The 273,439-nt window shown below is 50.7% G+C and overlaps 4 protein-coding genes and 2 long non-coding RNA genes across 9 annotated transcripts; 1 reads left to right on the top strand and 5 right to left on the bottom strand.

Annotated features, from left to right (window-relative positions):
* The first annotated feature begins 32,806 nt into the window (after positions 1–32,806).
* LOC123371059 lies at positions 32,807–168,951 on the top strand. The gene is made up of 3 exons (XR_006579693.1): positions 32,807–32,909; positions 33,791–33,909; positions 168,911–168,951. It is a non-coding gene; the product is annotated as an uncharacterized LOC123371059 (long non-coding RNA).
* LOC123371054 (C-type lectin domain family 4 member F-like) lies at positions 48,609–71,233 on the bottom strand. Its single transcript, XM_045018196.1, has 8 exons — positions 70,994–71,233; positions 64,789–64,942; positions 59,841–59,957; positions 52,455–52,562; positions 51,933–52,115; positions 51,007–51,158; positions 49,808–49,926; positions 48,609–49,181 (listed from the first exon to the last, which is right to left on the bottom strand). The coding sequence occupies exons 2-8, from the start codon at positions 64,889–64,891 to the stop codon at positions 49,019–49,021; spliced, it is 945 nt and encodes a 314-aa protein (XP_044874131.1). The 5' UTR covers positions 64,892–64,942; positions 70,994–71,233; the 3' UTR covers positions 48,609–49,018.
* Positions 98,666–107,772, bottom strand: LOC123371057 (C-type lectin domain family 4 member F-like). Of its 2 annotated transcripts, XM_045018203.1 has the most exons (7): positions 107,500–107,772; positions 105,722–105,838; positions 104,912–105,016; positions 103,576–103,632; positions 102,598–102,749; positions 100,218–100,336; positions 98,666–99,318 (listed from the first exon to the last, which is right to left on the bottom strand). In XM_045018203.1, exons 1-7 carry the CDS (start codon positions 107,558–107,560, stop codon positions 99,156–99,158), a joined length of 774 nt encoding a protein of 257 aa, XP_044874138.1. In that variant the 5' UTR covers positions 107,561–107,772; the 3' UTR covers positions 98,666–99,155. The 2 variants fall into 2 exon arrangements, with proteins under 2 accessions (XP_044874138.1, XP_044874137.1); XM_045018202.1 differs by lacking the exon at positions 107,500–107,772 and having other exon boundaries at positions 105,722–106,160.
* On the bottom strand, positions 138,694–190,969 carry LOC123371055 (C-type lectin domain family 4 member F-like). 2 transcript variants are annotated; one of them, XM_045018197.1, is made up of 7 exons: positions 190,772–190,969; positions 187,717–187,833; positions 142,839–142,946; positions 141,560–141,700; positions 141,067–141,218; positions 140,042–140,160; positions 138,694–139,145 (listed from the first exon to the last, which is right to left on the bottom strand). In XM_045018197.1, the coding sequence occupies exons 1-7, from the start codon at positions 190,830–190,832 to the stop codon at positions 138,983–138,985; spliced, it is 861 nt and encodes a 286-aa protein (XP_044874132.1). In that variant the 5' UTR covers positions 190,833–190,969; the 3' UTR covers positions 138,694–138,982. The 2 variants fall into 2 exon arrangements, with proteins under 2 accessions (XP_044874132.1, XP_044874134.1); XM_045018199.1 differs by lacking the exons at positions 142,839–142,946; positions 187,717–187,833; positions 190,772–190,969 and adding exons at positions 144,092–144,208; positions 148,027–148,174.
* On the bottom strand, positions 182,318–185,288 carry LOC123371058. The gene is made up of 4 exons (XR_006579692.1): positions 185,190–185,288; positions 184,248–184,399; positions 183,238–183,356; positions 182,318–182,336 (listed from the first exon to the last, which is right to left on the bottom strand). It is a non-coding gene; the product is annotated as an uncharacterized LOC123371058 (long non-coding RNA).
* A 31,479-nt stretch (positions 190,970–222,448) lies between the features above and the next one.
* On the bottom strand, positions 222,449–238,142 carry LOC123371056 (C-type lectin domain family 4 member F-like). 2 transcript variants are annotated; one of them, XM_045018200.1, is made up of 7 exons: positions 238,012–238,142; positions 234,955–235,071; positions 233,694–233,801; positions 232,415–232,555; positions 231,489–231,640; positions 224,871–224,989; positions 222,449–222,880 (listed from the first exon to the last, which is right to left on the bottom strand). In XM_045018200.1, exons 1-7 carry the CDS (start codon positions 238,070–238,072, stop codon positions 222,718–222,720), a joined length of 861 nt encoding a protein of 286 aa, XP_044874135.1. In that variant the 5' UTR covers positions 238,073–238,142; the 3' UTR covers positions 222,449–222,717. The 2 variants fall into 2 exon arrangements, with proteins under 2 accessions (XP_044874135.1, XP_044874136.1); XM_045018201.1 differs by lacking the exon at positions 234,955–235,071 and having other exon boundaries at positions 238,012–238,094.
* Between the last annotated feature and the right edge of the window lie 35,297 nt (positions 238,143–273,439).

Here is a 273,439-nt window from a genome sequence, read left to right as displayed (position 1 = left end):
ACCAATCAAGGATTCGTCACTAGAATTGGTCTGATAACTGCTGAGCTGGGTGTGGGCAGGTGTACGTTCATTAACATCTGGAGCAGGAGATTCCCATGATGCAGTGCTTCCCTGCTTTTTCTGGTCCCAGAGTTCAGTGCGGTTCTGTAACGGGTCGGACTCATCCCTGCGGCACCTCCTGCTGGTGACTCTGGGAATTAGCTCAGTCCAGCCCTGGAGCGCCCTCTGCAGGCCGGTGATCCGCCTGTCCTCAGGCCCCCATGTCCCTCCCTGGAACCAGTGCCCTTTTACATGGGGGTGCTGCCCCCTGGCAGTAACCCCTTTTCTCTCAGGGCTTCCCCTTCTCAGGGAACCCCCACCCACTATCCCCACCTTGCCTCAGTATTGGCTACTGCCAGTCATTGTCTAGCCCCACGCTCTGGGGCAGACTGCAGTATCAGCCTACTCATCACAGGCAAAGGGGTTTGGACCTGCTGCCTTGGCCTGCCCCTGGGCTGCCCTCTGCAACCCCCAATACCAGTTTGCCCTTCGCTAGGCCACAGCCTGGGGGTTTCTATGCTGGAGCTCCCAGCTCCTCAGCCTTTCCCCAGGCCTGCTTCACCCTAGTTACCTTGCCTATAGCCCCTGCAGCCAGGCCCTTCTTCCTCTTCAGGCAGAGGAAGACTGTCTTGGCTTCTAGCTTCCCTGGCCTTCTTATAAGGCCCTTGGCTCAGTTTGGGGCATGGCCCCAGCTGCAGCCACTTCCCCAATCAGCCCAGCCTAGAGCAGCAGCTCTCAAGCCCTGCTAGGCTGCTTCTAAACCCCTCAGGGCAGGAGCAGGGTCCACCCTGCTACAGGTTCTCTGTTCTCCATTCTGTATGCAAATTGAGATGTCTCCCTGTCCCATCTCTCATGCAGATGAGGCTAAGGGAGTTGTCTCTGTTCTCCATTCTGTATGCAAATGGAGATGTCTCAATCTTGTCACCCTTGTCAGGAGGGTTCTAGGTGTGTCTCCCATTCGCCCTTCATTGCTCTCTGCAAGTCTTTTCTCTGATGGGTTTTGGTTTAAGCAGAGGCTGGTGGAGGGGTATATTTCATGAGTCAGACAGGCTGGATACTGAGCCCTGGTTCCCCAAGACCACAGAACTGATTGGTATCAAGAACCCTGGCTTGTTGAGCCAGATACGCTAATCCGCTGCAACACAGACCCAGGGTGTGAACCACACCCCCAAAACTGCAGGCTTTAACTGAAAAACCACTCATCAGGTATTCCTGCCTCCAGCACCCAAACACCCAGCTCCCAATGGTATCCAAATCCCAAATAAATCCATTTTACTCTGTATAAAGCTTATACAGGGTAAACTCATAAACTGCCCGCCCTCTATAGCACTAGGTGACAGATCCAGACCAGTGGGGTACAGGAGTCTGGTCCTATTAGTATCCAGGAAGTGGGTGGGCGAAGCCCGCCCACTGCTAAAGGACCTCCCCGCAGCCTAAGGGGAGGATCCACAGGGCCGGGACACTAACTAATTTACGTGGGACAACCAATGAAAAAAAAACAGGAGCGGGAGTGAGGTCATAGGGCTAAATGAAGGGAACCAGATGGGGACACCGAGCGAGAACCCCGGACAACGCCCACTGCTCCTCGAAGGCGTCAAGGGAGCCAGTGGACGCCGCCCAGAGGAACTCTGCCCGGATGCGTGAACGGACGGAGGAGCGGAAATAGGCCCCACAGTCGCAGGAAATCCCATCAGCCAACCTCCTCTCTCTGGTTTTATAGATGGCCAGTTTGGCCAGGACTAAGAGGAGGTTGACAAGGAGATCCCGCGACTTCGTGGGGCCACGGATGGGGAGTGCATAGATAAACAGGTGAGGGGAAAAGTGCAACCAAAAACGCAATAGGAGATCCAAGAGGAGCCGGAACAGGGGCTGCAACCTGGCGCACTCTAAATAAACATGCACCAGGGTCTCCTTCACACCGCAAAAGGGGCAGGTGTTGGGGACAGGGGTAAACCGCGCCAAGTACACGCCCGTGCTCACGGCCCCGTGAAGGAGCCGCCAACTGACATCCCCGGCGGGCCTCGGGACTAGGGCAGAATACAGACTGGCCCCACCGGGGCTCCTCACCCTCGAGAGGTGGCAGGAGGTCCCGCCATTTCGTATCGGGGCGGGACGCGAGGGTGAGGTAGTGAAGCATGTGGAGCCCGAGCGTGTACAGATGTTTTCTTGGCGCGGTCTGAAACAAAACCGGCTGCAAATCGGGCAGCCGGCTTGCAGTGAAAGGGCGTGGGGGGTGATTGGGGCCACGGGGCAGGAGCCCGATAAAAAGATCCACAGGGCCCGGGGTGGAAGGTGGCGGGGCGTGCCCTCTCACAGGACCCGGTCGAGGTAAACCCGAGCAGCGGGCAGTAAAGCGGCCTTCACCTCCTGAAGTACGCGCCGGGGGGTACGAGGGCCGGAGAGCCCCATGCGCTGAGCGAGCGTCAGGAGATCCAGCCAGTCTCCCCGTCGTAGTCCAGGAGGTCTCCGACCCTAGTGACTTCTGCCAAGACCAGCCTCTGGCGCACCGCGGGGGACTCCGCCACCTGCACACGGAGCTGGGGGTTGTGTAGCAGGGGCTCCGCGAGGAGATCGACCCCCACGGTGGCCGCCACGGACCTGGTCGTTGAAAAGAGCTTCCAGGTCCGGAGGAGGTCTTGGTAGAAGACCGGCAGCCCAGAGAGGTCTCGCGGAAGACCTCTCGGATGGAGAGAAAAGAGCTGCCGGTCGTATCGGAGCCCTCGGAAGCGGCGGAGGAAGGTGTGTGCCAAGACGCTCCACGCCGGACTACCCACACCGTACAGGAGCCTCTGCAGGGCCTGGAGGCGGAAGACGTGGACCTGAGTGCGCAGACACTTCAGGCCCTGCCCCCCCCTCCTCCAGGGGCAGGTGGAGGACCCCTGCAGAGACCCAGTGCGTTCCTGGCCAGAAGAACTCCAGAACCGCCGTCCGGAGGTTGGCCAGGAAATCCGGGCCGGGACCAGGGTGTTGAGCCGGTACCAGAGCATGGACAGGACTAATTGATTCAGCACCAGCGCCCTCCCTCGAAGAGAGAGGCACCGGAGTAGTCCTGTCCATTTCCGGAGCCGCGCCCGCACCCCACCCTCTAAACCATGCCAGTTCTCCAGCGGAGATGGATGCGTGGCAGAAAGGTAAACGCCGAGATAGAGCAGCGGACCCGCGCTCCACCGGATGGCCTGAAGTGCGGGTGGGAGGGAGCTCGCCTGCCACCCGTCCCCTACCAACAGGCCAGAGCTCTTGACCCAGTTGACCCGGCGGAGGAGGCCGCCGAATAAATGGCCTGGCAAGCCTCCACCCGCGCCAAGTCGCCCGGGTCCTGGACCACGAGGAGCACATCGTCGGCGTACGCCGACAGGACCAGCCGCAGCTCCGGCTCCCGGAGCACCAACCCCGTCAACCTCCGACGGAGGAGACAGAGGAAGGGCTCGATCGCCAGAGCGTACAGCTGACCCGAGAGGGGGCACACCCTGCCGTACTCCTCGCCCGAAGCTGACCGGCTCAGTCAGGGTCCAGTTGAGCCTGACCAGACACTCCGCGGAAGTGTACAGCACCTGGAGAAAACCCACAAACTGGGGTCCGAAGCCCAACGCTTGCAGAGTGCCCAGGAGATACCCGTGATCCACCCTGTCGAACGCCTTCTCCTGATCCAGGGACAGGAGGGCGAACGACAGACCATCCCTACACCCTAATTCCAGAAGGTCCCGGACCAGATACAAGTTATCAAAGATCGTGCGGCCCGGGATGGTGTAGGTCTGGTCCGGGTGGACCACGTCCGCCAGCACGGACCCTAGCCGAATCGAAATGGCCTTCGCAACGATTTTATAGTCCGTGCTGAGGAGCGAGATGGGACGCCAATTCCGTAAATCGCGGAGGTCCCCCCTCTTCGGCAATAAGGCGAGCACGGCTCGCCTGCACGAAAGAGGGAGGACCCCGCTCCGCAAAGACTCGGCCCAGACGGTGACTAGGTCTGGGCCGAGGACGTCCCAGAACACGCGGTAGAACTCCACGGTCAGCCCGTCCATGCCCGGAGATTTATTGGTGGGCATGCGACGGAGGGCTTCCGAGAACTCGGCCAGAGTGAGAGGCAGCTCTAGCCGGTCCCGGTCGCCCGCGCTGACCGTCGGGAGTCCGTCCCAGAGCACTTTGCAAGCGTTAGGATCGGTCTGATCCGGGGAGAAAAGAGCCGCGTAGAAGGCCCTGGCCCTCCCGCAGATCTCCGCCGGATCCGTGAGGGGGGTGCCGTCCTCCGCCAGGAGGCAGGTGACGTGCTTTCGGGCCCCCCTCCTTTTCTCCAGGGCGTAGAAGAAGCGGGAGCCGCGATCCATCTCCCGAAGGAGGCGGATGCGGGATCGAACAAAGGCACCCCGGGCTCGATGATCCTCGAGGGCCCGGAGCTCCTCCCGCTTCTCCCGGCACGCTCCGCAGAGGGATGGATCCTCGGGGCTGGCGGCCAGACGCCTCTCCAGCTTCAAAACCTCCCGTTCCAACTGCTCTATCGCCGCATCCCTCCGTCGGCTGGCGCCCCGGGTGTAGTCGCGGCAGAAGAGCCGGGCGCGCACCTTCCCCAGGTCCCACCATCGCCGCGCCGAGGGAAAGGCGCGTCTCTGCCCTCGCCAGGCCAGCCAGAACTCCCGGAAGGACGCCACGAAGCCCGCATCCTCCAGCAAACTATTATTAAAATGCCAGTAGGCCGGCCCCGGCCTCTCCGCGCAGAGAGAGGCCGTCACGGTGGCAAGGTGGTGATCAGAAAAGGGGGCCGGCCGAACGCTGGAGGAGTGGGCTCGTGAAAGGTGGAAACGTGACAGATAAATGCGGTCCAGCCGGGAGTGGCGCGACCGATGGGCCTCCACCCGGACGAAGGTGAAAGTCGAGACGTCGTCCGGGTGGTGGTCGCGCCAGACGTCCACCAGGGAGTGGCGTTCGACGATCTCCCGGAGGACGTCTGCTGCGGCCGGGCACTGCTCGGTCCCCGAGCGGTCCCGTTCCTCGAGGGTGGTGTTAAAGTCCCCGCCCAGGACCAGGCACTCACGAGGATCCAGGGAGCCGAGGAAGGCGGACGCCTGCCGATAAAAACGCAACCTCTCCGGGCCCGATGTCGGGGCGTAGACGTTGACGAGATTAACCACAAGCCCCTCCATGCGGACCCGGAGGTGCAGCAGGCGGCCCGGCACAGCCTCGGCGACCCCCAGCACCTCGGGCCGTAGGTCGGGGGAGAACAGGGTCGCCACTCCCGCCGAGCGAACCGAGAGGTGGCTAAAGTAGACCCTGTCCCCCCACTCCAGCCGCCAGCTAGCTTCAGCGGCCGGATCCGTATGGGTCTCCTGCAGGAAAACCACAGAGTACCCTCCGTCCCGAAGGAAGGAGAGCACCTGGCTCCTGCGGAGACCCATCCTACAGCCCCGGGCGTTCAAAGTGGCAAAGATGATCGTCGCCATGAGGAGTGTTGGGGGGGGTCCTCGCCGGCAGACACGCCCACGGCCTCCGTCGGGCCGCGCAGCAATCCGTGACCAAACCCGTGGGTGAGTAGAGAGTCACGGAAGAAGCAGACCCGCCGGTAGGCCGCGGCGGCCTGCTTCCCGGTCCCCTTACCCTCCCCTATGAGGGCCTTTGCGGCCCGGAGGATTAGATGGAAATCCCCCCACCGCTGGAGCGCGAGTTGGACTTTGTTACGGGAGCCACGGACGTCCTCAAGGAACGCCCGCAGCTCCTCCCTCAGCGCATGGGGGGGCGGGGTAACGGATCGATGACCGTCCCCCAGCGGGGCCCCCATCACAGCCCCGTGGCCCACCAAGGCGGGCAGGCAGGGGGCAGACCCTCGACGTGGCGTCCGACGGGCCGACGCCACGCGGCCCGCCCCGCTCCCCAGTTCAACAGGGGGCGGCGGAAGGAGAGCAGCAGCCCCTGATGGGTCAGAGCAGGGAAAAACAACTAAGGCCGCACCCTGGGGAGTATCCCGAGGGGCGGCGATGGCATCACGGGAGGTGGAGGGGACAAGAGTAGGACAAGGGGTCGGTTGGCCCACACCCAAGAGGGACACCCCCTGGGAATCGGGTCCGGGCAGCGGGGCATCGGCCGTCGCCTCGATGGGCTCGGCGGCCGTCAGCGGGGTGCCACCCGCAGCCGGGATGATGGAGGATCCCAGGGGACCCTCAGAGGCAGGAGCAGAAGCGGCAGTCAGGGGAGGGGAAACCGGGGACAGGGGGACCGAGGTGAGGTCACTCAGATCGAGGCCCGCTAGTAAAGGGTCGTCCTCCCCCTGCGTAACCGGGGTCAGACCCAGGGCCTCGATCTCCTCGTAGATGGAGGGGAGATCGCCGTCCGCCACCCCGGGGCCCTCCCCCACCAACACCCGAAGCGACGCCCACCTCAGCGCTCGCAGGGGGTGTGGATGGCAAGCGGGCAAGAGGGGCTCCCTTGGGGGCGCTCTCGGGAAGGGACCCCGGAGGAGGGACAGCGTCACCGTCCGGTGCTGCCACGTCGTGCCCAGCCAGCACCACAAAACGGGCGTCGTCAGGGGGCAAAGCGGAAGGCTCGTCATCAGAGACCCCCTTCCTGCTCTTCCGGGGGGCCTCCGAATCCGAAAGATGTAATGGGACCGGAGCCTTCCGCTTGCCCCGCTTCCCCTGCATTAAGGACCAGCCCTCCATGGCATCATCCAGGGGCTGGCTAACAGGGGTCAGGTCTGGGGGCAAGGGCAGCGGCTTAGGGACTCGGGGAGGCAACGGAGGGGCGACAGGAACGAGGGAGGAGTCTCCCTGGGGCGGGCCCTCTCCCACGCTCGGCGTTATCTCCGCCGCACCCTCCTCCACAGCGGTGGACTGAGAAGGAGGAGGGGCAGCTTCAGGTGCTGGGCAGCTAGGGGCACTGGCGGTGACGGGGCCGGCGCCATACCGGGGCTCGGGGGTCCCGGACGCTCCTCCGTGCCGGGCCAAGGGGCAGTCCCTCCGGACGTGCCCCATCGCCCGGCAGAGGTAGCACCGGGCCTCCCCCGTTGAATAATGCACCCGGTAGCGGGCTCCCTGGTAGGGGACCACAAAGGACCCCTCGAGCGCCTCTCCGTCACGTGCCGCCGGCGGCAGTTGAAGCTGCACTTGCCGGCGGAACGAGAGGACGTGACGGAGGGCGGGGTCCTTGCAGCCCAACGGGAGAGGGCTGATGACAGAAATAGGGCGCCCCAGGGCAGAAAGGGCGGGCAGCAGGGCGGCATTGGGCAGGAAGGGAGGGACGGAGGTCAGGACCAAGCGGACCCCCAGGTCTTCCAAGGGCTCCAGGGGCACAAACACGCCCCCCCTGCCAGACCCGTCTCTACCGCTTCCTGGGCGGCGGCCTCCGACGCCAGGAAGAAGACCACCTTCCCGTACATTTTGGAGGCCGCCACAATGGCCGTGGGCCCCACTACCCTCGCCAACGCCCTCACATAGGTTTCGACGTGGGGCGAGGCGGGCACCAGGAGGCAACGGACACCGTGCTTCCTAGTCAAGGTGGGAAAGGGGCCCCGGCCGCTAGAGATGGTAGTGGAAGCGGCAGGCGGAGGAGTAGCGGCAGGCGGGGGGGCCGCTGCCACCTGGGCATATGCCCTGGGGGCCGGGGGAGGGACACCTGCGGAGCTGGTAGAGGGAACAGCGGGGAGGGATGCCGCGGCCGGTAGCGGGACCACGGCAGCGGGGGTAGTCCCCGCCATGGAGGGCCTGGTCTTTATAGCCGGGCCCTTACCCTTCTTCCCACCCCGACCTTTCCGACCGGCTGGGGGGGCTCCCTCTGAATCGGAAGGGGCGAAGGACGTGGCAGCAGCGGACGTCTCCCCGATACTCGCCGTTGCCGGTGCCCCAGCGGGGGCAGTGGCAGGTAAACCGGCAGCGGCGGTCGAGGTAGAGGCTTGGGGATTGGACACGGGGGTTTCGGGAGGAGGGGCGGTGGGAGCATCGCGAGGGGTCTCCCCCGCCGCGTCCCCCGCCATAACGAGAGCGGGAAGGGGGACAAACAGCGAGGGGAGGGGAGGGAAAGGAGGCGACCACCCCTCCCCACTAGGCTGCAGGCAGGGGAGGAGGGTGCCAGAAAGGGAAGGCTAAAGGGGCGTGGGGAGCAAGCAAGGACCCAGGGGCGGGAGGGTGGCAGGCCACCGACCCAGAGGGGAATTCCGGCTCCTCTAGTTGCACTAGGGAATCAGGGGGGCTAACAGCATAGGGGGGGTGCAGTGAACAAGGGCAAACTCAAACGGGGGAAGGGCACAAGCGCATGGAAGGGGGCATGGGCGCACGAGGGGAGGGGCCAATGAGGGCTGGGGGATCACGGGGGGGGGAAAGTTGAGCTAGGAGCGGGGCAGAGGGACCATGGGGCTAGCTGCAGGGCTGGGGCAGGACAATCAGGGCCACAGAGGGAAATGGGTGGGGCAGACAAATGTGGCAAAGGAGAGGGGGCCAGGCCAAGGGGGTGGAGGTGGGGGGTGCGCCCACGGGCACTTGTGCAAAAAGTCAATGCAGCTGGCTGCTGCTGCAGGCCCAAATGGTGGAGGTGGGCGTGGCAAGCCAGGTGAGCAGCTCAGTCCCAGAGGCAGGAGAATGAGGCAGATGGAAAACAGCCAGCGGGGGTGGTGGAGGGGGCAACGACGGTGGTGGGGGCGAAGGGGGACACAGATGGACCGGGGGCAGGCTCCACGCCACACCCCCAGCGTCCCAACAGACACAGTCCAAGCCCCCACCACAAGAGCACAGTCCGAAAAATACTCAGTCCTTAGGTGCCCCCTCCACGGTGGCCTTCAGAGTCTCTACGAGGTCCTCCAGCAGCAGCAGGCAGCACTCTCCTTCTCCTCGGGGCTCCAGCAGCTCCCCAGCAGCTAACACAGCAGCTCCAGCAGCTCCAGGTGGTGGTCTGGTGGCCAGGCAGGAGGGACCCCGCTCAGAAGATAGTGGTGGTGGCTTCCTCAGCAACAAGGCCTGGAGCTGGGGTCCCTCACTCCCCTCCTCTGGGGAGCGGGCCAGCAGCCCCCCCCCCAGGGGCTGTAGGTGGAGTAACAGCAGCAACTGGGTGGTGGTGGGGAAATCTACTAGCCAGCCAGCAAGCAGACAGCAGAGAAAGGGGGTGGGTGGTGGTGTCTAGCCCAGCCAGGGGAGCAGCCGGGGCTGGAGCAGCAGCAAGGGCCCAGCAGGAACAACAGCAGCAGCAGCAGCCCTCTCCCTCCTATTCTCTACAGCAGAGGAGTCGAAGGGAGGTCTTCTGGCCACTGGAGGAAGAGTTTTCTGTTCCCTGAGTGACTAGGGCAGGCTGCCCTAGAGCAGTCAGGAACCTGCTAGAAACAATTAAGACAGGCAAGCTAATTAAGACACTTGGAGCCAATTAAGACCTTACTAGAATCAATTATGGCAGGCAGGCTAACCAAGACACCTGGTTTAAAAGGGACATCCCATCAGTTAGTGTGTGTGTGTGTGCGTGTGCAAGTGCAAGGAAGAGTGAGTGAGAGAGAAGGCGTGTTGCTGGAGGACTGAGGAGTACAAGCATGATCAGGCTTCAGGAGGAAGGTCCGGTGGTGAGGATAAAGAAGGTGTTGGGGGGAGGCCATGGGGAAGTAGCCCAGGGAGTTGTAGCTGTCACACAGCTGATACAGGGAACACTGTAGACCAGCTCCTATCCACAGGGCCCTGGGCTGGAACCTGGAATAGAGGGCAGGCCCGCGTTCCCACATCCCCCCAACTCCTGATTGGACCCAGGAGGAGTTGACCTGGTCTGTGAGAAACACCAGAAGGGAAGGTCTAATTTGGAAAGGGATCTGGACTGTCCCCGACCCACTAGGTGGGACACAGAGACTGTGGGGATTGTTCTCCATTCCCCCCATGCTGGCCAGTGATGAGGTGAGCTGAGTGAATGGCGGGTTTGCGCCTCTAGCAGAAGCGGCCAAACTGAGGGCTGCCATGAATCTCTGAGGCGAGCAAATCCGCCTATAAGTGCAGGACCCCCCAAGGCAGAGGAGAAACTTTGTCACAACTGATAGAGAGAGATGCACATTTGTTTACTCCCCCAGGTATTAATCACTTACTCTGGTTAATTAATGACCAAAAGTGATTTTATTAAGTATAAAAAGTAGGATTTAAGTGGTTTCAAGTAATAACAGACAGAACAAAGTAAGTTAGCAAGCAATATAAAACAAAACATGCAAGTCTAAGCCTAATACATTAAGAAACTGGTAAATCCTGCCCTTAGAGATGTTTCAATGAGCTTCTTTCACAGACTAGACTCCTTCCTAGTCTGGGCCCGATCCTTTCCCCTGGTACAGCCCTTGTTAGATCCAGCTCATAAGAAATCCCCTAGTTACCACCTGAGCAGTGTGTCCGCCATGAAAGTGAAACTGAACAGTTAAAACGCCAATTAGCTGTGCGTTCTGTCCAGGTGGCAAGCCTCACGGGCGGGGGACTCAGGTAACCCTTGAGAGTGATACTGTTTAAGGAAAGGGACCAGGAGGGATGGGGGCTAGTTGAGGAGCCCATCCTCCTTGCTAAATTGGTAATGAAACAAAGCCTGTGCCCATGGAAAGGGACTATATAGTGAGAAAAGCAGGATCAGGCCCAGACATGCAGGCAGGCAACAGATTAAAAAAAAGTGGAAAGCGAGTTGGAAGCCCTGAGGGCAGAGTGGCAGGAGTAAGAGAAGCAGTAAGTCCAGGCCTGGGGAATTCAGATCCATGGAACAATACTTGGAATGGTAAAATCTGAGTCAAGTGATTTAAGGAAAAAAAGTGAGATGTTCTCTGTAGATGCTGGAGGAAACTAAGTAGTTAAAGGTTGTGAAAATGTTAAAGAGAAAAAGAATTCTTGGTGTCTTTGCACCCCTGCTGAAGGAAAAATAGGCCCTTTTTTAAAGTGGTTGGGTTTTGGAGTCGGGTTCTAGCGTATCCATTAATCGTTGAGTCAAAGGGCCCTTGTCGGAACTGTGGCTGATGTAGTGCTTTCGCCACACAATTCCAAAGGTGCTCGGGGCTAAAACAAAGTCCAAAGTTCTCATGGGGCTGCTGAAGGAGTCTTTGTTTCTTCTCAGCAATTCCACGATTTCTAAAACAGGCGTTCTTGGTAAGAGATGGCCTCTTCTGCCTGATGCTGGGACTTATGGGGTGGTGGTGCTACACTCTGATTGACAAAGGGCAGAAGGAGGAGTTCTTAGAGGAGTCACACAACCATCTCATGGGCAGTTGATCCTGCCCTATTTTGGTCAAATCTGCTCTCTGGGAGGTCCTCTGTGGCCGAAACCCATCCCAACTGGTAGAGGATGGTGGAAGGACTTCTTAGAGGAGTCACACAAACCACTTACAGACGGATCACCCCACCCCAGCACACCCCCCAGGGCGGTCCTACAGGGGCAAAACCCATTCTGATTAGTAGAGGGTGGCGGGAGGGGATCTTAAAGGGGTCACATGACACACCTTGCTTCTGGTCATGTGTCCAGCTTGACTGCAAACATAGTACCTCCATGGAGCAGGACTTCCTGTGACAGCTGGGCTTAACTGGTCAATGGGCGGAGTTAATGTTTGATTTGACCGTAGGATCGTTATACTACTCTCAGATTTCTTTAGCTGGCAGTATTGTCTCAGCCCAACAGCGAAATTAGTTTGGAGAACCCCAAGAATCAATTTTCTGAGTCCGATCACACTTTTTAAAAACACTATAAGGGAATGTCTCCACTACAGACTTAACTCAACCTGTGTTAGGTCAGTGTACACACCACAGCTTTGGTCCCTCCTTTGGTTAGGAGGAGATTTACCGTCTCCCCCCAACCCATTGCATCTCTGTGCACTGCTCCAGCATCGCCACTGGCCCAGCACGGCCTGACTCCTGGCAGCGGCTTCCCCCTCCCCTGCCAGGTGGGTGGTGTCAGAGGTGGGCTGGCCCTTTTAGGGGATTTGGGCTCAGCCCCATCAGTGTGCAGTTAGCCCCACCCCCCAAGGTGATGGGTTTGGGACGCTGGCTGGATCAGACATCATGTGATGGTAGCCTGGGGTAGGGGCAGGGCTGCTTGTAAAATGGAGCCTGCTGTCTCACAGAGGGGAGACAAGGGGCTTGGAAACACATAGGGGGCTGGTGGATGAGGCCTAGAGTCTTGCAAGGGGCTGGTAGAGCTCCCTCGCTCAGGGAGATCTGGTGCCCTGATAGTAGGGTAAAGGGCAGGAAGAGACCTGTGGAGGATCCAGAAGGGATCCATGGTCAGGGAGGCATCAGGGAACACCCTCCCCCACACCAGCCAGAAGGAAAGGCCTGGCTGGAGCTGAGTGAGGGCCAGGAGCCAACCATTAAGGCCTTGTTGTCACTGCAGAAGAGGGACGTTATCTCAAAGAATCATACAACCATCAAGCTAGAAGGGGCCGCAAGGGTCATCTAGTCTAACCCCTGCCAAGATGCCAGGTTTGCTGTGTCTAAACCATCCCAGACAGTCGGCGAGCCTTTGAAACCCTCCAGTGAAGGAGCTTCCAACCACCTCTCCGACCCCCAGGCATCTGTTCCATTAACCTACTCTTCTTACAGTGAGGAATTTTGTCCTGAGATTTAATCTCAATCTGCTGTGCTGTAGTTTGAACCCATCGCCCCTCGTCCTGCCGTCTGCAGCAAAAGAGAACAACTTTTCTCCATCTCTGTTATGGCAGCCTTTCACGTGTTACAAGACTGCTGTCATGTCCCCACTTAGTCTCCTCTTTTCCAAACCAAAATACCCAGTTCCTTCAGTCTTTGCTCAGACGCCTTGCATTGCATTCCATCCCTCTGACCATCTGTGTCCACCTCTGGATACTCTCCAGTTTCTCTACATCCTTTCTATACATTGGTGACCGGAATTGGACACAGTTCTCCACCTGAGGCCTACCCAGCACTGGGTTGAGCGGTACTGTCAGCTCCTGTGACTTGCATGCGAGGCCTCTGTTAATGAAACCTAAAATTGCATTTGCTTTTTCTGCAACAGCATCGCATTGCTGACTCATGTTGAGGTTGGGATCCACCAACCCAGATCCTTCTCAGCAGTGCTGCTGCCAAACCACTTTCCCCCCATTCTGTATTTGTGCATGTGGTTGTTCTTCCCTATGTGTAGCACCTTATGTTTGTCTTTGTTGAATTTCATGTTGTTGTCTATAGCCCAGTTCTCCAATTTAGCAAGATCCCTCTGAATTTTAGCTTTATCCTCCAAAGTGTTGCAACCCTTCCCTCCTAGCCTTGTGTCATCTGCAAACTCTATCCGTGTGTTCTCCATACCTACAAGCAGGTCAGTACTGAAGAACTTGAGTTAACTAACTTGAGGTAAAATCCTAGTGAAGACAAGGCCGTGTGTAGTTTTCACATGAGCTCTTAGCAGATCACGTTAAAACCTGTGGAGGAGCCTAACAACTAATTTGAAAAATATGACCTGCCTTGTCTCCATGAGGTTTTAGCTTGAGTTAAGGGCAAACGTTTCTCCCCATACAGACCAGGGCATCCGAAGCTTAGGAGTGCTGCAGGGGACTGCTAAGCATGGAGAAAAAGACTTTTAATGAAAATTAGAATCTTTTGGTTAAACCCAAATGACAAAACATGCAATCAAGAGAGTAGGAGACAACTGGGGGATGATAAATCTGAAAGTCCTCTGCCTGAAATGCAGCCTGCTGATAAGAAAATACAATTTTCTGGTCCAACTGTGCCCCTGAATAACTCAGAAACCTCCTGCGACACAGAGTACAAAGAGAGCCAGAATGCATGTTCTCTTGAGGTTAACACTAGGCTGGGGCGGAAGTTGGTTTTAACAGGAAACCCCTGTTTCCTCCACTGAAAATGTTGTTTCTCACGTTGGCTGAAGATGGAAGCTAGCTTACAACAACTGCCCAGTGCAGTAGGACTGGGTTCTGCCATGCTTATCGACATGGGGTTATACCTTCCCCCACAAGCAGCCTCATTCATTTCAAGGGGACCAGCTGCAAATTAAGGTATTTCTCATAGTGAGTAAAAGTGGCAGAATCTCACCCTCTGGCTTGGTCTACACTACAGAGTTCATAGAATCATAGAATATTAGGGTTGGAAGGGACCTCAGGAGGTATCTAGCCCAACCCCCTGCTCAAAGCAGGACCAATCCCCAACTAAATCATCCCAGCCAGGGCTTTGTCAAGCCTGACCTTAAAAACCTCTAAGGAAGGAGATTCCACCACCTCCCTAGGGAACCCATTCCAGTGCTTCACCACTCTTTGAGAGAAAAAGTTTTTCCTAATATCCAACCTAAACCTCCCCCACTGCAACTTGAGACCATTGCTCCTTGTTCTGTCTTCTGCTATCACTGAGAACAGCCGAGCTCCATCCTCTTTGGAACCCCATTTCAGGTAGTTGAAAGCAGCTATCAAATCCCCCCTCATTCTTCTCTTCTGCAGACTAAACAATCCCAGTTCCCTCAGCCTCTCCTCATAAGTCATCTGCTCCAGCCCCATAATCATTTTTGTTGCCCTCCGCTGGACTCTTTCCAATTTTTTCCACATCCTTCTTGTAGTGTGGGGCCCAAAACTGGACACAGTACTCCAGATGAGGCCTCACCAAGGTTGAATAGAGGGGAATGATCACATCCCTCGATCTGCTGGCAATGCCCCTACTTATACAGCCCAAAATGCCATTAGCCTTCTTGGCAACAAGGGCACACTGTTGACTCATATTCAGCTTCTCGTCCACTGTAACCCCCTAGGTCCTTTTTTTGCAGAACTGCTTCCTAGCCATTCGGTCCCTAGTCTGTAACAGTGAATGGGATTCTTCCGTCCTAAGTGCAGGACTCTGCACTTGTCCTTGTTGAACCTCATCAGGTTTCTTTTGGCCCAATCCTCTAATTTGTCTAGGTCCCTCTGTATCCTAGCCCTACCCTCCAGCGTATCTTCCACTCCTCCCAATTTAGTGTCATCTGCACACTTGCTGAGAGTGCAGTCCACGCCATCTTCCAGATCATTAATGAAGATATTGAACAAAACCGGCCCCAGGACTGACCCTTCGGGCACTCCACTTGAAACCGGCTGCCAACTAGACATGGAGCCATTGATCACTACCCGTTGAGCCCAACGATCTAGCCAGCTTTCTATCCACCTTATAGTCAGGTCATCCAGCCCATACTTCTTTAACTTGCTGGCAAGAATAGTGTGGGAGACCGTATATAAAGCTTTGCTAAAGTAAAGGAATAACACATCCACTGCTTTCCCCTCATCCACAGACCCAGTTATCTCCTCATAGAAGGGAGTTAGGTTAGTCAGGCATGACTTGCCCTTGGTGAATCCATGCTGACTGTTCCTGATCACTTTCCTCTCCTCTAAGTGCTTCAGAATTGATTCTTTGAGGACCTGCTCCATAATTTTTCCAGGGACTGAGGTGAGGCTGACTGGCCTGTAGTTCCCCAGATCCTCCTTCTTCCCTTTTTTAAAGTTGGGCACTAAAGTAGCCTTTTTCCAGTCATCCGGGACCACTCCCATTCGCCATGAGTTTTCAAAGATAATGGCCAATGGCTCTGCAATCACATCCGCCAACTCCTTTAGCACTCTCGGATGCAGCGCATACGGCCCCATGGACTTGTGCTCGTCCAGATTTTCTAAATAGTCCCGAACCACTTCTTTCTCCACAGAGAGCTGGTCATTTTCTCCCCATACTGTGCTGCCCAGTGCAACAGTCTGGGAGCTGACCTTGTTTGTGAAGAAAGAGGCAAAAAAAGCATTGAGTACACTAGCTTTTTCCACATCCTCTGTCACTAGGTTGCCTCCCTCGTTCACCAAGGGGCCCACACTTTCCTTGACTTTCTTCCTGTTGCTAACATACCTGAAGAAACCCTTCTTGTTACTCTTAACCTCTCTTGCTAGCTGCAACTCCAAGTGTGATTTGGCCTTCCTGATTTCACTCCTGCATGCCTGAGCAATATTTTTATACACCTCCCTGGTCATTTGTCCAATCTTCCACTTCTTGTAAGCTGCTTTTTTGCGTTTAAGATCAGCAAGGATTTCACGGTTAAGCCAAGCTGGTCGCCTGCCATATTTAGTATTCTTTCTACACATCGGGATGTTTTTTTCCTGCAACCTCAATAAGGATTCTTTAAAATACAGCCAGCTCTCCTGGACTCCTTTCCCCCTCATGTTATTTTCCCAGGGGATCCTGCCCATCAGCTCCCTGAGGGAGTCAAAGTCTGCTTTTCTGAAGTCCAGGATCTGTATTCTGCTGCTCTCCTTTCTTCCTTGTGTCAGGATCCTGAACTCGACCATCTCATGGTCACTGCCTCCCAGGTTCCCATCCACTTTTGCTTCCCCTACTAACTCTTCTCTGTTTGTGAGCAGCAGGTCAAGAAGAGCTCTGCCCTTAGTTGGTTCCTCCAGCACTTGGACAAGGAAATTGTCCCCAACACTTTCCAGAAACTTCCTGGATTGTCTGTGCACTGCTGTGTTGCTCTCCCAGCAGATATCAGGGTGATTAAAGTCTCCCATGAGAACCAGGGCCTGCGATCTAGTAACTTCTGCTAGTTGCCGGAAGAAAGCCTCGTCCACCTCATCCCCCTGGTCTGGTGGTCTATAGCAGACTCCCACCACGACATCACCCTTGTTGCTCACACTTCTAAACTTAATCCAGAGACTCTCAGGTTTTTCTGCAGTTTCATACCGGAGCTCTGAGCAATCATACTGCTCTCTTACATACAATGCAACTCCCACACCTTTTCTGCCCTGCCTGTCCTTCCTGAACAGTTTATATCCATCCATTACAGTACACCAGTCATGTGAGTTATCCCACCAAGTCTCTGTTATTCCAGTCACGTCGTAGTTCCTTGACTGTGCCAGGACTTCCAGTTCTCCCTGCTTGTTTCCCAGACTTCTTGCATTTGTGTATAGACACTTAAGATAACTCGCTGATCATCCCCCTTTCTCAGAATGAGACAGGAGTCCTCCCCTCTTGCGCTCTCCTGCTTGTGCTTCCTCCCGGTATCCCATTTCCCCGCTTACCTCAGGGCTTTGGTCTCCTTCCCCCGATGAACCTAGTTTAAAGCCCTCCTCCCTAGGTTAGCCAGCCTGCTTGCAAAGATGCTCTTCCCTCTCTTCGTTAGGTGGCACCTGTCTCTGCCTAGCTCTCCTCCTTCTTGGAACACCATCCCATGGTTGAAGAATCCAAAGCCTTCTCTCCGACACCACCTGCGTAGCCATTCGTTGACTTCCACAATTCGACGATCCCTACCCAGGCCTTTTCCCTGCACAGGGAGGATGGACGAGAACACCACTTGCACCTCAAACTCCTTTATCCTTCTTCCCAGAGCCACGTAGTCTGCAGTGATCCGCTCAAGGTCATTCTTGGCAGTATCATTGGTGCCAACGTGGAGAAGCAGGAAGGGGTAGCGATCCGAGGGCTTGATGAGTCTCGGCAGTCTCTCCGTCACATCGTGAATCCTAGCTCCTGGCAAGCAGCACACCTCTCGGTTTTCCTGATCGGGACGGCAGATAGATGACTCAGTCCCCCTGAGGAGAGAGTCCCCGACCACCACCACCCTCCTACTTCTCTTGGGAGCGGTGGTCGTGGAACCCCCATCCCTAGGACAGTGCATCTCGTGCCTTCCAATCGGTGGAGTCTCCTTCTGCTCCCTTCTCTCAGGTGTACCTAGATCTACTCCACTCTCCACATTAGTATCTGTGAAAAGAACAAGAAAATGGTTGCTCATCTGTATCTCCATTGCTGGTACATGGACGCTCCTCTTTCTTCTTCTGGAGGTCACATGCTGCCAAATTTCTTTACCGTCCCTCTCTCCCCTCTGCACAGCCTGCTCCGATTCTTCAGGATGTTGTGCCGGTAGAAGCATATCCTGACGTCTATCCAGGAAATCTTCATTTTCTCTTATGCAATGCAGGGTCGATACTTGTTGCTCCAGACCTCGAACCGTCTCTTCCAATATGGAGACCAGCTTGCACTCTGTACAGACAAAGTCGCTTCTGTCCTGTGGAAGAAAGACAAACATGGCACAACCTGTGCAGGTTACAACAGCTGAACGCTCACCTTCCATAATTTCTTGCTTCTAAGAGCTTCCTCAGCTGTTGCAGCAACTCACAGAAGCCCGTGAGATGAAAGCCTCAGTGGGCTCTCCCTAGGCGAACTCCTGGGCGAACTCCCTCTATTAACCTCTGCTGTTTGCCACTCAGCTGATTTGCTGTTGACTGCCTTTTTACAGCAGTCAGGCCCATTCAAGGCCCACCTGGAACAAAGCCCTCCCAATTCACACTTTTTTCGAACAATCAAGCACAAAGTCAAACTGACAAACTGACCCCTGCAACAGACACTCAAATACTCACCAACACAGCCCCCCGATGCAGCACTTAGCCTACCTCCCGACCTCACAGACAGATCCCAGGCAAACTCCCTCTGTTAGCCTCTGCTGTTCACTGCTGAGCTGGTTTGCTGAGTTAGGTCAACGTAAGCTGCCTTAAAACTCCTCCCCCTCCTTCCCCCTCCAACCACCTCTCCCCTCCACCCTTCCCCTTCCTTCCTCCATCCGACCACCTCTCCCCATCACTCCTCTCTCTCCCCTTCCTTCCTCCATCCGACCACCTCTCCCCATCACTCCTCTCTCTCCCCTTCCTTCCTCCATCCAACCACCTTTCACCCCCATCCTTCCTTCCCGCTCTTCCTCAACTCACCTCCCTGCCCCTGCCACAGGGTTCCCGAAAGGGCAGAGGGGCAGGGCTGTCAGAGAACAAGGGACACTGGCTCAGGGGAGCCGAGGAAAGCCAGACATTGAGGCAGGATGAGGAGGATCCTGCCACAGCCCCGACCTTCTGCAGCAATGGTGAGGGAGGCAGCAGGGACCGGGGCGATGCAGGGATAATTGACCAGTATCATTCCTAGTGTTCTTTTTGTTCCTAATATACTTAAAAAACTCTCCTTGTGTCCCTTTGGTCTCCTTGTCGATTTTCTTTAATTCCGAGCTTCGGATTTACATTCATTAATATCACTTTCCCCGTTCTTCCATTCTGCTATATATAGGGCTGTAGGTTAATCGCAGTTAATTCATGCAATCAACTCAAAAATTAATTGCAATTAAAAAAATTAATTGCGATTAATCGCAATTTTAATCACACTGTTAAATAATAGGATACCAATTGAAATGTAATAAATATTTTGGATATTTTTCTACATTTTCATATATATTGTATTCTGTGTTGTAATTGAAATCTAAGCGTATATTATTTTTGCTTACAAATATTTGCACTGTAAAAGTGATAAACAAAAGAAATAGTATTTTTCAATTCACCTGATACAAGTACTGTAGTGAAATCGCTTTGTCGTGAAAGTGCGATTTACAAATGTAGATTATTTTTGTTACATGATTGCACTCAGAAACAAAACAATGTAAAACATCAGAGCCTACAAGTCCACTGAGCCCTACTTCTTGTTCAGCCAATTGCTAAGACAAACAAGTTTGTTTACATTTAAGGAACAACGCTGTCCTATTCTTATTTACAATGTCACCAGGAAGTGAGAACAGGTATTTGCATGGCATTTTTTAGCTGTCATTGCAAAGTATTTATGTGCCAGATATGCTAAACGTTCATATGGCCCTTCATGCTTCAGCCACCCTTCCAGAGGACATGCTTCCATGCTGATGACGTTCATTAAAAAATAAGTGTTCATTAAATTTCTGACTGAATGCCTTGGTGAAGAATTGTATATCTTCTGCTCTGTTTTACCCACATTCTGCCATATATTTCATGTTATAGGAGTCTCAGATGATGACCCAGCACATCTTGTTCATTTTAAGAAGACTTTCACTGTAGATTTCACAAAACACAAAGAAAGTACCAATGTGAGATTTCTAAAGATAGCTTCAGCACTCAACCCAAGATTTAAGAATCTGAAGTGCCTTCCAAAATCTGAGAGGGACAAGATGTGGAGCATGCGTTCAGAAGTCTTAAAAGAGCAACGCTCCTATGTGGAAACTACAGAACCCAGACCACCAATAAAGAAAATCAACCGTCTGCTGGTGGCATCTCACTCAGATGATGAAAATGAACGTACTTCAACCTTCACTGCTTTGGATTCTTATCAAGCAGAACCCGTCATCAGCATGGATGCATGTCCTCTGGAATGGTGGTTGAAGCATGAACACAAATCTTTAGCACATCTGGCACATAAATATCTTGCAACGCCAGCTATAACAATGTCATGAGAATGCCTGTTCTCACTTTCTGGTGACATTGTAAACAAGAAGCAGGCAGCATTATTTCCTGTAAATATTAACAAGTTGTTTGTCTGAGCAACTGGGTGAACAAGAAGTAGGACTGAGTGGATTTGCAGGCTCTAAAATTTTACATTGTTTTATTTTTGAATGCGGGCTTTTTTGTACATAATTCTACATTTGTAAGTTCAACTTTCATGATAAAGAGATTGCACTACAGTACTTGTATCGGGTGAATTGAAAAATACTATTTTGTTTTTTACAGTGCAAATACTTGTAATCAAAAAATAAATATTTGTATTCTGTGTTGTAATTGAAATCAGTATACTTGAAAATATAGAAAACAACCAAAAATATTTAAACAAATGATATTCTATTATTGTTTAACAGTGTGATTAATCACGCGATTACTTGAGATTAATTTTTTTAATCTCTTGACAGCCCTAGTTATATATGATTTTTTTTATAGCTGCCTTCACTTCCCCTATAAACTAGGTCTTTTGTTTTAACCAACATGGACCTTTTCCTCAATTGTGGTACTATGGCTTTTTGGCCATCCACTAAACTGTTCTTAAACAATTCCTAATTATCATTCACACTTTTCTGATTAAATTCTTCCCCACAGAATTGAGATTTGGCTCAAAATTGTTTTCAGCTTTGTGAAATTGGCCCTTTTAAAGCAGCAAGTCTATACAGTAAAAATTATTTTATCCAGCACTTCACCAGCTGGAAAGCTCTTTAAACTGGCATTTCTCATGTTCATTGAAGTCCAGATTATAGTCTAGTTGTCACAGGGCCAGCACAGGAGGAGATGCAGGGTGCTGAATCCAGGGTCCGCTCACCTCGGGCAGCTCCCCACAAGCGGTGACCTTTCCTGGCTGTTCCTAGGTGGAGGCATGGACAGGAGGCTCTGCGTGCTGCCTAAACCGGCAGGTACTGCCTCCGCAGCTCCCATTGGCTGCTGTTTGCATTGTAATTTGTTTGAGTTGCTCGTTGCTTGTTTTGGGCTTCCAGAGAAGTGGCTGCTTTTTTTTTTTTTTTGAAGGGGAGGGGACAGAGCCGAGATGAGAAGAGCATGATTGGCTCCTAGTTGCACAATCCACCTAACTAAAAGAAATGATCTGGAGGAGACTGACAGCCCCCAGGGCCAATGGGGAGAGGTCAACGCTCCAGGTCAGCCTGATTGACAGGGCACTACAGGCCAATGAGGGAAGGTATTCAGGGAACCAAGAGCCCAGGAGTGGGAGAACTGACTCTTAACTCCCTGCGCTTTGGATGATTCCCACTCTCAGCACCTAGCTGCCACGTACCCACTCGCTCCTCCAGGCCCACCTTTGATATGCTTGTCTTCCTTCAAACCCTGTGTGACGTTACGAGTATAATATAATATCTCATTGAAAGGTGATAGGGCCAGAAAGAGTTAATTAACTCAGACTAACCTGACCCATGGGTGAACCTTAGGAACCTGTTAGGAAGATATGTAAATGAATAGAGCTTTGAAATGCAAGTCTGCATTGTTAGAGATCTCAAGGGTAGATGTTTATTCAGGTCTTGTGATATGAGCAAACAAGGCTTGTCTATTGCTATAGCTTTGATTCAAAGATCAAAAAAGGAATATTAACATTTAGGAAGACACTTGAGTGAAATAGTATTATTGTCTATGTGTCTCTTTGAAAGTTGTGGTAACCTGTATCTGAACTGGTTAATGGATAAATTACCCTGTGCTAATTCCCAGGATGTTTGGGAGAAGGAGAGTTAAGCCCAGGGGTGGATCCAGGCCCCAGCACGCCAAGCACGTGCTTGGGGCGGCATGTCGCAGGGGGCGCTCTGCCAGTCGCCGGGAGGGAAGGTCCACCAAAGCCGCGGGACCTGCAGATCGCGGGACCAGCGGACCCTCTGCAGGCATGCCTGCAGGAGGTCCACCAGAGCCGCCTGCCGCCCTCCCGGTGACCGGCAGTGCGCCCCCCGCGGCATGCCGCCGTGCTTGGGGCGGCGAAATGTCTAGAGCCGTCCCTGGTTAAGCCTATTGTTTTCTCAGGCCAAAAGGCTGCTGGAAATGTATAAGAACCCTGGGACACGATCCTGCTTCATCTCCGATCTGCTTTGGGTTTCAAGAGGGGGAAACCTTAAGCCACAAGGACTGAGATCCCCAGTTACTGACTGGAGTCACCCTGAATATGGACATTGGACTATAACCTATGGACTATTTCTAAAAGGACTTTTGGCAACTACAAGCTCATCTCTGCTACGTACCTGAACCTCAAGAATTGAATTCAAGTCGGTCTGTATATTGATCTTTTAACCAGCACTCTCTTTTCTTTTTTAATTTTATCTTAGTTACTAAGAATTGGCTATAGTGTGTATTTTGGGTAAGATCTAAGTTTTAATTGGACCTGGGTGTGTGGCTGATCCTTTGGGATTGGAAGAACCTTTTCTTTTATATGCTGAAGTAAGATTTTCAGGAATCGTCATCATATCTGACAGGTGTGTCTGGATGGAGGCCTGAGGCTGGGCACTTTAAGGGAACTGTGTTGTTTGGATTTCTAAGTGACCAGTGAGGTGCTACAGAAGCTGTTTTGTGCTGGTTGGTAAATCAAAGTATTGGAATAACCACCAGCGTTTGGGGTTTGTCCTCAGGGGGCTCCTACAGGCAGCACCGTCACACCCTGATCTTCCTGCCAGTCCTCTGACCTCCCTCCCAACACACGCTTCAAACAAATTAGGGCACTAACCAGACACTGCCCCTTGCTTTGCAGTTCAGGTGTGTTCATTCCATCTCAGTTCATTCCATCTCCCTGCACTGCGCTGGTGCCTACCTACTGTCAACTCTTTGGGGGCAGGGACCGGGTCTCATTGCCTTCTAAAGAGCCTGGCATGGGGTTGATGCCGTACTGACAACATTCCTGTGCCTTAGCAGCGGTGAGGGGCGGGGCGGAGGAAGGCTCAGTGTTCGGGCTTGGCTGGACCACGGGCGGTTCAGTCCTTTCAGAACCATTTTGCTTCAAAGGAACCGAATCTGTGGGACACTCTGATTAGTGCCTTTGGCATGTTTCTAAATACAAGTAGAAGGGGACAGCTTGCTTACTTCCCCCCACCCCCTGCCTTTAAATTAAAACCAAGAGCACGTTATCTGCAGGCCACATGGCGACTTAGTGCTCCTAGAGTGTGTATGGGGGGGCAGAGAGAGGAGTGAGCTCGCTGGTGGGACCTGGGGGAAGGGAGCAGAGACGAGAAGAGGCAGAGGGAAGAGGGAAGTGGAACCAGGAACCCGGGAACGGCTGGCCAGCCCTGGGGGAGCTCAAGTCACCTCTGACCGACCTGCTTGTTTTGGGGGGTTGGGCTTGTTCTTGAAGGGCAGAGTCGCATATTTATCTCGTGAGACGTGGCAGCTTTGGTTGGCTTTTACCCGTCTGCCTTGAGCTGAAAGGCTCTGTAGGCCCTTACCAAAGCCCCGATCCCCCCGATCCCCCCACCTATTTCCTTAGAATGGTAAATGGGGGGGGAAACTGAGGCACAGACAGGTCAGGTAACTTGCCCACGGTCTCCCAGTGAGTCAGGAGCAGAGCAAGGAATAGAAACCGGGAGTCCCTATTGCCAGGTCTTGTCAGGGACCGGACCGGCGGGGACAGCTGCTGCCCGACTCTCACCAGGCCTGCTTAGAAGCTTGGCACCCAGCCGAGATCAGTGGCTGCTCAGTGTGGATCTTGCCCGCTCTTTGGGCCTGGACTACACAAGCCCTAGACTTCCCTCTCAAGAAATGCTTAGGCAGGGGGGAAATCCTGCTCCCAGATCTCTCTCACAGGACTCCTGCCTGGCACTAGAGTCACTCCTGATTTAGGGAGGGTCGCTGTTCACATTCGAGTTCAGGTCGGTTCTGACCTTATTTGGCCTCATTCTGCTGTTGCTGTTAACCACAGTCGGGGAATAGGAGGCTGAGCAGGTATTGGATTTCGGGGGTGGAGTTTCCTCAGTCAGTGGCATTTGAGCTGTAACTTTCCATGGATACGTTTCTTCTTCTCCTTCAAGGAAACCCTCCTGAGACATCGGTCCCTTGGCGGCACAGGGCGCGGGGCATCGTCACTGCTGTCCTTCTCCTCCTGGGCCTGGCCCTGGCCACGTCCCTCCTTGCTGTGACACTCCTATGTAAGTTCAACTGCAGCTCCAAGCCCAACGTTTGCCAGCTTCCATACACGCCAGCTGGGTCGACTGCGGGGGAGGGAGGAGCACCTCCACATTCCAGCAGAATATCGACTGCGTTTCCAGTGTGTCCCTCCAAATAAATCTCCTGCTCCAGGGAGTTCGAATGGAGCTGTAAGATCTTGCCCTGCTGCTTTGATACTGGCACAAACTTTCTAAGTCTAACGATGGTCCAGCACTGGCACAGGTCACCTGGGGAGGCTGTGGAACCCCCATCACGGGAGGTTTTTAAGGACAGGTTAGACAACCACCTGTCAGGGATGGGCTGGGTGAACTTCATCCTACCTGAGCATCACCTCAGGGACTTCAGATCACATGTGGCAGCCCCACATGCTCAACCTGCGCTCTGAGGGTCACGCTGGGTCCGTTCCTGACCACATATCACCAGCACGAGCCTCAGCCCCAGGCATCCTCATGGCACCATTGAAATGCCCTACGGAGAGACCGGACAGCCCAGTGGTTCGGACACTTGTCTGGGGGCTCAGACTGCTGGGTTTAATTCCCTGCTCTGCCAAAGAGTCCCTGCCCTGGAGCCAGCGAACAGCTGAAAGCAGGGAGCTGGAGTGGAGAGCTCTTGGAGGAGAGGGGAGACAAGCCCCTGTTCCTTAGGGGCAGTGAGTGGCAAAGACGACTGGTGCCTCCCCGTGCTGGGGGGCCACAATCTAAAGGGGAGGACACGTGACTGCCCCATGTGTCTCCTCTGCCCAGCGACCCCCGCGCCCAGCCCAGGCCCACCATGCACTCCCCGCCCTGCCAGAGTTACCTGCGGGGGGCTCTGTCCTTCTCCCGCCGCGCCTCCCCCCAGCACATTCGGCCGCTCTCCCTGGCAGCCAGGCCCGGGCGAGGAGCAGGAGGGAGCCGCGTCTCATGCGGCTGAAGCCGGCCGCTCCAGGTCACTGCTCTGTGCAGGGCAGCAGCTGCCTGAGAGCCCGGCTGGGGGTGCGGTGCTGGGTCGCCCCCACCAGGGCCCTGCTGCTGGGGACAGGGGCTGAATGAGCCGGAAACGTGCCAGGGGGTCAGGGGACTCCAGCTTGCTCGACCCCTGTGCCTGGTAACCTGGCCTTGATGGGGTAGCTCCCGCCACCTCCCCACCAGGCTCTCTCAGGCAGCCGCTGCCCTGCACAGAGCAGAGACCCTGAGCGGCCGACATGAGAAGCATCTGGTCCTGCCCCCTCCACTCCCTGCCCGGGCCCGGCTGTCGGGGACGGGGCCGAGCGTCCCAGGGGTCAGTGTCAGTGGGAGAAGGACACAGCCCCTCTTCCTCCTTCCCCCCGGCATGCCAAGCAGAAATCTGGGGGCGTTTCACCCTGCATTCCCCACCTATGCGTCGCCTCTGGAGAGTGGGTTCTGGAGAGTTTGCTGGTTTGCGGTGTTCAGTTTGCAGAGGCTGGTATGGGCCGTGCGCTGAGCGATGCAGAGCCTCTGATCACATCAGATCAGGGCAGGGGCTTCCCTGGTTAGGGAGTGTAACATGCTGGCTTTGGGTGGGACCAATTCAGGACAAGTTGCTTGGAGCAGGGCAGTCACAGCCCAAGGCTGTGGTTTTTCCACCCCTAAAGCAAACCAAACCAGCCAGACAGAGAGGACTTTGGTTTACCCCACTGGCTAACCACAAGTCACACAAGCAATTCCCTTAGAGACTCCAGTTTCCCAATATCACAACTGTGTTTATTTCTTCCTTCATTAAGTCCATAGAGGAACACTCCTAAGGCCAGACTAATTCTCTGTAAGAGCTATTCTGAAAGGTAACGAGGTTCCCTGCTGCCCTGGAGAGAGAAGAACCCTGGCTACAGAGGGCCAGGAAGAAGAGAAGAGAAGAGCAGCTAGTCCTACAAGGATCATAGAATATCAGGGTTAGTAAGGACTTTAGGAGGTAATTTAGTCCAACCCCCTGCTCAAAGCAGGATCAATCCCCAGACAGATTTTTACCCCAGTTACTTAAATGGCCCGCTCAAGGATTGAGCTCACAACCCTGGGTTTAGCAGACCAATGCGCAAACCACTGAGCCATCCCTTCCCCACTTAACTGGGAAGAGTCACTGTACATACCCAGAGTTCGGAGCCCCGGGAGGACAGAGGGTGACTTGCAGTAGATCGCAAGGGAGAACAAAAGACAAGAGGACTTGCATTCAGAAGGAACAGGAGGAAGGCTGGAGAATGGCACCAACACCAGGAAGAGTCAGATCTACGTGATTGGTGACTCCTTACTAAGAAGAATGGACAGGCCTGGCACAGGAGCTGATCCAGGGAACAGAAGGGTGAGCTGTCTGCCGGGAGCTAAGTTATGTGATGTGAACCTGAGGCTGAAGATCCTAATGGGAGCAAGAAAGAATCCACTGATTGTCCTTCACATGGGAACAAATGATACTGCTAGATTCTTGCTGGAATGGATCAAGGGAGATGATGCCAGGCTGGGGAAGACACTTAAAGAAATGGAGGCTCAGGTGATCTTCAGTGGGATTCTACCTGTCCCTAGAGGAGGAGAAGGGAGGTGAGACAAGATGATGATGATCAATGCACGGCTCAGACAGTGGAGCTCTGAGGAGGTCTCTGGGGTGTTCGACCACTGGGAGACATTCACGGACAAAGGACTGTTCTCATGGGATGGACTCCCCCTCAGTAGGGCGGGAAATAGATTCTGGGATGGAGGGTGGCACAGCTGATTAAAAGAGCTTTAAGCTTGGAATTCAGGGGAGAGAGCTGAGAGATGCTCATGTAATCTCCACTTCTGATTCTAATATTGAGCAGCAGAAAATCAAGTAAGAGCAGACATAGGAGAAAGGAACAGCAGAGGGAAGGAGAATGGACATCAAGAGGAAAGACAGTTCCCAAACCAATGATGCTAACAACCAAGTAGTAGGTGATACTGGCAGGAGCATGACTGTGCCTAATCGCGTGAGGAGCCCTGGCGAAGCCGAGCGGAAACAGCTAACGTGTCTATGCACCAATGCAAGAAGCCTGGGGGACAAAATGGAGGAACTAGATCTACTGGTGCAGGAAATGAAACCAGATGTTACGGGAATAACAGAAACGTGGTGGAATAGTAGCCAGGACTGGAGTACAGACAATGGAGAGTATGTGCTGTTCAGGAAAGACAGAAATGAAGGTGAAGGTGGTGCAGTAGCATTGTATATTGGTGAGGAGATAGACTGACTGTAAAGAAATTAGAAGTGCTGGAACGGCTAAAACAGAGTGTGTTTGGGTCAAAATCACTTTGGGGAAGAAAGCTACCACAGGCTCCCCTGAGATAGTGCTTGGGGTCTGCTACTGACCCCCAGAATCTATGGTCTGCAACTAGGGGCCTTGATTTCAAAACTGGAAACTTTAAAATATGAAGGCAATTAACGAGGGGAATGGACTGGGCAGAAGGACTCAAGGATGTGAAAGTGGGGGAGGCTTCGAATTACTTTCAGTCCAAGTTGCAGAAGCTCTATGACGCCTGCATCCCATGCAAGGGGAAAAACCCAAGCAAGGGGAAGAGTTGCGGACAGTGGTGAGCTGGAGCCAGTTCCCACAGATTCCCAAGAACTGGTTGCTAAAGTTAGACCTCCATGCAGAACCGGTTGTTAAAGGGCCAGGGGGTGGGCAAAGAACTCCAGTCCACGGGCCGGACCATCCTGTTGCTCCCAGGATTCCCAGCTGGGGAGGCTGAGGCTCCCCCGGCCCTTCCCCCGCTTCCCCCCAGCTGCAGCGTGGCCAGCCGCCGGCACCAGCTGGGCAGCTCAGCTGAGCTCCTAAGTCGTCCTGCTGCTTTGAGCTGCCAGCAAGGTAAGGGGGGAGGGGGCTGCAAGCTCTAGGGCTGCTGGGGGGGCAAGTGGGGCAATTTGCCCCAGGCCCTGCAGGGGCCTCCGGCAGCACAAGTATGTCTCCGCCTGCCCCGGCCCCTCCTCCACTCCCCCCCCTTAAATCAGAACTTTTTATAGGGAACCGGTTGTTAAAATTTTGGCAGCTCATCACTGGTTGCGGACCAGGCTGGATGAACAAGTGCCTCACACAGGTGATTAGGAGAAAGCAGAAATCCTACAAGGAATGGAAGATGGGATGGATCAGGAAGAAAAGCCACGTCTTGGAGGTCAGAAAGGTCATGGAGGATGTGTTGGAGATTGAAGATAATCTAGGCATGGGCAAATGACTAAGCAAATACTTTGCCTCCATTTTTAATAAATGGAATGAGGAGTTTAGGGCTAGTGGCAGGCTGGCTAATGGGAATGAGGGTATGGAAGAAGAAATTCTCACACCTGAGGAGGAAGGCAAACTCAAACAGCTTAATAGGACTGTCGGAGAAAAACTCAGTTCTCACTTTTTGTTTGGGTGCAGCAAAATCAAAATCATGCATTAAAATCCCCTTCAAATCCTTATTAATTCTTTCCCTGCTTCCACAGGACCAAACTGGGGGGCCTGGATAATCTCCATCCAAGAATATTGAAGGAACTGGCATGTGAAATTGCAAGCCCACCAGCAAGGATTTTTAGTGAAACTTTTTCACTAGGAGGGTGGTGAAGCACTGGAATGGGTTCCCTAGGGAGGTGAGGGAATCTCCTTCCTTAGAGGTTTTTAAGGTCAGGCTTGACAAAGCCCTGGCTGGGATGATTTAGTTGGGTTTGGTCCTGATTTGAGCAGGGGGTTGGACTAGATGCCTCCTGAGGTCCCTTCCAACCATGAGATTCTATGATTCTATGATTCATAAACTCAGGAGTCAGGCCCTATGACTGCAGAATTGCTAATGGAGTTCCTATATTTTAGAAACAGGAAAAAAGTGATCCGGGAAACTACAGACCTTTTAGTTTGACCTCAGTTGTATGCTAGGTCCTTGAACAAATTCAGAAAGAGAAAGTAGTTAGGGCATAGAGGTTTACGGTAAATGGGATAAAATACAACATGGTTTTACAAAAGACAGTTCATGCCAGACCAACATTGTCTTTCTTTGAGAAGATAACTGATTTTTTAGAGAAAGGAAATGCAGTAGATCTCATCTATTTGGATTTCAGGGCATTTGATACAGTTCCACATGGGAAATTATGAATCAAATTGGAGAAGATGGGGATTAATATTGCTGTTAATCCCTACGTACATGACCTTGCACTTTGCACTACTGAATTTCATCCCATTTCTACTACTCCAGATTTCAAGGTCGTCCAGCTCTACTCGTATAATATTCCGGGCCTCCTCCATGCTGGATATTGACCTCCCAACTCTGTGTCATCTGCCAATTTCAGTAACACACTCCCACTTTTTATGTTAAGGTCTTTAATGAAAACATTAAATAAGATTTGTTCTAAGACTGGTTCCTGAGGAACTCCACAAGTAACCTCCCTCCAGCCTGACAGTTCACCTTTGAGCATGACCCGTTGTAGTCTCCCATTTAACTGAGTCCTTATCCACCTTTCAATGGGGCCGGGAAGGAATTTTCCCCCAAATCAGATTGGCAGAGACCCTGAGGTTTTTTGTCGTCTTCAGCAGCCTGGGGCACGGGTCACTTGCAGGTTTGAACTAGTGTAAATGGTGGATTCTCTGTAACTTGAAGTCTTTAGATAATGGTTTGAGGACTTCAGTAACTCAGACAGAGGTTATGGGCCTATTAAAGGAGTGGATGGGCGAGATTCTGTGGCCTGTGATATTTTTCCTGAGATTTAATCTCAATATGTTATGCTGGAGTTTGTAGCTCCCTGCTCCAAGGAGCTGACGCCCTACGTTAAGACGGTGTAACATACACCAGGAGAGAGCCCCGAACGGGGCCTTGGCTGTGCCGGTGTCCCTCCTCGGGAGGGAAGCTGTCCAAGATTAAAATAAAAGACGTCATAGAGAACAGCCTCGCACTCAGAGCATGTTCCTTCTCTGGGCGCGGCTGGTCTCCAGGCGCAGTTCGGTTCGGTCGCTGACCTGCAGATGTGATTTCTAGATCTCCGGGCACAGAGCAAGCTGCAAGCGGTTGAAGAAGTGGTGCAGAAGCTCCAAGTCTCTCTGCAGCCTGACAACGCCTCGAACGCGTCAGCAAAGGGATCGGACAGTAAGTCGCAGGACGAGGGTCTTAGGCATCAGGGTCAGTTCCCCTCACCTGGCCTGGAAGCTGAGCACTCTCCTGCCTACAGGGATGGTGGGTGCCTGGCATCCTCCTGCTCCTCTCCATAGACTTCCCTGCCAGGTGGTCCCGTCCCCCTGTCTAATAATCTGCTGCTCTGCACGTTCCTCTGCCAATGGAGGCTCTGTTCCCGGGGACGGGTGACTGCTCCAGGCTCCCTCCTAGCTCCCTTCCTGGCAGTGGCAGGCTGGCTGCATCTGCCCCATGCTCCTGCGCAGGATGCCTAGTGGTCACCATCTTCCGTCCTTTCACTGTTGCTCCCTTCACTCCATAGTTTTCACCTTCGCCCCTGTATTGTCAGGGTTGCATTGGCGGGAAAGACGGATGCAGCTCATGAGACACACAGGACCGAATTCAGACCCTGGTGTAAGCAGGACGTCAGTGGAGCTGCACTCAGGGGTCTCCATTTGCCCCCCAGTCCCTGAGCCCTCCCTGTGCAGCTCCAATAATTTGGGTACCTGCCACAGTTCCATTCCTGGAGGCAGAGCGCCCCCTTGTGGCCACGTCTCACAACTGTCTGTCTGTCTGGCACAGGGCTGCACATACAAACCCGTCCATGGATCAGGTTATTCAGCGTCCAGTCAGAAAATGGGCCTGAACTAAACCCCAGCACAGAACTCGCCTGAACGCTGGGCTGTTCAAAATCCCGGCCTGGAGCCCGGGGCCAGGGCTCGGGGCCATGGATGTTCTTGCAGCCCCAGCTCTGCCCCATGCTGCAGGGGACCCACTCACAGCTCACAAGGGGGGAGCGATTGGGAAGAGGTGGCTGGGGAGATTGGGGGGACAGGGCTAGAATTCAGGAGAGCTGGGGTCAATTCCCAGCTCTGCTGCAAACTTCCTGTGTGATCTTGGGCACCTCTCACTGCACCTCAGTTCCCCATCGGTAAAATCATCCTTTCTTTCTCCCACCTCGTGTCTATTTTGACTGTGAGCTGTTGAGAGCAGGGACTGTCCCCTCCTGTCCGTACAGCGCCTGGCACACAGGGGCCGGCAGGTGCTGCTCTACTGCACGTGCTGATAGTCAAGTGTTCTGCATCTCCACTGACGTTGCTGAGGGCAGGTCTACATTAAGAGCGGGGGTCGAACTAGGGTACGCAAGTTCAGCTACGTGAATAGCGTAGCTGAACTCGAAGTACCCTAGTTGGAACTACTTACCCGTCCAGACGCCGCGGGATCGAAGTCCGCGGCTCCAAGGTCGACTCCGCCACCGCCGTTTGCAGTGGTGGAGTACCGGAGTCGACCGGAGCGCGCGGGGAGTTCGAACTATTGCGTCCAGATTAGACACGACAGTTCGAACTCCGAGTAGTCGAACTCACCACGTCAACCCGGCAGGTAAGTGTAGACTAGCCCTGAGACTTTCTTCTAGGTCTGCAGCTATTGGATGAAGCGCAGGCAGGAGTCCAGAAGCTGAAAGCCCAGCTGGGTAACGTCAGTGCAGCGTATGGAGAAATCCAGATACGGCTGGACAACGTCAACGCAGCGCGAGCAGCAGTGCAAGATTGCTGCAGTAAGTACTAGCTGCAGTGCTGGCTGGTGCCGTTTCTGCTGCTGCTGAGGATGAACGGAGGATTTCAGGCTCCCAGGCTGACAACGCAGTGACTTCCTCCAGCACCGAGTTCTCTTCCATTAAAAATCACTGGTGACTGCACCTGGGCCCACACCGTGGTGATCGGTGTGGAGTTAAATTACACCCTAGGCCTCGTTAGCCTAATGGGAGCACCCATCTGTCAGCTCTCTTAGATGCTCCAAACCCGACAGGTCACAGACAGAAAGTGACCCTGGCATTTCAGCATATGGGGCGTTACATTCAGAGCCATCCCTGAGCCAGAGCCCCAGAAGGGTGTTGGGGGAGGTGCCAAATTGCAAAGACCTGAGACCTTCACCACTTATGATCATTGAAAATTGTTGATACAGAACCAGGGAATGTTCCACCTTCTGCAGCTACATTCCCCCTCCTGAATTCCCCCTGCCAGCTCAGCTGAACAGTGAGTCTCCCCTTTCCCATTACAGCCGTGCTCCTCTGCACTGGGACCAGCGCCCATGCTCCAGCCCAGATGCAGCTGCATTTCAGTGCTGGGGGAGTGACCCCGTGGTGTCTGCTTTCCGCAGCGCTCTTTGGGATCCATCATGTGGCCTCAAAAGTTACTTATTGTGATGCTGCAGAATCAGGATTCAGAAGTTCCCTGGCCTTGGGACAGCTGAAGGGCAGGGGAAATGCAGCACTAGAAACCCTGAGTTCCCTGTATGTGTCCCTGTGACTTTAGCCCGGGTGTCTCATCTCAGTCTCTGCTCCTAGGTGACGTGCTGATAAAGTTCTCCAGGGGTTTTACGGTGGGAACTTTTATTACTTTTCACAAGAAAGGAAGTCGTGGGACGAGGCCGAGCAGTTTTGTGTGTCTCAGGAGTCGCACCTGACCTCTGTCTCCTTCCAGGCAGAACAGGTGAGTGCAGGAAGCTCCTAGGGGCTTGGACGATGGGTCAGTGAATTGTTTCACACCAGAAGGAGGTGGGAGGTGGCAGCTGAGGTTAGAAATCATCGGAGAGGATGCCCAGCCTTGGTACCTGACTCAAGGGATTCACCAATCAGTTTAAAAGCAGAGATGGGGCAGAGGAACAGAGCCAGGATCTGGACTTCCCAGAGTCTGGGGTGACGGGGGAGGGGGATTTGGGGTCAGGCTCATTTCTGATTTTCCCTACTTCCAATGTAGCATTTCCTGCAAACCCAATGGCCTTTCCCAGTGAGGACCTGCTTTGATCCCTCTCTCCAGGCCTGAGCTCCTGCTGGACAATCTAGAAGCCTGTATCTGGAAGGCTTGTGTGCAAGGGGCCATGCACCTCTCAGAGAATCCTCTCTCCCCACGTGCCCACTGCAGCCCTCACCCCAGGCCTCTGCAGCAGTTTTGGAGGAGGAAAATCCCACCCTCGTCAGGGCCAGACCTTGCACCCAGTTCTCTGCTCCGAGCTTTGCCTCCTGCAAGGGCAGGGGGCTGGTGTGAACTCTGAGGTGCCCGTCAGTACCTGCCGCAGCCCAGCTCTGAGGGGGCCGTGGGGGGAGTGTTCTGAGACAGGTCCCTGCTGCTAGCCCCAGGCAGATACAGATGCAGACACAGACACAGAGCTGCTCCAGGGCTCCCTCGGGGTCTCCCAGCTAGTCACTGTCAGCGTTGGGGGCAGGACACCGCGTCTCCCGCTGCCCAGTGCCCTGCTCACACCACCAGACGCCCTTTCCTCTCCCCCAAAATCTGTTCAGCCCAGGCAGCTGCGGCTGCATCCTGCAGCCTCTCTTGGGTGACCTGGACATGCTGCAAACTGTGTTGTGGAGGAGTTTCTCTCCAGCGAGACCAAGGGAGAAGCTCACTGGATTGGACTCACCGACCGGGAGACAGAAGGCAGCTGGCGCTGGGCGGATGGCACAGAATACAGAGCAGACGCAAGCAGGGGGTGAGTAAAGCTCTTTTGGGCAGCGTCTGTGCGTCCCTTGGTGTCTATGCAGCATCCGGCACAGCGGGCTCGATCCTGAGGGAGGCCCCCAGGCGCTGCCACGACAGCAGTGAATCCTCTCAGGAATTTCTGCTAATGCCCCTTTGCTTAGAGCAGGAGCCTCAACACGGAGTGTGTGTTCAGTGCCCACTGAGACCCACGGCCAGAGCCTCCCGTGGGGTAACTCGGCATTGACTTGAATGAACCACAGGGATTTACACCAGCTGAGGATCTGGCCCCAAGTCGACTCAGTGCAGCCAGGGGAGTCTGGAGTGAGCGGCAGGTTCCCGCTCCCCTTGGGATTGCGCTGCGCTCTCCCCTCGGTCAGGCTGGGCACGGAGAGGCTGTGGGGCGGGGGGCATGGCCGGAGCCAGCTGCAGTCAGTGCAGTGACCTCAGGGGGCTGTGGGCGAGGCCCATAAGCAGGGCCAGGGAGAATTTAATGGCTGACCCCCGCTGCCCTCTCTTCCCGTTCCTGCCAGGGCCGGCTTTAGCAAGTGAGGGGCCCAATTCGAATACCCTGCGGCAGTCCGGATCTTCGGCGGCACTTTGACGGATTGTCCATCACTCGTTCCAGGTCTGAAGGATCCGCCGCCGAATTGCCACCGAAGACCCGAATCGCCCCCGGGTGAGTAAAAATTAAAAAGTTAGGTGCTCTTCTTTAGGGCGTGGGGCCCTCTTAAGCACGAGAGCAGGGCCCTCTTAGGCACGGGGCCCAATTCATGGGAATCGGAGGAATCAGCCTAAAGCTGGCCCGGGTTCCTGCGTTCCCATCTCGGGGGGTGCCTGGGACGTGCTGTGCCACCTGCTCTGGTTCTGAGCACTGAGATCCGAGTTGCTGCTGCTCAGCATTTGGAGCCACACACTGACTTTGGCTCTTTGCCCCCGGCTGTCAGAAGCCCTTCGTTACCATGGCCACAAGAGCTGTGGAGAACTCTGAGGGGTGGCTGGGGGGTGCATCGCTTCACCGCGTCATTGCTGGGGGTCTTGGTCTCCTGCCAACAACAGAGTCCACAGAGCAGAACTGAGCTCAGGAATTGGCTGTGGTTCTCCCCTGAGACATTAACACTCTGATCCGTAGGTTCTGGGAGGAGAATCAGTCAGACAACTGGCATCAGGGGACAGGAGGCAGAGAAGACTGTGTTGAGATACGCCCAAGGAAGCTGAATAGGTGGAATGATGCCAACTGCACTCTGCCTTCTAGGTGGATTTGTAAGCAGGCCCATGGTTAGGCTGGGCTGTGACATGCAGGTCCCAGCACCTCAGAAAGCCACCTTAATTTCCAAGCTATGCAGCATGTTTTCCAGACACCTGCTGATGAGGAGCCCTGTGCACTGCAGGGGCCTGCATGGGATGTGCATCGCAGGGACGCTTTGTCTTGGTGTGATATTGTAGGAACGTTACACTTCTCAAGCACTAAGGGGGTTGGAAAACCGCCCCCAGATTTAGAGCGGCTGAAGTGGTTCCCACCCCCCCACACTTCCGGTCAGGAGACACACTGATTAAGCGCCGACCAGGTGCATACCACTGGAGTACGCAGTGCATAAAGCACCAATCAGGAGAGGGGGCGAGGAGCTGGCTTGTGTTAGTACATGCGCATAATAGAATGATTTATGTAACCATGATAATAAAAGGACGTGGAAAACTCCCGCTGGGGGCGCTCCACGGGAACAGACTGACGGACTTGGCTTCATTCATTGCAACATCTGGTGACCCCGACGTGATTCCCCCTGCTCACCAGCTGGAATAGCCCTCGGTGCACCGAACCTCGAACCTCGCTGGAAAGCTTCGTTCCGTGAGTATGGGGGGGAAACTGTCAGCTCGGCAGAAAGTTCATGCGAAAGAGCTGCAGGATATCATACGACAGACTGGCAGGCCAGTCTCCCTGGGTCAGATAGAGCAGCTATTAATTGAAATTGATTGCCAATGTCCTTGGTACCCGGATCACGGGTCACTGTCGGTAGATGATTGGATAAAGATAGGGGCGACACTGCATGCGGAGCCTCGAGCCGCGGTGCAGTGGCTCCTGCTTTGGCAGCGATGTACGGAGGCTCTGGAGATAATCAGGGTTGGAGCGTTATCCAGGGCTATCCTTCTCGCCCCCGCGCCTTCGGCCCCTCCCCCTCCCCCTCGGATCTTGCCCCCCAAGCCGCCTGAGGCGGCACCCGAATGCCATGATGCATGTCCGGGTGCGGATGGCTCTTCACGGCCGATTTTTCGGCTGTCCCCTTTTCAGGCAATGATACAGAGGGAGAGGGAGGAGGGAGAATTGAAAGGCGAGCAGATAGGAGAGTTATTGGCTGCGTTCCCAGTGACACATCGCCCAGGCAACGCAGCGGGGGAGGTTGAAGTGGAGATCACAGCCCCCCCCATTCCGTTCTCCGAATGGAAGCGAGACGGGCGGTTACTGAGTCGGGATTGAAATCCACCTTCACCCGAGGCATGTTAGAAGGGATTGCAAATGGATATAGCATGCTCCCCCAAGATTGGAAGGATTTTTGTAGGATGCTTTTAAGCCCTGCGCAGTATGTTATTTGGGATAGTGAATTTCAACAGGAAGCATTACAACAGGGGCGGGCATCGGGGGGGGCCTATACTCCCGAGCAGCTGTATGGAGCAGGACAATTTGCCAGCATACGAGAGCAGGCTGCGAATATCCCTCTTGTAACGCTCCAAGTTGTGGGGCGTTGTGTTTTAAGAGCCCGGTTTAAAGTACCCGTGACGGGGAAACCCCCCTGGTCCTTTACCGCCACCCGCCAGAGCCCTCAAGAGTCGTATGTGGAATTTATTAACAGACTACAGGAGGCTATTCAGAGGCAGGTAAATGATCCTGATGCCCAGTGGGAATTAATGAGGAAACTCGCTTATCGGTATCCCCCTTGAGGGACTGGCAGATACTGGAGCTGACATTACAGTCATCTCCACTCGGCAGTAGCCGTCCACCTGGGACAAATCCGAAGTGCCAGCCATTTGGGGAGTGGGTGGATTGCAGGCTGCTCAACAAAGCACCCGATGGATTCCTATAACTCCGCGAGAAGGGGGAAAGGAGATTCTCCTTAAGCCCTATATTATGGATATTGCTGTATCCCTATGGGGAAGAGACTTGTTAAGCAAATTTGGATCACATCTTACCATTTATGACTGAGGCCAGTGCTGTTAGTGCCTGGCCAAGTTTTGCTGCTTTTGCTTGGGTGTAGTTAGGCCCCCCTTTCTCTTGGCTGTTCGCCAAGTTTTAGCAGCTAGTGGTGTTTTTGACTGAGGCCAGTGTTTTATTTTCAGCCTTTTCCAGTTAATTCATTTTGTTCACATTTTACCATTCATGATTGAGTTTACTGCCCTTCCCCTTGTATGGCTAACCAGTACCCCTGTGTGGGTGGAATAGTGGCCACTGCCCCAGGAGAAGCTTTTTGCATAGTATCACTTATGCGAGGAACAATACCAGGCGGGCCATGTGGAAAAATCCACTAGCCCCTGGAATTCGCCAGTTTTTGTCATCAAGTAAAAATTTGGTAAATGGCGAATGCTCCATGATTTTAGAGCGATTAATGCCTGCATTTAATCCATGGGACCCCTGCAGTGTGGAACCCCAAATCCCAATTTTATCCCATATGATTATTAGCTTAGGATAATAGATTTTGAAGATTGTTTTTTTTTTAATAATTTTTCCTTGTCTCAAAGATAGGGAGCTTATTTTCCCCGGGGAGATGGTGGTGGTTCTTACCCAATTTTTTGGACCCCTGCCCCCGGGCACTATGGGGCTGATCCTCCCTTGTTCCCATGCCGGATAATATGGCATTTAGATAGTCCCCAGGGTAATAGATAGTGATTATATGGGAAGTATTTATGTTCAGATCTGAGCTCATATGCCAAAACAGCTGCACCCAGGGGACTCATGGGCCCAGATGGTGATCCTTCCCTTCCCTTTTTGGCTAACACATTTTGTTAGTGCCTGGCCGAGTTCTGTTGCGCTCATTGCTGCTTTTTTTGATTGTTTGCCAGCCCCCCGCTTTCTTGGCTGTGCGCCAAGTTTTAGCTGTGCAAGTGGTGTCCTTGACTGTGGCCAGTTGTTTTTTTTTTTTAACTTTTTCAGTTAACTCATTCTGTTCTTTTTGGATCCCATTGATAGTCATGCATTTTTTCATCAAAATGCTAAATTTTTGGTGAAGCATTTTATGATCCCCCTAATTTAGGTCCAATGTATTGTTTAAATCTGTAATCATTGTGCAAGTCTTCATCATTACCCCGAATTGGGTGTTAATCCCCGCGGCCTTCAATCCAATCAAATTTAGCAAATGGATGTCACGCTTCACCCCCCCTTTTTTTTCTTGGAAGTATTTACATGTTATCATTGATACCTACTCTCATTATATTTGGGCCACCCCCCAACGGGGCGAATAGGCCAAACATGTAATTAATCACGTTCTTGTTGCGGTGGCCATAATGGGCCGCCCCCGACAGATAAAAACCGATAATGGCCCCGCCTACATTTTTCACAAGTTTGCGGATTTTTGCACGCAGTGGCAAATTAATCACATTTTTGGCTTTCCGTATAATTCCACAGGTCAAGCCATTGTGGAACGAACCAATTGTACACTTAAAGAGTACCTAAAAAAGCAAAATAAAACAGTGGGGGATGATGGGCCAATCCTGAGCGCCAAGCAAAATTAATTAGCGATAATACTGTTTACCCTACATATTTTAAATGCCTTTCAGAATTTTACAGCCACTGAACGACATTTTAAGATGGAAACCCCGCTCCCACGCCCATCTGTCAAATATAGGCAGAGCCCGGACCCTAATTGGTATGGCCCCGTTCCATTGAGAATTTGGGGACGGGGGCATGCCGCTGTGCTTACTCCCACAGGTTTGTTGTGGATCCCTGCCAAAAATGTGTGACCGTGGCACGATGATGTGGCATCAAAGCCTCAAGAACCCGATATCCAACTTCAATCTGAACCTAACCGAGACCTTTCCAGCGTGCCGAGCCACGACGACGGCACCGAGGGTTACCTGGGGGCAGGTGAAGCGACTGGCGCAGCAGGCTTAGCAAACGCTGGAGAATAACAAGGCCGAGCCTACCCCCGAAAATTCTACTGCTGCTAATTTTGCCTGTTTGATTGCTAATTCTTTTACCATATTGTTGTGTTGTTTTTGTGTGTTACCGGCTGGGGCCGAACCCGAATTGCATAGCCGCATGCGTTATAATATATGGGCTCGACTTGCGGCCCTTGCCAATCAATTTTCCTTTTGTTTACAGCAGGCCCCTGAGATGCATGGCCTGTTGGGCACCTGCCTGGTCCCAGTATGTAAGGCACCAGGCGATGCTGCAGATGCATTGGGGATGTTAAATTTTATGAATGCCACCGAGATTCGATATTCTTTTATGAGCCTGTGGGGCCAGGCCACTTATGTGAAACCCGCAAGTGCCTTGTCCCTCTTTACCCCACGGGTAGCCAATCACGCCAATTTGACCTGTGCACGGATGGTTAATTGCACACGTCACAAGCCCCCAAAAGAATGTTTGCGGGTGGGTACCCCAGGATGGAACTGTACATACTTTTAAAATGTGTCCGACAATTACGGGCACATCTTGTTACCGGAGGGTTGGTTTTTTATATGTGGTCAGAGGACCTTTAATTATATTTCGGCCAATATTTCAGAAGCTCAATGTTGCCTAAGTAGGCTCACATTGATACTCCCCATGAGGTCAATGTTGACTGGCTCCCAAATTAATGAGACCCGCACCCGATGCCGGCGAAGCTTAATCCCCATGAGATCAGATTGTAATGCCAATGTCAGCCGTTTTAGTCGGGCTGAGTACATCTTTTTGGCTGCCATCCATGGGATGGGACCGAACTGTTTTGCAATATGCTTTGATTGTTATCGCCTGCTTGATTGGTTTTTGTTGCTTTGCTCAGTGTATTCCTAATATAATTAGGATGTGCTTTACACCCTGTCAGCGCAAACCCCTGCCTACACCCCAAGCCGTCATGTATGCCCATAGAATTATGAAACATGTGGATCAGGCACGGGTCGACAAAACAGAAAAGGAGGGGATGTAGGAACGTTACACTTCTCAAGCACTAAGGGGGTTGGAAAACCGCCCCCGGATTTAGAGCGGCTGAAGTGGTTCCCACCCCCCCCACACTTCCAGTCAGGAGACACACTGATTAAGCGCCGACCAGGTGCATACCACTGGAGTACGCAGTGCATAAAGCACCAATCAGGAGAGGGGGCGAGGAGCTGGCTTGTGTTAGTACATGCGCATAATAGAATGATTTATGTAACCATGATAATAAAAGGACGTGGAAAACCCCCGCTGGGGGTGCTCCACGGGAACAGACTGACGGACTTGGCTTCATTAATTGCTACATGATATTTCTGGCTGTAGCAGAGAGAGCTGCCCTTATGCTGCACAGTGTGACTGGCTCTGTAATTTGTATGTTTCCAGGTCTGTCACTGGATCGTGGAGTTATTGTTTCATAATCACCCAATAAATGATTTGCTTGACTTGAATTTCTAATTTTTGCACCTTTTGATCAGATGTTATGATGTTGTCAGAACCATCTATATATACATTTAAAACGTCCAATTGTATGTGCTAAGCAAGGGATGTCTCAAAATATGTTTCAGCCATTGAGCAGATAAATTCAGGCTCAGCTGGGAGACCAGCTTCAACAGCTGTTCGAATTCTCCTATCCCTGCCTCGCTGTGCCACATATCAAAACGTATCTGTCCCTTCCAACCCAACAGGAGCAGTCCCTCCCAAAACTGTCACGTCCTTGGAAGGACCCAATCGGTTGTTTTTCTGCATCTCAGGCTGCTCTTCCTTCAAAGCCATGGAATATTTATTTCCAAGGGCATTTATTACTGGGAGAAAGATGACAGCCCTGAGGATTGATGTCTACAGCAAGTAACTCTGCCGATGGACCTTTACCAACACCCCCCCTCCTCACTGGAGATGGGGTAGCTCCATCTCTGAGACCCACTCAGTTCTTAACCAATAAGCTACCAATAATGGTGGTGGTTTGGGGGCACCTCTCTACTGGGACCACAAGGTTCTTTCCACAGAAGATGATGAACAGCAACCAGCTGTCAACAACCTTCAGCCATTACCAGCTCTAGTCAGATACCACTTGCTCAAGGCAGCCTGGCCCTGGGTGAGTCGTGCTGCTATTGGTAATGCGTGTTACGTAGATTCCAGGGCTAGAAGGAACCATTGTGATCATCTAGTCTGTCCTCCTGTATAAAACCGCTCGGAGACTGTCACCCAGTGACCCATCCATAGAGCCCATAGCTTGTGGTTGAGCTACTGCACGAATTCTAAAAAGCCATCCAATCTTGATTTAAAGATGTCAAGAGATGGAGAATCCACCACATTCCTCAGTAAGTTGTTCCAATGGTTAATTGCTTCTCCATATTAAGCATTAACTAAGCTCTGAGATGACAGACAGGGGGTTGGAGTTCTTTAAAATACTCACATATTTTTGCTATTCTGTCCATATGAAAGGAAAACAGAACAGCAAGTGAAGTAGACAGCACAGGTACCAAAAACTGCCTAATAAATAAAGAATTGCCCATTTCAGACACTTTGACAGGAAAAAAAAATTCTAAATTGGGCTGACACTCCTCACAGCTATGCGCAACCTGCCCAGAACCTGCCCCAATAGCCAGAAGGCCATTAAAAGCTTCCCCATGATTTTTGGAAGGGACAGTGTCATGACACACTTCTTAAGGCTGCAACACTCAGGCCAGGCTGCAATTAGATGGGGAAAAGAATCCTGAGCTGGGTTTATTCTCTTGGGGTCTGATTCTGGTCTCTCATTGTCATAGGTTTATTCCACACTTTGAACTTTAGCGTCCAAAAGATGGGGACCTGCATGGATCCTTCTAAACTTAAATCCTAGTTTAGATCTGGTAATGCTGCCACCAGCCAGAGATTAGTGTCTGGCACACTTTCTGTTCCCCCAAAACTTTCCCTGGGGAACACAGATCCAAACTCCTTGGATCTTAACACAAGGAGAAATTAACCATTCCCTCCCTCCTTTCCCCTCCCTGGGTTGCCTTGAGAGACTCCACACTGATTCAAACTCCTTGAATCTAAAACAAAGAGGGATTCACCTTCCCCACTCCTCTCTTCCCCCCACCTATCCCTGGTGAGTCAGACTAATCCCCTGGTCTCAAACAAGGGAAAAATCAAACAGGTTCTTAAAAAGAAAAGCTTTAAATTAAAAAAAGAAAAAGTAAAAAAAACTATCTCTGTAAAATCAGGATGAAAGTTTACAGGGTACAGCTTATAAAAACTAGAGGGACTCTAGCTTAAGTACAGGTACAGCAAAGAGGTAAAATATTGTTCCAGCAACACACATTTGCAAATACAGAAATTAATCAAAAGACTAATCCGCCTTTCTAATACTCACTATACTGAATAGAAGAGAATATTTCAGGAAGCTTGGAGAGCCTGGATATACGTCTGGCCCCTCTTAGATCCAAAGAGAGAACACCCCCCAAAACAAAGGACACAAACAAAGGCTTCCCTCCACCGAGGTTTGAAAGCATCTTGTCCCCTGATTGGTCCTCTGGTCAGGTGTTAGCCAGGTCCACTGAGCTTGTTAACCCTTTACAGGTAAAAGAGACCTTAACCCTTAACTATCTGTTTATGACACTCATACACAGGAGTAACTCAAGCCAATAGAATGAGACTGGTGTGAGAACAGAACCCGGCCTTTGCTTTTCAAAGTAATAGCCCAGTTGCAAAGCCAGCATGACTGTGTCTTGACAGCAGAGTGGGTCTTCTGCATCCCTTGGAAATTCTTCTTCCTTGAGGATATTGAGTCGGGTGACGATATTTCCCGGATAAAAGAATGTTATTGTCTCAGTGGAGAATCAAAGCCACTTTCTGGGCTCGGTTCTGCTGCACAGATTCTGTTGTGAGCAGAGGACCAAGATCCCCAGAAACATTGTGGCAAAATGTTCTGCCCCTTTATCTGCCCATTGCAGAGCTCGCTGGGATGAAATTCAATAGTGCAAATCCAAGGTCATGCACTTAGGGACTAACAACAACATTAATCCCCATCTTCTCCAATTTGACTAATAATTCCTCATGTGGAACTGTATCAAATGCCACTGAAATCCAGATAGATGAGATCTACTGCATTTCCTTTGTCTAAAAAATCAGTTATCTTCTCAAAGAAAGAGATCAGGTTGGTTTGGCACCATCTACTTTTTGTAAAACTGTGTTGTATTTTATCCCAATTACTGTTTACTTCTGTCTCTAACTACTTTCTCTTTCCAAATTTGTTCTAAAACCATGCGTCCAATTGAGATCAGACTAACAGGCCTGTAGTTTCCTGGGTCACTTTTTCCCCTTTCTTAAAATCTCCACCTCATCCTCCGTGTTTGGCAGTCCCACTCCTTCCTTCCTTGTTTCCTTTGTGTTTATATGGCTATAGAACCGTTTACTGTTGGTTTTAATTTCCTTTGCAAGGTCCAACTGTGCTTGGCTATTGACAGTTCACATTATCCCTGCACTTTCTGACCTCCAAGACGTGGCTTTTCTTCCTGATCCATTCCATCTTCCATTCCTTGTAGGATTTCTGCTTTCTCTTAATCACCTGTGTGAGATGCTTGTTCATCCAGCCTGGTCCACAACCCTTCCCTAGGAAGTTTTTCCCCTTGCGTGGGATGCAGGCTTCAGAGAGCTTCTGCAACTTGGACTCAAAGTAATTCCAAGCCTCCCCCACTTTCAGATCCTTGAGTTCTTCAGCCCAGTCCATTCCTCTAGTTAATTGCCTTAATATTTTCAAGTTTCCCCTTTTGAAATCCAGGCCCCTAATTGCAGACCTAGTTTTGTTTATCCTTCCATTTAGTTGAAACTGAATTAGCTCATGATCACGCAAACCAAAATTGTCCCCTATAACCAGCTCTTCTCCGGAGATCCTCCCAACTCATCAGCACTCAATCTAAAAATGGCATCATCTCTTCTTGGTTTGCTAACTATTTGGTAAAGAAATCTGTCAGCTCTCACAGCCAGGAAAGTGTGGGCCCTACCGACTGCATCACCTTTACTTTTATTTCTGTCTTTCCTGAACAGCACTTATCCTTCAATACCTGTACTCCAGTCCTGGCTACTACTCCACCATGTTTCTATCATCCCTGTAACATCTGGTTTCACTTCCTGCACCAGTAGATCTAGTTCCTCCATTTTGTTCCCCAGGCTCCTTGCCTTGTGTACAGGCATCTTAATTGTTTCTGCTCGACTTCACCCAGATTCCTCACCTGATTAGGTACAGTCACTCTACTGCCAGTATTGCCTAGCTGATTGCTATGGGCACTATCTTTCCTCTTGTGGTTCATTCTCCTACCGTCTGCTGTTCCTTTCTCCATTCCTGTATCTGCTCTTACTTGATTTTCCTCCCACTCAATGTTAAAATCAGGGCTGGAGATTACATGAGCATCTCCCATCTCCCCTGAATTCCTTCTTTAAAGCTCTTTTAATCAGTTGCGCCACCCTCCATCCTAGAGTCCAGCCGGAGTCCGTCCCATGAGAACAGACCTCTGTCTGTGAATGCCTCCCAGTGATCCAACAGCCCAGAGATCCTTAGAGCGCCACTGCCTGAGCCGTGCATTGATCATCATCATCTTGTCCCACCGTCGCTCTACCCCTCTAGGGACAGGTGTGTTGTCAGGACAGAGAAGGCAGAGGCACCAGCTCTTCACCTGCTGTAAATTGGTGCAGCAGCTTTGCTCCAGTGGGAGAGAGGATTTGGGCCACTTTAAAATGGTGTAAAGCATCATGTCTCATAAAAACGACAGATCCCTGGCTGACAGGCTCCTCCAGCCCATTGTACTCAATGGGTCAGCGTCTGTGGGGGTCATTTCTTCCTAGCCCTGAGTGAGTGGTGCACAGCGGGTCCTGGCCAGAGGAGACGAGGAGCACACAGCTCGCAGCCTACCACTTTGGGACTGGATTTCGAAGCCATGACTGAACCTCTCAAAGAACTGGTTTAAAGCTGACGGAAGGGCTCGTGCATCCAGAGATCTGGGCCTGTGCCTGGTTTAATCCTGCAGCTCTTACTCACTGGCACAGTCCTGTCGAGGTTAATGGAACTACTCAGGTGAGTATGTGCAGAGAATGTTTTACCAGACCCATGCAGGGTTCAATAACATCTCTGTCAAGTGATCAGCTCCTGCTCAGCATGGCTCACAGGTCTTGGCTTACATGGAGCACTGCGGGGGAGTCGGCCATTGTTGCTCAAGCACTGCTATAGCTCCATGGTGCCAGCCAGGGGAAGTGCTCTGAGCAGGGTGAGACGACGCAGGTGACAGTGGCAGGGGCGGGTTTGCCCTGGTGATCTCCCCATTGCCCTCTTCAATGGTGCTGCACCAGTGGGGGAAGATGTCCCTAAAAAGATCACTGTAAATGCAGCCCAAGAGCGACACGCTGAGATGGATCCTGTCAGTGGTCAGAGAGCACAAAGCTGACCTGCCAGGAATGTGGGAGCAAGGGGGTGCTGTGCCGAGTCTTCATTTATTCACTCTGATTGAAGGTTCCACGTGCCAGTAATACATTTTAACGTTTTTAGAAGGTCTCTTTCTATAAGTCTACAATATATAATTAAACTATTGTTGTATGTAAAAAGGTTTTTAAAGTGTTTAAGAAGCTTCATTTAAAATTAAATTAAAATGCAGAGGCCCCCAGACCGGTGGGCAGGACCTAGGCAGTGTGAGTGCCACTGAAAATCAGCTTGCATGCCGCCTTCGGCACCCATGCCATAGGTTGCCTACCCTTGAGCTAAAGCAAAGTTAGCATATCAATATCGGGCCCTTTTACCTGGAAAGCAATGCTGACCTACATCTCGTTACCTAAATAGCTAAGACCTTTTATCTAGACCAATAGACAATGGAAATTTGGGCATAGGAGGAAGGATTTCCGGCATTTGTGCCCTATAAAAGAGGTGACCCACCTTGCTAGAGTATTCTCACTTACATTCTTTTTTCTACTCTATCTCTATTCCTCTTCTATTCTATCTGCCTACTATGACTACTACTATTAGTAGACTATACTTGTTCTTCTTAAACTTTAAGTTTCAAAGGAACTAGGCTAAGCTTGGTTTTCCTACATTTTCATTCTTAGTTTGTTTATTAGGTTTTGATTTTAAGTTTAAGTTAGTCAAGTAAACCCTAAGTTAGTTTGGATAGCTCTTAGTATTTGTTTCTTCTAAGCACTGCATCTCACACTCAAGAATTGAGAAACCTGAACTGCGAGGCTGGTCCTGTGTCTCTTACCACCAGGTTATCGAGGAAGGGTGTGAATATATTAACCAAAGCTTTGTTGCATATAATAATATATTATCATATGTATCTTTTGAATAGCAGTAATGCAATTGTAACTTTATAACTCTGAGTATTTTACCATTTACTTACTAGTATTGATTTTAATAAAAAGTTTTTAAGGCTCTATCTTTCTCAGTGTGAGCTTCCTGTTATACCCCCGAGGATCCTTTGTAAATTCTGTGGAGCCTGATTCGGGACAAGAACTGTTATCTTCTGGTCAAATAGATTGGTGAGCCTAAGACACATACTAATTAATATGACTAATAATTAAATTAGATTAAATTAAATTTAAGTTAAATTGATAAATTAAATTAAGGTTATTAGTGCATCCTAAATCAGGCTATAGACTGGCGAGCCAGCCAGGAGTCTCGAAGGAGTGCGTGACAGGAATTTTCAGGGATTCCAGGCATCCTTAGACCCCTGAGAATCTCACCTGAGGCATAACTAAAGAGTTAAAGTTACAGAGAGTTAGAAAGCAAGATTGCATGTCTTGCTAACTCACTCTTAAGAATACAGGAACCTGATTTCCTGTGGCTGCGGTTTGGCAGCAGTCCCAGTATTTCCTGTTCTGTATTGTGGTTTGATTTAAAGTTTTAACTTAGAGGTTTTGAATTTAATCTTGCAAGATAAAGTAATGATATTATTTTAAAAAGTAATTTTATACAGTAATAGTGTTATTATTTAAAAAGTGATATTATTTAAAATGATACGTGCATTTAAGGGGCTTTGTTGGAGGTCGGAGTTGTAACGAATGGTACCAATAAGAACAAGCAGTAGCATCGGGCCCGATGACCCACACTAAGTGGTGGCGGGGGAGCTGATAAATCTATGCATTAATTGCTGCCAGGAAGCTGCAGTAACTCAGAACTTGCACATTTCTTCAGTCCCCATAGCTCTCTCAGGCTGCACCTCTGATCCGTCGGCCTCAGTGTTCCCCGGCTGTTCGGCAGGTCCTGGCAGAGGGAAAAGACCTCTCGATCAGCTACGAGCCATCGAGGGAAGAGAGGGGAACGTGCCCCCACCCCTCTATCATTTCCTTGGGACTTATTGAACTAGGTAGAAAACCCGTTTGGGGTATTAGTTCCTGTTGTTTCTGTGAAGGGACGCCTTCAGCTACAGAGTAAAGCAACAGAGGGTTCATTCTAGTTTATTACATAAGCCAGTGAAGTGTTAGAATTCAAATGAGTTCTGTGTTACATGTTAAGGTAAGTGAAGTCAGGGCAAGAGTAGAGTCTGTTGAAGTTGCCCACAGTATGGCTCTAGAAAACTTTGCTAGAAAATACATTCAGGAACATGGAGGAGGTTTAGAACAGCTGAGCTGATATCTGAGCATTGTAACCCATGGGGTTTTGTGAGTGAAGTATTTGATGTAGAAACGAAGCGGAAAAAAAAGAGAGGCTAAACTGGTGAAGGGAATAGCTGTTGAATGTCTGCTCATAGCTTATAGTTTGCTGGGAAAGAAATTAAATAAAAAAATGAGAGTTACTCAGAAAAGCGCAGCAAACTTTGGATGCCAGCTTAAAATCACTGGATGGTTATAAATCAGACTGTGGTCAGTTGTTAAAAAGAATCAGAGAGTTGAAAAAGTTAATAGATGTGTTAGAGGAGTATAAGAATTGGTTCCCATCTCTACTGACATGGTGGAACTGACAGAGACAGAAAAATCTGCAGAGCCAATTACCAGAAGTAGGGTGAGAGAATTAGCTCAGGCTGACACAGTACCTTTAAAAGCGGAGCAGGAGATTAAGTCTAAGAAGCCACAGAGAGAGTCAAAAGAGGAAGTTGGCAATGCAGAAGCTACTAGCAGTCAGAAGACAGAAAAAGGAAGTCCCAAGGTGGCACCACAGGAGGCGGAGTTGAGTGTCATCACAGAGGAGGCGACAAGTGATGTAAAGGATGAGCTGAGCAGAGCAAAGGGGGAGGAAATATCCTCTCCTCTGTTCGTGTCTGCCCCGCATGGTAAAGACGGAGCCTTTAGAGACTGTCATTGCTCAAGATTGGATGGCTTTTGGAATCCATGCTGTAGCTCAACCACAAGCTCCGGGATGGGATCTGAGTTACATGGGATGGGATCTGAGTTACTACAGAGAATTCTTTCCTGGGTGCTGGCTGGTGAGTCTTGCCCACATGCTCAGGGTTTAGCTGGTCGCCATATTTGGGGTCGGGAAGGAATTTTCCTCCAGGGCAGATTGGCAGAGGCCCTGGAGGTTTTTCGCCTTCCTCTGCAGCATGGGGCATGGGTCACTTGCTGGAGGATTCTCTGCAGCTTGAGGTCTTCAAACCACAATCTGAAGACTTCAAAAACTCAGACATAGGTTAGGGGTTTGTTATAGAAGTGGATGGGTAAGATTCTGTGGCCTGCTTTGTGCAGGAGGTCAGACTAGATGATCATAATGGTCCCTTCTGACCTTAAAGTCTATGAGGAGCTGGCCAGAATCTCATGGGGAAATGCCGTTCTTGCTCCTTGCTGGCAGCTCCCTGGGCGGTAGGTGGAAGTGAGCTGGGAGCTCACCACACCCTCCCGGAGGCTGGTGGAGAAAGTCCTTTGCCACGTGCGCCCTAGAAGACACTAGGAGGAATTCAGGCTGGTCAATCCAGGATTCCTCCTGGGGGCTCCCGCTGCAATGCACATCCCATGCGGCCCCTCCAGTGTAAAGGGCTCCTCACCAGCAGGTGGCTGGGAAATATTCTAGCTTGAAAATTAAAGTGCTTTTTGACGTGCTGAGACCTGCATATCACAGCCCAGCCGGTCCATGGGCCTGCTTACAAATCCACCTGAAAGGCTGAGTGCACTTGGCATCATTCCACAAATTCCGCTTTCTTGGCTCAGTGTGAACACAGTCTTCTCCACCATCTTTCTTCGGATCGTAATTGTCTGGCTCATTCTGCGCCCAGAACCTACAGATCAGAGTGTTAATGTCTCAGGGCAGAACCACAGCCAATCCCAGAGCTCAGTTCTGCTCTGTGGACTCTGCTGTTGACAGGGGTAGCGGGGGTCAGTCATTAACTTCTCCCTGGCCCTGCTTATGGGTCCCACCCACAGCCCCCTGAGGTCACTGCACCGACTGCAGCTGGCTCCGGCCATGCCCCCGGCCCCACAGCCTCCCCGTGCCCAGCCTGACCGAGGGGAGAGTGCAGCGCAATCCCAAGGAGAGCGGGAACCTGCCGCTCACTCCAGACTCCCCTGGCTGCACTGAGTCGACTTGGGGCCAGACCCTCAGCTGGTGTAAATCCCTGTGGTTCATTCAAGTCAATGCCGAGTTACCCCAGGGGAGGCTCTGGCCCTGGGTCTCAGTGGGCACTGAACACACACTCCGTGTTGAGGCTCCTGCTCTAAGCAAAGGGGCATTAGCAGAAATTCCTGAGAGGATTCACTGCTGTCGTGGCAGCGCCCGGGGGCCTCCCTCAGGATCGGTCCCACTGTGCAGGGTGCTGCATAGACACCAGGGGACGCACAGACCCTGCCCGAAAGAGCTTGTGACCAAACGTGTAAGAAATAATCACGTCTCTCAAGCTTTACTCACCCCCTGCTTGCGTCTGCTCTGTATTCTGTGCCATCCACCCAGCGCCAGCTGTCTTCTGTCTCCCGGTCGGTGAGTCCAATCCAGTGATCTTGTCCCTGGGTCTTGCTGGAGAGAAACTCCTGCACAACACAGTTTGCAGCATGTGCAGGTCACCCAAGAGAGGCTGCAGGATGCAGCCGCAGCTGCCTGGGCTGAACAGATTTTGGGGGAGAGGAAAGGGCGTCTGGTGGTGTGAGCAGGGCACTGGGCAGCGGGAGACGCGGTGTCCTGCCCCCAACGCTGACAGTGACTAGCTGGGAGACCCTGAGGGAGCCCTGGAGCAGCTCTGTGTGTGTGTCTGCATCTGTATCTGCCTGGGGCTAACAGCAGGGACCTGTCTCAGAACACTCCCCCCACGGCCCCTCAGAGCTGGGCTGCGGCAGGTACTGACGGGCACCTCAGAGTTCACACCAGCCCCCTGCCCTCGCAGGAGGCAAAGCTCGGAGCAGAGAACTGGGTGCAAAGTCTGGCCCTGCCGGAGGGTGGGATTTTCCTCCTCAGAAAATGCCGCAGAGGCCTGGGGTGAGGGCTGCAGTGGGGCCGCAGCGGGGAGTAAGAGCTCCCCAAGGCCTGAGGCCTCACAGGGAGCGTGCGCTTCTCCAGTCCCAGGGCCATAGTGTAGGAGCCAGGTCGGGAGGGTTCCCCTGCTGCCTGGTGCTTCTGCTGCGAAGTGGGGTCGGAGCACTGGGGCTTCTCCCACCCCACCCGCCTGCCCGGTACTTCTGCCGGGGCTACGGGCTTCCGCCGTCCCATGGTGGATTTCTGTTGGGGGTGGGGCCCAGGCCCTGTCAGCCCATTGGACAATCCACCACTGCCTGAGCCCTCGGACTGGGGAGAGGGATCAAAGTGGGTCGTCACTGGGAAAGGTCATTGGGTTTGCTGGAAATGTTACGTTGGAAGTAGGGAAAATCAGAAATGAGCCTGACCCCAAATCCTCCTCCTCCAGCACCCCAGATCCTGGCTCTCTTCCTCTGCCCATCTCTGCTTTTAAACTGATGGGTGAATCCCTTGGGTCAGGTTTCAAAGCTTGGCATCCTCTCCAATAGTTTGCCACAAGCATGTCACAGATTTGCAACCTCAGCTGCCACCTTCCACCTCCTTCTGGTGTGAAACAAGGCACTGACCCATTATCCAAGCCCCTAGGAGGTTCCTGCACTCACCTGTTCCGCCTGGGAGGAGACAGAGGTCAGGTGCGAGTCCTGAGACACACAGAACCGCTCGGCCTCGTCCCACGACTTCCTTTCTTGTGAAAAGTAATAGAGGTTCCCACCGTAAAACCTCCAGCCCCTGGAGAGCTTTGTCAGCACGTCACCTAGGAGCAGAGACTGAGGTGAGAAACCCGGGCTAAAGTCACAGGGACACACGCAGGGAGCTCAGGGTTTCTAGTGCTGCATTTTCCCTGCACTTCAGCTGCCCCCAGCCCAGGGAGCTTCTGAATCCTGATTCTCCAGCATCACAATAAGGAACTTGTGTGGCCACATGATGGATCCCAAAGAGCGCTGCGGAAAGCAGACACCACGGGGTCACTCCCCCAGCACTGAAATGCAGCTGCATCTGGGCTGGAGCATGGGCGCTGGTCCCAGTGCAGAGCAGCATGGCTGTAATGGGAAAGGGGAGACTCACTGTGCAGCTGAGTGGCAGGGGGAATTCAGGAGGGGGAATGTAGCTGCCCAAGGTGGAAGATCTCCTGGTTCTGCATCAAATATTTTCAGTGATCATGAGAAGTTGAAGTCTCGGGTCATTTGCAAATCAGTGTCCCCCCCCAACACTCCGGGATAGTTCTGAAAGTAACGCCCCATACGCTGAAATGCCAGGGTCACTTTTTGCCTGTGACCTGACGGGTTTGGAGCGTCTAAGAAGAGCTGACAGCTGGGTGCTCCCATTAGGCTAACGAGGCCTAGGGTGTAATTTAACTCCACACCGATCACCACGGTGTGGGCCCAGGTGCAGCCACCGGTGATTTTTAATGAAAGAGAACTTGGTGCTGGAGAAAGGCGCTGCGTTGTCAGCCTGGGAGCCTGAAATCCTCCGTTCATCCTCAGCAGCAGCAGAAATGGCACCAGCCAGCACTGCAGCTAGTACTTACTGTAGCGACCTTGCACTGCTCCTCGCGCTGCACTGACGTTATCCAGCCGGATCTGGATTTCTCCATACGCTGCACTGACGTTGTCCAGACGGATCTGGATTTCTCCAAACGCTGCACTGACATTACCCAGCTGGGCTTTCAGCATCCGGACTCCTGCCTGCGCTTCATCCAATAGCTGCAGACCTAGAAGAAAGTCACAGCGACGTCAGTGGAGATGCAGAACACTTGATTATCAGCACGTGCAGTAGAGCAGCACCTGCCGCCCCCTGTGTGCCAGGCGCTGTACGGACAGGAGGAGACAGTCCCTGCTCTCAACAGCTCACAGTCAAAATCGACTCTAGGTGGGAGAAATAAAGGATGATTTTCCTGCTGGGGAACAGAGTCTGGCAGGGAAGTATCTGGAGGGGAGCAGGAGGAAGCCAGGCACCCAACATCCCTGTAGGCAGGAGAGTGCTCAGCTTCCAGGTCGGGGAGGGGAACTGACCCCACCCTGATGCCTAAGACCCTCGTCCTGCGACTTACTGTCCGATCTCTTTGCTGACGCGTCCGAGGTGTTGTCAGGCTGCAGAGAGACTTGGAGCTTCTGCACCGCTTCTTCAACCGCTTGCAGCTTGCTCTGTGCCCGGAGATCTAGAAATCACACGTCTGCAGGTCAGCGACCGAACCGAATTGCGGCTGGAGACCAGCCGCGCCCAGAGAAGGAACATGCGCCGAGCGCGAGGCTGTTCTCTATGACGTCTTTTATTTTAATCTTGGACAGCTTCCCTCCCGAGGAGGGACACTGGCACAGCCAAGGCCCCGTTCGGGGCTCTCTCCTGGTGTATGTTACACCATCTTAACGTAGGGCGTCAGCTCCATGGAGCAGGGAGCTACAAACTCCAGCAGAGCCGATTGAGAGTAAATCTCAGGAACAGACGCCTTGGGAGATTGTGGAAGCTCTTTCACGGGAGGTTTTCAAAAGGCGGCTGGAGCCGTCTGTCTGGGATTGGTCAGACACAACAAATCCTGCATCTTGGCAGGGGTTAGACTAGATGCCCCTGGGGTCCCTTCTCACCCGATGGTTCTGGGATTCTATGGCCTCATTTTCCTGTGTGTTTGTGCAGCACCTAGCGCTATGGAAAGAAGGACCAGGGTGCAGCTTCTGGGCACTGTGGCCATCCAAGTGCTTATTAACAATCCTGACAGCTCCACTCCTGGTGTGTCTCAGGGGCCTGTCTGCTAACTGGAGGCCCGGACCCTTAGAAGTGTTCAGGCCCCAAACTCCCAGTGATTTCTATGGAAACCAGGAGCCCAAATGCTTCTGAGGATCCGGGCTTGCAGACTAATGGCCAGCTGCTCAGATGGTGTCAATCTGACTTCAGAGGAGCTACTTCGATTTACACCTGCAGAGCATCTGTCCCTAAAAATCAGCCTTCACTCCCCTTAGTGCTGCAGGGTCAACACAGCGATGCCCCAGGGAGCCAGTTTCTCTTCCAGCTTGTGCACCATCAACAGACCTGTGATCTAAGTGCTGCCTGCGGAATCTTTCCCACAATCCATCGTACGTCTCTGGCTCCTTTCACGGTAGGATCTGAGCAGCTCACAACCTTTCATATATTATTTAATGTCACACAACACCCCTGTGAAGTAGGGAAGTCTCCTCCCCCCACTTTAGAGGTGGAAAACTGAGGCAGAGACAGGTCTCATAGACTTTACAGCTAGAAGGGCCCATCATGATCATAATCTGACCTCCTGCAGGCCACAGAACCTCGCCCACCCATTCCTGTAATAGTCCCATAACCTTTGGCTGAGTTACTGAACTCCTCAAACCATGATCTAAAGACTTCAAGTTACAGAGAATCCACCATTTACACTAGTTCAAACCTGCAAGTGATCTGTGCCCCAGGCTGCAGAGGACGACAAAAAACCTCAGAGTCTCTGCCAATCTGATTTGGGGGAAAATTCCTTCCCGACCCCATTGAAAGGTGGATAAGGACCCAGTTAAATGGGAGACTACAACTGATCATGCTCAAAGGTGAACTGTCAGGCTGGAGGGAGGTTACTCGTGGAGTTCCTCGGGGATCACTCTTGGGACAAATCTTATTTAACGTTTTCATTAAAGACCTTGGCACAAAAAGAGGAGTGTGCTAATGAAATTAAGAGATGACACAGAGTTGAGAGGTATTGCCAGCATGGAGGAGGACTGGAATTTCATACGAGTAGAGCTGGACAACCTTGACACCTGGAGTAGTAGAAATGGGATGAAATTTAATTGTGCAAAGTGCAAGGTCATGCACATAGCGATTAACAGCAATATTAATCCCCCTCTTCTCCAAGATGACTCATAATTTCCCATGTGGCATGGTATCAAATGCCCTGAAATCCAGATAGATGAGAACGACTGTAATTCCTTTCTCTAAAATATCAGTTATCTTCTCAAAGAAAGAGAAGGTTTGTTTGGCATGATCTACTTTTTGTAAAACCATGTTGAATTTTATCTCATTTACCATTAACCTCTATGCCCCTAACTACTTTCTCCTCCCAAATTTGTTCGAAGACCTAGCATACAATTAAGGTCAAACTAAAAGGTCTGTAGTTTCCCAGATCACTTTTTTCCTGTTTCTAAAAAATCAGAACTCCATTAGCAATTCTCCAGTTATAGGGTCTGACCTCTGAGTTTATGGATTCACTAAAAAATTCTTGCTGGTGGGCTTGCAACTTCACGTGCCAGTTCCTTTAATATTCTTGAATGGAGATTATCCAGGCCCCCCAGTTTGGTCCTATTAAGCTGTTTGAGTTTGACTTCCACCTCAGGTGTGGTTATTTCTACTTCCTTATCCTCGTTCCCATTAGCCAGCCAGCCACTACTCATAAACTCCTCATTCCATTTATTAGAAATGGAGGCAAAGTATTTGTTTAGGCATTTGCCCATGCCTAGATTATCTCCAATCTCCAACACACCCTCCGTGTCGGGCAGTCCCTTTGTGTTTATATGGCTATAGAACCATTTACTGTTGGTTTTAGTTCCCTTTGCAAGGTCCAGCTCTGCTTGGCTCTTGGCAGTTCTCACTTTTCCCTGCACTTTCTGATCTCCAAGACGTGGCTTTCCTTGCTGATCCATCCCATCCTCCATTCCTTGTAGGATTTCTGCTTTCTCTTAATCACCTGTGTGAGATGCTTGTTCATCCAGCCTGGTCCACAACCCTTCCCTAGGAAGTTTTTCCCCTTGCTTGGGATGCAGGTGTCAGAGAACTTCTGTAACTTGGACTGAAAGTAATTCCAAGCCTCCCCCACTTTCAGATCCTTGAGTCCTTCCGCCCAGCCCATTATATTTTAAAGTTTCTCCTTTTGAAATGAAGGCCCCTAGTTGCAGACCTAGTTTTGTTTATCCTTCCATTTAGTTGAAACTGAATTAGCTTGTGATCACACGAACCAAGGTTGTCCCCTACAGCCAGTTCTTCTCTGGAGATCCTTCCTACTCACCAACACTCAGTCTAAAATGTCATCACCTTTTTCTTGGTTTGGTGACTATTTGGTAAAGAAATCTGTCAGCTCTCACAGCCAGGAAAGTGTGGACCACACCCAGGGCCAGTGCAACCACTAGGCGAACTAGGCAGCTGCCTAGGGCGCCTAGCAGTTGAGGGCGCCTAAAAGCCTCCTCAGGCGAGGAGGTGGAGCAGAGGTGAGCTGGGGCAGAGGGGCGTGGGGAGGGCTGCCCGCAGTAACGGGGAGGGGGGCGCACAGGGGAACCGCTCCCCGCCCCAGCTCATCTCCACTCTGCCTTCTCTGCTGAGCACACAGCCCAGCTCTACGTCTCCTCCCCTCCCAGGCTTGCGGCACCGATTGGAGGGGAATTAGAGTGGGGGAATCGGCGCCGCAAGCCTGGGAGGGGAGGACACTTAGAGCGGGGCCTGTGTGCTCAGTGGAGGAGGCGGAGCGGAGGTGAGCTGGAGCGGGCTCCCCAGGAGGAGTTTGCTACTGCGGAGAGGGGCTCCCCGGGCGGGGTTAGCTGCCACAGAATGGGGGGGGCCTCCCCGGGCGGGGTTAGCTGTCGTAGATGGGGGGCTCCCCGGGTGGGGTTAGCTGCGGGGGGGTAGCTGCAGCGGGAGGGGCTCCCCGGGCGGGCGGGGTGGCGGGCTGAGTTAGCTGCCGTGGTGGGCAGGTTTAGCTGCCGTGAGGGGGGGTCCTCTGGTGGAAGGGACAGGTGGGCGTGGTTAACTGCAGTGGGGGGGGCTCCTCTGGTGGGAGGGGTGGGTGGACGTGGGGGGGCGCGGCAGTGGGCGGGGTTAGCTGGGTGTGGGGATGGCGCAAAGTGGAAGTTTCACCTAGGGCATGAAACTTTCTTGCACCGGCCCTGGCCATACCATGATGATTAGCACTCGTCCTCCGGTCTGTATCCGGGAAATTAAAGTCGCCCATAATCACACAGCACCCAGGAGTATATATTTAATTGAAGGTATTTCAGAGGTCTCTATCCATATCCACATAGGATCCTGGGGTCTGTAGCAGGCCCCAAGCACTATCTCAGGGGAGCCTCTGGTAGCTTTCTTCCCCAAAGTGATTTTGACACAAACACACTCTGTATTAGCCGTTCCAGCACTTCTAATCTCTTTACAGTCAGTCTATCTCCTCATCAATATACAACACTACTGCACCACCTTCACCTTCATTTCTGTCTTTCCTGAACAGCCCATACTCTCCATTGTCTGTACTCCAGTCCTGGCTACTATTCCATCATGTTTCTTGTTATCCCTGTAACATCTGGTTTCACTTCCTGCACCAGTAGATCTAGTTCCTCCATTTTGTCCCCCAGGCTTCTTGCACTGGTGCATAGACACCTTAGTTGTTTCCGCTCGTCATTGACAAGGCTCCTCACACGATTAGGCACAGTCATGCTACTGCCAGTATCACCTACTACTTGGTTGTTAGCATCATTGGTTTGGGAACTGTCTTTCCTCTTGATGTCCATTCTCCTTCCCTCTGCTGTTCCTTTCTCCTTTGCTGTGTCTGCTCTTACTTGATTTTCTCCTGCTCAATATTAGAACCAAAAGTGGAGATTACATGAGCATCTCTCAACTGTCTCTCCTGAATTCCAAGCTTAAACCTCTTTTAGCTAGTTGTGCCACCCTCCATCCCAGAATCTATTTCCTGCCCTACTCAGGGGGAGTCCATCCCATGAGAACAGTCCTTTGTCCGTGAATGCCTCCCAGTGGTCGAACACCCCAGAGACCTCCTCAGAGCTCTACTGCCTGAGCCGTGCATTGATCATCATCATCTTGTCTCACTTCTGTTCTCCTCCTCTAGGGACAGGTAGAATCCCATTGAAGACCACCTGAGCCTCCATTTCTTTAAGTGTCATCCCCAGCCTGGCATCATCTCCCTTGATCCATTTCAGCAAGAATCTAGCAGTATCGTTTGTTCCCATGTGAAGGACAATCAGGGGATTCCTTCCTGCTCCCATTAGGATCCTCTTCAGCCTCAGATCCACATCCCATAACTTAGCTCCCGGCAGACAGCTCACCCTTCTGTTCCCTGGATCAGCTCTGGTGCCTGGCCTATCCATTATTCTTAGTAAGGAGTCACCATCACGTAGACCTGCTTCTTCCTGGTGTTGGTGCCATTCTCCAGCCTTCCTCCTGTTCCTTCTGAATGCAAGTCCTCTTGTCTTTTGTTCTCCCTTGCGATCTACTGCAAGTCACCCTCTGTCCTCCCGGGGCTCCGAACTCTGGGTATGTACATTGACTCTTCCCCTCTTCTTGTAGGACTAGCTGCTCTTCTCTTCTCCCTGCCCTCCCACCTCCTGCTACTCCCTGCTGCAGCCTTCTTCACTTTCCAACTCAGCAAACCTGTTCCTGAGCTCTACTTCTCCTTCTCTAGCTGGTCTTTTCCTCTGCCCGGTTCTCATCATCACGTTTCCACTGGCCACTTTACTCACCCAGCAGTCTCCCCGCCGCGTTCTCCAGTCCAGCTTGGATCTGCCAGTCCTGAGTTTTCCCTTCAGCCTCCTCTCACCTTTCCTCCATCATCTGCTCGAATCCCCTTCAAAACTCAACCAGAGTTTCCACCTGCATCTCCTAACCTCGGCTCTTCTCTTCCATCAGCTCTCTCAGGCGGAGCTTCATACGAACAAGCTCTTTTCAGGTACCTGCACCAGGAACATGTACATCCCGCAGCTTCCACATCCGGTCATCTTCACTGTGTCTTCCATTGCTTGGGTCACTACCACTGCTGTCTCTGTGTCTGTCACACCCTTCCTCCCTAAGCGCCTGCCAAGGAGAAAGAAAACCCCACACCACACAAAAACAGAACGTCACCGCCCCCCCCCAAACTCTCCTTACAATCCCGCACGCGAACTCCCCTGTTCCCAGTTGTTTGCTGGCTTCTTTCCCACGGCTTGGCTGCCTTTGTAGGCCCCCTAACCAGGGAAGCCCCTCGCCTGATCTGATGTGATCACAGGCTCTGCATCGCTCAGCGCACGGCCCGTACCAGCCTCTGCAAACTGAACACCGCAAACCAGCAAACGCTCCAGAACCCACTCGCCAGAGGCGACGCATATGGGGTGTGTGCAGGGTGAAGCGCCCCCCAGATTTCTGCTTGGCATGCCGGGGGGTGGAGGAGGAAGAGGGGCTGTGTCCTTCTCCCGCTGACGCTGACCCCCGGCACGCTCGGCCCCGTCCCCGACAGCCGGGCCCGGGCAGGGAGTGGAGGGGGCAGGACCAGCCACTTCTCAGGTCGGCCGCTCAGGGTCTCTGCTCCGTGCAGTGCAGCGGCTGCCTGAGAGCCTGGTGGGGAGGTGGCCGGGGCTGCCCCATCAAGGCCAGGCTACCAGGGACAGGGGTCGAGCAAGCTGGAGTCCCCTGACCCCCCGGCACGTTTCCGGCTCACTCAGCCCCTGTCCCCAGCAGCAGGGCTCTGGTGGGGGCGTCCCCGCCCTGCACCCCCAGCCAGGCTCTCAGGCAGCTGCTGCCCTGCACAGAGCAGTGACCTGGATCGGCCAGCTACGGCCGCATGAGATGCGGCTCCCTCCTGCTCCTCGCCCGGGCCCGGCTGCCAGGGAGACTGGCCGAATGTGCTGGGGGGAGGTGCAGCGGGAGAAGGACAGAGCCCCCCGCAGGTAACTCTGGCAGGGCAGGGAGTGCATGGTGGCCCTGGGCTGGGCAGGGGGTCGCTGGGCAGAGGAGACATGTGGGGCGGTCACGTGTCCTCCCCTTTAGATTGTGGCCCCCCAGCACGGGGAGGCACCAGTCGTCTTTGCCACTCACTGCCCCTAAGGAACAGGGGCTTGTCTCCCCTCTCCTCCAAGAGCTCTCCACTCCAGCTCCCTGTTTTCAGCTGTTTGCTGGCTCCAGGGCAGGGACTCTTTGGCAGAGCAGGGAATTAAACCCAGCAGTCTGAGCCCCCAGACAAGCGCCCGAACCACTGGGCCGTCTGGTCTCTCCGCAGGGCATTTCAGTGGTGCCATGAGGACGCCTGGGGCTGAGGCTCGTGCTGGTGATATGTGGTCAGGAAAGGACCCAGCGTGACCCTCAGAGTGCAGGTTGAGCATGTGGGGCTGCCACATGTGATCTGAAGTCCCTGAGGTGATGCTCAGGCAGGATGAAGTTCACCCAGACCATCCCTGACAGGTGGTTGTCTAACCTGTCCTTAAAAACCTCCCGTGATGGGGGTTCCACAGCCTCCCCAGGTGACCTGTGCCAGTGCTGGGCCATCGTTAGACTTAGAAAGTTTGTGCTAGTATCAAAGCAGCAGGGCAAGATCTTACAGCTCCATTCGAACTCCCTGGAGCAGGAGATTTATTTGGAGGGACAGACTGGAAACACAGTCGATATTCTGCTGGAATGTGGGGGTGCCCCCCAACCCCCCCAGTCGAGCCAACTGGCCTGTATGGAAGTTGGCAAACGTTGGGCTTGGAGCTGCAGATGAACTTACATAGAAGCGTCACAGCAAGGAGGGACGTGGCCAGGGCCAGACCCAGGAGGAGAAGGACAGCAGTGACGATGCCCACTGCCCTGTGCCGCCAAGGGACCGATGTCTTTGGTGGGTTTCCTTGAAGGAGAAGAAGAAACATATCCATGGAAAGTTACAGCTCAACTGCCACTGACTGAGGAAACTCCACCCCCAAATCCAATACCTGCTCAGCCTCCTAGTCCCTGACTGTGGTTAACAGCAACAGCGGAATGAGGCCAAATAAGGTCAGAACCGACCTGAACTCGAATGAGAAAAGCGACCCTCCCTAAACCATGAGAGACTCTAGTGCCAGGCAGGCGTCCTGTGAGAGAGATCTGGGAGCAGGGTGTTCCCCCTGCGTAAGCATTTCTTGAGAGGGAAGTTTAGGGGTTGTGCAGTCCAGGCCCAAAGGAGTATTTTTAAGTGAGAAAAGGAACCTGAAACAACTTATGAAATATTAATACAACGAGGCAGAGAAATGAGGGGAAATGATTCTGTGCAGGAGAAAAGTGGGGCTTACAGCAGCAGTGTGCCCAGAAGGGCCTTTCTACAGCATCCCTGTCTAATAACCCATCGCCAGGATGCTGGGCTCCCCCCTGCAAGGCAGCCAAGGGGCGAATCACAGGGCAAAGCCAGAAGACTGTGTGTCCCCTGCACATTAAAGGGAGAAGACTAGAGCTGCTTTCTGTCTGTGTAGACAGAAGTAAGTGTGCTCGGTGTGCTCTGGATTTGGTCTCCCCAAGGTGAACGTCAGCTGCTTGGAGACACAAGACGGTCGGATTCTCCTCTCCCTGAAAGTCTCAGCCTGCCGCACCTCCTCCCTGTCTGATCTGGGCCTCAGCCATTAGCTCGCGCCGCTCCCCCATGGGGTGTGGTTCCTGGAACCAGCAGACAACACTCAGATGCCCAGATAATCCCCTTACATTGCAGAAGTAGCTTCTCTCACGCTAACCAAAGGGTGAAGCTGCCTCTCACTAATGTACTGAGTTTGCAGTTCTCAGCCTTTCCTGAAACAGATTCTGGGAGGAGCTTCTCTGTCACTGAGCACACACTACATATTTCCTTATGTTTTCATAGAATCACAGAATATCAGGGTTGGAAGGGACCTCAGGAGGTATCCAGTCCAACCCCCTGCTCAAAGCAGGACCAATTCCCAGCTAAATCATCCCAGCCAGGGCTTTGTCAAGCCTGACCTTAAAAACCTCTAAGGAAGGCGATTCCACCACCTCCCTAGGGAACCCATTCCAGTGCTTCACCACCCTCCTAGTGAAATAGTGTTTCCTAATATCCAACCTAGACCTCCCCCACTGCAACTTGAGACCATTGCTCCTTGTTCTGTCATCTGCCACCACTGAGAACAGTCTAGGTCCATCTGTGATGAAGTGGAAGTGCAAAAAACGGCTGCCCCAAAAGCAGAACTATGCAGCCTCAAAAAAGAAATGCCCAGCCCTGGTGCAGGCCCTTGGAAAGCTGCAGCTGTATCATTTTGGGCAGCACTTTACTGTGTATACTGACCACTCTCCTCCGACGTGGCGGCGTCAAATGCAAGGGGTTGAGGCCAAGCTGCTGGGAACAGACACACCTGTTCAGAGGGTGGCCACAGTCAAGCTGGGGGCTCTTAACCAAGAGAGCCCAAATTGCAGCCCTCCAAACTGGAGCGCTGGAAAAAGACCCAATCCCAGTTTAAACCCCAGGGTTATTGGGGTGGCAAAAGGGCCCGGGCTGCATGAACCTTCCCACATGCAGCCTGCAAGCGCCATCAAGCACAACAAACCCACGGGAGAGCGTGAGACTGGACTGTCCTGGTGTAACTCACCCCAAGGAATGGGAGAGATGCTGGGGCACCCATGGAAACGTTGCTGGGTTCAAACTTCCCCAGGTCACTGGCTAAAGTGACCTTGCTCAGTTCGGTCTCGAAGAGGGGAGAGATGTGACAAAATGGGGCTGTTCGTAATGTTTCCTCTGAATACTGTGTGGGTGCCTCAGTTTCTAACCGGACACTCTGTCGCCTAGCAACTAAACCTCTGTTTTACTGGCTGGCTAAGAGTCACGTCTAACTGAAAAGTGGGGGTGTGTGCAGGACCCTCTGGCTTCCACAGAACCCTGTGGGAGACTAGGCCCGGCACCCCTCTTCCTGCGATTCACCATGACTCTCAGCCAGCCAGTAAAGCAGAAGGTTTATTTAGACGACAGCACAGTCCAAAACAGGTCTTGCCGGTACAGACAATAGGAACCCCTGTAATTAGGTCCATCTGTGGGCCCCAGGGAGGCCACAGCCCCGTTGGGAAGCCCAAGCCCCGTCGGGGCTCCCCTCCATTTCCTAGCCAGCTCCCAAACTGAATCTCCCCCCAGCCTCTCACTCAGCCTCCCCCCGGCTCCTCCCCCAGCCTCTGTCCTTTTTCCAGTGTCCCAGGCAGAGGTGTCACCTGGCCTCCAACCCCCCTCCTGGGTTCTCAGGTTACATGCTCAGGTATCTCCCTTCCCCAGTGCAGCCGTCCCAGCACAACTCCCCTGCAACCTTCCCAGGTCAATACTCCCCTCTCAGCATTCACATCACACAGCTGGAACATTCCCACTTCCTCACACCTGCCTGGGCAGACTCGCTGTGGGAAGCGCACAAAGGGGCATATGCTACATGCTCCCAGAAGAGACCCAGGAGGTGAAGCCGTGTGAGCTTCTTGCCCTGCAGACAGTCTGCTCCATGGGAGAGGAGGCTCCCCAAAGTCCTGACTGGCTTTGTGGGGAGCAGTTCCAGAGCATCGCCCGGGGACTCCGTAACACCATCCTCTTTGGAACCCCCTTTCAGGGAGTTGAAGGCTGCTATCAAATCCCGCCTCACTCTTCTCTTCTGCAGACTAAACAATCCCAGTTCCCTCAGCCTCTCCTCATAAGTCATGTGCTCCAGCCCCCTAGTCATTTTTGTTACCCTCCGCTGGACTCTTTGCAATTTTTCCACATCCTTCTTGTAGTGTGGGGTCTAAAACTGGACACAGTATTCCAGATGAGGCCTCACCAATGTCGAATAGAGGGGAATGATCACGTCCCTCGATCTGCTGGCAATGCCCCTACTTATACAGCCCAAAATGCCATTAGCCTTCTTGGAAACAAGGGCACACTGCTGACTCATATCCAGTTTTTCCTTTGTCGCTGCAAAGAGCCTAGCTGAGCTCGGTGCATAGCTGCAGCTGCCTACTGAACCTCACATCCTCACCCGCACCCTCCACTTCCGTCAGCCCCGTCTCCCTGCCTGTCTCCTGACCCTTCCCGGCGTCTTTCATGTGTTCGAATCCAGAACAGCTGCCACATGGCATCTGGATTGCACTGAAACCAAAGGGGATAAACAACCCCCGGAGCAGGCCCTTGTCCAGGTGACACCTGCCCAACAAACATAAGAATGTAAGAACGGCCAGTCTGGGTCAGACCAAAGGTCCATCTAGCCCAGCGTCCTGTCTGCAGACAGTGACCGGTGGCAGGTGCCCCAGAGGGAATGAACAGAACAGGGAATCCATCCCCAGTTGCCCATTCCCAGCTTCTGGCAAAGAGGCTAGGGACACCATCCCTGCCCATCCTGGCTAATAGCCAATGATGGACCTGTCCTCCATGAACTTATCTAGGAACTCTGTTATGGTCCTGGCCTTCACAATATCCCCTGACAAGGAGTTCCACAGGTTAACTGTGAAGAAATACTTCCTTTTGTTTGTTTTGTTTGTTTGTTTTAAACCTTCACTTGGTGACCCCTAGTTCTTGTGTTATGCGAAGGAGTAAATAACATTTCCTTATTTACTTTCTCCACACCAGTCATGATTTTATAGATCTCAGTCACATCTCCCCTTAGTCGTCTCTTTTCCAAGCTGAAAAGTCCCAGTTTTATTAATCTCTCCTCATATGGCAGCTGTTCCATTCCCCTAATCCCTTTTCTGAACCTTTTCCAATTCCAATATATCTTTTTTGAGATGGGGCAACCACATCTGCACGCAGTATTCAAGACGTGGGTGTACCATGGATTTAGATAGAGGCAATATGATATTTTCTGTCCGTTTCTAAATGATCCCGAACATTCTGTTCACTTTTTTGAAGCCGCTGCACATTGAGTGGCTGTTTTCAGAGAACTGTCCATAGTGACTCCAATATCCCTCTCTTGAGTGGAAACAGCTAATTCAGACCCCATCATGTTATAAGTATAGTTGGGATTATGTTTTCCAATGTGCGTTACTTTGCATTAATCAACACTGAATTTCATTTGCCATTTTGTTGCCCAGTCACCCAGCCAAAGCCCTGAGAGGGGCCCCTTGTGCTGGGAGCTTTAGAAAAACAGCCTGGTCCTTATCTCAGAACTTCGAGCTCCATTTGCTCCTTGTCCTTGGAGGAACAGGCTCCCTCCCCATCCCCGAGCCCTGGGGAAAACCCTTCTCTGCTAACACAGCTACATCTCCCTGCCCCTGCTCACGGTTAGACGCGTGTGCTCGGGCAGGGAAGGGGCAGAGGGTAAGGAAAGGAGGTGTCACTGTGAAATGGGGGGATGAGAGGGAGCTGGTCCCCAGAGATGGGGGCTGTGAGGATTCGACCCTGGTGATCTCCTCCTGGGAGAGGCTGATGGTGGCAGTGAGCTGGGGAGGGGGAGCCTGGCTGGCTTTTATGGCCAGCCCATGGCACTGCGCTGCCCGGCAGGAGGCTGGGATGCTGGGCAGGGACTCCCATCTCTCCCTCTGTGCCCTTCTCCCGCTGGGGACTGGCAGGGGAGAGAACGCACTGGGAAGCACTGACCCAGCACCCTCGCCCACTGCCCGTGGTGCTCTGGCCAGCACAAGGCTGAGCTCTGGGTTCGTGGTCAGTGGAGCAAGCGATCGCTGCCCAGGACGCTCTGCAGAGACCACAAAGCCAAGGAGAGGCCAGCGGGAGTCCACGGTCCGGTGCAGCCTCTTGTGCTTACCTTTGGGCTGGGGAGCAGCTTCCGTCATCGGCATGTTCTCATAGATATTGTCCCTCGCCATTGTCCTGCCTTCGCGCTGAGCCGAGCCCCTGATCACTGGCATGTGGGTCCTTTCAGCAGCCTGCTGGGTTAGAGCCTCCCTCTGACAGCAGCCCTGGCACAGAAATAGAAATGGGAAGTGATGCCTGGTGGTTGGATGAGGGAAGGAAGGGTAGTGGGAGGTCTGGAGAAAAGAGGTGGTTGGATGGGGGAGGGCATGGAGGGGAGAGACGGGTGGATGAGGGAAGGAGGCATGAGGGAAGCGGATGACAGCGCTCTGTCGGCAGTGCCTGGCCAGAGGTGCTGCATCTAGGGGGCTGCCGCACCCCCTGGCTGGAGGCAGTTTCCATCACATGCAGGGTTACAGTTCGGTTCAGTGGCTCTCAGCACCCCACTATTCACATTGTTCCAGCCCCCTGGGCCCAGCCTTTCATGGCCCCCTCTTGCGGGTGGGGCTCTGGCGAGAGCGTAAAGGCATCATCCCCATGTGCGGCGCGTGCGATTGGCTGTCGGAGGTCGTGCAGCGGAGGGGCTGGGCCTGGGGCAGCCTGGGCCCTCTCTCCTCCTGGGATACCCCCAGCTCCGCCCCAGCCATGGCATCCTGCTCTGTGTCCTGGGCCCACTTGTGTTGTGGGGCCTCCAGAATCATCCCGCTGAAGCACGGTGAGGGGCAGGCTGGGGGCAGTGTGGGGCCAGGCCTGTGTCCTGCTCCTTGCCTCCGGACCACGTCCCCTCCCCCCTGACCGTGGCGCCCTGGGCAGTCACCCACATCGCCCGTCCCGAAGGCCGGACCTATCCTATGGGCATCCATGACTGCCCAAATCTGTATCTTTTTCCTATGTGTGACCATCCACGGGTGGGAGTTCTGCTGTCCAAAGAGACAGACCCTGCTCACTGCTCCGGCGGTAACATGGGATGAGAGGGGGCACGTGTGGAATCAAAGGTTAGCGTGTTACACAAGCACTCCTGGTGAGTACGAGCAGCACTGGTACAAGCAGCCAAGTGGGCACACGCCCAGCGATACACAAACGTTGGTGGCTGAACGCCGACATGACTTTGTAGCGTAGACACGGCCTCGGTCGCCATCTCTGGGGCTGTACAGGAGGTTTCCAGGAAGGACAAGCAGCCTTGCTGGCTTTTTCCTCTCCACTGATCACTCCCAGTTTGTCGAGTTTTGCTGGGAAACTTCCCCAGCCAGGCTGAGTTCAGTCTCCAGCTCCCTAGGTGAGACCAGTCCCCACATGGTCAGCTCTGCTCTGGCTGCTAGTCCAGGGCTGCTGCCTGCTGGGGGGGTGTCTGGACGCTGGACTAGGAGACGACAGTTTGGATGTTAGTGTAGTTGTGTAACCTGCACCTTGAGCCCTGCACCCCTTTTTGGGGAGGGGAAATCCTGGGATCGACGCAGCCTGACTCCTGCCTGAGGAGGATCCCGGCCAGCAGAGACCAGCCCCTCTGCAGTGACCGAGGGGTCCAGAGTCAGCTCTGACCCTGAGGATCATTCATGGAGTTTGTGAGGGCACCAGGGAATTTGTTTTGGGGACACCCTACTCCCTGAACTGTGTCCTCAAGCCAGGGAGTGATGGTTTGGGGATTTTATAACCTGCTGTTTATTAAACCTGTGGAAGGACTTACCACCTCCTCCCACTTGTGAGTCCTTTGGGTTGTACTGAACCCAGCCAGCCACACGGCTAAACCACTGCAGAGACGATCTTGTGGTCATAGGTCATCAAAAGCCCCAACAAAGTACGGTACCGACGGGACAGTGATCTTACATTTCATACATCAGGTCCCGTGACTGGGGAAAGTCACGGGTATTAGCAGTGTTTTACCCTGTTATGGTATGTTTGTCTCCTGTTTAATACAATTACTGTGTTGAATGCATTGTATGTGTTTGTGTTATTTCTTGGGAGTCTCCCAACGATCTGGCAAGTAAGTGGGAGTTCCCCTGTGGTAAGAATTTTCCACCCAAGCTGCCCTGGTGACCCTGCCAGGAAGGAGCGAGGGGGGGTGGAGGCACCGCCAAATAAATTCCTAGGGGAAAATAAAGAAGATTCACCCTGCTGAGGGGGTGGCGGGATCCAGAAGAACCCAGACCTGTCCATCAACTCCTGTAAGCCAACTGGCATTAAAGAAGGTGACAAGGTGGAGCGGGGGCGCTACATGGGAATTGCTGCTGGCCGAACGGAGCTTTGGACTGGTGTTTGCTGAGGAGATTCTGAGGTGCTGGGTGGGGACGGAGAGGCCGCCATTCTCCTCAGGCCCCGGAGAGTCCAGATGGGGGACACATACATTTGGAGCCCCCCCCCCCCAGAGACTGGGACCTGATCAGTGTGAGGTCAGAGGGGAATGCTCGGAAGGTGTGGCCCAAACTCCACACGTGAGTGTTGTGTTGTTACCTTGCACTGAAATACATGCAACAGCAACAGCACCGGGAGTCTCTGTAAGGAACCCCACAGATGTACTGCCGAACCGCGCTGCTGACGGGACTGAAAAGTGTCCCGCATACTGTCTGCGAGGGGCTGTGTGTGTGTTAAACGTTCGCTCACTAAGAAATTGTCTGGGACTCTCTGAGCTGACTGGCAGCTGTCGTTAACCCCTACGGGCAGGGGCTGGTACCGTAGCTCTGAGCTTCAATTCTGTGCAAAACTTTTCTTTTTTGAAGTCCTGAAAAGACAGAGCTCAGGCCTGCGCTTCAGTAGGGAGTTGTGCTGAGGGGCAGGGAAAGGGGGTGTCACAGTTACACATAATTCTTCCTCCACCTCCCCCAGCCTATTGCCCTGCTGCAGCATCACCACTGGTCCAGCACGGCCTGACTCCTGACAGCGGCTTCCCCCTCACCTACCAGGTGAGTGGTGTCAGGGGCGGGCTGCCCCTTTTAGGGGATTTGGGCTCAGCCCCATCAGTGTGCAGTTAGCCCCCACCCCAGTGATGGTTTGGGACGCTGGCTGGATCAGACATCACGTGATGGTAGCCTGGGGTAGGGGGAGGGCTGCTTGTAAAATGGAGCCTGCTGTATCACAGAGGGGAGACAAGAGGCTGAGAAAGACTTAGGGGGCTGGTGGGTGAGGCCCAGAGTCTTGAAAGGGGCTGGTAGCGCTCCCTCACTCAGAGAGAGCTGGTGCCTGGTGCCCTGATAGACGGGGAAAGGGCAGAAAGAGTCCTGTGGAGGATCCAGAGGGGATCCTGGGAGCACCTTCCCCCACACCAGCCAGAGGGAAAGGCCTGGCTGGAGCTACCTGAGTGAGGGCCTGGAGCCAACCCTTAAGGCCTGGTCATCACTGCAGAAGAGGGACGTTAACTCAGAGAATCATATGTAAGCAGAGTCAGGATGAGCTCTACCCTGACATCTGGTGGTGAATTATGGGGAGTGTGGAAAGGAATTGCAGGTATTTGCACTGGCACGCCCACCCCACCTAATTTAGCCCACGGCAGCCTGGGATGGTTATTTTGACAGCTCTGGGACCCCCAATTTCTTTGATTATTGGGGCAGGAGGAATAAAGTGTTGTCACCCAGATTATGTGAATGAGGAACTATGAGACTGCGTTAGGACAGAGATGTCTCACTATCCATTAAGTAGCACTTGCTAGACAAGGGACATGGGTGCCAAAACCTAGTGAAGGGAGAGAGGTTGGGGACTGGTGTGTGTACCTGATAGTATGGGCCCCTTTTGAGCACCTGGGACACCAATTGCACTTCCCCCTCTCTCCACTGTTAAAGAGCAGAGCTAATTTTGAATCCTTTAGGAGTCCATCTAGAGGCTGCTGACCTGAATTCACATTGGGCTAATGGTGCACCAGCGCTAGGGCTCCCCTACTACAAGCTGAAATCACTAAGTGCTGAAATCACTAAAAGAGCTAAGCTTACTGAGCTGAGATCACTGAGTGCTGTGTTAACTAGTGGGGGAGCCTGAAGATCTATCGCTAAGTGGCTGGCAGAGCGAAGCAGTTTGCAGCATGTTGCAGCAGCCCACGGAGCAGCGAACGGAGCGGTTTGCGGGGGGCGGCTGGAGCGGCTCACGGGTCGGCTGGAGGAGCGGCACAGCTGGTGGAGTGGAGCTGGTCGTGGGGAAGGCTGCAGCAGAACTCCACGGAGAGGCGGAGCAGTTGGCCCTGGCCCACGTAAGGTGCCCCCTTAACACCCTGTGTGTGTGGGGCCCCCCCATTTCCACCCAGACGGGGGGGGTAAAACTCTGCAGATAAACTTTTGAACTCTGGGGTGGCACTGACCAGAGACAGAGACTTTCGGGTTGTTGGACTTTGGGGTGATTGGACTTAAGACCCTAAGGGGGAAAGGATATTGCCAAACGTACTTGGAGGTGGGTTTTTGTTGCTTATGGCTTGTGTTATAATCCTGTTTGTGGTGTTTCTCCAACGTGATGCCACATTGTTTCCCTCCTTTATTAAAAGGATTTTGTGACACTCAGACTCTGTGCTTGCGAGTGGGGAAGTATTGCCTCCTAGAGGCACCCGGGGTGGTGGTATGTAATTGTCCCAGGTCACTGGGTAGGGGCTTGAGCCGGTTTTGCATTGTGTTATTGAAACGGAACCCCTGCATACTGAACCAAGCCCTTGTTGCTGCCAACTCAGAGGGGCAGAAGGGTTACCTGTATTTAATTCATTATCACAATGTATAATTGACTAGTAGAGACCCCAAATCAGGGATGCGTTGTGCCTGACACACCAAGTGAGCATGACAGATGGCAGAACAGATGGGGAATGGAAGGGCCACGGCAGTGAAGACAGGATTAATGGCTACAGAGGTAGCTTTTGCACCACTCGATCCTTTCTGATGGTGCCATGTCACCTGAAAGATTAGCAGTAAAATAGAGAGAGAGAATAAACCCCACTCTTGTGACTGCAGCACAGAGCACTTGAGAAAGCCATGAGCTGTTTGCAAACACCCCGTGCATAGAACGGGAAGTGAGATTTGTCAGATAAATTGTCTTGTGTGAAATATACTTTTGCCAAGAGTCACAACATTTTTGTCCTGTTACTGACACAAATGTGGTGTTTGTTGCTGGGCCCAATGAAGCTGGGGGAGAGTTTACCGGATTCTCTACTGACTACAGGTGGTCAACATCTTTTGATCAACACTTTTTTTTCCCAATGAAAACAGGCTTTTCTGTCAACACAGAGTTCCGCAGGGATAGTTTGATTTTTTGACCAAATCAATTTGGGTTTTCGTCGAAAAAAATCTGAAAACAAAACCAAACCACAAATATTCAGTTGCCATCAACTAACAATAAACCATGATTTGAGGACTTTAATGGCTCAGACACAGGTTTGATACAGGAGTGGGTGGGTGAGATTCTGTGGCCTGTGTTGTGCAGGAGGTCAGACTAGATGATCATAATGGTCCCTTCTGACCTTAAAGTCTATGATTCTATGATTTCAGTTTTTAGGGGTTTTGTCACAAAAAAATGAGGAAAAATGTAGAGAAAGACCTTTGTCTTCAGGAACATTTTTAATAGGAACGAAAAAAACGTTTCGCTTCACTACTGAGTAATGCAGTGTTAGCAGATTTGCCAGCTAAATTCTGATTGCAGAACTGGTATTGCTGGTCATGGAGACACATTGACAAAGAATTCAGCTGATTCTCAGATTCCCAAGCGCAGTTTGTAGCACTGCCAGTTAGAAAAGGAATCAGCTTTTAACTTGCAAAAGGGAACAGCTCGTATTGTGAGTGTGTTGCACGAGTTTCTAGAGGTCACCAGTCAAGACTCAGAGCCCCATTGTGCGGGGTGCTGTACGAACAGAACAATGGTCCTTTCCCAAACTAGCTGACAATGTAAGTCTAGGACAGGAAGCAACAAACACATGGATAAAACTAATACCACAAAGTCACAGGGAGACAGTTATGAGCAATGGCATAAGCACCAGCAGCAGGACACCAACTGCCCAACCACTCTAAAGAGAGAACGAAGATGAAACCACAGTGAGTACCTTCCCATTTGTAGTTAGCTGCTTTTACTGCACAGCCCGACTACAAACTCTCTCAGTAGCTGAGATACCGTCAAGATTTTAAGGAGCACACGGAGGAATACCCTGTGTCCGGGAAGGGTTATGGAGGTGCCCAGTGGAAATGGAAAATGTAGCTAGATAGATGCAGATGAGAAATACAGCACCAAGGTTTAAACAAGGGCAACTGCCCATTAGAACATCTTACCTAGAGAGGTGGTGGATTCTCCAGCACTTGGAGCCTTAAATCCAGAGTGGATGGCTCCTTCTAACAGATCTGCTGTAGCTGAACCAGACGTCCTGGGCTGGCTGGAGGAATCGCGTGGGGAAGATCTCTGGCCTGCGCTGTGCAGGAAGTCAGACTGGACGATCAGAACAGTCCTTTCTGGCCTTAAAAATCTCTGAAACCTGGGTAGAAAACAACAGGCCGAGGTTCTTTTGTGGAAAATGAAATTAGTCCATTTGGGGAATAATAATCCAAGCCACAGTCCATGGGCTGCAGGAACCCGCTAGGCAGTGAATCCAAAGAGCCCAGGAAGGTAGCAAGTTAGACATGAGTTAGCAATGTGCCAGGGTGCCAAGAAAAAAAAAAGGCCAGTGGAAATTTGGGCTGCAAACACAAAGGGGTCCCGTTGTAGAGCAGAGAGACACAGACAACAACCCTACTCCCTGCTAATGTTCCCAGACAACCTACAGAGCAAAGAGACTGTAACAGCCAGTGGAGAGCGTTGACTTTCCATGGGAACTGCCAACAAGGTGACAAATAATATTAATTGCGGTGATGGTTCCATTGTGATGTGGACACCTGTCCCCTAGAAATGGGACTGAGAGCCACCAACTCAATACATGTAGGACACCACTGAGCTCTCAGATGGGAACAACGTTTGGTCATTGTTGACATGGGACAGATCAGTGCCCTAGCAGGGAAATGTCCCTTTTTTATAAGATTATTAATATTAAAGTGAATATGGGCCCATGGTATTTGCCTAGCACGCAGCATGGCTTCTCTCTCTTGTATTTAATTCAAAGGCTACATGCAAGCCCAGCCTTAAACTCTGTGGCCTGAGGCTTTTCACCTTCCCAATTACAGAGCTTGCTGTCCATTTCCATATCTGGGCATATTCAAATGTGTTAACCAGCCTTTGTGAAACAGCTGCTTAAAGGAAACCATTTATCAAGCGTTCAGCTCACAGGGAAGGACAGAGAATGGCGGACAAAAATATTTATATGAATGTGAATATTGGAAAAGCACCTCTCCAGCCTCCGGGTAAGGACAACACATGCTGACTCCATTATACCAACTTGCCTTGTTTTCTTGGACTCCCAATTCTTGGCACTGGCTGGCCTGGGAAAACAGACCTACAGCTCAGCCGGGCTCTTGGAAAATTAAGCCCAGGAGGGAGCAGCAGCACGTGCAGTGGACAGGAGGGGTTTGGTCTGGTCTTCATCTTTCGTTCCTCACGGGAGGAGTGTGCAAGCTGCGCTCCCATCTCTCACTGAGACCCGAACCCCACCAGCTTATCCAAACAAACCAAACGCGTGCGGGAACTTTTCAAGAGCTGAGTCAGTTTATGGGGAGACGTGGGGTCAGTTCTCAGTTCATCGGAAGTGATTCTGTTCAATATCTTCATCAGTGATTTAGATAATGGCATAGAGAGGACACTTATAAAGTTTGCAGACAATACCAAGCTGGGAGGGGTTGCAAGTGCTTTGGAGGATAGGATTAAAATTCAAAATGATCTGGACAAACTGGAGAAATGGTCTGAAGTAAATAGAATGAAATTCAATAAATATGAATGCAAAGTCCTCCAAATGGGAAATGACTGCCTAGGAAGGAGTCCTGCGGAAAGGGATCTGGGGTCATAGTGGATCACAAGCTAAATATGAGTTAATAGTGTAACACTGTTGCAAAAAAAGCAAACATAATTCTGGGATGTATTAGCAGGAGTATTGTAAACGAGACACGAGAAGTAATTCTCCTGCTCTACTCCACTCTGATATGGTCCCAACAGGAGTATTATGTCCAGGGTTGGGTGCCACGTTTCAGGAAGGATGTGGACAAATTGGAGAAAGTCCAGAGAAGAGAAACAAAATGATTAGAGGTCTAGAAAACATGACTTATGAGGGAATATTGAAAAAATTGGGTTTGTTTAGTCTGGAGAAGAGAAGACTGAGAGGGGACATGATAATAGTTTTCAAGTGCATAAAAGGTTGTTACAAGAAGGAAGGAGAAAAATTGTTCTTCTTAACCTCTGACGATAGGACAAGAAGCAATGGGCTTAAATTGCAGCAAGAGAGGTTTAGGTTGGACATTAGGAAAAACTTCCTAACTGTCAGGGTGGTTAAGCACTGGAATAAATTGCCTGGGGAGGTTGTGGAAACCCATCATTGGGGATTTTTAAGAGACGGTGAGACAAACTTCTGTCAGGGAGGGTCTAGATAATCCTTAGTCCTGCCATGAGTGCAGGGCACTGGACTAGGTAACCTCTCAAGGTCCCTTCCAGTTCTGCGGTTCTATGATTCTGCCTCCCAGATTCACAGGAATTGCCTTACCAGGCAGGTCCATGGTCCTTCCAGCCCAGTGAGCTGCCCCTGATGGTGGCCAGTTCCAGATGCTTCAGGGAAAAGTGAAAGAAACCCCATAATGGGGCCGTTATGGGAAAAAGCTGCCCTGAGGGGACATTTCTGCCTAAGCCCACACAGGTAATGGTTGGGTGATGCCCCCGGAGGGTTTTTAATCCCTTATATTTAACTGTAGATATCCATCCAACTGCAAACCTTCTTCCAATTGTACGGAGCTCCTGGCCTCAACAATAGCTACATAAGCGCAATGTGGTTTTGGCTTTCTATCGACTGGGATGTCTCCTCACTAGTGAGGGTGAGCCTGGCAGTGCAGAGCTTAGATGGGCTTCAGCTCCCATGGAAATATTCCTCTTTTTCCCCACAAGCGAAACCTCCTGAGACGCCAGCTGCGCCATCTCGCAAGACCTCAGACATCCTCTGTGCCCGGCCCGTTGTTCTGAGTGTGGCTCTGGGCACCTCCCTCATTGCAGTGACCGTCATGTGTAAGTTCCACCCAAGCGCAATGTTCAATTCCAGGTGCTTGTTTCTAAACACAAGCAAAATGGATGTAATGTTTCTATTAATGGAAGGGGCAGGAGGGTGGCGATCCAGTCTCTCCGCAGCATCCATTCAGGTGGTGGTTCCCCACCAGGACAGACAACAACATCCACCTTGCTGAGCCGGGGAGATTTGGAGGTTCTTGGAGTGTTTCTATAGATACTTAGGGCCAGATTATGTCTGGCCCTATCATGGGTTTGCAGCTGGGGAGGGGAAATCATGCAAGGGCCAGTGTTTGGGGAGCACACGGCTGCTCTCTTGAGGTGTGTCTGTGGCTGCAGTTACCCCACAGGGGATGGAGAGGGCTAGCGAAATGGTGAGCCGCTGGCTCTGCCACACCTCTCTGCACGGCCCATGGACCTGGCTGGGCGTGCCAAGGACACGGGCTGTACCCCCCAAAGGAACAGTGTCATGTGCACTCGCAGAGTGGGGGTTCCAGGGAATATTCTGGGGTTCCCCCTGCCCAATGCGGACGTGAGGCTAAATGTCAGTGAGGCTCCTGGGGGGGGGATTTTCCTGATTCTGGTGTTCGTGTTGCACAGTTGGTAAAAATCTCTCATAGATTAGACAGCAAATCATTCCCCACCCGCCGAGAGTCTGTTCTCTTTCTCTGCTAATGAAGTGCTCTGACCCCTGACCATGTGATTCCTAGATTTCCAGGGACAGAAAAGGCTACAAGATGTGGACAAAGCAGTTCATACAATCAGAGCCTCTCTGCAGCCCAACACCACCTTGGACACCTCAAAGGAGCTGGACAGTAAGTGGGGGAGCAAGGTGTGCGCTTTCTGCCTTCTCTAGCACGGGGACTTCTCCGGTCCCCATCACCGCAGTCTCTGAGCGCCTGGCACCCTCTGATGTATTTATCCTCACAACACCCCTGGGAGACGGAGCCCATTGTACAGATGGGAACTGAGGCACCGAGAGGCTAAGGGTGTATCTACACTGCAGCTGGGGCCGAGCCTAACAGCCCAGGTAGTCAGATGTGTGAGCAGCATGGACATTGCAGGATCGGTGCCAAGCAGGCCGCAGGACTTCCTGGATAGAAATGAGCAAAGCCAGCTTAGTGCGAGTCCATCAGCTCTCAGCACGACTTGGTGTGTGGCCAGTTAGTATTTGAATCACACTCTTCATACAGGAAATTTAAATTCACTCAGGTTACTGGCCCTGCTTTTGTTTCATCATATAGACTCATAGAATATCAGGGTTGGAAGGGACCTCAGGAGATATCTAGTCCAACCCCTTGTTCAAAGCAGGACTAATCCCCCTCTGCAACTTGAGACCATTGCTCCTTGTTCTGTCTCCTTCCACCACTGAGAACAGTCTAGATCCATCCTCTTTGGAACACCCCTTCAGGTAGTTGAAGGTTTCTATTAAATCCCCCCTCATTCTTCTCTTCTGCAGACTAAATAAGCCCAGTTCCGTCATCCTCTCCTCGTAAGTCATGTGCCCCAGCTCCTTGATCATTTCCATTGCCCTCTGCTGAGCTCTCTCCAATTTGTCCACATCCTTTTTGTAGTGGGGGCCCCAAACTGGACGCAATACTCCAGGTGTGGCCTCACCAGTGCTGAATACAGGGGAATAATCACTTCCCCCGATCTGCTTGCAATGCCCCTACTTATACAGCCCAAAATGCCGTTAGCCTTCTTGGCAGCAAGGGCACACTGCTGACTCATATCCAGCTTCTCCTCCACTGTAACCCCAGGTCCTTTTCTGCAGAACTGCTGCTTAGCCAGACAGTCCCCAGCCTGTAGCAGTGCATGTGATTCTTCCGTCCTAAGTGCAAGACTCTGCACTTGTCCTTGTTGAACCTCATCAGGTTTCTTTTGGCCCAATCCTCCAATTTGTCTAGGTCACTCTGGACCCTATCCCTCCCCTCCCCAGACAGACATCATGGGTGATCCTGGAAATGTGCTAAAGGCAAACCCAGTTCTGTTGGTGTGAATAGGGATGATCTGTGTTTAATACAGCAGCAGCCACAGTGGGCTGAGTGCTGCACAGACCCGTAGGCAGCCCCAGTCCCTGCGGGAAGAGATCACAATCTGGGTCTTGAACTTTCACTTTCTGGGGCTCTGGGCATATCTCACACAACCAGAATCGCACTGACGGGATCAGAGCGCCCTCCAGCTGTCCAGCTGGCACTGGGCCGAGGAAACATTATTAACCTTCTGGCAAGTGACTGAGTGTAAAACCCGATATGTGGCTGAGATTTTTATGCCGCACATGAACAGGAGATGGGCCTGAACCAACACCCTGGTACTGACCAGACCTGAACGCTGGCGGGTTCCAAATCCAGGCCTGGATCCTGGTGCCATGGCTCAGGCCCAGGGACATTCCTGGAGCCCCAGTTTGTCTGCAGGCTGCAGGTGACCCACTCGGCGTTCCAGAGGCAGGAGGAAACGGGGGAGAGGCAGCACTGCTCATCTCCTTGTGCCCTGGGTTGACTGTGGGCTGTGGTTTAAGGCTAAGCATGGCTGTGTGGCTAGGGAGCTGGGCTGGGATTCAGGTACCTTGGTTTCAAATTCTCGGCACGTCTCCCTGCACCTCAGTTCCCCATCGGTAAAATCATCCTTTATTTCTCCCACCTCGCGTCTATTTTGGCTGTGAGCTGTTGAGAGCAGGGACTGTCCCCTCCTGTCCGTACAGCGCCTGGCACACAGGGGCCTGCAGGTGCTGCTCTACTGCATGTGCTGATAATCAAGTGTTCTGCATCTCCACTGACGTCGCTGTGACTTTCTTCTAGCTCTGCAGCTATTGGATGAAGTGCAGAAGAAGGGTAATGGCATTTTGGGTTGTAGAAGTAGGGGCATTTCCAGCAGATCGAGGGACGTGATCATTCCACTCTATTCAGCACTGGTGAGGCCTCATTTGGAGTATTGTGTCCAGTTTTGGGCCCCACACTACAAGAAGGATGTGGATAAATTGGAGACAGTCCAGCGGAGGGCAACAAAAATGATTAGGGGGCTGGAGCACATGACTTATGAGGAGAGGCTGAGGGAACTGAGATTGTTTAGCCTGCAGAAGAGAAGAATGAGGGGGGATTTGATAGCTGCTTTCAACTACCTGAAAGGGGGTTCCAAAGAGGATGGATCTAGACTGTTCTCAGTGGTAGAAGATGACAGAACAAGGAGTAATGGTCTCAAGTTGCAGTTTGGGAGGTTTAGGTTGGATATTAGGAAAAACTTTTTCACTAGTAGGGTGGTGAAGAACTGGAATGGGTTCCCTAGGGAGGTTTTTAAGGTCAGGCTTGACAAAGCCCTGGCTGGGATGATTTAGTTGGGTTTGGTCCTGCTTTGAGCAGGGGGTTGGACTAGATACCTCCTGAGGTCCCTTCCAACCCTGAGATTCTATGATTCTATGATTCTATGAAAGCCCAGCTGGGTAACGTCAGTGCAGCGTATGGAGAAATCCAGATCCGGCTGGATAATGTCAGTGCAGTGCGAGCAGCAGTTCAAGATCGCTGCAGTAAGTACTAGCTGCAGTGCTGGCTGGTGCCATTTCTGCTGGTGCTGAGGATGAACGGAGGATTTCAGGCTCCCAGGCTGACAACACAGCGACTTTCTCCAGCACTGAGTTCTCTTCCATTAAAAATCACCGGTGGCTACGCCTGTGCGCACACCATGGTGATCAGTGTGGAATTAAATTACACCCTAGGCCTCATTAGCCTAATGGGAGCACCCAGCTATCAGCTCTTTTTAGATTTCAGTGTATGGGGAGTAGCTTTCAGAACCATCCCTGAACCAGCGCCCCCTGCAGGGGTGTTGGAGGAGATGCCAAAGTGCAAAAGACCCCGGGCCGCCCGGGCTGCGGAGGTGGGGGGGGGTGGGCTGTGTGAAAGTAGAATGAATTATATTGTAAAAATAAGAATGGATTAAAGAAATGTTGTATGTACCTTTAAGCAGAAATAAGAAATATTGAAATACAGGTGCCAGGAAAAGAAACATTAGGCATAAACAATGGTGCTAATGGCGAAACATTAACAGAAGATGGGTAATAGTTAGTAAGGAAATAAGATATGCATGCCTAGCCCAGGTAAACTTATCTGATTCTGCTTCCTTTGTTACCTTGTTAAGTTCTCACCCTTTTATCTGTATAAATAAGATAGTTTGTGTCTTGCATGGTGCTCACATTATCTGGGTGTTATTAGCAGAGCGCTGTGCTAATAAAACAGAGTGGTCTGACAAACTGTGAGTCCTGAGTCTAACTTTGACAATTTGGAGGTTCCACCGAGATGGCAACCGTCTTCACTAGGGCTGTGTGATTCCTGACTGTTTTTGTAGGACGACCGTGGCAGCCGGCACCTGGGCATTTGGCCCGAGCGGTCCTCCACCAGAACAGAAAGGTGCACGACCACAGTGAAGTCTACGCCATTGAACCTGTTGGTTCCCACTCTGTTCTGGTAGGGATCCCGGGATCTGACATCAGGAATCTGGTCAGGTAATTATTTCTGTGTTTTGTCTGGACTGAGGACTGTTCTGTCTCTGTGTCTATCCGTCTTCCTGTGGAGTGTTTGAGTCTGGGTGCCATCTCCGTCCGGGGATCGGCCAACCAAGGGGTTCCTGTCCCTGCGGTCTGAGTGAGTGGAATCTGCACAATTGCAGCCGCACCACACTTTGGGTAAATCCCTGGGTGTGAAAGCAAGGGCAATTGAGGCAGTAGCCTGTGGGCTCCTTTTGTGTGTTGCACTGGGCATTGCTCTCACAAACCCGAATTTCCTTCTTGTGTGATTGGTGTGTGAAGTCCTCCTGTATGGGTAACCAGACGTCTAAGTCGGGACAGTTCCCTAAATGAACGCCGGCTCATTTTATGTATTTAGGATGGGTCCAGACTCCTGTAAGAAGGGTCCAGACTCCTGTACATTTCTGGAAAAATGGTCTAGGCTAACTCAGGGGGATCCCAAAACTCAGTGGCCACTGTTAAAATCTTGGAACAAGACTGAGTGGACGTCTTAAAGGACAAACTCGGCCAACCTAAAACTAAATTGGCTAAAGAAGAGGTTAATTGTTTCATTCAGTGGTGGGAAGAGGCAAATCGTAGCTGGACAAAATAAAAAAACTCGCCTCTCTCAAATATTCAAATAATAAGTTGAAAGCTTTATTAAAAGCCTCCTCTCCCACCACCAGACCGAGCGCTCCCCTTTACCCCGTTCTCAAAAACCCACCCTGGATCGATCCAACCCCCTTAATACTCCCATCTCATTGTAAAAAGGACAAAAAGCCCCTTGTTCTGTTCCCCTTTGTTGTCTGCCTCAAAAACTGACTCTTTAGTGTTCCACTACCAATTCAGCAAAGCCCCCACCCTTCCTGGTCCCTTTCCTTGAACATTTATTTCAAAATTGTGAAGTGACCACAATATCACTCACAAACGGTTCATTGGAAAAAAAAAAAGAGCAGGATCAGGCCCAGAAAAGCAGGCAAGCAACAGATAAAGAAACTGAAAAACAGGTTGGAAGCCCTATGGGCATAGTGTAAGGAGTAAGAAAAGCAGTAAGTGCAGGCATGAACCCCTGGAACACATGAACCCCTGGAACAATACTTAAAATGGTGAAATCTGAGGTGATAAAGGTATTATTTTGGGAGATAAACAAGTGATTTATGGAAAGAGAGTGAAAAGTTAACTCTACAAAGGCTGGAGAGAATTAAGCAGTTAAACTTTGTGAAAATGTTAAAAAGGACCATGTTAAAGAGAGAATTCTTGGTTTCTTTGCAGCCATTCTGAAGGGAAAATGGGCCCTTTTCCAAAAGAGTGCCTGTAAATAATCCAAATATATATAGAGCTATGTAAAAAAAGAAAGAAAAAAAAAAGTGTAAAGGAATGTTAAGGAAAAGAAAATGTGTATGTATCTATTTGTCTGTGAAAATATGTAAAGTTCTAAAAATCTAATCCAGCACATCTGGTTTGTAAAACTCCTGTTTTGTAGGTGTAAGATAAATTGGTTTTGTTTTTGTTTTTAATGCCACTAAAAATTCATTTGACTCTTAATTCAAAGTTGCAAAACTGACAGACCTTTTTGCAAGACACAGGTAATTAGTGTTGTTTGGCTTTGGGATTTAGCATTTGACCCTTAAGGGGTAACTTGATTCTTTATAAAATTTAAAATGTTTTTTAAATAAAAACCAAGTCATGGCTGCAATAGGGCAGTCAAAATCAGGAGACTAGGGAGAGATTCTGGAGTCTTTTTGTCTGGTTGGTTGTTGTTGGGGGTTTTTTTGTGTAACAATAGCAGATAAGAGCTGTAGTGAAAGAATAAAAAAAAAATTTAACAGTGCCCCTCTGAAGCAACAGCAGAGGTGAGGTGCACAAAACAAAAAGAAGCAATGTTAAAAATACAGAGCCTTAAAATGGCTCTGTGTAATCAGACTGTCACTTTTGATAAGGGTACATGAAAACTCTGTAAGAAAAAAGAAACAGTTACATTGTATGTAAAAATTGATATGGCTAATGTTTAAAAAAAAAAGTTGTAGTATAGAAGGAATGTGCTTTTTCCCTAGGACATGTGCAGTGTATATTGTAAAAAGGGGTAAAAGAAATACAAATGAAATATGCTACTGAATTAAAATCCTATTAGGGCTCCAAAAAGAGCCGCAATAGACTGTTTTCTTTTTCAGATCTGTGTGTGTTTTGTAAGCAGGAGTTGAAAGTGGAAAGAAATCAAAACTCTGGTGGAAGTTGATTGTGTCCCTTTTAAAAGACAGAGTCTCTGAGCTCTGCTGATGGCTTTGAATCCAAAAGCCAAGCCTGTGTTGAAGCAAATTACCTAACTGATAAAGGAAGGTGAAAACTGCCAGCACAAAAGAAATTGCCTAAATAAAAGACATGGTATAACAAGATCCCTTTAAGAGATTTGATGCTAAATGTTATTGTTAATATTAAACATTGAAATAAATTTAATGTTAGTAAGTACCCCGGTAACAACGTATAGTGTGTATGATTTTTGGAAAAATCCTTTAAGGTAATATGGTAATGATGCTTCTCAGCTATTACCTGTGAATAAACTTAAAGCTTAACACAGCAGGAAAAACATTACAAACTTGGTCTGCTATATAAGAAGAAAAACTTGAGGTACACCACCTCATGAATTTAATAACTAAACAGTGAAATAATTTCCCCATAACCCTTAAAAAGTAAAATCCATTAAAACCTGGCCTGCCTATATTAAAAAAAAAAAAACCCCACAGGAAAATATGGGGTAATTCCTCTGTTTTCCCTGCAATCAGCAAGGGTATTTGTAAAAGAAAGGAATATTTTAAGCAACAATCAATGCCACCCTGAAAGGGGTAGAAAAATGTTATTTTCGTCTTTCAGAAAATCAGAAAAAGCTAATACCAGCTACAGAACAACCTATTACAAAAACAAATAAGTTAAAAAAAAAAACACAACATACTGCAATAGCTATGGAATGTACTAAAATGCAGATATTTAGAACATAAGATGTTTTGGGTAATATCAGAAAATATTAAGGTTTTAATACATCTGTTAAAGCAAAGAAAAAAATAATTGTTTAATACCTATCAATATAACTGGATGCAGTATGTCTCCAGTACGGTAAGACAAAATTTGTTAAGTGAAGAAATTGTTAAAATTGCACACCAACAGGCTCTGGAAGCAAAGAGATGGAAAGTTAGCCCACTCCACAGATTGCACCTGGGATCCTTCTGGCTACCTCAAACCTCAAGCCAGTGGGCTGGGGAGGAAGGGAAACTATTGGACACTAAAGGTTGTACCAAGTGAACTCCTCAAAAGTGGGTATGCTTATCCATGCCTGTTGCTCCAAAGCCCTGTAGTAAAGACATCTCACTAGGATCCTGTATGTGGAATAAAATTAATAATTAGACCAAAGTATTGTATAATGGGCAATGTGTGTGTTAATTCTTGGAAAGAAGTGTTTTAAAAGAATAAAAGTGTTAGCAACCCACCAGTAGACAAATGTACATGTAATGTAAGTACTGTGTTTACCAATAATCACATTTACTATTTGCCACAACCAAAAAGTCTCAGCTTACTGTAAGCACTGATTTAGCTGAGTTCTCTATCAGTCTTGGCATTAAATGGCAAACAGTTACCAATTATCTGTTTAAAAAGGTAACATAGTTCCTAAAAACAAACAAACAAAACAATGTGGGAAACAGAACCATTCATATTATCTGGATGGACTCCCACAACTACTGGCATACTAATGTTACTACCCCTAATTGTTTTTGGTTTTAAATTGTGTGTTTAACTGAAATGTTTAAAATATGCTGGTGAATAAAACAAATGTATGCAAAGCTAGAGCCTCAGGCCCAAATCACCTCCCAGTATTTTTACTACATAAGAAGTGACACTGGCGATTGATAATCTTAGTGTCAAAAGGGGGATATGTAGGAGCTGGACTTTATAATGTATAATTTGATTTCATCCTGCTAGCCATCCTTTTTGAATAGCAGAAAGAAATGACCCTCTGGGACTATAAGATTCTGTTTTCCCATATGCATTACAAATTGGGCCCTCTCTAACTCTTTGTTTTAAGATTTAGGTAGTAAGAGACAGGATTCTCTATTGTGTCTATGTTAAGTAAATTAGAGAAACATTGAAGGCCTGGGTCTCAATGTAAATTGTCTTGGTTATTAATTGTAAAACTTAGCAAGGTTTAATTTGCAATGCCTTTTTGCTCGATATAAAATACTACTGTTTGTATTCTCAATCTGTTTGTGTGAATGAGGAATGAATGCATCAGGAAAAGATAAGGTGTGAAGGCCATTGTTATAGCCAGAGTCAAGGAAAGAAGCAAAAAGACTTAGAGTATCAAAGAATCATCAGGCACTGCTTACTACCCAGACGGCTGTTAAACTGTCTGGCATCCGCAGCATGGATACATGCTTTGCCGTGTAAGAATGCACCACCCCCAGCGAACCAATCATCACCTCAGGACCACGCAGAGTCAATTTTGACTCCAGAAGATGATGTAGAGGAACAGCCTGCAATACCTTACAATCTACGTTCTCGTAAGGGTTGCCAGAAGCAGACGACTACCTAAAGCAAGGCCCAAGAAAAAGCAGTAGTGAGCCTACCGCCTGCTGCCTGGTGGACATAAAACTGTGACTACAGTTCCCTCAGTTGAGGTTGTCAGAACCAGAAGGGCCCTGCCTCCAACATGTGGTGCCTGTTCCTCGGCTGTTGGTGTCTGAAGGTCTGGGGAGTCCACAATGACAATTCTTTTATCCAGCAGCAAGTATGGATAGCTCAGACCCTTAATATTTCTAAATGCTGGGTCTGCAGCCACATCCCAGCCCACTCTCAAACTGATGTTCCTGTCCTGGCTATCCCACTCAATTCCCCAGACCTCACTGGAGGACCTTGTCCGTTTAACACAATATGGAACAGTAATGACACCTGCGAAGATACTATTGGCAGTTCCTTTAACCCACTTGGGGGAGTAATACATCAGGCAAAAAAAAAAAGGCTCCTGAGGTTAAAAGAAGTAGTTAAAATAATGGCAAATAAAACTGGAGAAAGTTTAAGAGCCCTGGCCAAAGAAACAGGGGCAATCCGACAGGTGGCCTCCAAAACCATCAGGCATTGTACATAGTGCTGGCGGCCAAAGGAGGGACCTGTGCTCTCATTGGAAAACAATGTTGTGTGTTTATACCTGACGATACCAATGACGTAATAGATCGCGCTAGCCACTTAGAACAAATCGCATATCTTCCCCATGAAGAGCCGAGTTCTTTATGGAAGTGGCTAAGTAACCTGTTCAATTTCTCTGGCATAGGAAACTGGTTGTTTCAGGGAGCCCTGACTATCCTGTTTGGAATCCTAATAATTTTTGTATGTTTTCAGTTAGTCTCCTGTTGTACCCAAAATTGTGTAAGGCATGCCACTCAGGTGACTGCCCCAGAACAGAGTGCTAATATGATGATTTTGAATATTGCTGATGAACAAAGAGATAAAGAACGGTTAATATGTGGAACCCCGTAAAATTTTGGTCATGGCGTGAGCTTGACCAAAAGGAGGGATTGTGAAAGTAGAATGAATTATATTGTAAAAATAAGAATGGATTAAAGAAATGTTGTATGTACCTTTAAGCAGAAATAAGAAATATTGAAATACAGGTGCCAGGAAAAGAAACATTAGGCATAAACAATGGTGCTAATGGCGAAACATTAACAGAAGATGGGTAATAGTTAGTAAGGAAATAAGATATGCATGCCTAGCCCAGGTAAACTTATCTGATTCTGCTTCCTTTGTTACCTTGTTAAGTTCTCACCCTTTTATCTGTATAAATAAGATAGTTTGTGTCTTGCATGGTGCTCACATTATCTGGGTGTTATTAGCAGAGTGCTGTGCTAATAAAACAGAGTGGTCTGACAAACTGTGAGTCCTGAGTCTAACTTTGACAGCTGGAAAAGTGGGGCTTCTTCTGCTCCGGGTGTTCGGCGGTAATTTGGCGATGGGGGACCCCCACCACCAAAGACTCCAGGCCCCCTGAATCCTCTGGGTGACCCTGAAATGACCCAAGACCTTCATCACTGAATATATTTGATACAGAACCAGGGGATGTTCCACTTTGCGCAGCTACATTCCCCCTCCTGAATTCCCCCTGCCAGCTCAGCTGCACAGTGAGTCTCCCCTTTCCCATTACAGCCGTACTGCTCTGCACTGCCTTGCCTGGACTCCTCCAATGGCCGGCGGACGACGGTCACAGCCGACGCCCAGCGCGCACCGGTGCCTTTACCGGGGGCCTTGGCAGAGACGCTTCAGGCCGACCTTGGAGGACACAATGGTGCAACACCCTCGAGTAGTGGAGAAGCAGTTGCGGGCGACGGTGAGGACCAGTCCTGTGGATAAGGTAGGAACAGTCCAGTGGTGTGGACTTTTGCCCGAGCCTGGAGATGCCCTGTCATTGTAATTCCCGTTAGACGATAGAGCGTCTGTGACGTTATTGATATAAATGGGGACCATATAGAACATGGGTTGCAACCAAGGTCCTGTAGTGGCACCAAATCTTAAGTGAAGGGGGTCATATAAGGTGTCTAAGACCAGGTTCTGGGTTGCTGGTTATGATTATGCTGTCTGTATGTCTGTGTATCATTTTGTAGTTGAAGTTATAAGTATTGGCTCTGTACTGTCTGTATTTTGTATTATGCTCTGCTTCTGGGGAAGATCCCAGACAAGCTGATGTTAGCCCTGCCTAGCTGGCTTGATGGCCCATTAAGGGCCATCGGCTACACAATTGACCCATGGAGAGAAGGCAGACACGCCTTGTGACTCAGCAAAGTATGCAGGGACTGGCCCATGTGACTCCAGGCTCCATTTTGCTGTAATTTTCCACAGTGAAGACAAAGGGATTCTTACACCTGGAAAAGTCTATATAAGGCTAATGCCTCATCTCCATCTTGTCTTCAATCCTGCTTCTGACCTCTGGAGGGACTTTGCTACAAACTGAAGCTCTACACAAGGGACTGATTGACCCATCCCAGCGGGGGATGTTCCAGAGACTCAATTTGAACCTGCAGTTTACTCCAGCACTGCTGCAAGCCTGAACTAAGAACTTTGCCATTACTGTATGTAATTGATTCCATTTAACCAATTCTACCTCTCATCTCTACCTTTTTCCCTTTGTAAATAAACCTTTAGATTTTAGATTCTAAAGGATTGGCAACAGCGTGATTTGTGGGTAAGATCTGATGTGTATATTGACCTGGGTCTGGGGCTTGGTCCTTTGGGATCAAGGGAACCTTTTTCTTTTATTGGGGTGTTGGTTTTCATAACCATTCATCCCCAGGACGAGTGCACTGGTGGTGATGCTGGGAGACTGGAGTGTCTAAGGAAATTGCTTGTGTGACTTGTGGTTAGCCAGTGGGGTGAGACCAAAGTCCTTTTTGTCTGGCTGGTTTGGTTTGCCTTAGAGGTGGAAAAACCCCAGCCTAGGGCTGTGACTGCCCAGTTTAAGCAATTGGTCCTGATTTGGCACTCTCAGTTGGGTCCCGCCAGAATCGCTCCGTCACAGTGGCGTAGTCGTGCTTGGATCCACAGAACCAGGTCAATTAAGCTTTGGGTCAGAACCCCACGCTATCCAAAATTTTAATGTGGGATTGAAAGTTTGGTGGGTTAAAGGTCAGTGACCATGAGACAGAAAGCATCAGCAAAAGGAAGGAAACTGCAAGCCTTGAGAGACAGCCTGCAGTTTGATTATGAGCAAAAACTGGCAGAAATTCGAATGGAAGAGAAGCAAGTCGTGGCCCAGCTGGAGAAAGAGGCGGCTGAGAGAAAGAGAGAGGCGGATGAGAGAAAGAGAGAGGCAGCTGAGAGAAAGAGAGAGGCTGCTAAGAGAGAAGAAAAAGCTCGTAAGGGACGTCTGGAGCTGCTGGCTGCTGAGGAGGAGACTCACAAAATACAACAAGAAACTGCTAGACTCCAGCTCCAAGTCAAAAAAGCAATGGAAGAACGGCAGAGACTGTATCCTCTGGAAAATCCAGTTTATAACTGTGTTGATATGTGGTATTACTCTGGGCAGTTCTCTGTGTTTAACCCGTTTTGCTATGGCTATGGAGAGGGGAATTCTAACCTGGTGGGAAAGAGCTGTTTGTCTGTGCAAATAAGCAGTGTGTCTGGGAATGAAGTTTCTGAATGTCTGTCTGATGTCTCAGAAGGAAATCTGGAGTTAGATCAAGAGCAGAAAGATCTCATTGGGGAGGAAAATGTTTCTCAGGTTAAATCCCTAACTGAGGAAGGAGAGGGTAAATTTGTAATGGGTAATGGATTGGTGGCTAGTGCAGCTTGTAGAAGTAAACCTGAAATGGGTAACTGTGATTTGCTAAAAGTAGCTCAGTGTAGTGAAAAGAGCAGCAGCTTATCTGTTGGGAGAGGCAATGTGCCTGGTAGGGAAAGTTTGGAGGAGCCTAGGCAGCCTTGTGAGCTGAGGGCTTTGTCTAATCAGCAGTTTGGGAAGGGAGGGATAGTGGAAAATAAGTGTCCATATCCCTTACCTGTGTCCTGTGTGGAGAAATGTGACAGTGGAAGGAATGTGCCTGTGTCTGTCAGGAGTATTGACTTGCCTATGAAGGAAGCTACCCCAGTCTCCAAGCAGTTGTCTGTGAACAGCCATGTGTGCTGGGACAAGGGAAATGAAATCCCAAGCTGTGTGTCTGGTGAAGGAGAATGTGTCTCCGGCTCTTCTGTGTCTGTGGAGCAGACAGAAGGGGCCTTTCAGCCTGTGATGGGTGAGGGTGATTCAGTTGTCTCGGAGTTGGTTGTAAATACAGCTAAAGCCCAGGAAGGGAATAGTCCTGAGTTTGTGTCTGCTGGGGAGAATGGCACTGTAACTAGGTTGCATCCAGTTAGTGTCATAGCAAGGTCCCAGAGAACAGACAATTCTGGTGCTTGTAGTTTGCCAGTTGCTAATGTGTGGTTGGAAAGGGGTGTAGCAACTCTGTCTGATCAGGGTGATACCCTAGCCAGGGCACAAGGAGAGCATGAAGGTGATTTAATTGTGTTACCTACTGACAGTTTGACAACTTGTAGCAAGAAGGAAAAGATTCCTGAACTTGTTCATGGCCAAGGGAAGGAGACTGCTTCTGACCTGTTATCTAGAAAGTCTGTAGGTTTGCCTAAAAGGGGATTGTGTAGAAATCCGCCTGTTGGGCCTAAGGTGATTCTGAATGTAAGTGAGACCCAGAAAGCATCTGTGGTTGCTCAGGGAAGTGTTCCTGTAGAGCAAGCCCTAGGTGGAGAGGGGAGGGGCAGAATTTCTGAGAGGGGTGAATTGCTGCTTAGAGAAGCTCCTAGGGAAAGGAATCCTCATGGTAGCCTGTGCAAGCAGTTTACTGCAACTGAAGGGTGTAAAAGTGATTTAATCAAGAAAGTTTCAGTTCCTAACAGCCAGAAATTTTCTGTTGTGAATGGATCCCCTGACTTTCCTTTTGAGAGATCCAGTGTGGGCAGCTTTGAAAAGGTCTCAGGTGGAGTAGAAGCTGTTAAGGAAGTTGAGCGGCCCTATAACCACAAGGCGTTGTGTGGCCAGCTTGTTGGGGAGACAATGGTGTTGGGACAGGAATGTCTCCATGCTGAATCTGTAAGTGAGCAGTCTGTGCTTCAGGATCGGAGGACAGATTCAGTTACTGATGTTTCAAAGCAGAACAGCTTTATGGCTGAATGCTTGAGGAGGCAGGGGAGAGCAAGCCTGCTCTCACCCTCAGACCCTTTGAATTGGTGTGGTATCTCTGTAAGACAAAGTCCAGCCGTGGAATCCATAGCAGCTAAGAAGTTAAAAGCTAGTGTCTGTGTTGATGCGAATTACTTGGCTGGCAGGGAGAAGAAGGTCTTGCTAATAGCTGTTAGCTCAGAGGGCCCACCCCATCAGCCAGTGAATTCTGTTAAGCAAGAGAAATCAGGGTTTAATCCAGAAGGAAAGAGAAGACTGAATTTTGCAAAGGGAAGCCACAGGTTAACCCTAAAATGCCCAAACTCCAATGGTATTGAGCCAAGGGTGGGGCATGACAAACATAATTGTAAATGGACACTTGCAATGAATTTGTTGTTATTGCTAATGCTAATTTTTGTAACTAATGTGTTGCTATTGCCAAGAACTGTAACAATGTACAATGTGCCTAATCTTTTGGAAAATCCCTTAAACATGTTGAAAGGAATACATGAAAACACACTTTATGTTAAAGGGCCTTGCTATACTGATGTTTCACAGTTAATGCCTGTAAACAGTGTTGGAACTTTTCACAGGGGAAAATACATTCCAGACCTAATGGGCTGTATGAAAGGGGAAACTGAGGCACACTACCATATTGCTTTCATGGCTAAATGCCAAGAGTCCTGTACTATGAACAACATCAATATCTACATTGGTTTAATGTTAATTGGGTTCAAAACATTGGCCAACGCTGGTATGGATAAAGTAGCTGTTTTCTTTAGCTCTTGGCAAGATCGCATGAAACATACAGGAACCATGCTGCAAAAGCTAACCAAGTTATACCTTGAGTTTGTAGAGAGATTCATTCATGTTATTGAACATGACTTTGATAAACCATTTCGGTTATACACTGGTACGGCCTCTAGCCCAACACTAGCTGTAGTGAGACAGACCCAAGGAAAGGGGGCTCTTGGGATGCAGTCAGCGATGTTTTGTCATCCCTTCCTGCATCAATTTTGCGTTGGGGGTGTGACGTTATTGATATAAATGGGGACCATATAGAACATGGGTTGCAACCAAGGTCCTGTAGTGGCACCAAATCTTAAGTGAAGGGGGTCATATAAGGTGTCTAAGACCAGGTTCTGGGTTGCTGGTTATGATTATGCTGTCTGTATGTCTGTGTATCATTTTGTAGTTGAAGTTATAAGTATTGGCTCTGTACTGTCTGTATTTTGTATTATGCTCTGCTTCTGGGGAAGATCCCAGACAAGCTGATGTTAGCCCTGCCTAGCTGGCTTGATGGCCCATTAAGGGCCATCGGCTACACAATTGACCCATGGAGAGAAGGCAGACACGCCTTGTGACTCAGCAAAGTATGCAGGGACTGGCCCATGTGACTCCAGGCTCCATTTTGCTGTAATTTTCCACAGTGAAGACAAAGGGATTCTTACACCTGGAAAAGTCTATATAAGGCTAATGCCTCATCTCCATCTTGTCTTCAATCCTGCTTCTGACCTCTGGAGGGACTTTGCTACAAACTGAAGCTCTACACAAGGGACTGATTGACCCATCCCAGCGGGGGATGTTCCAGAGACTCAATTTGAACCTGCAGTTTACTCCAGCACTGCTGCAAGCCTGAACTAAGAACTTTGCCATTACTGTATGTAATTGATTCCATTTAACCAATTCTACCTCTCATCTCTACCTTTTTCCCTTTGTAAATAAACCTTTAGATTTTAGATTCTAAAGGATTGGCAACAGCGTGATTTGTGGGTAAGATCTGATGTGTATATTGACCTGGGTCTGGGGCTTGGTCCTTTGGGATCAAGGGAACCTTTTTCTTTTATTGGGGTGTTGGTTTTCATAACCATTCACCCCCAGGACGAGTGCACTGGTGGTGATGCTGGGAGACTGGAGTGTCTAAGGAAATTGCTTGTGTGACTTGTGGTTAGCCAGTGGGGTGAGACCAAAGTCCTTTTTGTCTGGCTGGTTTGGTTTGCCTTAGAGGTGGAAAAACCCCAGCCTAGGGCTGTGACTGCCCAGTTTAAGCAATTGGTCCTGATTTGGCACTCTCAGTTGGGTCCCGCCAGAATCGCTCCGTCACAGCGTCCTATAATGGGTCAAGGGCATGCCCATGGTATGAGGCAGGGACAGAGTACGGCCGGCAGGGCAAGGTGTACGCCCTTAGAATGCTTTCTAGTTTGTATGGAGAGCTCTTGTAAAAATCCCCCATCATATGCCCCAGAGCTGCACTGGGAGGAGAACTGTCCGTGGGGACGTCTGTCTCTATTGGGCTCACGCCATCTGAACTTATTGACTGTGCAGCAAGATAAGATGCATCGTGGTAATAGGAAATAAAGGCCTTGGTGTGTGTGCGTGTGTGTATACCAGCATGAGTGACTGTTACCGGAAGACGCCCAGAGTACCCTGTGAAGCAAAATCTTGTGACCAGGACTACTCTAACGCAAGCCCGGTAACTAGTGGATCTTTAGGAGATCCGACCCACGGTGGGCTGACTCGGCCTGTCATCATCCGGCGAGGAAGCTACCTGGGTCTAGGAGCGTGTGAACCCATCTTCCCTCCCCTTTCCTTTCTGTGTGGGCTACTGACAGTCTGATCATCTCACTGGATGCAATCAGAGTAAGCGGCGCCGTCTCCCAGAGACTAGCCGACGCTCTTTGCTGAAGGGAGGTGTAGGAGAGTCATGATCATCCTTGTTAGTCTCTCCTGTGTGAGTGCCCTGTAGGGAGGGATCCTTAGTTTATGAGCCGCTAGCACGGACAGGGCACCCTCCCTGTGTGTGTAAGTGGAAAATGGGGGAGGGACAGTCTAAACATTCCACCTCACCCCTAAGGGTACCCCAGCATATTACATGTACGTACATTATGGTCCTAAAACCTGCAGGTATTTAGAGAATTGGAATCTTCACACGCATGAAGATCGATCTAAACAATGCCCATTAGAAGGTACCTTCAATCTAGATAAGATCATACATCTCAGAGGAGCTTTTAATCACCAAAGAAAAGCCTCTGACACAGTGTGAGCAATTTGTCTAGGAACGGGTTAATTTGAAATTCAGCTTGGCCCAGAGATAAAGAGAAATTTGCTCTGCGTTCAAGGTCAAGAATCAACGCAGACTATGCTAAGTACAAAGAAAAACTGCTTTTGGCCCCAGCTGGCTGTGGAAATAGAGACAGAGGTAAACCAAAGGCAGTACAAGTTACAGAACTGAGATTTCATTTGCAAAGCTTAACTGTCCAGTGAGATCCAACTGTGTGCCTTTGTGACCCCAGAGCCAGTGTGGCTTGGAGACACTGGAGAAGCCACAGGCAGCTGACCTGAACTGGAATCTCTGAAAGAGACACCGCAGGAGATTCCAGGGTGTAAAAGAACAGCCCTCCCAAGAGCAGAAGCATGTTGGAAATTCTGGACAAGCTGTATACAGGATAATCTCCCGTCCACCTATTCCCCTTCTCTGAACGTTATACACAGACGTGGCCAGTCTGGACATGTATGAGTATTAAAGTGGCTTAGGGCTTGGGGCATTCATATTTTTCCTGAGTGATGTGGGAGCGTTCCCAACACTCTCCATTGTTGTTTTATTATTTTTAATGAAGCTTTAAAATTTGGTTATATGGTATGTTTTCTTTATCTTCCCCCAACGGACTGCAGTGTCAGCCTGATCACCTGACATGAGGGATAAATTGGTAACAGAAATTTGTCACAGTTTGGTGAGCAATTGAGAATGGGGGAGCCCTACAGAATTTACACCATCTATCTGTTTTACCCTTGTTATTTTATGTTTGCTTTGTTTGGTACTGTTCGTGTTATATGTTAAGGATTGCATAATTAAAGGTGAGCCCTAATAGAATAAGGAAACACTATCTGGTTTTGGTGCACTATCTGGTTCTGGTTCTGTTCTGCTCTCCGGTTACTGTTGTTTTTCTGCTCTGTTCATTTGGGCGTTAGGTGTGTGGGTGGAACTGAACTTCTCGTTCGTAATTCCTCAGGGTGGAAGCCATGTGTGCGATGAAGCTCTGAGGTTGTATTGAGATCCTTCTGTCCCGTCCCCTGTAACGGACAGTGTAATAGAAGTAGAAAAATCTTTCTTAGCCCGTAATTCCCTCTGCTCTCTGTGTAATTTTCTTTTCTGTTTAAATGTCCGCAGACAGATGGGTGGGCCTCTGGATAAACCCTCTAAGGATAGCCCTTTGGATTATGTGTTAAGTAAATGGCCTTTACCCAATGGGCCATGTATTTTTGCCCAGGTGGCAAGCCTCACAAGGGAGGACTCGGGTAGACTTGTGAGTAAAAATGTTTTAGGGAAAAGACCAGAAGTTTGGGGGCTAGTTGAGAAGCCCACCCTCCGAGCTAAACTGGTAGTGGAACAAGTTGATGCCCATGGAAGGGACGGTTCAGCGAGAAAAGCAAGATTGTGCCCAGGTGGGCAGGCAACAGACAGAGAGATTGGAGAACAGGTTGGAAACTTTTGAGGGTGTAGTGGAAGGAAGGAGTAAGTAAGTATAAGCATGGGGATTTCAAATACTCAGGAGGATATTTGGAATGGTGATTTGAATTGATAAGTGGCTGTTGGGAGACAAGCAAGTGATTTAAGGGAAACAAGCAAGTGATTTAAGAAAGCACTGAAGAGTTAACTCTGTAGTTGCTGGAGGGAACAGCAGTTAAACTTTGTAAAAATGCTAAAGAGGAAAGTTCTTGGTGTCTTTAAAATGTTTGTAAATAGATTCAGGCAAAAAAAATTATTAGATTGCAATCATTTGGCTATAAACAATTTCGTTGAATTAGCTGAAGAATGTATACAGTGCTATGTAATTGAAATTGTATTAGGCTCTAAAGGCACTATAAGTGGTGATGTTTTCTTTCAGTGTTTAAAAGCAGGAGTTAAAAGTAAAAAGCAAGCCAGAAAGCATCTGTATTAATGCAAATTATCTAACTGATAAGATAGAAGCCACTGATACCTGGGCTGCCTATGAAACACATACAAGAAAATATGGGGTAATTCCCCTGTTTTGTCTAAAATCAACAAGGGTATTTGTATATTTTAAGCGATGATTGACTGCCCAGAAGGGGTAGACCTCTGTTTTTGTCTTTCAGATAATCAAAGAAAACTGATGCCAGCTGAACAGCATTCAACGTACCATGCATTTACTGGCACAATAGAAATTATGTTTTGTGTTCTATGTTCTGTCTTGTGGTGTTTGTCTCGTGGCCAGAATTGTTGTGTTTAATATTTTCATGGGATGGGATGGTTTGGAATCAAGCAGAACTGTTGAATTGAAATGCAGATACTTGTTTTGTTCAACTTAGAATACAAAGTGTTTGGATACATCAGGAAAATGTGATATACTAAAGTCTAATACATTTCCTTAAGTAAGAAAAAGAAACTTCATTGGCTAGATCTTTTAATTAAAAATTGTTATTAAAATTTGCATACCAACAGTCTTTGGAAGCAAGGACATGAAAAGTTAACCAACTCCCCATATTGTACATGGGATCCTTCTGGCTACCTCAGACTTCTAGCCAGAGGGCTGGGGATGGTGGGAAGCTATTGGACTAGAGGTTGTATTGAATAAACTCATCAAAGTGGGTGTGCTTGTCCTGGCTTGTTGTTCCAAAGCTCTGTAATAAGGTTATTTTAGTAGAAGGGCATATATGGCATTGTAGCAGGGTGGCCCCTGCTCCTGCCCTGAGGGGTTTAAAAGTGGCCTGGCACGGCTTGAGAGCTGCTGCTCTAAAAGCTGGGCTGATTGAGGGAGTGGCTGCAGGTGAGGCCACGCCCCAAACTGAGCCACAGCTGGCCCCTATAAAAGGCCAGGGAAGCCAGAAGCCAGACAGTCTCTCTCTGCCTTCAGAGAGAGACAGGCCTAGCTGCAAGGAGCTAAAGACTGGAGACCTGAGTGAAGCAGGGCTGGGGAAAGGCTGAGGAGCTGGGGAGCTCCAGCCTAGAAAGCCCCAGGCTGCGGCCTAGCAGTGGGCCAACTGGTATTGGGGGTTGCAGAGGGCAGCCCAGGGGTAGGCCAAAGCAGCAGGTCCAAACCCCTTTGCCTGTGATGAGTAGGCTGATCCTGCAGTCTGCCCCAGGGAGCGGGGCTAGACGATGACTGGCAGTAGCCATACACTGAGGCAAGGTGGGGATAGACGGTGAGGGCTCCCTGAGGAGGGGAGACCCAGAGAGAAAGGGGTTACTGCTAGGGGGCAGCACCCCATGTGAAAGGGCACCGGGTCCAGGGAGGGACATGGGGGCCTGAAGACAGGTGGATCACCGGCCTGCAGAGGGCGCTCCAGTGCTGGACAGAGCTAATTCCCAGAGTCACCAGCAGGAGGCGCCGCTGGGGTGAGTCCCAACCCGTTACAGGCATACATTAAATAATCAGACTAACGTACTGTATAACGGCAATGTGTATGTGTTCATTGTTAACAAAAGGTGTATAAGTAAAAAGTAAAAGTTAACTTTGTTGGTTAAAAGAAGCCAAGAAGGGGAGAAGGAAAAAGAACGAGTTAACTGAAAAAAAAATAGCTAGCAAGCTCAGAATAAAAATAAGACACTGGCCCCAGTCAAGGACACCGCTCACAGCTAAGACTTGGCTAACAACCAAAAAGGGGGGGGGGCTTGAACGTGCCCAAACAGCTGTAAAATCTGCAAAACATTGCCAGGCACTAATGAAATGTGGTAGGTTTCTTTTTTCACAGGTAAAAAAGCGCTACCCAAAGACCCTAGCAGCCCTGCCACTCTTGGAACCAGCAGACTGGATCAATGTAAAGGTCCACCAACGAAAGACTGCTTTGGCTCCATGCTGGAAAGGCCCTTATTAAGTCCTGCTGACTACCAACACCGCTGTGAAGTGCCAAAGACTGACTGCCTGGACCCATGATTCTCACTGCAAAAAGACCCCTCCACATCAGGAGAATTCTCCTACTGATGATTAGCCTATTCCTTCTTCTAGCTCTACTGTGCCTTCTGGACAGCAGGAAAAAAAAAGGGGGACAAGGTGAAGTGCTAGTTAACCTCTCCCTTGTCCACTGACAGACCTACTGTGCCTTTGAACTTTTCTAGAAGAATCAAAAACCATTACAGGGTGATGTGCTGGTAACCTCTCCCCTGTAGGAAGCTGAATCATGACTGTTTCGGGAAAGAAAATGGAACACTCACTCTACTGAAATTGCCAAAGTCCAGGAATTCCTGACTACAAAAAATATTAAGAACTGACCCTGGTGAAGAAACAAAGAATTATACACTGGCAGGAAGAAATTTGTGGGACCCATGCTTGGGAATGTGGTATTAATTGGATTTGGGGGTTTATTCTACAGGCTGTGCCCCGTGTTTTGGATAAATCCTTCAGCATGTATTGCCCTCCCTAATTGGATTTTAAATGACATTACCCTTATCCAGTTTTCAGATCACTTCTACGTACCCAAATTGCTCACAAGGGGCTGCCATTAGATTAGCACAACAGAAAGCCTCTGTTTCCTCTGGAAAAAAGAAGGAATTGATCAGATCCCTGTGGGCTGGGGCCAATAGTGTAGCAGCCATTTAAAATATTCTTAAAAGCCAAGAACATGATAAAAAAATTGGGCCAACTAGAAAAGGCCACTAGCCTTATTTCTGGAGCTCAGCTAACCCAAGTACAGGCTTGTTATTTCCTTGTTATGTCCACCCATAGTTCCATGACGCAGAAGTTACTGACAGAGACAGTATTGAATATCACTGAGGCTGGGAAGGCATTGCAGTGGGATCTAGTATGTTTAGAAATTCAGGATTTCCTGAATGACCAGCTGATGGCCATTCGGAGTGATCTTGAGCACCAGACTTGGCCCACTGCCCTTACAGACGCATCAGGAACCATCTGATCTGTGGCCATGGAGACATACTTGGACATTTTCTGGATGGAAGTGTGGACATTCACAGTGCTCCTTCTAAGCATATGGACCGGTTAGGGTGGGTGTGGGCTCCCACATACCGAATCCTGCTGGGTTCATGGGGAGGATGAATGTGGGACTGAATACCCCCTCATTAATGACCCCAGCTCCCTAGAGCTTAATTGCTTTTTGTCCTCAAAGTATGAGAAAACTCAAAGTTTATTCTCAAAGGGGGGAGTTGTTGGTGTCACTAGGCATAAATCTAGGTAACTCGGGAGGATGGCTCTGGGCCTATGTGAACCAAAGTACCTCTATGTGAAGCGCTTTTGTTAGCCTTACTAAACTTTTGTAACCTCTTGTGCTGTGTGGTGACTACTGGCAGCTGCAAGGCCGGTTGGTACTAGATACAGCCAATATTAGATAAAATAGGCGGAAAGCAGATGCTGTAATGAAGGTTATATGCATGAGAAAATACTCCCCACAGTGGAAAAGTACAGATAAAAAAAACAAGGGGGGTATAAATGCTGGGACTCCGCCTGCATGCGGGTGTGCAGGATTTGAGATTGCTATTTCTCCCTTGCACCTTTTTTTAAGCTTAAATAAACTTGGTTTGCTTCTCCACCCTGGTGTGTTAATTAGTGCGACACACACCGGGCAACGAACCCCGCTGTTGCCCCCCTCGGGCCCTTTGGGCCGGCAACAAATGGACCGTCTCAGTCAGTGGCGGGACACTCCACTGCCCCCTAGGCTGGACAAAGACACCGCCCCAGGGATGCCTTCTGATACACCGGTACAAACACGTGACACATCACTCCTGACATATGAGGTGCAGCCCCTCTACGTAGTAAGGTGCCGCCTCTCACCTTGTACATGTTGGTTTGAACAAAACAACTCTGTCCATCTGTGACGTTATTGATATAAATGGGGACCATATAGAACATGGGTTGCAACCAAGGTCCTGTAGTGGCACCAAACCTTAGGTAAAGGGGGTCATCTAAGGTGTCTAAGACCAGGTTAGGGGTTGCTGGTTATGATTATGCTGTCTGTATGCATGTGTATCATTTTGTAGTTGAAGTTATAAATATTGGATATGTACTGTCTGTATTTGGTATTGTGCTCTGCTTCTAGGTGATATCCCAGACAAATTGGTGTTAGCCCTGCATAGCCTGCTTGATGGCCCATTAAGGACCATCAGCTACACAACTGACCCATGGAGAGAAGGCAGACACGCCTTGTGACTCAGCAAAGTGCAGGGACTGGCCCATGTGACTCCAGACTCCATTTGGCTGTAATTTTCCACAAGAGATTCTTGCACCTGGAAAAGCCTATAAAAGGCTAATGCCTCATCTCCATCTTGTCTTCAATCCTGCTTCTGACCTCTGGAGGGACTTTGCCACAAACAGAAGCTCTGCACAAAGGACTGACCGACCCATCCCAGCGGGGGATGTTCCAGAGACTTGATTTGAACCTGCAGTTTATGCCATTACTGCTGCAAGCCTGAACTAAGAACTTTGCCATTACTGTGTGTAATTGATTCCATTTAACCAATTCTAGCTATCTCATCCCTACCTTTTTCCCTTTACGAATAAACCTTTAGATTTTAGATTCTAAAGGGTGGGAACAGCGTGATTTGTGGGTAAGATCTGATGTGTATATTGACCTGGGTCTGGGGCTTGATTCTTTGGAATCGAGGGAACCTTTTTCTTTTATTGGGGTGTTGGTTTTCATAACCATTCATCCCCAGGACGAGTGGCACTGGTGGTGATACTGGGAGACTGGAGTGTCTAAGGAAATTGCTTGTGTGACTTGTGGCTAGCCAGTGGGGTGAGACCAAAGTCCTTTTTCTCTGGCTGGTTTGCTTTGCCTTAAAGGTGGAAAAACCCCAGCCTGGGGCTGTAACTGCCCTGTTTGAGCAATTGGTCCTGATTTGGCACTCTCAGTTGGGTCCCGCCAGAACTGCTTCGTCACACCATCATAGTACCCTTTTGCCCCTGTCTTTAGGAGGGGTTCGCCTGTTCCTGGTTATCTGTGTGGAATGTGCCAGCATTGGAGTGTTCTGGTGCCATCCCAGCTTATGTTTGTATCTCTGGTGTTCAGTACCTTTTAGGTACGTATTTTCTTGCAGCATCAGCCCTTTCCTTGCCGGCTCCTGTGAGCAGGGCCTGCCTCTGGCTCACAGCTTACCTCGGCTTTATGTGAGCAAAGTCTTGATCCTTCCTTTAGTTCAGGCCTCAGGCCTCATACCGGGCCTCTGATGCAAGAGTTTATGTTCCAGGGCCTCATCTTACTACAGTTTCTACCTGGGTGCAGTAGAATCTACTTTCTAGCACAGAAAGTCACTCAAAATACAACCCATTTCCAGTTTAATTCCTGGCCCTTTTTGGAAACTAGCCCTCCCCCCTCCCCCCATGTCCCAAAGAAAAGCAATTATTGCTGCTGCTCTGAGCACATCCTCAAGAAACATTCCAAGGAACGCAGGAGACTCCCTCTGCTGTCAAGACACAGTCATAACCGCTTTGGAACTGGGCCAGTTCTTTGAAAACGTATGTACCTGAGATGCAAATCAGAGCCTAAGAGTAGAAACCCAGTTCAGTTCTCCCCCATCTAACTACCGCCGGCGGTTAGGGTTGCAATCTGTGGAAGTGTGTCATGATATTGCAACATCAAAAAAAATATGGGGATGCTGTTAATGGCCTTCAGTCTATTCACCTAGTTTATGGGCATTGTTAGAGGGCTTTCCCTCCACTCGCCCACTTCCCTGGTTCTTGTCACGCAGACAGCAAGCGGCAAAAGACCAGAAGTCTGAAGTGCAGACAGTGCGATGTTTATTGGGGTTAATGTCCAGCAAACTTGATTCCAATTTCCCTGCCTACTTCCTGTTTGACCCCAGTTTATATAGTAATATTCTCAGCTATACCTTAACCGATCATTGTACTGAAATCTATCTAACCAATCCTAACATATTGGAACATAATTCTCTAACCAATTATATCCCACTACCCTAATTAACTGACACCTACCAAAATTAATTACACAGCAGAGAGAAACAGTTAGAGAACCAGACAGATTAACAATAGGAAAGTGGGGGCCAAAAAAATAAAACACAGAGAAATGAGGGTTTCACAACCACAACCATTGGTAAGTGATCTCTTGCCAGACAGGCTGCTGTCAAACTGAGCTCCTCACCAGCGGGTGGCTGGGAAATATTCTTGCTTGGAAATTAAGGTGCTTTCTGAGGTGCTGGGACTGCATGTCACATCCCAGCTGGTCCATGGGCCTGCTTACAAATCCACATAGAAGGCAGAACGCAGTTGGCATCATTCCACAAATTCCGGTTGATTGAATGGATGTGAACACAGTCTTCTCTGCCTCCAATCCCCTGATCCCAGTTGTCTGGCTGATTCTCCCCCCAGAACCTACAGATCAGAGTGTTAATGTCTCCGTGGAGAACCACAGCCAGTTCCTGAACTCAGTTCTGCTCTGTGGACTCTGTTGCTGGCAGGGGACCAAGACACCCAGCAATGACGCGGTGAAGCGATGCACCCCCCGGCCACCCCTCAGAGTTCTCCACAGCTCTTGTGGCCATGGTAACGAAGGGCTTCTGACGGCCGGGGGTAGCACCTGCCCTGCGCCTGACAGGCCAGCAAAGAGCCAAAGTCAGTGTGTGGCTCCAAACGCTGAGCAGCAGCAACTCGGATCTCAGTGCCCAGAACCAGAGCAGGTGGCACAGCACGTCCCAGGCACCCCCGGGATGGGAACGCAGGAACGGGAAGAGAGGGCAGCGGGGGCCAGTCATTAACTTCTCCCTGGCCCTGCTTATGGGCCTCGCCCACAGCCCCCTGAGGTCACTGCACCGACTGCAGCTGGCTCCGGCCATGCCCCCGGCCCCACAGCCTCCCCGTGCCCAGCCTGACCGAGGGGAGAGCGCAGCGCAATCCCAAGGAGAGCGGGAACCTGCCGCTCACTCCAGACTCCCCTGGCTGCACTGAGTCGACTTGGGGCCAGACCCTCAGCTGGTGTAAATCCCTGTGGTTCATTCAAGTCAATGCCGAGTTACCCAGGGGAGGCTCTGGCCCTGGGTCTCAGTGGGCACTGAACACACACTCCGTGTTGAGGCTCCTGCTCTAAGCAAAGGGGCATTAGCAGGAATTCCTGAGAGGATTCACTGCTGTCATGGCAGCGCCCAGGGGCCTCCCTCAGGATCGGGCCCGCTGTGCCGGGTGCTGCATAGACACCAGGGGCCGCACAGACGCTGCCCGACAGAGCTTGTGACCAATCGTGTAATAAATAATCACGTCTCTCAAGCTTTACTCACCCCCTGCTTGCGTCTGCTCTGTATTCTGTGCCATCCGCCCAGCGCCAGCTGCCTTCTGTCTCCCGGTCGGTGAGTCCAATCCAGTGATTTTGACCTTTGGTATCGCTGGAGAGAAACTCCTGCACAACACAGTTTGCAGCATGTGCAGGTCACCCAAGAGAGGCTGCAGGATGCAGCCGCAGCTGCCTGGGCTGAACAGATTTTGGGGGAGAGGAAAGGGCGTCTGGTGGTGTGAGCAGGGCACTGGGCAGCGGGAGACGCGGTGTCCTGCCCCCAACGCTGACAGTGACTAGCTGGGAGACCCTGAGGGAGCCCTGGAGCAGCCCTGTGTGTGTGTCTGCATCTGTATCTGCCTGGGGCTAACAGCACCGACCTGTCTCAGAACACTCCCCCCACGGCCCCCTCAGAGCTGGGCTGCGGCAGGTACTGACGGGCACCTCAGAGTTCACACCAGCCCCCTGCCCTTGCAGGAGGCAAAGCTCGGAGCAGAGAACTGGGTGCAAAGTCTGGCCCTGCCAGAGGGTGGGATTTTCCTCCTCCGAAAGTGCCACAGAGGCTTGGGGTGAGGGCTGCAGTGGGCACATGGGGAGAGAGGATTCTCTGAGAGGTGCATGGCTCCTCGCACACAAGCCTTCCAGCTACAGGCTTCTAGATTGTCCAGCAGGAGCTCAGGCCCGAGCCCAGAGGAGGATTAAGGTTTCCTGGGGCCCTGGGCTAGAGCGAGTGGTGGTGGTGGGGGCTTCCCACCCCTTCTGCCTGTGGCTGAGGGTGCTGGCTCCAGGGTGGGACTAGAAATGAGGGATTCAGGGTGCAGGAGGGGTCTGGGGCAGTAGGTTGGGTTGCAGTGTGTGGGAGGGTGGGAGGGGTCTGGCTCGGGGTGTGGACTCTGGGCTGAGGCCAGGAATGAGGGGTTCGGGGTGCAGGAGGGTGCTCCAGGATGGGGCTGAGGAGTTCGGAGTGTGGGAGGGGACTCAGGGATGAGGCAGGGGGGTGGGAAGGGGTGGAGGGCGAGCTCCAGACAGGAGTTTGGATGCGGGAGTGGGATCAGGGCTGGGGCGGGGGGTTGGAGCATGGGAGGGGGTGTGGGGTGCAGGCTCCCTGTGGCACTCACCTCAGGGGGCTCCCAGGAAGTGGCCAACATGTCCTTTTGGCTCCTAGGCAGAGGCGCAGCCAGGGGGCTATGCATGCTGCCCCCACCCGCAGGCCCCGCCACCGCAGCTCCCATTCAAAGGTGCTGGAACTAGAGGTGTTGCGGGGTGGGGGGGCTGCAGCACCCTCTGTCTTCAAGTGGCTTCCATTATGTACAGGGTTTGCCGTTTGGTTCAATGACTGTCAGCAGTCCCACTATTCAAACTGTTCCAGCACCCCTGCTCCCATTGGCCTTCATTCCCAGCCAATGGGTGCTGCGGAGCTGGCGCTCAGGGTGAGGGCAGTGCATGGATCCTCCATGGCTTCCCCTAGGCCTAGGATCTGGAGGGACATGATGGCCGCTTCCCGGGAACCATGTGGAGCCAGGTGCGGGGCCTGCCAACTCTGCGCCAACCGGACTTTTAACCGCCCAGTCAGTGGTGCTGACCGGAGCCACCAGGGTCCCTTTGCAACTGGGTGTTCTGGTCAGAAACCGGACACCTGGCAACCCTGACTACGGCCCTGCAACCGTTTTCTCCTTTCTGGCCAACCCCGCACAGTGGCCCCAAGACCGGAGAAGCTCTGTACCTTCGCCACGGTCCTGGGGCCGCAGCGGGGAGTAAGAGCTCCCCCAGCCCTGAGGCCTCACAGGGAGCGAGCGCGTCTCCGGTCCCAGGGCCGCAGCGTGGGAGCCAGGGGGGGGGCTTCCCCTGCTGCCTGGTGCTTCTGCTGGGGAGTGGGGTTGGGGCGCTGGGGCTTCTCCCACCCCACCTGCCTGCCCGGTACTTCTGCCGGGGCTACGGGCTTCTGCCGACCCATGATGGATTTCTGCTGGGGGTGGGGAACCCATTTTTCCAGAGCCCCGGGGCACAGGCCCCGTCAGCCCATTGGACAATCCACCACTGCCTGAGCCCTCGGACTGGGGAGAGGGATCAAAGTGGGTCGTCACTGGGAAAGGCCATTGGGTTTGCTGGAAATGCTACATTGGAAGTAGGGAAAATCAGAAATGAGCCTCACCCCAAATCCCCTTCCCCCAGCATCCCAGATCCTGGCACTGTTCCTCGGCCCATCTCTGCTTTTAAACTGATGGGTGAATCCCCTGAGTCAGGTTCCAAGGCTGGGCATCCTCTCCGATGGTTTGCCACAAGCCATGTCACAGATTGTCAACCTCACCTGCCACCTGCCACCTCCTTCTGGTATGAAACAAGACACTGACCCATTATCCAAGCCCCTAGGAAGTTCCTGCACTCACCTGTTCCGCCTGGGAGGAGACAGAGGTCAGGTGCGAGTCCTGAGACACACAGAACTGCTCGGCCTCGTCCCACGACTTCCTTTCTTGTGAAAAGTAATAGAGGTTCCCACCATAAAACCTCCAGCCCCTGGAGAGCTTTGTCAGCACATCACCTAGGAGCAGAGACTGAGGTGAGACACCCGGGCTAAAGTCACAGGGACACATGCAGGGAGCTCAGGGTTTCTAGTGCTGCATTTCCCCTGCCCTTCAGCTGCCCCCAGCCCAGGGAGCTTCTGAATCCTGATTCTCCAGCATCACAATAAGTAACTTTTGTGGCCACATGATGGATCCCAAAGAGCGCTGCAGAAAGCAGGCACCACGGGGTCACTCCCCCAGCACTGAAATGCAGCTGCATCTGGGCTGGAGCATGGGTGCTAGTCCCAGTGCAGAGCAGCACGGCTGTAATGGGAAAGGGGAGACTCACTGTGCAGCTGAGCTGGGAGGGGGAATTCAGGAGGGGGAATGTAGCTGCCCAAAGTGGAACATCCCCTGGTTCTGTATCAACATCTTTAAATGATCATAAGTGGTGAAGGTCTTGAGTCTTTTGCACTTTGGCACCTCCCACAACACCCTGCCGGGGGCACTGGCTCAGGGATGGTTCTGAAAGTAACGCCCCATACGCTGAAATTCCAGGGTCACTTTTTGCCTGTGAGCTGACAGGTCTGGAGCATCTAAGAGAGCTGATAGCTGGGTGCTCTCATTATGCTAACGAGGCCTAGGGTGTAATTTAACTCCACACCGATCACCACGGTGTGGGCACAGGTCATCTTTAATGGAAGAGAACTCGGTGCTGGTGAAAGGCGCTGTGTTGTGAGCCTGGGAGCCTGAAATCCTCCGTTTATCCTCAGCACCAGGAGAAACAGATCTGGATTTCTCTATAGGCTGCACTGACGTTGTCCAGCCGGATCTGGATTTCTCCATACGCTGCACTGACGTTACCCAGCTGGTCTTTCAGCATCCGGACTCCTGCCTGTGCTTCATCCAATAACTGCAGACCTAGAAGAAAGTCACAGCGACGTCAGTGGAGATGCAGAACACTTGATTATCAGCACGTGCAGTAGAGCAGCACCTGCAGGCCCCTGTGTGCCAGGCGCTGTACGGACAGGAGGGGACAGTCCCTGCTCTCAACAGCTCACAGTCAAAATAGATGTGAGGTGGGAGAAATAAAGGATGATTTTACAGATGGGGAACTGAGGTGCAGAGAGACGTGCTGAGAATTTGAAATCAAGGTACCTGAATCCCAGCCCAGCTCCCTAGCCACACAGCCATGCTTAGCCTTAAACCGCAGCCCACAGCCAACCCAGGGCACAAGGAGATGAGCAGTGCCGCCTCTCCCCCATTCCCTCCTGCCTCTGGAACTCCGAGTGGGTCACCTGCAGCCTGCAGACAAACTGGGGCTACAGGAATGTCCCTGGGCCTGAGCCATGGCACCAGGATCCAGGCCTGGATTTGGAACCCGCCAGCGTTCAGGCCTGGTCAGTACCAGGGTGTCGGTTCAGGCCCATCTCCTGTTCATGTGCTGCATGTAAATCTCAGCCACAGATCGGCTTTTACACTCAGTCACTTGCCAGAGGGTTAATAATGTTTCCTCGGCCCAGTGCCAGCTGGACGGCTGGAGGGCGCCCTGATCCCGTCAGTGCGATTCTGGTTGTGTGAGATACGCCCAGAGCCCCAGAAAGTGAAAGTTCAAGACCCAGATTGTGATCTCCTCCCGCAGGGCCTGGGGCTGCCTACGGGTCTGTGCAGCACTCAGCCCACCGTGGCTGCTGCTGTATTAAACACAGATCATCCCTATTCACAACAACAGAACTGGGTTTGCCTTTAGCTCATTTCCAGGATCACCCACGATGTCTGAGGAAACAAAAGCAGGGCCAGTAACCTGTGTGAGTTTAAAGTTCCTGTATGAAGAGTGTGATTCAAATACAAACTGGCCACGCTGCAAGTCCTGCTGAGAGCTGATGGACTCGCACTAAGCTGGCTTTGTTCATTTCTATCCAGGAAGTCCTGTGGCCTGCTCGGCGCCGATCCTGCAATGTCCATGCTGCTCACACATCTGACTACCTGGGCTGTTAGGCTCGGCTCCCGCTGCAGTGTAGACACACCCTTAGTCTCTCGGTGCCTCAGTTCCCATCTGTACAATGGGCTCCATCTCCCAGGGTGTTGTGAGGATAAATACATCAGAGGGTGCCAGGGGCTCAGAGACTGTGGTGATGGGGACCGGAGACGTCCCCATGCTAGAGAAGGCAGAAAGCGCACACCTTGCTCCCCCACTTACTGTCCAGCTCCTTTGAGGTGTCCAAGGTGGTGTTGGGCTGCAGAGAGGCTCTGATTTTGTGAACCGCTTTGTCCACGTCTCGTAGCCTTTTCTGTCCCTGGAAATCTAGGAATCACATGGTCAGGGGTCAGAGCACTTCATTAGCAGAGAAAGAGAACAGACTCTCTGCGTGTGGGGAATGATTTGCTCTCTAATCTATGAGAGATTTTTATCATCTGTGCAACACGAACACCAGAATCGGGAAAATTCCCCCCCAGGAACCTCACTGACATTTAGCCTCACGTCCGCATTGGGCCAGGAGAACCCCAGAATATTCCCTGGAACCCCCACCCTGCGAGTGCACATGACACTGTTCCTTTGGGGGGTACAGCCCGTGTCCTTGGCACGCCCAGCCAGGTCCATGGGCCGTGCAGAGAGGTGTGGCAGAGCCAGCGACTCACCATTTCGCTAGCCCTCTCCATCCCCTGTGGGGTAACTGCAGCCACAGACACACTTCAAGAGAGCAGCCGTGTGCTCCCCGAACACTGGCCCTTGCATGATTTCCCCTCCCCGGCTGCAAGCCCATGTTAGGACCAGACATAATCTGGCCCTAAGTATCTATAGAAACACTCCAAGAACCTCCAAATCTCCCCGGCTCAGCAAGGTGGATGTTGTTGTCTGACCTGGTGGGGAACCACCACCTGAATGGATGCTGCGGAGAGCCTGGATCCCCAACCGCTGCCCCTTCAATTAATAGAAACGTTACATCCATTTTGCTTGTGTTTAGAAACAAGAACCTGGAACTGAACATTGCACTTGGGTGGAACTTACACATGACGGTCACTGCAATGAGGGAGATACCCAGAGCCACGCTCAGAACAACGGGCAGGGCAGAGAGGATGACTGAGGTCTTGCGAGATGGCACAGCTGGCGTCTCAGGCTGTTTCGCTTGTGGGGAAAAAGAGGAATATTTCCATGGGAGCTGAAGCCCATCTAAGCTCTGCACTGCCAGGCTCACCCTCACTAGTGAGGAGACATCCCAGTCGATAGGAAGCCAAAACCACATTTCGCTTACGTAGCTATTATTGAGGCCAGGAGCTCCGTACAATTGGAAGAAGGTTTGCAGTTGGATGGATATCTACAGTTAAATATAAGGGATTAAAAACCCTCCGGGGGCATCACCCAACCATTACCTGTGTGGGCTTAGGCAGAAATGTCCCCTCAGGGCAGCTTTTTCCCATAACGGCCCCATTATGGGGTTTCTTTCACTTTTCCCTGAAGCATCTGGAACTGGCCACCATCAGAGGCAGCTCATTGGGCTGGAAGGACCATGGACCTGCCGGGTAAGGCAATTCCTGTGAATCTGGGAGGCAGAATCATAGAATCGCAGAACTGGAAGGGACCTTGAGAGGTGACCTAGTCCAGTTCCCTGCACTCATGGCAGCACTAAGGATTATCTAGACCCTCCCTGACAGGGGTTTGTCCAACCTGCTCTTAAAAATCCCAAATGATGGAGATTCAACAACCTCCCCAAGCAATTTATTCCAGTGCTTAACCACCCTGACAGTTAGGAATGTTTTCCTAATGCCCAGCCTAAACTTCCCTTGCTGCAATTTAAGCCCATTGCTTCTTGTCCTGTCCCCAGAGGTTAAGAAGAATATTTTTTCTCCCTCCTTCTTGTAACAACCTTTTATGCACTTGAAAACTGTTATCGTGTCCCCTCTCAGTCTTCTCTTCTCCAGACTAAACAAACCCAATTTTTTCAATCTTCCCTCATAGCTCATGTTTTCTAGACCTTTCATCATTTTTGTTGCTCTTCTCTGGACTTTCTCCAATTTGTCCACATCTTTCCTGAAATGTGGCCCTCCAGAACTGGACACAATACTCCAGTTGAGGCCGTATCAGAGTGGAGTAGAGTGGAAGAATTACTACTAGTGTCTTACTTACAACATCCCTGCTAATACATCCCAAAATGTTACACTGTTGACTCATATTTAGCTTGTGATCCACTATGATCCCGAGATCCCTTTCTGCAGGACTCCTTCCTAGGCAGTCATTGCCCATTTGGAGGACTTTGCAATTGTCCTTATTGAATTTCATCCTATTTACTTCAGACCATTTCTCCAGTTTGTCCAGGTCACTTTGAATTTTAATCCTATCCTCCCAAGCACTTGCAACCCCTCCCAGCTTGGTATCGTCCGCAAACTTCATAAGTGTCCTCTCTAGGCCATTACCTAAATCACTGATGAAGATATTAACAGAATCACTTCCGATGAACTGAGAACTGACCCCACGTCTCCCCCTAAACTGACTCAGCTCTTGAAAAGTTCCCGCACACGTTTGGTTTGTTTGTATAAGCTGGTGGGGTTCGGGTCTCAGTGTGAGATGGGAGCGCAGCTTGCACACTCCTCCCAGGGGGAACGAAAGATGAAGACCAGACCAAACCCCTCCTGTCCACTGCACGTGCTGCTGCTCCCTCCTGGGCTTAAGTTTTCCAAGAGCCGGGCTGAGCTGTGGGTCTGTTTTCTCAGGCCAGCCAGTGCCAAGAATTGGGAGTCCAAGAAAACAAGGCAAGTTGGCGTAATGGATTCAGCATGTGTTGTCCTTACCTGGAGGCTGGAGAGGTGCTTTTCCAATATTCACATTCATATAAATATTTTTGTCCGCCATTCTCTGTCCTTCCCTGTGAGCTGAACGGTTGATAAATGGTTTCCTTTAAGCAGCGGTTTCACAAAGGCTGGTTAACACATTTGAATATGCCCAGAAATAGAAATGGACAGCAAGCTCTGTAATTGGGAGGGTGAAAAGCCTCAGGCCACAGAGTTTAAGGCTGGGCTTGCGTGTAGCCTTTGAATTAAATACAAGAGAGAGAAGCCATGCTGCGTGCTAGGCAAATACCATGGGCCCATATTCACTTTAATATTAATAATCTTATCAAAACAGGACATTTCCCTGCTAGGGCACTGATCTGTCCCATGTCAACAATGACCAAACTTTGTTCCCATCTGAGAGCTCAGTGGTGTCCTACATGTATTGAGTTGGTGGCTCTCGGTCCCATTTCTAGGGGACAGGTGTCCACATCACAATGGAACCATCACCACAATTAATATTATTTGTCACCTTGTTGGCAGTTCAAATGGAAAGTCAACACTCTCCACTGGTTGTTACAGTCCCTTTGCCCTGTAGGTTGGCTGGGAACATTGGCAGGGAGTAGGGTTGTTGTCTGTGTGTCTCTGCTCTACAACGGGACCCCTTTGTGTTTGCAGCCCAAATTTCCACTGGCCTTTTTTTTTTCTTGGCACCCTGGCACATTGCTAACTCGTGTCTAACTTGCTACCTTCCTGGGCTCTTTGGATTCACTGCCTAGCGGGTTCCTGCAGCCCATGGACTGTGGCCTGGATTATGTCACGGACTCACAGATCGTGACCACTCCTGGCCCCGTGGGGTCCGTGGGGGGTGCCCCTTTCAGTGCGACAGCCCTTCTCGGGGGGCCACTCTCTCTCGGGGTCAGGCCCCTCCACCTCCTGGAGCTGTACCTCTCTGAGCCTTAGCACACCTGTTTCTCGCCATGGGCCCCCTCAGGGAGTCCACGCGCTCTGGACCCCCCGGGCCTCCTCACCCCTGAAGGGGTTGATGCAACCCTGCTCTCTAGACCGGAGTGACTCTCAGCCAGCATAAACCAGGAGGGTTTATTGAGAGTTGGACACAGCACAGGAAACTCTCAGGGCGTCAGGCCTGGCCTCTCTCAATAACAGCACATCCCAGTCCCCCTGCATCCAGGTGTGCTCTGCTCCCCCTCTCCATCGCAGAGCCCCCCTGCTTCCCACCTGGGACTCCGATATCCCCGGCCCCAAGCCCCACCTCTGTCCATTGTCCTCTCTCCAGGTAAACAGGGTCGTAAACAGGAAGGCCTGGGTCTCCTCTCCTCTCAGCCCTCCTCTGGCTGGAACCGGCTGGTCAGGTCGCCGGGGTCCTCTCTTCACAGCCCATTGTCCTCCCACTGGCCAGAACCAGCTGTGACTCCTGAGCCGGGTCTCCAGGTCACCAGTCACTGGGGTCTCCATCCTCCAGGCCATCGGCCGGGGTCCCGAGTCCCTCTCCGGTCCTCGGTAACAACAAACTCCCTCTCCCCTCACCTCGTTAAACCAGTAACACCCGGGGACACTGAGTCCCACCCCCTGAGCATGCAAACCACTGGAAAACACAGAAAACCCCAAGAAAAGCCCCTACTTCATCACAGATTATTATTCCCCAAATGGACTAATTTCATTTTCCACAAAAGAACCTCGGCCTGTTGTTTTCTGCCCAGGTTTCAGAGATTTTTAAGGCCAGAAAGGACTGTTCTGATGGTCCAGTCTGACTTCCTGCACAGCGCAGGCCAGAGATCTTCCCCACGCGATACCTCCAGCCAGCCCAGGACGTCTGGTTCAGCTACAGCAGATCTGTTAGAAGGAGCCATCCACTCTGGATTTAAGGCTCCAAGTGCTGGAGAATCCACCACCTCTCTAGGTAAGATGTTCTAATGGGCAGTTGCCCTTGTTTAAACCTTGGTGCTGTATTTCTCATCTGAATCTATCTAGCTACATTTTCCATTTCCACTGGACACCTCCATAACCCTTCCTGGACACAGGGTATTCCTGCATGTGCTCCTTAAAATCTTGACGGTATCTCAGCTCCTGAGAGAGCCTACAGTCGGGCTGTTCAGTAAAAGCAGCTGACTGTACAAACGGGATGGTGCTCACTGGGGTTTCATCTTCGTTCTCTCTCGTACGTGTTCCAGAACTTTACAGTGGTTGGGCAGTTGGTGTCCTGCTGCTGGTGCTTATGCCATTGCTCAGAACTGTCTCCCTGTGACTTTGTGGTATTAGTTTTATCCATGTGTTTGTTGCTTCCTGTCCTACACTTACATTGTCAGCTAGTTTGGGAAAGGACCATTGTTCTGTTCGTACAGCACCCCGCACAATGGGGCTCTGAGTCTTGACTGGTGACCTCTAGACACTCGTGCAACACACTCACAATACGAGCTGGTCCCTTTTGCAAGTTAAAAGCTGATTCCTTTTCTAACTGGCAGGGCACAAACTGCGCTTGGGAATCTGAAAATCAGCTGAATTCTTTGTCAGCAATACCAGTTCTGCAATCAGAATTTAGCTGGCAATTCTGCTAACACTACATTAGTCAGTAGTGAAGCGAAACGTTTTTTTCATTCCTATTAAAAATGTTCCTGAAGACAAATGTCGTTGTCTACATTTTTCCTCATTTTTTTGTGACAAAACCCCTAAAAACTGAAATATTTTTAGTTGATGGCAACTGAATATTTGTGGTTTGGTTTTGTTTTCAGATTGTTTTCAACGAAAACCCAAATTGATTTGGTCAAAAAATCAAACTATCCCTGCGGAAATCCGTGTTGACAGAAAAGCCTGTTTTCACTGGGAAAAAAAAGTGTTGATCAAAAGACGTTGACCACCTGTAGTCAGTAGAGAATCCGACGAACTCTCCCCCAGCTTCATGGGGCCCAGCAGCAAACACCACATTTGTGTCAGTAACAGGAGCAAAGATGTTGTGACTCTTGGCAAAAGTGTATTTCACACCAGACAATTTATCTGATAAATCTCACTTCCCGTTCTGTGTATGGGGTGTTTGCAAACAGCTCGTGGCTTTCTCAAGTGCTCTGTGCTGCAGTCACAAGAGTGGGGTTTATTCTCTCTCTCTATTTCCTGCTACTCTTTCAGGTGACATGGCACCATCAAAAAGGATCGAGTGGTGCAATAGCTACCTCTGTAGCCATTAATCCTGTCTTCACTGCCCTGGTCCTTGCATGCCCTGTCCATTCCACCACCTGTCATGCTCACTTGGTGTGTCAGGGGCAACGGATCCCTGACTTGGGGTCTCTGCTAGTCAGTTATACATTGTGATAATGAATTAAATACATAATTAAATTAAGTAAATAAATCAACATGCAATAACCAACCAATAATTTAATCAATTTTAAAGGAATGTGATATGTTAGATCTTGTTGCTGTTTGGGCCAGGCCTGGGATCGTTCTGCAAAGCTTCCTGCGGTGACTCAGGAGCATGGCACCCGTCTCAGGACGGGCTATTAGAGAGCCGGGCACAAACCCCAAATGGGCTGTGAGTTCTAGACGTAGATTTCACCTACAAATTATCAAGTGCAAACTCCTCAGGCACCATAACAGCCTCAACATGGAGTCACAGCCAGTCCCTTGGGTGCTCCGATCCGTCTTGCCACCCAGGTGAGCTGCCTCCGTGATAGATGGTCCCAAAGAATCACAGCAATATTCAGGGTATGGCCAGTGCCAAAGGACCAGTCCCTTACCCCAGGATCAGGAGGGTCACCTTAGATCTCACACCAAAGACCGCGCTTGTAGCCAATCCTGTAATACACTAAATCCAGATGTATTAACTAGGGAAAGGAAACGAGAGATATTTACAAGGATAAAGCAGGTAAACGCATATAAACAGAAATGAGTTAAAATCTGAAGTTTCAAAAAATAATAGAAGCTGCTATGATAAGCAAGCGCTAGATGCCCTTTAGGGCTAACCCGTGCTAAGCATTGGGGAATCTCCTGCTTATGCCTAGAAACCTTGTCCCCCAGAGCCCACACAGTGTGGAGATACAGTTCCTTCTTGTTAGGGGTTTTTATCCACCTCTTTCCTCGTGCTCTGAGCTGCAATCTCAGCTGATGGAAGGAATCTACTTGCACGACTTGTGTTCGGGGGGAAGGGGCAGAACAACCAATGTCTTGGTCCTCTTTCACATCTGACAATAGTCTGGTGTCGCTGGACCTTTCCTGTGAGGAGTGACGTAAAACCTTCCGTTGGAGACCCACACTTCCCACCCGTTTATGTCCCTCTCCTGTCTGGTGGTTTACACGGACACAGAGGTTCACAATATAACCGCTCAGATAGCACCTTACACTACGGGATACAGATGTTATGTCAGATTAACGCAGGCAGCAACTCACAAGAATTCAGTAAAGTCTAAACACTAAACACATTCGTACACACCTAATCGTTACTGTAACACTACTACCACGCGGGTGAGGCACACTGCTCCCTGCCATGGATTTGTCAGTGATCCATTGAGACATGGGAACTTTGGCTTGAGCTGACACCTGGGCTGCCTGCATCATAAGTACCCAATAAAGGCCCTGATTTAGGAAAGCCCTTAAGCAGAAGTTTAAATTAATCCCCGTTCAGGACAGCACTTAAGCATGCAATCTTAATGTTAAGCTCATGCTCATGTAAGCAGAGTCAGGATGAGCTCTACCCTGACATCTGGTGGTGAATTATGGCGAGTGTGAAAAAGAATTTCAGGGGCTGATCTTGTTTGCATAGGCACACCCACCCCGCCTAGCATGAGTCCACGGCAGCCCAAAATGGTCATTTTGACAGCTGTGGGATCCCCAATTTCTCTGTTATTGGGGCAGGAGGAATAAAGTATTGTTACCCTGATTATGTGAATGAAGGACTGTGAAACTGTTTTATGACAGAGGGTTTCACCATCAACTAAGTAGCACTTGTTAGAGAAGGGATATGGGTTCTAAAATCCAGTGAATTGAGAGAGGTTGGGGGCTGGTATGTGTACCTGATGGTATAGACCCCTTTTGAGGGTCTGGCACACCAATTGCACTGTCTCTTTTCTCCACTGTAGACTATTAGAGCTAATTTTGATTTCATTGGAAATCTAGCTAGAAGTTGCTGAACTGAGTTCACTTTGGGTCAATAATGCACCAGCCCTGGGGCTCCCCTACTACAAACTGAAGTCACTAAAAGAGCTAAACTTAGTGAGCTGGGTGCTGTGTTAACAAGTGGGGGAGCCTAAAGATATATTGCTAAGCAGCTGGAAGAGTGGAGCAGTTTGCAGGACAGTTGGAGTAGCCCATGGCACAGTGAGCGGAGCGGAGCTGAGCAGATTGTGGGATGGTTGGAGCGGCCCACAGAACAACAAGCGAGTGGAGCGGAGCGGTTTGCGGGGATGACTGGAGTGGCTCACGGGTCAGCTGGAGGAGTGGAGCGGCTGGTGGAGTAGAGCCGGTTGTGGTGAAGGCTGCAGCAGAACTCCCTGGAGAGGTGGGGCAATCAGCCTTGGCCCACATAAGGTGCTCCTTAACATCCCGTGTGCCCCTCTGTTTCCACTCAGGCTGGGGGGGTAAAACTCTGCAGATAAACTTTTGAACTCTGGGGTGGCACTGACCAGGGACAGAGACTTTTGGGTTGTTGGACTTTGGGGTGATTGGACTTAAGACCCTAAGGGGAAAAGGACATTGCCAAACTTACTTGGTGGGTCTTTTGCTCGTGGTTTATGTTATGAATCCTGTTTGTGGTGTTTCCCCAATATTATGCAACATTGTTTCCCTCCTTTATTAAAAGGATTTTGCTACACTCAGACTCCGTGCTTGCAAGTGGGGAAGTATTGCCTCCTAGAGGCGCCTGGGGGGGGTATGTAATTGTCCCAGGTCACTGGGTGGGGGCTTGAGCCGGTTTTGCTTTGTGTTATTGAAACGGAACCCCTGGATACTGAACCCGGCCCTTGCTGCTGCCAACTCAGAGGGGCAGAAGGGTTACACTTACGTGCTGTCCTGGTCGTGCATGTTTTCCTGAACTGGATGGGGCCATGATCCAGTAATAACGATTCTCTTTATTCAAAACTATTTGCTGAATAATTTCTTTGTCTGCAGGTTGTTCACTTGCAGATGGTTGTGAATGTTCCATCGTTAAAGTTCAAACTCAGTCGCTCAGGTTTGAGTGGATAAATAGGTCACATGGTATCCTTCTGTTCTCGGAATGAATGAAACTCAGAATCAGAACGCTGGCGTAAATATTTGTGTGTATCCGTTTGATATTCTATTTCGGTCAATGTCTTCTCTCTATCAACACTTCTCTCAATAAACTCATTTGTTAGCATCTCTGCAAGAGCTGGTTAAATTTTTGTCACTGCAACATTTTTCCAGTGAAAAGTGGCTTTTTGACCAAAATGAAATGTTTTTGTGGGGTGCTGAAGGTCTGGGTGGTCAGCTCAGCTGCCCTTGGGCTCCTGGCTTCTGACTCTCCACTGGGAGCCTTGCTGACCCCTGGGCTCTTAGCTCCCCGCTCCTCACCAGGAGTAAGGCAACCACCCAGGCTCCCGGCAGGGAGCTCCATGCCCAGAGTCTGGGTGGCTGCCAGGCTCCCAGTGGGGACCAGGGAGCTGGGAGCTGTGAAAGTTACTAGTGACTCCCCTTAACAACTAGCAGGCGGTCAGTAGGGGGAAGCAGAAGCCTCATGTAACACAGTGACCTGAACTTTTTAACTATCTTTTCTTTTCTGCCTCAAAGCAGAGAAATCTTGCTCCAAGCCAGTTTGCACTAATCAGATAACGGTTTCACGGGGTCTGGGAACCACCAATGAAGTGTTAACACGGCATGGTCTTTGTCTGAAAGTGTATGAAAAGCTTGTGAAACTTGTGTGCAGCAGAGTTCTTTGTACCTGAGTACAGAATTCTCCTTTTTTCTGCAGAATAAAGCAATCTTTCCTTATCCCTGTCAGGCTGTTATTGGCTCTCAGCTAGACGGACCCAATATTTCGGTAACAGTTTCTGGCGACTCCAGATGGGACTCTCCTAGCTCGGACATTGAACTCCGGACGGCTGCGGCGAACTGTACAAAACTTGGCCCACTGCCCTTACAAACACATCAAAAGTACCATCTAATCTGTGGTCAAAAAAACATACTTAAACACTTTCTAAATGAAAGTGTGGACATTTACAGTGCTCCTTCCAAGCATTTAAACCGGTTAGGGGGATGTAAGCTCCCACATACCAAATCCTGCCGGGTCCGTAAAAAAAAGGCATGTAAAACTAAATTATTTACCAAAACATCTAAAAAATTAAACCACCTAATATATCTAACTAATTTATAATCAGTGTCCCTAAAATAACACCTAACACCTTGTTACTGCAAAGTCCTGCTCTCTGGTCACACTCTCCCAGGGGTTACTCGCCCCTTCGTTTTATGGCTCCCCAGTCACTTACTGCAGGAAGCGCCGTCCACGGGGTGCCATCGATCCCACCACTGCCACCAGTTGTCACGGCGTGTAGGGGAGTCAGGCCCTGCACCCCCGGGCTCCCTGCCGATTCACCATGACTCTCAGCCAGCCAGTAAAGCAGAAGGTTTATTTAGACGACAGGAATACAGTCCAACACAGGTCTTGCAGGCATAGATAACAGGATCCCCCCTGTTAGGTCCATCTTGGGGCCCCATAACCCCCATCGGGGATCAGACCCCTCTCTCTCTGCTTCCCCTCTTTTCCCCAGCCAACTCCAGTCTGCCCAACCCCCTCCGGCCCCTCCTCTCTGCTCAGCTTCTTTCCCGGGCCAGGAGGTCACCTGACCCCTTTGTCTCCAACACCTTTAGATGCACCTTTGCAGGGAGGGGCCCGGCCATCAGTTGCTAGGAGACAGAGTGTCAGGCATTCGGCTGCGCTGGCCTTCTGCTTTGCTAGATACTTAGTGGCCTGCACCCAGCATTCCCAGCCCCCAGTACGAACAGTCCCACTTCGTCACAATAGGAATAGGGAGTCAATAAACATTTTGGTTGTTAAAACCTCTACAGCCTGAATGTACTATAAACTAAAGCCAGGGGAAGTTGTCACTGTTCATAATAACGTTTGCTAATAAAAAACAAAAAACTATCCTAACAAAACACCTACGTTTTTCAAATTAATAATAGCTGTGTGTATGTTAAAACCACCACTTATATACTAAGTATAGTATATTGTGCTTTGTAACCAAAACTGTATAACAACCCCATTATATTATTGCTATAAAAATGTTATTGCTTATATTGCTATGTTAGCTTAAAATTATGTTATTGTTATAAAAATATACTAAAAGTAATACCTTTTATGTCCATGCTAATCATGCATTGTCATTACATTCAATCAAAACCCCTAAGGTTAAAACATCTAATGTAAAATCTAAAATCCATAGCTTAATGCAAATAAAAGTACAAAAATAAAAAATGTAAAAATACAAAAAAAACTAACAAAAATTTATAAAAAATCTTTATGCATAACAGTCTCTATTAGCCAAAGTTAGGTTAGCTGTAACCCTAATAACAAAAAATTTGTAAAAGCAAAAATTGTGTAAGGCAAGCAAAAAAAAATTATGTAAAAAATTGTTTTAACCTTATGTAAATAATGTATAAATAAACTGGCATCTCTCAAAAATAAAAAAAACAAAATATCAAAATAACTTATATATAAACAAAATGCAGCTGTTGTTTTCCACACTATATCTCTTAATCATACTCTTAGTTTTAAAAACCTCCTCCCAAACCTTGGATCTTGGTTCACTAGCCTTTTCCGTACAATTGTTAAATAAATTGTTTTCTGTCTGTTCTTCCTATGTTATTTAAATAATAATTCAATATGCAAAATATCTGTATAATACTGTAACCAAAAGCTCTGCTGTCCGTAAAACAACCCAATACCTGTCTCTTCAGCTTAATCGTAAATTACGTAACGGGCCTGACAATCTGGGCTTATCAGGCCCGAAGGGGGGACTGTGAAAGTTACTAGTAACTCCCCTTAACAACTAGCAGGCGGTCAGTAGGGGGAAGCAAAAGCCTCACGTAACACAGTGACCTGAACTTTTTAACTATCTTTTCTTTTCTGCCTCAAAGCAAAAAACTCTTGCTCCAAACCAGTTTGCACTAACCAGCTAACGGTTTCACGGGGTCTGGGAACCAACAATAAAGTGTTAACACGGCATGGTCTTTGTCTGAAAGTGTATGAAAAGCTTGTAAAACTTGTGTGCAGCAAAGTTCTTTGTACCTAAGTACACAATTCTCCTTTTTTCTGCAAAATAAAGCAATCTTTCCTTATCCCTGTCAGGCTGTTATTGGCTCTCAGCTAAACAAACCCAATATTTCGGTAACAGAGCCTTGGTACATCTGGGCTCCCAGTGGGAAGCAGGAGCCAGGCGGGCATAGCCCAGCTCACGGAGAGTCTGGGCAGCAAACAGGCTGGGAGCGGGGAGTCAGGACCTAAGGCGCAGCCCAGCTCTGAGCAGGGAGTGAGGAGCTGGTCAGACACAGCCCAGCTGGGAGCCGGGATCCAGGAGCCCAGGGTGCAGCCGGGCTCTAGCTGGAGCTCCACACTCACCCCAGCTTTCTTGTCTGTGAAACTGACAAGAATGACCCCTAACAGCCAATGTAAGTAACCCGCAGTGTCTACACAGACACTGCGTTGCCCTGATTACACCGACATGAGCCCTACGCCTCTCGTGGAGAGGGAGTTATGATCTCAGTGTAGTAGGGCACTTACATCAATGGGACCATGTCGACCTAACTCCGTAGTGTAGACCAAGCCAGAGGGTGAGATTCTACCACTTTTACTCACTATGAGAAGTACCTTAATTTGCAGCTGGTCCCCTTGAAATGAGTGAGGCTGCTTGTGGGGGAAGGCATAACCTAGTGTGGATTAGCATGGCAGAACCCAGCTTAAGAACATAAGGATGGCCCTACTGGGTCAGACCAGAGGTCCATATAGCCCAGTATCCTGTCTGCCGACAGCAGCCAGTGCCAGGTGCCCCAGAGGGAATGAACAGAACAGGGAATCATCAAGTGATCCATCCCCTGTCGCTTATTCCCAGCTTCTGGCAAACAGAGGCCGGGGACACCATCCCTGCCCATCCTGGCTAATAGCCATTGATGGACCTGTCCTCCATGAATTTATCTAGTTCTTTTTTGAACCCTATTATGGTCTTGGCCTTCACAACATCCTCTGGCACAAGTTCCACGGGTGACTGTGCATTGTGTGAAGAATTATTTCCTTTTATTTGTTTTAAACCTGCTGCCTATTAATTTCATTTGGTGACCCCTAGTTCTTGAGTTATCAGATGTAGTAAACGACACTTCCTTATCTACTTTCTCTACACCAGTCATGATTTTATAGACCTCAATCATATCTCCCCTTAGCCATTTCTATTCCAAGCTGAAAACGCCCAGTCTTATTAATCTCTCCTCATATGGAAGCCGTTCCATACGCCTAATAATTTTTGTTGCCCTTTTCTCAACCTTTTGCAATTCCAATATATCATTTGTTTGAGATAGGGCGACCACATCTGCATGCAGTATTCAAGCCCTACTGCATCAGAACGTTTTTCTAAGCTAGCTTCCATCTTCAGCTGACACGAAAAACAACATTTTCAGTGGAGGAAAGGGGGGTTTCCTGTTACAAACAAGTTCTGTCCCAGCCTAGTGTTAACCTCAAGAGAAAAAGCATTCGGGCTCTCTTTGTACTCTGTGTGGCACGAGGTTTCTGAGTTATTCAGGGGCACAGTCAGATCAGAAAATTGGATTAACTTACCAGCAGGTTTCATTTCAGGCAGAGCAGTTTCAGATTTATCATCCCCCAGTTGTCTCCTACTCTCTCGGTTGCATGTTTTGTTATTTGGGTTTAAATAAAAGATTCTAATTTTCATTAAAAGTCTTTTTCTCCCTGCTAAGCAGTCCCCTGCAGCGCTCCCAAGCTCCGGATGCCCTCGTCTGTATGGGGAGAAAGGTTTGCCCTTAACTCAAAAAAAATCCTCATGGAGACAAGGCAGGTCATATTTTTCACATTGGTTGTTAGGCTCCTCCACAGGCTTTAACTTGACTTTCTAACAACTCATGTGAAAACTACACACGGCCTTGTCTTCACTCGGATTTTACCTCAAGTTAGTTAACTCAAGTTCTTCAGTACTGACCTGCGTGTAGGTATGGAGAGCACACGGATCGAGTTTGCAGGTGACCCAAGGCTAGGAGGGAAGGGTTACAACACTTTGGAGGATAAAGCTAAAATTCAGAGGGATCTTGCTAAATTGGAGAACTGGGCTATAGATAACAACACGAAATTCAACAAAGACAAACGTAAGGGGCTACACAAAGGGAAGAACAACCAAATGCACAAATACAGAATGGGGGGAAAGTGGTTTGGCAGCAGCACTGCTGAGAAGGATCGGGGTTGGTGGATCCCAACCTCAACATGAGTCAGCAATGCGATGCTGTTGCAGAAAAAGCAAATGCAGTTTTAGGTTGCATGAACAGAGGCCTCGCATGCAAGTCACAGGAGGTGACAGTACCGCTCAACCCAGTGCTGGGTAGGCCTCAGCTGGAGAACTGTGTCCAATTCTGGTCACCAATGTATAGAAAGGATGTAGAGAAACTGGAGAGTATCCCGAGGTGGACACAGATGGTCAGAGGGATGGAATGCAATGCAAGGTGTCTGAGCAAAGACTGAAGGAACTGGGTATTTTGGTTTGGAAAAGAGGAGACTAAGGGGGGATATGACAGCAGGCTTCAAACACTTGAAAGATTGACATAAGAAAGATGGAGAAAAGTTGTTCTCTTTTGCCACAGACGGCAGGACGAGGGGCGATGGGTTCAAACTACAGCACAGCAGATTGAGATTAAATCTCAGGACAAACTTCCTCACTGTAAGAACAGTAGGACACTGGAACAGATGCCTGGGGGCGGGGGTTGTGGAAGCTCCTTCACTGGAGGGTTTCAAAGGCTCGCTGACTGTCTGGGATGGTTTAGACCACAGCAAACCTGGCAGCCTGACAAGGGTTAGACTAGACGACCCTTGCGGCCCCTTCTAGCTCGATGGTTCTATGATTCTATGAGTTAACATCCCTCTTCTGCAGTGACAACAAGGTCTGAAGGGTTGGCTCCTGGCCCTCACTCAGGTAGCTCCAGCCAGGCCTTTCCCTCTGGCTGGTGTGGGGAAGGTGCGCCCAGGATCCCCTCTGGATCCTCCACAGGTCTCTTCCTGCCCTTTACCCGTCAGTCAGGGCACCAGGCACCAGCTCTCCCTGAGCGAGGGAGCTCTGCCAGCCCCTTGCAAAACTCTGGGCCTCACCCACCAGCCCCCTATGTCTTTCTGAGCCCCTTGTCTCCCCTCTGTGAGACAGCAGGCTCCATTTTAGAAGCAGCCCTGCCCCTACAAGCAGCCCTGCCTCTTCCCTTTAAAAAAGGGAAGAAGGAAGATCCAGGGAACTACAGGCCAGTCAGTCTCACCTAAGTCCCTGGAAAAATCATGGAACAGGTCCTCAAGGAATCAATCCTGAACCACTTAAAGGAGGAGAAAGTGATCAGGAACAGTCAGCATGGATTCACCAAGGGCAAGTCATGCCTGACTAACCTAATTGCCTTCTATGACGAGATAACCGGCTCTGTGGATGAGGGGAAAGCAGTGGATGTGCTATTTCTGGACTTTAGCAAAGCTTTTGATACAGTCTTCCACAGTATTCTTGCCAGCAAGTTAAAGAAGTATGGGCTGGATGAATGGACGGTAAGGTGGATAGAAAACTGGCTAGATGGTCAGGCTCAACGGGTAGTGATCAATGGTTCCATGTCTAGTTGGCAGCCGGTATCAAGTGGAGTGCCCCAAGAGTCGGTGCTGGGGCCGGTTTTATTCAATATCTTCATTAACGATCTGGAGGATGGTGTGGACTGCAGCCTTAGCAAGTTTGCAGATGACACTAAACTGGGAGGAGTGGTTGATACGCTGGAGGGTAGGGACAGGATACAGAGGGACCTAGACAAATTAGAGGATTGGGCCAAAGAAATATGATGAGGTTCAACAAGGACAAGTGCAGAGTCCTGCACTTAGGACGGAAGAATCCCATGCACTGCTACAGACTAGGGACCGAATGGCTGGGCAGCAGTTCTGCAGAAAAGGACCTAGGGGTTACGGTGGACGAAAAGCTGAATATGAGTCAACAGTGTGCCCTTGTTGCCAAGAAAGCTAATGGCATTTTGGGTTGTATAAGTAGGGGCATTTCCAGCAGATCGAGGGATGTGATCATTCCCCTCTACTCAGCACTGGTGAGGCCTCATTTGGAGTACTGTGTCCAGTTTTGGGCCCCACACTACAAGAAGGATGTGGATAAATTGGAGAGAGTCCAGCAGAGGGCAACAAAAATGATTAGGGGGCTGGAGCACATGACTTATGAGGAGAGGCTGAGGGAACTGGGATTGTTTAGTCTGCAGAAAAGAAGAATGAGGGGGGATTTGATAGCTGCTTTCAACTACCTGAAAGGGGGTTCCAAAGAGGATGGATCTAGACTGTTCTCAGTTGTAGAAGATGACAGAACAAGGAGTAATGGTCTCAAGTTGCAGAGGGAGAGGTTTAGGTTGGATATTAGGAAAAACTTTTTCACTAGTAGGGTGGTGAAGAACTGGAATGGGTTACCTAGGGAGGTGGTGGAATCTCCTTCCTTAGAGGTTTTTAAGGTCAGGCTTGACAAAGCCCTGGCTGGGATGACTTAGTTGGGTTTGGTCCTGCTTTGAGCAGGGGGTTGGACTAGATGACCTCCTGAGGTCCCTTCCAACCCTGAGATTCTATGATTCTATGATACCTCAGGCTACCATCACGTGATGTCTGATGCAGCCAGTGTCCTAAACCCATCACCTGTGGTTGATGGCTAACTGAACACTGATGGGGCTGAGCCCAAATCCCCTAAAAGGGCCAGCCCGCCCCTGACACGACCCACCTGTCAGGGGAGGGGGAAGCCACTGCCAGGAGTCAGGCCGTGCTGGGCCAGTGGTGATGCTGCAGCAGGGCACAGAGATGCAATGGGCTGGGGGAGGCGGAGGCAGAGGTGAAAGTAAGCTGGTCCGGTCCGGCGTATCGGCAAGAGCCAGTACACTGTGCCCAGGGGCGGCTCCAGGTACCAGCGCAGCAAGCACGTGCCTGGGGCACCAAGCCATGGGGAGCGGCCTGCCGGTCGCTGAGAGGGCGGCAGTCGGGCAGCCTTCGGTGGCAGGCCTGCGGGAGGTCCGCTGGTCTCCTGGATTCGGCGGCAACTTGGCGGCGGGTATGCCGAAAGCATAGGACCGGCAGATCACCTGCAGAAATGCCGTGGAATCCGCATGACCAGTGCACCGCCCCCAGGCATGTCGCCGAAAGCTGCCTGACTGCCGTGCTTGGGGCGGCAAAAAACATCGAGCCGCCCCTGACCGTGCCGGCTTCCGCAGCGGGGATTTAAAGGGCTCTGGGCTCCCCATCGCAGAAGGCAGCCCAGAGCCCTTTAAATCCTGCCTGCGGCTCCAGCAGCCGGGATGGGGCCAGGATGTAAAGGGCTCAGAGCTCCCCGGCGCTGCGGCAGCTCCACTAGATCCAGCACCGACGGCCAGTCGCTGCCGACAGAGCGCTGTCTTCCTCTTCCCTCACGTCTCCTTCCCCCGTACAACCGCCTCTCCCCTCCCCTCCCCTCCCCCCTCCATCCCCATCCACCCACCTCCCCCTTCCTCTCCCCCCCACTCCTTCCCCATCCACCTGCCTTCCCCCTCCACTTCTCCTCCCCCTCCTTCCCCATCCCCAACCAAGCACCTCTCCCCTTCACTTCCCCTCCTTCCCCCATCCACCCACCTCTCTCCTCTACTCCCTCCCCTCCTTCCCCATCCCCATCTACCCGCCTCCCCCTCCCCCTCCACTCCCTTCTCCTCCTTCCCCCATCCAACTATCTCTCCCCTCTGCCTCCTTCCCTCATCCAACCAAAAGGGTGTCATCAGGAGGAGGGAGAAAACTTGTTCACCTGAGCCTCTGAGGATAGGACAAGAAGCAATGGGCTTAAACTGCGGCAAGGGAGGTTTAGGTTGGACATTAGGAAAAAGTTCCTAACTGTCAGGGTGGTTAAACACTGGAGTAAATTGCCTAGGGAGGTTGTGGAATCTCCATCTCTGGAGATATTTAAGAGCAGGTTAGATAAATGTCTATCAGGGCTGGTCTAGACAGTATTTGGTCCTGCCATGAGGGCAGAGGACTGGACTCGATGACCTCTCGAGGTCCCTTCCAGCCCTAGAATCTATGAATCTATGAACCGCCAGGCATCACTTCTGTGGAAGCAGGGAAATAATTAACAAGGATTTGAAGGGATTTTAATGCATGTCAGTTAGTTAGCAAGAGTTAGGCTAGCTGTGACCCTAATGACGTGAGACTTGTAGAAGCAAAGATAGTGTGAGACAGACGAACGAACTGTGTAAAAAGTTATTACGACCTTGCATTGATAACCAAATATGCAGGCTTGCTTTTTCTAGTAGTAAGACAAATAAGATAGCAGAAAGGCTTATGTATAAACAAATGCAATTGTTTCTCTTTACTGTCTGTATTATTGTTAGTTATTGTCTGTAACAAAGGTATAAATGCTTGCTGTAATTGTTTACCAGTTGAGAGACCTGTCCAGGACTGGGGCGACCCTGTGTCCTATGGCACTCTCTCCCTCCATTGTAATTACTGGAGAAATAATAAAGTATTTGATTTTGCTGCACCCAAAGAAAAAGCGAGAACTGAGTTTTTCTCCGACAATTTGGGGGCTCGTCCGGGATGGCAACGCCCACGGACCCACAGACGGCTACTACGGATCATTCCCCTTCGAACCCCATGGCGCCACATGAGAGGTATGAGACCTTTTGAAATCTCTATTGGGGTATCGGAGGAGGCCTGTCCATGGGGACGTCTGTCTCTGTTGGGCTCACGCCATCTGAACTTATTGACTGTGCAGCAAGATCAGATGCAAGTGGTATTGGGGAAAGGCCCCAATAAGATTAGTTTATAGCAGTATTGGGAACTGCTGAGTTGGCCAACAAGGTAATGCATAGGTAAATGCATAAGGTAATGCATAGGTAAATGCATTAGAATGCACTGGTGCTGAGGGGTTTTTACCGCCTCAAGAGGGGTTGTCATACCGCCTCATGGTATTGGTCCGGACCAGGTAAAGATGCATCGTGGTTAAAAAAAATTAAAAATTAAAAAAAAATTAAAAAGAGATAAAAAGGAAATAAAAGAGGCCTTGGTGTGTGTGTGTGTGTGTGTGTGTGTACACCAGTGTGAGTGATTGTTATCGGAAGACGCCCAGAGTACCCTGTGAAGCGAAAACTAATGATCAGGACTACTATAACGCAAGCCCGGTAACTAGTGGATCTTTAGGAGATCCGACCCACGGTGGGCTGACTCGGCCTGGCATAGTCCGGCGAGGAAGCTACCTGGGTCTAGGAGGGTGTGAACCCATCTTCCCTCCCCTTCCTTTCCGTGTGGGCTACTGACAGTCTGATCATCTCACTGGATGCAATCAGAGTAAGCGGCGCCGTCTCCCAGAGACTAGCCGAAGCTCTTTGCTGAAGGGAGGTGTAGGAGAGTCGTGGTCATTTTCGTTAGTCTCTCCTGTGTGAGTACCCTGTAGGGAGAGATCCTTAGATTCTGATCCGCTAGCGCGGACAGGGCACCCCCCTCAGTTTGTGTGATTGGAAAATGGGGGAGGGACAGTCTAAACTTTCCACCTTACCCCCTAAGGGTACCCCAGCATATTACATGTACATACATTATGGTCCTAAAACCTGCAGTTATTTAAATGATTGGAATCTGTACACGCGTGAAAATTCATTTAAACAATGTCCATTAGAAGGTACCTTCAATCTAGATAAGATCATATATCTCAGAGGAGCCTTTAATCACCAAAGAAAAGCCTCTGACACAGTGTGAGCAATTTGTCTAGGAACGGGTTAATTTGAAATTCAGCTTAGCCCAGAGATAAAGGAGAAGTTGTTTTGTATTCAAGGTCAAGAATCAGCGCGGACTATGCTAAGTGCAAAGAAAAACTGCTTTCAGCCCCAGCTGCTTGTGGAAAATAGAGACAGAGGCAAACCAAAGGCAATACAAGTTACAGAATTGAAATTACATTTGCAAAGCTTAACTTTCCAGTGAGACATGTGTGAGTATTAAAGTGGCTTAAGGCTTGGAGCATTCATATTTTTCCTGAGTGATGTGGGAGCGTTCCCAACACTCTTCATTGTTGTTTATTATTTTTAATGAAGCTTTCAAATTTGATTATATGGTGTGTTTTCTCTATCCTCCCCCAACGTCCTGCAGTGTCAGTCTGATCACCTGACATGAGGGATAAATTGGTAACAGATATTTGTCGCAGTTTGGTGAGCAATTGAGAATGGGGGAGCCCTGCAGAATTTACACCATCTATCTGTTTTACCCTTGTTATTTTATGTTTGTTTTGTTTGGTACTGTTGGTATTATATGTTAAGAATTGCATGATTAAAGGTAAGCCCTAATAGAATAAGGAAACACTATCTGGTTTTGTTCTGTTTTGTTTTACCGGTTACTGTTGTTTTTCTGCTCTGTTCATTTGGGCGTTGGGTGTGTGGGCGGAACTGAACTTCTCGTTCGTAATTCCTCAGAGTGGAAGCCATGTGTGCGATGAAGCTCTGAGGTTGTATTGAGATCTTTCTGTCCCGCCCCCTGTAGCGGACAATGTAATAGAAGTAGAAAAATCTGGCTTAGACTGTAATTCTCTCTGCTTTCTGTGTAATTTTCTTTCCTGTTTAAGTGTCAGCAGACAGATGGGTGGGTCTCTGGGTAGACCCCCTAAAGTGGTTTGGATTATATGTTAAGTAAATGGCCTTTACCCAATGGCCATGTATTTTTGCCCAGGTGGCAAGCCTCACAAGGGAGGACTCGGGTAGTCTTGTGAGTAGAAATGTTTTAGGGAAAAGACCAGAAGGGTGGGGGCTAGTTGAGAAGCCCACCCTCCTGGCTAAACTGGTTGTGGAACAAGCTAGTGCCCATGGAAGGGATGATTTAGCGAGAAAAGCAAGATCGGGCCCAGGCGGGCAGGCAACAGACAGAGAGATTGGAGAACAGGTTGGAAACTTTTGAGGGAGTAGTGGAAGGAAGGAGTAAGTGAATATAAGCATGAGGATTTCAGATACTCAGGAGGATATTTGGGATGGTGATTTGAATTGGTAAGTGGCTGTTGGAAGACAAAGCAAGTGATTTAACGGAAAGTGAAAAGTTGACTCTGTAGTTGCTGGAGGGAACAGCAGTTGAACTTTGTAAACATGCTAGAGAGAAAAGTTTTTGGTGTCTTTAAAATGTTTGTAAATGAATTCGGCAAAGAAATTATTAGATTGCAATCATTTGGCTATGAACAATTTTGTTAAATCAGTTAAAGAATGTATACAGTGCTATGTAGTTGAAATTTTATTAGGCTCTAAAGGCACTATAAGTGGTGATGTTTTCTTTCAGTGTTTAAAAGCAGGAGTTAAAAGTAAAAAAAGCAAGCCAGAAAGCATCTGTGTTAATGCAAATTATCTAACTGATAAGGTAGAGGCCGCTGAAACCAGGGCTGTCTAAGAAACACATACGAGAAATATGGGGTAATTCCTCTATTTTGCCTGAAATCAACAAGAGTATTTGTATATTTTAAGTATTTAACTGCCCAGAAGGGGTGGACCTCTGTTTTTGTCTTTCAGATAATCAAAGAAAACTAATGCCAGCTGCACAGCATTCAACGTACCATGATTTACTGGCACAGTCAAAATTATGTTGTGTGTTCTATGTTCTCTCTTGTGGTGTTTGTCTCGTGGCCAGAATTGTTGTGTTTAATATTTTCATGAGATGGTCTGATTTGAAATCAAGCGGAAGTGTTGGATTGAAATGCAGATACTTGTTTTGTTCAACTTAGAATGCAATAAGTGTTTGGTTACATCAGAAAAATGTGATATACTAAAGTCTAATACATTTTCTTAAGTAAGAGAAAGAAACTACATTGGCCAAATCTTTTAATTAAGAATTGTTGTTAAAATTTGCATACCGACAGTCTTTGGAAGTAAAGACATGAAAAGTTAACCCACTCCCCATATTGTACATGGGATCTTCTGGCTACCTCAGATTTCTAGCCAGAGGGCTGGGGATGGTAGGAAGCTATTGCTGTTGTTAGATGTACCGCTCACAAGTCCCCTCATGATGAAGTTACCCGTGGTACGGAAAGGGCCAAAGCAGCGGCCCTTTCCGTACCTCAGGCTGAACATACTTGTGTCCTAATTGAGCAGCCTTCACTAGCCTCCCTTGAGGATCTGGCTAAGATCCAGGAGGCTGCATCAAGAACCGAGAAACACTCTTGGAGTGCTGCTGGATGCATTTTACATACTGATCATCTTTGGTGTGCCCCGGATGGTCGCCTGGTGGCACCGAAGATGTTACTGCCCTATCTTGCTCGCATATACCATGGAATGGCACACGTGAGCAAAGGGGGGGATGGATGCTGCAGTTAACATAGATTGGTGTGCACCGAGTTTCCCTTCTGTAGCACATTCCTACAGTCAACACTGTGTGATTTGTCAACAGCACAACATTGGTAAAGCTGTTAAAGCAGCCCACCCTCCTCCTTGGGGACCTTTTGTAAATATTCAGATTGATTTTATTCAAATGTCTAAATGTTGTGGTTATGAATATGTGTTAGTTTTAGTTGATGTATTTACCAATTGGGTTGAAGATTTTCCCTGCAGGAAAGCAGATGTCAGGACTGTTGTGAAATTTTGCTTAAAGATTTTGTACGACTTTTTGGCATCCCTGTGAGTATCAACAGTGATCGTGGAACTCATTTTACTGGACAGATTGTAAAGGAGTTATGTGCAGCTCACTGCCCTCACCACCCACAGTCTGCTGGGACAGTGGAACGCCAGAACGGGATTTTAAAAAATAAACTGGCCAAGATTTGTGCTGAGACAAACTTAAAGTGGCCAGATGCCCTTCCTTTGGCACTGATGAGTATGAGAGCCATTCCCAATCGAAAGACTGGACTCAGCCCTCATGAAATTTTGACAGGACGCCCAATGCGACTACCAGCTGCACCCCCACTAACCCTAGCTCAGATGGACATTCATTTGATGGATAACATAATGCTTAAGTATTGTCAGGCACTAATGAAATGTGTTAAGTCTTTTTATACACAGGTGAAGGAAGCACTACCGAAGGATCCTGTGCAACCCTGCCACTCATTGGAACCAGGAGACTGGGTCTACATAAAGATCCATCAACGGAAGACTGCCTTGGCTCCACGCTGGAAAGGCCCTTTCCAAGTCCTGCTGACTACCAACACCGCTGTGAAGTGTCAAAGACTGACTGCTTGGACCCATGATTCTCACTGCAAAAAGACCCCTCCACATCAGGAGAATTCTCCTACTGATAATTAGCCTATTCTTTCTTCTAGTTCTACTATGCTTCTGGACAGCAGGGAAAAAGGACAAGGTGACGTGCTAGCAACCTCTCCCTTGTCCACTGACAGACCTACTGTGCCTTTAAACTTTTCTAGAAGAAGCAAAATCATTACAGGGTGATGTCTGGTAATCTCCCCTGTAGGATGCTGAACCACGACTGCTTCGGGAAAGAAGAAGAAGAAACACTCACTCCACTGAAATTGCCAAAGTCCAGGAATTCCTGACTAAAAGGGACATTGAGAACTGACCCTGGTGAAGAAGCAAAGGATTACACACTGGCAAAAAAAAATTTGTGGGACCCATGCTTGGGAATGTGGTATTGATTGGATTTTGGGGTTTATTCTACAGGCTGCGCCCTGTGTTTTGGATAAATCCTTCAGTATGTATTGCCCTCCCTAATTGGATTTTAAATGACATTGCCTTTATCCAGTTTTTAGATCACTTTTACATACCCAGATTGCTCACAAGGGGTTGCCATTAGATTAGCACAACAGAGAACCTGGAAAAAGAGGAAATTGGGCAGATCCCTGTGGGCTGGGGCTAATAGTGTAGTAGCCATTTGGAATATTTTTAAAGGCCAAGAACATGATAAGAAATTGGGCCAACTAGAAAAGGCCACTAGCCTTATTTTTGAAGCTCAGCTATCTTAAGTACAGGCTGGAGTTGGTGAGTTACATGTCATTTCCACCCTTAGTTCTATGACCCAGAAGTTACTGACAGAGATGGTATTGAATATCACTGAGGCTGGGAAGGCATTGCAGTGGGATCTAGATCAGACTTGGCCCACTGCCCTTACAGACACATCAGGAGTACCATCTGATCTGTGGTCATGAAGACATACTTGGACACTTTCTGGATGGAAGTGTGGACATTCACAGTGCTCCTTCCAAGCATATGGACCAGTTAGGGTGGGTGTGGGCTCCCACATACCGAATCCTGCTGGGTCCATGGGGAGGATGCATGTGGGACTGTAATTATTTACCGAGACATCTGGGAAATTAGACCACCTGGTATACCTAACTGATTTATAGACAGTACCCCTAAAATCACACCTGACATTTTGGATAAGAATAGAGAGTCAATGGACATTTTGGCCGTTAGAACCACCACAGCTCAGTGTATCTATAATCTGAAGCCAGGGGAAGTTGTCACTGTTTATGACAATATTTGCTGAGAGGGTGGAGGTCAAGGAACTACCCTGACAGGACACCCACATTTTCAAGCTAATGATAGCTGTGTGTACGTTAAAGCCACCACATTGCAAGATATACATATTGATCTTACCACTGCTGCAGGCAATTATATCATTTAATGGCCTGCAGATAGAATGTTGCAAGTAGCTCTAAGATTTCAGGTATATTATAATTTGACTAGAGTAGTGCCTGATCGGTTTCAAAATTTGCTTTCATTGTTACCAGAGGTTCAAAGAATCTCTGAATTGCAAAGGTAAATTCACATGCTTCAGAATATATATCATGCTGAAAAGAATGCCTTTCATACAGCTTATAGAGTGTCTACTTTATGTACTAAGTATGATGTATTGTGCTTTGTAACCAAAACTGTACAACAACCCCATTATATTATTCCTATGGGAATGTTATTGTTTGTAGTGTTGTTAGTTTGTTTAGGATTATGTTATTGTTGTTGTTGTTGTAAAAGACGTAATGATAGTAATACCTTTCATGTTCATGCTAATCATGCATTGTCATTACATCCAATGAAAACCCCTAAGGTTGACATATCTGCTGTAGAATCTGAAATCCATGGTTTAATGCAAATAGAGATTTGAAAATATCTGTTGTACTAGAAGTACAAAAGGGGGGAGTGTGGAAGCAGGGAAATAATTAACAAGGATTTGAAGGGATTTTAATGCATGTCAGTCAGTTAGCAAGAGTTAGGCTAGCTGTGACCCTAATGACGTGACACTTGTAGAAGCAAAGATAGTGTGAGACAGATGAATGAACTTTGTAAAAAGTTATTACGACCTTGCATTGATAACCAAATATGCAGGCTTGCTTTTTCTAGTAGTGAGACAAATAAGATGGCAGAAAGGCTTATGTATAAACAAATGTAATTGTTTCTCTTTACTGTCTGTATTATTGTTAGTTATTGTTTGTAACAAAGGTATAAATGCTTGCTGTAATTGTTTACCAGTTGAGAGACCTGTCCAGGACTGGGGCAACCCTGTGTCCTATGGCACTCTCTCCCTCCATTGTAATTACTGGAGAAATAATAAAGTATTTGATTTTGCTGCACCCAAAGAAAAAGCGAGAACTGAGTTTTTCTCCAACACTTCCCATTTCTATTTCTGTTCCAGGGCTGCTGTCAGAGGGAGGCTCTAACCCAGCAGGCTGCAGAAAGGACCCACAGGCCAGTCATCAGGGGCTTGGCTCAGCGCGAAGGCAGGACAATGGCGGATGAGGATATCTATGAGAACATGCCGATGACGGAAGCTGCTCCCCAGCCCAAAGGTAAGCACAAGAGGCTGCACCAGACCCTGGACTCCCGCTGGCCTCTCCTTGGCTTTGCGGTCTCTGCAGAGCGTCCTGGGCAGCGATCGCTTGCTCCACTGACCACGAACCCAGAGCTCAGCCTTGTGCTGGCCAGAGCACCATGGGCAGTGGGTGCTCGGTCAGTGTTTCCCAGTGCGTTCTCTCCCCTGCCAGTCCCCAGCGGGAGAAGGGCACAGGGGGAGAGATGGGAGTCCCTGCACGGCATCCCAGCCTCCTGCCGGGCAGCGCAGTGCCATGGTCTGGCCATAAAAGCCAGCCAGGCTCCCCCTCCCCAGCTCACTGCCACCATCAGCCTCTCCCAGGAGGAGATCACCAGGGTCGAATCCTCACAGCCCCCATCTCTGGGGACCAGCTCCCTCTCATCCCCCCATTTCACAGTGACACCTCCTTTCCTTACCCGCTGCCCCTTCCCTGCCCGAGCACACGCGTCTAACCGTGAGCAGGGGCAGGGAGATGTAGCTGTGTTAGCAGAGAAGGGTTTTCCCCAGGGCTCAGGGACGGGGGGAGGGAACGGAGCCTGTTCCTCCAAGGACAAGGAGCAAATGGAGCTGGAAGTGCTGAGATAAGGACCAGGCTGTTTTTCTAAAGCTCCCAGCACAAGGGGCCCCTCTCAGGGCTTTGGCTGGGTAACTGGGCAACAAAATGGCAGATGAAATTCAATGTTGATTAATGCAAAGTAACGCACATTGGAAAACATAATCCCAACTATACTTATAACACGATGGGGTCTGAATTAGCTGTTTCCACTCAAGAGAGGGATCTTGGAGTCATTGTGGACAGTTCTCTGAAAACAACCACTCAATGTGCAGTGGCAGTCAAAAAAGCAAACAAAATGCTGGGAATCATTAAGAAATGGACAGATAATAAAACAGAAAATATCATATTGCCTCTGTATAAATCCATATTACGCCCATATCTCGAATACTGTGTGCAGATGTGGTTGCCCCATCTCAAAAAAGATATATTGGAATTGGAAAAGGTTCTGAAAAGTGATTAGGGATATGGAACGACTGCCATAATAGAAGAAATGAATAAGACTGGGACTTTTCAGCTTGGAAAAGAGACGACTAAGAGGGGGATATAAGAGATCTATAAAATCATGACCGGTGTGGAGAAAGTAGATAAGGAAGTGTTATTTACTCCTTCTCATAACAAAAGAACTAGGGGCCACCAAGTGAAATTAATAAGCAGCAATTTTAAAACAAGCAAAAGGAAGTGTTTCTTCACACAAAGCACAGTGAGTCTGTAGAACTTCTTGTCAGAGGATGTTGTGAAGGCCAAGACTATAACAGACTACAAAAAAGAACTAGATAAATTCATGGCCGATAGGTCCATCAATGGCTATTAGCCAGGCTGGGCAGGGATGGTGTCTTTAGCCTCTGTTTGCCAGAAGCTGGGAATGGGTGACAGGGGCTGGGCTAGATGGACCTTTGGTCTGACTCAGTCTGGCCATTCTATTCTTTTTACGTGTGGTTGTGCAGGTGTCAGCTCAACAAGGGCCTGCTCCGGAGGTTGTTTATCCCCTTTGGTATCAGTGCAATCCAGATGCCGTGTGGCAGCTGTTCTGGAATTGAACACATGAAAGATGCCCAGGAAGGGTCAGGAGACAGGCAGGGAGACGGGGCTGACAGAAGTGGAGGGTGTGGCCGTAGGCAGCTGCAGCTCCGCACCGAGCTCAGCTAGGCTCTCTGCAGCGACAAAGGAAAACACAAGGGGAATGTAGTCTGCGCTCAGTGACAGAGAAGCTCCTCCCAGAATCTGTTTCAGGAAAGGCTGAGAACTGTAAACTCAGTACATTAGTGAGAGGCAGCTTCACCCTTTGGTTAGCGTGACAGAAGCCACTTCTGCAATGTAAGGGGATTATCTGGGCATCTGAGCGTTGTCTGCTCGTTCCAGGAACCACACCCCATGGGGGAGCGGCACGAGCTAATGGCTGAAGCCCAGATCAGACAGAGAGGGGGTGCGGCAGGCTGAGACTTTCAGGGAGAGGAGAATCTGACAGTCTTGCGTCTCCAAGCAGCTGCCGTTCCCCTTGGGGAGACCAAATCCAGAGCACACCGAGCACACTTACTTCTGTCTACACATAGATCCTGGCTCAAATGCAGCTCTAGACTTTTCCCTTTAATGTGCAGGAGAGACACAGTCTTCGGGCTTTGCCCTGTGATTCGCCCATTGGCTGCCTTGCAGGGAGGAGCCCAGCATCCCGGGGATGGGTTATCAGACAGGGATGCTGTAGAAAGGCCCTTCTGAGCACACTGCTGCTGTCAGCCCCACTTTTCTCTTGCAAAGAATCATTTCCCCTCATTTCACTGCCTCGTTGAGTTCATATTTCATAAGTTGTTTCAGGTTCCTTTCCTCACTTAAAAATACTCCTTTGGGCCTGGACATCACAAGCCCTAAACGTCCCTCTCAAGAAATGCTTAGGCAGGGGGGAAATCCTGCTCCCAGATCTCTCTCACAGGACGCCTGCCTGGCACTAGAGTCACTCCTGATTTAGGGAGGGTCGCTTTTCACATTCGAGTTCAGGTCGGTTCTGACCTTATTTGGCCTCATTCTGCTGTTGCTGTTAACCACAGTCGGGGAACAGGAAGCTGAGCAGGTATTGGATTTGGGGGGTGGAGTTTCTTTGGTCAGTGGCATTTGAGCTGAAACTTTCCATGGATACGTTTCTTCTTCTCCTTCAAGGAAACCCTCCTGAGACATTGTTCCCTTGGTGGCACAGGGCACGGGGCATCGTCGTCACTGCTGTCCTTCTCCTCCTGGGTCTGGCCCTGGCCACGTCCCTCCTTGCTGTGACGCTTCTATGTAAGTTCAACTGCAGCTCCAAGCCCAACGTTTGCCAACTTCCATACAGGCCAGCTGGCTCGACTGGGGGGGGGGGGGGGGGAAAAAATTTCAGCAGAATATCGACCACGTTTCCACCCAAATAAATCTCCTGCTCCAGGGAGTTCGAATGGAGCTGTAAGATCTTGCCCTGCTGCTTTGATACTGGCACAAACTTTCTAAGTCTAACGATGGTCCAGCACTGGCACAGGTCACCGGGGGAGGCTGTGGAACTCCCATCACGGGAGGTTTTTAAGGACAGGTTAGACAACCACCTGTCAGGGATGGGCTGGGTGAACTTCATCCTGCCTGAGCATCACCTCAAGGACTTCAGATCACATGTGGCAGCCCCACATGCTCAACCTGCGCTCTGAGGGTCACGCTGGGTCCGTTCCTGACCACATATCACCAGCACGAGCCTCAGCCCCAGGCGTCCTCATGGCACCATTGAAATGCCCTACGGAGAGACCGGACGGCCCAGTGGTTCGGGCGCTTGTCTGGGGCTCAGACTGCTGGGTTTAATTCCCTGCTCTGCCAAAGAGTCCCTGCCCTGGAGCCGGCGAACAGCTGAAAGCAGGGAGCTGGAGTGGAGAGCTCTTGGAGGAGAGGGGAGACAAGCCCCTGTTCCTTAGGGGCAGTGAGTGGCAAAGACGACTGGTGCCTCCCCGTGCTGGGGGGCCACAATCTAAAGGGGAGGACACGTGACCGCCCCACGTGTCTCCTCTGCCCAGCGACCCCCGCGCCCAGCCCAGGGCCACCATGCACTCCCCGCCCAGCCAGAGTTACCCGCGGGGGGCTCTGTCCTTCTCCCGCTGCGCCTCCCCCCAGCACATTCGGCCGCTCTCCCTGGCAGCCGGGCCCGGGCGAGGAGCAGGAGGGAGCCACGTCTCATGCGGCTGAAGTCGGCTGCTCCAGGTCGCTGCTCTGTGCAGGGCAGCAGCTGCCTGAGAGCCTGGCTGGGGGCGCAGGGCCGGGATGCCCCCACCAGAGCCCTGCTGCTGGGGACAGCTGAATGAGCTGGAAATGTGCCGGGGGTCAGGGGACTCCAGCTTGCTCGACCCCTGTCTCTGGTAGCCTGGCCTTGATGGGGTAGCCCCCGCCACCTCCCCACCAGGCTCTCTCAGGCAGCCGCTGCGCTGCACAGAGCAGAGACCCTGAGCGGCCGACATGAGAAATGGCTGGTCCTGCCCCCTCCACTCCCTGCCCAGGCCCGGCTGTCGGGGAGGGGACCGAGCGTGCCAGGGGTCAGTGTCAGCGGGAGAAGGACACAGCCCCTCTTCCTCCTCCCCCACCCCCCGGCATGCCAAGCAGAAATCTGGGGGGGTGCTTCACCCTGCACACATCCCCATGCATCGCCTCTGGCAAGTGGGTTCTGGAGCGTTTGCTGGTTTGTTGTGTTCAGTTTGCAGAGGCTGGTACGGGCCGTGTGCTGAGAGATGCAGAGCCTGTGATCACATCACATCAGGCGAGGGGCTTCCCCGGTTAGGGGGCCTACAAAGGCAGCCAAGCCGTGGGAAAGAAGCCAGCAAACAACTGGGAACAGGGGAGTTCGCGTGCGGGATTGTAAGGAGAGTTTGGGGGAGGGACGGTGACGTTCTGTTTTTGTGTGATGTGGGGTTTTCTTTCTCCTTGGCAGGCGCTTTGGCCGGAAGGGTGTGACAGACACAGAGGCAGCAGTGGTAGTGACCCAAGCAATGGAAGAGACAGTGAAGATTTCCAGATGTGGAAGCTGCGGGATGTACATGTTCCTGGTGCAGGTACCTGAAAAGACCTTGTTTGTATAAAGTGCCACCTAAGAGAGCTGATGGAAGAGAAGAGCCGAGGTTTGGAGATGCAGGAAACTATGGTTGAGTTTTGAAGGGGATTCGAGCAGATTTAATATTTAATTTAATAATTGGAGATATACCAATCTCCTAGAACTGGAAGGGACCGTGAAAGGTCATGGAGTCCAGCCCCCTGCCTTCACTAGCAGGACCAATTTTTGCCCCAGATCCCTAAGTGACCTCCTCAAGGATTGAACTCACAACCCTGGGTTTAGCAGGCCAATGCTCAAACCACTGAGCTATCCCTTCCCAAATGATGGAGGGAAGGCGAGAGGAGGCTGAAGGGAAAACTCAGGACTGGCAGATCCAAGCTGGACTGGAGAACGCGGAGGGGAGACTGCTGGGTGAGTAAAGTGGCCAGTGGAAACGTGATGATGAGAACCGGGCAGAGGAAAAGACCAGCTAGTGAAGGAGAAGTAGAGCTCAGGAACAGGTTTGCTGAGTTGGAAAGTGAAGAAGGCTGCAGCAGGGAGTAGCAGAAGGTGGGAGGGCCAGGGAGAAGAGAAGAGCAGCTAGTCCTACAAGAAGAGGGGAAGAGTCAATGTACATACCCAGAGTTCGGAGCCCCGGGAGGACAGAGAGTGACTTGCAGTAGATCGCAAGGGAGAACAAAAAACAAGGGGACTTGCATTCAGAAGAAACAGGAGGAAGGCTGGAGAATGGCACCAACACCAGGAAGAGGCAGGTCTACGTGATGGTGACTCCTTACTAAGAAGAATGGACAGGCCTGGCACCCGAGCTGATCCGGGGAACAGAAGGGTGAGCTGTCTGCCGGGAGCTAAGTTATGGGATATGGACCTGAGGCTGAAGAGGATCCTAATGGGAGCAGGAAGGAATCCACTGATTGTCCTTCACATGGGAACAAATGATACTGCTAGATTCTTGCTGGAATGGATCAGGGGAGATGATGCCAGGCTGGGGAAGACACTTAAAGAAATGGAGACTCAGGTGATCTTCAATGGGATTCTACTTGTCCCTAGAGGAAGAGAAGGGAGGTGAGACAAGATGATGATGATCAATGCCCGGCTCAGGCAGTGGGGCTCTAAGGAGGTCTCTGGGCTGTTCGACCACTGGGAGACATTCACGGACATAGGACTGTTCTCATGGGACAGACTCCCCCTGAGTAGGGCAGGAAATAGATTCTGGGATGGAGGGTGGCACAGCTGATTAAAAGAGCTTTAAGGTTGGAATTCAGGGGAGACAGTTGAGAGATGCTCATGTAATCTCCACTTCTGATTCTAATACTGAGCAGGAGAAAATCAAGTAAGAGCAGACACAGCAAAGGAGAAAGGAACAGCAGAGGGAAGGAGAATGGACATCAAGAGGAAAGACAGTTCCCAAACCAATGATGCTAACAACCAAGTAGTAGGTGATACTGGCAGTAGCATGACTGTGCCTAACCACGTGAGGAGCCCTGGCGAAGCCAAGCGGAAACAACTAAGGTGTCTATGCACCAATGCAAGAAACCTGGGGGACAAAATGGAGGAACTAGATCTACTGGTGCAGGTAAATGAAACCAGATGTTATGGGGATAACAGAAGCACAGTGGAATAGTAGCCAGGACTGGAGTACAGACAATGGAGAGTATGTGCTGTTCAGGAAAGACAGAAATGAAGGTGAAGGTGGTGCAGTAGCGTTGTATATTGATGAGGAGATAGACTGACTGTAAAGAAATTAGAAGTGCTGGAATGGATAAATGAGAGACTGTTTGGGTCAAAATCACTTTGGGGAAGAAAGCTACCTGTCCCCTCCACTCCCTGCCCGGGCCCGGCTGCCAGGGATGGGGCCGAGCGTGCTGGGGTTCAGTGTCAGCGGGAGAAGGACACAGCCCCTCTTCCTCCCATCCCCCCACCCCCCGGCATGCCAAGCAGAAATCTGGGGGGGTGCTTCACCCTGCACACCCCCTATGTGTCGCCTCTGGCGAGTGGGTTCTGGAGAGTTTGCTGGTTTGCGGTGTTCATACGCATTTAATAGAAATTTCCAGAGGCAGGTGTAAATATGCAGGCAAGAATCAGTCTGGAGATAACGAGGTTGTTAGTTCAACCAGGGAGGGTGAGGTCCTCTTCCAGCAGTTGAGGTGAGAACACCAAGGGAGCAGAAACTGCTTTTGTAGTTGACTAGCCATTCACAGTCTTTGTTTAATCCTGAGCTGATGGTGTCAAATTTGCAGATGAACTGAAGCTCAGCAGTTTCTCTTTGAAGTCTGGTCCTGAAGTTTTTTTGCTGCAGGATGGCCACCTTTAGATCTGCTATTGTGTGGCCAGGGAGGTTGAAGTGTCTCCTACAGGTTTTTGTATATTGCCATTCCTAATATCTGACTTGTGTCCATTTATCCTTTTCCATAGGGACTGTCCAGTTTGGCCGATGTACATAGCAGAGGGGCATTGCTGGCATATGATGGCGTATATTACATTGGTGGACGTGCAGGTGAATGAACCGGCGATGTTGTGGCTGATCTGGTTAGGTCCTGTGATGGTGTTGCTGGTGTAGATATGTGGGCAGAGTTGGCATTGAGGTTTGTTGCATGGATTGGTTCCTGAGTTAGAGTTACTATGGTGCGGTGTGTAGTTGCTGGTGAGAATATGCTTCAGGTTGGGGGTTGTCTGTGGGCGAGGACTGGCCTGCCACCTAAGGTCTGTGAAAGTGTGGGATCATTGTCCAGGATGGGTTGTAGATCCCTGATGATGCGTTGGAGGGGTTTTAGCTGGGGACTATATGTGGTGGCCACTGGAGTTCTGTTGGTTTCTTTCTTGGGCTTGTCTTGCAGTAGGAGGCTTCTGAGTGCACGTCTGGCTCTGTTGATTTGTTTCCTTATTTCCTCGTGCGGGTATCATAGTTTTGAGAACGCTTGGTGAAGATCTTGTAGGTGTTGGTCTCTGTCTGAGGGGTTGGAGCAGGTACGGTTGTGCCTCAGCGCTTGGCTGTAGACCAGGGGTCGGCAACCCACGGCACACATGCCGAACACGGCACACAAGCCGATTTTGAGTGGCACGCAACTGCCTGCCATGGTCCCGGCCCCCCGCCCCACTCAGCCCCCCCGCCCACCGCTCTCCCCTGCGGGGGCAGGAGGAAGAAGATTGGTTATGCAGCAGCCAAGCTTCCCCCTCCCCCGCTTCTTCCCCCAGCGTGGTGCTTTCCTGCCCCCCCCCGTCCCCGCACCGATCAGCTGATGGCCCTGGCGAGGGGGAGGGGGAAGAGCGGCAGCGTGTACACAGCTCCGTAGGGACGCAGCCTGGGGGAAGGGGGTGGAACAGGGCACATCCCTTCCAGCCCCCGGCCGTGAGCCACTCAGGACAGGGGGCTGGGAGCACCCCCACGAGCCGAGCCTGTAGAATTTGTTATTGGAGAGTTGTCTGGCAGCCTCCTTCTAGTAGACTCCTGAGGGTCACAATGACAGTCTGGACCTATACATAGAATGCTTCCGCCGACACGCACAGGCAGAAATAATGGAAAAGCAACATTGCTTGCCTCATAACCTAAGTCGTGCAGAACGCAGTGCCATCCACAGCCTCAGAAATAAAACTGACATTATAATCAAAGAGGCTGATAACGGAGGTGCTGTTGTCATCATGAACAGGTCTGACTACCAGAAGTCAAGAAAATCATTATTTATTGGGTGATTGTGAAACAATAACTCCACGATCCAAGGATTTTATTCAGTGACAGCTCTGGAAACATACAAATTACAGAGCCAGCCACACTGAGCGGCATAAGGGCAGCTGTTGCTGCCACAGCCAGAAATATCACAGAAAGACAAAGCATCCCTGCGATGCACATCCCATGCGGCCCCCTCCAGTGCCCAGGGCTCCTCATCAGCAGGTGGAGGGGAAATATTCTAGCTTGGAAATTAAGGCAGATTTCTGAGCTGCTGGGTCCTGCAAGTCACATCCCAGCTGGTCCATGGGTCCGCTTACAAATCCACCTAGTAGGCAGAGCGCAGTTGGCATCATTCCACAGATTCAGCTTCCTTGTGTAGATCTCAGCACAGTCTTCTCTGCCTCGAATCCCATGATCCCAATTGTTTGGCTCATTCTCCCCCCAGAACCTACGGATCAGAGTGTTAATGTCTCAGGGGAGAACCACAGCCAATTCCTGAGCTCAGTTCTGTTCTGTGGACTCTGTTGTTGCAGGGGACCAAGACACCCAGCAATGACGCGGTGAAGCGATGCACCCCGGCCACCCCTCAGAGTTCTCCACAGCTCTTGTGGCCATGGTAACGAAGGGCTTCTGACGGCCGGGGGTAGCAACTGCCCTGCGCCTGACAGGCCAGCAAAGAGCCAAAGTCAGTGTGTGGCTCCAAACGCTGAGCAGCAGCAACTCGGATCTCAGTGCCCAGAACCAGAGCAGGTGGCACAGCACGTCCCAGGCACCCCCGGGATGGGAACGCAGGAACGGGAAGAGAGGGCAGCGGGGGTCAGTCATTAACTTCTCCCTGGCCCTGCTTATGGGCCTCGCCCACAGCCCCCTGAGGTCACTGCACCGACTGCAGCTGGCTCCGGCCATGCCCCCGGCCCCACAGCCTCCCCGTGCCCAGCCTGACCGAGGGGAGAGCGCAGCGCAATCCCAAGGAGAGCGGGAACCTGCCGCTCACGCCAGACTCCCCTGGCTGCACTGAGTCGACTTGGGGCCAGACCCTCAGCTGGTGTAAATCCCTGTGGTTCATTCAAGTCAATGCCGAGTTACCCAGGGGAGGCTCTGGCCCTGGGTCTCAGTGGGCACTGAACACACACTCCGTGTTGAGGCTCCTGCTCTAAGCAAAGGGGCATTAGCAGAAATTCCTGAGAGGATTCACTGATGTCATGGCAGCGCCCGCGGGCCTCCCTCAGGATCGGTCCCGCTGTGCCGGGTGCTGCATAGACACCAGGGGCCGCACAGACGCTGCCCGAAAGAGCTTGTGACCAAACGTGTAATAAATAATCACGTCTCTCAAGCTTTACTCACCCCCTGCTTGCGTCTGCTCTGTATTCTGTGCCATCCGCCCAGCGCCAGCTGCCTTCTGTCTCCCGGTCGGTGAGTCCAATCCAGTGATCTTGTCCCTTGGTCTCATTGGAGAGAAACTCCTGCACAACACAGTTTGCAGCATGTGCAGGTCACCCAAGAGAGGCTGCAGGATGCAGCCGCAGCTGCCTGGGCTGAACAGATTTTGGGGGAGAGGAAAGGGCATCTGGTGGTGTGAGCAGGGCACTGGGCAGCGGGAGACGCGGTGTCCTGCCCCCAACGCTGACAGTGACTAGCTGGGAGGCCCCGAGGGAGCCCTGGAGCAGCTCTGTGTCTGTGTCTGCATCTGTATCTGCCTGGGGCTAACAGCAGGGACCTGTCTCAGAACACTCCCCCCACGGCCCCCTCAGAGCTGGGCTGCGGCAGGTACTGACGGGCACCTCAGAGTTCACACCAGCCCCCTGCCCTTGCAGGAGGCAAAGCTCGGAGCAGAGAACTGGGTGCAAAGTCTGGCCCTGCCGGAGGGTGGGATTTTCCTCCTCCGAACGTGCCACAGGGGCCTGGGGTGAGGGCTGCAGTGGGCACGTGGGGAGAGAGGATTCTCTGAGAGGTGCATGGCCCCTTGCACACAAGCCTTCCAGATACAGGCTTCTAGATTGTCCAGCAGGAGCTCAGGCCTGGGGAGAGGGATCAAAGCAGGTCCTCACTGGGAAAGGTCATTGGGTTTGCAGGAAATGCTACATGGGAACTAGGGAAAATCAGAAATGAGCCTGACCCCAAATCCCCCTCCCCCGGCACCCCAGACTCTGGGAAGTCCACTCCTGACTCTGTTCCTCTGCCGCATCTCTGCTTTTAAACTGATGAGTGAAACCCTTGAGTCAGGTACCAAGGCTTCGCATCCCTTGTGGGATAATTTGCCACAAGACACATCACAGATTTGCAACCTCAGCTGCCACCTTCCACCTCTTTCTGGTATGAAACAAGGCACTGACCCATTATCCAAGCCCCTAGGAGCTTCCTGTGCTCACCTGTTCTGCCTGGGAGGAGACAGAGGTCAGGTGCGAGTCCTGAGACACACAGAACTGCTCGGCCTCGTCCCATGACTTCATTTCGTGTGAAAAGTAATAGAGGTTCCCACCGTAAAACCTCCAGCCCCTGAAGAGCTTTCTCAGCACGTCACCTAGGAGCAGAGACTGAGGTGAGACGCCCGGGCTAACGTCACAGGGACACACGCAGGGAGCCCAGATATTCTAGTGCTGCATTTCCCTTGCCCTTCAGCTGCCCCAAGGCCAGGGAACTTCTGAGTGGGTGCTCCCATTAGGCTAACGAGGCCTAGGGTGTAATTTAACGCCACACCGATCACCACGGTGTAGGCCCAGGTGCAGCCACCGGTGATTTTCAATGGAAGAGAACTCGGGACTGGAGAAAGTCGCTGCGTTGTCAGCCTGGGAGCCTGAAATCCTCCGTTCATCCTCAGCACCAGCAGAAATGGCACCAGCCAGCACTGCAGCTAGTACTTACTGTAGCGACCTTGCACTGCTGCTCGCGCTGCACTGACATTGTCCAGCCGGATCTGGATTTCTGCATACGATGCACTGACGTTACCCAGCTGGGCTTTCAGCTTCTGGACTCCTGCCTGCGCTTCATCCAATAGCTGCAGACCTAGAAGAAAGTCACCGCGACGTCAGTGGAGATGCAGAACACTTGATTATTAGCAAGTGCAGTAGAGCAGCACCTGCAGGCCCCTGTGTGCCAGGCGCTGTACGGACAGGAGGGGACAGTCCCTGCTCTCAACAGCTCACAGTCAAAATAGACGCGAGGTGGGAGAAATAAAGGATGATTTTCCTGCTGGGGAACTGAGGTGCAGGGAGAGGTGCCCAAGATCACACAGGAAGTTTGCAGCAGAGCTGGGAATTGACCCCAGCTCTCCTGAATTCTAGCCCTGTCCCCGCAATCTCCCCAGCCACCTCCTCTCAATCACTCCCCCCTTGTGAGCTGTGAGTGGGTCCCCTGCAGCATGGGGCAGAGCTGGGGCTGCAAGAACATCCATGGCCCCGAGCCCTGGCCCGGGGCTCCAGGCCGGGATTTTGAACAGCCCAGCGTTCAGGCGAGTTCTGTGCCAGGGTTTAGTTTAGTCCCATTTTCTGACTGGACGCTGAATAACCTGATCCATGGACGGGTTTGTATGTGCAGCCCTGTGCCCGACAGACAGACAGTTGTGAGACGTGGCCACAAGGGGGCGCTCTGCCTCCAGCAATGGGACTGTGGCAGGTACCCAAATTGTTGGAGCTGCACAGGGAGGGCTCAGGGACTGGGGGGCAAATGGAGACCCACGAGTGCAGCTCCACTGACGTCCTGCTTACACCAGGGTCTGAATTCGGCCCTGTGTGTCTCATGAGCTGCATCTGTCTTTCCCGCCAATGCAACCCTGACAATACAGGGGCCAAGGTGAAAACTATGGAGCGAAGGGAGCAACAGTGAAAGGACGGAAGATGGTGACCACGAGGCATCCTGCGCAGGAGCATGGGGCAGATGCAGCCAGCCTGCCACTGCCAGGAAGGGAGCTAGGAGGGAGCCTGGAGCAGCCACCCGTCCCTGGGAACAGAGCCTCCGCTGGCAGAGGATGGTGCAGAGCAGCAGCTCGTTAGATGGGGGACGGGACCAACTGGCAGGGAAGTCTATGGAGGGGAGCAGGAGGATGCCAGGCACCCACCATCCCTGTAGGCCGGAGAGTGCTCAGCTTCCAGGCCAAGGGAAGGCAACTGACCCTGATGCCTAAGACCCTCGTCCTGCGACTTACTGTCCGATCCCTTTGCTGACGCGTCCGAGACGTCGTCAGGCTGCAGAGAGACTTGGAGCTTCTGCACCGCTTCTTCAACCGCTTGCAGCTTGCTCTGTGCCCGGAGATCTAGAAATCACACGTCTGCAGGTCAGCGACCGAACCAAACTGCAGCTGGAGACCAGCCACGCGCAGAGAAGGAACATGCTCCGAGCGCGAGGCTGTTCTCTACGACGTCTTTTATTTTAATCTTGGACAGCTTCCCTCCCGAGGAGGGACACCGGCACAGCCAAGGCCCCATTCAGGGCTCTGTCCTGGTGTATGTCACAGAGCAGTGACCTGGAGCGGCCGGCTTCAGCCGCATGAGACCCGGCTCCCTCCTGCTCATCGCCCGGGCCCAGCTGCCAGGGAGACTGGCCAAATGTGCTGGGGGGAGGCGCGGCGGGAGAAGGACAGAGCCCCCCGCAGGTAACTCTGGCAGGGCAGGGAGTGCATGGTGGCCCTGGGCTGGGCACGGGGGTCGCTGGGCAGAGGAGACACGTGGGGCAGTCACGTGTCCTCCCCTTTAGATTGTGGCCCTTCAGCACGGGGAGGCACCAGTCATCTTTGCCACTCACTGCCCCTAAGGAACAGGGGCTTGTCTCCGCTCTCCTCCAAGAGCTCTCCACTCCAGCTCCCTGCTTTCAGCTGTTCGCTGGCTCCAGGACAGGGACTCTTTGGCAGAGCAGGGAATTAAACCCAGCAGTCTGAGCCCCAGACAAGTGTCCGAACCACTGGGCCGTCCGCTCTCTCCGTAGGGCATTTCAATGGTGCCATGAGGATGCCTGGGGCTGAGGCTCGCGCTGGTGATATGTGGTCAGGAACGGACCCAGCGTGACCCTCAGGGCGCAGGTTGAGCATGTGGGGCTGCCACATGTGATCTGAAGTCCTGAGGTGATGCTCAGGCAGGATGAAGTTCACCCAGCCCATCCCTGACAGGTGGTTGTCTAACCTGTCCTTAAAAACCTCCCGTGATGGGGGTTCCACAGCCTCCCCAGGTGACCTGTGCCAGTGCTGGACCATCATTAGACTTAGAAAGTTTGTGCCAGTATCAAACCAGCAGGGTAAGATCTTACAGCTCCATTCGAACTTCCTGGACCAGGAGATTTATTTGGAGGGACAGACTGGAAACGTGGTCGATATTCTGCTGAAATATGTTCCCCCCCCCCAAGTCGAGCCAGCTGGCCTGTATGGAAGTTGGCAAACGTTGGGCTTGGAGCTGCAGTTGAACTTACATAGAAGCGTCACAGCAAGGAGGGACGTGGCCAGGGCCAGACCCAGGAGGAGAAGGACAGCAGTGACGATGCCCCGCGCCCTGTGCCGCCAAGGAACTGATGTCTGGGGAGGGTTTCCTTGAAGGAGAAGAAGAAACGTATCCATGGAAAGTTACAGCTCAACAGCCACTGACTGAGGACACTCTACCCCTTAAATCCAATACCTGCTCAGCCTCCTAGTCCCCGACTGTGGTTAACGGCAACAGCGGAAAGAGGCCAAATAAGGTCAGAACCGACCTGAACTCGAATGTGAAAAGCGACCCTCCCTAAATCAGGAGTGACTCTAGTGCCAGGCAGGCGTCCTGTGAGAGAGATCTCGGAGCAGGATTTCCCCCCTGCCTAAGCATTTCTTGAGAGGGAAGTTTAAGGCTTATGAAGTCCAGGCCCAAAGGAGTATTTCTAAGTGAGAAAAGGAACCTGAAACAACTTATGAAATATGAACTCAACGAGGCAGTGAAATGAGGGGGAAATGATTCTGTGCAGGAGAAAAGTGGGGCTGACAGCAGCAGTGTGCTCAGAAGGGCCTTTCTAAAGCATCCCTGTCTGATAACCCATCCCCAGGATGCTAGGCTCCCCCCTGCAAGGCAGCCAAGGGGCGAATCACAGGGCAAAGCCAGAAGACTGTGTCTCCCCTGCACATTAAAGGGAGAAGACTAGAGCTGCATTCGAGCCAGGATCTAAGTGTGGACAGAAGTAAGTGTGCTCGGTGTGCTCTGGATTTGGTCTCCCCAAGGTGAACGGCAGCTGCTTGGAGACGCAAGACTGTCAGATTCTCCTCTACCTGAAAGTCTCAGCCTGCCGCACCCCCTCCCTGTCTGATCTGGGCCTCAGCCATTAGCTCGCACCGCTCCCCCATGGGGTATGGTTCCTGCAACCAGCAGACAACACTCAGATGCCCAGATAATCCCCTTACATTGCAGAAGTGGCTTCTGTCACGCTAACCAAAGGGTGAAGCTGCTTCTCACTAATGTACTGAGTTTACAGTTCTCAGCCTTTCCTGAAACAGATTCTGGGAGGAGCTTCTCTGTCACTGAGCGCACACTACATTTTTCCTTATGTTTTCATAGAATCACAGAATATCAGGGTTGGAAGGGACCTCAGGAGGTATCTAGTCCAACCCCCTGCTCAAAGCAGGGCCAATCCCCAACTAAATCATCCCAGCCAGGGCTTTGTCAAGCCGGGCCTTAAAAACCTCTAAGGAAGGAGATTCCACCACCTCCCTAGGTAACCCATTCCAGTGCTGCACCACCCTACTAGTGAAATAGGGTTTCCTAATATCCAACCTAAACCTCCTCCACTGCAACTTGAGACCATTGCTCCTTGTTCTGCCATCTGCCACCACTGAGAACATTCTAGGTCCACCTGTGATGAAGGGGAACTGCAAAAAACGGTTGCCCCAAAAGCAGAACTACGCGGCCTCAAAAAAAAAAGCCCAGCCATGGTGCAGGCCCTTAGAAAGCTGCAGCACAACTCCCCTGCACCCTTCCCAGGTCAATAGTCCCCTCTCAGCATTCACAGAACGCAGCAAGAACATTCCCACTTCCTCACACCTGCCTGGGCAGACTCGCGTGGGAAGCGCACAAAGGGGCATATGCTACATGCTCCCAGAAGAGACCCAGGAGGTGAAGGCATGTGAGCTTCTTGCCCTGCAGACAGTCTGCTCCATGGGAGAGGAGGCTCCCCAAAGTCCTGCCTGGCTTTGTGGGGAGCAGTTCCAGAGCATCGCCCTGGATTCCATAACACCGTTCTCTTTGGAACCCCCTTTCAGGGAGTTGAAAGCAGCTATCAAATCCCCCCTCACTCTTCTCTTCTGCAGACTAAACAATCCCAGCTCCCTCAGCGTCTCCTCATAAGTCATGTGCTCCAGCCCCCTAGTCATTTTTGTTGCCCTCCGAGGGACTCTTTCCAATATTTCCACATCCTTCTTGTAGTGTGGGGCCCAAAACTGGACACAGTGCTCCAGATGAGGCCTCACCAATGCCGAATAGAGGGGAATGACCATGTCCCTCGATCTGCTGGCAATGCCCCTACTTATAAAGCCCAAAATGCCGTTAGCCTTCCTGGCAACCAGGGCACACTGCTGACTCATATCCAGCTTTTCCTTTGTCGCTGCAGAGAGCCTAGCTGAGCTCGGTGCGTAGCTGCAGCTGCCCACTGAACCTCACATCCTCACCCGCACCCTCCACTTCCGTCAGCCCCGTCTCCCTGCCTGTCTCCTGACCCTTCCTGGGTGTCTTTCATGTGTTCAATTCCAGAACAGCTGCCACACGGCATCTGGATTGCACTGAAACCAAAGGGGATAAACAACCCCCGGAGCAGGACCTTGTCCAGCTGACACCTGCACAACGAAACATAAAAACATAAGAACGGCCAGACTGGGTCAGACCAAAGGACCATCTAGCCCAGGATCCTGACTGCTGACAGTGGCCAGTGCCAGGTGCCCCAGAGGGAATGAACAGAACAGGGAATCCGTCCCCAGTTGCCCATTCCCTTCTTCAGGCAAAGAGGCTAGGGACACCATCCCTGCCCATCCTGGCTAATAGCCAATGATGGGCCATGAACTTATCTAGGAACTCTGTTATGGTTCTGGCCTTCACAATATCCCCTGGCAAGGAGTTCCACAGGATAACGGTGCATTTTGTGAAGAAATACTTCCTTTTGTTTGTTTTGTTTGTTTGTCTTAAACCTTCACTTCGTGACCCCTAGTTCTTGTGTTATGAGAAGGAGTAAATAACACTTCCTTATTTACTTTCTCCACCCCAGTCATGATTTTATAGATCTCAGTCAGATCTCCCCTTAGTCTTCTCTTTTCCAAGCTGAAAAGTCTCAGTTTTATTAATCTCTCCTCATATGGCAGCCGTTCCATACCCCTAATCCCTTTTCTGAACCTTTTCCAATTCCAATATATCTGTTTTGAGATGGGGCAACCACATCTGCACGCAGTATTCAAGATGTGGGTGTACCATGGATTTATATAGAGGCAATAGGATATTTTCTGTCCCTTTCTTAATGATCCCGAACATTCTGTTCGCTTTTTTGAAGCCGCTGCACATTGAGTGGATGTTTTCAGAGAACTGTCCACAATGACTCCAAGATCCCTCTCTTGAGTGGAAACAGCTAATTTAGACACCATCGTGTTATAAGTACAGTTGGGATTATGTTTTCCAACGTGCGTTACTTTGCATTAATCAACATTCAATTTCATTTGCCATTTCGTTGCCCAGTCACCCAGCCAAAGCCCTGAGAGGGGCCCCTTGTGCTGGGAGCTTTAGAAAAACAGCCTGGTCCTTATCTCAGCACTTCCAGCTCCATTTGCTCCTTGTCCTTGGAGGAACAGGTTCCCTCCCCATCCCCGAGCCCTGGGGAAAACCCTTCTCTGCTAACACAGCTACATCTCCCTGCCCCTGCTCACGGTCACACGCGTGTGCTCGGGCAGGGAAGGGGCAGAGGGTAAGGAAAGGAGGTGTCACTGTGAAATGGGGGGAGGAGAGGGAGCTGGTCCCCAGAGATGGGGGCTGTGAGGATTCGACCCTGGTGATCTCCTCCTGGGAGAGGCTGACGGTGGCAGTGAGCTGGGGAGGGGGAGCCTGGCTGGCTTTTATGGCCAGCCCATGGCACTGCGCTGCCCGGCAGGAGGCTGGGATGCTGGGCAGGGACTCCCATCTCTCCCCTGTGCCCTTCTCCCGCTGGGGACTGGCAGGGGAGAGAACGCACTGGGAAGCACTGACCGAGCACCCTCGCCCACTGCCCGTGGTGCTGTCTGGCCAGCACAAGGCTGAGCTCTGGGGACCTGGTCAGTGGAGCAAGCGATCGCTGCCCAGGACGCTCTGCAGAGACCACAAAGCCAAGGAGAGGCCAGCAGGAGTCCAGGGTCCGGTGCAGCCTCTTGTGCTTACCTTTGGGCTGGGGAGCAGCTTCCGTCATCGGCATGTTCTCATAGATATTGTCCCTGGCCATTGTCCTGCCTTCGCGCTGAGCCGAGCCCCGGATCACTGGCCTGTGGGTCCTTTCAGCAGCCTGCTGGGTTAGAGCCTCCCTCTGACAGCAGCCTTGGTCCAGAAATAGAAATGGGAAGTGATGCCTGGTGGTTGGATGAGGAAAGGAGGGGTAGTGGGAGGTCTGGAGATAAGAGATGGTTGGATGGGAGAGGGAGGCGGAGGGGGAGGGCATGGAGGGGAGAGATGGGTGGATGAGGGAAGGAGGCGTGAGGGAAGCGGATGACAGCGCTCTGTCGGCAGTGCCTGGCCATAGGTGCTGGATCTAGGGGGGCTGCCGCACCGCCTGGCTGGAGGCAGTTTCCATCACATGCAGGGTTACAGTTCGGTTCAGTGGCTCTCAGCACCCCACTATTCACATTGTTCCAGCCCCCTGGGCCCAGCCTTTCATGGCCCCCTCTTGCGGGTGGGGCTCTGGTGAGAGCGTAAAGGCATCATCCCCGTGCGCGGCGCGTGCGATTGGCTGTCGGAGGTCGTGCAGCGGAGGGGTTGGGCCTGGGGAAGCCTGGGCCCTCTCCCCTCCTGGGATACCCCCAGCTCTGCCCAAGCCATGGCATCCTGCTCTGTGTCCTGGCCCACTTGTGTTGTGGGGCCTCTAGCATCATCCCGCTGAAGCACGGTGAGGGGCAGGCTGGGGGCAGTGTGGGGCCAGGCCTGTGTCCTGCTCCTTGCCTCCGGACCACGTCCCCTCCCCCCCCGACCTTGGCGCCCAGGTCAGTCACCCACATCGCCCGCCCCGAAGGCCGGCCCTATCCTATGGGCATCCACAACTGTCCAAATCTGCATCTTTTTCCTATGTGTGACCATCCACGGGTGGGAGTTCTGCTGTCCAAAGAGACAGACCCTGCTCACTGCTCCGGCGGTAACATGGGATGAGAGGGGGCACGTGTGGAATCAAAGGTTAGCGTGTTACACAAGCATCCTGGTGAGTACGAGCAGCACTGGTACAAGCAGCCAAGTGAGCACATGCCCAGCGATACACAAACGTTGGTGGCTGAACGCCGACATGACTTTGTAGCGTAGACACGGCCTCGGTCGCCATCTCTGGGGCCGTACAGGAGGTTTCCAGGAAGGACAAGCAGCCTTGCTGGCTTTTTCCTCTCCACTGATCACTCCCAGTTTGTTGAGTTTTGCTGGGAAACTTCCCCAGCCAGGCTGAGTTCGCCCTCCAGCTCCCTAGGTGAGACCAGTCCCCACATGCTCAGCTCTGCTCTGGCTGCTAGTCCAGGGCTGCTGCCTGCTGGGGGTGTGTCTGGACGCTGGGCTAGGAGACGACAGTTTGGATGTTAGTGTAGTTGTGTAACCTGCACCTTGAGCCCTGCACCCCTTTGTGGGGAGGGGAAATCCTGGGACCGATGCAGCCTGACTCCTGCCTGAGGAGGATCCCAGCCAGCAGAGACCAGCCCCTCTGCAGTGACCGAGGGGTCCAGAGTGAGCTCTGACCCTGAGGATCATTCATGGAGTTTGTGAGGGCACCAGGGAATTTGTTTTGGGGACACCCTACTCCCTGAACTGTGTCCTCAAGCCAGGGAGTGATGGTTTGGGGATTTTATAACCTGCTGTTTATTAAACCTGTGGAAGGACTTACCACCTCCTCCCACTTGTGAGTCCTTTGGGTTGTACTGAACCCAGTCAGCCACACGGCTAAACCACTGCAGAGACGATCTTGTGGTCATACGTCATCAAAGGCCCCAACAAAGTACGGTACCGACGGGACAGTGATCTTACATTTCATACATCAGGTCCCGTGACTGGGGAAAGTCACGGGTATTAGCAGTGTTTTACCCTGTTATGGTATGTTTGTCTCCTGTTTAATACAATTACTGTGTTGAATGCATTGTATGTGTTTGTGTTATTTCTTGGGAGTCTCCCAACGATCTGGCAAGTAAGTGGGTCTTCCCCTGTGGTAAGAATTTTCCGCCCAAGCTGCCCTGGTGACCCTGCCAGGAAGGAGCGAGGCGGCTGAGGCACCGCCAAATAAATTCCTAGGGAAAACTAGAGAAGATTCACCCTGCTGCGGGGGTGGCAGGATCCAGAAGAACCCAGACCTGTCCATCAACTCCTGTAAGCCAACTGGCATTAAAGAAGGTGACCAGGTGGAGCGGGGGCGCTACATGGGAATTGCTGCTGGCCGGACGGGGCTTTGGGCTGGTGTTTGCTGAGGAGATTCTGAGGTGCTGGGTGGGGACGGAGAGGCCGCCATTCTCCTCAGGCCCCGGAGAGTCCAGAGGGGGGACACATACATTTGGTGCCCCCCCCCACACACACAGAGACTGGGGCATGATCAGTGTGAGGTCAGAGGGGAATGCTCGGAAGGTGTGCCCCAAACACCACAAGTGAGTGTTGTGTTGTTACCTTGCACTGAAATACATGCAACAGCAACAGCACCGGGAGTCTCTGTAAGGAACCCCACAGATTTACTGCCGAACCGCGCTGCTGACGGGACTGAAAAGTGTCCCGCATACTGTCTGCGAGGGGCTGTGTGTGTGTTAAACGTTCGCTCACTAAGAAATTGTCTGGGACTCTCTGAGCTGACTGGCAGCTGTCGTTAACCCCTACAGGCAGGGGCTGGTACCGTAGCTCTGAGTTTCAATTCTGTGCAAAACTTTTCTTTTTTGAAGTCCTGAAAAGACAGAGCTCAGGCCTGCGCTTCAGCAGGGAGTTGTGCTGAGGGGCAGGGAAAGGGGGTGTCACAGTTACACATAATTCTGCCTCCGCCTCCCCCAGCCTATTGCATCTCTATGCCCTGCTGCAGCATCACCACTGGTCCAGCACGGCCTGACTCCTGACAGCGGCTTCCCCCTCACCTACCAGGTGAGTGGTGTCAGGGGCGGGCTGCCCCTTTTAGGGGATTTGGGCTCAGCCCCATCAGTGTTCAGTTAGCCCCCACCCCAGTGATGGGTTTGGGACGCTGGCTGGATCAGACATCACGTGATGGTAGCCTGGGGTAGGGGGAGGGCTGCTTGTAAAATGGCGCCTGCTGTATCACAGAGGTGAGACAAGAGGCTGAGAAAGACTTAGGGGGCTGGTGGGTGAGGCCCAGAGTCTTGCAAGGGGCTGGTAGCGCTCCCTCACTCAGAGAGCTGGTGCCCTGATAGACGGGTAAAGGGCAGAAAGAGACTAGTGCAGGATCCAGAGGGGATCCTGAGAGCACCTTCCCCCACACCAGCCAGAGGGAAAGGCCTGGCTGGAGCTACCTGAGTGAGGGCCAGGAGCCAACCCTTAAGGCCTGGTCGTCACTGCAGAAGAGGGACGTTAACTCAGAGAATCATATGTAAGCAGAGTCAGGATGAGCTCTACCCTGACATCTGGTGGTGAATTATGTGGAGTGTGGAAAGGAATTGCAGGTATTTGCACTGGCACGCCCACCCCACCTAATTTAGCCCACGGCAGCCTGGGATGGTTATTTTGACAGCTCTGGGACCCCCAATTTCTTTGATTATTGGGGCAGGAGGAATAAAGTGTTGTCACCCAGATTATGTGAATGAGGAACTATGAGACTGCGTTAGGACAGAGATGTCTCACTATCCATTAAGTAGCACTTGCTAGACGAGGGACATGGGTGCCAAAACCTAGTGAAGGGAGAGAGGTTGGGGACTGGTGTGTGTACCTGATGGTATGGGCCCCTTTTGAGGGCCTGGGACACCAATTGCACTTCCCCCTCTCTCCACTGTTAAAGAGCAGAGCTAATTTTGAATCCTTTAGGAGTCCATCTAGAGGCTGCTGACCTGAATTCACATTGGGCCAATGGTGCACCAGCGCTAGGGCTCCCCTACTACAAGCTGAAATCACTAAGTGCTGAAATCACTAAAAGAGCTAAGCTTACTGAGCTGAGATCACTGAGTGCTGTGTTAACTAGTGGGGGAGCCTGAAGATCTATCGCTAAGTGGCTGGCAGAGCGAAGCAGTTTGCAGCATGTTGCAGCAGCCCACGGAGCAGCGAACGGAGCGGTTTGCGGGGGGCGGCTGGAGCGGCTCACGGGTCGGCTGGAGGAGCGGCACAGCTGGTGGAGTGGAGCTGGTCGTGGGGAAGGCTGCAGCAGAACTCCACGGAGAGGCGGAGCAGTTGGCCCTGGCCCACGTAAGGTGCCCCCTTAACACCCTGTGTGTGTGGGGCCCCCCCCATTTCCACCCCGGCGGGGGGGGGGGGGGAAACTCTGCAGATAAACTTTTGAACTCTGGGGTGGCACTGACCAGAGACAGAGACTTTCGGGTTGTTGGACTTTGGGGTGATTGGACTTAAGACCCTAAGGGGGAAAGGATATTGCCAAACGTACTTGGAGGTGGGTTTTTGTTGCTTATGGCTTGTGTTATAATCCTGTTTGTGGTGTTTCTCCAACGTGATGCCACATTGTTTCCCTCCTTTATTAAAAGGATTTTGTGACACTCAGACTCCGTGCTTGCGAGTGGGGAAGTATTGCCTCCTAGAGGCACCCGGGGTGGTGGTATGTAATTGTCCCAGGTCACTGGGTGGGGGCTTGAGCCGGTTTTGCATTGTGTTATTGAAACGGAACCCCTGCATACTGAACCCAGCCCTTGTTGCTGCCAACTCAGAGGGGCAGAAGGGTTACCTGTATTTAATTCATTATCACAATGTATAATTGACTAGTAGAGACCCCAAATCAGGGATGCGTTGTGCCTGACACACCAAGTGAGCATGACAGATGGCGGAACAGATGGGGAATGGAAGGGCCACGGCAGTGAAGACAGGATTAATGGCTACAGAGGTAGCTTTTGCACCACTCGATCCTTTCTGATGGTGCCATGTCACCTGAAAGATTAGCAGTAAAATAGAGAGAGAGAATAAACCCCACTCTTGTGACTGCAGCACAGAGCACTTGAGAAAGCCATGAGCTGTTTGCAAACACCCCGTGCATAGAACGGGAAGTGAGATTTGTCAGATAAATTGTCTTGTGTGAAATATACTTTTGCCAAGAGTCACAACATTTTTGTCCTGTTACTGACACAAATGTGGTGTTTGTTGCTGGGCCCAATGAAGCTGGGGGAGAGTTCGCCGGATTCTCTACTGACTACAGGTGGTCAACATCTTTTGATCAACACTTTTTTTCCCCAATGAAAACAGGCTTTTCTGTCAACACAGAGTTCCGCAGGGATAGTTTGATTTTTTGACCAAATCAATTTGGGTTTTCGTTGAAAAAAATCTGAAAACAAAACCAAACTACAAATATTCAGTTGCCATCAACTAAAAATAAACCATGATTTGAGGACTTTAATGGCTCAGACACAGGTTTGATACAGGAGTGGGTGGGTGAGATTCTGTGGCCTGTGTTGTGCAGGAGGTCAGACTAGATGATCATAATGGTCCCTTCTGACCTTAAAGTCTATGATTCTATGATTTCAGTTTTTAGGGGTTTTGTCACAAAAAAATGAGGAAAAATGTAGAGAAAGACCTTTGTCTTCAGGAACATTTTTAATAGGAACGAAAAAAACGTTTCGCTTCACTACTGAGTAATGCAGTGTTAGCAGATTTGCCAGCTAAATTCTGATTGCAGAACTGGTATTGCTGGTCATGGAGACACATTGACAAAGAATTCAGCTGATTCTCAGATTCCCAAGCGCAGTTTGTAGCACTGCCAGTTAGAAAAGGAATCAGCTTTTAACTTGCAAAAGGGAACAGCTCGTATTGTGAGTGTGTTGCACGAGTGTCTAGAGGTCACCAGTCAAGACTCAGAGCCCCATTGTGCGGGGTGCTGTACGAACAGAACAATGGTCCTTTCCCAAACTAGCTGACAATGTAAGTGTAGGACAGGAAGCAACAAACACATGGATAAAACTAATACCACAAAGTCACAGGGAGACAGTTATGAGCAATGGCATAAGCACCAGCAGCAGGACACCAACTGCCCAACCACTCTAAAGAGAGAACGAAGATGAAACCCCAGTGAGCCCCATCCCATTTGTAGTTAGCTGCTTTTACTGCACAGCTCGACTACAAACTCTCTCAGTAGCTGAGATACCATCAAGATTTTAAGGAGCACACGGAGGAATACCCTGTGTCCGGGAAGGGTTATGGAGGTGCCCAGTGGAAATGGAAAATGTAGCTAGATAGATTCAGATGAGAAATACAGCATCAAGGTTTAAACAAGGGCAACTGCCCATTAGAACATCTTACCTAGAGAGGTGGTGGATTCTCCAGCACTTGGAGCCTTAAATCCAGAGTGGATGGCTCCTTCTAACAGATCTGCTGTAGCTGAACCAGACGTCCTGGGCTGGCTGGAGGAATCGCGTGGGGAAGATCTCTGGCCTGCGCTGTGCAGGAAGTCAGACTGGACCATCAGAACAGTCCTTTCTGGCCTTAAAAATCTCTGAAACCTGGGTAGAAAACAACAGGCCAAGGTTCTTTTGTGGAAAATGAAATTAGTCCATTTGGGGAATAATAATCCAAGCCACAGTCCATGGGCTGCAGGAACCCACTAGGCAGTGAATCCAAAGAGCCCAGGAAGGTAGCAAGTTAGACACGAGTTAGCAATGTGCCAGTGTGCCAAGGAAAAAAAAAAGGCCAGTGGAAATTTGGGCTGCAAACACAAAGGGGTCCCGTTGTACAGCAGAGAGACACAGACAACAACCCTACTCCCTGCTAATGTTCCCAGACAACCTACAGGGCAAAGAGACTGTAACAGCCAGTGGAGAGCGTTGACTTTCCATGGGAACTGCCAACAAGGTGACAAATAATATTAATTGCGGTGATGGTTCCATTGTGATGTGGACACCTGTCCCCTAGAAGTGGGACCGAGAGCCACCAACTCAATACACGTAGGACACCACTGAGCTCTCAGATGGGAACAACGTTTGGTCATTGTTGACATGGGACAGATCAGTGCCCTAGCAGGGAAATGTCCCTTTTTTATAAGATTATTAATATTAAAGTGAATATGGGCCCATGGTATTTGCCTAGCACGCAGCATGGCTTCTCTCTCTTGTATTTAATTCAAAGGCTACACGCAAGTCCAGCCTTAAACTCTGTGGCCTGAGGCTTTTCACCTTCCCAATTACAGAGTTTGCTGTCCATTTCCATATCTGGGCATATTCAAATGTGTTAACCAGCCTTTGTGAAACGGCTGCTTAAAGGAAACCATTTATCAAGCGTTCAGCTCACAGGGAAGGACAGAGAATGGCGGACAAAAATATTTATATGAATGTGAATATTGGAAAAGCACCTCTCCAGCCTCCAGGTAAGGACAACACATGCTGACTCCATTATGCCAACTTGCCTTGTTTTCTTGGACTCCCAATTCTTGGCACTGGCTGGCCTGGGAAAACAGACCCACAGCTCAGCCCGGCTCTTGGAAAACTTAAGCCCAGGAGGGAGCAGCAGCACGTGCAGTGGACAGGAGGGGTTTGGTCTGGTCTTCATCTTTCGTTCCTCCTGGGAGGAGTGTGCAAGCTGCACTCCCATCTCACACTGAGACCCGAACCCCACCAGCTTATGCAAACAAACCAAACGCATGCGGGAACTTTTCAAGAGCTGAGTCAGTTTATGGGAAGACGTGGGGTCAGTTCTCAGTTCATCGGATGTGATTCTGTTCAATATCTTCATCAGTGATTTAGATAATGGCATAGAGAGGACACTTATAAAGTTTGCAGACAATACCAAGCTGGGAGGGGTTGCAAGTGCTTTGGAGGATAGGATTAAAATTCAAAATGATCTGGACAAACTGGAGAAATGGTCTGAAGTAAATAGAATGAAATTCAATAAATATGAATGCAAAGTCCTCCAAATGGGAAATGACTGCCTAGGAAGGAGTCCTGCGGAAAGGGATCTGGGCTTCAGCTCCCATGGAAATATTCCTCTTTTTCCCCACAAGCGAAACCTCCTGAGACACCAGCTGCGCCATCTCGCAAGACCTCAGACATCCTCTGTGCCCGGCCTGTTGTTCTGATCGTGGCTCTGGGCACCTCCCTCATTGCAGTGACCGTCATGTGTAAGTTCCACCCAAGCGCAATGTTCAATTCCAGGTTCTTGTTTCTAAACACAAGCAAAACGGATGTAATGTTTCTATTAATGGAAGGGGGAGGGGGTGGGGATCCAGGCTCTCCGCAGCATCCATTCAGGTGGTGGTTCCCCACCAGGTCAGACAACAACATCCACCTTGCTGAGCTGGGGAGATTTGGAGGTTCTTGGATTGTTTCTATAGATACTTAGGGCCAGATTATGTCTGGTCCTACCATGGGCTTGCAGCTGGGGAGGGGAAATCATGCAAGGGCCAGTGTTTGGGGAGCACACGGCTGCTCTCTTGAGGTGTGTCTGTGGTTGCAGTTACCCCACAGGGGATGGAGAGGGCTAGCGAAATGGTGAGCCGCTGGCTCTGCCACACCTCTCTGCACGGCCCATGGACCTGGCTGGGCGTGCCAAGGACGCGGGCTGCACCCCCCAAAGGAACAGTGTCATGTGCACTCGCAGGGTGGGGGTTCCAGGGAATATTCTGGGGTTCCCCCTGCCCAATGCGGACGTGAGGCTAAATGTCAGTGAGGCTCCTGGGGGGGGGATTTTCCTGATTCTGGTGTTCATGTTGCACAGATGGTAAAAATCTCTCATAGATTAGAGAGCAAATCATTCCCCACCCGCCGAGAGTCTGTTCTCTTTCTCTGCTAATGAAGTGCTCTGATCCCATGAACATGTGATTCCTAGATTTCCAGGGACAGAAAAGGCTACGAGACGTGGACAAAGCGGTTCATACAATCAGAGCCTCTCTGCAGCCCAACACCAGCTTGGACACCTCAAAGGAGCTGGACAGTAAGTGGGGGAGCAAGGTGTGCGCTTTCTGCCTTCTCTAGCACGGGGACTTCTCCGGTCCCCATCACCGCAGTCTCTGAGCCCCTGGCACTCTCTGATGTGTTTATCCTCACAACACCCCTGGGAGACGGAGCCCATTGTACAGATGGGAACTGAGGCACCGAGAGGCTAAGGGTGTGTCTACACTGCAGCTGGGACCGAGCCTAACAGCCCAAGTAGTCAGATGTGTGTGCAGCATGGACATTGCAGGATCGGTGCCGAGCAGGCCGCAGGACTTCCTGGATAGAAATGAGCAAAGCCAGCTTAGTGCGAGTCCATCAGCTCTCAGCACGACTTGGTGTGTGGCCAGTTAGTATTTGAATCACACTCTTCATACAGGAAATTTAAATTCACTCAGGTTACTGGCCCTGCTTTTGTTTCATCATATAGACTCATAGAATATCAGGGTTGGAAGGAAGCTCAGGAGATATCTAGTCCAACCCCCTGTTCAAAGCAGGACTAATCCCCCTCTGCAACTTGAGACCATTGCTCCTTGTTCTGTCTCCTTCCACCACTGAGAACAGTCTAGATCCATCCTCTTTGGAACACCCCTTCAGGTAGTTGAAGGTTTCTATTAAATCCCCCCTCATTCTTCTCTTCTGCAGACTAAATAAGCCCAGTTCCGTCATCCTCTCCTCGTAAGTCATGTGCTCCAGCCCCCTGATCATTTCCATTGCCCTCTGCTGAACTCTCTCCAATTTGTCCACATCCTTTTTGTAGTGGGAGCCCCAAAACTGGACGCAATACTCCAGGTGTGGCCTCACCAGTGCTGAATAGAGGGGAATAATCACTTCCCCAGATCTGCTTGCAATGCTCCTACTTATACAGCCCAAAATGCCGTTAGCCTTCTTGGCAGCAAGGGCACACTGCTGACTCATATCCAGCTTCTCCTCCACTGTAACCCCAGGTCCTTTTCTGCAGAACTGCTGCTTAGCCAGACAGTCCCCAGCCTATAGCAGTGCATGGGATTCTTCCTTCCTAAGTGCAGGACTCTGCACTTGTCCTTGTTGAACCTCATCAGGTTTCTTTTGGCCCAATCATCCAATTTGTCTAGGTCCCTCTGGACCCTTTCCCTCCGCTCCCCAGACAGACATCGTGGGTGATACTGGAAATGTGCTAAAGGCAAACCAGGTTCTGTTGTTGTGAATAGGGATGATCTGTGTTTAATACAGCAGCAGCCACGGTGGGCTGAGTGCTGCACAGACCCATAGGCAGCCCCAGTCCCTGCGGGGTGAGATCACAATCTGGGTCTTGAACTTTCACTCTCTGGGGCTCTGGGCGTATCTCACACAACCAGAATCACACTGACGGGATCAGAGCCCCCTCCAGCCGTCCAGCTGGCACTGGGCCGAGGAAACATTATTAACCCTCTGGCAAGTGACGGAGTGTAAAAGCCGATCTGTGGCTGAGATTTATATGCAGCACACGAACAGGAGATGGGCCTGAACTGACACCCTGGTACTGACCAGGCCTGAACGCTGGCGGGTTCCAAATCCAGGCCTGGATCCTGGTGCCATGGCTCAGGCCCAGGGACATTCCTGTAGCCCCAGTTTGTCTGCAGGCTGCAGGTGACCCACTCGGAGTTCCAGAGGCAGGAGGGAACGGGGGAGAGGCGGCACTGCTCATCTCCTTGTGCCCTGGGTTGGCTGTGGGCTGTGGTTTAAGGCTAAGCATGGCTGTGTGGCTAGGGAGCTGGGCTGGGATTCAGGTACCTTGGTTTCAAATTCTCGGCACCTCTCCCTGCACCTCAGTTCCCCATCGGTAAAATCATCCTTTATTTCTCTCACCTCGCGTCTATTTTGACTGTGAGCTGTTGAGAGCAGGGACTGTCCCCTCCTGTCCGTACAGCGCCTGACACACAGGGGCCGGCAGGTGCTGCTCTACCATACGTGCTGATAATCAAGTGTTCTGCATCTCCACTGACGTCGCTGTGACTTTCTTCTAGCTCTGCAGCTATTGGGTGAAGTGCAGGCAGGAGTCCAGATGCTGAAAGCCCAGCTGGGTAACGTCAATGCAGCTGTCATAAACAGATAGTTAAGGGTTAAAGTCTCTTTTACCTGTAAAGGGTTAACAAGCTCAGTAACCTGAGAAACACCTGACCAGAGGACCAATCAAGGGACAGGATAATTTCAAATCTCTGTGGAGGGAAGCCTTTGTCTGTGTTCTTTGTTGAATTGTGTGTGCTCTCTTTGGATTTAAGAGAGGCCAGACATGTCTCCACGTTCTCCTGGAGTATTTCCTACTATCCAGTATAGTGAGTATTAGTTAAAAAGGCGGATTAGTCTTTTGAGTTGCTTTCTATATTTGCAATTGTGTGTTTGCTGAAGGAAATTCTTTATTTCTGTTGCTGTTACTGATTATTCTGAGGAGGAGGGAGGGGGAAGTCTCTCCAGTTTTTATAAGTTAGACCCTGTATTTTTGCATCCTGGTAATACAGAGAGAGTGTACTTTTTTTTCTTTCTTTAATAAAATCTTTTCTTTTTAAAACTTGATTGATTTTTTCCCTTGTTTGGATTTTCAGGGGAAGGGCGGGGGGATAGTGACTCCCTCTTTGTTTGATTCAAGGAGTTTGAATCAAGGTATTTTTCCCAAGGACTAGGGAAGGGGAGGGGGAGGTGAGTCCCTCTTTGTGTTGAGTCAAGGATTTGACTCGGTGTGTAATCTCTCCGGAGCAGGTTGGAGAGAGGGAAGGGGGGGAGGGGAACTGGCTGTTTCTCTCTCTCTCTGGTGAGATTCAAGGGGTTTGAATCTGGGTTCCCCAGGGGAAGCTTGGGGGACAGGCAGTGTGTTATCCACTTTAAACGTAATTGGTGGCAGCGAAAACCAAATCTAAACTAGGATTTTAGTTTAGAGGAGTCCATGCAGGTCCCCATCTTGGAACCCAACAGCTCCAAGTGGGGGAGAAGACCTATGACATGATGGCAGCGGTGGGATGTATTAAGAACCAGAAGCCATTGAGAGCTATTCTTTCCCTCTAGAGCAGGGAGGCAGCCTGAGAAGTGGGGGGGGGGAGAAGTATTCAGCTTCTAACAAGGTATTGTTAGAAGGAGTTTTCCAGCTAGGCTAAGTTGGAGGTAATAGGTTTTCTAACAGACTTTGTTAGAAAAAGACTTTTTTCTTCTTCTTCTTTTCTTTTTTTTCTTTTTCTTTCTGGCTGCTTGAAAAAACAGCTAGGGAAGAGGTGTAAGGTTTTTCTAACAGGCTTTGTCAGAAGGACCCCTACTGTGAGGTACTTAGCAAGTTGCTAGAAACAGGACATAAGAACATAAGAACATAAGAAAGGCCGTACCGGGTCAGACCAAAGGTCCATCTAGCCCAGTATCTGTCTACCGACAGTGGCCAATGCCAGGTGCCCCTGAGGGAGTGAACCTAACAGGCAATGATCAAGTGATCTCTCTCCTGCCATCCATCTCCATCCTCTGACGAACAGAGGCTAGGGACACCATTCTTACCCATCCTGGCTAATAGCCATTTATGGACTTAGCCACCATGAATTTATCCAGTCCCCTTTTAAACATTGTTATAGTCCTAGCCTTCACAACCTCCTCAGGTAAGGAGTTCCACAAGTTGACTGTGCGCTGCGTGAAGAAGAACTTCCTTTTATTTGTTTTAAACCTGCTGCCTATTAATTTCATTTGGTGACCCCTAGTTCTTGTATTATGGGAATAAGTAAATAACTTTTCCTTATCCACTTTCTCAACATCACTCATGATTTTATATACCTCTATCATGTCCCCCCTTAGTCTCCTCTTTTCCAAACTGAAGAGTCCTAGCCTCTTTAATCTTTCCTCATATGGGACCCTCTCTAAACCCCTAATCATTTTAGTTGCTCTTTTCTGAACCTTTTCTAGTGCTAGAATATCTTTTTTGAGGTGAGGAGACCACATCTGTACACAGTATTCGAGATGTGGGCGTACCATGGATTTATATAAGGGCAATAATATATTCTCAGTCTTATTCTCTATCCCCTTTTTAATGATTCCTAATATCCTGTTTGCTTTTTTGACCGCCTCTGCACACTGCGTGGACATCTTCAGAGAACTATCCACGATAACTCCAAGATCTTTTTCCTGACTCGTTGTAGCTAAATTAGCCCCCATCATGTTGTATGTATAGTTGGGGTTATTTTTTCCAATGTGCATTACTTTACATTTATCCACATTAAATTTCATTTGCCATTTTGTTGCCCAATCACTTAGTTTTGTGAGATCTTTTTGAAGTTCTTCACAATCTGCTTTGGTCTTAACTATCTTGAGTAGTTTAGTGTCATCTGCAAACTTTGCCACCTCACTGTTTACCCCTTTCTCCAGATCATTTATGAATAAATTGAATAGGATTGGTCCTAGGACTGACCCTTGGGGAACACCACTAGTTACCCCTCTCCATTCTGAGAATTTACCATTAATTCCTACCCTTTGTTCCCTGTCCTTTAACCAGTTCTCAATCCATGAAAGGACCTTTCCTTTTATCCCATGACAGCTTAATTTACGTAAGAGCCTTTGGTGAGGGACCTTGTCAAAGGCTTTCTGGAAATCTAAGTACACTATGTCCACCGGATCCCCCTTGTCCACATGTTTGTTGACCCCTTCAAAGAACTCTAATAGATTAGTAAGACACAATTTCCCTTTACAGAAACCATGTTGACTATTGCTCAAGAGTTTATGTTTTTCTATGTGTCTGACAATTTTATTCTTTACTATTGTTTCAACTAATTTGCCCGGTACCGACGTTAGACTTACCGGTCTGTAATTGCCAGGATCACCCCTAGAGCCCTTTTTAAATATTGGCGTTACATTAGCTAACTTCCAGTCATTGGGTACCGAAGCCGATTTAAAGGACAGGTTACAAACCTTGGTTAATAGTTCCGCAACTTCACATTTGAGTTCTTTCAGAACTCTTGGGTGAATGCCATCTGGTCCCGGTGACTTGTTAATGTTGAGTTTATCAATTAATTCCAAAACCTCCTCTAGTGACACTTCAATCTGTGACAGTTCCTCAGATTTGTCACCTACAAAAGCCAGCTCAGGTCTGGGAATCTCCCTAACATCCTCAGCCGTGAAGACTGAAGCAAAGAATCCATTTAGTTTCTCCGCAATGACTTTATCATCTTTAAGCGCTCCTTTTGTATTTTCATCGTCAAGGGGCCCCACTGGTTGTTTAGCAGGCTTCCTGCTTCTGATGTACTTAAAAAACATTTTGTTATTACCTTTGGAGTTTTTGGCTAGCCGTTCTTCAAACTCCTCTTTGGCTTTTCTTATTACACTCTTGCACTTAAGTTGGCAGTGTTTGTGCTCCTTTCTATTTGCCTCACTGGGATTTGACTTCCACTTTTTAAAGGAAGTCTTTTTATCTCTCACTGCTTCTTTTACATGGTTGTTAAGCCACGGTGGCTCTTTTTTAGTTCTTTTACTGTTTTTCTTAATTTGGGGTATACATTGAAGTTGGGCCTCTATTATGGTGTCTTTAAAAAGGGCCCACGCAACTTGCAGGGATTTCACTTTAGTCACTGTACCTTTTAACTTTTGTCTAACTAACCCCCTCATTTTTGTATAGTTCCCCCTTTTGAAATTAAAGGCCACAGTGTTGGGCAGTTGAGATGTTCTTCCCACCACAGGGATGTTGAATGCTATTTTATTATGGTCACTATTTCCAAGCGGTTCTGCTATAGTTACCTCTTGGACCAGCTCCTGCGCTCCACTCAGGATTAAATCTAGAGTCGCCTCTCCCCTTGTGGGTTCCCGTACCAGCTGCTCCATGAAGCAGTCATTTAAAGTATCGAGAAATTTTATCTCTGCATTCCGTCCTGAAGTGAAATGTTCCCAGTCAATATGGGGATAATTGAAATCCCCCACTATTATTGGGTTCTTAATTTTGATAGCCTCTCTAATTTCCCTTAGCATTTCATCATCACTATTACTGTCCTGGTCAGGTGGTCGATAATAGATCCCTACTGTTATATTTTTACTAGAGCATGAAATTTCTATCCAGAGAGACTCTATGGAACCTGTGGATTCGCTTAAGATTTTTACTTCATTTGAATCTACACTTTCTTTAACATATAGTGCCACTCCTCCCCCTGCATGGCCTGTTCTGTCCTTCCGATATATTTTGTACCCCGGAATGATTGTGTCCCATTGATTGGTCTCAGTCCACCAGGTTTCTGTGATGCCTATTATATCTATATCCTCCTTTATCACAAGGCACTCTAGTTCACCCATCTTATTATTTAGACTTCTGGCATTTGTGTACAAGCACTTTAAAAACTTGTCCCTGTTTATTAGCCTGCCTTTTTCTGATGTGCCAGATTCTTTTTTATGTGACTGTTTGTCATCTGATCCGGCCCTTACCAGTTTGGTTTTTTTTTGGTCTTCTCAGTATATCAGCAAACAGCAGCTACACATTTGCAAATGAAAAGTTTTTTGTTTCTTTTTATTCAGTCATGAATAGAAAGGGTAGAAATTTGCGAACCAAGCAATACAGTTCACTAACTGCAGAGGGGTGTGGCCAGCACCAGAAAGCACAAAGACATGAGTACCAGTCAAACAGCTGACCACAAGAAAGACATGGAGAAGCAACAAGCCAGAGAGGCTGACCACAGAAGAGAGATGGAGAAGCAAAAGGCTGACCACAGGAGGGTGTTGGAGCTCCAGAGGGAGGCCCACCAGCAGGCCCTGGAATTAGCAAGAGCTAACCCACGTGTTCCAGCCAACCCTAACAATCCTTCTCCAGGCACTGTTCCCCATCCCAAGAAATTTCCCACCTACATGGCAGGTGAGGACACTGAGGCCTTCTTGAAAAATTTTAAAAGAACCTGCCATGGGTACAGCATCCCTGAAGACCAGTACAAGGACTGGTCAGGAAAGTGGACTTTTGCTGTCTATGACAATTATTCCATCCCTATGCTACTGGGGGAGGACTTGGCCAACCATGTGGAGCTGGCCAAGAGGGGGGGAGTGGTCACCCGCAGCCAGGCCAAACGAGCTTCCACTCCCATCCCTGTTCCTGAGCCATCCACCAGGACCCCGTCTGTGTTACCAGAGACCCAGACAGAGGTGGTGGAACCGGATCCCATACCAACAACTACAGCAGCCATAGTACATCCAGTCCCAGGACCGGAACCGGAAGAGCAACCAGCGGCAGAACCAGCGCCAGCACTGACGCCAGCGCTTACAACTCCACTGCCAGAGGGCGCCAACTGGCCCGAACTGGCAAAAGCAGCAGACAACCCTACCCAAGAGTCTCAGCCAAAGTCTGAAATATCACCTAGTGCACCAGCAGAGAGCGGTCCATAGTCAACGGAAACAACCTCATCACCTACATCGCTTCCAGAGGGATCAAGCCCAAGTCCACAATCTAAGGAGGAACTGGTGTCTCCAGCCTCAAGGGAACAGTCCAATCTGGGCAGGAAGCCAATGACAGCCTTAAGAAAGCTTGGGCGGCGGCACGGAGCAACCCACCGCCTCTCAGCTCTTCTAATCGATCCCAGTTTGTTGTAGAACAAGGACTTTTATATAAGAAGATTCTTTCTAGTGGACACCAGAAAGGCCAGCATCCTCAAAAACAGTTGGTAGTTCCAACTAAGTACCGGGACAAGCTCTTAAGCTTGGGCCATAACATCCCAGTGGTCATTCTGGGGTGAACAGAACCAAGGACAGGTTGGGGAAGTCCTTCCACTGGAAGGGGATGGGCAAGGACGTTGCCAAGTATGTCCGGTCAAATGGTTAAAAAGTGTTCTTCAATGTCAAATATCTTGTTGTTTACATACTTAGTAGTATGTGTAATAGTGCATGTGTTTTATTAATCAGTTTATTTTAAAGTTCTAGGAGGAAATCACCGCCAGTGTGGTTCCCCCACTGTCTGCGATTTGGGGGGCGTGTCATAAACAGATAGTTAAGGGTTAAAGTCTCTTTTACCTGTAAAGGGTTAACAAGCTCAGTAACCTGAGAAACACCTGACCAGAGGACCAATCAAGGGACAGGATAATTTCAAATCTCTGTGGAGGGAAGCCTTTGTCTGTGTTCTTTGTTGAATTGTGTGTGCTCTCTTTGGATTTAAGAGAGGCCAGACATGTCTCCAAGTTCTCCTGGAGTATTTCCTACTATCCAGTATAGTGAGTATTAGTTAAAAAGGCGGATTAGTCTTTTGAGTTGCTTTCTATATTTGCAATTATGTGTTTGCTGAAGGAAATTCTTTATTTCTGTTGCTGTTACTGATTATTCTGAGGAGGAGGGAGGGGGAAGTCTCTCCAGTTTTTATAAGTTAGACCCTGTATTTTTGCATCCTGGTAATACAGAGAGAGTGTACTTTTTTTTTCTTTCTTTAATAAAATCTTTTCTTTTTAAAACTTGATTGATTTCTTCCCTTGTTTGGATTTTCAGAGGAAGGGCGGGGGGATAGTGACTCCCTCTTTGTTTGATTCAAGGAGTTTGAATCAAGGTATTTTTCCCAAGGACTAGGGAAGGGGAGGGGGAGGTGAGTCCCTCTTTGTGTTGAGTCAAGGATTTGACTCGGTGTGTAATCTCTCCGGAGCAGGTTGGAGAGAGGGAACGGGGGGAGGGGAACTGGCTGTTTCTCTCTCTCTCTGGTGAGATTCAAGGGGTTTGAATCTGGGTTCCCCAGGGGACGCTTGGGGGACAGGCAGTGTGTTATCCACTTTAAATGTAACTGGTGGCAGCAAAAACCAAATCTAAACTAGGATTTTAGTTTAGAGGAGTCCATGCAGGTCCCCATCTTAGAACCCAACAGCTCCAAGTGGGGGAGAAGACCTATGGCAGCAGCGTATGGAGAAATCCAGATCCAGCTGGACAACGTCAGTGCAGTGTGAGCAGCAGTGCAAGGTCGCTGCAGTAAGTACTAGCTGCAGTGCTGGCTGGTGCCGTTTCTGCTGGTGCTGGGGATGAATGGAGGATTTCAGGCTCCCAGGCTGACAATGCAGCAACTTTCTCCAGCACCGAGTTCTCTTCCATTAAAAATCACCGGTGGCTGCACCTGGGCCCACACCGTGGTGATCGGTGTGGAATTAAATTACACCCTAGGCCTTGTTAGCCTAATGGGAGCACCCAGCTATCAGCTCTTCTTAGATTTCACCCAGCTATCAGCTCTTCTTAGATTGGGGCGTAGCTTTCAGAACCATCCCTGAGCCAGCGCCCCTTGCAGGGGTGTTGGAGGAGATGCCAAAGTGCAAAAGACCCCGGGCTGCCCGGGCGGCGGGGGGGCGGGAAAAGTTGGGATTCTTCTGCTCCGGGTCTTCGGCAGTAATTCGGCGACGGGGGACCCCTGCCACCAAAGACCCCAGGCCCCCTGAATCCTCTGGGTGACCCTGAAATGACCCAAGACCTTCATCACTGAATATATTTGATGCAGAACCAGGGGATGTTGCACTTTGGGCAGCTACATTCACCCCACCTGAACTCTCCCTCCCAGCTCAGCTGAACAGTGAGTCTCCCCTTTCCCATTACAGCCGTGCTGCTCTGCACTGGGACCAGCGCCCATGCTCCACCCAGATGCAGCTGCATTTCAGTGCTGGGGGAATGACCCCGTGGTGTCTGCTTTCTGCAGCACTCTTTGGGATCCATCATGTGGCCACAAAAGTTACTTATTGTGATGCTAGTTGTGGGACGAGGCCGAATGGTTTTATGTGTCTCAGGACTCGCACCTGACCTCTGTCTCCTCCCAGGCGGAACAGGTGAGTGCAGGAAGCTCCTAGGGGCTTGGACAATGGGTCAGTGCCTTGTTTCATACCAGAAGGAGGTGGGAGGTGGCAGCTGAGGTTAGAAACCATGGGAGATGGTTTTTTACCTTTTTATTACTGACCTTGGCACAAAAAGCGGGAATGTGCTAATAAAGTTTGCGGATGACACAAAGCTGGGAGGTATTGCTAACACAGAGAAGGACCGGGATATCATACAGGAAGATCTGGATGTCCTTGTAAACTGGAGTAATAGTAATAGAATGAAATTTAATAGTGAAAAGTGCAAGGTCATGCATTTAGGGATTAATAACAAGAATTTTAGTTATAAACTGGAACAGGTACAGAGAAGGGCTACTAGGATGATCCGAGGAATGGAAAACCTGTCTTCTGAAAGGAGACTCAATGAGCTTGGCTTGTTTAGCCTAACCAAAAGAAGGTTGAGGGGGGATAGGATTGCTCTTTATAAATATATCAGAGGGATTAATATTAGGGAGGGAGAGGAAATATTTAAGCTTAGTACCAATGTGGACACAAGAACAAATGGGTATAAACTGGACACTAGGAAGTTTAGACTTGAAATCAGACGAAGGTTTCTAACCATTAGAGGAGTGAAGTTCTGGAACAGCCTTCCAAGGGGAGCAGTGGGGGCAAAAGACATATCTGGCTTTAAGACTAAGCTTGATAAGTTTATGGAGGGGATGGTATGATGGGATAGCCTAATTTTGGCAATTATTTTGGCAATTGATCTTTGATTATCAGTAGGTAAGTATGCCCAGTGGTCTGTGATGGGATGTTAGATGGGGTGAGATCTGAGTTGCTACAGAGAATTCTTTCCTGGGTGCTGGCGGGTGAGTCTTGCCCACATGCTCAGGGTTTAACTGATCGCCATATTTGGGGTTGGGAAGGAATTTTCCTCCAGGGCAGATTGGCAGAGACCCTGGAGGTTTTTCACCTTCCTCTGCAGCATGGGGCACGGGTCACTTTCTGGAGGATTCTCTGCAGCTTGAGGTCGTCAAACCGCAATTTGGGGACTTCGATAAGTCAGACATAGGCTAAGGGTTTGTTATAGAAGTGGATGGGTGGGATTCTGTGGCCTGCGTTGTGCAGGAGGTCAGACTAGATGATCATAATGGTCCCTTCTGACCTTAAAGTCTTTGATTCTATGTGTCTATGAGAGAGGATGCCAAGCCTTGGTACCTGACTCAAGGGATTCACCCATCAGTTTAAAAGCAGAGATGGGGCAGAGGAACAGAGCCAGGATCTGGATTTCCCACAGTCTGGGGTGCCAGGGGAGGGGGATTTGGGGTCCGGCTCATTTCTGATTTTCCCTACTTCCAATGTAGTATTTCCAGCAAACCCAATGGCCTTTCCCTTTGAGGACCCCTTTGATCCCTCTCCTCAGGCCTGAGCTCCTGCTGGACAATCTAGAAGCCTGTATCTGGAAGGCTTGTGTGCAAGGGGCCATGCATCTCTCAGAGAATCCTCTCTCCCCACGTGCCCACTGCAGCCCTCACCCCAAGCCTCTGTGGCACTTTCGGAGGAGGAAAATCCCACCCTCTGGCAGGGCCAGACTTTGCACCCAGTTCTCTGCTCCGAGCTTTGCCTCCTGCAAGGGCAGGGGGCTGGTGTGAACTCTGAGGTGCCCGTCAGTACCTGCCGCAGCCCAGCTCTGAGGGGGCCGTGGGGGGAGTGTTCTGAGACAGGTCGGTGCTGTTAGCCCCAGGCAGATACAGATGCAGACACACACACAGGGCTGCTCCAGGGCTCCCTCAGGGTCTCCCAGCTAGTCACTGTCAGCGTTGGGGGCAGGACACCGCGTCTCCCGCTGCCCAGTGCCCTGCTCACACCACCAGACGCCCTTTCCTCTCCCCCAAAATCTGTTCAGCCCAGGCAGCTGCGGCTGCATCCTGCAACCTCTCTTGGGTGACCTGCACATGCTGCAAACTGTGTTGTGCAGGAGTTTCTCTCCAGCGATACCAAAGGTCAAAATCACTGGATTGGACTCACCGACCGGGAGACAGAAGGCAGCTGGCGCTGGGCGGATGGCACAGAATACAGAGCAGACGCAAGCAGGGGGTGAGTAAAGCTTGAGAGACGTGATTATTTATTACACGTTTGGTCACAAGCTCTTTCGGGCAGCGTCTGTGCGGCCCCTGGTGTCTATGCAGCACCCGGCACAGTGGGCCCGACTAGCATTGCTGGGTGTCTTGGTCCCCTGCGAACAACCGAGTCCACAGAGCAGAACTGAGCTCAGGAACTGGCTGTGGTTCTCCACTGAGACATTAACACTCTGATCTGTAGGTTCTGGGCGGAGAATGAGCCAAACAATCACGATCCAGAGAAAGATGGTGGAGAAGACTGTGTTCACACCGAGCCAAGAATCCGGAATTTGTGGAATGATTATAAGTGCACTCAGCCTTCCAGGTGGATTTGTAAGCAGGCCCATGGACAGGCTGGGCTGTGACATGCAGGTCTCAGCACCTCAGAAAGCACCTTAATTTCCAAGCTATGGAGCATGTTTTCCAGCCACCTGCCGATGAGGAGGCCTGTGCACTGGAGGGGGCCACATGGGATGTGCATCACAAGGATGCTTTGTCTTGGTGTGATATTTCTGGCTGTGGCAGAGAGAGCTGCCCTTATGCCGCTCAGTGTGGCTGGCTCTGTAATTTGTATGTTTCCAGGTCTGTCACTGAATAATTCCTTGGATCATGGAGTTATTGTTTCACAATCACCCAGTAAATGATGATTTGCTTGACTTGAATTTCTGATTTTCGCACCTTTGGATCAGTTGTGGACTTCACCTGAGTAGGGAGGGAAATAGACTTCTAGGATGAAGGCTGGCACAACTGATTAATAGAGCTTTAAACTAGGAATTGGGGGGAGATGGTTGGGAGAGGTCCAGGTAATCTCCACACTGGATTTTAACACTGAGAGGGAAGAAAACGAAGCAAGAAAAGATACTGTTGTGGGTAGGAGAATGGACATATGGAGGAAGGGTAGTGTAGATACCATTCTAATAGGTGATACTGGTGGTAGAATGTCTGGGCCTAATCAGGTAAAGAATGTGAGTGAAGCCAAACAGCAAGAATTAAGATGTTTGTACACCAATTTGAGGAGCCTAGGTAACAAAATGGAGGAACTAGAGCTACTGGTGCAGGAAGTGAAACCGGACATTATAGGGAGAACAGAATCATGGTGGAATAGTAGCCATGACTGGAGTACAGGTATTGAAGGCTACGTGCTGTTTAGGAAAGACAGAAATAAGGGCAAAGGTGGTGGAGTAGCATTGTATATCAATGATGAGGTAGACAGGTCTGTCACTGAATAATTCCTCGGATCATGGAGTTATTGTTTCATAATCACCCAATAAATAATGATTTGCTTGACTTGAATTTCTAATTTTTCCACCTTTTGATCAGATGCTTTTCAAAGTAATAGCCCAGTTGCAAAGCCAGCATGACTGTGTCTTGACAGCAGAGTGAGTCTTCTGCATCCCGTGGAAATTCTTCTTTCTTAAGGATGTGCTCAGAGCTGCAGCAGTAATTGCTTTCCTTCAGAACATGGGAGGAGCTAGTTTCCTTAAAGACCCAGGACTTAGGTAGGAAATTGGTTCTATTTTGAGTCGGGTGACTGTATTTCCCGGATAAAAGAATGTTATTGTCTCAGTGGAGAATCAAAGCCCCTTTTGAGCTTGGTTCTGCTGCGCAGACTCTGTTGTGAGCAGGGGACCAAGATCCCCAGAAACAATGTGGCAAAACATTCTGCCCCTTTATCTGCCCATTGCAGAGCTCGCTGGGATGAAATTCAATAGTGCAAATCCAAGGTCATGCACTTAGGGACTAAGAACAACATTAATCCCCATCTTCTCCAATTTCACTAATAATTTCCCATGTGGAACTGTACCAAATGCCACTGAAATCCATATTGATGAGTTCTGCATTTCCTGTTTTTAAAAAATCACTTATCGTCTCAAAGAAGGATAGCAGGTTGGTTTGGCACCATCTTCCTTTTGTAAAACTGTGTTGTGCTGTATCCCAATTACTCTTTACCTCTATGTGCCTAACTACTTTCTCTTTCCAAATTTGTTCCAAGACCATGCATACAATTGAGTTCAGGTTAACAGGCCTGTAGTGTCCTGGGTCACTTATTTCCCTTTCTTAAAAATAGGTAGGATGATAGCAATTCTCCAGTCACAGGGCACAACCTCCGCGTTAATGGATTCATTAAAAATCCTTGCTATTGGGCTTGCAGTTACAAGTTCCTTTAATAGTCTTAGATGGGGATTATTTGGACTCCACAATTAGGTCCCATTAAGCCGTTCGAGTTTGACGTCCACTTCAGAGGTGGTAATTTCTACTTCCATATTCCCATTTCCATTAGCCACCCAGCCACTACCCCGAAACTCATTTCCCTTATTAAAATCTGACGCAAAGTATTCGTTTAGGTGTTGGGCCATGCCTAGATTATCTTTAATGTCCACCTGATCCTCCGTGTTTGGCAGTCCCACTCCTTCCTTCCTTGTTTCCTTTGTGTTTCTATGACTATAGAACCATTTACGTTGGTTTTAATTCCCTTTGCAAGGTCCAACTCTGCTATTGGCAGTTCACGTTATCCCTGCACTTTCTGACCTCCAAGACGAGGCTTTTCTTCCTGATCGATCCCATCTTCCATTCCTTGTAGGATTTCTGCTTTCTCTTAATCGACTGTGTGAGACACTTGTTCATCCAGCCTGGTCCACAACCCTTCTCTAGGAAGCTTTTCCCCTTGCTTGGGATGCAGGCTTCAGAGGGCTTCTGCAACTTGGACTTAAAATAATTCTAAGCCTCCCCCACTTTAAGATCCTTGAGTACTTCAGCCCAGTCCATTCCCCTAGTTAATTGCCTTAATATTTTAAAGTTTCCTATTTTGAAATGAAGGCCCTTAGTTGCAGAACTAGTTTTGTTTATCCTTCTATTTAGTTGAAACTGAATCAGCTCACGATCACACAAACCAAGGTTGTCCCCTACAACCAGTTCTTCTCTGGAGATCCTCCCTACTCACCAACACTCAGTCTTAAATGGCATCACATGACGTTAGCCTGTGAAGGGAACACCTGGGGTTTTTAATCTTAAGAGCCTGCAGCCTGCTTGAATCAACATTTAGGGTGAGAATTTGCTACTCATAGCCAATCTCTTTAGTATATTAAACTTAGATTGTGTTTTTGTTTGCATATCTTCCTCCACATTGAGGGAGGGGTCGAATTTCATGAGCTTATGCTGTACAGTTCTCTGTGCAGCACAAGACAGTATAATTTCGGGTCGATGTTCCAGAGAGGAGGTGCGTGCCTTAGGAACTAGGAGGTGGCCTAGCTGTGCCTCCCCATGCAGATCTGATTGCAGCACCTGTATATACTGCAGCTGGGTGTGTCCCTACCTGCATGTGTGCTGGTAAAAGTGAAGCCTGGGAAAAGTCTTGGCAGGCTGGTCACAGCAGTACTGTGTAAAGGGAGCCCAGGCTGGTGGGCCAGGGAGCCTCAGTGGTACCAAGTCCCAGGTGGCACCGCGGGGGTGGGGGAGCCTGTCACAGTGGCGCAGCAAGCAGGGTAATATGCACCACTTGTTGCTCTGAGTGAGACGTGCACTTCGCACACTGGTGGTGATTTTAAGTGACTTTTAAGTGTGGTGGCTAGAGATCCGTCAAAGTGGTTACCAGTTTGTTATTTTCTGTTTGCTTATTTTGGGCAAGGGAAGTAGGGACAGAAAACCAGGAACATGAGTGAAAGTGAAACTAGAAAGAAGCTGGAGCTAGGCAGATTGCAGACAGAAGAGAGGGACAGTGAACACAAAAGAAAAATGGAGATTAACACGCAAGAAGCTGCACACCAGAGAACCACAGAAGCAGCAGAGGCCAAGCAAAAAGCTGTACACCAGAGGGCCATGGAAGCAGAAAAGGCCAGGCAAAAAGCTGCCCTGGAACTGTAAGACAAAGGGATGGAGGCTCGGAATCTAGCCCTGGAAGAGAGGGAAAACGGGAGGAAGCATGAACTTGACTTGATAGAGAGGCGGAGCCAGCACCCCCACACACCAGGGAGTCCCACCTCTCCAAAAATCCACAAATGTGAACGGTTGTGTTCTGCAGATAGCGAAACAGGGGACATTGCTAAATATTTCATCACCTCTGAGAGTCCCAGAGGAGGAAACTGGGGAAGGAATAGTGGTGGTACAGGAATGTCTCCTCATTGATCACTTGGGAGAGGATGCCCAGGACAGAATGGCTGATTCAGCATCTGTGCACCCAGGCACTCAGCCTGCGACTCAGGTTTTGGGAAGTAACTGTGTAACTGACCTCCTGGAGGGGAGCAGTCATGCAACTGACCTCTCAAGGATAGAGAGAGAGGTGACGGGGTACCCCAATCCTGGGCCTGATTTTTCAGGATGCTGTTCCCGATATGCTTGTGGAAATTAACTCTCTCTCTCTCTCTCTCTCTTTAAAACAGGATGCAGATGCTACTGAAGGAATAGTGGTCTGTGAGAATGCAGATGACCCATCTCACAGAGGGGAGAAGGGAATTCCCTGGGCTGGTAAGATACAGAAAGCAATTATGGGAGAGCTGCTAGGAAGAGTAGACACTCAGCCCAGAAAGCACAGATCACAACCCTCTAGGAAAAGGGACAGACAGGGAAGGTCCCAGTGCTGGGAATGGGGAATCACAGGATAACCCCAAGAGGGGAGATGGGTTTTTTGCATGGGTATAACCTGGGGGTCTGGAGACAGCTACACAGAGGTCCAGCCAACATGCAGAATTCCCCTACACCCTCACCTCACCAGACCTTGGAATGCCAAGGCCCCAGAGATGCCAGAGGTTTGTAGCTTGTCACAGCACCACAGTGTGAGAGGAGGCCCAGCCTGGTGGGGCAGAGGGCTCAGCAGCACCCCAGACCCAGGTTGTACCCCAGGGATCCGGTCACAGCAGGGTCCTGTGGAAGAAGTAATATGTGATCGGGTCACTGGAGCCTGCCTCCTAACTCAGCCTTCACGATGTTTGGGTGACAAACCTGGTTTGTATTTGTATGTGGGGATGTTTGTTCTGCCTCTGCTCCAAAGCCAAAGAGGATTCACTAGCTAACTAACAAACTCTGTTTCTAGAGTTGAGCCATTGATATCAGTGCTGCTGCTGTTCCTGACCCACAAACAAGATCCATGTTCATTTCAGGCTCCATTCAGTCCATGGGGCTGTGACGGAGCGATTCTGGCGGGACCCAACTGAGAGTGCCAAATCAGGACCAATTGCTCAAACAGGGCAGTTACAGCCCTAGGCTGGGGTTTTTCCACCTCTAAGGCAAACCAAACCAGCCAGACAAAGAGGACTTTGGTCTCATCCCACTGGCTAACCACAAGTCACACAAGCAATTTCCTTAGACACTCCAGTCTCCCAGCATCACCACCAGTGCCACTCGTCCTGGGGATGAATGGTTATGAAAACCAACACCCCAGTAAAAGAAAAAGGTTCCCTCGATCTCAAAGGACCAAGCCCCAGACCCAGGTCAATATACACATCAGATCTTACCCACAAATCACGCTGTTGCCAATCCTTTAGAATCTAAAATCTAAAGGTTTATTTACAAAGGGAAAAAGGTAGAGATGAGAGGTAGAATTGGTTAAATGGAATCAATTACATACAGTAATGGCAAAGTTCTTAGTTCAGGCTTGCAGCAGTGCTGGAGTAAACTGCAGGTTCAGATTAAGTCTCTGGAATACATCCCCCACTGGGATGGGTCGTTCAGTCCCTTGTGCAAAGCTTCAGTTTGTAGCAAAGTCCCTCCAGAGGTCAGAAGCAGGATTGAAGACAAGATGGAGATGATGCATCAGCCTTATATAGACTTTTCCAGGTGTAAGAATCTCTTTGTCCTCACTGTGGAAAATTACAGCAAAATGGAGTCTGCAGTCACATGGACAAGTCTCTGCATATTTTGCTGAGTCACAAGGCGTGTCTGCCTTCTCTCCATGGGTCAATTGTGTAGCTGATGGTCCTTAATGGGCCATCAAGCCAGCTAGGCAGAGCTAACACCAGCTTGTCTGGGATATTTCCCAGAAGCAGAGCATAATACAAAATACAGACAGTACAGAGCCAATACTTATAATTTCAACTACAAAATGATACACAGACATACAGACAGCATAATCATAACCAGCAACCCAGAACCTGGTCTTAGACACCTTATATGACCCCCTTTACTTAAGATTTGGTGCCACTACAGGGCCTTGGTTGCAACCCATGTTCTATATGGTCCCAATTTATATCAATAACGTCACACCCCCAACGCAAAATGATGCAGGAAGGGATGACAAAACATCGCTGACTGCATCCCAAGAGCCCCCTTTCCTTGGGTCTGTCTCACTACAGCTAGTGTTGGGCTAGAGGCCGTACCAGTGTATAACGGAAATGGTTTATCAAAGTCATGTTCAATAACATGAATGAATCTCTTTACAAACTCAAGGTATAACTTGGTTAGCTTTTGCAGCATGGTTCCTGTATGTTTCATGTGATCTTGCCAAGAGCTAAAGAAGACAGCTACTTTATCCATACCAGCTTTGGCCAATGTTTGGAACCCAATTAACATTAAACCAATGTAGATATTGATGTTGTTCATAGTACAGGAATCTTGGCATTTAGCCATGAAAGCAATATGGTTGTGTGCCTCAGTTTCCCCTTTAATACAGCACATCAGGTCTGGAATGTATTTTCCCCTGTGAAAAGTTCCAACACTGTTTACAGGCATTAACTGTGAAACATCAGTATATAAATATATATAATATATATTTAATATAAAGTGTGTTTTCATGTATTCCTTTCAACATGTTCAAGGGATTTTCCAAAAGATTAGGCACATTGTACGTTGTTACAGTTCTTGGCAATAGCAACACATTAGTTACAAAAATTAGCATTAGCAATAACAACAAATTCATTGCAAGTGTCCATTTACAATTATGTTTGTCATGCCACACCCTTGGCTCAATACCATTGGAGTTTGGGCATTTTAGGGTTAACCTGTGGCTTCCCTTTGCAAAATTCAGTCGTCTCTTTCCTTCTTGTCCTTCAGGATTAAACCCTGATTTCTCTTGCTTAACAGAATTCACTGGCTGATGGGGTGGGCTCTCTTTGCTAACAGCTATTAGCAAGTCTTTCTTCTCCCTGCCAGCCAAGTAATTCGCATCAACACAGACACTAGCTTTTAACTTCTTAGCTGCTATGGATTCCAAGGCTGGACTTTGTCTTACAGAGATACCACACCAATTCAAAGGGTCTGAGGGTGAGAGCTGGCTTGCTCCCCCCTGCCTCCTCAAGCATTCAGCCATAAAACTGTTCTGCTTTGAAACACCAGTAACTGAATCTGTCCTCAGATCCTGAAGCACAGACTGCTCACTTACAGATTCAGCATGGAGACATCTCTGTCCCAACACCATTGTCTCCCCAACAAGCTGGCCACACACAGCCACGTGGTTATAGGGCTGCTCAACTTCCTTAACAGCTTCTACTCCACCTGAGACCTTTTCAAAGCTGCCCACACTGGATCTCTCAAAAGGAAAGTCAGTGGATCCATTCACAACCGAAAATTTCTGGCTGTTAGGAACTGAAACTTTCTTGATTAAATCACTTTTACACCCTTCAGTTGCAGTAAACTGCTTGCACAGGCTACCATGAGGATTCCTCTCCCTAGGAGCTTCTCTAAGCAGCAATTCACCCCTCTCAGAAATTCTGCCCTTCCCCTCTCCACCTAGGGCTTGCTCTACAGGAACACTTCCCTGAGCAACCACAGCCGCTTTCTGGGTCTCACTTACATTTAGAATCGCTTCAGGCCCAACAGGCGGATTTCTACACAATCCCCTTTTAGGCACACCTACAGACTTTCTAGATAACAGGTCAGAAGCAGTCTCCTTCCCTTGGCCATGAACAAGTTCAGGAATCTTTTCCTTCTTGCTACAAGTTGTCAAACTGTCAGTAGGTAACACCATTAAATCACCTTCATGCTCTCCTTGTGCCCTGGCTAGGGTATCACCCTGATCAGACAGAGTTGCTACACCCTTTTCCAACCACACATTAGCAACTGGCAAACTACAAGCACCAGAATTGTCTGTTCTCTGGTATTTTGCTAAGACACTAACTGGATGCAACCTAGTCACAGTGCCATTCTCCCCAGCAGACACAAACTCAGGACCATTCCCTTCCTGGGCTTTAGCTGTATTTACAACCGACTCCGAGACAACTGACTCACCCTCAACCATCACAGGCTGGAAGGCCCCTTCTGTCTGCTCCACAGACACAGAAGAGCCGGAGACACATTCTCCTTTACCAGACACACAGTTTGGGATTTTACTTCCCTTGTCCCAGCACACAGGGCTGTTCACAGACAACTGCTTGGAGACTGGGGTAGCTTCCTTCATAGGCGAGTCAATACCCCTGACAGAGACAGGCACATTCCCTCCACTGTCACATTTCTCCACACAGGACACAGGTAAGGGATATGGACACTCATCTTCCACTATCCCTCCCTTCCCAAACTGCTGATTAGGCAAAGCCATCAGCTCACAAGGCTGCCTAGGCTCCTCCAAACTTTCCCTACCAGGCACATTGCCTCTCCCAACAGATAAGCTGCTGCTTTTTTCACTACACTGAGCTACTTTTAGCAAATCACAGTTACCCATTTCAGGTTTACTTCTACAAGCTGCACTAGCCACCAATCCATTACCCATTACAAATTTACCCTCTCCTTCCTCAGTTAGGGATTTAACCTGGGAAACATTTTCCTCCCCAATGAGATCTTTCTGCTCTTGATCTAACTCCAGATTTCCTTCTGAGACATCAGACAGACATTCAGAAACTTCATTCCCAGACACACTGCTTATTTGCACAGACAAACAGCTATTTCCCACCAGGATAGAATCCCCCTCTCCATAGCCATAGCAAAACGGGTTAAACACAGAGAACTGCCCAGAGTAATACCACATATCAACACAGTTATAAACTGGATTTTCAAGAGGATACAGTTTCTGCCGTTCTTCCCTTGCTTTTTTGACTTGGAGCTGGAGTCTAGCAGTTTCTTGTTGCATCTTGTGAGTCTCCTGCTCAGCAGCCAGCAGCTCCAGACGTCCCTTACGAGCTTTTTCTTCTCTCTTAGCAGCCTCTTTCGCTCTCTCAGCTGCCTCTCTCTTTCTCTCCGCTGCCTCTTTCTCTCTCTCGGCCGCCTCTCTCTTTCTCTCGGCCGCCTCTTTCTCCAGCTGGGCCAAGACTTGCTTCTCTTCCATTCAAATTTCTGCCAGTTTTTGCTCATATTCAAACCACAGGCTGTCTCTCAAGGCTTGCAGTTTCCTTGCTTTTCCTGATGCTTTCTGTCTCATGGTCACTGATCTTTAACCAACCAAACTCTCAATCCCAAAGTTAAAATTTGGATAGCGTGGGGTTCTGACCCAAAGCTTAATTGACCTGGTTCTGTGGATCCAAGCACGACTACGCCACTGTGACGGAGCGATTCTGGCGGGACCCAACTGAGAGTGCCAAATCAGGACCAATTGCTCAAACAGGGCAGTTACAGCCCTAGGCTGGGGTTTTTCCACCTCTAAGGCAAACCAAACCAGCCAGCCAGAGAGGACTTTGGTCTCACCCCACTGGCTAACCACAAGTCACACAAGCAATTTCCTTAGACACTCCAGTCTCCCAGCATCACCACCAGTGCCACTCGTCCTGGGGATGAATGGTTATGAAAACCAACACTCCAGTAAAAGAAAAAGGTTCCCTCGATCTCAAAGGACCAAGCCCCAGACCCAGGTCAATATACACATCAGATCTTACCCACAAATCACGCTGTTGCCAATCCTTTAGAATCTAAAATCTAAAGGTTTATTTACAAAGGGAAAAAGGTAGAGATGAGAGGTAGAATTGGTTAAATGGAATCAATTACATACAGTAATGGCAAAGTTCTTAGTTCAGGCTTGCAGCAGTGCTGGAGTAAACTGCAGGTTCAGATTAAGTCTCTGGAATACATCCCCCACTGGGATGGGTCGTTCAGTCCCTTGTGTAAAGCTTCAGTTTGTAGCAAAGTCCCTCCAGAGGTAAGAAGCAGGATTGAAGACAAGATGGAGATGATGCATCAGCCTTATATAGACTTTTCCAGGTGTAAGAATCTCTTTGTCCTCACTGTGGAAAATTACAGCAAAATGGAGTCTGCAGTCACATGGACAAGTCTCTGCATATTTTGCTGAGTCACAAGGCGTGTCTGCCTTCTCTCCATGGGTCAATTGTGTAGCTGATGGTCCTTAATGGGCCATCAAGCCAGCTAGGCAGGGCTAACACCAGCTTGTCTGGGATATTTCCCAGAAGCAGAGCATAATACAAAATACAGACAGTACAGAGCCAATACTTATAACTTCAACTACAAAATGATACACAGACATACAGACAGCATAATCATAACCAGCAACCCAGAACCTGGTCTTAGACACCTTATATGACCCCCTTTACTTAAGATTTGGTGCCACTACAGGACCTTGGTTGCAACCCATGTTCTATATGGTCCCAATTTATATCAATAACGTCACAGGGGCGATGAAAAAGTGTTTCCAAATGGAAGGGACAAACTAAACGGGGGTGTGGGGGAAGGGAGGAAGTAGGCAGGTTAGTCCTTTCGTCATCATATTATCAATGACGACGAGAACATAGATGGGAACAACCAAAATCTGCATATTCACTATGCAGAGAAATATGAAGGTTTTGGTTGTGAGACGTCACCGGTGTGGTGCTCTGCTCTGTTCAGTGTTGATAACAGTCAGCTGCGCGTGTGCGTGTTCCCTCTGCCTGCTGCCCTGGATCTGTGCAGATCGCTGGGATAGTAAACCCCGAGAGAACCCCCAATGACCACAGACTCCGATAAGGTCTGTGACGATGGTGTTCTGGCGGGACCCAACTGAGAGTGCCAAATCAGGACCAATTGCTCAAACAGGGCAGTCACAGCCCTAAGCTGGGGTTTTTCCACCTCTAAGGCAAACCAAACCAGCCAGACAAAAGGGACTTCGGTCTCACCCCACTGGCTAACCACATGTCACACAAGCAATTTCTTTAGACACTCCAGTCTCCCAGTATCACCACCAGTGCACTCGTCCTGGGGATGAATGGTTATGAAAACCAACACCCCAATAAAAGAAAAAGGTTCTCTCGATCCCAAAGGACCAAGCCCCAGACCCAGGTCAATATACACATCAGATCTTACCCACAAATCACGCTGTTGCCAATCCTTTAGAATCTAAAATCTAAAGGTTTATTTACAAAGGGAAAAAGGTAGAGATGAGAGGTAGAATTGGTTAAATGGAATCAATTACATACAGTGATGGCAAAGTTCTTAGTTCAGGCTTGCAGCAGTGATGGAATAAACTGCAGGTTCAAATCAAGTCTCTGGAGTACATCCTCCGCTGGGATGGGTCCTCAGTCCTTTGTGCAGAGCTTCAGCTTGTAGCAAAGTCCCTCCAGAGGTAAGAAGCAGGGTTGAAGACAAGATGGAGATGATGCATCAGCCTTATATAGGCTTTTTCAGGTGTAAGAACCTCTTTGTTCTTACTGTGGAAAATCACCACAAAATGGAGTCTGCAGTCACATGGACAAGTCTCTGCATACCTTGCTGAGTCACATGGCGTGTCTGCCTTCTTTCCATGGGTCAATTGTGTAGCTGATGGTCCTTAATGGGCCATCAAGCAGGCTAAGCAGAGCTAACACCAGCTTGTCTGGGATATCACCCAGAAGCACAGCACCAACTTGAAATACAGACAGTATAGAGCCAATATACATAACTTCAACTAAAAATGATACATACATACAGACAGCATAATCATAACCAGCAACCCATAACCTGGTCTTAGACACTTTATATGACCCCCTTTACCTAAGATTTGGTGCCACTACAGGACCTCGGTTGCAACCCATGTTCTATATGGTCCCAATTTATATCAATAACGTCACAAGGTCTGAAGGCACCGGCCAGGTTTATTGTCAAATGAAGCACAGTAATAGTTTCCTGTAGACTCTACAGGACATACTAGGAATATGTGCCCCCTGGCAATGGACCGTCTTAGTCAGTGGTGGGACACTCCACTGCCCCCTAGGCTGGACCAAGACACCGCCCCAGGGATGCCTTCTTATACACCGGTACAAACATGTTACACATCACTCCTGTCGTATGAGGTGCAGCCCCTCCACGTAGAACGGTACAACCTCTCTACATAGTAAGGTGCCGCCTCTCACCTTGCACATGTTGGTTTGAACAAAACACTCTATCCATCATATTACCCTTTTGGCCCTGTCTTTAGGAGGGGTTCGCCTGTTCCTGGTTATCTGTGTGGAATGTGCCAGCATTGGAGTGTTCTGGTGCCATCCCAGCATATGTTTGTATCTCTAGTGTCCAGGTATGTGTCTTTTTGCAGCATCAGCCCTTTCCTTGCCGGCTCCTGCGAGCAGGGCCTGCCTCTGGCTCACAGCTTAACTCGGCTTTATGTGAGCAAAGTCTTGATCCTTCCTTTAGTTCAGGCCTTAGGCCTCATACCGGGCCTCTGATGCAAGAGTTTATGTTCCAGGGCCTCATCTTACTACAGTTTCTACCTGGGTGGAGTAGAATCTACTTTCTAGCACAGAAAGTCACTCAAAATACAACCCATTTCCAATTTAATTCCTGGCCCTTTTTGGAAACTAGCCCTCCCCCCTCCCCCCATGTCCCAAAGAAAAGCAATTATTGCTGCTGCTCTGAGCACATCCTCAAGAAACATTCCAAGGAACGCAGGAGACTCCCTCTGCTGTCAAGACACAGTCATAACCGCTTTGGAACTGGGCCAGTTCTTTGAAAACGTATGTACCTGAGACGCAAATCAGAGCCTAAGAGTAGAAACCCAGTTCCGTTCTCCCCCATCCAACTACCGCCGGCGGTTAGGGTTGCAACCTGTAGAAGTGTGTCATGATATTGCAACATCAAAAAAATTATGGGGATGCTGTTAATGGCCTTCGGTCTATTCACCTAGTTTATGGGCATTGTTAGAGGGCTTTCCCTCCACCCGCCCACTTCCCTGGTTCTTGTCACGCAGACAGCAAGCGGCAAAAGACCAGAAGTCCGAAGTGCAGACAGTGCGATGTTTATTGGGGTTAATGTCCAGCAAACTTGATTCCAATTTCCCTGCCTACTTCCTGTTTGACCCCAGCTTATATAGTAATATTCTCAGCTATACCTTAACCAATCACTGCACTGAAATCTATCTAACCAATCGGAACATAATTCGCTAACCAATTATATCCCACTACCCTAATTAACTGACACCTACCAAAATTAATTACACAGCAGAGAGAAACAGTTACAGAACCAGACAGATTAACAATAGGAAAGTGGGGGCCAAAAAAATAAAACACACAGAAATGAGGGTTTCACAACCACAACCATTGGTAAGTGATGTCTTGCCAGACAGGCTGCTGTCAAACTGAGCTCCTCACCAGCGGGTGGCTGGGAAATATTCTAGCTTGGAAATTAAGGCGCTTTCTGAGGTGCTGGGACCTGCATGTCACAGCCCAGCTGGTCCATGGGCCTGCTTACAAATCCACCTAGAAAGCAGAGAGCAGCTGGCATCATTCCACAAATTCCGGTTGATTGGATGGATGTGAACACAGTCTTCTCTGCCTCCAATCCCCTCATGGTAGTTGTCTGGCTGATTCTGTGCCCAGAACCTACGGATCAGAGTGTTAATGTCTCCGTGGAGAAGCACAGCCAGTTCCCGAGCTCAGTTCTGCTCTGTGGACTCTGTTGTTGGCAGGGGACCAAGACACCCAGTAATGACGCGGTGAAGCGATGCACCCCCCGGCCACCCCTCAGAGTTCTCCACAGCTCTTGTGGCCATGGTAACGAAGGGCTTCTGACGGCCGGGGGTAGCACCTGCCCTGTGCCTGACAGGCCAGCAAAGAGCCAAAGTCAGTGTGTGGCTCCAAATGCTGAGCAGCAGCAACTCGGATCTCAGTGCCCAGAACCCCAGAACAGGTGGCACAGCACGTCCCAGGCACCCCCGGGATGGGAACGCAGGAACGGGAAGAGAGGGCAGCGGGGGCCAGTCATTAACTTCTCCCTGGCCCTGCTTATGGGCCTCGCCCACAGCCCCCTGAGGTCACTGCACCGACTGCAGCTGGCTCCGGCCATGCCCCCGGCCCCACAGCCTCCCCGTTCCCAGCCTGACCGAGGGGAGAGCGCAGCGCAATCCCAAGGAGAGCGGGAACCTGCCGCCCACTCCAGACTCCCCTGGCTGCACTGAGTCGACTTGGGGCCAGACCCTCAGCTGGTGTAAATCCCTGTGGTTCATTCAAGTCAATGCCGAGTTACCCAGGGGAGGCTCTGGCCCTGGGTCTCAGTGGGCACTGAACACACACTCCGTGTTGAGGCTCCTGCTCTAAGCAAAGGGGCATTAGCAGAAATTCCTGAGGGGATTCACTGCTGTCGTGGCAGCGCCCGGGGGCCTCCCTCAGGATCGGTCCCACTGTGCCGGGTGCTGCATAGACACCAGGGGCCGCACAGACGCTGCCCGAAAGAGCTTGTGACCAAACGTGTAATAAATAATCACGTCTCTCAAGCTTTACTCACCCCCTGCTTGCGTCTGCTCTGTATTCTGTGCCATCCGCCCAGCGCCAGCTGCCTTCTGTCTCCCGGTCGCTGAGTCCAATCCAGTGAGCTTCTCCCTGGGTCTCGTTGGAGAGAAACTCCTGCACAACACAGTTTGCAGCATGTGCAGGTCACCCAAGAGAGGCTGCAGGATGCAGCCGCAGCTGCCTGGGCTGAACAGATTTTGGGGGAGAGGAAAGGGCGTCTGGTGGTGTGAGCAGGGCACTGGGCAGCGGGAGACGCGGTGTCCTGCCCCCAACGCTGACAGTGACTAGCTGGGAGACCCTGAGGGAGCCCTGGAGCAGCTCTGTGTCTGTGTCTGCATCTGTATCTGCCTGGGGCTAACAGCAGGGACCTGTCTCAGAACACTCCCCCCACGGCCCCTCAGAGCTGGGCTGCGGCAGGTACTGACGGGCACCTCAGAGTTCACACCAGCCCCCTGCCCTTGCAGGAGGCAAAGCTCGGAGCAGAGAACTGGGTGCAAAGTCTGGCCCTGCCGGAGGGTGGGATTTTCCTCCTCCGAAAGTGCCGCAGAGGCCTGGGGTGAGGGCTACAGTGGGCATGTGGGGAGAGAGGATTCTCTGAGAGGTGCATGACCCCTTGCACACAAGCCTTCCAGATACAGGCTTCCAGATTGTCCAGCAGGAGCTCAGGCCTGGGGAGAGGGATCAAATGGGCCCTCACTGGGAAAGGCCATTGGGTTTGCAGGAAATGCTACATTGGAAGTAGGGAAAATCAGAAATGAGCCTGACCCCAAATCTCCCCACCTCCCCCCGGCACCCCAGATCCTGGATCTGTTCCTCTGCCCATCTCTGCTTTTAAACTGATGGGTGAATGCCCTGAATCAGGTACTAAGGCTTTGCATCCTCTCCGATAGTTTGCCAAAAGGCACATCGCAGAATTGGAACTACAGCTGCCCCCTCCCACCTCCTTCTGGTGTGAAACAAGGCACTGACCCATTATCCAAGCCCCTTGGAGCTTCCTGCGCTCACCTGTTCCGCCTGGGAGGAGACAGAGGTCAGGTGTAATTTCCAATTTACACAGAACCGCTCGGCATCGTCCCACGACTTTTTTTCTTGTGAAAAGTAATAGAAGTTCCCACTGTAAAACCTCCAGCGTCCGGAGAACAATTTCAGCACGTCACCTAGGAGCAGAGACTGAGGTGAGACACCCGGGCTAAAGTCACAGGGACACATGCAGGGAACTCAGGGTTTCTAGTGCTGCATTTCCCCTGCCCTTCAGCAGCCCCAAGCCCAGAGAGCTTCTGAATCCTGATTCTCCAACATCACAATAAGTAACTTTTGTGGCCACGTGATGGATCCCACAGAGTGCTGCAGAAAGCAGACACCACGGGGTCACTCCCCCAGCACTGAAATGCAGCTGCATCTGGGCTGGAGCATGGGCGCTGGTCCCAGTGCAGAGCAGCACGGCTGTAACGGGAAAGGGAAGACTCACTGTGCAGCTGAGCTGGCAGGGGGAATTCAGGAGGGGGAATGTAGCTGCCCGAGGTAGAAGATCTCCTGGTTTTGCATCAACAATTTTCATTGATCATAAGTGATGAAGGTCTCGGGTCTTTGCACTTTGGCACCACCCCCAACACCCTGCTGGGGGCACTGGCTCAGGGATGGTTCTGAAAGTAACGCCCCATACGCTGAAATGCCAGGGTCACTTTCTGCCTGTGACCTGACTGGTTTGGAGCATCTAAGAAGAAGTGACAGCTGGGTGCTCCCATTAGGCTAACAAGGCCTAGGGTGTAATTTAACTCCAAACCGATCACCACGGTGTGGACCCAGGTGCAGCCACCAGTGATTTTAATGGAAGAGAACTCGGTGCTGGAGAAAGTCGCTGCGTTGTCAGCCTGGGAGCCTGAAATCCTCCGTTCATCCTCAGCACCAGCAGAAACAGCACCAGCCAGCACAGCAGCTAGTACTTACTGCAGCGACCTTGCACTGCTGCTCGCGCTGCACTGATGTCCAGCCGGATCTGGATTTCTCCATACGCTGCACTGACGTTAACCAGCTGGGCTTTCAGCAGCTGGACTCCTGCCTGCGCGTCATCCAATAGCTGCAGACCTAGAAGAAAGTCACCGCGACGTCAGTGGAGATGCAGAACATTGATTATCAGCACGGGTGGTAGAGCAGCACCTGCAGGCCCCTGTGTGCCAGGCGCTGTATGGACAGGAGGGGACAGTCCCTGCTCTCAACAGCTCACAGTCAAAATAGACGCGAGGTGGGAGAAATAAAGGCTGATTTTCCTGCAGGGGAACCGAGGTGCAGGGAGAGGTGCCCAAGATCACACAGGAAGTTTGCAGCAGAGCTGGGAATTGACCCCAGCTCTCCTGAATTCTAGCCCTGTCCCCCCAATCTCCCCAGCCACCTCTTCCCAATCACTCCCCCCTCGTGAGCTGTGAGCGGGTCCCCTGCAGCATGGGGCAGAGCTGGGGCTGCAAGAACATCCATGGCCCCGAGCCCGGGCTCCAGGCCGGGATTTTGAACAGCCCAGCGTTCAGGCGAGTTCTGTGCCGGGGTTTAGTTCAGGCCCATTTTCTGACTGGACGCTGAATAACCTGATCCATGGACGGGTTTGTATGTGCAGCCCTGTGCCAGCCAGACAGACAGTTGTGAGACGTGGCCACAAGGGGGCGCTCCGCCTCCAGCAATGGGACTGTGGCAGGTACCCAAATTATTGGAGCTGCACAGGGAGGGCTCAGGGACTGGGGGGCAAATGGAGACCCACGAGTGCAGCTCCACTGACGTCCTGCTTACACCAGGGTCTGAATTCGGCCCTGTGTGTCTCATGAGCCGCATCCGTCTTTCCCGCCAATGCAACCCTGACAATACAGGGGCCAAGGTGAAAACTATGGAGCGAAGGGAGCAACAGTGAAAGGACGGAAGATGGTGACCACTAGGCATCCTGCGCAGGAGCATGGGGCGGATGCAGCCAGCCTGCCTCTGCCAGGAAGGGAGCAGGGGGGAAGCCTAGAGCAGCCACCCGTCCCTGGGAACAGAGCCTCCATTGGCAGAGGAAGGTGCAGAGCAGCAGCTCATTAGACAGGGGATGGGCCCTCCTGGCAGGGAAGTCTATGGAGGGGAGCAGGAGGATGCCAGGCACCCACCATCCCTGTAGGCAGGAGAGTGCTCAGCTTCCAGGCCAGGTGAGGGGAACTGACCCTGATGCCTAAGACCCTCGTCCTGCGACTTACTGTCCGATCCCTTCGCTGACGCGTCAGAGGTGTTGTCAGGCTGCAGAGAGACTTGGAGCTTCTGCACCGCTTCTTCAACCGCTTGCAGCTTGCTCTGTGCCCCGAAATCTAGAAATCACACGTCTGCAGGTCAGCGACTGAACCGAACTGCGGCTGGAGACCAGCCACGCGCAGAGGAACATGCTCCGAGCACGAGGCTGTTCTCTCTGACGTCTTTTATTTTAATCTTGGACAGTTTCCCTCCCGAGGAGGGACACCGGCACAGCCAAGGCCCCGTTCGGGGCTCTCTCCTGGTGTATGTCACAGAGCAGTGACCTGGAGCAGCCGGCTTCAGCCGCATGAGACGTGGCTCCCTCCTGCTCCTCGCCCGGGCCCGGCTGCCAGGGAGACTGGCCCAATGTGCTGGGGGGAGGCGCAGCGGGAGAAGGACAGAGCCCCCCGCAGGTAACTCTGGCAGGGCAGGGAGTGCATGGTGGCCCTGGGCTGGGCACGGGGGTCGCTGGGCAGAGGAGACACGTGGGGCAGTCACGTGTCCTCCCCTTTAGATTGTGGCCCCCCAGCACGGGGAGGCACCAGTCGTCTTTGCCACTCACTGCCCCTAAGGAACAGTGGCTTGTCTCCCCTCTCCTCCAAGAGCTCTCCACTCCAGCTCCCTGCTTTCAGCTGTTCGCTGGCCCCAGGGCAGGGACTCTTTGGCAGAGCAGGGAATTAAACCCAGCAGTCTGAGCCCCAGACAAGCACCTGAACCACTGGGTCGTCCGGTCTCTCCGTAGGGCATTTCAATGGTGCCATGAGGATGCCTGGGGCTGAGGCTCGTGCTGGTGATATGTGGTCAGGAACGGACCCAGCGTGACCCTCAGAGCACAGGTTGAGCATGTGGGGCTGCCACATGTGATCTGAAGTTCCTGAGGTGATGCTCAGGCAGGATGAAGTTCACCCAGACCATCCCTGACAGGTGGTTGTCTAACCTGTCCTTAAAAACCTCCCGTGATGGGGGTTCCACAGCCTCCCCTGGTGACCTGTGCCAGTGCTGGGCCATCGTTAGACTTCAAAAGTCTGTGCCAGTATCAAACCAGCAGGGCAAGATCTTACAGCTCCATCCGAACTCCCTGGAGCAGGAGATTTATTTGGAGAGACAGACTGGAAACACGGTCAATATTCTGCTGGAATGTGGGGGTGCCCCCCCAACCCCCCAGTCGAGCCAGCTGGCCTGTATGGAAGCTGGCAAATGTTGGGCTTGGAGCTGCAGTTGAACTTACATAGAACCGTCACAGCAAGGAGGGACGTGGCCAGGGCCAGACCCAGGAGGAGAAGAACAGGAATGACGATGCCCCCTGCCCTGTGCCGCCAAGGGACCGATGTCTTGAGAGAATTTCCTTGAAGGAGAAGAAGAAACGTATCCATGGAAAGTTACAGCTCAAATGCCACTGACCGAGGAAACTCCACCCCCGAAATCCATTACCTGCTCAGCCTCCTAGTCCCTGACTGTGGTTAACAGCAACAGCGGAATGAGGCCAAATAAGGTCAGAACCGACCTGAACTCGAATGAGAAAAGCGACCCTCCCTAAATCAGGAGTGACTCTAGTGCCAGGCAGGCGTCCTGTGAGAGAGATCTGGGAGCAGGACGTTCCCCCCTGCCTAAGCATTTCTTGAGAGGGAAGTTTAAGGCTTGTGAAGTCCAGGCCCAAAGGAGTATTTTTAAGTGAGAAAAGGAACCTGAAACAACTTATGAAATATGAACTCAACGAGGCAGTGAAATGAGGGGAAATGATTCTTTGCAGGAGAAAAGTGGGGCTGACAGCAGCCGTGTGCTCAGAAGGGCCTTTCTACAGTATCCCTGTCTGATAACCGATCCCCAGGATGCTAGGCTCCTCCCTGCAAGGCAGCCAAGGGGCGAATCACAGGGCAAAGCCCGAAGACTGTGTCTCCCCTGCACATTAAAAGGAGAAGACTGGAGCTGCATTCGAGCCAGGATCTATGTGTGGACAGAAGTAAGTGTGCTCGGTGTGCTCTGGATTTGGTCTCCCCAAGGGGAACGGCAGCTGCTTGGAGACACAAGACTGTCAGATTCTCCTCTCCCTGAAAGTCTCAGCCTGCCGCACCCATGAGTGGCAAGTTCTATGGGCCCGTGGTTCCCGGGCATCAGGAATATTCCTGGCCCATGAGCCTGGCTCCTGCCTGCCCCGCTCTGCACGCTCCCCCCGCATGCCCCCCGGCTCTGCCTGCCACCCCCAGGCGATTTAAAGCCGCCCAAGGGTGCCCACTGCCACCCAGCAGCGCAGCGGGACTGAACAGCTTCCTGCGCGCTCGTTCCACGTGGCTGCTGGAACGTCCTTGCAGCCCATTGTGGTGGGGCTGTGCCGCTGCACGAAGTCCCTTCCCCGAACACCCCTGCGGCCAACTGGAAGCTGTGGGGGCCGTCCCTGGGGACAGCAGCTTGTGGAGACCCTCCTGGCCTGCCCTGCCTAGGAGCCGCTGCCGGAGGGGATGCCCCAGGTAATCCAATTACATTGCAGAAGTGGCTTCTCTCACTCTAACCAAAGGGTGAAGCTGCCTCTCACTAATGTACTGAGTTTACAGTTCTCAGCCTTTCCTGAAACAGATTCCGGGAGGAGCTTGTCATAGGTCTCACCCCCACTTGGAACTGTTGGGCTCCAATGTGGGGACCTGACTTGGTTTCCCTCTAAACTAAAATCCTAGTTTAGATCTAGTAAGCTGCCACCACTCAATCAGATATGTGGATTGAGACACAGTCCTTCCCCAAAATCCTAGGGGATTCCAAGAGCCCCAAATCCATGGAGTTCTTACACCCAGGAGAAACAAACCATTCCCCTGCTTCCTCCCCCCTCCCTTTTCCTAGGAGAGATACCGGGATCCAACTACAGAGGGATACCTCCCCCTCCCCTTTCCCTGAGAATCCACCCAAGGAAAGACCAACAAGTCCTTAATAGAAAAGAATTTATTAAAGAATAAAAAGAAAGTAACTTGTCTCTGTAATTCAAGATAGAACAATACAGGGTCTAAGCTTATCAATCTCTGGAGAGAATTCCCCCTCCCCCTTTCTCAGTAAAAGCAATATCAGCAAACAGGAATAAAGCATTTCCTTTAGCAAACACACAATTGCAAATATAGAAATCAAATCATAAGACTAATTCGCCTTTCTAATTAATACTCGCTATTAATTAGTAGAAACTACTCCAGGAGAACTTGGAGACATGACTGTCCTCTCTTAGATCCAAAAAGAGCTCTCTGAGCAAAAAAGGAACACAGACAAAGGCTTCCCTCCACAGAGATTTGAAATTCCCCTGTCCCTTGATTGGTCCTCTGGGATGAGTCAGGGTGTTTCTCAGGTTACTGAGCTTGTTAACCCTTTCCAGGGAAAAGAGACCTTAACCGTGATCTGTTTATTTATGACAGAGCTTCTCTGTGACCCAGTGCAGGCTACATTCCCCTTCTGTTTTCCTTTGTCGCTGCAGAGAGCCTAGCTGAGCTCGGTGCGGAGCTGCAGCTGCCTACGGCCACACCCTCCACTTCTGTCAGCCCCGTCTCCATGCCTGTCTCCTGACCCTTCCTGGGCGTCTTTCATGTGTTCAATCCAGAACAGCTGCCACATGGCATCTGGATTGCACTGAAACCAAAGGGGATAAACAACCTCTGGAGCAGGCCCCTGTTCAGCTGACCCCTGCACAACCAAATGTAAGAACATAAAAATGGCCAGACTGGGTCAGACCAAAGGTCCATCCAGTCCAGTGTCCTGTCTGCCAACAGTGGCCAGTGCCAGGTGCCCCAGAGGCAATGAACAGAACAGGGAATCAGCAAGTGATCCAGCCCCTGTTGCCCATTCCCAGCTTCTGGCAAACACAGGGTAGGGACACCATCCCTGCCCAGCCTGGCTAATAGCCATTGATGGACTTGTCCTCCATGAACTTATCTAGGTCTTTTTTGAACCCAGCTAGAACTCCTGGGAGAGGCTGACGGTGGCAGTGAGCTGGGGAGGGGGAGCCTGGCTGGCTTTTATGGCCAGCCCATGGCACTGCGCTGCCCGGCAGGAGGCTGGGATGCTGGGCAGGGACTCCCATCTCTCCCCCTGTGCCCTTCTCCCGCTGGGGACTGGCAGGGGAGAGAACGCACTGGGAAGCACTGACCGAGCACCCTCACCCACTGCCCGTGGTGCTGGCTGGCCAGCACAAGGCTGAGCTCTGGGGACCTGGTCAGTGAAGCAAGCGGTCGCTGCCCAGGATGCTCATGCAGAGACCACAAAGCCAAGGAGAGGCCAGCGGGAGTCCAGGGTCCGGTGCAGCCTCTTGTGCTTACCTTTGGGCTGGGGAGCAGCTTCCGTCATCGGCATGTTCTCATAGATATTGTCCCTGGCCATTGTCCTGCCTTCGCGCTGAGCCGAGCCCCTGATCACTGGCCTGTGGGTCCTTTCTGCAGCCTGCTGGGTTAGAGCCTCCCTCTGACAGCAGCCCTGGCCCAGAAATAGAAATGGGAAGTGATGCCTGGCGGTGAGAGCCACCCTGTTGCCAGCTGGGCCATGTATTCTTGCCAGCACTCCCACAGTATTCGTGCCAGCAAATTAAAGAAGTATGGGCTGGATGATTGGACTATAAGGTGGATAGAAAGCTGGCTAGATCATCGGGCTCAACGGGTAATGATCAACGGCTCCATGTCTAGTTGGCAGCCGGTATCAAGTGGAGTGCCCCAAGGGACGGTGCTGGGGCCGGTTTTATTCAATATCTTCATTAACGATCTGGAGGATGGTGTGGACTGCACCCTTAGCAAGTTTGCAGATGACACTAAACTGGGAGGAGTGGTAGATACGCTGGAGGTTAGGGATAGGATACAGAGGGACCTAGACAAATTAGAGGATTGGGCCAAAAGAAATATGATGAGGTTCAACAAGGACAAGTGCAGAGTCCTGCACTTAGGATGGAAGAATCCCATGCACTGCTACAGACTAGGGACCGAGTGGCTAGGCAGCAGTTCTGCAGAAAAGGACCTAGGGGTTACAGTGGACGAGAAGTTGGATATGAGTCAGCAGTGTGCCCTTGTTGCCAAGAAGGCTAATGGCATTTTGGGTTGTATAAGTAGGGGCATTTCCAGCAGATCGAGGGATGTGATCATTCCCCTCTACTCAGCACTGGTGAGGCCTCATCTGGAGTACTGTGTCCAGTTTGGGGACCCACACTATAAGAAGGATGTGGATAAATTGGAGAGAGTCCAGTGGAGGGCAACAAAAATGATTAGGGGGCTGGAGCACATGATTTATGAGGAGAGGCTGAGGGAACTGGGATTGTTAAGTCTGCAGAAGAGAAGAGTGAGGGGGGATTTGATAGCTGCTTTCAACTACCTGAAAGGGGGTTCCAAAGAGGATGGACCTAGACTGTTCTCTGTGGTACCTGATGACAGAACAAGGAGCAATGGTCTCAAGTTGCAGTGGGGGAGGTTTAGGTTGGATATTAGGAAACACTATTTCCCTAGGAGGGTGGTGAAGCACTGGAATGGGTTACCTAGGGAGGTGGTGGAATCTCGTTCCTTAGAGGTTTTTAAGGTCAGGCTTGACAAAGCCCTGGCTGGGATGATTTAGTTGGGGATTGGTCCTGCTTTGAGCAGGGGGTTGGACTAGATACCTCCTGAGGTCCCTTGCAGCCCTAATATTCTGCTGCTGTATTAAACACAGATCATTCCTATTCACAACAACAGAACCGGGTTTGCCTTTAGCACATTTCCAGGATCACCCACGATGTCTGTCTGGGGAGCGGAGGGAAAGGGTCCAGAGTGACCTAGACAAATTGGAGGATTGGGCCAAAAGAAACTTGATGAGGTTCAACAAGGAAAAGTGCAGAGTCTTGCACTTAGGAAGGAAGAATCACATGCACTGCTACAGGCTGGGGACTGACTGGCTAAGCAGCAGTTCTGCAGAAAAGGACCTGGGGTTACAGTGGAGGAGAAGCTGGATATGAGTCAGCAGTGTGCCCTTGTTGCCAAGAAGGCTAACGGCATTTTGGGCTGTATAAGTAGGAGCATTGCCAGCAGATCGGGGGAAGTGATTATTCCCCTCTATTCAGCACTGGTGAGGCCACACCTGGAGTGTTGCGTCCAGTTTGGGGCCCCCACTACAAAAAGGATGTTTACAAATTGGAGACAGTTCAGCAGAGGGCAATGGAAATGATCAGGGGGCTGGAGCACATGACTTACGAGGAGAGGATGACGGAACTGGGCTTATTTAGTCTTCAGAAGAGAAGAATGAGGGGGGATTTAATAGAAACCTTCAACTACCTGAAAGGGGGTTCCAAAGAGGATGGATCTAGACTGTTCTCAGTGGTAGAAGATGACAGAACAAGGAGTAATGGTCTCAAGTTGCAGTGGGGGAGGTTTAGGTTGGATATTAGGAAACACTATTTCACTAGGAGGGTGGTGAAGCACTGGACTGGGTTCCCTAGGGAGGTGGTTGAATCTCCTTCCCTAGAGGTTTTTAAGGTCAGGCTTGACAAAGCCCTGGCTGGGATGATTTAGTTGGGGATTGGTCCTGCTTTGAGCAGGGGGTTGGACTAGATACCTCCTGAGGTCCCTTCCAACCCTGATATTCTATGATTCTATTTATGGTCAGCCCTAGTGGTGGAAGTGAGAGTTCAGCCAATGGGCTAGAGCTGGGTCCAGTGTGGGCAGCATCCAGGAAATGGGCCCAGGGTCAGAAGCCAAATGGCAGAGCCAGGGTGGGGGGTACAGAGGCAGAGCCCGGGATCAGTACCAGCGAGACAGACGCCCAAGCCAGACGTGGGGGGCCAAGCAGTGAGTGAGGCAGGGGCAGGGCTGGGCATCAAACCGGACGTCTGAAGCCGAAGGGGAGCAGGGGCTGGAGCAGAGCAGGAGCAGGGCCTGGACGAAGAGGAAGCACAGCTGCAGCAGGCAAGATCCACATTGAGCAGCCACTGATCTCAGCTGGGTGCCAGGCTTCTAAGCAGGCTGGTGAGAGTCGGCCAGCAGCTGTCCCCGCCGGTCCGGTCCCTGACAAGACCTGGCAATAGGGACTCCCGGTTTCTATTCCTTGCTCTGCTCCTGACTCACTGGGAGACTGTGGGCAAGTTACCTGGCCTGTCTGTGCCTCAGTTTCCCCCCCATTTACCTTTCTAAGGAAATAGGTGGGGGGATCAGGGGGATCAGGGCTTTGGTAAGGGCCTACAGAGCCTTTCAGCTCAAGGCAGACAGGTAAAAGCCAACCAAAGTTGCCACGTCTCACGAGATAAATATGCGACCCTGCCCTTCAAAAACAAGCCCAACCCCCCAAACCAAGCAGGTCGGTCAGAGGTGACTTGAGCTCCCCCGGGGCTGGCCAGCCGCCCCTGGGTTCCTGGTCCCAACTTCCACCCCCGGCCAGCGTCCCCTGTTGTTCTCCTCCGACAGCCCTGAGCCCCCGCCCTCTCGGGAACCCTGGGGGAGGGGCAGGGAGGTGAGCTGAGGAAGGGCGGGAAGCAGGGGGAGGAAGGATGGGGGTGGAGGGGAGAGATGGTTGGAGGGGGAAGCAGGGGGTGGGGGAGGAGCGGTTGGAGGGGGATGTACGGGGGGGAGAGGCAATTGGATAGGGAAGGAGGGGAAGGAAGTGGAGAGGGGAGGGGTGTGTATGGGGATGGGGAAGGAAGTGGAGGGGGGTGGATGGGGAAGGAGGGGAGTGGAGAGGTGGTTGTTTGAGGAAGGAGCGGGCGGAGCGTGGAGGGGATAGACGGGTGGATGGGGAAGGAAGGGGCAGGGGGAGGGGAGGGGAGAGACGGTTGGATGGAGAAGTAGGGAGTGGAGGTGGGAGGCGGTTGAATGGGGAAGGAGGGGGAGGGGAGGGCATGGAGGGGAGAGACGGGTGGATGGGGGAAGGAGGTGTGAGGGAAGCGGATGATAGCGCTCTGTCGGCAGTGCCTGGCCAGAGGTGCTGGATCTAGGGGGGCTGCCGCACCCCCTGGCTGGAGGCGGTTTCCATCACATGCAGGGTTACAGTTCGGTTCAGTGGCTCTCAGCACCCCACTGTTCACATTGTTCCAGCCCCCTGGGCCCAGCCTTTCATGGCCCCCTCTTGCGGGTGGGGCTCTGGCGAGAGCGTAAAGGCATCATCCCCGTGCGCAGCGCGTGCGATTGGCTGTCGGAGGTCGTGCAGCGGAGGGGCTGGGCCTGGGGAAGCCTGGGCCCTCTCCCCTCCTGGGATACCCCCAGCTCCGCCCCAGCCATGGCATCCTGCTCTGTGTCCTGGGCCCGCTTGTGTTGTGGGGCCTCCAGCGTCATCCCGCTGAAGCACGGTGAGGGGCAGGCTGGGGGCAGTGTGGGGGCCAGGCCTGTGTTCTGCTCCTGGCCTCCGGACCACGTCCCCTCCCCCCCGACCATGGCGCCCTGGTCAGTCATCCACATCGCCCGCCCCGAAGGCCGGCCCTATCCTGTGCGCATCCATGACTGTCCAAATCTGCATCTTGTTCCTATGTGTGTCCATCCACGGGTGGGAGTTCTGCTGTCCAAAGAGACAGACCCTGCTCACTGCTCCGGCCGTAACATGGGATGAGAGGGGGCACGTGTGGAATCAAAGGTTAGCGTATTACACAAGCACTCCTGGTGAGTACGAGCAGCACTGGTACAAGCAGCCAAGTGGGCACACGCCCAGCGATACACAAACGTTGGTGGCTGAACGCCGACATGACTTTGTAGCGTAGACACGGCCTCGGTCGCCAGCTCTGGGGCTGTACAGGAAGTTTCCAGGAAGGACAAGCAGCCTTGCAGGTTCCACATTCACCGAGAGCGGAACCGGTCAGAGCTCAGGGGGAAGGTTACAAACATGGGAGCTAGAGACAGTCCTGGGGGCCTGGTGACTGATCCATGCGGGACCAAGGGCTGTGTCTGCTGTGAAGGCTGCATCCCAGTTCCTGAGCCACCTTGGAAACAGGCTCCTGATTCCCCATCTCACTGAACAACGAGGAGATGCTTGTCCGTTAGCTGTGGGATGGGTGTAACCCCATGGAGATGACCGAGATTCCTGGGGCTCTGTCTGCTGGCAGCTCAGGGAGCGGGAGCCAAGGCAAACTCAGAGTCTGCCCGGCAGTGTGGGCACTCAGGAGGAAGTTGAGTTGTGGGGGTGGGAAGGGAAGTAGCTGAGGTTCAGAAGGGGAAGTGATGGGTGGAGTATTGAATTCCAGCTGGTTATTTACTGTCTAGCGCTGCATTGTGCTCAGTGTAGCAGCTTCGGGAGGGATCGTCGGGGGGTTATTTGAAAGCAGGATGTCCTGGGGGTTGGGGACCCTAGTTTAGGAGGTGTCCCAGATTCAATTCCCTACGCTTCTGCAAATGTCATTTGTGACACTGAGCATGTCACATAGGCCCAGATGTTTATAGGGATGTAGCTGTTTCTCCGTTCCAGGCTCCAAGCCCTACTGACTTCCAATGAGACTTAGCCTCTGAGGTGCCTAAATCACTTTTGGAAATGGGACATAGCCATCTAAGTCACTAAGACAGATTTGTAAAGGTATTTAGGCTCCCAAAAATCCAGCTAGGTGCCTAGTGGGATTTTCCAATGCGCCTCACTGGCGCTGAAATCAATGGGACCCAGGCACTTTGAGAAGCCTGACCAGAGGCCAATCTTCATCTGCAGGAACCCAAATATATTTCAAAACGTGGCCCTTGCGAGGTGCCTCAGTCCCAATCTGTGCAGTGGGGGTGGTAGCACCGCCCAGCTCCGAGGCTAAAAAGGTGGCGAGGGACCGCGACAGGAAAGTAACGGGAGTTCTCTGCTGGTGGAATTGCCCTGCAATCAGTGATGCGAGCCACCTGGCAAGGTCAAAGGGGATGCTGATTTGCTGTGGGAAAGACCTAGAGAGTCAAATTCACTGGGCTCCTAAGTCCCGTTGGGTATGTCTGCCCTGGAGCGGGAGATATACATTCTAGTTCCAGGAGACATACCCGCACTAGGTCTGATTTGGCTACAGCGCTAAAAATACCGGAGTGATCCGTGACCAAGAGGAATGGCTCGCTGTCCTGAGTCTGTACCTAGGGTCCCGGGCGGGATTTGAGGCCACCAGCCCATCCTGCTACTTGCACTGCTGAGTCTCCACTTCTGCTTTTAGCACGCTAGCTCCATCGCACCCAGGAAACTCAACTGACACATTGACGAGAAGCCTGCTCATTGCCCGTTGGACGTAGCGATAAAGATGGGCTGGAACGACGTTAAAACCCACTGATGGCGGAGAAGGCTTGGGGCCGGAGTCAGATCTGAATGCTGAGTTCAGCCTAGGGCCTCGTCTTAGATTAGATCACGGCGCAGAACTTCTGCGCCTGGAGCTGCATTCAGCTTTGATCGCTCCTGTGGGCTGGGCTGCTGCATGTCCTTTTTATCTGATCCCCCTGTTAGTTCCAGCAGTCGGCTTCTTGATGTCGGGCAAGAATCTTCAGGGTTTGAGTAGCCCAGGCTTCCAGGTAGCTACAAACACACGTTAGAACTCAAGCCACCTTCTGTTCCTGGCTCTGTCACTGACTTGCTGGGTGACCTTGGGCAAGTCACCGGCCTGCTGTCTGCCTCAGTTTCCCCATCTGTAAAATGGGGGTGATGATACTGACTCTTTTATGAAGTGCTTTGAGATCTGCTTAGGACAAGCTTCAGAGTAGCAGCCGTGTTAGTCTGTATCCGCAAAAAGAACAGGAGGACTTGTGGCACCTTAGAGACTAACATTTATTTGAGCATAAGCTTTCGTGGGCTACACCCCACTTCAGGGGATGCATAGAATGGAATGCATCTGATGAAGTGGGCTATAGCCCATGAAAGCTTATGCTCAAATAAATGTGTTAGTCGCTAGGGTGCCACAAGTCCTCCTGTTCTCTTTAGGGAAAGCGCTATAGAAGAGCTGGGTATTATTATTATTATTATTATTATTATGATGATTTCAACAGCTTCCACCCCTCCATCAACCTCAGCCTGGACCAATCTACACGGGAGGTCCACTTCCTAGACACCACGGTGCAAATAAGTGATGGTCACATCAACACCACCCTATACCGAAAACCTACCGACCGCTATGCCTACCTTCATGCCTCCAGCTTCCATCCCGGGCACACCACAAGATCCATTGTCTACAGCCAAGCACTGAGGTACAACCGTATCTGCTCTAACCCCGCAGACAGAGACCAACACCTAGAAAATCTCCACCAAGCATTCTCAAGACTACAGTACCCACACGAGGAAATAAGGAAACAGATCAACAGAGCCAGACGTGTACCCAGAAGCCTCCTACTGGAAGACAAACCCAAGAAAGAAACCAACAGGACTCCACTGGCCATCACATACAGTCCCCAGCTAAAACCCCTACAGCGCATCATCAGGGATCTACAACCCATCCTGGACAATGATCCCACACTTTCACAGGCCTTGGGTGGCAGACCAGTTCTCGCCCACAGACAACCTGCCAACCTGAAGCATATTCTCATCAGCAACTGCACACCGCACCATAGTAACTCTAGCTCAGGAACCAATCCATGCAACAAACCTCGATGCCAACTCTGCCCACATATCTACACCAGCAACACCATCACAGGACCAAACCAGATCAGCCACAACATCACCGGTTCATTCACCTGCACTTCCACCAATGTAATATATGCCATCATATGCCAGCAATGCCCCTCTGCTATGTACATCGGCCAAACTGGACAGTCTCTAAGGAAAAGGATAAATGGACACAAATCAGACATTAGGAATGACAATATACAAAAACCTGTAGGAGAACACTTCAACCTCCCTGGCCACACAATAGCAGATCTTAAGGTGGCCATCCTACAGCAAAAAAACTTTAGGACCAGACTTCAAAGAGAAACTGCTGAGCTCCAGTTCATCTGCAAATTTGACACCATCAGCTCAGGACTAAACAAAGACTGTGAATGGCTTGCCAATTACAGAACCAGTTTCTCCTCTCTTGGTTTTCACACCTCAACTGCTAGAACAGGGCCTCATCCACCCTGATTGATCTAACCTCGTTATCTCTAGCTTGCTTCTTGCTTGCTTATATATACCTGCCCCAGGAAATTTCCACCACTTGCATCCGAAGAAGTGGGTATTCACCCACGAAAGCTCATGCTGCAAAACGTCTGTTAGTCTATAAGGTGCCACAGGATTCTTTGCTGCTTCTACAGAACCAGACTAACACGGCTACCCCTCTGATACTTATTACTCTGGTTTCCACTGAGGAGAAAATGTAGGCAGCAGACACAGCAGTATGCAATAGCATAGCAGACCACTAGGTGACACTAGACCCTCAGCCATACCTAAGCTGTGTCATGCTGGTGGCAGGGCTGCCAGAGGATTCAGGGGGCCGGGGGCAAAGCGGGGGAGCTGCGGTGCCTGTACTCACCCGGCGGCGGCGGTGCGGATCTTCGCCGGCATTTTGGTGGCAGGGGGCCCTTCAGTCACTCTGTGTCTTCGGCAGCACTGAAGGCCCCCCCGTCGCTGAGACGCCGCTGAAGAACCGGAGTGACTGAAGACCCCACCGCCGCCGAAATGCTGCCAAAGAACCGGACCACCGCCGGGCCAGGGGTCGCGGGGCCCCTGCGGGGCCCGGGGCAAATCGTCCTACTTGGCCCCAGCCCGGGTGGCCCTGGCTGGTGGAGCAGGTAAATACATTTTAATAACAAGTGGCAGAAGAGTAACTAGTCGAATGGGCAATAGAGGACAGAGATCTACCCAGGGAGCTGAACCCAAATAGATCTGCTACACGAAGGGTCAGGTCTGACTCTCAGAGACACCCGTGTATGGCCCAGTCACCTCACTGAAATCAGTGGAGCAGCTCCAGATGTGCAGCAGCAGCGTGGCTGATCCGTACGAGTCCAGGGTACCTCCAGCGGTCACCCTGGATTTTCATTTGTGTAACTGGGCAGGTGAAGGCTGGTGAAGGCTGCCATCTCCTTATCTTCTTCACCCAGAGGGATCTGGTAGTATCCACTCCGCAGATCCAACACAGAGAACCACTGGCTTCCCAGCAAACAGTCTAAGGCATCTTGGACTCGAGGCATTGTGTACTGGTCAACCACAGTACGGCAGTTTAGGGTGCGGTAGTCAATACACATCCGGATTTTCCCATTCTTTTTACGGACCACCACAATGGGTGAGGCGTATGAGCTGTGGGACTCTGTAATGATGCCATTTGCAGCCAGCTCTTGAAGATGTTGTCGCACATCTTCCATCTCGGAGAGAGCAAGCCTCCTAGATCTCTCTCGGAAAGGTCGGGAGTCATGTAGTCTGATGTTGTGCTCTACTCCTTTTGCACATCCCACATCCCACTCATGCAGTGAGAACACCTTGGGTCTTTCACAAAGTTTCCTCCTCAGGCGATCTTTCCACTCCTCGCACAATGGTGAATCTCCAAAGTCAAACTTTGCTGGGTCTATTGTCGGAACTTGAGTCTCGCACTGGGCTTTTACAATTGATTCAGGCTCGAAGAGGTCTGCTATCTTTTGTCCTTGCTTCACAACAACATCTCGACTTGTTTCATTAGCAATCAGTATAGTCACCTTTTCCTGGGCTTCAGCAGGGTTATGACTCCACTGGGGACGAGCACTCCTTCTGGGAGCTCTCCTTCAACCAGCTGCTCTACCATTGCTAATGCCCCTTTACTGCCTTTCAGCCTGGTACTCATGACAAGCACCTCTTGCTCCGTCCTTGCAGGCACTACTAAGGGGGTTGTGCCCATGTACTTCAGTGCCCCAATCGGTAGCTCAGATGTCTCTTTTTTAGTGCTCTCAATCTTCCTATAGGCTTCAGCACAAAGCATAGGGATCATCAGGGTACTCGGGTACTGGTCCCCAGCCCGTCGTCTGCAGTAATCCGCTAGCACCTTGAAGAGACTGGAGTTGGTCCCTATCAGCACAGACACATCAGAGGTCCCTTTAGGGTCAGGGCATATTAAGGCAGCTGTGTCTATCTCTTCCCTTACCCCAGCAACCTCCTCTGGGAATTCCAGGTGCACTATGACATACCCTTGATAGGGGTATTCATCCATGCTGAGGCCACACAGACCAATGCCAGTCAGTGACTGTACAGGCAGGTGCCTAAGCATCCGTTGGTAGAATGACTGAAATATAATAGTCACTTGAGATCCAGTGTCAAGCACGGCTTTACACTCCGCCCCTTCAATCCTCACCATGACCTCTGCTCGCGGCCCTATCAGTCCTTCAGGGATCCCAGCTGGACGGTCTCTTCTGGGGGAATCTTCAAATCCTGTAGGCCTAGGTGGTCTCCGTCCCCAGACCTTCTGGCAGCTACTGGATCTCTCCCAACTGATCCTCAGCTTTTCATACACTAAGGAAGGGTTCTCTTCCTTATGGCAGTTAGCAGCACTGTGCCCATCCCGACCACACCAGTAGCAAAAGAATTGTCCTTTCCCCCTTCGCCAGGGTTGGACGGTGGCTCTAGATACTGACTTCTCCATCGTCACAGTCTGAGTCTCCTTATTCCTGGAAATCTGAGCTCGGTCAATGGTGCTTTGCAGCTCAGCTATCCGTTTCATCAGGACCTGCATTTGTTGGGCAAGTTCCTCTGTGTTGCTCACCATCAGTACACTGGCCATTTGCAGTGGCGTTGTGCTGCCTGGTTCCAATGTTTGGGCTTCCCAACACTCACTGGCAGCCTGCCTTTCTTCCTCTTCCCTGACCTCCTTTATCAGCTGGAAGTAACTTGGGGAATGTTCCTGCCGTTCTCTTAGTCGGAGGTGAAGTAGAATCGGGTTCTGATACTGAGTCCCTCTTACAACTTGAGCCAGTCTGGTCTGATCCATCCGCTCAGCGGTCACTGCTCCCCTCATAACAGCTCTCTGAAGCAGTCTCTCCAGCCTCTGTATATAGGCTGAAATTTTCTCACCCCTTTGCTGTCGGGAATTAAGGAATTTACAGTAACTGTCTTCAGGGCTCTCTACGCTCCCAAAGGTATTATCAAGGGCCTCTAGGCAGTCCTGCACACTAACCCCAGGGTCAATTAGCTTCAGGGTGCGAATTACATCTAATGCTGGGCCACCAAGGCTCTCTATTAGACATCTTCGCTTTTCTACATCGGGTACGGCCCACTCCCGCAGCATTTCAGTGGTATGCTCCAACCAGGGTTCAAACTCCTCTTCCCCAGCAAATAACCTTAACTTACGACAAGAGTTTGACGTAGCATAGGCCAGCACAATCTTTTCCAATATATGCCCCAGTGCTTGTGTCCAGTCATTGGCTGAGGCTGCCACCCCTGAGCTACAGGCTGCAGGACTGGGGCCCAACAAACCCGACATATTAGCCATTATACAAACAGTAATTCCCTCAAAATATAAACACAATTGTTTCCCAATACAGTGGAACACTCAACAGGTGTTTGCGAGGGGTACTGACCCAGGGATCCCGGACGAGCCCCCAAAAATGTAACCCTTCTGCCCCTTTGAGCTGGCAGCAGCAAGGGCCGGGTTCAGTATCCAGGGCTTTCATTTCAATAACACAATGCAAAACCGGCTCGAGCCCCCACCCAGTGACCTGGGACAATTACATACCACCCCCCGCAGGCGCCTCTAGGAGGCAATACTTCCCCACTCGCAAGCACAGAGTCCAAGTGTAGCAAAATCCTTTTAATAAAGGAGGGAAACAATGTAGCATCACCATTGGAGAAACACCACAAACCAGATTATAATACAAACCATAAGCAAAAGAAAACAATCCACCTCCAAGTACGTTTGGCAATGTCCTTAGTGTGATGGAGCAAGGCCGGATGGCTACAGGAAAGTACTGAGGCACAGGTATGTTAGTCCCAGGCTAAGCAAATCCCTAGTACCATGGGAACCAAAATGGCAGTTGCTCTAGGGTAATCAAGGCACCTGGGACCAATTAAGAACTTTCTAGAAGGCACCAGAGAGCACCTGCAGCCAATCAGGGCAGGCTAATCAGGGCACCTGGTATAAAAAGGGGAGCTCACGCCAGGGAGGAGGAGCCAGAGGAAGGAAGTGTGTATGAGGAGCTGGGAGTCAGAGACACAAGGAACTAAGAACTGAGAGGGTGTACTACTGGAGGATTGAGGAAACACCATACAATCAAGCAGTATCAGACACCAGGAGGATCCTATGGTGAGGATAAAGAAGGTGTTTGAAGGAGACTATGGGGAAGTAGCCCAGGGAGCTGTAGCGGTCAAGCAGCGGTTACAAGTAGCACTATAGAGACTGCTGCAATTTCACAGGGCCCTGGGCTGGAACCCGGAGTAGAGGGCGGGCCCGGGTTCCCCCCAAGCCTCGCTACTCGTAATCAGACATAGGAGGAGTTGATCCAGACTGTGGGTTTCATCCAAGGGGAAGACCACTGAGGGGAGGAAATCCGCCAATAAGCGCAGGACCTACTAGAGGAGAGGAGGAACTTTGCCACAACTGGTGTCAGGAGTGGGATATATTGGTGTGCACAGCGCGGCGGAAGAAGGAGGGTGATTTAAAAACACACACACACAAAAAAAGGGGGGTTAAAATTTGTTACCACAATGGATGATGTAGTATGGGCACTGATACAAGCCACGGCGGCCCAGCAGGAGGCTACCCGTGTCCAGGCAGCTGCCCAGCAAGAAGCAGTGCGGCTGCAGCAAGAAACTAACCGCCTTCTGATGGACCAAGCTGTTCAAGACCGAGCTATGTTACAGGAACTGGTAAGCCAGGTAAAGACCCTTGCAGAAATGAACCATGGGCATGATGGGACACGGCTCATACGGGCTAACCATTGGCTGCAGAAAATGACAAGGGAAGATGATGTAGAGGCATACCTTCTGGCCTTTGAGAGGACAGCCCTACGGGAGGCCTGGCCTCGAGATCAGTGGTCTGGCATCCTTGCCCCATTCCTGTGTGGGGAAGCCCAGAAGGCCTACCATGATCTGCCTGAAGAAGCTGCAGCAGACTACTCCCAGCTGAAGGCAGAGATCTTGGCCAGATCTGGGGTAACATCCGCAGTACGGGCCCAGCGGTATCATGAGTGGAGGTACTGGGAAGACAAAACCCTGCGGTCCCAATTATATGACCTCATCCATCTCACACGAAAATGGTTGCAAACAGAATCCCGGAGTCCGGAAGAGGTAGTGGAGGTTCTGGTCATCGACCGGTACACGAGGACACTGCCACCAGATCTCCGCAAATGGGTAGGCCAGAACGATCCATGCACCTATGATGAGATGATCACGCTGGTAGAAAGACGCATGACAGCCAGAGAATTGACCCAACTACGCAAGGAAAGCCCCTTCCGTAGCAAACACCCAACCCCAACCCGGGAAGAAGGGACAGCCAAACCCCTGGGGAGTCCTAGATGGAGGAAGAGGGGGGCTGAAAACCCACAGAGACTCCAGAAGGAAGGGATTGGCCTGAGTGGAGGGAACCCTGGGACTAAACCCCCTAGCCCACAGGATGGGAGACTGACTAGAAACAGTTATAGATGTTATGCATGTGGGGAGTGGGGACACATAGCAGCACAGTGACCCAGCACCGAAGAACCTATGCAATGCAATTTGGGGGATTGGGAGGTCCCATGCTCCCTTATCCACCTTGCGGGCGTTGCATTAGCCCCACATAACTACACCAGGCCAGTGAAGATAAATGGAACAGAGACTTCAGCACTGGTGGACTCAGGGAGTACTATCACCCTTATATCGGGTAAGCTAGTAAAAAGTAGCCAGCTGCTGCAAGCCAAACGTGTAGCAGTGACATGTGTGCATGGGGCCATGAGCCAATACCCCACCATCCCAGTGGAGATAGAGGTTCAGGGGAACCCCATTGAGGTGACAGTGGGCGTTGTACCTAAACTCCCATATCCTGTAGTTATTGGGAGAGACTATCCAGGGTTTGATAATTTACTTTCCCCTGAGAGGCTGCAGGGAACTGGAGACCCTGTTGGCAGCAACTCATCATTGGGGGAATGTCAACCCCCCATGTTTTCTGAGTTTTCTCAGGATCTATTCTCAGCCCCAAAAGGCCCGGAAGACAAAAAAAGAAAGGAAGGCCGCGAAGGCTTTGGGAACCCAGATCCTGACCCAGGGCCAGAAGACTGCGCTAGTAGGCAGATGGGCACAAGCAGCCAACAGAGAAACTACCAACACGGAAGGTGAGCCAGAGGCTGGCCCCAGCCATGATGGCGACAGGCCATTGGAAGAAGCAGAAGCCGGCCCCTGGGAGCTCAGGCAGGGTAGTCCTGGGAGAGAGACATTCGGACGGGACCAGGCAGAGGACCCCAGATATGATAACGTCAGGAAAGAGGTGGCTGAGATAGATGGGATACCAGTGGAGGGGAAGGTCCGAGGTCCAGTACCTTACTTTATAGTGAAGAAAGATCTCCTGTACCGTGTGGTGCAAATGCAGGAGCAGGAGATACATCAACTTCTGGTGCCACAAAAACATCAAAACGCCATATTGAGCCTCGCCCACAGTCACCTGTTTGGAGGACACTTAGGGGTAGAGAAAACCCAGGCCAGGATCCTGCGGAGGTTCTTCTGGCCAGGAGTACATGAAGATCTCAGGCGATACTGCACCTCTTGTCCAGAGTGTCAGCTACATAGCCCTCGCCCACACTTACGGGCCCCTTTGATACCTCTTCCAATAATAGAGGTACCATTTGAGCGCATAGCCATGGATCTGATTGGGCCCCTAGAGAAGACAGCTCGGGGCCACCAACATGTGCTGGTTGTACTAGACTATGCAACCTGATACCCGGAAGCCGTCCCCCTACGCAACACAGCTTCCAAGACAATAGCTAAGGAGCTAGTACAGATCTTTTCCCGGGTTGGGCTACCCAAGGAGATGCTGACTGATCAAGGGACACCTTTCGTGTCTAAGTTGATGAAAGATCTCTGTTCATTGCTCCATGTACAAGCCCTACGGACCTCTGTATACCACCCACAAACAGACGGCCTTGTGGAAAGGTTCAATAGGACCCTCAAGGCCATGATCCGGAAAGTGGTGAGCCGGGATGGGAAAGACTGGGATACCCTATTGCCTTCCCTCATGTTCGCCATCCGGGAAGTTCCACAAGCCTCCACAGGCTTCTCTCCATTCGAACTACTATATGGGTGCCACCCCCGAGGCATATTGGATATAGCCAGAGAAGCCTGGGAAGAGGAGCCAAATCCCGGAAGGAACATAGTTGAGCATGTACTACAGATGAGGGATCGGATAGACCAAGTTACACCCATTGTACGAGAACACTTGGAAAAAGCTCAGGAGACCCAACGGACCCATTATAACCACCAAGCAAAGCTTCGACGGTTCCAACCAGGGGATCGAGTAATGGTCCTTGTGCCCACAGCAGAAAGCAAGCTGTTGGCCCAATGACAGGGACCCTATGAAGTGATCAGGGCCGGCTTTAGGAAGTGCGGGGCCCAATTCGAATAGTTTTGACGGGGCCCCGGCAGGGATGACTAAAAAAAAAAAAAAAAAAAAACACAAAAAAAAACCCCTTTCATTTCTTCCATGTATTATTTACTTTCCATGACTATATACATAATAACAAAATTATATATTACATACATTACATCATATATTATAAATATCAATATTTATCGTACACCTCACCTATGTTTTTAAAACTTTATCTTCCTCGCTTTTTGTCTGACAAAATCTTTCAGTAAATTGCCTAACTCTAAGCTCTTCATTACTTCGCATTCAATTGACATGATTGCCAAATTGTTTAATCGGTCTTCCTGCATTGTTGATCGCAGATATGTTTTAATTAGATTTAGCTTCGAGAAACTCCTCTCTCCTGAGGCTACAGTTACTGGAATAGTCAGGAAGATTCGAATTGCTATAAATAAATTTGGGAATCCTGTTGATCGGTTATTATATGTAAGAAATTGAAGGATTTTTAGGGGGTTTGTACAATCAGATGAAATAATTGGCTTTAATGCTTCCAGTTCTTCACAAAGCATGTAGCCATTTATGTCAACTGATTTTACAGTTGAAACTTGTTCGTTTTCCTGCACTAGTTTCACATCTGTCAATGCAAGTTCCAGATCTGCAGCAGCTTTTCGTATGGTGTCCTTGGGAAGATTTTTGAATTTGCATAAAAATCCAAATAAACTCTCATGCTTTTGTAACTGTTCAAACCTTGGTTCAAGTGACTGTAAAGCTTTGTCTAACACTTGATTGAAGCACTGCACTCTGTAAGCTTCTTTTGGATCAGAAAAAGGCTCGTCTGCAGACTCGTACTCAAACTGTTTTTTTCGTTTGTGCAAACGTTTAGTCTGGAATACTGGAGTCACATCTAGATCTTTGGCAAGTTCATTGGCACCAGTTAACACTTCTTGAAAACCCTTCTCTCTGTACATTTTTAACCAGTTACAAAGCTTTTCAAATGAAGAAATTCCTGCAGAAATATCCATTGTATCACTCTGCAGCTCTTTGCTCACAAAATTCACTTGAAAAAGTAAATCATGCCAGAAAACTAGCGAAACCAAAAACTTATAATCCCTTATTTGAAAAGCCAGCGATTTAGCTTCATGTTTTGCTTGAGAATCATCAGTTGTTTCTTCTACCTCTACAAGTGCATCATAAAACTCCCCTGCTTGGTACCGCAGAGCTTTGACACTTTGCATTCTACATTCCCATCGTGTTTCGCAAAGAGGCTTTACCGAAAGGCCAGTAACATGTTTTCTAAAAATAGTCCATCTTTTAGTAGATGCAGAAAAAAGGGCATAAATACACTGCAAGGCTCCAAAGAAACTCATCGCATCTGGACATGTTTTGGCCATGTCTCCCAAAATGAGATTATAGTTGTGACATGCACATGGTGTAAAAAAAGCTCTTGGGTTTGTTTTCAAAAGTCGTGCTTGTACACCTGATATGTTTCCCTTCATATTTGCACCGTTGTCATAGCCTTGCCCACGGATATTTGCAACGTCCAATCCCAGGTCTTTGAGTTCACTTAAAAGGATATTGTACAAATATTCACCTGTGCTGCTTTCTACTACTATGAACTTAATGAAATGTTCATATACTCCTGCTGGAATACTTGGTGATACACCATCAGCCACATATCTAATTGTCAATGACATTTGTTCTTGGTGACTAATGTCAGAAGTGCAGTCGAGTATAATAGTAAAATATTTAGCAGCCTTAATTCGAGCTATTATTTCACGTTTAACAGCATTCCCTACAATGCTAATAAGTTCATTTTGAATGTTTTTTCCTAAATAATGGTCATGTATTTCTTCGTTCTTGATTCTTCGTAAATGTTCCTGTATCACTGGGTCAAACTTTCCCAGTAATTCAATAACTCCAAGAAAATTTCCATTGTGTGATGTTCCCAGCCGTTCATCAGACCCACGAAATGATAAGTTTCGTTCTGCTAGCAACTGAACGACAGCAACTAGTCTCTCAAAAACTTGATACCAGAGTTTTGCTTCTTTGTCAATAAGTTTTTGTTGTATTGAGTCAATGGTTTTTTCAGCAGATAACCTTTGCTGAAGGTCGCAGCAACTAAGCATAGCTTGTAAATGTCCTTTTGAGTTTTCGTGCTCGGACAATCTTGTATGAATATTAGACCAGTCATTAAAACCATTAGATGCTAATGAACTTGTCACATTATTGCACAAAATCTTACAGTAATAACAAAAGATCTTGTCAGCTGACACTGAGTATATCACCCATGGACGAGGTACAATTTCACCATTTGAAAGTTTCCTTTTGCAGTGAAACTTTGAAAAGTGTTTCCCAATCTTATTTTTAGGGAAATCTTCTACAATAATTTTAGGCGGCCCTTGTTTTACTAAATACTCCCTGATACGCTGGCTAATGTATTCTGGCCAAGTTGCAGGATCATCAGATATTTCCATCTGGTCAGCAGAGTTGAAGTTGCCTTTCTGCTCTGGATCTAAAACACTCACATCTTTATTATCAGAAAAGCATTCTTGACCCTCAGTACCTTCAGCATCAGTTACAGCCCTTTTTGTAGTCTTCTCTTCACCGTGACTGGCTTGAGTGTCTTCTTCAGACTGATTTGGCTCTTCAAATTCTTTGTCACTGCTGTCGTTCTCTGTCTGTGTTGTATGTTCTACTGGAGAATTTTCAACCATATCTGCGTCTTCACTGAGCTCTTCTGGCTCAACAGTAGAATCAGGTCTGCTAAAATACTTGCTTAAAGCATCCTTTTGCTTCTGTCTTTCAACTGCCTTTGCCTTGTATATGGCTCTTTTCTTACTTCCACTTGGGTACTTTCTACCAATATCTCTTGATCTCTTGCCCATATTGATAGAAGTCACCACATTCTAAAGGAATATTAATTATAGATTTTCACTTTCATATTAGGAAAATAATTTGTTTTGATAGTTGTACAACTGATTTTATTCAATAATGTCTATTTTATGCCCCCTGCTTCCCCCCAGCACCGCCCGACCCCGTGGAAACACTGCCCCCCCCCCAGCGCCGCCCACCCCGCAGAAACAAACCCTCCTTCCTCAGCGCCACCCCGTTGAAACAGCTATGGGCCAAAGAGGAAGGTTTGGAGAGGGGGGGAGAAACGGCACACATAGGCAAAAAGAAGTATTCCATTCTATGCATCTGAAGAAGTGGGCAGTAGCCCATGAAAGCTTATGTTGAAATAAATGTGTTAGTCTCCAAGGTGCCACAATTACTCCTGTTCTTTTTGCGGATACAGACTAACATGGCTGCTACTCTGAAACCTGGCACACACAGGGTGACCAGATCACAGCAGTAAAATAGGACTCGCCCCCTCCCCGCTCAGCCCCACCATCACACCCCTCCTCACCCCACTGACTTGCTGCGTCCCTCCTAGTCAGTCCCCCACCCACCACTCGCCACCTTTCACTTTCTCCCTCCCCTGCCAGAAACCCCCATGCCTGCCCCTAGAACCCCTGCTGGCTCAGTGCTCGCCTCTTTGCCCACCTGCCGCTTGCCCCCCTGCTTGCCCCCAACTTGCCACCGCACCCCCCCCCGAGTATAAAGCCTCATTCAAAGACCATGGGGTCACTATATTACTGCACACAGCAGTCAATCAATGCAGTTGTAGATAAATCTCTGCATTATGCATTTTTGTATAACTTTTACATGACTTTGTATTGAACCTTAGTAATATGTTATAGCAGGCCCCTAAGGTAGCATAAAGGTAAAAGAAAAATGTCTTTTTGCTAGAAGTAGAATAAGATCTTCCCTCCACTTTGTAATCAATTGCCCCATTGACTGAATGAGGTGTGAATGAGGAAGGTGTGGAAGGCAGCACCTCCAGACAGCTGCAAATCTTGGAGAGGGGCTGGGAGCCAGACCAAGGAGCTTTGCCCAGAGCTGAGTGGGACAGAGTTTGGGTGCTGGGTGCAGGCTCCGGGTGTGACGAAGTGGGACTGGTCTTACTGGGGGTTGGGTACAGATCCTAAGTTTCTAGCAGCAAAAGGCCATGCAACCAAATGCCTGAGGTTCTGTCGCCTAGCAACAGATGGCCGGGCCCCTCCCTGCAAAGGTGCATCTAAAGGTGCTGGAGACAAAGGAGTCAGGTGACCTCCTGGCCAGGGAAAGAAGCGGAGGAGAGAGGAGGGGTTGGAGGGGGTTAGGCAGACGGGAGTTGGCTGGGGATAGAGGGGAAGCAGGGAGAAAGGGCTCTGATCCCCGAGGGGGGGGGCTGTAAGGCCCCAAAATGGACCTAACCGGGGGGATCCGGTTATCTGTGCCTGCAAGACCTGTGTTGGACTGTGTTCCTGTCGTCTAAATAAACCTTCTGCTTTACTGGCTGGCTGAGAGTCCTGGTGAATCGGCAGGGAGTTTGGGGGTGCAGGGCCTAACTCCCCCACACTTCGTGACACCGGGCTGGGGCATGGGGTGGGGTGCAGGAAGGGTGGAGGGGTGCAGGCTCTGGGAGGGAGTGCGGAGGGGTGGGTGTAGGCTTTGGGACAGAGTTTGGGGGCTGGAGGGTGGTGTTGGGGGGAAGGGACTGCCATGTGGCTTCCTTCCTCCCCTGTTGCCCCTCACCATAGCCTCAGTGGGGGATGGAGCTGCCCCTTGCCCAGTGTTTGCAGGAGTGGTGACTGGGGGGAAACCCAGTCAAACTCTGGTTTTACTCTTTCGCTGATGGGTCACTTAAACCCCTTACAAACTCCTTCCTGCCTCTCTCACTCCCCTTTTCTACTGGGCTTGTTTGGTCTTTTCAGTGGAGCCAGATGAAAACCACAAACCCCAGTGAGAGCAACAGGCTGGAAGACTAGACTGAACCCACCACCCAGCCTAGTCCATCCCAGAGCCCAGGACTGAGGGCAAATGTCCCCCCACCCCCAGGCCACCTGCTTCCACTCCTGGCCTCTCCCAGCGCTGCCAATGATTCTGTGTGGCTGCATCGGGTGGGATTTCAAGCGGACCCCTCAACCCCCCGCTAAATTCACCCCTGTTTTGTGACCACTCTGCACCAAGAGCACCTACCTTCCCTGCCCTAAAGCTGCTGGATGGCTAGAAAGCTGAGCTGGGCATTTGATTGATCTAGAATATTATCATGCCCCCCCAAACCTTAATATCCACAAAGCTTTGGGGGGGGGCTATTCCCCCCCAAGCCGGTCTATTTCATTGTTGCAGGGCAAATGAAGGAGCCATGGTTTAATGGAAATATTCAGCCCCTACAGCGGTCTTGCAGCAGGGAAAGCAGAGTTGATGGGAAGGGAACAGTTTTGGATAGGAGCCCCTGTCCTCCTCCTTTGCAAATAATTTGGAGAGGGGAATTTGATCACTCAGTGCCTCAGTTTCCCCTCTTGCGGGGGGGGGGGAGATAAAAGTCTCAGCCTGCCCTGTTGCAGACCTTTCGCATTCTCCCCTCTTGATGTATTTGATTTCCCCCTCCAAACCTCCCTCTCTCTCACCTGGAGTTCACAGCACTAAGTACCGGCTCGGGGCTTTTCCCCTGGGTTACAGGATCCCAAGACTTTAGTTTTAAAACAGACACAGGCAGTCACAAACTCACCCTCAGACACCAACACCACGAAAACAACCCAATATTACAAACCCTGGGGGAATCACAGGGTCAAACACTCACCGTTGGAAGCCCCAACTGCTCAGGTTAGTGAGGTCCACTGCAGAGATTCCTGTCTGCCACAGACCAGAAGCTCCCTTGGCGTCTCCTCCAGGTGAGTGCTGGGGGTGGGGGAGGGGGAGGGGGAGAGGAAGGAAGGCACATGTGCCTTCTCTCCCCCCGCCCCCCGACCTGTCCTGCAAGTGCAGCCAGGGCTGCCTCTGCCGGCCAGCGTCTCTCAGCGTCTCTCGTTGCCTAGCAACAGCTGCTGCTTCCGGGAGACGCAGAGTTTGCTTCCGGGAGAGACGCTGCCGGTGCGTGGGGGCCCCTTCAGGCGCGGGGCCCAATTCGGGGGAATCGGGCAAATCGGCCTAAGGCCGGCCCTGGAAGTGATTGAAGCCATGGGAGAGGTAAACTATAAGGTACGGCAGCCAGGCCACAGGAAACCGGAGCAAATTTACCACATCAATCTTGTAAAACCTTGGCATGATCGAGAGGCATGCTTAGTCACCCGGGAGACTCTTCCCCAGGAGGATAACGTACATGAGCAAGTGAAGATATCACCCGACTTGACGCCAATCCAAAAGATCGAGGCAGCCGACATGATTAATCGTAACCTAGATGTATTCTCTACAAAACCGGGGCGGACAACTGAGACCTATCACCATATCCGCACCATCCCCGGAGCCAAAATAACACTGAGACCCTACCGAATCCCAGCAGCCAAAAGAGAAGAAATCAAGGCCGAAGTAAAGAAAATGTTAGAATTAGGCGTTATCGAAGAATCCTACAGTCAGTGGTGCAGTCCAATTGTTCTAGTGCCCAAACCTGATGGTACCACGAGATTCTGTAATGACTTTCGCCGACCGAATGAAGTATCCCAGTTTGATGCATACCCCATACCACGCATCGACGAACTGGTTGACCGACTGGGTAGTGCCCGTTTCTTGACTACACTGGATCTGACAAAAGGGTATTGGCAGATTCCCCTGACCAAAGAAGCGAAAGAAAAGACAGCGTTCTCCACCCCTGACGGGCTGTTCCAGTACACTGTTCTCCCTTTTGGCTTACATGGGGCCCCAGCCACATTCCAGCACCTCATGGATAAGCTGCTGCGCCCCCATACTAGTTATGCAGCTGCATACCTAGATGATGTCATCATCCATACGCCAGACTGGGGAACCCACTTGGAGAAAGTTGAGGCAGTACTACGCACCTTAAGGCGGGCTGGCCTCACCGCTAATCCTGCTAAGTGCGCCATAGGACTAGCAGAGGCTAGGTACCTGGGATATATTGTAAGAAGAGGTATAGTGAAGCCCCAAACTAATAAACTAGAAGCGATTCAAAACTGGCCCCGGCCGACCCGAAAGAAGCAGGTCCGTGCATTCCTAGGCATGGTAGGCTACTACCGATGGTTTATTCCCCACTTCGCCAGTAGGGCAAGTCCTCTAACGGATCTGGTGAAGGCTCGAGGTCCAGACATGGTGAAGTGGACCGACGCTGCAGAAGGGGCTTTTGTAGACCTTCGGACAGCCCTCTGTAATGACCCCATACTCATAACCCCGGACTTTACCAAGGAATTTATTTTACAGACAGATGCCTCTGAGGTGGGGTTGGGGGCAGTTCTGTCCCAAATGGTTGGAGATGAAGAACACCCGATTCTCTACCTAAGCAGAAAGCTGCTCCCACGAGAACGGAAGTATGCAGTAGTCGAGAGAGAATGCCTTGCTGTCAAATGGGCCATGGAGACACTGCGTTATTACCTCTTAGGCCGACGGTTTACTCTTGTGATGGACCATGCACCCCTTCAATGGACGCAGAGAAATAAGGAAAAGAATGCAAGGGTCACCAGGTGGTTCTTATCCCTCCAACCATTCCAGTTCCGCATACGGCATAGGGCCGGATGCCACCACGGCAACGTTGATGGTCTTTCACGAGCACACTGCCTGGCATCCCAAGTTGCCCAACCCTATGGTGTTGAGCAGAGGGGGGGGATATGTGATGGAGCAAGGCCGGATGGCTACAGGAAAGTACTGAGGCACAGGTATGTTAGTCCCAGGCTAAGCAAATCCCTAGTACCATGGGAACCAAAATGGCAGTTGCTCTAGGGTAATCAAGGCACCTGGGGCCAATTAAGAACTTTCTAGAAGGCACTGGAGAGAGCTACATTGATTGGAGCACCTGCAGCCAATCAGCGCAGGTTAATCAAGGCACCTGGGACCAATTAAGAACTTTCTAGAAGGCACCGGAGAGAGCTACATTGATTGGAGCACCTGCAGCCAATCAGGGCAGGCTAATCAGGGCACCTGGTATAAAAAGGGGAGCTCACGCCAGTCAAGGGAGGAGGAGCCAGAGGAAGGAAGTGCGTATGAGGAGCTGGGAGTCAGAGACACAAGGAACTAAGAACTGAGAGGGTGTACTACTGGAGGATTGAGGAAACACCATACAATCAAGCAGTATCAGACACCAGGAGGATCCTGTGGTGAGGATAAAGAAGGTGTTTGAAGGAGGCTATGGGGAAGTAGCCCAGGGAGCTGTAGCGGTCAAGCAGCGGTTACAAGTAGTACTATAGAGACTGCTGCAATTTCACAGGGCCCTGGGCTGGAACCCGGAGTAGAGGGTGGGACCGGGTTCCCCCCAAGCCTCGCTACTCGTAATCAGACACAGGAGGAGTTGATCCAGACTGTGGGTTTCATCCAAGGGGAAGACCACTGAGGGGAGGAAATCCGCCAATAAGCGCAGGACCTACTAGAGGAGAGGAGGAACTTTGCCACATTAGGTATCAGAGGGGTAGCCGTGTTAGTCTGGATCTGTAAAAGCAGCAAAGAATCCTGTGGCACCTTATAGACTAACAGACGTTTTGCAGCATGAGCTTCCGTGGGTGAATACCCACTTCTTCGGATGCAAGTAGTGGAAATTTCCAGGGGCAGGTATATATATGCAAGCAAGAAGCAAGCTAGAGATAACGAGGTTAGTTCAATCAGGGAGGATGACCCTGTTCCAGCAGTAGAGGTGTGAAAACCAAGGGAGGAGAAACTGGTTCTGTAATTGGCAAGCCATTCACAGTCTTTGTTTAATCCTGAGCTGATGGTGTCAAATTTGCAGATGAACTGGAGCTCAGCAGTTTCTCTTTGAAGTCTGGTCCTGAAGTTTTTTTGCTGCAGGATGGCCACCTTAAGATCTGCTATTGTGTGGCCAGGGAAGTTGAAGTGTTCTCCTACAGGTTTTTGTATATTGCCATTCCTAATATCTGATTTGTGCCCATTTATTCTTTTCCTTAGAGACTGTCCAGTTTGGCCGATATACATAGCAGAGGGGCATTGCTGGCATATGATGGCGTATATTACATTGGTGGACGTGCAGGTGAATGAACCGGTGATGGTGTGGCTGATCTGGTTAGATCCTGTGATGGTGTCGCTGGTGTAGATATGTGGGCAGAGTTGGCATCGAGGTTTGTTGCATGGATTGGTTCCTGAGCTAGAGTTACTATGGTGCGGTGTGCAGTTACTGGTGAGAATATGCTTCAGGTTGGCAGGTTGTCTGTGGGCGAGGAGTGGCCTGCCACCCAAGGACTGTGAAAGTGTGGGATCATTGTCCAGGTTGGGTTGTAGATCCCTGATGATGCGGTGGAGGGGTTTTAGCTGGGGACTGTATATGATGGCCAGTGGAGCCCTGTTGGTTTCTTTCTTGGGTTTGTCTTGCAGTAGGAGGCTTCTGGGTACACGTCTGGCTCTGTCCTTAAGAACATAAGAACATAAGAATGGCCGTACCGGGTCAGACCAAAGGTCCATCTAGCCCAGTATCTGTCTACCGACAGTGGCCAACACCAGGTGCCCCAGAGGGAGTGAAACTAACAGGCAATGATCAAGTGATCTCTCTCCTGCCATCCATCTCCATCCTCTGATGAACAGAGGCTAGGGACACCATTCTTACCCATCTTAGCTAATAGCCATTTATGGACTTAGCCACCATGAATTTATCCAGTCCCCTTTTAAACATTGTTATAGTCCTAGCCTTCACAACCTCCTCAGGTAAGGAGTTCCACAAGTTGACTGTGCGCTGCGTGAAGAAGAACTTCCTTTTATTTGTTTTAAACCTGCTGCCTATTAATTTCATTTGGTGACCCCTAGTTCTTGTATTATGGGAATAAGTAAATAACTTTTCCTTATCCACTTTCTCAACATCACTCATGATTTTATATACCTCTATCATATCCCCCCTTAGTCTTCTCTTTTCCAAGCTGAAGAGTCCTAGCCTCTTTAATTTTTCCTCGTATGAGACCCTCTCCAAACCCCTAATCATTTTAGTTGCCCTTTTCTGAACCTTTTCTAGTGCTAGAATATCTTTTTTGAGGTGAGGAGACCACATCTGTACACAGTATTCGAGATGTGGGCGTACCATGGATTTATATAAGGGCAATAAATATATTCTCAGTCTTATTTTCTATCCCCTTTTTAATGATTCCAAACATCCTGTTTGCTTTTTTGACCGCCTCTGCACACTGCGTGGACATCTTCAGAGAACTATCCACGATGACTCCAAGATCTTTTTCCTGACTCGTTGTAGCTAAATTAGCCCCCATCATGTTGTATGTATAGTTGGGGTTATTTTTTCCAATGCCATCATGGGCTCGTACACCTGCACATCTACCAACGTGATATATGCCATCATGTGCCAGCAATGCCCCTCTGCCATGTACATTGGCCAAACCGGACAGTCTCTACGCAAAAGAATAAATGGACACAAATCTGACATCAGGAATCATAACATTCAAAAACCAGTGGGAGAACACTTCAACCTCTCTAACCACTCAGTGACAGACTTGAAGGTGGCAATTTTGCAACAAAAAAACTTCAAAAACAGACTCCAAAGAGAAACTGCTGAACTTGAATTAATATGCAAACTAGACACAATTAACTGTGGCCTAAACAGAGACTGGGAATGGTTGGGTCATTACACTAATTGAATCTATTTCCCTATGTTAAGTTCTCCTCACACCTTCTATGGGCCATCTTAATTATCACTACAAAAAGTTTTTTTCCTCCTGCTGACGATAGCTCATCTCAATTGATTAGACTCTTCCTGTTGGTATGCATACTTCCACCTTTTCATGTTCTCTGTATGTATAAATTTCTCCTGTCTGTGTGTTCCATTCTATGCATCCGAAGAAGTGAGCTGCAGCTCACGAAAGCTCATGCTAAAATAAATGTGTTAGTCTTTAAGGTGCCACAAATACTCCTGTTCTTTTTCCAGCTATCTACGTTTCTAATAATCGAATCTCCCATTACTAACACCTGCCTTTTCTTAGAAACTGGAGTTCCCTCCCCCGGAGAGGCAACCTCAGTGCGAGAGGCAACCCCAGCACCATCTGGAAGGAGGGTCCCAACTATGGGAAGGTTTCCCTCTGCTCCCATTGACTACTCTGCTTCCCTGGGCCTTTCCTCCTCCTCAACAGCGCAGGGGCTGTCTGACTGGAGGTGGGACAATTCTACAGTGTCCCGGAAAGCCTCATCAGCATACCTCTTTGCCTCTCTTAGCTCCTCCAGTTCCACCAGCCTGGCCTCCAAAGCCCGTACATGGTCTCTGAGGTCCAGGAGCTCCTTGCACCGACTGCACACATACGCCACACGCCCACAGGGCAGGTAATCATACATGCAACACTCAGCGCAATAAACTGGATAGCCCCCACTCTGCTGCTGGGCTTCTGCCTGCATTGTCTCCTAGTTAATGGTAGGGTGGTTTACAGAAAGGGGTTTTGAAATGTGGTTCAGTTTCTAGGTTTTAGGGGGACCACAGGGAAGGGGTAGGGCTGGCGAGGGACTCCCACTCCCTTCCCACTCCCCTTCTAAACTCCCTTGCGAAATTCCCTGTTAGCAGCCCCTGTTCGCAAAGACTTAGGGTCTTAAGTCCAACACCCCAAAGTCCAACAACCCAAAAGTCTCTGTCTCTGGTCAGTGCCACCCCAGAGTTCAACAGTTTATCTGCAGAGTTTTACCCCCCCACAGGGTGTTAAGGGGCCAGGGCCAACTGCTCCGCCTCTCCGTGGAGTTCTGCTGCAGCCTTCACCACGACCAGCTGCACTCCACCAGCTGTGCCGCTCCTCCAGCCGACCCGTGAGCCACTCCAGCCGTCCCTGCAAACCGCTTGACTCCGCTCTGCTCACTGTTCCATTGGCTGCTCCAACATGCTGCAAACTGCTCTGCTCTGCCAGCTGCTTAGTGATTTCAGCTTGTAGTAGGGGAGCCCCGGTGCTGGTGCACCATTGGCCCAACGTGAATTCAGGTCAGCAGCCTCTAGATGGACTCCTAAAGGATTCAAAATTAGCTCTGCTCTTCAACAGTGGAGAGAGGGGGAAGTGCAATGGGTGTTCCAGGCCCTCAAAAGGGGCCCATACCATCAGGTACACACACCAATCCCCAACCTCTCTCAATTCACTGGGTTTTGGCACCCATGTCCCTTGTCTAGCAAGTGCTACTTAATGGATAGTGAGACATCTCTGTGCTAACGCAGTCTCATAACTCCTCTTTCAAATAATCTGGGTGACAACACTTTATTCCTTCTGCCCCAATAACAAAGAAATTGGGGATCCCAGAGCTGTCAAAATAACCATCCCAGGCTGCTGTGAGCTATGATAGGTGGGGTGGGTGTGCCAATGCAAATACCTGAAATTCCTTTCCACACTCCCCATACTTCACCACCAGATGTCAGGGTAGAGCTCATCCTGACTCTGCTTACATCGGGATAACAGAAACATGGTGGAATAGTAGCCAGGACTGGAGTACAGACAATGGAGAGTATGTGCTGTTCAGGAAAGACAGAAATGAAGGTGAAGGTGGTGCAGTAGCGTTGTATATTGATGAGGAGATAGACTGACTGTAAAGAGATTAGAAGTGCTGGAACGGCTAAAACAGAGTGTATTTGGGTCAAAATCACTTTGGGGAAGAAAACTACCACAGGTTCCCCTGAGATAGTGCTTGGGGTCTGCTACAGACCCCCAGGATCCTATGTGGATATGGATGGAGACCTCCAGGGATACCTTCAATGAAATACGTATTCCTGGGAGCTGTGTGATTATGGGAGACTTTAATTTCCCGGATATATATCAGACTACAAGTGGTAATCATAATGGTAGGGCCCACATTTTTCTGGCTGTGAGAGCTGACAGATTTCTTCACCAAATAGTCACCAAACCAAGAAGAGGGGGTGCCATTTTAGACTGAGTGTTGGTGAATAGGGAGGATCTCCAGAGAAGAACTGGCTGTAGGGGACAACCTTGGTTTGCATGATCATGAGCTGATTCAGTTTCAACTAAATGGAAGGATAAACAAAGCTAGGTCTGCAACAAGGGGCCTTCATTTCAAAAGGGGAAACTTTAAAATATTAAGGCAATTAACTAGGGGAATGGACTGGGCTGAAGAACTCAAGGATCTGAAAGTGGAGGAGGCTTGGAATTACTTTGAGGCCAAGTTGCAGAAGCTCTCTGAAGCCTGCATCCCAAGCAAGGGGAAAAACTTCCTAGGGAAGGGTTGCGGACCAGGCTGGATGAACAAGTGTCACACAGATGATTAAGAGAAAGCTGAAATCCTACAAGGAATGGAAGATGGGACGGATCAGCAAGGAAAGCCACCTCTTGGAGGTCAGAAAGTCCAGGGATAACATGAACTGCCAACAGAGTTGGGCCTTGAAAAGGAAATTAAAACCAATATAAATGGTTCTATAGCCATATAAACACAAAGGAAACAAGGAAGGAAGGAGTGGGACTGCCGAACACGGAGGATGAGGTGGATGTTAAAGATAATCTAGGCATGGCCCAACACCTAAACGAATACTTTGCATCAGATTTTAATACGGGAAATGAGTTTCGGGGTAGTGGCAGGGTGGCTAATGGAAATGGGGATATGGAAGTAGAAATTACCACCTCTGAGGTGGAAGTCAAACTCGAACGGCTTAATGGGGCCTAATTGTGGAGTCCAAATAATCCCCATCTAAGATTATTAAAGGAACTTGCAACTGCAAGCCCAATAGCAAGGATTTTTAATGAATCCATTAATGCGGCGGTTGTGCCCTGTACTGGAGAATTGCTAACATCCTACCTATTTTTGAGAAAGGGAAAAAAGTGACCCAGGAAACTACAGGCCTGTTCCTCTGACCTCAATTTGATGCATGGTTTTAGAACAAATTTGGAAGAAGAAAGTAGTTAGAGACAGAGGTAAACAGTAATTGGGATAAAATACAACATGGTTTTACAAAAGGTAGATGGTGCCAAACCAACCTGCTATCCTTCTTTTGAGACGATAAGTGATTTTTTAGACAAAGGAAATGCAGTAGATCTCATCCATCTGGATTTCAGTGGCATTTGATACAGTTCCACATGGGGAATTATTAGTCAAATTGGAGGAGATGGGGATTAATGTTGTTCTTAGTCCCTAAGTGCATGACCTTGCATTTGCACTATTGAATTTCATCCCAGCGAGCTCTGCAATGGGCAGATAAAGGGGCAGAACATTTTGCCACATTGTTTCTGGGGATCTTGGTCTCTTGCTCACAACAGAGTCTGCACAGCAGAACCAAGCTCAAAAGGGCCTTTGATTCTCCACTGAGACAATAACATTCTTTTATCTGGGAAATACAGTCACCCGACTCAAAATAGAACCAATTTCCAATCTAATTCCTGGCCCTTTATGGAAACTAGCCCCTCCCATGTCCCGAAGGAAAGCAATTACTGCTGCAGCTCTGGGCACGGCCTCAAGGAAGAAGAATTTCCAAGGGATGCAGAAGACTCACTCTGCTGTCAAGACACAGTCATGCTGGTTTTGGAACTGGGCTATTACTTTGAAAAGCAAGGGCCAGGTTCTGTTCTCACACTAGTCTCATTCTATTGTCTTGTGTTACTCCTGTGTATGAGAGACCAGAATCAGACCCCAAGAGTATAAACCCCCCTCAGGATTCTTTTCCCCATCTAATTGCAGCCTGGCCTGAGGGTTGCAGCCTTAAGAAGTGTGTCATGACATTGTCCCTTCCAAAAATCATGGGGATGCTTTTAATGGCCTTCTGGCTGTTGGGGCAGGTTCTGAGCAGGTTGGGCATAGCTGGGCTGAGCGTCAGCCCAATTTAGAATATATTTTTTTTCCTTTCAGAAGTGTCTGAAATGGGCAATTCTTTATTTATTAGGCAGTTTTTGGTACCTGTGCTGTCTACTTCACTTGCTGTTCTGTTTTCCTTTCATATGGACACAATAGCAAAAATATGTGAGTATTTTAAAGAACTCCGACCCCCTGTCTGTCATCTCAGAGCTTAGTTAATGCTGAATACTGAGAAGCAATTAACCATTGGAACAACTTACTGAGGAATGTGGTGGATTCTCCATATCTTGACGTCTTTAAATCAAGATTGGATGGCTTTTTAGAATTTGTGCTGTAGCTCAACCACAAGCTATGGGCTCTACGGATGGATCACTGGGTGACAGTCTCCGGGTGGTGTTGTATAGGAGGACAGACTAGATGATCACAATGGTCCCTTCTAGCCCTGGAATCTACATAACACAATTTACCAGTAGCAGCACGACTCACCCAGGGCCAGGCTGACATGGGCAAGTGGTATCTGACTAGAGCTGGTAATGGCTGAAGGTTGTTGACAGCTGGTTGCTGTTCATCATCTTCTGTGGAAAGAATCTTGTGGTCCCGGTAGAGAGGTGCCCCCAAACCACCACCATTATTGGTAGCTTATTGGTTAAGAACTGAGTGGGTCTCACAGATGGAGCTACCCCATCCCCAGTGAGGAGGGGGGGTGTTGGTAAAGGTCTGTCAGCAGAGCTACTTGCTGTAGACATCAATCCTCAGGGCTGTCATCTTTCTCCCAGTAATAAATGCTCTTGGAAATAAATATTCCACAGCTTTGAAGGAAGAGCAGCCTGAGATGCAGAAAAACAACCGATTGGGTCCTTCCAAGGACGTGACAGTTTTGGGAGGGACTGCTCCTGTTGGGTTGGAAGGGGCAGACACGTTTTGATACGTGGCACAGCGGCGCAGCGATAGGAGAATTCGAACAGCTGTTGAAGCCGGTCTCCCAGCTGAGCCTGAATTTATCTCCTTGGTGGCCCAAACATATTGTGCGACATACCTTGCTTACCACATACAATTGGACTTTGTAACGTATATATATATATTGTAGTAAGTGCAGGCCCTGATAAAGGCCCAGTATGAGGCCTGAGGCCTGAACTAAAGTAATGGTCAAGACTTTGCTAACATAAAGCAAAGTTAAGCTGTGAGCCAGAGGCAGGCCCTGCTCACAGAAGCTGGCACGGAAAGGGCTGATGCTGAATAAACATATATTCACTTAGCATACCAAAGTATTAACACAGCACTAGAATACACTATATTGAAACATTCCATAGATAATAAAGAGACAGGCCGACCCATCCCAATGACAGGGGCAAAAGGGTAATATGATGGATAGAGTTGTTTTGATCGAACCAACATGTACAAGGTGAGAGGCGGCACCTTAATACATAGAGGGGTTGTACCGTGCTACGTAGAGGGGTTGCACCTCAATACGTCAGGTGTGACGTGTAACTTGTTTGTATCTGTGTATAAGAATGCATCCTTGGGGCGGTGTCTCTGTCCAGCCTAGGGGGCAGTGGAAAATCCCGCCACTGACTGAGCTGAGTCCATTGCCAAGAGGCACTTTCTCGTAGTATGCCCGGTAGACTAAGTAATCTACGGGGAACTGCCATTGTGTCCGAGGTCGCAATAAACCTAGTTGACGTGACTTTGCATCTTACTGGACTCTGTGGTTATTGGGGGTTCTCGTTGGGTCTGCTGTGTCAGCTATCTGCAGAGCTGGGGCAGCACACAGAGGGAACTCACACACGCAGCCGAGTGATATCAACAAGGAGAGAGCAGAGCACCACACCGGTACCACTCTGACAACATATATCGTTGTGACATCATCACAACATCTGATCAAAAGGTGCAAAAATTAGAAATTCAAGTCAAGCAAATAATTATTTATTCGGTGATTATGAAACAATAACTCCATGATCCAAGGAATTATTCAGTGACAGACCTGGAAACATACAAATTAAAAGCCAGCCACACTGAGCAGCATAAGGGCAGCTCTCTCTGCTACAGCCAGAAATATCACACCAAGACAAAGCGTCCCTGCAATGCACATCCCATGCGGCCCCACTCAGTGCACAGGGTTCCTCACCAGCAGGTGGCTGGGAAATATTCTAGTTTGGAAATTAAGGCGCTTTCTGAGGTGCTGGGACCTGCATGTCACACCCCAGCCTGTCCATGGGCCTGCTTACACATCCACTTAGAAGGCTCAGTGCAGTCGATATCATTCCAAAAATTCCGGTTGATTGGATGGATGTGAACACAGTCTTCTCTGCCTCCAATCCCCTGATCCCAGTTGTCTGGCTGATTCTCCGCCCAGAACCTACGGATCAGAGTGTTAATGTCTCCGTGGAGAACCACAGCCAGTTCCTGAGCTCAGTTCTGCTCTGTGGACTCTGTTGCTGGCAGGGGACCAAGACCCCCAGCAATGACGCGGTGAAGCGATGCACCCCCCGGCCACCCCTCAGAGTTCTCCACAGCTCTTGTGGCCATGGTAACGAAGGGCTTCTGACGGCCGGGGGTAGCACCTGCCCTGCGCCTGACAGGCCAGCAAAGAGCCAAAGTCAGTGTGTGGCTCCAAACTGTGACGTTATTGATATAAATGGGAACCATATAGAACATGGGTTGCAACCAAGGTCCTGTGGTGGCACCAAATCCTAAGTAAAGGGGGTCGTATAAGGTGTCTAAGACCAGGTTCTGGGTTGCTGGTTATGATGATGCTGTCTGTATGTCTGTGTATCATTTTGTAGTTGAAGTTATAAGTATTGGCTCTGTACTGTCTGTAGTTTGTATTATGCTCTGCTTCTGGGAAAGATCCCAGACAAGCTGATGTTAGCCCTGCATAGCTGGCTTGATGGCCCATTAAAGGGCCATCAGCTACACAATTGACCCATGGAGAGAAGGCAGACACGCCTTGTGACTCAGCAAAGTATGCAGAAACTTGTCAATGTGACTGCAAACTCCATTTTATTTTTGCTGTAAGTTTCCACCGTGAGGACAAAGGGATTCTTACACCTGGAAAAGTCTATATAAGGCTGAGGCATCATCTCCATCTTGTCTTCAATCTTGCTTCTGACCTCTGGAGGGATTTTGCTACAAGCTGAAGCTCGGCACAAAGGACTGACTGACCCATCCCAGCGGGGGTGTATTCCAGAGACTCAATTTGAACCTGCAGTTTACTCCATCTCTGCTGCAAGCCTGAACTAAGAACTTTGCCATTACTGTATGTAATTGATTCCATTTAACCAATTCTACCTCTCATCTCTACCTTTTTCCCTTTATGAATAAACCTTTAGATTTTAGATTCTAAAGGATTGGCAACAGCGTGATTTGTGGGTAAGATCTGATGTGTATATTGGCCTGGGTCTGAGGCTTGGTCCTTTGGGATCGAGGGAACCTTTTTCTTTTATTGGGGTGTTGGTTTTCATAACCATTCATCCCCAGGACGAGTGCACTGGTGGTGATGCTGGGAGACTGGAGTGTCTAAGGAAATTGCTTGTGTGACTTGTGGTTAGCCAGGGGGGTGAGACCAAAGTCCTTTTTGTCTGGCTGGTTTGGTTGGCCTTAGAGGTGGAAAAACCCCAGCCTAGGGCTGTGACTGCCCTGTTTAAGCAATTGGTCCTGAATTGGCACTTTCAGTTGGGTCCCGCCAGAATCGCACCGTCACACAAACGCTGAGCAGCAGCAACTCGGATCTCAGTGCCCAGAACCAGAGCAGGTGGCACAGCACGTCCCAGGCACCCCCGGGATGGGAACGCAGGAACGGGAAGAGAGGGCAGCGGGGGTCAGTCATTAACTTCTCCCTGGCCCTGCTTATGGGCCTCGCCCACAGCCGCCTGAGGTCACTGCACCGACTGCAGCTGGCTCCGGCCATGCCCCCGGCCCCACAGCCTCCCCGTGCCCAGCCTGACCGAGGGGAGAGCGCAGCGCAATCCCAAGGAGAGCGGGAACCTGCCGCTCACTCCAGACTCCCCTGGCTGCACTGAGTCGACTTGGGGCCAGACCCTCAGCTGGTGTAAATCCCTGTGGTTCATTCAAGTCAATGCCGAGTTACCCCAGGGGAGGCTCTGGCCCTGGGTCTCAGTGGGCACTGAACACACACTCCGTGTTGAGGCTCCTGCTCTAAGCAAAGGGGCATTAGCAGAAATTCCTGAGAGGATTCACTGCTGTCGTGGCAGCGCCCGGGGGCCTCCCTCAGGATCGGGCCCACTGTGCCGGGTGCTGCATAGACACCAGGGGCCGTACAGACGCTGCCCGAAAGAGCTTGTGACCAAACGTGTAATAAATAATCACGTCTCTCAAGCTTTACTCACCCCCTGCTTGCGTCTGCTCTGTATTCTGTGCCATCCGCCCAGCGCCAGCTGCCTTCTGTCTCCCGGTCGGTGAGTCCAATCCAGTGAGCTTCTCCCTGGGTCTTGCTGGAGAGAAACTCCTGCACAACACAGTTTGCAGCATGTGCAGGTCACCCAAGAGAGGCTGCAGGATGCAGCCGCAGCTGCCTGGTGTGACGTTATTGATATAAATGGGGACCATATAGAACATGGGTTGCAACCAAGGTCCTGTAGTGGCTCCAAATCCTAAGTAAAGGGGGTCATATAAGGTGTCTAAGACCAGGTTCTGGGTTGCTGATTATAATTATGCTGTCTATATGTCTGTATCATTTTTAGTTGAAGTTATGAATGTTGGCTCTATGCTGTCTGTATTTCAAGTTTGTGCTGTGCTTCTGGGGGAAGTCTCCCAGACAAGCTGGTGTTAGCTCTGCCTAGCCTGTTTGATGGCCCATTAAGGACCATTAAGGACACAATGGACCCATGGAGAGAAGGCAGACACGCCTTGTGACTCAGCAAGGTATGCAGGGACTGGCCCATGTGACTCCAGGCTCCATCTTGCTGTAAATTTCCACAGTGAAGACAAAGAGATTCTTACACCTGGAAAAGCCTATATAAGGCTGATGCTTCATCTCCATCTGGTCTTCAATCCTGCTTCTGACCTCTGGAGGGATTTTTGCTACAAACTGAAGCTCTACACCAGGGACTGAATGACCCATCCCAGCGGGGGATGTTCCAGAGACTCAATTTGAACCTGCAGTTTACTCCATCTCTGCTGCAAGCCTAAACTAAGAACTTTGCCATTACTGTATGTAATTGATTCCATTTAACCAATTCTACCTCTCATCTCTACCTTTTTCCCTTTGTAAATAAACCTTTAGATTTTAGATTCTAAAGGATTGGCAACAGCGTGATTTGTGGGTAAGATCTGATGTGTATATTGACCTGGGTCTGGGGCTTGGTCCTTTGGGATCGAGAGAACCTTTTTCTTTTATTGGGGTGTTGGTTTTCATAACCATTCATCCCCAGGACGAGTGCACTGGTGGTGATGCTGGGAGACTGGAGTGTCTAAGGAAATTGCTTGTGTGACTTGTGGTTAGCCAGTGGGGTGAGACCAAAGTCCTTTTTGTCTGGCTGGTTTGGTTGGCCTTAGAGGTGGAAAAACCCCAGCCTAGGGCTGTGACTGCCCAGTTTAAGCAATTGGTCCTGATTTGGCACTCTCAGTTGGGTCCCGCCAGAATCGCTCTGTCACAGTGGCGTAGTCGGCAGGATCCACAGAACCAGGTCAATTAAGCTTTGGGTCAGAACCCCACGCTATCCAAATTTTAACTTTGGGATTGAGAGTTTGGTTGGTTAAAGATCAGTGACCATGCGACAGAAAGCATCAGGAAAAGCAAGGAAACTGCAAGCCTTGAGAGACAGCCTGCAGTTTGATTATGAGCAAGAACTGGCAGAAATTCGAATGGAGAAAGAGGCTGATGAGAGAAAGAAAGAAGTTGCTAGGAGAGAAGAAAAAGCTCGTAAGAGGCGTCTGGAGCTGCTGGCTGCTGAGAAGAAAACTCGACAGATGCAACAGGAGACAGCTAGACTCCAACTCCAAGTCAAAAAAGCAAGGGAAGAACGGCAGAAACTGTATCCTCTTGAAAGTCCAGTTTGTAACAATGTTGGTATGTTGTATAACTCTGAGCAGTTGTCTGGGGGTAACCAAATGTACCCCAACAATGCCACCTTTTATGTCAATGCTGTTACTGTGTGTTCAGTAGGGGGTGGCCCCATAAATTGTGCCAGTGCTATGGATGGGAATGGTAATGGAAAATTCATAGAGTGTGTAAAAGTCAATGGTGAAAGCTGTTTAGGGCAAATTATGGCTTCTAACATCACTCTTGTTAAAGCAGATCTGGTCAAAGAGGAAGATTATTTACCAAATCAGAGTGTGAATGTTGTGATCCTCTGTGAGTTTACTGTCCGTGTGCCTTTAGCTAGAATCCACCTTGAGTGGAATGGGGCTCAGCATGAAGTGATAGCTGGCGTCAGGAAGTTATTGCCTAAAGATCTTTTAATTGGGGAGAATGTTACAGCTTTGTTCAGTCCAGGTAGCCAGTCACAGGAGAGGAATGATCTTAAACCTGTGTCTATTGTGGGCAATGATTTGCCTGAGGAGGGTTGCTCCAAAGGTTTGTCTGTGCAAAAAAGCAGTGTGTCTGGGAATGAAGTTTCTGAATGTCTGTCTGATGTCTCAGAAGGAAATCTGGAGTTAGATCAAGAGCAGAAAAATCTCAGTGGTGAGGAAAAGGTTTCTCAGGAGCAGATTAAAGTAAATGGTCAGGTTAAAGCCCTAACTGAGGAAGGAAAGGGTAAATTTGTAATGGGTAATGGATTGGTGGCTAGTGCAGCTTGTAGAAGTAAACCTGAAATGGGTAACTGTGATTTGCTAAAAGTAGCTCAGTGTAGTGAAAAGAGCAGCAGCTTATCTGTTGGAAGAGGCAATGTGCCTGGAAGGGAAAGTTTGGAGGAGCCTAGGCAGCCTTGTGAGCTGATGGCTTTGTCTAATCAGCAGTTTGGGAAGGGAGGGATAGTGGAAGATGAGTGTCCCTATCCCTTACCTGTTTCCTGTGTGGAAAAATGCGACAGTGGAGGGAATGTGCCTGTGTCTGTCAGGAGTATTGACTTGCCTGTAAAGGAAGCTACCCCAGTCTCCAAGCAGTTGTCTGTGAACAGCCCTGTGTGCTGGGACAAGGGAAGTAAAATCCCAAGCTGGGTGTCTGGGGAAGGAGAATGTGTCTCCGGCTCTTCTGTGTCTGTGGAGCAGACAGAAGGTGCCTGTCAGCCTGTGATGGTTGAGGGTGATTCAGTTGTCTCGAAGTTGGTTGTAAATACAGCTAAAGCCCAGGAAGGGAATGGTCCTGAGTTTGGGTCTGCTGGGGAGAATGGCCCTGTGACTAGGTTGCATCCAGTTAGTGTCTTAGCAAAATCCCAGAGAACAGACAATTCTGGTGCTTGTGGTTTGCCAGTTGCTAATGTGTGGTTGGAAAAGGGTGCAGCAACTCTGTCTGATCAGGGTGATACCCCAGCCAGGGCACAAGGAGAGCATAAAGGTGATTTAATTGTGTTACCGACTGACAGTTTGACAACTTGTAGCAAGAAGGAAAAGATTCCTGAACTTGTTCATGGCCAAGGGAAGGAGATTGTTTCTAACCTGTTATCTAGAAAGTCTGTAGCATCTGTGGTTGCTCAGGGAAGTGTTCCTGTAGAGCAAGCCCTAGGTGAAGAGGGGAAGGGCAGAATTTCTGTGAGGGGTGAATTGCTGCTTAGAGAAGCTCCTAGGGAAAGGAATCCTCATGGTAGCCTGTGCAAGCAGTTTACTGCAACTGAAGGGTGTAAAAGTGATTTAATCAAGAAAATTTCAGTTCCTAACAGCCAGAAATTTTCTGTTGTGAATGGATCCACTGACTTTCCTTTTGAGAGATCCAGTGTGGGCAGCTTTGAAAAGGTCTCAGGTGGAGTAGAAGCTGTTAAGGAAGTTGAGCAGCCCTATAACCACCTGGCTGTGTGTGGCCAGCTTGTTGGTGGGGAGACAATGCTGTTGGGACAGGAATGTCTCCATGCTGAATCTGTAAGTGAGCAGTCTGTGCTTCAGGATCTGAGGACAGATTCAGTTACTGGTGTTTCAGAGCAGAACAGTTGTATGGCTAAATGCTTGAGGAGGCAGGGGAGAGCAAGCCAGCTCTCACCCTCAGACTCTTTGGATTTGTGTGGTACCTCTGTGAGACAAAGTCCAGCCTTGGAATCCATAGCAGCTGAAGAGTTAAAAGCTAGTGTCTGGGTTGATGCGAATTACTTGGCTGGCAGGGAGAAGACAGAATTGCTAATAGCTGTTAGCACAGAGGGCCCGCCCCATCAGCCAGTGAATTCTGTTAAGCAAGAGAAATCAGGGTTTAATCCAGAAGGAAAGAGAAGACTGAATTTTGCAAAGGGAAGCCACAGGTTAACCCTAAAATGCCCAAACTCCAATGGTATTGAGCCAAGGGTGTGGCATGACAAACATGATTGTAAATGGACACTTGCAATGAATTTGTTGTTATTGCTAATGCTAATTTTTGTAACTAATGTGTTGCTATGGCCAAGAACTGTAACAATGTACAATGTGCCTAATCTTTTGGAAAATCCCTTAAACATGTTGAAAGGAATACATGAAAACACACTTTATGTTAAAGGGCCTTGCTATACTGATGTTTCACAGTTAATGCATGTAAACAGTGTTGGAACTTTTCACAGGGGAAAATACATTCCAGACCTGATGTGCTGTATGAAAGGGGAAACTGAGGCACACTACCATATTGCTTTCATGGCTAAATGCCAAGATTCCTGTACTATGAACAACCTCAATATCTACATTGGTTTAATGTTATTTGGGTTCAAAACATTGGCCAGAACTGGTATGGATAAAGTAGCTATTTTCTTTAGCTCTTGGCAAGATCACATGAAACATACAGGAACCATGCTGCAAAAGCTAACCAAGTTATACCTTGAGTTTGTAAAGAGATCCATTCATGTTATTAAACATGACTTTGATAAACCATTTTGGTTATACACTGGTACGGCCTCTAGCCCAACACTAGCTGTAGTGAGACAGACCCAAGGAAAGGGGGCTCTTGGGATGCAGTCAGCGATGTTTTGTCATCCCTTCCTGCATCAATTTTGCGTTGGGGGTGTGACGTTATTGATATAAATGGGGACCATATAGAACATGGGTTGCAACCAAGGTCCTGTAGTGGCTCCAAATCCTAAGTAAAGGGGGTCATATAAGGTGTCTAAGACCAGGTTCTGGGTTGCTGATTATAATTATGCTGTCTATATGTCTGTATCATTTTTAGTTGAAGTTATGAATGTTGGCTCTATGCTGTCTGTATTTCAAGTTTGTGCTGTGCTTCTGGGGGAAGTCTCCCAGACAAGCTGGTGTTAGCTCTGCCTAGCCTGTTTGATGGCCCATTAAGGACCATTAAGGACACAATGGACCCATGGAGAGAAGGCAGACACGCCTTGTGACTCAGCAAGGTATGCAGGGACTGGCCCATGTGACTCCAGGCTCCATCTTGCTGTAAATTTCCACAGTGAAGACAAAGAGATTCTTACACCTGGAAAAGCCTATATAAGGCTGATGCTTCATCTCCATCTGGTCTTCAATCCTGCTTCTGACCTCTGGAGGGATTTTTGCTACAAACTGAAGCTCTACACCAGGGACTGAATGACCCATCCCAGCGGGGGATGTTCCAGAGACTCAATTTGAACCTGCAGTTTACTCCATCTCTGCTGCAAGCCTAAACTAAGAACTTTGCCATTACTGTATGTAATTGATTCCATTTAACCAATTCTACCTCTCATCTCTACCTTTTTCCCTTTGTAAATAAACCTTTAGATTTTAGATTCTAAAGGATTGGCAACAGCGTGATTTGTGGGTAAGATCTGATGTGTATATTGACCTGGGTCTGGGGCTTGGTCCTTTGGGATCGAGAGAACCTTTTTCTTTTATTGGGGTGTTGGTTTTCATAACCATTCATCCCCAGGACGAGTGCACTGGTGGTGATGCTGGGAGACTGGAGTGTCTAAGGAAATTGCTTGTGTGACTTGTGGTTAGCCAGTGGGGTGAGACCAAAGTCCTTTTTGTCTGGCTGGTTTGGTTGGCCTTAGAGGTGGAAAAACCCCAGCCTAGGGCTGTGACTGCCCAGTTTAAGCAATTGGTCCTGATTTGGCACTCTCAGTTGGGTCCCGCCAGAATCGCTCTGTCACACCTGGGCTGAACAGATTTTGGGGGAGAGGAAAGGGCGTCTGGTGGTGTGAGCAGGGCACTGGGCAGCGGGAGACGCCGTGTCCTGCCCCCAACGCTGACAGTGACTAGCTGGGAGGCCCCGAGGGAGCCCTGGAGCAGCTCTGTGTGTGTGTCTGCATCTGTATCTGCCTGGGGCTAACAGCAGGGACATGTCTCAGAACACTCCCCCCACGGCCCCCTCAGAGCTGGGCTGCGGCAGGTACTGACGGGCACCTCAGAGTTCACTCCAGCCCCCTGCCCTTGCAGGAGGCAAAGCTCGGAGCAGAGAACTGGGTGCAAAGTCTGGCCCTGCCGGAGGGTGGGATTTTCCTCCTCCGAAAGTGCCGCAGAGGCCTGGGGTGAGGGCTGCAGTGGGCACGTGGGGGGAGAGGATTCTCTGAGAGGTGCATGGCCCCTTGCACACAAGCCTTCCAGATACAGGCTTCTAGATTGTCCAGGAGGAGCTCAGGCCTGGGGAGAGGGATCAAAGGGGTCCTCGCTGGGAAAGGCCATTGGGTTTGCAGGAAATGCTACATGGGAAGTAGGGAAAATCAGAAATGAGCCTGACCCCAAATCCCCCTCCCCTGGCACCCCAGACTCTAGGAAGTCCAGATCCTGGCTCTGTTCCTCTGCCTCATCTCTGCTCTTACATTGATGGGTGAATCCCTTGAGTCAGGTACCAAGGCTGGGCATCCTCTCCGATAGTTTGCAACCTCTGCTGCCACCTTCTGCCTTCTTCTGGTAGGAAACAATGCACTGACCCATTGTCCAAGCTCCTAGGAAGTTCCTGCACTCACCTGTTCCGCCTGGGAGGAGACAGAGGTCAGGTGCGAGTCCTGAGACACACAAAACCGCTCGGCCTCGTCCCACGACTTCCTTTCTTGTGAAAAGTAATAGAGGTTCCCACCGTAAAACTTCCAGCCCCTGGAGAGCTTTGTCAGCACGTCACCTAGGAGCAGAGACTGAGGTGAGACACCCGGGCTAAAGTCACAGGGACACACGCAGGGAGCTCAGGGTTTCTAGAGCTGCATTTCCCCTGCCCTTCACCTGCCCGAAGCCCAGGGAACTTTGGATTCTCCAGCATCATTCTCTGGGCACATGATGGATCCCAAAGAGCGCTGCAGAAAGCAGGCACCACGTGGTCATTCCCCCAGCACTGAAATGCAGCTGCATCTGCACTGGAGCATGGGCGCTGGTCCCAGTGCAGAGCAGCACGGCCGTAATGGGAAAGGGAAGACTCGCTGTTCATCTGAGCTGGCAGGGGGAATTCAGGAGGGGGAATGTAGCTGCCCAAGGTGGAAGATCTCCCAGTTCAGTATCAACAATTTTCATTGATCATAAGTGGTGAAGGTCTCGAGTCTTTTGCAATTTGGCACCTCCCCAAACACCCTGCCAGGGGCGCTGGCTCAGGGATGGTTCTGAAAGTAACGCCCCATACGCTGAAATGCCAGGGTCACTTTTTGCCTGTAACCTGACGGGTTTGGAGCGTCTAAGAGGAGCTGACAGCTGGGTGCTCCCATTAGGCTAACGAGGCCTAGGGTGTAATTTAACTCCACACCGATCACCACGGTGTGGGCACAGGTGCAGCCACCGGTGATTTTTAATGAAAGAGAACTTGGTGCTGGAGAAAGGTTCTGCGTTGTCAGCCTGGGAGCCTGAAATCTTCCGTTCATCCTCAGCACCAGCAGAAACGGCACCAGCCAGCACTGCAGCTAGTACTTACTGCAGCGACCTTGCACTGCTGCTCGCGCTGCACTGACGTTGTCCAGCCGGATCCGGATTTCTCCATACACTGCACTGACGTTACCCAGCTGGGCTTTCAGCAGCCGGACTCCTGCCTGCGCTTCATCCAATAGCTGCAGACCTAGAAGAAACTCAGAGTGACGTCAGTGGAGATGCAGAACACTTGATTATCAGCACGTGTAGTGGAGCAGCACCTGCAGGCCCCTGTGTGCCAGGCGCTGTACGGACAGGAGGGGACAGTCCCTGCTCTCAACAGCTCACAGTCAGAATAGACGCGAGGTGGGAGAAATAAAGGATGATTTTCCTGCAGGGGAACTGAGGTGCAGGGAGAGGTGCCCAAGATCACACAGGAAGTTTGCAGCAGAGCTGGGAATTGACCCCAGCTCTCCTGAATTCTAGCCCTGTCCCCCCAATCTCCCCAGCCACCTCTTCCCAATCGCTCCCCCCTTGTGAGCTGTGAGCGGGTCCCCTGCAGCATGGGGCAGAGCTGGGGCTGCAAGAACATCCATGGCCCCGAGCCCTGGCCCCGGGCTCCAGGCCGGGATTTTGAACAGCCCAGCGTTCAGGCGAGTTCTGTGCCAGGGTTTAGTTCAGGCCCATTTTCTGACTGGACGCTGAATAACCTGATCCATGGACGGGTTTGTATGTGCAGCCCTGTGCCAGACAGACAGACAGTTGTGAGACGTGGCCACAAGGGGGCGCTCTGCCTCCAGCAATGGGACTGTGGCAGGTACCCAAATTATTGGAGCTGCACAGGGAGGGCTCCGGGACTGGGGGGCAAATGGAGACCCACGAGTGCAGCTCCACTGACGTCCTGCTTACACCAGGGTCTGAATTCGGCCCTGTGTGTCTCATGAGCTGCATCCGTCTTTCCCGCCAATGCAACCCTGACAATACAGGGGCCAAGGTGAAAACTATGGAGTGAAGGGAGCAAGAGTGAAAGGACGGAAGATGGTGACCACTAGGCATCCAGCGCAGGAGCATGTGGCGGATGCAGCCAGCCTGCCACTGCCAGGAAGGGAGCTAGGAGGGATCCTGCAGCAGCCACCCGTCCCTGGGAACAGAGCCTCCGCTGGCAGAGGAAGGTGCAGAGCAGCAGCTCCTTAGACGGGGGACGGGACCACCTGGCAGGGAAGTCTGTGGAGAGGAGCAGGAGGATGCCAGGCACCCTCCATCCCTGTAGGCCGGAGAGTGCTCAGCTTCCAGGCCAAGGGAGGGGAACTGACCCTGATGCCTAAGACCCTCATCCTGCGACTTACTGTCCGATTCTTTTGCTGACGCGTCCGAGGCGTTGACAGGCTGCAGAGAGACTTGGAGCTTCTGCACCGCTTCTTCAACCGCTTGCAGCTTGCTCTGTGCCCGGAGATCTAGAAATCACACGTCTGCAGGTCAGCAACTGAACCGAACTGCGGCTGGAGACCAGCCACGCGCAGAGAAGGAACATGCTCCGAGCGCGAGGCTGTTCTCTATGACGTCTTTTATTTTAATCTTGGACAGCTTCCCTCCCGAGGAGGGACACCGGCACAGCCAAGGCCCCGTTCGGGGCTCTCTCCTGGTGTATGTCACAGAGCAGGGACCTGGAGTGGCGGCTTCAGCCTCATGAGACGCGGCTCCCTCCTGCTCCTCGCCCAGGCCTGGCTGCCAGGGAGAGCGGCCGAATGTGCTGGGGGGAGGCGCGGCGGGAGAAGGACAGAGCCCCCCGCAGGTAACTCTGGCAGGGCAGGGAGTGCATGGTGGCCCTGGGCTGGGCGCGGGGGTCGCTGGGCAGAGGAGACACGTGGGGCAGTCACGTGTCCTCCCCTTTAGATTGTGGCCCCCCAGCACGGGGAGGCACCAGTCGTCTTTGCCACTCACTGCCCCTAAGGAACAGGGGCTTGTCTCCCCTCTCCTCCAAGAGCTCTCCACTCCAGCTCCCTGCTTTCAGCTGTTCGCTGGCTCCAGGGCAGGGACTCTTTGGCAGAGCAGGGAATTAAACCCAGCAGTCTGAGCCCCAGACAAGCGCCCGAACCACTGGGCCGTCCGGTCTCTCCGTAGGGCATTTCAATGGTGCCATGAGGATGCCTGGGGCTGAGGCTCGTGCTGGTGATATGTGGTCAGGAATGAACCCAGCGTGACCCTCAGGGCGCAGGTTGAGCATGTGGGGCTGCCACATGTGATCTGAAGTCCTGAGGTGATGCTCAGGCACGATGAAGTTCACCCAGACCATCCCTGACAGGTGGTTGTCTAACCTGTCCTGAAAAACCTCCCGTGATGGGGGTTCCACAGCCTCCCCCGGTGACCGGTGCCAGTGCTGGACCATCGTTAGACTTAGAAAGTTTGTGCTAGTATCAAACCAGCAGGGCAAGATCTTACAGCTCCATCCGAACTCCCTGGAGCAGGAGATTTATTTGGAGAGACAGACTGGAAACACGGTCGATATTCTGCTGGAATGTGGGGGTGCCCCCCCAACCCTCCCAGTTGAGCCAGCTGGCCTGTATGGAAGCTGGCAAACTTTGGGCTTGGAGCTGCAGTTGAACTTACATAGAACCGTCACAGCAAGGAGGGACGTGGCCAGGGCCAGACCCAGGAGGAGAAGAACAGGAATGACGATGCCCCCTGCCCTGTGCCGCCAAGGGACCGATGTCTTGAGAGAATTTCCTTGAAGGAGAAGAAGAAACGTATCCATGGAAAGTTACAGCTCAAATGCCACTGACTGAGGAAACTCCACCCCCGAAATCCAATACCTGCTCAGCCTCTTATTCCCTGACTGTGGTTAACAGCAACAGCGGAATGAGGCCAAATAAGGTCAGAACCGACTTGAACTCGAATGAGAAAAGCGACCCTCCCTAAATCAGGAGTGACTCTAGTGCCAGGCAGGCGTCCTGTGAGAGAGATCTGGGAGCAGGACGTTCCCCCCTGCCTAAGCATTTCTTGAGAGGGAAGTTTAAGGCTTGTGAAGTCCAGGCCCAAAGGAGTATTTTTAAGTGAGGAAAGGAACCTGAAACAACTTATGAAATATGAACTCAACGAGGCAGTGAAATGAGGGGAAATGATTCTTTGCAGGAGAAAAGTGGGGCTGACAGCAGCAGTGTGCCCAGAAGGGCCTTTCTACAGCATCCCTGTCTAATAACCCATCCCCAGGATGCTGGGCTCCCCCCTGCAAGGCAGCCAAGGGGCGAATCACAGGGCAAAGCCCGAAGACTGTGTCTCCCCTGCACATTAAAAGGAGAAGACTAGAGCTGCATTCGAGCCAGGATCTATATGTGGACAGAAGTAAGTGTGCTCGGTGTGCTCTGGATTTGGTCTCCCCAAGGGGAACGGCAGCTGCTTGGAGACACAAGACTGTCAGATTCTCCTCTCCCTGAAAGTCTCAGCCTGCCGCACCCATGAGTGGCAAGTTCTATGGGCCCGTGGTTCCCGGGCATCAGGAATATTCCTGGCCCATGGGCCTGGCTCCTGCCTGCCCCGCTCTGCACGCACCCCCCGCATGTCCCCCGGCTCTGCCTGCCACCCCCAGGCGATTTAAAGCAGCCCAAGGGTGCCCACTGCCACCCGGCAGCGCAGCGGGACTGAACAGCTTCCTGCGCGCTCGTTCCACGTGGCTGCTGGAACGTCCTTGCAGCCCATTGTGGTGGGGCTGTGCCGCTGCACGAAGTCCCTGCCCCGAACACCCCTGCGGCCCACTGGAAGCTGTGGGGGCCGTCCCTGGGGACAGCAGCGTGTGGAGACCCTCCTGGCCTGCCCTGCCTAGGAGCCGCTGCCGGAGGGGATGCCCCAGGTAATCCAATTACATTGCAGAAGTGGCTTCTCTCACTCTAACCAAAGGGTGAAGCTGCCTCTCACTAATGTACTGAGTTTACAGTTCTCAGCCTTTCCTGAAACAGATTCCGGGAGGAGCTTGTCATAGGTCTCACCCCCACTTGGAACTGTTGGGCTCCAATGTGGGGACCTGACTTGGTTTCCCTCTAAACTAAAATCCTAGTTTAGATCTAGTAAGCTGCCACCACTCAATCAGATATGTGGATTGAGACACAGTCCTTCCCCAAAATCCTAGGGGATTCCAAGAGCCCCAAATCCATGGAGTTCTTACACCCAGGAGAAATAAACCATTTCCCCTGCTTCCTCCCCCCTCCCTTTTCCTAGGAGAGATACCGGGATCCAACTACAGAGGGATACCTCCCCCTCCCCTTTCCCTGAGAATCCACCCAAGGAAAGACCAAACAAGTCCTTAATAGAAAAGAATTTATTAAAGAATAAAAAGAAAGTAACTTGTCTCTGTAATTCAAGATAGAACAATACAGGGTCTAAGCTTATCAATCTCTGGAGAGAATTCCCCCTCCCCCTTTCTCAGTAAAAGCAATATCAGCAAACAGGAATAAAGCATTTCCTTTAGCAAACACACAATTGCAAATATAGAAATCAAATCATAAGACTAATTCGCCTTTCTAATTAATACTCGCTATTAATTAGTAGAAACTACTCCAGGAGAACTTGGAGACATGACTGTCCTCTCTTAGATCCAAAAAGAGCTCTCTGAGCAAAAAAGGAACACAGACAAAGGCTTCCCTCCACAGAGATTTGAAATTCCCCTGTCCCTTGATTGGTCCTCTGGGATGAGTCAGGGTGTTTCTCAGGTTACTGAGCTTGTTAACCCTTTCCAGGGAAAAGAGACCTTAACCGTGATCTGTTTATTTATGACAGAGCTTCTCTGTGACCCAGTGCAGGCTACATTCCCCTTCTGTTTTCCTTTGTCGCTGCAGAGAGCCTAGCTGAGCTCGGTGCGGAGCTGCAGCTGCCTACGGCCACACCCTCCACTTCTGTCAGCCCCGTCTCCATGCCTGTCTCCTGACCCTTCCTGGGCGTCTTTCATGTGTTCAATCCAGAACAGCTGCCACATGGCATCTGGATTGCACTGAAACCAAAGGGGATAAACAACCTCTGGAGCAGGCCCCTGTTCAGCTGACCCCTGCACAACCAAATGTAAGAACATAAAAATGGCCAGACTGGGTCAGACCAAAGGTCCATCCAGTCCAGTGTCCTGTCTGCCGACAGTGGCCAGTGCCAGGTGCCCCAGAGGCAATGAACAGAACAGGGAATCAGCAAGTGATCCAGCCCCTGTTGCCCATTCCCAGCTTCTGGCAAACAGAGGCTAGGGACACCATCCCTGCCCAGCCTGGCTAATAGCCATTGATGGACTTGTCCTCCATGAACTTATCTAGGTCTTTTTTGAACCCAGCTAGAACTCCTGGGAGAGGCTGACGGTGGCAGTGAGCTGGGGAGGGGGAGCCTGGCTGGCTTTTATGGCCAGCCCATGGCACTGCGCTGCCCGGCAGGAGGCTGGGATGCTGGGCAGGGACTCCCATCTCTCCCCCTGTGCCCTTCTCCCGCTGGGGACTGGCAGGGGAGAGAACGCACTGGGAAGCACTGACCGAGCACCCTCGCCCACTGCCCGTGGTGCTGGCTGGCCAGCACAAGGCTGAGCTCTGGGGACCTGGTCAGTGGAGCAAGCGGTCGCTGCCCAGGACGCTCATGCAGAGACCACAAAGCCAAGGAGAGGCCAGCGGGAGTCCAGGGTCCGGTGCAGCCTCTTGTGCTTACCTTTGGGCTGGGGAGCAGCTTCCGTCATCGGCATGTTCTCATAGATATTGTCCCTCGCCATTGTCCTGCCTTCGCGCTGAGCCGAGCCCCTGATGACTGGCCTGTGGGTCCTTTCAGCAGCCTGCTGGGTTAGAGCCTCCCTCTGACAGCAGCCCTGGCCCAGAAATAGAAATGGGAAGTGATGCCTGGCGGTGAGAGCCACCCTGTTGCCAGCTGGGCCATGTATTCTTGCCAGCACTCCCACAGTATTCGTGCCAGCAAATTAAAGAAGTATGGGCTGGATGATTGGACTATAAGGTGGATAGAAAGCTGGCTAGATCATCGGGCTCAACGGGTAATGATCAACGGCTCCATGTCTAGTTGGCAGCCGGTATCAAGTGGAGTGCCCCAAGGGACGGTGCTGGGGCCGGTTTTATTCAATATCTTCATTAACGATCTGGAGGACGGTGTGGACTGCACCCTTAGCAAGTTTGCAGATGACACTAAACTGGGAGGAGTGGTAGATACGCTGGAGGTTAGGGATAGGATACAGAGGGACCTAGACAAATTAGAGGATTGGGCCAAAAGAAATATGATGAGGTTCAACAAGGACAAGTGCAGAGTCCTGCACTTAGGATGGAAGAATCCCAGGCACTGCTACAGACTAGGGACCGAGTGGCTAGGCAGCAGTTCTGCAGAAAAGGACCTAGGGGTTACAGTGGACGAGAAGTTGGATATGAGTCAGCAGTGTGCCCTTGTTGCCAAGAAGGCTAATGGCATTTTGGGTTGTATAAGTAGGGGCATTTCCAGCAGATCGAGGGATGTGATCATTCCCCTCTACTCAGCACTGGTGAGGCCTCATCTGGAGTACTGTGTCCAGTTTGGGGACCCACACTACAAGAAGGATGTGGATAAATTGGAGAGAGTCCAGTGGAGGGCAACAAAAATGATTAGGGGGCTGGAGCACATGATTTATGAGGAGAGGCTGAGGGAACTGGGATTGTTAAGTCTGCAGAAGAGAAGAGTGAGGGGGGATTTGATAGCTGCTTTCAACTACCTGAAAGGGGGTTCCAAAGAGGATGGATCTAGACTGTTCTCTGTGGTACCTGATGACAGAACAAGGAGTAATGGTCTCAAGTTGCAGTGGGGGAGGTTTAGGTTGGATATTAGGAAAAACTTTTTCACTCAGAGAGTGCTGAAGCACTGGAATGGGTTATGTAGGGAGGTGGTGGAATCTCGTTCCTTAGAGGTTTTTAAGGTCAGGCTTGACAAAGCCCTGGCTGGGATGATTTAGTTGGGGATTGGTCCTGCTTTGAGCAGGGGGTTGGACTAGATACCTCCTGAGGTCCCTTGCAGCCCTAATATTCTGCTGCTGTATTAAACACAGATCATTCCTATTCACAACAACAGAACCGGGTTTGCCTTTAGCACATTTCCAGGATCACCCACGATGTCTGTCTGGGGAGGGGAGGGATAGGTTCCAGAGTGACCTAGACAAATTGGAGGATTGGGCCAAAAGAAACTTGATGAGGTTCAACAAGGAAAAGTGCAGAGTCTTGCACTTAGGAAGGAAGAATCCCATGCACTGCTACAGGCTGGGGACTGACTGGCTAAGCAGCAGTTCTGCAGAAAAGGACCTGGGGTTACAGTGGAGGAGAAGCTGGATATGAGTCAGCAGTGTGCCCTTGTTGCCAAGAAGGCTAATGGCATTTTGGGCTGTATAAGTAGGAGCATTGCCAGCAGATCGGGGGAAGTGATTATTCCCCTCTATTCAGCACTGGTGAGGCCACACCTGGAGTATTGCGTCCAGTTTGGGGCCCCCACTACAAAAAGGATGTTTACAAATTGGAGACAGTTCAGCAGAGGGCAATGGAAATGATCAGGGGGCTGGAGCACATGACTTACGAGGAGAGGATGACGGAACTGGGCTTATTTAGTCTTCAGAAGAGAAGAATGAGGGGGGATTTAATAGAAACCTTCAACTACCTGAAAGGGGGTTCCAAAGAGGATGGATCTAGACTGTTCTCAGTGGTAGAAGATGACAGAACAAGGAGCAATGGTCTCAAGTTGCAGTGGGGGAGGTTTAGGTTGGATATTAGGAAACACTATTTCACTAGGAGGGTGGTGAAGTACTGGGATGGGTTCCCTAGGGAGGTGGTGGAATCTCCTTCCTTAGAGGTTTTTAAGGTCAGGCTTGACAAAGCCCTGGCTGGGATGATTTAGTTGGGTTTGGTCCTGCTTTGAGCAGGGGGTTGGACTAGATACCTCCTGAGGTCCCTTCCAACCCTGATATTCTATGATTCTATGTATGGTCAGCCCTAGTGGTGGAAGCGAGAGTTCAGCCAATGGGCTAGAGCTGGGTCCAGTGTGGGCAGCCTCCGGGAAATGGGCCCAGGGTCAGAAGCCAAATGGCAGAGCCAGGGTGGGGGGCACAGAGGCAGAGCCCGGGATCAGTACCAGCGAGACAGACGCCCAAGCCAGAAGTGGGGGGCAAGCAGTGAGTGAGGCAGGGGCAGGGCTGGGCATCAAACCGGACGTCTGAAGCCGAAGGGGAGCAGGGGCTGGAGCAGAGCAGGAGCAGGGCCTGGCAGCCGGCCGGAGCAGGGCCTGGACGAAGAGGATGTTTACAGCTGCAGCAGCAAGATCCACATTGAGCAGCCACTGATCTCAGCTGGGTGCCAGGCTTCTAAGCAGGCTGGTGAGAGTCGGGCAGCAGCTGTGCCCGCCGGTCCGGTCCCTGACAAGACCTGGCAATAGGGACTCCCGGTTTCTATTCCTTGCTCTGCTCCTGACTCACTGGGAGACCGTGGGCAAGTTACCTGACCTGTCTGTGCCTCAGTTTCCCCCCCATTTACCTTTCTAAGGAAATAGGTGGGGGGATCGGGAGGATCAGGGCTTTGGTAGGGGCCTACAGAGCCTTTCAGCTCAAGGCAGACAGGTAAAAGCCAACCAAAGTTGCCACGTCTCACGAGATAAATATGCGACCCTGCCCTTCAAAAACAAGCCCAACCCCCCAAACCAAGCAGGTCGGTCAGAGGTGACATGAGCTGCCCCGGGGCTGGCCAGCCGCCCCCGGGTTCCTGGTCCCAACTTCCACCCCCGGCCAGCGTCACCTGCTGTTCTCCTCCGACAGCCCTGAGCCCCCGCCCTCTCGGGAACCCTGGGGGAGGGGCAGGGAGGTGAGCTGAGGAAGGGCGGGAAGCAGGGGGAGGAAGGATGGGGGTGGAGGGGAGAGATGGTTGGAGGGGGAAGCAGGGGGTGGGGGAGGGCCGGTTGGAGGGGGATGTACGGGGGGGAGAGGCGATTGGATAGGGAAGGAGGGGAAGGAAGTGGAGAGGGGAGGGGTGTGTATGGGGATGGGGAAGGAAGTGTGCGGGGGGTGGATGGGGATGGAGGGGAGTGGAGAGGTGGTTGTTTGAGGAAGGAGCGGGCGGAGCGTGGAGGGGATAGATGGGTGGATGGGGAAGGAAGGGGCAGGGGGAGGGGAGGGGAGAGACAGTTGGATGGAGAAGTAGGGAGTGGAGGTGGGAGGCGGTTGAATGGGGAAGGAGGGGGAGGGGAGGGCATGGAGGGGAGAGACGGGTGGATGGGGGAAGGAGGTGTGAGGGAAGAGGAAGACAGCGCTCTGTCGGCAGCACCTGGCCATAGGTGCTGGATCTAGGGGGGCTGCCGCACCCCCTGGCTGGAGGCGGTTGAATGGGGAAGGAGCGGGGGGGCATGGAGGGGAGAGACGGGTGGATGGGGGAAGGAGGTGTGAGGGAAGCGGATGACAGCGCTCTGTCGGCAGTGCCTGGCCAGAGGTGCTGGATCTAGGGGGGCTGCCGCACCCCCTGGCTGGAGGCGGTTTCCATCACATGCAGGGTTACAGTTCGGTTCAGTGGCTCTCAGCACCCCACTGTTCACATTGTTCCAGCCCCCTGGGCCCAGCCTTTCATGGCCCCCTCTTGCGGGTGGGGCTCTGGCGAGAGCGTAAAGGCATCATCCCCGTGCGCGGCGCGTGCGATTGGCTGTCGGAGGTCGTGCAGCGGAGGGGCTGGGCCTGGGGAAGCCGGGGCCCTCTCCCCTCCTGGGATACCCCCAGCTCCGCCCCAGCCATGGCATCCTGCTCTGTGTCCTGGGCCCACTTGTGTTGTGGGGCCTCCAGTGTCATCCCGCTGAAGCACGGTGAGGGGCAGGCTGGGGGCAGTGGGGGGCCAGGCCTGTGTTCTGCTCCTGGCCTCCGGACCACGTCCCCTCCCCCGCGACCGTGGCGCCCTGGTCAGTCATCCACATCGCCCGCCCCGAAGGCCGGCCCTATCCTGGGGCATCCACAACTGCCCAAATCTGCATCTTGTTCCTATGTGTGACCATCCACGGGTGGGAGTTCTGCTGTCCAAAGGGACAGACCCTGCTCACTGCTCCGGCGGTAACATGGGATGAGAGGGGGCACGTGTGGAATCAAAGGTTAGCGTGTTACACAAGCATCCTGGTGAGTACGAGCAGCACTGGTACAAGCAGCCAAGTGGGCACACGCCCAGCGATACACAAACGTTGGTGGCTGAACGCCGACATGACTTTGTAGCGTAGACACGGCCTCGGTCGCCATCTCTGGGGCTGTACAGGAGGTTTCCAGGAAGGACAAGCAGCCTTGCAGGTTCCACATTCACCGAGAGCTGAGCCGGTCAGAGCTCAGGGGGAAGGTTACAAACATGGGAGCTAGGGACAGTCCTGGGGGCCTGGTGACTGATCCATGCGGGACCAAGGCTGTGTCTGCTGTGACGGCTGCATCCCAGTTCCTGAGCCACCTTGTAAACAGGCTCCTGATTCCCCATCTCACTGAACAACGAGGAGATGCTTGTCTGTTAGCTGTGGGACGGGTGTAACCCCCATGGAGATGACCGAGATTCCTGGGGCTCTGTCTGCTGGCAGCTCAGGGAGGGGGAGCCAAGGCAAACTCAGAGACTGCCCAGCAGTGTGGGCACTCAGGAGGAAGTTGAGTTGTGGGGGTGGGAAGGGAGGTAGCTGAGGTTGAGAAGGGGAAGTGATGGGTGGAGTATTGAATTCCAGCTGGTTATTTACTGTCTAGCGCTGCATTGTGCTCAGTGTAGCAGCTTCGGGAGGGATCGTCGGGGGGTTATTTGAAAGCAGGATGCCCTGGGGGTTGGGGACCCTAGTTTAGGAGGTGTCCCAGATTCAATTCCCTACACTTCTGCAAATGTCATTTGTGACACTGAGCATGTCACATAGGCCCAGATGTTTATAGGGATGTAGCTGTTTCTCCGTTCCAGGCTCCAAGCCCTACTGACTTCCAATGAGACTTAGCCTCTGAGGTGCCTAAATCACTTTTGGAAATGGGACATAGCCATCTAAGTCACTAAGACAGATTTGTAAAGGTATTTAGACTCCCAAAAATCCAGCTAGGTGCCTAGTGGGATTTTCCAATGCGCCTCACTGGCGCTGAAATCAATGGGACCCAGGCACTTTGAGAAGCCTGACCAGAGGCCAATCTTCATCTGCAGGAACCCAAATATATTTCAAAACGTGGCCCTTGCGAGGTGCCTCAGTCACAATCTGTGCAGTGGGGGTGGTAGCACCGCCCAGCTCCGAGGCTAAAAAGGTGGCGAGGGACCGCGACAGGAAAGTAACGGGAGTTCTCTGCTGGTGGAATTGCCCTGCAATCAGTGACGCGAGCCACCTGGCAAGGTCAAAGGTGATGCTGATTTGCTGTGGGAAAGACCTAGAGAGTCAAATTCACTGGGCTCCTAAGTCACGTTGGGTATGTCTGCCCTGGAGCGGGAGATATAAATTCTAGTTCCAGGAGACATACCCGCACTAGGTCTGATTTGGCTACAGCGCTAAAAATACCTGAGTGACCCGTGACCAAGAGGAATGGCTCGCTGTCCTGAGTCTGTACCTAGGGTCCCGGGCGGGATTTGAGGCCACCAGCCCATCCTGCTACTTGCACTGCTGAGTCTCCACTTCTGCTTTTAGCACGCTAGCTCCATCACACCCAGGAAACTCAACTGACACATTGACGAGAAGCCTGCTCATTGCCCGTTGGACGTAGTGATAAAGATGGGCTGGAACTACGTTAAAACCCACTGATGGCGGAGAAGGCTTGGGGCCGGAGTCAGATCTGAATGCTGAGTTCAGCCTAGGGCCTCGTCTTAGATTAGATCACGGCGCAGAACTTCTGCACCTGGAGCTGCATTCGGCTTTGATCGCTCCTGTGGGCTGGGCTGCTGCATGTCCTTTTTATTTGATCCCCCTGTTAGTTCCAGCAGTCGGCTTCTTGATGTCGGGCAAGAATCTTCAGGGTTTGAGTAGCCCAGGCTTCCAGGTAGCTACAAACACACGTTAGAACTCAAGCCACCTTCTGTTCCTGGCTCTGTCACTGACTTGCTGGGTGACCTTGGGCAAGTCACCGGCCTGCTGTCTGCCTCAGTTTCCCCATCTGTAAAATGGGGGTGATGATACTGACTCTTTTATGAAGTGCTTTGAGATCTGCTTAGGACAAGCTTCAGAGTAGCAGCCGTGTTAGTCTGTATCCGCAAAAAGAACAGGAGTACTTGTGGCACCTTAGAGACTAACATCTATTTGAGCATAAGCTTTCGTGGGCTACACCGCACTTCAGGGGATGCACAGAATGGAATGCATCTGATGAAGTGGGTTGTAGCCCATGAAAGCTTATGCTCAAATAAATGTGTTAGTCGCTAGGGTGCCACAAGTACCCCTGTTCTCTTTAGGGAAAGCGCTATAGAAGAGCTGGGTATTATTATTACTCTGGTTTCCACCGAGGAGAAAATGTAGGCAGCAGACACAGCAGGATGCAATAGCACAGCAGACCACTAGGTGACACTAGACCCTCAGCCATACCTAAGCTGTGTCATGCTGGTGGCAGGGCTGCCAGAGGATTCAGGGGGCCGGGGGCAAAGCGGGGGAGCTGCGGTGCCTGTACTCACCCGGCGGCGGCGGTGCGGGTCTTCGGCGGCATTTCGGTGGCAGGGGGCCCTTCAGTCACTCTGTGTCTTTGGCAGCATGAAGGGCCCCCCGTCGCTGAGACGCCGCTGAAAAACCAGAGTGACTGAAGGCCCCCCCACCGCCGCCGAAATGCTGCCAAAGAACCGGACCGCCGCCGGGCCAGGGGTCGCGGGGCCCCTGCGGGGCCCGGGGCAAATCGTCCTACTTGGCCCCACCCCGGGTGGCCCTGGCTGGTGGAGCAGGTAAATACATTTTAATAACAAGTGGCAGAAGAGTAACTAGTCGAATGGGCGATAGAGGACAGAGATCTACCCAGCGAGCTGAACCCAAATAGATCTGCTCTGCAAAATGGAGGGACAGAAGGGTCAGGTCTGACTCTCAGAGACACCCGTGTACGTCCCAGTCACCTCACTGAAATCAGTGGAGCAGCTCCAGATTTGCAGCAGCAGCGTGGCTGATCCGTACGAGTCCAGGGTACCTCCAGCAGTCACCCTGGATGTGCATTTGTGTAACTGAGATCTGAACCGGGCCCAGTGTCTCCAACCACTTCCACTGGTGCCAGGCCCTGCCCGGCATGCTGCGACGAACTGGCACTGTTCTTACTATGGTCTGTGAGTGCTGAGTGGGGGGTGTTGGCCTGGGAGGACGATCTGCATTGGGGGATGGGAGACTGGCCTTGAGGGAAGATGCCTGAGAATCCAGGAAGGGGTTAGAGGCCAGGTGACACCTCTGCCCGGGAAGCTGAACAAAGGCTGGGGGGAGGAGACGCTGGGGAGTGAGAGAGTTTGAGGGGGAAGGCTGGGGAATGGAGGGAAGGACACACAGTGCTCTGACCCCCCAAGGAGGCTGTGGTGCTCCTGGGACCCCAAGATGGACCTAATTGGGGAAGATCCTGTTGTCTGTGCCTGCAAAACCTGTCTGGGACTGTGTTCCTGTCGGCTAAATAAACCTTCTGCTTTACTGGCTGGCTGAGAGTCATGGTGAATTGCAGGAACCCGGGGGTGCAGGACCCTGACTCCCCACACTCTGTGACACATGCCTATTCTGTCCTAACAGGCAGTGTCCTCTGCCACCCTCACCGAGCTCGGTATGCGGAGTGTTTGCCTGCCATTAGCTGCATGATCAACACAAGAGCCCTGCCCAACACACCAATATATAGACAAAGTCATCATCAGCGGAGTGCAAACGACTGGCATAGACCGGAAACTAATTAGCCACTATAAATAAAGCTATTGTCACCGCCAATCTGTACGCAAAAAGGGGCTATGTCTCCACTTTGAGCATGCCCAGATGAGCGTCCTACCTGAGAATTAACTCCCAGAAGGGGGCAGAAGGCAGATACAGTTGTTACCATTATTATCAAAGGGTGAAATTGTTATATTTGGCTCTACACCTGCTTAATTACATAGAACATCTACTTAATTGTGTGCTGCACAGCTGGCTAACCTATCACTCCCTTGCTGCGCGTGCCCTCCTGGCTGGTTTTTCTACAGCACTTGTCAGCGGAGGAGCTGAGCTTTGAGACCCTCTGATGAAAGGTGCTAGGGAAGCTCAAATATCAATTCGTATAATCAGTAACAATTCCAAAGACTGACTTCGGCACGGCACCTCGCAGGCTGATGTGCCTACGCGGCGTCATGTGTCAGTCCAAGACACACTCGTGTCTCCTGTCCTGCAGAGACCAGAGACCCCAACGGGACCAGGGGACGAGGCATATCCAGCATCAGGCCTGTGTGGAACAGGAACGACTCCTGATTTACCCAGGTCTGAGTGAGCTCGGCTGCTGGCATCCTGGCTTGGTCATTGTCTGGTTTATCGACTTGATGCGGCCTTATCCTAGGGATTCAACGTGGAAGTATTACCGCTAGAAGCAAATTGGCAGAATCTCTCTTTGGAGTCGTAGAAACTGCCTGCTAAGACTATATATTGTGGGTCTCTTGCTAGCGCAAAGGCAGTTTGTTTCTCTCATATTATTTCTACCAGCAAGAATTGCTCTGTGACCAGGGCGGTCCTCAGCATACGGGGCTGCGTAGGGCAACAAAAAATTTGGGGCACCGCTGGGTCTTAGCGTCCACCCATCCCCCTTCCTATCCCTGTTCTGACCCTTCCTGCGGGCTCCCGCAGCTGGCTGCTGCAGCCTGGTGAGCCCTCCTCCGAGGGGATCTAGTAACTGAAAAGTGAAAAGGCCTCCAGCCTGCCAGCCCTGTTAGCCCAGCACTGAACCTGTGAAAGAGCCATTCAGGTGTAACGAAGCCATTTAACAGGCACTTGCCAACCCCCAGGTATCTACTGTCAGTTTCTGAATTTACTGACAAAAACGGTAGCCCATTACTGTAGTGTGGGTCTTCAGACATATCGTTTTTTAAATAAATCCTTCCAAAGACCACCTGTGGCGGGGCGATGACTCGCCGCTGCAGCGCCTCCTGCTGGTCGGCCAGGGAATTAGCTCCTTTCCCGCTCCGGAGCGCCCTCTGCCGGCTGATGTCTGCTTGCCGCTGGCCCCCGGGTCCCTCCCGGACCCCGGTGCCCCTTCTCTCAGGGTTCTGCCCCCAGCAGTACCCTGCAGTCTCTGGGTCTCCCCACCCAGGGGAGCCCCCAACCCTCTATCCCCACCTCGCCTCAGTGGCAGACGGCAGCCTGTGAACCACTCATCATCGGCAAGGGGGGTTGGACCAGCCGCCTCTGCCTGTCTCTGGGCTGCCCCTCTGCAGCTCCAGTACCCCTGTGGGCCCTTAACTCGGCCTGCAGCCTGGGGCTTTGCTCCCCAGCTCCCTCTGCCCTTCCCCAGCCCTGCTCCACCCTAGGTACCTTCCTCAGCTTCCCAGGCAGCCAGGCCCTTCCCTCTCAATGAGGAGAGGGAGAGAGTGTCCTTCAGTCTCTGGCCCTCAGCCCTCTTACAGGGCCAGCTGGGGCCTGATTGGGGTGTGGCCACAGCTACAGCTGCTTCCCCCAATCAGCCCCGCTTCCCCCACCTGCCACAGCGTCTCCCAGGGCTGTTTTAAGCCCTTCAGGGCAGGAGCGGGGTGACCACCCTGCTACCCCACCCTTACCTAAAATACACATTTTAATTTGAATTATTGTAGTAGAAAAAACTTGCCTCCAAAGTCTTCCTGTCCTTTCTGTCCATCCCTATCTCCCTCCACCCCCCTTAAAGGGACAACACCCCTTTCCTGCAAGATAGGGAAACTCATTTGTCCAGCTTTCTTTACTACTGACTATTTGATGAACTAGTTTTAAGCGAACCCTCCAGTAAAATCAGTAACTCTTAAGATATAAACTCCTTTGTTATGCCTAAAATCTTTGGAAACATTTTTTAAAGTTGGTGAAATTTCACAACCATGTCTCTTGTTATGGAGATCACACACAGTAAATTAGTGTTCCCTTTTTCTAAAAGCAATGAGCATTGTTATGAACACACTAAACCTCTGTGACTGATTAATTTAAAATAATGTCTTTGTTTCAGTGAGTTAAATATGTGGTAATCCAGAATGATTACTTAATGAAGGCTTAAAAGTACATTTCAAATATAAAATCAGCTTAGAAATACTGATTAAAAAATGTAAAACAGAGAAGAGCTGCATCATGTATTCCATAATATTTCATGTTGTATTCAGCAGTTCAGCTGACTCCCCCTTACTACAAAGTTTTTGCAAATCAATCTCTAACAAACTTCAGGATATATCAAAATATCTGTGACTGACATTTTTTCTCCTAAATTTTGTGCTTTTAATTAGGTACCTTCTGCATGTCCAGTCTTCACCTTCTGGCATGCAGTGGAAAACATGCTCCATTTTCTTTTGGGAAAAAACAAAACCCAAACCCAAACCACTCTTGTGCAATTACTTTCTAATGTCATTTGCTTCATTTGCATTCGGGGATTGGCCAGAAGGGGGTGAGCAGGGAGGGGGAGGGAAGAGAGGAGAGAGAGAGTGGGGAGAGGGCGGAGCCTGGGCAGCGTGGGGGCGGGGCCTGGGGCGGAGCAGGGGTGGAGTATGGGCGGGGCCCCAGGCAGGAGAGGTGGGCTGGGGAGCTGCCTCCGCAAGCGGCAGCTTCACCCACTGCCCATGACAGCAGTTAAGAGCGGGTCGGCTCCGGCACACCCAGCGTGCGCTGCAGTCTCCTTCGGCAGGGGCCATAGTCACAGAGCCGAATGCACCGGCTCCGCGCATTCTGCGTGAGGGAGAGGGTCCGGGGGTCTCTGCGGGGAACTGAGACTCTCCGCCGCTGTGAGGTGAGCCGGGCGGCTCCGTATCCTTTGCTGCCTCGTCCCTCTCTCCCAGGCTGCGAACCCAGGCTGCCGTCGGGCATAGGGGCACCAGTTTAATAATACTGCGTAGGGCCTGTAAATCCTAAGGACGGCCTTGTCTGCGACTTTATGTAATGCTCTGGATGGGCTTCTTAACCCAGACCACCACGGAGTTAGCTCTTCTCTGGGCAGCGAATGGACCCCGATTTCTCTGACTCTAGAGGTGAAGATTCACTGAATTGTTTACACAAACAGATTTCACCCACTGCATCGTTATGACCTGTTTGGTTCAGGTCCCAACAATCTGTGGGGCATGATTGGTCACCTGGTGTCATTTCTCCTCCCTGGCCCCTTGACTTGCCGTATGGAATTTCAGCCTTGCTAAAATCCAGGAGACTTTGGGGACCTGTGACCATTTTCATGGATGCCCAGCAGCTCCCCATTAGCCACCTGGAACCAAACTGAGTGTTAATCTACTAAGCCAGCCTTTGGGAAAAATTTAACCAGTTCTGCTATAGCTCATGAGAGTCAGCCACACTTCTACTGTCAGTGGTAGGTCAGCCTGGCTGGCCGATTGCAACGTCCTGGCTTGAGGAGTTGTGTCTGGTGGTGAGTGTTCCCCTGGGGTGCAGTTCTCAGACGATGGCCTCTGGACTGAGCGACAGGTGGAAATGCAATGACACATTCTGAGACCCAGCTACCGCTGGGCAGAATGCGCTGCATGGTCAGGACGCTCTGCGGAGATACAGTCTAAAACACATCAAGGTTCAGCCTTAGACGCAGCCCGGCCAGCTGATTGCAATTCCCTTTCCTTGGGAGCCCCGGACTCTATGATTTATGGGTTGTAGTTTGTAGAGAAATTGGCAGCTCACAGTGCTCGCAGATAATTGCGCTTTTGCAGCCGATGCAGCCGTTTTTAAAAGCCTGTTTCTGCAGCCGTAGGAGTCAGGGACAAAACTCTCATTAACTTTTATGGGAGCAGGACGCATGCTGAGGCCCCAAGCCCTTAAGCATGTGCATAATTTTAAGCACAGAAATAGTTCCATGGTGAGTGAACCAAGTGGCCCCCGGGCATACAGAGGCAGGATTAGAAATGAGCAGCTCCAAGCTCCCGGCCCTTGGCTTGTGATAGGGTGACCAGACGTCCTGTTTTCAAAGGGACACTCCCGTATTTAGGATCTCCTGCAGTTGTCCCGACTTTTCTTAAAAACGGGCAAATTGTCCCGTATTTTCTGTCTCCCCCACATCAGTACTGGCAGGTCCTGCTGCTGGCCAGATCCCTGCTCGCCAGCCGCCCGCCCACCAGCGGAGAGTGGTGGGGTCCAGTGGCCGACATGGGGCTGGGTGTGCCAGGCTGGTGGCAAGGCGACGGGCTGGCCGCTCCCCCTGCTGATCCATCAGCGCAGCCCCCGCCGTGTGCTGGCTCTCTGCCAGCAGGGCCTCACTCCCCGTCCCGTTTCCGACCGGCACTGGCTGCGCACTGTGTGCTCCAGTGGCTGGTGAGTGCGGGCAGGTGCCAGGCGCCAGGCTGGTTATGAGTCGCCTCCGCCTCCCACCCATCAGCCCTTTACATGTTCCCCAGCTCGCTGTCCTCTCCCTGCTTTGCCCCTTCACCCCCCAACCCCGCTGCTCTTCCATATCCCCCCCGGCAGCGCACATCCCGCTCCCAGCGCTGGGCGGAGAACCAGCCCCTGGGCGGAGCACGCAGCTCACCAACAGCCCGGCCGGGAGGCGCCTTCCTTACCCCCGGGCAGGGGCTTAGCACCCTCTTCTCCCCTCCACTCACCAGCGCGGGGCTGCTCCGTCCCCTGCTGAGCCACCGCTCCGGCCGGGTTCGCTGAATGCCCTGCAGTCAGGTTCCCTGGCCCTGGCCCACAATGCTTAACCCCTTCCTGCCCGCGCTGTAGCCAGGGGACAGGAGGGGCTGGGGTATGTCGGTGGCCAGCCTGTGGGTGTTAGCTGCCTTTTGACCCTGCATGGGCAGGACCGGGCAAGCTTCTTCCAGCCCCGGGGGGTGGGCGGGGGAAGAGAGGAGCCCGTCCCTTCCCTCCCGCACAGTGCAGAAAGCCCACTGCTGGCCCCGTCCTGGTGTGAACCCTGGCAGCAATCCGGGGAGGGGACATGTGACCCTGCGTGCCCCCCCCCATGTGTTGCCTCGGGAAGATGTGGCGCCAGGTACCAGGAGAGGCGGGTCTGTCCCAGGGGCCCAGCCAGGAACGGAGAGTGGAAAGCGCTGGGCAGGGAGGGTCAGGTCAGTCGCCCCCCGCCCCCATGTTAGAGGTGTATGGGAATATGTGTGTCACCTCTCCTCATGTGTGTGTGGGGGGGGGGACAGATCCTCCACCTGCGGAGGGAGGAGCCGGAGGCACCGAGGAATTCGAGACTGGCCTGGCTCCGAGGCATCTCTCACAAGCCAGATCAAACTGCCGAAGGAGGCACCACCCAAGGGTCAAGCTAGGCTGGGAGCTCAGGACAGTCCTAAGGTAACGGCTCATGCGGCACAAAGCAGCACCACGGGCAGAGCCGGCAATGGAGTCAGACGTCCTGCCCGGTACAGAGGGGCTGCGCACGGGGAGCTCGGGAGGGGAGCGCGATGGATGGCAACGGCTGCCGTGGTGACGGACACCTGTCCCACTAGCATTGTGGTAGTGCCTAGAGCCCCTGAGATCAGCGCCTCCTCCTGCGAGGACAGACCCATTGCAAGAGCGGGTCCCTGCCCCAGAGAGCTTCCAATCTAAACCCTTCGCTAGACCGGGCTTTACCCACACTAGGCTAGGGTCCCCCCGGCGTGGATGCTGCTCCACCCCTATGCAGGTGCGTATATTGGTATGGGGAAGGGGCATTCCAGGATAAGGCACTTTGATGCCAGAGTAACTGAGTCCACGCCAGGGTTGCACCAGGGAAAGTAACACATCCCGACCCTGCATTAGTGATCCTGGATAAAAGCTGTGCAGGCAAGACAGGCAAAAGGCAGGAGGGGAACCAGGCCCAGGGAGATGAAGGGATGTGCCAAAGCTCACCCAGTAGGACAGTGTCTGGACCCTAAAGCCTTAAAGATAAGAAGGTAAATAAAAAGAATCCAACTACATGTAACCTTTGGGTGGGCTACAGTTCACTTCATTTCCCGTCTCCAGTGCTTTAAAAAACCCAACTCCCCTAGAAAGTAGCTGGAGACCCAGAGTTCGGTCTGTAGGGGCTTTCAGCAAGGAGTGCACAGGGTCAACCTCCCCACATTCAAGTCCCAAAAGGAACGAAATAAATTAATTTAATTTAATAACTTTAGAAAATCTTATGATAGAGAAACAAATAATAATCAAATTTTTACAGCATGAGATGGCTATTTTATACCCCACAGACATGATCTTCACAGTTCTACAGAAACATAAATAAAGGAAACAAATGAAAATCGGAACAGTTCAGTCCCCACACAAACACAGTGAGAAGAAACTGAAAGTTCCCAAAAGCTTCGCTTTTGTTCACTGAAGTCTCTGTTAGAGTCTCTGCTCACCAAATCTGGGCAATCTGCTGAGTCTAAAACAACATCTTCCCTCCCCTTGCTTGAAGGGATCTTCAGCTGGAATTGGGGTGACCAAACGTCCCAATCAAATTGGGACTGTCCCGATGTTTAGGCGTTTGTCCCGCGGCCTGACTGGGTCTGGGTCATTGTTGCTAGGCAGATTAAGCACTCCACAGCCAGAAGTTTCTGGAATTGGGTGTAGTGGATTTGGGCCTGCTCCCTGTAGCTGGGGTCAGACTTCAGGAGGGCGAGTGGGCAGGGCAGGTGCTTTGCAGGGGCCATCTGGTCACCCTAGCTGGAATCCAGGCAGACGCTTCCTCTGCTGCCATCCCTGCTAGCCAGCCAGCGAACTGATCAACCCACCACTCCGTTACGTGTGCAGATTTCAAGAAAACCCCATTACAAGACAATACAAAACTGAGAAGAATAAACTAGAAATGACTCTTTCCCCATTGCTACAGTTAAAGAAAAGTTGGTGACTCCGACGAGTTGAGACATTGTAACTAGAACAGTTTGGCTAAAATCAAAACCACATTCAAAGCGCACAATGAAAACAGAAGAAGTTATTTTCCCCTCCCAGTGTCCCCTGGCTATAATTAGCATTGCCCAGGATTCCCTGTTGGAGGGTTCACAGTCGCACTCACCTGCTGCAAAATGCTCCAGGGTTCGGGACAGCAGCCGGCTTCCTGCTCCTGGGCTCAGCTTCTCCCGACTCACCCAGGGCACAGGGCCCCCTGCAAAGCACCTGCCCTGCCCACTCACCCTCCTGGAGTCTGACCCCAGCGACAGGGAACCTAGTGGAGCAGGCCCAAATCTACGACACCCAATTCCAGAAACTTCTGGATGGAGAGTGCTTAATCTGCCTAGCAACAATGACCCAGACACAGCTCACTCCTACCTCCCCAACGGGTCTCTTAAAGAGATATCTTCCTATTAGGCACATGGGTTACATATGCAGGATTTCTTTTAAACAGGGGCTGAGTCAACTTGACGTTAATTTGAACGTTTGCACGGCATAGTTCTGATTGATTGCTGTTGAGCTCCCTTGAATATGAGTAATTTTACCAGGTGTCCTGTATTCAGCATAGGGAAATATGGACAGCCCAGCTTGTGATGTTCTGGCTTCCAGAATTGTAGTGCAAATCCAGCGGAAGTCCAGAGGTGCTCGGCACCCTTCCAAAAACAGGTCCTAGGGGTATATCCCTGCTCAGAAACACCCCCCCCCCCCCAAGCCCCACACCAACACACGGCATCTCTAACCACTCCTCTTCCAGCCGTTCTCATGGGAGTCCCAATCCTTTGAGCCCCAGCAGGGATCCCTCTGGGGAGCCATGTAAGTTTCCTATCCCAGTAGATAACATTCCAGCTCTGCGGGATTCGTCTCAGCTGCACCTGCCCACTTCCCCGGAGAGCTCAGAAAGGTGGAAGTTCTCTCTGGAGAGCATGGCAAGCAGCCGGGGCATCCTGCTTTTACGCTGTGTTTCTCGCTTGCGTCTGCATCGGCTAAATGATCATTGGGCCAAGCCAGGATTGGACAGTAATTGCTGGAGCTGAGATCGGGGCCCCCAGTGCTGGGTGCTGGGCAGGCACAGAGTGAGACCTGATCCCTGCACCAGGCTAGAGGCACCTGGCAGACAAGGAAGCATTTTTACCCTTGTGGGGCAGTGGGGAGCTGATGCACAGAGTGTTTCTCCAGCCTGCGTTATAGAAACTGCCATAGAACCATAGCATTGGAAGGGACCTCGAGAGGTCGTCTAGTCCAGTCCCCTGCACTCATGGCAGGACTAAGGATTAGCTAGACCCTCCCTGACAGGGGTTTGTCCAACTTGGTCTTAAACACCTCCAGTGATGGAGATTCCACAACCTCCCCGGGCAATTTATTCCAGTGCTTAACCACCCTGACAGGAAGTTTTTAAAGAAACGAATGCTACAAGCTATTAAAGCGAATTTAGGGTTTACCTGACTAACTAACTTAAACTGAACATCAAAACCTAATAAACAAAGAATAAAACTTAGAGAAACCGAGCTTGGCCTAGTTCCTTTGAAACTTCAAGTTTAAGAAGAACAAGTTTAGCCTACTAATAGTAGCAGTCATGGTAGATAGATAGAGTGGGGGAAGTAAGTGCGAATAAGTAAGAAATAGAGTAAAGTGAGAAATGGAGTAGGTGAGAACAGAGTTCTCCATTGAGGTGGGTCACCTCTTTTATAGGGCAAATACCAGAAATCCTTCCTCTTATGCCCAAATTTCATTCCTCACCCACAGAAATGTTAGGGTACCCTTACCCCAAAGGCTAGTATGTATGTGCGTGTTGATGACAGGTATGTACTCACATCAGTCTCTTGTGGTGTACTTGTTAAGTCTGTGGGTACAACACTGAAAAACCCCCTATGCCATTCTCCATTGTCTGTTGGTCTAACTAAAAGGTCATAGGCGTAGATACTTTATCCATTTGGGTACAGGATAAACAAGATAAAGGTCAACTTTGCTCTCCGAGTAAAAGGTCTTAATATAGATATGCTAACTTTGCTTTAGCTTAACATACAGGATATGGCCTGTAGGTCTCTTGCATTACAGCCAAACTTACATTTAATGTATATCTATAAACCTATTTCAATAAACCAAATATTTAAACTATAAGAAAAGATAGAGCTAGAGATAGAGATCTCTATATCTATATCTCTAGCTATATATCGATATAGATAGAGAGATACACAAGAAGCAGGTTAGTCCTATAGGCTACAGACGTCTCTTCCCTTTCCACGTGCTACCTCCATCGAGGGATCGCCTCGGTTCTAGCATCGCTTAGCGCTTTCCTGCCACCGGGCACCTCTGTGTATGAGACTTTGCTCTCAGACCCGTTCTCCCTTCATTCCCCCTCATTGTCCTTGCAGATCAGGTTCCTCTGGGGTGCAGTTGTCCGGGGCCTCATGGCAGAGAATCTCCCCAGCTCGACGTTCTCCAGTTCTTCACCCTCCTCTCTGGCTGTCAGAGGCCAGGCCTGGAGCCCGGGCAAGAGACGTGGAGTTCTGACACCTGCTGAGTCACCGGCCCCGGTTCCTGCGCTGTCTCCTGAGCGCAGTTCCCCGGCCCGGCGGGGCCGTGTTCCTTAGTACAGTAGGATGCCTGGTTTATTATTGGGCTCATTAAATGTTTCTGTTATAAGCAGACGGGGATTTAGCTGTTAGCCAGGAGCTCCTCTAGCTGCAAGAAAACATTTAGTTCATTCTTTATTACTTCCTATTTTCTGTCCCACGCTGCCTCTGAGGAGGCCTGTTTTGCTGGGTTGCAATTCACTGAACACATTTTTGCTCTTTTTATTCCATGTGCCAGGGAGGAAATCACCCAGCTCTTGAGAACTGAGCTGAGGGCTTCCCAGGGCTGCCTCTGGCATTCTGCGCAGCATCCGAAAGTCGTTAGTGAAGTCACCCTCGTCTGTGTTACGGGGAACACCTCAGCTCCCTGTCTGTCTGCCCTGAAAAATCCAACTGCCTTAGATTGTGGGCACGGCAGAGAGATGGCTATATCTTCTTCCACACTTGTACAGCTCCATGCACCCTGGCAGGACTCCATAGTTAATAGATTATGATGATGACGATACCACCAGCTCAGCTAGAGCTTCGCCTGAAAGGCCTGCATCTCTCATAGAGTGGTGATAGGTATCAGGAGGAAAACGATGCTAGCCCCTGCGTGCACTGGATGTGAACTCTCTCCCAGAGGGGAATGGCAGACCCAGGTCCCCAGGGCTTTCGTACTGCTGCCTGGTGGAAGGGCTGCTCTGTGGGCTGGGCTGGGCAGGAGGTCAGACTGTCTGAGCACAGGGGTCCCTTCTGGCCTAGGACTCTTTGGAAAGGAGCTGACCTCTCGGCAGTGCCGAACAGCTGGAAAAGCCCCCTGCCCATCATCTTGCATTGGGAGAACCCAGATATTTTTATACAGGCCACAGCCATAGGGGATGCTGCAGAAGCGTCCCTCTTCTCCCCTGCTCTGTCCGCCTCGTGCCCTCCCTTCCCATGTCCTTCCATTTAGCTGACTGATTAAACACACAGAATTCGTGGAACCAATGTGACATTTGCGGCTGTCCCATTGGTCGCTCGGCTTGTGCCGTCTAGCCCTTCCCCTGCCTGGGAACGGTCCTGTCCGTATAGATTGTAAGATCTTTAGGGCAGGGCCTGGCTGCTACTGCCACTACCATGATAAGCACCATTAATGGCAATAGCTACTGGCCATTAGCATCTGAAGGCTCCCAGATTCCTCTCTAGAGCAAACGATCACATTCCCGTTCTGGGGATCGCTCTGTGCACCCACCCACAGAAGTACAGTGGTTTGCAGCTCTCTGGCAGCCCACATAGAAAGGCTTCTGGGCTGAGGTTGGGCATTTGATGCAAGCATGATTTCCGGGATGTATCCCCCAAACCCTTATTTTTGTGGCGGTAGGAAAACGTCTTGGGGCTCACGTTCTCTGCACTGCCAGGGGTGTGTGAGCTGCAGAGTGTTGTGCACTAACTGCCCCATGTGGATGCTGCTGGTGCTGACCAAAAGGTGCATTATTTAGTCATTCAAAATGCCATAATTCATAAACTCCAAAGCCAGAAGGTAACGTTGTGATCGTCTAGTCTGACCTCCTGGATAGTCCATGTCAGAGACCTGCCCCACAATAGTCCCTAGAGCCGAGCTTTCAGGAAAACAGCTAATCTTGATTCAAAAATTGTCACTGATGGAGAATCCACCGTGACCCTTCCTAAATTGGGCCATGGTTGATTTCTCTCCCTGTTGAAACCGCACGCCTTAGTCCCAGTCTGAAATTGTCTAGCCATTGGCTCGTGTTACATCTGCTTATAACAGAAATATTTAATGAGCCCACTAATAAACCAGGCATCCTACTGTACTAAGGAACATCCCATTCACTAGCATCCCGCCTCCCTACCAGGAGAAGGTGCATACAATGCTGTAACGGCCCAGACACAACTGCACTTTTCAGGCAATGTTCCCCAAAGGCGTTAACCCTCCTTCAATAAGGTTTAGCTTGTTTAGTAAAGTTTATCTTATTTCCACAGGTGTGTTCAGAATATTACAGGGTAGTGTCAGTCTGTCACACCCCTACTCGAGATTCCCCTGTCTATGCAGCCCAGAATCACAAATTAGCTCTTTTGGCCACAGCATCGCACTGGGAGCTCACGTTCAGCTGATTATCCACCACAGCCCCCAATTCTTTCTCAAGTCCCTGCTTCCCAGGGCAGAACCCCCCATCCTGTCATTATAGGCTGTATTCTTTCTTCCTCGATGGATCCATTTGCATTTAGCCATATTCCAACTCGTATTGTTTGCTGGCTCCCAGTTTACCAAGCAATCCAGATCGCTCTGTGTCAGTGACCTGTCCCTCTTCATTATTAATCACTCTCACCATTTTTTGGGTCATCTGAAAACTTGATCTGTGATGATTTTAGGTTTTGCTCCAGGTCATTGATTAAAAATATTAAATAGCGTAGGGCCAAGAACTGATCCCTGCAGGACTCCACTAGAAACACACTGCGACGGGTCCTCCCCAGGTGCAACCTGGAACTGAGGTACAGCTGAGCCCTCTGTTTTACTAATCTGGGTTCCCTCTCACACTGTGACATTGTGACAAGCTGCAAAGCCCAGAGCTTGCCCTCTCACAAACATCCACAGGCAGGGACCACACCCAGCTGTGTTCATGCATGCTCTGCCGGCCACTGCATCAACCAGCAATACAGAGGCTCCAGCCAAAATACTCCCAGCTCCCCAGCCTAGGCCCTGGTCAAAACCCAACCAATATGAATTTATTAAAATTACCCAGTCCACCCCCCCCCCCAACCCTCCGCGTGATGTGGAGAGGAATATGCACAAAGCCTTTGTTAACTGAGCTGAGATGTTTCCCCAAACACTTCACTCAAACCACACTGTTTTAGGTAAAAATATATATATATAAAATAGATGTATTACCTACAGAAAGATAGTTTTTATGTGATTATAAGTGATAGCAAAGAGATCAAATATGGTTACCTAAGAAATAAACAAAATCACAATCTAAGTCTTATACACAAGATTGGATTTGAATCAAGCAGTGTCTCACCCTGTTAGATAGTATAAACAGTCCACCAAGCTTCTATACACAGGCAGGCTTCCTTCTTCCCTGCCTGGGACCAGCACTTCCCCCAGTTCAGTCTTTGTTGTTCCAGAGGTAGTTCCAGATGTTGAGTTGTGGGGATCCCTTGGTGATGTCACTTCCCCCTTTTATAGTTTCTTCCATATGGTGGGAACCCCTTTGTTCCAACCAAGCCAAATTTTCCCAGCCCGGTTTGTGGAAAATTATGGGTACTGAAATGGAGCTCAGCGTCATGTGGTCTAATCACAAGCCCTTGCATGTCCCAATGAGTCATGGCAGCCAATATCCATAGGTGAGGACAAGCCTTTTCCATGGCCTGTTGTTTTCACTGATGGGCCATTAGCACTGTCTGGCTGCTTCATTGTTGTACCTGAAAGGGTAGTTGTGGGTGTTACCCGGGACAAGCACATTTGAAATACAGATACACGGTCAATATTCATAACTCCAGACACAAAAATGATACGTGTACACAAATAGGATAATCATATTCAGCAAATCATTGACACCTTACTTGATGCATTTTGTACAAAGTGCATCATAATTATATCATCATCCTACCACGATGCTGAATATGGGGTGCCAAGTGTCACACACATCTGTCCAAGGATAGTTCCTATTTTGAGAGCTGTCAGTTAGCCAACTTTTAATGCATTTCACATATGCCATGTTAATTTTATATCAGTCTAGTTTTTTAATCAAAATGTTGTGTGGTACCAAGTCAAATGCCTTACAGAGTCTAAGTATATTACAGAGACACTATTACCCTTATCAACCGAACTTGCAATCTCATCCAAAAAGATATCAAGTTAGTTTGACAGGATCTATTTTCCATATACCCAGGTTGATTGGCATTAATTTATATTACCCTCCTTTCATTCTTTATTAATCGAGTTCCTTATCAGACTCTCCATTATCCAAGATAAATGTCAAACTGACAGGCCTATAATTACTTGGGTCATCCCATTTACCCTTTTAAAACAGCGGCATGACATTAGCTTTCTTTCAATCCTCTGAAATGTTCACAACGTTCCAAGACTTATTGAAAATCAACATTAATGGTCCAGTGAACTCCTCAAACAGATCTGGTAAAACTTTCAGATGCAAATTATTTGGACCTGCTGATTTAAGAAATGTCTCACTTTTAGCAGCTGCTGTTTAACATCCTCCTGAGATACTAGTGGGATGGAAAGAATGTTATCATATATATGATGACATCATCTCTCTTTTTCCCCCAAATACAGAATAGAAATATTTATTGAATGCTTCTGCCTTTTCTGCATTCTTATTGGTAATTCATAATATACTTTTAAACTCTTCCTGAACTCTGCGGCCCATAGATTTCTCCTTGTATCCCTTGACTTCCCTTATCAATTTTCAAAATTTTGTTCCACATCAAAATGCAACTAAAATTTCAAAACTTCAAGGTTTTTCATGAAACCAAATTGTTGTTTTCCAGCCAGCTCCTGTCCTACCTTCCCATGTTCTCTGACTCTGACATGTGTCTCCTGGGGAAATTCTCTCTCTGTGTCTCTCTCTTTTTTTTTTTCCTTTCAAATAAGTGGCACCAAAAAAAGTACGTTTCACCAGGTTATTGATTCCCTCAGTTTCCTGGTGTGATGGGTTTGGTCACAGAGACCCCCTTGGGACTGTCACCTGATGTGCTGAATTTGCCTCTGAGCCCATTTCCCCTGCCAGCTTGGGACTCTAGAACCCTGCCTTGTTGAGCCAGATATGCCAGCCTGCTGCAACACAGACCCAGGTCTGGACCATGCCCCCAAGGCTGCAGGCTTTAACCAAAAACTGCTCAGCAGGTCACCTGTCTCCAGCACCCAGACACCCAGCTCCCAATGGGATCCAAACCCCAAATAAATCCATTTTACCCTGTATAAAGCTTATGCAGGGTAAACTAATAAATTGTCCACCCTCTATAACACTGATGGAGAGAGATGCACGGCTGTTTGCTCCCCCAGGTATTAATCACTTACTCTGGGTTAATTAATAAACAAAAGTGATTTTATTAAGTATAAAAAGTAGGATTTAAGTGGTTTCAGGTAATAACAGACAAAACAAAGTAAGTCACCAAGCAAAATAAAACAAAACATGCAAGTCTAAGCCTAATACATTAAGAAACTGAGTACAAGTAAAATGTCACCCTCAGAGATGTTCCAATAAGCTTCTTTCACAGACTAGCCTCCTTCTTAGTCTGGGCCCAATCCTTTCCCTGGTACAGACCTTGTTAGTTCCAGCAGCATCTTAGGTGAAAAGCTGGGGATTTCACACGACTGGGACCCTTTGTTCTTTTCCACCCCATTTTATAGCTTTGGCACAAGGCAGGAATCCTTTGTCTCTCTCTGGGTTCCCACCCCTCCTTCTAAATGGAACAGCACCAGGTTTAAGATGGATTCCAGTATCAGGTGACATGGTCACATGTTCTGTGAGATCCCTAGTCTCCAGTCTTCCAAGGCTGGCCAGCAGGTACCCAGGAAGTTTTGCAAGTAAACGGAGCCATTCACAACCAGTTGTCCTACTTAATGGGAGCCATCCAGATTCCAAGCCACCATTAATGGCCCACACTTTGCATAATTACAATAGGACTTCAGAGTAATACTTCTTATTTCTAGTTTTAGATACAGGAATGATGCATACATACAAATAGGATGCCCACACTCAGTAGAACATAAGCTTTGTAATGATACCTTACAAGAGACCTTATGCATAAAGCATATTCCAGTTACATCATATTCACACTTATGAACATATTTTTATAAAGCATATGGAGTGCAACGTCACACCTGGGAATACATGCTAGTGTGTTTTGACAGCTGCTTGTTCAGACATCGCAGCCAAGTGTCAAACGACGCCATGCAATGCCATGGTGATGGCTCCATGCTCTTCTCCTGTCTCCTCCTGTGAGCGCTCCAACCTTTTATCAAAGGAATCTGGAAATCAGAGAAGGAAAGGCTGATGACAGCATCCATCCCTCCAGGACAACACAGTATGGTTCCTGCTCTGCCTAGGGCTTTACTCCAATCTCATGTGAAATGTCTCCAGGAAGGGGGCTTCTGCTGTTTCACCAGCAAGACTCTTCTACAGTCTGAACCTCCCTGGCTCATAACACAAGAACAAGAGGACGTTCAATGAAGCTGAAAGGAGGGGAGCTATTTTTCCTAAACAACATAGGAAACTGTGACACTCTCTGCCACCAGATGTCATTACGGCCAAGAATGGAGTGAGATTCAAAGAGGGGGTTGACATTGATATAGCTAACTCTGGATCACGGTTAATGCTCACAAAAAGGTTGGAAGGGATGTTTAAGCCAATCTCTATGTATTAGAGATCGGGAAGAGACCTTTATGGGGGCGGACTATCTCACATCTGCTATTGCAGGGTTCTTGCACTTTCCTCTGCAACATCTAGTGCTGGCCACCGATCTAGGTGGGCTCACGGCTGATCCAGTCTGGCAATCCATATATTACAGACCTCACTGTCAAGAGGTCTTGACTGAATTGCCAGACTGGATCAGACCCAAAGTCCGTCTAACCCAGTATCCCATCTCCAGCAGTGGCCAGCATCAGATGCAAGTGCAAAAAAATCCCTCGTGTTCAACAATGGGCTAACCCATCCATAGGAAACATTTCTTCCTACCCTCTGGTGGGTACAGGTTGGCCCAAGCCCTGGAGCCTGCGGGTTTATAATCTCCCGATCGCCATAAATCCCGTCCTTTTGGGGCGATGGGCAGGACCATGCCTGAGTGGCAGGAGGTGACTTGGGAGCCTGGTTTGGGGCATGGATAGGAGAGCTGGAAGCACTTGCTCTGCTTTTATGGGCCGAGGTCTGCTGGCTTTGTGACCTTGGTGCCTTTTTGTTGATATTTGACCAGACCTGAGCTTGCCCCAGCCAGGTGTAGTTAAATACGAGAGGGAGAATAATCCCCTCCCCAGCCTCCTTCTTTGTTTAAAATCTTTCCTTTCCCTTAGTCCCAAGGAGTCTCAGACTTGCCCGGGGTCCCGTCATCTGGTGGTTTTGATATCAGTACAGAACCTCTCTCGATTAAAACTAAACAGCGGCATTTCTAGGCACAGGGCTGGGACTGTGACGTGTGAGTCTTGTTTCCTTCTAGTGGCTGCTCCGCATACAGGATAACAACCCACTACTGCTATCCACTAATGGAGTGGGTCCTTTAGCTTTACACAGCAGAGGTCTGTGCTTTGAAGATCCCAGGTTCATTCCCTGCCAGTGACCTCTGCTGGGGTTGTTAAATCACGTGCTAGCGCATACATGGGTGCATTAGTTTGGCTGGCTTGGGTCTGCCTTGGAGCAGGGGCGGCTCTAGAAAATAGGCTGCCCCAAGCAGCCGTGCGCAGCGCCGCCCCTTCCCCGGTCCCGCGGCCGGTCCCCTCTTCCCGCGGCTCCGGCTGAGCTCCCGCAGGCATGCCTGCGGGAGCTCAACTGGAGCCGCGGGAAGAGGGGACCCGCCGCAGTCATGCCTGCGGCAGGTCCGCTCGTCCCGGGCTCCGGTGGACCTCCCGCAGGCATGCCTGCGGCAGGTCCACCGGAGCCAAATGCCGCCCCCCAGGGAAAGGGCCGCCCCACGCGCCTGCTTGGCGCGCTGGGGTCTAGAGCCGGCCCTGCCTTGGAGACAGCAACTCCATTCCCTCTCTTGTCCCCGTTCTCTTCCCCACCCCAGACTTTGAGACCTGTCATCATGGATGTCCAGACGGGCCAGGACCCTCTCTGTCGAGCCAGAGCCAGTGCAGACGGGGCCTTTCTCCTCCGTTTCTCTCTCAACAGCTCCTGTCCAGGATGCATTCAGAGTTGCTAATGGGCTCGCAGTATATTCACAGCCAGCTCGGTCTCCCCCACCCTGCTGGGCCAATCAAACACCCCCCCGGGTGATCTCAAAAGGAGAACAGGTTGAGGCTTGGAATTGATCTTAACCCAATCTTCTGCATTGACTTCAAAGCATGTGCTGGCCACTCAGAAATCAGCCAGACGGCAGCTGTGCTTCCTGGGCCCAGCTGTTTCCTGTCTTACCAGAGGGCCTAATTTTTGCTTGCCCTTTGACCTCTTTCTGACAGTCTGGCACCGGGAATGGGCTATGGACTGGGTAGAGGCGGCTCCGGAGGAATAGCACAGGTGGGAGAGGGGACCTGCCTGAATAGTGCCACCCTGTCCCCCTTTCACACCATGTCATGGGGGTGTCAAAGGCACGTCCGGGAAAGAAGGAACATGAGCAGAGTGCGCCGCACTCTGGCTACTCTGATGGCTGCTCGACCCGAGCCCGCCCGGACTCTGCCGAAGATCCCATCCACTTCTGGTCCCACCCAGGGAGCACCTTTACCTCGGGGGATGGGCTCCCTTTTGCAGGCTGCTCTGGGGTGGTGCTAACCCACTGCATCACCCTAGCCAGGCCCCTGGCTCCTTGGCTAGCACCACCACCCCCGCTTCGGCTGCACTGACCCTCCCCAGGGTGCAGACCTTGCATGGCTACAACTGTCCTCCAGGGGGCGCTTTCACCACCAGAGGCCCTGAGCCCTGGCAGCTTGCAGCCTTGTCAATCCGAAGCCTTTGCACTCCAGTGTCACAGGACGGGGTTTGTTGCAGGGTCGGAACCTCAAACCCAGCTCTGGGGTGCAGCTGGGAGGGGAGCAGGGGAGGTTTTTACTTCCAGTTGGATAAGGGGGGGTGGGAAGTCAATGTGTCACGGAGTGCTGGCCACGTGTGAACGCAGCAATACAGATGCAGCCACATGGGGACGAGACGGAACAGGGGCTGGAGCAGCACGCGGCTCTGCAGGGCACCAGGAAACGTGCATATGGGTCAGGACGGCCCTGCCTATAAGAAGGGCTGCAGGGCAGAGAGGGGCTCAGTCTCCCCCTGGAGCTTGAGGGGGGACGACTGGCTGCCTGCAGAGAGAAGTGCCTGGGACAGCGCAGTGCTGGGCAGGGTCAGGGGAGCCTGGCTGGCTCCCGGACTGAGACCTTGATACAGGGGCCGAGTAGGTGCTGGGGCTACGGGGAAGTAGCCCAGGGAAAGCAGGTAGAGGGGAAGGAGAGGCAGTGAGCGGCTGCCAGCTATAGGGTCCCTGGGTCGGGGCCCAGAGTAGCAGGTGGGCCTGTCTCCCCCCACTTTGCCCCACTGGGGACCAAGGGAAGTGGCCAGGCAAAGGACGGCAGTTTGCCCCTGAGCGAGGGGTTGGATTAGGGGCTGCAGTTCACCACTGCGGCGAGAGGCCGGGCAGAGGACGCCAGTTACCCCGGAGGCCGTGCCCTGAAGAGGACGTCATGGTCTGGGAGCGACGCAGGTCCCCACAGACAGCGGAGACGGACGGAGAGTGGGACACCACAAGAGGAGGGTGCCCTGCTGACAGACAAAGCTAATTCCCGGAGCAACCAGCAGGAGGTGCCACGGTGGAGAGCACCACCCATGACAAGTACAGAAGATTGCTATCCCTTATAGTAGAGCAGATCAAAGCAGGTTATCTTGCAAATAAACAAAATACACAAACTAAGCGTAATATACTGTATGATCATGGGAGACTTTAACTTCCCGGATATAGATTGGGAAACAAATGCTAGTAATAATAATAGGGCTCAGCTTTTCCTAGACGTGATAGCTGATGAATTCCTTCATCAAGTAGTTGCTGAACTGATGAGGGGGGATGCCATTTTAGATCTGATTTTGGTGAGTAACGAGGACCTTGTTGAGGAAATAGTTGTAGGGGACAACCTTGGCTCGAGTGATCATGAGCTAATTCGTTTCAAAATAAATGGAAGGATAAACAAAATTGCATCTGAGACTAAGGTTTACGATTTCAAAAGGGCTAACTTTACTAAATTAAGGCGACTAGTTAGATTGGACTAACATATTTAGGGATCTAAAGGCGGAAGACACCTGGGGTTACTTCAGGTTGAAGTTGCAGGAGCTGTCAGAGGCCTGTATCCCGAGAAAGGGAAAACAGTTCGTAGGTAGCAGTTTTAGACCGAGCTGGATGAGCAAGCGTCTCAGAGGGGTGATTAAGAAAAAACAGAAAGCGTACAAGGAGTGGAAAATGGGAGGGATCAGCAAAGAAACCTACCTTATTGAGGTCAGAGGGTGTAGGGAAGCAGTGAGAAAGGCAAAGAGCCGGGTGGAGATGGACCTAGCGAAGGGGATTAAAACCAATAGCAAAAGGTTTTTTAGCCATATAAATAGGAAGAAAACCAAGAAGGAAGAAGTGGGACCGCTTAAAACTTTAAACGGAGTGGAGATTAGGGATAAACTTGGCATGGCACAATATCTAAACGAATATTTTGCCTCGGTCTTTAATGAGGCTAATGAAGGGCTAAGGAATAGTGGTAGAGGGACTGACGGGAATGAAGATATGGGGGTAGACATTATGGTATCTGAGGTAGAAGCCAAACTTGAACAGCTTAACGGAAGTAAATCAGGGGGCCCGGATAATCTTCATCCTAGAATATTAAGGGAATTGGCGAGTGAAATTGCAAGCCCATTAGCGATGATTTTTAATAAATCTCTAAACTCGGGGTTGTACCGTTTGACTGGAGATTAGCTAATATAGTTCCTATATTCAAGAAGGGGGAAAAAAGTGACCCAGGTAACTACAAGCCTGTTAGTTTAACATCTGTAGTATGCAAAGTCATGGAAAAAATTTTAAAGGAGAGAGTGGTTACGGAGCATGAGGCCGATGGCAACTGGGACAAATTACAGCATGGATTTACGAAAGGTAGATCGTGCCAAACCAACCTGATCTCCTTCTTTGAGAAAGTAACAGATTTTTTAGACAAGGGAAATGCGGTGGATCTAATATATCTTGATTTCAGTAAAGCGTTTGATACGGTACCGCATGAGGAATTACTGGTTAAATTGGAAAAGATGGGGATCGAAATGAAAATCCAGAGGTGGATAAGGAGCTGGTTAAAGGGGAGACTGCAGAGGGTTGTATTGAAGGGTGATCTGTCGGGTTGGAGGGGGGTTACCAGTGGAGTTCCTCAAGGTTCGGTTTTGGGTCTATTTATCGCTGACCTCGGAACCAAAAGTAGGAGTGGGCTGATAAAGTTTGCGGATGACACCAAGTTGGGAGGTATTGCCAATTCGGAAAAGGATCGGGATATCCTCCAGGGAGATTTGGATGACCTTGTAAACTGGAGTATTAGTAACAGGATGAAATTCAATAATGAGAAGTGTAAGGTTATGCATTTAGGGATGACTAACAAGAATTTTAGTTATAAGCTGGGGACGCACCAGTTGGAAGTAACGGAGGAGGAGAAGGACCTAGGAGTCCTGGTTGATCGTAGGATGACTATGAGTAGGCAATGTGATGTGGCCGTTAAAAAAGCTAATGCGGTCTTGGGATGCATTAGGCGAGGTATTTCTAGTAGAGATAAGGAGGTGCTAGTCCCGTTATATAAGGCGTTGGTGAGACCTCATTTGTAGTACTGTGTGCAGTTTTGGTCTCCCATGTTTAAGAAGGATGAACTCAAACTAGAACGGGTACAAAGAAGGGCCACTAGAATGATCCGAGGAATGGAAAGCCTGTCGTATGAAAGGAGACTTGAGGAGCTCGGTTTGTTTTCCTTAACCAAAAGAAGGATAAGAGGAGATATGATTGCACTCTTTAAATATATCAGAGGGATAAATACCAGGGAAGGAGAGGAATTATTTCAGCTCAGTGCTAATGTGGACACGAGGACAAACGGATATAAATTGTCAGTCAGGAAATTTAGGCTTGAAATTAGACGAAGGTTTCTAACCATCAGAGGAGTGCAATTCTGGAACAGCCTACCGAGGGAAACAGTGGGGGCGAAGGACCTCCATGACTTTAAGATTAAGCTGGATAAGTTTATGGAGGGGATGGTATGATAGGATAACGGGTTTAGTCAATAGGTCAATAACATGCCACACTGGTAATTAGTACAAAGGGTCAATGTTGGGATATTGTTAGCCTTTTCCAGAGGGTCTGGCTGGAGAGTCTTGCCCGCATGCTCGGGGTTCAGCTGATCGCCATATTTGGGGTCGGGAAGGAATTTTCCTCCAGGGTAGATTGGCAGTGGCCCTGGAGGTTTTTCGCCTTCCGCCGAAGCATGGGGCAGGGGTCGCTTGCTTAAGGAGTGGGTGGATCGGCTTATGTGGCCTGCATCTTGCAGGAGGTCAGACTAGATGATCATAATGGTCCCTTCTGATCTTGAATTCTGTGATTCTATGAACAGTCAGCATGGATCTGTCAAAAACAAAGCGTGTCAAATCAACCTGATACCCCGGGGTGTCTCCATCATTGGGGATTTTTAAGAGCAGGTTGGACAGACACCTCTCAGGGATGGTCTAGATAATTAGTCCTGCCACGAGTGCAGGGCACTGGACTAGACGACCTCTCGAGGTCCCTTCCAGTTCTGTGATTCACAGGCTAAAAGTCCCTTTAGCCTGGGTCCAGCACTTCCCTCCAGTTCAGTCCTTGTTCCTCAGGTGTTTCCAGGAGTCTCTTTGGGGCGAGGAGTCAAGGAAGAACCACCATGATGTCACTCCTCTGCCTTAAATAGCTTTTGCATAGGGCGGGAACCCTTTGTCTCAATGTTTGGTTCCCAGACCAGTCACTGGTATTCCAAGATGGAGTCCAGCACCAGGTGACCTGGTAGTGTCAGAGCAGCCACGAGTCAGAGGCTGTTTACAGCCTCCTCAGGAAGGTTTCCTGGTGGGAGATTAGCTGCTTCTAAAGCCTATTGTTTTCTCCTAATGGCCCTTTAAGCTGAATGGGTCCTTCCCAGCCAGCCATCTAGACTGACAGCCTCTCGCCGAGTGGGCCTTCCCCAGGCGTAAACACTTCCGTAGTACAGATAGAGAGTCAATATTCCTAACGTCAGATACAAAACTGATCCATGAATACAAACAGGATAATCATATTCAGTAACTCACAACCTCTCCGATGACATCTCATATGACCCATCCTGCATACACTATATTATGCTTATGTTATAATCATGTCCTAATAATATCCCTGTGAAGCCTATGGGGTGCAGTGTCTCAGTCACCCAGCAGAGTGGGGCCAGAGCTGGGACCAGGACCCAGCCCTCCTGAGCCCCAGTGTTGCACGCTCACCACTGGGCCACACAGCCCCTCCTCAGCCAGGGGAGGCCGCCTGCAGGTGGTGTAACGTGGCAGGCGGTCAGTCACTGCAGCCCGCCACCAGAGGAGACCGAGACGCCGTCACATGCACGGAGCTGGTGTGTTGCTTCTGTCGTCCCGTGGTCCGAGATGAAAAGGGCCTTTAACGCTGTGTCTATTCCAACTCCGTGCAGGGGCGACTAGGAGGCTGGTCCTGCAGTCACGCTTTGTCTAGTCTGAATGACTCGAGCCGGGATGAAGCGGGGCGGGTACAATGGCTTTTCCTTTCCTTGGATTTCTTTGCATAATTCACTGTGTCCCTTTACGCGTTCTGGGTTCGGGCTCTGGTCAGCTCCTGCCGCCACCTTCTCTGACCTGATTCCCCGCCAGCGTTAGCACTTTTCATTGCATCTCCTTTGATGTCTTCTCCGGCTGCCCTTCCATCCTGCGGGGTGGGGCTGGGGGAGGGGGCCAGACTGTGCAGGGAATGACGGGCAGGGGACCCAGTCAGCTGGCTCCTTTTCCCAGTGCTCATAATATTCTCGCTACTCCAGGGAGCACCTGCCCAACCGTCCCCGGCACAGAGAAGGCCTTGGGGGGGGTGGGGGGAAGGGGAGAGAGAGATTTACATCTGCAAGCGTCATCCTTCACGGAGCCCTGAGGTTTGCTGGGGGTGATCACAAGCTGCAGCAAGGGACCTGGCTCATCGGCTTGGTCTGAGTCCCGGGTGACCTGGCCACCCCATGCGACTCCCCTGCAGATCCAGGAAGTTGATTTCTCCCCCCTCCGCATCAGGGTCTCAGTGAGAAAATATTGCCTAGCGGCAGCGTAGCCTGTAAATAGGAAGTCGGGTGGCCTGGTTTGAGGAAGGTGCAGAAAGGAGAGAAAGGACGGACCGGTGGTTACAGCACTTGCCTGGGGTGTGGGAGACTCGGCTTCAGTTCCTGCTCAGCCATAAGCATCCTGTGTGACGAGAGGCAAATCACTCCATTTCTCTGTGCCTCGGTTTCCCCATCTGTACAGTGGTGTTAACAGCTCTGCCCTGATGCACAGCGGCGCTGGGAGGAGAACTATACTGAGGACAGTGAGGCTTTCGGGTATTGCAATGATGGGGGGCCAGATATGGATCTTTGCTGGAGAGACGGTGTCTGCTCCCAGCTCTGCCACTGACTCATGGGGTGACCACGGGCAAGTCACATAGTGACATTTTCAAACCTCGAGCCCTGAATTCAGGCCCCAGTAGTGCAGCCCTCCATGCCCACCGACCTCAAATACTTAACGAGCTAACTCACCCCATGGGGAAACTGAGGCCTGGGAGGGTTAAGGCCCTAGCGTTCAGCACCTAAACCCAAATAAAAGGGGGCGGATTTGCAGTGCTGTTCAGGGGAAGTCTCAGTGCCACAGGCTAGCCACCCCACCTCACCCCACGGGTGCCCCGGCCCTGGCCCAGGTGAGGTGTGAAACCCCCGGCACCCCCAGACAGGCCCAGCGCCATGGAACGGGGCCAGCTGAACTCTCTGAGATCAGTGCGGATTGAACAGGAATGATGCATCTATATTGCGAGTGAGAGAGGCCCCCAACAGCCCATCCAGAGCAGATTTTAATTTCCTCTTTCATGCCAATCCCCAGCCTCCTGCTCTGCCCTGCCTTTGCGGGAGCCTCATGCAATGCAGAGAGGCTCGTTTGCATGAACCACCTTGGAATGAATTGGCCATTTGCAGTGAATACATCATCTGGCTTCCAAGGTAGCGCCTGAGCCGGAGATGAAATTCAATCTCTGCTGATAATGAATCGCAGCCCTTGGGGATACAGAGCCGGCCAGCGGGGCTTCCTCAGGAGCAACTTCACTGGCCTGTGTTCACAACTCAGGGACGCAGGCGCTGCCCATGCCAGTAACTAGATCCAAAACCCGCTTGGGGACAGCATACAATCCACGTGTCATTAGAACAATGATTCGCAGAGGCAGATGGCTTGGCTACACAGCACGGTGATGCCCACTAGCAGGGTGTGATTTCTAAAGCACCAGTGTGTCGTGCCCTGCCTGGCCCACGTAGATCCTGCTAGTGTGCACTAAAAGTTCCCTAATGCTCGTTAAGATAGAGCGGATTCCTGATTCAGATCTAAGTCGGGAATGACACTGACTGCCATTCAGTCGAGACAGTCTGCTCATAAACTGTAGCTACTGGAGGTGCCTTTGGCTAGTGCCAAGTAGTTAAGTGGTGATAAATAGGGCTGAGGGTCTATGCTCAGAAGCAGAAATTTCAAAGGGAGATTAAAGAACAGAAATGTAGGTGACACTCAGGAAGTATCCTGGGTATTCAGTGCAGTGTCTTATGGGAGCTTGAGACTTGTCATCAGCCTCTTCTCTGAACTGGGACAGCCCCGTTGGCCCCTCGCTATTATGCTGCGGTGTGTATATCCCTTCCAGCCATGGCCATGTAACCCAGGCATAGCCTGACGCCCACAGGGACACCTGGCCAAGCTCTTGCTCAGCACGGTCAAAGTCAGTGGCAGAAGTGGAGCTGTTACAACCCAATCCAGGATGTAACGATGCTGCCTTTGGTGAGACACTTCTGAGAGTATCAATTCAGGACCAATCGCTTCAATCAGGGCAGTTACGGCCCAAGGCTGGGGGTTTTCCACCTCTAAGGCAAACCAAACCAGCCAGACAGAGAGGACTTCGGTCTTACCCCACTGGCTAACCACAAGTCACACAAGCAATTCCCTTAGACACTCCAGTCTCCCAGTATCACCACCAGTGCACTCGTCCTGGGGATGAATGGTTATGAAAACCAACACCCCAGTAAAAGAAAAAGGTTCTCCCGATCCCAGAGGACCAAGCCCCAGACCCAGGTCAATAGACAATCAGATCTTACCCACAAATCACGCTGTTGCCAATCCTTTAGAATCTAAAATCTAAAGGTTTATTCATAAACAGAAAAATATAGATGAGAACTACAATTGGTTAAATGGAATCAATTACATACAGTAATGGCAAAGTTCTTGGTTCAGGCTTGTAGCAGTGATGGAGTAAACTGCAGGTTCAAATCAAGTCTCTGGAGAACATCTACAGCTGGGATGGGTCATTCAGTCCTTTGTTCAGAGCTTCCGTTTGTAGCAAGGTTCCTCCACAGGTAAGAAGCAGGATTGAAGACAAAATGGAGGAGTTTTCAGGGCCTTTTATATTCCCTGCCCATTGAAGGACACCCCTTTGTTCATCTTGCTGCTGCGATTTTCCACAGTAAGGTGTCTGGAGTGACATGGACAAGTCACATGTCCATGCATGACTCAGTTTGCAGGCCGACGCCATTGTTTACATGTTAGTTTGAACGCTCCCAGGAAAGCTCAGATGTGGATTGGCGTCTCCCAAAGTTCATTGTCATTTAAGTGTTTCTTGACTGGGCACTTACTGAAAACAGTCCCTTCTCAAGAACTGACCAAATGCTTCACTGAGGCCATTTAGAATCAAAACACACTGAGATACAAGTACAGAGCCAATATTCATAACTTCAGCTACAAAAATGATACACCCATACAGACAGCATAATCACAGTCAGCAAACCAGAACCTTTCCATAGGTTTCAGAGTAGCAGCCGTGTTAGTCTGTATCCACAAAAAGAACAGGAGTCCTTGTGGCACCTTAGAGACTAACACATTTATTTGAGCATGAGCTTTCGTAGGCTACAGCCCACTTCTTCGGAAGCATAGAATGGAACACACAGACAGGAGATATTTATACATACAGAGAACATGAAAAGGTGGAAGTAGCCATACCAACTGGAAGAGGCCAGTCAATTGAGATGAGCTATCATCAGCAGAAGAAAAATACTTTTGAAGTGATAATCGAGATGACCCATAGAAAGTGTGAGGATACTTAACAGGGGAAATAGATTAAATTAGTGTAATGACTCAGCCATTCCCAGTCTCTGTTCAAACCTAAGTTAATTGTATCTAATTTGCATATTAATTCGAGTTCAGCAGTCTCTCTTTGGAGTCTGGTTTTGAAGGTTTTTTGTTATAAAATTGCCACCTTCAAGTCTGTCACTGAGTGGTTAGAGAGGTTGAAGTGTTCTCCCACTGGGTTTTGAATGTTCTGATTCCTGATGTCAGATTTGTGTCCATTTATTCTTTTGCGTAGAGACTGTCCCGTTTGGCCAATGTACATGGCAGAGGGGCATTGCTGGCACATGATGGCATATATCACATTGGTAGATGTGCAGGTGAACGAGCCCCTGATGGTGTGGCTGATGTGGTTAGGTCCTATGATGGTGTCATTTGAATAGATATGTGGACAGAGCTGGCATCGGGCTTTGTTGCAAGGATAGGTTCCTGGGTTAGTGTGTTTGTTGTGTGGTGTGCGGTTGCTGGTGAGTATTTGCTTCAGGTTGGGGAGCTGTCTGTAAGTGAGGACTGGCCTGTCTCCCACGGTCTGTGAGAATGAGGGATCATCTTTCAGGATAGGTTGTAGATCCTTGATGATGCGCTGGAGAGATTTTAGTTGGG

The sequence above is a fragment of the Mauremys mutica genome, chromosome 5 (genome assembly GCF_020497125.1).
Source record: "Mauremys mutica isolate MM-2020 ecotype Southern chromosome 5, ASM2049712v1, whole genome shotgun sequence".
Taxonomy (NCBI): Eukaryota; Metazoa; Chordata; order Testudines; family Geoemydidae; genus Mauremys; species Mauremys mutica.
Note: the sequence above shows the minus strand (reverse complement) of the source record. Positions and strands in the feature narration are given on the sequence as shown.

Excerpts from the sequence above, each read along its gene's own strand:
- LOC123371054 (XM_045018196.1), bottom strand. The coding sequence starts at position 64,891 with ATGCCAGTGATCAGGGGCTCGGCTCAGCGCGAAGGCAGGACAATGGCG. Across the intron at positions 49,927-51,006 it reads TCTCCTCCCAGGCGGAACAG|GAGTTTCTCTCCAGCAAGAC; the intron begins GTGAGTGCAGGA and ends TGTGTTGTGCAG. Across the intron at positions 49,182-49,807 it reads AGAGCAGACGCAAGCAGGGG|GTTCTGGGCGCAGAATGAGC; the intron begins GTGAGTAAAGCT and ends TCTGATCTGTAG.
- LOC123371057 (XM_045018202.1), bottom strand. The coding sequence starts at position 105,956 with ATGTGGTTTTGGCTTCCTATCGACTGGGATGTCTCCTCACTAGTGAGG. Across the intron at positions 105,017-105,721 it reads CATTGCAGTGACCGTCATGT|ATTTCCAGGGACAGAAAAGG; the intron begins GTAAGTTCCACC and ends TGTGATTCCTAG. Across the intron at positions 100,337-102,597 it reads TCTCCTCCCAGGCGGAACAG|GAGTTTCTCTCCAGCGATAC; the intron begins GTGAGTGCAGGA and ends TGTGTTGTGCAG.
- LOC123371055 (XM_045018197.1), bottom strand. The coding sequence starts at position 190,832 with ATGGCCAGGGACAATATCTATGAGAACATGCCGATGACGGAAGCTGCT. Across the intron at positions 141,701-142,838 it reads GTCAGCAAAGGGATCGGACA|GTCTGCAGCTATTGGATGAA; the intron begins GTAAGTCGCAGG and ends ACTTTCTTCTAG. Across the intron at positions 139,146-140,041 it reads AGAGCAGACGCAAGCAGGGG|GTTCTGGGGGGAGAATGAGC; the intron begins GTGAGTAAAGCT and ends TCTGATCCGTAG.
- LOC123371056 (XM_045018200.1), bottom strand. The coding sequence starts at position 238,072 with ATGGCGAGGGACAATATCTATGAGAACATGCCGATGACGGAAGCTGCT. Across the intron at positions 232,556-233,693 it reads GTCAGCAAAAGAATCGGACA|GTCTGCAGCTATTGGATGAA; the intron begins GTAAGTCGCAGG and ends AGTTTCTTCTAG. Across the intron at positions 224,990-231,488 it reads TCTCCTCCCAGGCGGAACAG|GAGTTTCTCTCCAGCAAGAC; the intron begins GTGAGTGCAGGA and ends TGTGTTGTGCAG.